Source organism: Stegostoma tigrinum, chromosome 3 (genome assembly GCF_030684315.1).
Source record: "Stegostoma tigrinum isolate sSteTig4 chromosome 3, sSteTig4.hap1, whole genome shotgun sequence".
Classification (NCBI taxonomy): domain Eukaryota; kingdom Metazoa; phylum Chordata; class Chondrichthyes; order Orectolobiformes; family Stegostomatidae; genus Stegostoma; species Stegostoma tigrinum.
This window is the reverse complement of record NC_081356.1, coordinates 16,900,523-17,188,880: the sequence shown is the minus strand read 5'-3', so window position 1 is coordinate 17,188,880 and position 288,358 is coordinate 16,900,523. Positions and strand designations below refer to the sequence as shown.

General features: G+C 40.9%; 4 protein-coding genes across 6 annotated transcripts; 2 read left to right on the top strand and 2 right to left on the bottom strand.

Moving 5' to 3' along the window:
• Nucleotides 1–30,911: 30,911 nt before the first annotated feature.
• Nucleotides 30,912–44,115, top strand: LOC125450687 (gonadotropin-releasing hormone receptor-like). Its single transcript, XM_048526741.1, has 3 exons — nucleotides 30,912–31,457; nucleotides 38,489–38,696; nucleotides 43,871–44,115. Exons 1-3 carry the CDS (start codon nucleotides 30,912–30,914, stop codon nucleotides 44,113–44,115), a joined length of 999 nt encoding a protein of 332 aa, XP_048382698.1.
• A 28,775-nt stretch (nucleotides 44,116–72,890) lies between these two features.
• On the bottom strand, nucleotides 72,891–84,465 carry LOC125451345 (gonadotropin-releasing hormone II receptor-like). The gene is made up of 3 exons (XM_048528373.2): nucleotides 83,754–84,465; nucleotides 80,496–80,703; nucleotides 72,891–77,582 (listed from the first exon to the last, which is right to left on the bottom strand). The coding sequence occupies exons 1-3, from the start codon at nucleotides 84,306–84,308 to the stop codon at nucleotides 77,305–77,307; spliced, it is 1,041 nt and encodes a 346-aa protein (XP_048384330.1). The 5' UTR covers nucleotides 84,309–84,465; the 3' UTR covers nucleotides 72,891–77,304.
• Nucleotides 84,466–98,071: 13,606 nt separating this feature from the next.
• uba6 (ubiquitin like modifier activating enzyme 6) lies at nucleotides 98,072–199,740 on the top strand. Its single transcript, XM_059643544.1, has 33 exons — nucleotides 98,072–98,258; nucleotides 109,278–109,338; nucleotides 114,233–114,327; nucleotides 118,208–118,236; nucleotides 125,839–125,933; nucleotides 132,322–132,433; nucleotides 138,872–138,952; nucleotides 139,558–139,680; nucleotides 145,225–145,348; nucleotides 147,246–147,349; nucleotides 148,154–148,216; nucleotides 156,380–156,456; nucleotides 161,295–161,361; nucleotides 164,682–164,825; nucleotides 164,920–164,987; nucleotides 165,420–165,498; nucleotides 168,156–168,236; nucleotides 169,470–169,547; nucleotides 171,122–171,303; nucleotides 174,849–174,954; nucleotides 177,023–177,112; nucleotides 177,218–177,298; nucleotides 179,242–179,370; nucleotides 180,418–180,469; nucleotides 183,536–183,599; nucleotides 184,280–184,349; nucleotides 186,256–186,327; nucleotides 188,312–188,435; nucleotides 189,278–189,471; nucleotides 191,264–191,391; nucleotides 196,190–196,277; nucleotides 198,232–198,326; nucleotides 199,424–199,740. The coding sequence occupies exons 2-33, from the start codon at nucleotides 109,313–109,315 to the stop codon at nucleotides 199,557–199,559; spliced, it is 3,057 nt and encodes a 1,018-aa protein (XP_059499527.1). The 5' UTR covers nucleotides 98,072–98,258; nucleotides 109,278–109,312; the 3' UTR covers nucleotides 199,560–199,740.
• A 2,750-nt stretch (nucleotides 199,741–202,490) lies between these two features.
• On the bottom strand, nucleotides 202,491–259,920 carry LOC125450686 (signal-transducing adaptor protein 1-like). 3 transcript variants are annotated; one of them, XM_059643556.1, is made up of 13 exons: nucleotides 259,535–259,919; nucleotides 253,687–253,758; nucleotides 246,052–246,171; nucleotides 240,588–240,644; nucleotides 230,108–230,283; nucleotides 228,492–228,623; nucleotides 222,963–223,032; nucleotides 219,107–219,209; nucleotides 212,258–212,419; nucleotides 211,469–211,531; nucleotides 210,087–210,119; nucleotides 209,931–209,987; nucleotides 202,491–206,049 (listed from the first exon to the last, which is right to left on the bottom strand). In XM_059643556.1, the coding sequence occupies exons 1-13, from the start codon at nucleotides 259,643–259,645 to the stop codon at nucleotides 205,982–205,984; spliced, it is 1,224 nt and encodes a 407-aa protein (XP_059499539.1). In that variant the 5' UTR covers nucleotides 259,646–259,919; the 3' UTR covers nucleotides 202,491–205,981. The 3 variants fall into 3 exon arrangements, with proteins under 3 accessions (XP_059499539.1, XP_059499543.1, XP_059499547.1); XM_059643560.1 differs by lacking the exon at nucleotides 228,492–228,623 and having other exon boundaries at nucleotides 259,535–259,920; XM_059643564.1 differs by lacking the exon at nucleotides 228,492–228,623 and having other exon boundaries at nucleotides 222,963–223,029; nucleotides 259,535–259,920.
• Nucleotides 259,921–288,358: the final 28,438 nt, after the last annotated feature.

The window sequence follows — 288,358 nt, the reverse complement described above, 5'->3', positions numbered from 1 at the left end:
CCACAGCATTACCTTAAACTCAGAGAAACCAACTGGAAATGTGAAATAGTGAGCAGAATATTTAAAACAAATGAAAAATTGAATGAAAACAAAATAGAGACAAAATAGCAGGAACCCATGGTGTAGGAGGAAACATAGACTCATGGTGAGAAGATTCACTGGCGGGCAGAAAACAGGGACTATCCATAAATGGGTCTTTTCAAGTAGGCAGAATGTGACAAGTGAGCTTCTGGAAAGGTCTGGACCTTAAACCTTTTACAATTTATATTCAATTACTTAGATAAGGGTAAGAAAAATATGGTGGGTACCTTTGCAGATGACAAAAATTAGGCAGAAAGCATGTTGTGGAGATGATGTAAAAAGAATGCAGACTGATACAGATGGGTTAAGTGAATGGGAAAATATCCAGCAAATGAAATATAATGTGGAAAAGTGTCAAGCTGTTCGCAAAGATAAAAACAATTTTAAAAAAGAGTATTGTTTAAGTAGAAAATAACTGCAGAGCTCCAAGATGCAAAGGAATCAAGATGCTCTAGTACGAGTCACAAAACATTAGTCACAGAAGCGTCCAGGTACAGCAAGTGATTAAGGCTAATGGACTGGGTAACTTTCAGTATGAAAGTTGAACAGTAAAGCACAGATCTAATGATTCAGTTGTATAGGGCAATGTTGATACCACACCTTGAATTCTGTGTTTGTAGTCTCAGCTGGAGTTATAGAGTCATATTTGTACAGCATGGAAACTGACCCTTCAGTTCAACTCGTTCATGCTGACCAGATATTCTAAATTAATCTAGTCCCATTTGCCAGCATTTGGCCCATATCCCTCTGAACTCTTCCTATTGATGAATCCATTCAGATGCCTTTTAAATGTTGTAATTGTACCGGCCTCAATCAGCTCCTCCGGCAGCTCATTCCATACACACTCCATCCTCTGCATGAAAATGTTGCCCCTCAGGTCTCTTTTAAGTCTTTTCCTTCTCACCTTAAATCTGTGCCCTCTAGCTTTGGACTCCCATACCCCAGGAAAAAGACCTTGGCTATTCACCCTGTACATGCCAATCATGACTTTATAAATCTCTAGAAGTTCATCCCGCAGCCCCTGATCCTCCAGGGAAGATAGTCCCAGCTTATTCAGCCGCTCTCTATAGCTCAAACCCTCCAACTCTGGCAATATTCTCGCAAATCTTTTCTGCATCTTTTCGAGTCTAACATCTTTTTTATAGCAGGGACACCAGAATTGAAAGCAGATTTCCAAAAGTGCCCTAACCAATGCCCTGTATAGCCGTAACATGACATCCCAATTCCTAAAATGCAAGGTGTGGGCCTGGAATGAGCCCAGCACAGAGGAGAGTGAGCCCTTACTTACTTTTCTGGGGCGAGCACAGGATTTGGCATTGGAATCAGTGGTGTTGGCCAGATAAGCCCAAGTGGCGGAATCTGGCGCCTGAGGATTGGCGACTTTGTCTTTGGTTGGGTATGGCACTGGCAACGGTGAAGCAGTGGGGAAAGGTCATCAAGCGACATCGATGAGGTGGGCCCAGGGGCAACCCTGACATTGGTTGGTCCTACACAGGCAGCGGAGGAGTATTGGCCCTGCGACGAAATCTGGCACCCAAGGATCAGCAACTTAGACGTGCTTTGAGTCCGGTGTAGACAACGGTGAAGTGCCTAAGGAGGGATTGCAGCACAGGCATCATTAGTGCTGATAATCTGGCTCAGGGCTGACGGAGTTCCTAAGCTATAGCTTTCTTTTGTTTTCCTTATTCTTAAGCTATTCAAAATGGCACCAAATTATGGTGACAAATGAAAGCTTTGCACCACATTTTATTGCATCCTTCCTGTAAATTACAAGTGACAATAAAAAAATCATTTATTCACTCTCACCATTGATGTGGCACTGCCAAAGAGGTTAACATAAGACCATGCTGCCAGGGTGTGGTGGCAAGGCTCCTTTACCTGCTCCTCCTTTGTGCCATACCCCATGCCCAGAACCACCAGGCCCCTGTCAAAGAAGTGTGATACCATCTTACTGTTCCCAGGCGTCTTCACAGAATGTTCTTAAATGAGCAGAGGCAGCCTTGGAATGCCAATGTTCATCCAGGTGCACCGTGGCTTTTGAAAGATGGCGCAGGCACTGCCGTTGTTGGTCATTTGGTGGATACCCACTGAGTAGAGAGTTATTTTGTTATGATGGATGCCATTGGGGTGTGGTAGGTACTTATTTCAGTAAGTTTGATAAGATACGCAAGAGAACTCATCAGCCATTCTCAGCAAAAAGCTCTCCAGAAAACTTGATGCAACTTGGACTTAGCTAAAAACAACATAACATTCAGCGCCTAGTGTCTGTTTTCATAAAAGACTTCACCTGACGAAGAAGCAGCACTCCAAATGCTTGTAACTTCAAATAAACCTATTGGACTATAACCTGGTATTGTGTGACTTCTGACCTTCACTAAAGAGGAGAGAGGAGCAGACACTGAAGCTGAGGTGGTGGAATTTAACCTATTGGATGGGGTAAACATGATGAAGGAAGAAATGTTAAGCTGTTTTCAATCTTGAAAGTGGATTTTTTTTTTGGAAGAGGCTTTGGCTCATTTTCCAATCACCTTTACCTTCCGGAGTGGTGCCAGAGATCTGGAGCAAGGCCAGCATTGTCACATTGTTTAAGCAAGGACGAGATGGCCAAGTAATTAACTAATGTCAGCTGTATGGGCTAAGCCTGGGAAACAAAATCTGAAAAGACAGCATAAATTGTAATTTAGCAAGGTGCAGATTAACCATGAACAGCCAGTATGTATTAGGTACACGAAGATTTTGTCTAACAGTACTTGTTTTGAAGCCATGTAACTTGGTTGAGAATGGCATGCTTCATGTAGTTTTAAGTTAATAAAGTAAATCTGGCAGGGATTTATAAAGACAGGGTGTGTTTAACTGAAATAATTGAATATTTTGATGAAGCGAATACAATGGATGTTATCTGCATGTATTTTTATAAAGGCATTGACAAAATAACCCCAAAAAGACTCATTAGCAAACATGAGAGTCACAAAATTGGAAAATCAGTGTCAGATTAGACAAAAATTTGGCTTGAGGATAGAAAACAACAAAGTTTGAGTCAAGTGCCGTTGTTTAGACTGGAACATGTGTCGAAGACTCCGTGAATAATGAAATTTTGTTTTTCTTTGATTAAATTGCAGGCCACAAGCTTTGGTTTACTTTGGCTGTGTTCTCTCAATGAGCTATAAATAGCACAAACCATGTCATGACTACAACTAACATTCTCAACAAACACCCAGATAAATTGACGTCAGAAAACATCTCTAATCTCCATGATGATGTATCATGCTTTGGATATTCCCATACAGGCCTTTAAATTAGTTTGCAATATCTAAAATGTCTTCTTTTTATGCAAAGCAGGATAGTGTAGGAGCAGAGATTCATACAAAGTAGATCTTTGAACGTTTACAAAATGCTTTTAAGCTATTTTATTTCTAACTTCCACGACAGACATATTTCCCCGGATTGCCCTTACTGCAAAGATTGCAAATGTCACGTCTCCTGTTCTTCAGCTAAGTAAGCACACCTGCTGTTTTATGATCTTACCAGTCAAGTGTTAACCTTATAACTCAACATAACTCCAATCTTTAAATTGTAATTTATTCCAAGCCTCTCTTAATAGCACTTGCTTTAAGCAACTTTTACCGGTTTGTCAAGAGAACCCATTTCTAACAGTTATAGTAATTTCCAAAAAATTAAAAATTGCATGTTAGAATAATTGAAACTTGAGCTAGTTATTTGCAATATGGTTTGAAAGAGTGCAGGAACAGAGGGACCTTGTGGTTCATCCGTGTAGGAAGATGACAAGACACATTGAGAAAATTTTCAGCCAAGCGTATGGAGCCTTGGGCTTCATAGGTAGAGGTATTACATACCAAAATAAGAAGGTTATGCTGAATTTTTATAGAGCGCTAGTTAGACCACTGTCATAGCATTGCTTCCAGTTCTGTTCGCCATATTTTAGCAAGGGTGTGAAGATTACTGGGATGATGCAGGTTTTATGGTGAGGTTAGAGTTAAGCTAGAGAAGCTGGGTTGTCCTCCTTTGAACAAAGGGATCCGGTGAGAAATTTAATGGAGGTGTAGAAAATTATGACGAGAATTGAAAAACAATAGATGTTCCCATTAACAACAACAAAAAAGCTAAGAACTGTGGATGCTGGAAATCCAAAACAAAAAATGAAAATTTTTTGGAAAAACTCAAGCAGGTCTGGCAGCATCTGTGGAGAGAAAGCAAAGCCAAATTTTGGGTCCAGTAATTCTCTTCAGAACTGATTTTAGAGAGGAAAATGCTAGCGTATATGCCAAATACGGGATGGGTTGGGTGAGGGAGGAGTAAACAGTAGGTTGAAATGGACCCCAGAGAGCGACAACAGGAGTTGGCCAGATGTTCCCAGTAGCTGATCAAACAAGGATTATGGGAAGCAGGCTTAAGGTTTTGTGAAAGATGAGAGCTATGAAGAGAGGCTGGATAAATGTACATTGTTTTCTTTGGAAAAGAGAAGGGTGAGGGGACCTGATAGAGGTGTAGATGATTAAGAGGGGCATGGACAAGGTAAATAGAAAGCAACTGTTCCCCTTAGCCAAAGTGTCAATAACAAGGGGGCATAATTAGAATGATAGAATCCCTACAAGTGTGTAAATTTGCCCCTCAAGTGCACACTGACCCTCTGAAGGCCATCCCACCCAGACCTACTTCCTACCTTATCCCCATAACCCTGCCTTTCACATGGCTAATCCACCTAACCCACACACCTTTGGACAGTGGGAGGAAACCACAGCACCTGGAGGAAACCCACACAGGCACAGGGAGTGTGTGCAAACTCCACACAGACAGTCGCTGAAGGCTGGAATCGAACCTGGGTCCCTGGCGCTGTGAGGCAGCAGTGCTAACCACTGAGCCACCGTGCTGCCCTAATTATAAAGCGAAAGGCAAGAGATTTAGAGGAGATTTGAGGAACATCCTTTTCACCCAGAGATTAGTGGTAATCTGGGATGCACTGCCTGGGAGTGGAGTTGAAGTGAGAAATCTCACCTTTAAAAAGTACTTGGACAAACGCTTGAAGTGTCATAACATTCATGGTGGGAAAGTGGGATGAGTGTAGGTAGTAGCTTTGGCAAAACAGTCTCAATGGGGTGAAGGGCCTATTCTGTAGTGTATATTCCATGACTGTATGAAAGAGCCACAAGGAGAATGTGAGGAAGAACCTGTTTTACACTGTTAGAGGGAAACTTCTGGAACAAAATATCTACAAGTGTGAATGAAGCATAGACCACTATTGATGCTAACTGAATTAGCTGTACAAAAGCAGGCCAGGAGATGAGAAGTTTAAGATGAGTCAGTCATCAAAGCCTATTTAGAAGGTACAAGTCAGGAGTGTGATGAAAACTTTCCACCTGCCTCGATGGGTACATCCTAAGCAATACTCAAGAAGCTGCCACTTTTCTTGCATTACATTTGCAACTATATGTCAAAAGAATTATATTGGCCATTCTGATATTGTCAAAAGTGCTGTGCAAAAGTTCTTTCTTTAATGGGATTGGGTGGTGGAAAGCAAGTGATTTTCTTTTCCTCACTTCAAACAGAATTACATTTTTCTTCTGGACCATTTGGCAGCCAAGCCTGGATACTGTCCAGGTCTTACCGCGTTAGAATTTCTTTAGCATCTAAGGATTGGAAATGATGTTGAACTTTGTGCAAAAAAATAGACTTTGTCAAAGTTTTTTGTTTTGCACTCATTGAGGCAATTTGGCAGAATACCAGTCCAAGAGAAGGATCAACAGGCAAGCTGAAAATGACTGCACTTGACATCTAGACAGAATTTGTGTGAGTGCTGCATCTGGGAATCCTAGCAAAATTAGAGTCAATGAACAATGGGGTAAAATTGTCCACTAGTTGGAATTGAACCAGTGAGGATAGTTTGTTGAGACCTTCATCTCAACTTCAGCATGTCTCTGCAGTAGTTCCTTAGGGTAGTATCCTCAGCCTACCCATCTTCAGTAACTTCAACAGTTACCTTTACACTATTCAAATGTGGGGATGTTTATTGACGATTGAACAAAGTTCAGCATCGCACACGAATCAACAACACTCAAGAAGCTTGACATTATCTACGACAAAATAGCTTACATGATTAGCACACCATCCGCTAACATTCACTCCCTTCACACTGATGTTCAGCATATGCTATCTATAAGATGCACTGCTTCAACTCACTGAGGCTCATTTCAGAGCATCCTTAAAATCTGTGACCATTACCACCTGGAAAGGCAAGGGCAGAAGATTCTTGTGAACCCCACTACCGGCAAATTACTCTCCGAGCCACTCACCATCCTGAATTGGAAAATATTACCCAAGTTTCACTGGTCAAATTCCTGCAGCCTCCTCTCTCACAGTATTATAGTCCACCTACACCAAGTGGACTACAGTGTCTGAAGAAGGTAACTCAGCACCATCTTCACAATTGCAGCTAGCATTGACAAGAAATGCCAGCCCACCTAGTGACAGTCACATCCACTGAATAATAAAAATATTCTACTGCATTAGAGGACAGTATTAATTGATGGTAAATCCAATCTAATTGGGAAAGGCATTGCCAGAGAATGTACCATTATTGCTGATTGACAATTAATTGCCAGGCTTTGTTTAAATTTTAAATGAGCAAGGTTGACTCTGATTAATTAGGACATAACCATTTGCTGGTTTATTTCTCAGGGGAAATTACTTATTTTGTTGAGCTGAAAGCTGTGCAGCATTTTAGATCAACCCGAGAGACTCAATCCTGCATTGTTTAGAAAGAAATTAGAGGATGACTGATAACTGCCTTTCTTTTCCGTTATAGGTAGAACTGATAAGGCAAAACAACAACTCTCCTTTCTCAGACCTTCAAAGATAAGCAGGCCAGCTTGTATTCGGAGATCTCTTTGACGGGAAATATGTCTACAAGTCCATTAAAAGAAGCTTTTAATGCAACATGCAAACTAGCCCCTCTTCTTTATTTTTCTGTCAAATTCAGGGTTGAGCTTTTGTCAGAATGTGAGTTAAAATGTGTGTTGAGGAGCCTTAGTAAAAATCTGAAGTCTTCACAGAATTAAAGGACGTGAAAAGACTAGCTGCAGTTCACCAAAACAAAGCGCATGCAGGGAACAGTGGTCCTGTCAAGTTAGGGGTGCAAATCTTTGTTACTCCTAGTCCCCCATCTTCGTCATTGTCAAATGTCCTCTCTTCAGGCTTGTATTCCACGTCAGTAATGTGCAGTTCAAGATATGAGACATTTTCTACCGTTTTGTACTCAACCACAGCATCAACCATCAATATTAGAACTTAGAAGAAAGATACATTCTCCTGTATTATGTTCTAATGTATTTTAACAACAACGACTGTACAGCATGTTACGTTTAGCTCACAAACAAGCAATAACCATTTTTAAAATTTAATTACATTCCACAGCTTTCTTACACTCATCTTCGCCCCCCCCCCCCCCCCCCCCGCACTGGCCCCCATAGGTGAATTTTGCTACTAACATCGGGATGACATTCTGGAAACTTCAGAAAATTTAATAACAGAACATTGGGCACAAACTTCTCAGAGGTGATCAATTACAAATTCATTTAGGGGAATCATATTCAATCACGGATAGCAGAAAAATTGCAATACGAGAAAGTCCAAACAACTTGGCCATTGGAGATGGTCACTGTGAATTTTAACAGTGTGAGCATTACTTTGCCAACAGGAGGAAAGGAAGTGGTGTACTGCAAGCATTTTCAGTGGGAAACTCCCACTGAAGTGGACAAACATTAGTGGAGATATTAGTCTCCATGAAATGGCTCCAAGAGGATGCCTACTGCTTGAGGGTGGGTCCTCTTTGTGAATTTTTTCTGGAAAATAAATGTAAACTGTTAATTGAATCCAGCACAGATCTTCTATGGCCAAGTCAACTCCAATTCATTGTGGGTCTCCTGACACAAATGAGAAACGATAAGTTGGGACAAAATTACAAGTTATCTGTACAAGTGTGGAATAATTAATGATTGACTGAACAGATCTGTTAAAAGAAAATAGAACAAAAAAAAGGACACAGACGAGTTGGTGGAGTGAGCAAATATGTGACAGGTGTGGTTTGATGCAAAGAAGAGTGTGTTGACGCAAAAAAAAATTGCTGGAAAATCTCAGCAGGCCTGGCAGCATTTGTGGACTGAAAGGATGGTTAGCATTTTGGGTCCAGTGACTCATCTTCAGAACTCTACTTTCTCTCTGCAGATGCTGCCAAACCTGCTGAACTTTTCCAACACTATCTCTTGTGTTTTTGATTTCCAGCATCTGCAGTTCTTTGGTTTATTTGAAGTGTGAGGTGATACATTTTGGAAGGAAGAACATTCCTGTGCATTGCATGCTCAAAACAATGTGCAGACTTTAGAGAGGATTCCCAAAAGATTTATATGAATGATTCAGTGATGAGGTACCCCAGGGATACATTTAGGTATTCTCCATAGAGAAAAGAAGGTTGAGAGAAGATTTGAACTGGGATGTTCTAAATCTAGACGGAGTGGATAGAAAGAAACCATTCACATTGCTTTAATAGTTATGAACCAGACAACACTGATCTCAAGAACCAGTAGCATAGAATCTGGAATGAACTGCCTGAAAATCTGGAGAACTCAGATTCTATTATGGTTCAGAAGGGAATTGTATGAATGCCTGATGAGAAAGTATTTGCAGAATTATCAAAAAGGGTAATGGTGAAAGATTTCTTATGGTACATTTGCAGAAGTCCGACAGAGACAAGACAGATTGAATGGCCTTCTTCTATGCAGTGCTGATTCTAAGTAATTCAATTTTAGGGAAAAGACTGTGTACAATAGGAAAGGTATTCAGTTCTTTCCACATCTGATGGTAATGGGCTGCATCTTACTAGTGACATGCTTGAGCACCTATAATGAGACTTTGGTATGTCACACACATATGCTCCCACTCTTTTATTTCATCTCACATTCACCCTTTCTTGACATTTACCCTCATTGCCTACAGATACCCTATTTCAATGGCAATACAGGAAAAAAAAAGATGAGGAGGATTCTAGTGAGGATAAGAACCAAGGACATCTCAGGATTAGTAACTGAATTATATTGACTTCTCTCAGGACAGAAGCCAATACCAGGCATCCAGTGTCACCCTAACTGCTGTACAGTAGTGCCACTTGAGAGATATCAGATTTGCCCAGCAATGCCAACCAGACAAGCAGAGAATGGTGGTTCTATGCCAAGAGTCAACTGCTATGAAAGACAACCTCATTGATTCCATGGCCCTCCTGCACAGCTGACCACTAACATGTGAATATGGAACTTGCACTTATACAGAATGTATTTAAACATTTTTGTAATGGGGCTGCATTTCTGCTTTAGGCACAATTGCTCATACACATGTCTGAACATATGAATTAGGTGCAAGAGTATGTATTGGAGTCCTTGAGCCTTCCTTGTCATTTAATACAATCATGGCTAATCTGATTGCACCCACAACTTTGGATTTCTGGCAAGTTTTTACTCCCTTGCTCCATGAGAATCTATTCACCTCTGCCTTAAAAATTTTCAAAAACTCTGCTTCCACCACCTGTTCCCATTACAAAGCTCCAAAGAATCTAAGTGGAAAAAAAACCCCACCTCATCCCCGCCTTAAGCAGGTGAAAACTGTTACTTTTAAAAGGTACGTGAAAATAATATGGGCATTTTTAGCCCTTAATTTCAAATATTTTTTTTCAACAAAGGATTGTTAAGGGACCAAATAACTGCAGGTAAAATATTTAGTAGTTGGTAGGCAATAAAAAACACAACAATGTGTAAAACTAAACTTAAACCCTAGACCATTATTGTTAAACTACTGCAGAAGTCACAGCTTTAGGATAACCATTAAGCACCCCTGCATTGTAGGTAAAGAGCTGACAGTGCCTCTCACTATGAGTGTTGCAAACCAATAAAAAAGGAATCAAGACTAAGGAATTTCAAGGAACCTATAAAACCGAGAACTTCAAAAATAAACTATTGATCTACCAACATCAAAACTACTTGTACAAATATAATGACAGCTCTAACATTGTCTTATCCAAACTTCACAAACAATTTAGAGACTGACTTTTTTTCACTTTTATCTTTTTGAACAAGCCTCTTGTCTCCAATATGTGCGTGTGTATTGGGATGTTAATTCTTATCATGTGTAGTAATTACTAAACTCACTCATTTTGTTAAGTTAAAATCCTTGCTTAACATAGCTCCCTTCAAAACACACTTTTCTGCAGTCTCAGAGAAAGATATCCACAATGGAAGGGATTCTTTCTAAATTAATCTTGATGCAGCCAAATGAGGGGATGAGTGGATAATGAGAAGGAGCTAGATTATCTCTCCTTACCCAGGAGCTTACAGGCTTGGATAATGAATTGGAAAGCTTCATTTTCCTAACTAACTTTGCATCACCAGCAAATTTTGCAATGAAACCTTTGGATACGTCATCTAATCATTTACATAAAGTCTAAAGCATTTGAGAAATTGGTACTGGTCTCTGTGGTAAATTACTGATTGCAACTTTTAATTCATGCATGGGAAGTGGGCATCACTGGCTTGGCCAACATTTATTGCTCATCCTAGTTTCCTTAGAGAAGCTGGTGGTGAGCTATTTTCTCCAACTATTGCAGACAATTTGATACAAGCAAACTCGCAATGTCATTAGGGAGGAAGCTCCAGGATTTTATTCTAGTGACACTTGAGACATTGCAAGATGTTACCAAATCGGGATAGCAAGTGGTTTGGAGAAGAACTTATATGGTAGTGATGTTCTCATGTAATTGCTACCCTAGTCCTTCTAGGTGGTAGTGGTGATAGGTTTGGAAGGGCTGAGTGGGTCACGCAAATAGTGCACTAATATCAAAACAAAGAACTATGGCTGCTGGAAATCTGAAACAGAAACAGCAAGGTGTTGGACAAACACAGCAGGTCTGGCACACCTTGTAGTGTGAAAAACAGAGTTAACATTTCAAGTCCAGAACTGAAAAAAAGCTGAGAAAGGATGGTACTAATGCTGAAGATGGGGTGAAAGAGTCAGTGTATACTGAAGTGGTTCAGAGAGAGAGAGAGAAAAGAAAAGGGTAAGCAAACAAAGAGAATGTTGATGTTAAGCTGTGTGAGAGAAAGAGAGAGAGAAAAAAGAGATGATGATGTGTAGAGTGCTAACAAGAGTATGTGTTTGAAACTGGGTTTGCAATACTCTACATGCCATTCAGGACCTAACTGTGTAGGGCCAAGATAATGATGGATAGTGGAAGAAGGTGTTCATGTTCTGAAATGGTTAAACTCAATGCAAGGTCAGAAAGGCTGTAATATACCTAGGTGGAAGATGGGGTGTTCTTTCTTCTTCCTGCGATGAGTCATGCTGGAACATTGCAGCAGACCAGGAAAATTTCATTTCTGAATGAAATGTTGGCAAGGGAAGATCTTGGTGCCTTGAAGTGGCAGTAAGCTTGAAGCTTGGGTCATTGTTAATGGACACAGGATATGTTCCTATGTTCATAACTGGCTGCTTTATCGGGGATGGTGTAAAGATTCTTGCATGTTTTTAGAGCTACACTCATCCAAGCAAGCAGGAAGCATTCCATCACATACCGGCTTTCTGCTCGGTGGAAGGTGGATAGGATTTGGGGTATCAGGAGGTGAGTTATTTTCTGCAGCATTCCCTAGCCTCTGAATTGCTTTTGTAGCACAATGATTTGACTAGTCCAGTTCAGATTATAGCCTGTAGTAACCACTCAGGGTGTGATAATGGGGGATTCAACAAAGGTAATACTATTGAATGTCAAGGGACTATGGTTAGAATCTAACATTTTATCAACCAGAAAAAAAGCAGCAGCAATTGAGTTAAATTGCACTCAAGTTGGTCTAGTCGTCTCAGTTGATATTTTAGATCAAATTTCCGCTCAAACATATTTTTCATAATCACTATGTGCAAAATCGGTTGTGTACTAGCAACATTGAGCAGGGATCAGAATAGAATTATCTTCCCTTATATTATTCCTGTGGCATTTTGATATGTCATGCTAAACCTCGAGAAATCAGTGTTTAAACTTTAGTTGGAGTACTACGCTCAATTCTGGTCTCCCCACTTAACAGAGATAATCAAAACTTGGGAGACTGCGCAGATTGACGAGATTGGTACTTTGAAGAGTGACTTCCAATCCAAGAAAAGACCTGAAGGGCTGAGGTTCTTTTTTCGCTCTGACAGTGGAGTAAATGAAGATTCGATAAAAATGCTCAAAATCAAGAACGTTTTCAACATAATAAATAGGGAGAAATGGTTTCAGTGTCTGCACCTAGTCAATATGCATTTAGGGCAAAGAACTGTAGGTGACACAAAGAGGCATTCTTTTATATATCTGGAACAACTGCCCGAAAGGTTGATGACACACATTCAATAGTCATCTCCAAAAGAAAATACAATGAATATTTGAAGGGCAAATGTTTTTAGGGCTAAGAGGAGAGAGCAGGGGAGTGAGATTGCAAAGCAAAACCAGCCAACAAAATAACAACTCGTGGAATTAAAGAGCCAATTGGACGATTGGGATTATTTTCCTTGGAGAGGAGGGACTGAAAGTTTTTTGTTTATAACAACAGGTATTCAAAACTATGATTCTGTTGCGTAGATAGAGAAAAAGAGACCCCACTGGTAGAAGGATGAAAAATGAAAGGGCACAGGGTAAAGGAAATTGATGAACATATAATGGAAAACCATGAAGAGATGTTTTCATGTAGTGACTGGTTAAGATCTGGAATGGACTGCTTGAGAGTATAATGGAAGTATGTTCAATTAAGGATTTGAAGAGGGAATGGGATCAGTATTTTAGAAGGAAAAAATGTGCAGGGTTATGGTAAGATAATGGGACAGTGTTATTAGATGAATTGCTCCTTTGGAAATCCAATAAAGTCAGGCCAGTCAAAATGGCCTATTTCTGTTCTGTAATAATTCTGTGCTGACTCAACCTATGATTCTTCAACATTTCAGAAAGGATGCAATTTCACTAATATGCGTCAAATGGATAAATCACAAATTAAACATTTTCAATGTGCCCTGGCCACCACCCTCATGTAACCTGATTTTAAATAACTGAATGTAAAGCTGGATGAACACAGCAGACCCCACTACCAAGGATATATTTCTCTCCCCACTCTTATCTGCCTTCCAGAGGGACTGCTCTTTCCATGACTTCCTCGTCTGCTCCACACTCCCACTAGCACCACCACCCCTGCACTTTTCCCTGCAACCGCAGGAAGTGCTACACCTGCTCCTACACCTCCCCTCTCACCGCCATCCCAGACCCCAAGAAAATCTTCCATATTAAACAGATGTTCACCTGCACATTTGCTAATGTGGTATATTGCATCTGCTGTTCCCAATGTGGCCTCCTTTACATCGGGGAAATGAAGCAGAGGCTTGGAGACCACTTCGTGGAGCGCCTACACTCTGTTTGTGACAAACAACAACACCTCTGAGTCGCGAACCACTTCAACTACCCCTCCCACTCCCTGGACGACATGTCCATCCTGGGCTTCCTCCAGTGCCACAATGATGCCACCCGAAGGCTGGAGAAACAGCACCTCATATTCTGCTTGGGAACCCTGCAGCCCAATGACCTCAATGTGGACTTCACAAGCTTCAAAATCTCCCCACTCCCGATCTCATCCCAAGACCAGCTCATCTCGTCCTCACCTCCTTGACCTGTCCATCTTTTCGCTCACCGATCCGCTCCTCCCACCTTACTGACCAACCCCCACCCCTACTTCCTACCTATTAGCCTCATCCCCACCTCCTTGACCTGTCCATCTTCCCTCCCACCTCCCACACTCATGGCTCCAACCCTGCCTCCTTGACCTGTCTGTCTTCTCTCCACCTATCTGCTCCTCTATCCACCTTCTATCATCGCCTCCCCCTTTGTCTAGTTATTTCAGAGTCCCCTTCCCCTTCCCCCTTTCTGAAGAAGGGTCCAGACCCGAAACACCAGGTTTCCTGCGCCTCTGATGGTGACTGGCCTGCTGTGTTCCTCCAGCTCGACATCTTGTTATCCCAGACTCCAGCATCGACAGTTCCTACTAACTTTAAGTAACTGAAAATGACTTAAAAATCTACACTTGGCCACTTAATAGTTTCATTAAAATTAAACAACTTTCAATTTTTTAATTTCTTTGAATTTTTAAAAGTTTAACTATTTTCATCTATAAAGGGCATTCATTATGAGTACTAATGTAATGGGGTACAATATTTTTGACTGAGGAGAAAGTGTTCTCAATTTACAAACGTCTCTGCAGGTCTGCCAACACCACACATGGACGCTATTAAAAGCAACTCAATAGGTACATTATTTGATTCTAGATTCTAGTGGGCAATTTGAGAACACACAATTTGTCGCACAATTATTGCGTATAAAACTGTGCAAAAAATATTGATTTCTTCTTAATGTAATGTGTAATAAGAATGCTTTGATCATCTCCACTGCTTTGAAATATTTTGGATAAATTGTATGGAAACAGGAACAACCTAGCAGAATCTCCATTCCAAATTATTTTGTTTTCTTTAAGCATAGTGTAGATTTTTAGTTTATAAACTAATATAAATGTGTTGTTGGAATAGGAAGAATGCCAGAAATCTAATTCTAAATAGGGCATAAGGGAGATTTCAAACTGCCTGCTGATTTTTTTGATTCTTCATGACTTCATCCTGGGGAGGATGGGTGGAAGATACCATGTTGATCATTTAAATAAAAACGAAGTGCTACAGATGCTCAAGATCTGAAATAAAAACTGTTAAGTGCTAGAAAAATTCAGCAAGTCTGGCAGTATCTGTAAAAAGAGAAACAAAGTTAACACATGGAGTCTGAGATACTCTTCCTCAGAACTCTTAAAACAATACTGTTCTTAGCATGTTGATTTTTTAAATGTTTGTTTTTCATGCCTGTACTTTGCCTCTACACTTAATAACAACTGCACAACATTAGCTTGAACCCAGTGACAGTGCTAAGTCAGAGGATTGAAGTTTTTTTACCCCATTTCAGAAGTTTGAACACTTACCTCAGCTTGACCCTCATGATCTAAAGAACACAGCATTTTTGTAAGTGTCAATTCTTGATGAGAATTAAACCAATTCCCTTAATTTGGAACATGGCTACTAACTGGCTCACGAACAAGATGAAGAAAATCTTAAGCTGCAGAAAAAAAAATAATCTATAGTGGAACAGTGAACAGATAAGGCATCACTCAGTAAGTTCCTGTAGCTTTGCGAGGGTGTGGGGAAGTAATTGCATTTAAATAGCCCTTTCACAATTTCAGTTTGTGACAAAAAGCTTACAACCACTGAAGTACTTAGACTTGCAGTCACTATTGTAACTGGGGGGAGGAGGGGAATGTATCTTTGTAAACAATAAAATCTCACATACTAAAATGTGAGAAATAATGTATTTGATTGTCAGACGTCAGCAGTGAAGTCAAAAGAACCGACCTACTATTCTTCGAATAATGTCACTCGAGGAAACAGGTGCAAATTATCCATTTAAGGGAATTGGTTTAATTCTCATCAAGAATTGACACTTACAAAAATGCTGTGTTCTTTAGATCATGAGGGTCAAGCTGAAGTAAATGTTCAAACTTCTGAAATGGGGTAAAAAACTTCAATCCTCTGAAAATCTGGAAAATGTGTAGGAAAGTTACAGCCAAAAAATGTACACATGAAGCTCAATTTGGTATCCACTTGGACTTTGTAATACAATGATGGGCACTCTTAAATAAAATTAAAGAAAAAATGAACAAACTCTTCATTTAGTTTGGAAATACAAAATGTTTGCATTTATATCAGGCAATACGACCCTTGTATTTGCAGTGATTGCTGTGGGTATATCAGATAATCAGAAACATTTAAGAACACTTAACTCTTTTAAATATCCATTGCATAGGGAGTGGGGTGAGACCATCATGTCTATTAAATGAATTAGTTATGGAGGTTCCATTGGGCTGCCAAAAGCTGAGTATAGAGCCTCATTGAAGCCTTTTTGTCTTAAATAAATTAACTTAGTCATTCTTGTGGGCTGATTTTAAATACCATTCATGAGTTTCTTGCTTGAAGATAAGGCAGTAGGCAATTGAAAACTGATGGACCAGCTGTTTATTGGACAAAATAGTGGTAGGTAAAAATATTAAGAGAAATAGCAAATGGACTGGGATTCAACAGCATGATACAACTGAATAACGGAGAAAGCTGAAGGATTTTAATGGGCCACTCTTGTTCCTACCTATCTATGCTCTTAAGACCCGCCTGACCAAATGTTAAGATGGGTGAGTAACCCACTTGCCTGTTTACAGTGGGATATTGCTTGAACATGGAGATTGTGATCCTGTTAGAGTGCAGTTTGTAACTAATATGAAGAAGTCAATGGATTTCATGCTACACATATTTTGCCCATTTAGATCCACGCTTAAGTGAACAAGCCAGCCCACACTGAAGGGACAGAAAAACAATCTGTAAAAATAGCACTTTTTTTGGGGATGCTTTGTGGGCTAATAGCACCCAGCTGTCTAGTAAGACAAAAATACTGCCAACTGCTTATCATTCCCTTCAAGGATTAGTTTCTGGCTGATAAGTGCAAGTTGCCACAAGTAGCAAAATGAATAGTTAACCACAAGAATCTATTTTCCCACTGATGACATCACTTAGAATCATTATGACATTAAAATGCAATCTATTAAACCGTTTGACTAATGATAGTGAATGTACTGGCCTAAACTTTGCAATCAAAGGCAAAACACGTTGTTACCTTTCCCAGAACTTGCACTTCCAGCTGTAGCATGGTTCCCTTTGAGAGCTGACTGGGGAGGCGACATGGTAATGCACAATTCTGATCAATCCACTATCTCTTTTAGCTTCACGAGCAGAAGATGTGCTCCTTAAGGCCTGCTTCAGTTCAATGACAGATTCCCTGTTCACACTCTACCCATCCCTCACCTCCTTGGCTCTGATTATCCACATTCCCACATCCTCAGATCCCCAACCCCACCAATTTTGTAGCCCCCTAGAGGTTCAAGTGTGGCTTTGATGGTGAGCAGAGCAAGGGATTCTGGACTGTTAGGAGTATTTTAACATGCTTGATGTAAACAGTCCTGGAGCAGTCTTTAAACCTGCTGTACTTGACAGACTGCTCCCAGCACTCACACTGGTACAAACATCGATGGTGCCTGGTGGACAATCAACTTAATGAAAAACACTCTATAGTCTGTGCAAAACTTGTTGGTCTTCCAGAACAAGGAGTTGACCTTGATGAAGTGTTGCAGACTGGTACATTCCAAGGCCCAGGACTATGTGCTGAGGGTCGCACCAAAGCTTCGGGCAACTGCTGCTAAGGCGCAGTAGGGAAAGACCACTGTTTGAAATCTTTGTGCTGAAGTTAAATGGGCGTCTGTTCAGTTATCAGACCGTCCTAGTGCCTCAAATGCATGCAAATATAATTTGGTTCAAGTAAGAGATGTCTTCAGTTTGCTTGGATAGAGTCAAACTCCAATGTTTCTTTCCTTGATATGCTACTGTACAGAACCGAATTGCATTTGCAACTCTGCATATGCACAAACATTTATGAATAAAGCATATATTTGAAGTAAAAAAATGTCTTTATGCCTGTTATAACAGCCTAAAATAAATAAGTGTAGAAACTTGGGTAAATTCCAGGCAAACAGCCATGATGTTTGTCATGTTTGTTGAGAAATAAACATTGGCAGGACGTTTGATAAAACATCCCTACTCTGTCAAAATAGTGCAATGGGATCTTTCACATCTACCTGAGAGAGATAACTGTGCCTTGGTTTAAAGTGCCATATGAAAGACACTAACAGTGTAGGGCTCTGTCAGCATTACTTATTGTCCTTGTGTTATATTTTCAAGGAACTAAAATGGGAATAGGGTCCAAACTTTCTGATTCTGGGAAACGAATGTTAACAATGAACCAAGGATACTAACCACAACTGAGCAGTGCTTTGTGTTGCTTAATGTCACTGTTAATGTTTTCGGTGAGGAACGTGTGAAAACAGAACAGCCATGGGGAGGTAAACCTTTTGAGTCATGTTCCACACAGAAAGCAATGTTCTTGAGGAAGATGCCTCCACTTCTTAACTACTAATTAATGTGTTAAGGGCCTGAATTTGGCAGCGGTGCATGAATTACCCTAGACCCCAGATTCAGCAATAGAGAGGAGAAGGTTGGTGGCAGCAAACTATCCAAAGAAGAATATCACAGACTGTCAGAGTGCATCTGAAAGCATGATTTAGTGGCAGTGATGCAGTTCATATGACACTGAAGAAAATGAAGATCATTTTTGAAAAGTGAATTTAACACGTAGAGAATTACCACTTTAAGAAGACACACAGTGAGTTAGTGGCTGAGAAACAAATGACAGCAGCAGTCTTAGGAACTGCAATGGGGTAGATTTAGCATTCCAAAAGCAAGCCTCTACCAAGAATAGAGTAAGAAGTACAAAGGCAGCAGTGTAGGCCAGGGAATGAAAATAAGCCAACTGCACTGAGGAAAAGACGAAGGCTTAAGGGAAAGAATATCTATAGGGAGGGAGAGGAAGGCTCAAAGAGTAAAATTATATGTCTCATAAGCAAAGGGAGAAAACAATGCAGAGACTAGAAAGCAAAAGGGAGTTAAAAAAAAGGACTCAGCTGCCAAAACTGAACATGTTGTTATGATTTATTGTTTTTATTATGGCTCCATAAGATATGGCTGCAATGGACAGTGAAGAGGTCAGAAAGTAATTTATGCTAGGGCTATAATATATGGAGCATGCTACTAACTGTAATAGATATCACCATAGATGATGGTTGCCCCACTAGGCCAATGAGCATGCATAAGGGACCTCAACAGGAATAAATAAGTCATTTGAGAGTCAGCAGATCAAATTCAATCATATATTCGCTATATAGCTGAGTGAGTTGTTCAGGGGAATTGTAGGAACCTTGTTTCATTACAGAACAATCATCTGATGATGCTAATGAGGACTATCATGACATGTAGTTCACTGACAACCAATTTAATGATTCTGAAATCGATGTTATTGAGCTGTATTGAGCTCCACCCAATCTGATAATGTCATACAGTGACTGGGTGGATGGAACAGTTGAGTTCTGAATGAGCACCCATAGGACATATGTATTCTGAACGAATTCTGAGATTTCTTAGTAATTACGCCTAGCATGTTAATGTAAACTGTACTGATAGCTAGCATGCACTCAGCTACTTGTCATGTATGGTAAGTACCTCCTTCTTTTTAGACTTACCAATGGCCTGTCCTCCACCACTCATAATTAGATAGGCCCTAGGTTATGCTGAAAGAAAGGAAGATTGGCAGCAGCAAACTACCCAATCCCAAATAACACATGCTGGAGGCAGAGGTGTCTGAAAGTACGACAAAAGAAATACAGCAGATGTTTAAAAAATTAAAACTTATTTTGACAGCTTGATATAAAACTGGAAGAGTTGGCAATTTTGCCACAGATTTCCCACCATGTCCAAAGTAGCAGCTTTTGGCAAATCTGACACCATTATGACAAACCCAGGTGGAAATGTTATATATGAAGCTGTCAAAATAAGTTTCAATTTTTTTAAAACATCAGCTGTCTTTCTTATGTTGTACTTTCAGCCACTTTTGCCTCCAACATGTGTTGATCTGTTTTGGATAGTTCAATACTGCCAATCCTCCTTTCTTTCAGACTGATTCCAAACTGAAACACAAACAAATTCTAAACAAGGCCTCACACCTAACATGCATTGTCTGATCTGAAATGTCACCTCTTCTTTCCAGTGATAAAACGTTTAGTTCTCTCAGGACCTTGACTTAAAATGAATTTGGGGATTTACAGACACATATATAGGATCGAAGGTTTAACAACATCGTAGATTTGTTTCATACATCCTCATCAATGATGTAACCATTTGATCTTTTACTTATAAATTCTGTGTCTGATGTTACCTCTCTCACTAACACCTGAAGAAGGACCGAAGGTGGTGTTTTCAAATAAACCTGTTGGACTGTAACCTGGTGTCGTGTGATTTCTGACCTTGTCCACCCCAGTCCTACACCAACACCTCCACATCCAGTTTTATTGGCTAAATTATAAGATTGCCACAGTGCAGAACAAAAAAAACTAAACAAATAAGAACAACAGAGATAACACAGTTTGGAGATGGAGGAACACAGCAGGCCAGGCAGCATCAGAGGAACAGGGAAGCTGATGTTTCAGGTCGGGACCCTTCTTTTTCTGAAGAAGGATCCTGACCTGAAACGTCAGCTTTCCTGTTCCTCTGATGCTGCCTGGCCTGCTGTGTTCCTCCAGCTCCACACTATCTGACCTCTGACTCCAGCGTTGGCAGTTCTTGCTATCTCTAAATAAGAACAACAACTCAGTTTACAGAGATGGAAAGAATTGCTACAAGCTGTATTGTACTCTAGATACTCAAGAGCAGAAATTCAATATGTGAATATGAAATCTAGACTAATGTAATGTGTTAATGTAATATGGTTAATACAAGAACCCAGAGGAAGTAAGGGAGAATATTCATCATATGTGACAGCTCTGGGGCATCTACGAATGTGGTTAACCGAAAGCTATTCTCATCAGAATTATGATAGTTGTAGAACTAACAGATCCTACTGTAGGACCATCTCTGTTGAAAAAAAAGGACTTTACCATTAATTGGAATTTGCAGAAGTTCCAAGATGCTAATCAAGAACTGAATAGTATTAACGGAGGGAATAGATAGAACTGTATACTGTACTGAAATGCAGTTCAAGCCTGCAAGCCCTCAATAACTAAAAGAAATGACTAATTAGAGAAGGGCCAGCAGAAAGATCAAGGCTTGAGCAATGGATGTGAATATCATGGAGAATGTCATGAAAAGGAAAAAGAAGGTTTTCCAGGATAGGGTAGGCCTTGCCTTAGCTACAAGAAGCTGAACCACTTTAGCTGCAAGGTTTTCACTGGAAGGAAAGACAACTAAGCCTATAAACATCATTGCCTGAGACATGGGGCCACGGTGGGTCTGTGGTTAGCACTGCTGCCTCGCAATGCCAATGACCTGAGTTAGGTTCCACCCTTGGGTGGCTGTGTGTGTGGAGTTTGCACATTCTCCCGATATTCGATTACTTCCCATGGTCCAGGTTAGATGGATTGGCCAAGGGAAATGCAGAATTATAGAGTAGGGAGGTGAGTCTGGGTAAGTTGTGCCTCAGAGGGTAGATGGGCCAAATGGCCTGTTTCTATACTGTAGCGATTCTGATGAATGAATCTATGCCATTGAAGAGTCAAGTACTGGAACAAATAAAAATGTTCATGTACCTTGAGCAGATTATCACCGAAATCAGGAGATATGATCAAAGAAATGTCTATTCATCAAAGATTCTAGACATTTTTATTAGTACTAAGGGCACAGGTTATCATGTAAAAAGCCATAGTCTCAGGTAGAGCTATAACAACTCAAGGACTCTTAGAACTTCTAAAACTGCAGATTCTTTATCTTTTTGGATGAGACATCTCCCCCTTTTCAACTTTATACGTGTGTTTGTATGTTTGCTTACTGTCACATTTTATTGTTTTCCTTGGGGCTTTTAAGTAATAAAATTCCTTTTTCTCACTCAGAAAAACCGTGCAAGTGTCTCCTTAATTTCAATCAGTGGCTTGTTTTTTTGCATGAAGTACGACAACCGTGTGCTAAAAAGAAATAAATACATTTGGTAAAACCACAAACTGAAGGGGTTAAAAGAAAGAGGAGTTGATTTACCCCTCATCAACTGGTCATAAAAGCACTGCAGTTGAGCTAGCAGTATGTAAGGCTAATATAAGAGCTCAAAGGTTAAGCAGAATGAATTCCTGGTTTTCAACACAGGTACAATTATGAATCAGTAGATCATAAAAATGAGATCACTCCTTCAATTTGATCACATAAGCTGATTCTTCAATAAGAGCTGCTTTGCTTCGAGAGCCAGCTTTCTGTTGAGACCTGCCATCCCAGAAAAAATGAGAAATTCTGATGATTGACAAAAGCTGGATTGCCCAAATGTCCCTATTTAAATTCCAGTCTTAGCCGACCTCACCTAGGCAGATTAGCTGGTGATTTGCCCCATGTGTTTTCTTTTGGAGCTCATATCCGCTAATTGACTGCTGTGTTTGCTTGCACAACAACATTGACTATTAGTCCTCTTATCTATGGAAAGGTATTCTATCATTAGACGCAGTCCAGAGAAGGTTCAGCAGTTTGGAGATATGAAGAGATTTCTTTTGAGCCAGGGTTGAGCAGGTTAGGCTTATATTCATTGAATTTTCGACAGGAGACCTCATTGAACCATACAACATTCTTAGGGGGCTTGACGACTGCAGTGGGGAAATTGTTGGAGTCTATAATCAAGAATAGTGTAACTGACCATCTTGAAAAATTTCAGCTTATCACCAAGTCAACATGAATTCATGAAGAATAGGTCATGCCGAAAAAAACTTTTCAGAGATTTTTGAAGGGGGTGACAAAGGCGGTGGACAGATGTGAGTCAATGGATTTCGTCTATATAGACTTCCAGAATGCATAAGATAAAGTTCCACATAAGAGATTGTTAGCTAAAGTGGAAGTTCATGGAATTGAGGGCAAATTACTGACATGGATAGCAAATTGGTTGAGTGGCAGGAAACAGAGAGTTTGAATAATGGGTAAGTACTCAAGTTGTCAGCATGTGGCTAATCGTATCCACTAGGGAACTGTGTTGGGGTCTCAATCATTCACAATATTCATTAACAATTTGGACAATGGCAATAAAAAGTAAAATATCCAAATTGGCTGATGTAATCATTATAGAAAGTGTTGATCACAGCATAAAATTACAACAATATATTGATCCATTTGGTGAATGGACAAAGCTGTGGCAGGCGGAATTTAATATAAGCAAGTGTGAGGGTTTCCAATGCAGACCGAAAAAGGGTAGATCAGGGAATTTTTAAAAGGAAGATGTTAATTACAGCAGATATCCAATCTGATTTGGGGATTCAGGTGCATAGCTCATTTACACGCCAAGATCAGGGGCAGAAAATAGTCGAGAAGGCTAATGGAATGATGGCCTTCACATCTAAAGGGCTGGACTATAGGGACGCAGATGTTATGCTGCAGTTATAGAAATTCTAGTTATACTCTACTTAGAGTACTGTGAGCAGATCTGGGCTTCACAACTTAGAAAGAATATTTTGTCCCTAGAGGGAGTCACACAAGGACGATAACTGGAACTCAGGATAATAAAATGTGAGGCTGGATGAACACAGCAGGCCAAGCAGCATCTCAGGAACACAAAAGCTGACGTTTCGGGCCTAGACCCTTCATCAGAGCTTTTGTGCTCCTGAGATGCTGCTTGGACTGCTGTGTTCATCCAGCCTCACATTTTATTATCTTGGATTCTCCAGCATCTGCAGTTCCCATTATCTCTTATAACTGGAACTCAGGAGTTAAGTTTTGTGGAGGAATTAGATAAATTAGACCTTTTGTTCTTTAGAATTTAGAAGGTTAAGAGGCAATCTAATTGATGTCTTCAGGGAGTGGCAGGTTAGACAAAGATAAGCTATTTCACAAGTTAAAGATTCTAGAGCTGGGGGTATAGGCTAAGAATTAGGGCCAGACCACACGGAAGAGATGTAAGAAAACATTTCTATATGCAAAGAGTAGTCAATGCTAATTCAATTGCTCAATTTAAATCTGAGAAAGACAAATTTTTATTAAGCAAGGGTATCAAGGGATATGGGCTCAAGGCAGGCATATAAAGTTAAGCCACTGATCAGCCATGAACTTGTTAATTCGTGGAGCAGACTGGAGGGGCTGAATGGCCTACTTCTGTTCCTATGTTCCTCAGTTGCTATGACAAAGTAGGTGCAGAGAGGGTGTTTCCTCATGTGTGAGAGTTTGGGTCCAGAGGGCAAAATTGCAGAGTAAGGAGTTGCCCATTTAAGGTAGAAACAAGGATGAATTTCTTCTCTCAGAAGATAATGAAACTGTGGAATTCTTTACTGCAGACAGCCATTGAGGCTGGGTTGTTCAGTATATTCAAGGCTGAGAGAAACAGATTCTTAATTAACAAGGGTTATATGGATATGGCAAAAAAGATCAACCATGATCTCCTTGAATGGCAGAATGGACTCAATGGGCTGAATGGCCTTTTTTGCTCCTCCATCTTAAGGTCTTATGGCTTTTACCTCAAAGGAACCTTATTGGCTGTAAGGCATTCTAAAGGCATGACACACGTTATATCAATGTAAGCTGTTCCTTGCACTAATCAGAAAGTACTATAAGCATGACGGGCCAGATTTTCATCACCTGATAGAGTTGGAAATGAAACTGGAAAATCTGAGATCTTGAAGGCTTTTTTCACTGTAAAAATGAATTTCTTTCCTGTCTCAACCCTGTGCCTTGTTGTCAGGCCTTCGGAGGATTGGTAAGGCCTTACATCACAACCCTGCAAGCACCTCTTCTGAGGCCGCAATCGCCATTGTAAGTTTTATTTGAATATCTTCCCCTGTACTACTTCCCTTTCCTGGTGCAGGCTAAGAAGTCCTGAAAAACTCCAGTATCTGCAGTTCCTGCTGTCTCCCTCATGAAATGTAGGTTGGCCATTATATTAGCTCTCATTGCTTATGAGTTGAGATGCGTTAGAATTCTTTTCCTACTGGAGTGTATTCAAAACTGACAACTAAAACACCAGTGATAATGGGAGCTGCAGATGCTGGAGAATCCAAGATAATAAAATGTGAGGCTGGATGAACACAGCAGGCCCAGCAGCATCTCAGGAGCACAAAAGCTGACATTTCGGGCCTAGACCCTTCATCAGAGAGGGGGATGGGGTGAGGGTTCTGGAATAAATAGGAAGAGAGGGGGAGGCGGTCGGAAGATGGAGAGAAAAGCAGATAGGTGGAGAGGAGAGTATAGGTGGGGAGGTAGGGAGGGGATAGGTCAGTCCAGGGAAGACGGACAGGTCAAGGAGGTGGGATGAGGTTAGTAGGTAGGAGATGGAGGTGCGGCTTGGGATGGGAGGAAGGGATGGGTGAGAGGAAGAACAGGTTAGGGAGGCAGAGACAGGCTGAACTAGTTCTGGGAGGCAGTTGGTGGAGGGGAAGAGCTGGGCTGGTTGTGTGGTGCAGTGGGGGGAGGGGACGAACTGGGCTGGTTTTGGGATGCGGTGGGGGAAGGGGAGATCTTGAAGCTGGTGAAGTTCACATTGATACCATTGGGCTGCAGGGTTCCCAAGCGGAATATGAGTTGCTGTTCCTGCAACCTTCGGGAGGCATCATTGTGGCACTGTAGGAGGCCCACGATGGACATGTCGTCTGAGGAATGGGAGAATGAGTTAAAATGGTTCGCGACTGGGAGGTGCAGTTGTTCGTTGCGAACCGAGCGGAGGTGTTCTGCAAAGCCGACCCCAAGCCTCCGCTTGGTTTTCCCAATGTAGAGGAAGCCACACCGGGTAGAATGGATACAATATACCACATTGGCAGATGTGCAGGTGAACATCTGCTTGATATGGAAGGTCATCTTGGGGCCTGGGATGGGGCGAGGGAGGAGTTGTGGGGGCAGGTGTAGCATTTCCTGCGGTTGCAGGGGAAGGTACCGGGTGTGGTGGGGTTGGAGGGCAGTGTGGAGCGAACAAGAGAGTCACGGAGAGAGTGGTCTCTCCAGAAAGCAGACAGGGGTGGGGATGGAAAAATGTCTTGGGTGGTGGGGTCGGTTTGTAGATGGCAGAAGTGTCGGAGGATGATGCGTTGTATCCGGAGGTTGGTGGGGTGGTGTGTGAGAATGAGGGGGATCCTCTTTGGGTGGTTGTGGTGGGGGTGGGGTGTGAGAGATGTGTTGCGGGAAATGCGGGAGACGCGGTCAAAGGCGTTCTCGACCACTGTGGGGGGAAAGTTGCGGTCCTTGAAGAACTTGGACATCTGGGATGTGCGGGAGTGGAATGCCTCATCGTGGGAGCAGATGCAGCAGAGGTGGAGGAATTGGAGTGGAAGGGGATGGAATTTTTGCAGGAGGGTGGGTGGGAAGAGGTGTATTCTAGGTAGCTGTGGGAGTCGGTGGGCTTGAAATGGACATCAGTTACAAGCTGGTTGCCTGAGATGGAGACTGAGAGGTCCAGAAAGGTGAGGGATGTGCTGGAGATGGCCCAGGTGAACTGAAGGTTGGGGTGGAAAGTGTTGGTGAAGTGGATGAACTGTTCGAGCTCCTCTGGGGAGCAAGAGGCGGCGCTGATACAGTCATCAATGTAACGGAGGAAGAGGTGGGGTTTGGGGCCTGTGTAGGTGCGGAAGAGGCACTGTTCCACGTAACCTACAAAGAGGCAAGCATAGCTGGGGCCCATGCGGGTGCCCATGGCCACCCCCTTTGTCTGTAGGAAGTGGGAGGAATCGAAAGAGAAGTTGTTGAGGGTGAGGACAAGTTCGCCTAGGCGGATGAGGGTGTCGGTGGAGGGAGACTGGTCGGTCCTGCGGGACAGGAAAAAGCGGAGGGCCTTCAGGCCATCTCCATGCGGAATACAGGTGTATGGGACTGGACGCCCATGGTGAAAATGAGGTGTTAGGGGCCAGGGAATTGGAAGTTCTGGAGAAGGTGGAGGGCGTGGGCGGTGTCACGGACGTAGGTGGGGAGTTCCTTGACCAAAGGGGAGAAAATCGAGTCCAGATAGGTGGAGAAGAGTTCGGTGGGGCAGGAACAGGCTGAGACAATGGGTCGACCAGGACAGCCACACTGAGCCCTGCCGCATCTTCACCATCCCCCGAGACCTCCCACTGACTGAGGACGAACGGTCAGTCCTAAGCAAGGGGCTCACCTTTGTCCCCCTACAACCACACATCAACGAACACCAGTCATGGTTGGACATAGAGCAGTTTTTCCGCCGCCTTCGCCTCCATGCTTACTTCTTCAACCGGGAACCTAACCCTCCCTCCACTGACCCCTTCACCGGCCTCCAAGATAAATCCTCCTCCTGGACACCACCCCCAGGCCTCCAACCCTCCATCGACCTCTTCATCTCCAACTGCCATCGAGACATTAACCGCCTCAACCTCTCCACCCCTCTCACCCACTCCAACCTCTCCCCCGCAGAACGGGCAGGCCTCCGCTCCCTCCGCTCCAACCCCAAACTCACCATCAAACCCGCAGACAAGGGTGGCGCAGTGGTAGTATGGCGCACTGACCTCTACATCGCCGAGGCCAAACGCCAATTCTCCGACACCTCCTCCTACCGTCTCCTTGATCATGGCCCCACCCCCGAGCACCAAACCATCATCTCCAACACCGTTCATGACCTCATCACCTCAGGGGACCTCCCACCCACAGCCTCCAACCTCATTGTTCCCCAACCCCGCACGGCCTGTTTCTGTCTCCTTCCCAAAATCCACAAACCTGCCTGCCCTGGTCGACCCATTGTCTCAGCCTGTTCCTGCCCCACCGAACTCATCTCCACCTATCTGGACTCCATTTTCTCCCCTTTGGTCCAGGAACTCCCCACCTACGTCCGTGACACCACCCACGCCCTCCACCTTCTCCAGAACTTCCAATTCCCTGGCCCCCAACAACTCATTTTCACCATGGATGTCCAGTCCCAATACACCTGTATTCCGCATGCAGATGGCCTGAAGGCCCTCCGCTTCTTCCTGTCCCGCAGGACCGACCAGTCCCCCTCCACCGACATCCTCATCCACCTAGCCGAACTCGTCCTCACCCTCCACAACTTCTCTTTCGATTCCCCCCACTTCCGACAGACAAAGCGGGTGGCCATGGGCACCCACATGGGCCCCAGCTATGCCTGCCTCTTTGTAGGTTACGTGGAATAGTGCCTCTTCCGCACCTACACAGGCCCCAAACCCCACCTCTTCCTCCGTTACATTGATGACTGTATCGGCGCCGCCTCTTGCCCCCAGAGGAGCTCGAACAGTTCATCCACTTCACCAACACCTTCCACCCCAACCTTCAGTTCACCTGGGCCATCTCCAGCACATCCCTCACCTTCCTGGACCTCTCAGTCTCCATCTCAGGCAACCAGCTTGTAACTGATGTCCATTTCAAGCCCACCGACTCCCACAGCTACCTAGAATACACCTCCTCCCACCCACCCTCCTGCAAAAATTCCATCCCCTATTCCCAATTCCTCCGCCTCCGCCGCATCTGCTCCCACGATGAGGCATTCCAATCCCGCACATCCCAGATGTCCAAGTTCTTCAAGGACCGCAACTTTCCCCCTACAGTGGTCGAGAACGCCCTTGATCGCGTCTCCCGCATTTCCCGCAACACATCCCTCACACACCACCCCCGCCACAACCACCCAAAGAGGATCCCCCTCATTCTCACACACCACCCCACCAACTTCCGGATATAACGCATCATCCTCCGACACTTCTGCCATCTACAAACCGACCCCACCACCCAAGATATTTTTCCATCCCCACCCTTGTCTGCTTTCCGGAGAGACCACTCTCTCCGTGACTCCCTTGTTCACTCCACACTGCCCTCCAACCCCACCACACCCAGCACCTTCCCCTGCAAACGCAGGAAATGCTACACTTGCCCCCACACCTCCTCCCTCACCTCTATCCCAGGCCCCAAGATGACTTTCCGTATTAAGCAGAGGTTCACCTGCACATCTGCCAATGTGGTATACTGTATCCATTCTACCCGGTGTGGCTTCCTCTACATTGGGGAAACCAAGCAGAGGCTTGGAGACCGCTTTGCAGAACACCTCCACTCGGTTCGCAATAAACAACTGCACCTCCCAGTCGCAAACCATTTCCACTCCCCCTCCCATTCTTTAGATGACATGTCCATCATGGGCCTCCTGCAGTGCCGCAATGATGCCACCCGAAGGTTGCAGGAACAGCAACTCATTCTGCTTGGGAACCCTGCAGCCCAATGGTATCAATGTGAACTTCACCAGCTTCAAGATCTCCCCTTCCCCCACCGCATCCCAAAACCAGCCCAGTTCGTCCCCTCCCCCCACTGCACCACACAACCAGCCCAGCTCTTCCCCTCCACCCACCGCATCCCAAAACCAGCCCAGCCTGTCTCTGCCTCCCTAACCTGTTCTTCCTCTCACCCATCCCTTCCTCCCACCCCAAGCCGCACCTCCATCTCCTACCTACCAACCTCATCCCACCTCCTTGACCTGTCCGTCTTTCCTGGACTGACCTATCCCCTCCCTACCTCCCCACCTATACTCTCCTCTCTACCTATCTTCTTTTCTCTCCATCTTCGGTCCGCCTCCCCCTTTCTCCCTATTTATTCCAGAACCCTTACCCCATCTCCCTCTCTGATGAAGGGTCTAGGCCCGAAACGTCAGCTTTTGTGCTCCTGAGATGCTGCTGGGCCTGCTGTGTTCATCTAGCCTCACATTTTATTAACTGAAACACCACCTGGGTTCTCTAGCGTAATGGTTTGAAGTGATTTAAATGCTCAGTTAATTATCATTACTCTGGACTTTCCCTTGCCCTTTTTTTCACAGTTGAAATAAACCTTATGATACAATGATCACCAGTCCCTAATCTTCCCCCACTGCCATTTAATCCACTATGCCCACTTAATTCAAGTGAACCAGATCCAGCATTATAATGCTGTGATGTTTCTTCGTCTAGTAGTAATATTACTCCTAATATTCTGTTTACACTGGTACTCTTCTCTCATGCTACATTCAGGTCCCGACACACTAGCCAAATTATTTTAAATTGTCCCTGATAGTATTGGCAATTGTTTTGCAAAACAAATTGGTTTTGGTTCTGTTTAGGTGCAAATTATCTAACTTGTGCAGGTCTCATGTTCCCTAGTACTGGTTCCCTTGTCCCAAGTCCCTAAAACCTCTGGCCTGCACCATCTTTCAAGCAACATATTCATCTGGGGTTTGAAGCAGCCAAGGGGGTTGTGTGAGTGCACAGAGGGGACATGGTGAGCGTGAAATGATGTGCAAGGCATATGATGAATTGGAGGCAGTTGAGAGCTTGAGGTTTAAAGGACTTATGAATGATATTGGTAGCTGGACTCCTGTCTCTATAAATCAAGATGTGCCTTCTAGTCAGCCTATCTCCCACATTACCTCCCAGCTCATAGGACCTAAGCCCTCTCTTGACACAAAATTATGGTTGCAGTAAAATTAGGAGAAAGGTTTCCCTTTCAGAAGCGTCAAACGGCCTGACTCACTTCTTCCCATTCTGACACAAAAGCCTGGTCCAAAAACCATAAAATTATTTCTCAGATATTTTAAGTGGTCTGAAAATTGGAGCATATATATGAATGAAGAACTGAATTCTACTTGATAATTAAACTTTTACTTTTTTGCAAATACATTCTTTTACAAAATATGTTCCTTTCTCATCCTTTTCCTTGATACTTTGTGTCATGTCAATATTCCGAATATTGCAAATTGAATTGAGAAAGGGCATAGTTTTACCTTTTGCTATTATCAATAACCTAAAAGCAGATGTACATTTTACAAAAAGACTAAAGGGATCAAATTTAAAACAATGAAATGAGGCAGAAATATAATTTATTGCAAGGACCAAACCAGTACTGCAAGCAAATAAAACCAAGTGTGCAGCAAACATTTGTGAAGGGATTAAATGCTCTGATCATTATCAGTGTTTCATAAACATTAGTGGCAGATATATTTACCTGTGCTTGAATTTCAAATTTGCTAGATTGCAGCAGGTACAGAGGAAGAAACAGCAAGCTAACAGTTGGCTATACTCACATAGACTCAGTTAGATTCACTTTCCTGCTCCCAAGACATGGCTTTCATCCCCCAGAAGAATGACACCGTAGTGAGCTACGTGGAATTCAGAAAAGAAATATTCTTTCCTCTCAACGACAACCTGTCTGCCATTGTGTTCAACCATTCCTTACAATTGCCAACGCTGACAATTTCAGGTGTGGTTAGAGTGGCCATCACCTTCTTCCTCATGATCTTGTCCATTACAGGCAACATACTTTTCCTGGTGAAGCTATCCAAACAGCATCAGAAAAAGGGATCACGGATCAAGTTGCTACTCAAGAACCTTATAGCAGCCAATCTGCTACAGACCCTGATTGTTATGCCAATGGATGGTGCCTGGAACATCACAGTGCAATGGTACGGAGGCGGATTCCTTTGTAAGGTCCTAAACTTTTTCAAACTCTTCTCCATGTACTGCCCTGCATTCATGGTGGTGGTGATCAGTGTGGATCGGTGTCTGGCAATTACTAAACCCTTGAAAAGTGCAACTGGATGTATCTGCACTGGAACATGTATGATCGTGATGGCTTGGTTCTTCAGCATGGTCTTGGCTTTACCTCAGGTGTGAACCCTATACTGATGTGTATGTCTTTAAGAATCATTGCTGTGTAGAATTTTATAAAGCATGATGAACATTTAAAGCTTTGCTGTTCTAGCTATATATATTACCAGATGATTCTGAAGCTAATTTTTGCAAGCCTAAGATTTAACTTTGCTATTTATGTTTGGTAATTATCATCAAATTGACGCAAACTGTCAGTCAGGTTAAGTCTATTATAACTTCCACAATGTCTTGTATGACATACCTGTATTCTATGTATAACCTTACCTTGTTTGCTTGTTTTCCCTCTAATGGTCTAAATTATGTACTCAACTGAGATAATTGATTGTATTTCTCGGTTGAAATTCTTTGAAAAACATTCTGGTATATTACACATGTAATCCTCATTCACGTGTGTGCCAGGGATCATACTCAGCTGATTCACCCATATCTGCAGACTGACCAGCAGAGGTGACCGGCTACATTTAGGAAAGAATCCCTGACTGATTTTGCATTGTTAATCCTGGAAACCTATGCCCAATGTACTGCCACAAGCTAATACCGCAGCCCATGAAATGAATCTGGAGTATCTTAGTCTTCATTTCATTGATCTCCCAGTTAATCTAGGAGTTGGGCTTTCACAACTTTAATCAAATGCAATTCTCTGCCACTTCAAAACTACAGTGAAATATAGTTTACTAAATACAGTTGGATTACTTCTGATGCTAGATGACTGAAATCCATCACAATAGACAATATTGCACACTCAAAACTGTTGCCTATAAAAATCTTAAGATATGGCAATTGACTACAAAGCCATTATTTGACCATTCCAAAACTGCTTAGGGAAATAGTGGTGAATGGTGCAGTGTCTAATTGAAAAGGGAAGGATAATTGATAACCTTATCAAACTTCAAAAGAATAAATCCATTGGCCTGGATAGAATGCATTTGCAGATATTGAGGAAAGGGAAAATATTTTTGAGGTACTATAGAATTATAAATATAAGAAGTGGCAGGCAGATGGTGTAATTCCTGTGTTTAAATACAAGTTTTGTATAAGTCCCTATGGTTTCATATTGTTGGTAGGAAAGGTAATGCAATCTTTATTTAAAGATGTAATGAGAAAATATTTTGAAACTGGAAATATAACTGTCAGATTTCATGTGGGATTAACCATTCGATTGAATTTATTAAATCCAATGTATAAGTAAAAGGAAAGCAAGCATCAGTTAGCACATCTTCCCTGAAGATTTTTCCTTAATAATCTCCAAGCAGCCTGCTTTTACCTTCTTTCACGACCCACAAACACAACCATTCAGCATACATGGGCAATATTCAGAATTGCTAAGTAACATTTATGTCACACAAGTGCCAGGCAGCAATCACCTCCTAGAAACAATAAAACTGCCTCGTTGTTGAATCCACCACTATCATCCTGAGGTTAACGTTGACCAGAAATGTAACTGGACTGAGCTGAAGTGAAACGCCTCCTGCAGAACCATATGGGTCACATATGTGGTCTTTCTTGATAGCGGCCCCCACCATATCAGATCCTGAGCAATCTTGACAAGGTACAGGCAGAATAAATGTTTCCCCATGAACGACTAGGATTTCAAACTTAGGGGAAACCAATTTAAGCTTAATGAGATTTTTTTTCTCATAGATGGTCATGAATATTTGGAATTCTATCTGGAAAGGCTGTGGATGGAGTGTCTCTTAACACTTTTATGCTAGATACATTCTCAATAAGCAAGAGTGTGGATGGGAATGTGGAATAATCAGATTAGCCATGATCTTACTGAATGATGGAGCAGGTTTGAGGGGCTAAGTGGTTGATCACACTCCAAGTTTGTTTGTTCAGAAGTAATTTCAATGTAAATAAGTGTGAAGAAATTTTTTGGTAGAAAGCATTAAGAGCTCACATACTTCTTCAAGCAAATGAGCCTGAATGAGTTAGAGATGAAGTACAGCTATATAAACATCAACAGCAGCAGTACTGATTTACAAACCCATGTAAAACATGATCAAATAGCAAGCTTAATTTCTAGAGGGATAGAATGATAGAGCAGAAAATATATTTAAAATTTATTTAGAACTTTGATTATACTGCATGTTGTTGTGGACACAGTTCTGGTTTGCATATCATAAGAAGCATATAGATGCAATGCAGATAGTACAAACAAATTTAAAGCATCAAAACAGTGAAGATAGACCAAAAATGCTTTGCTGCTTCTGTAGAAAAGAGAAGGATAAGAGTTGACCTGATTAATATTACAAAGTGTTTGATTACATAGACATAAAAAAAGTTGCTTCCATTTGTGGAGAAGCTGTCCAAAATATAAAGCTGACCATAATAAATTTAACTGGTAATTTGGAAGAATTCTCCTTACTTGAAGATAGTTAGGATATGGAACTTGGAGGTGATTAGCATTAATGCATTGAAAGGTGAGCAAGTTAACTGCACGCTGGAGAAAGAATTAAAAGCTTTCACTGGATTAGGTGAAGAGGGATAGGGGGAGGCTTGTATGGAGAATAAACAATACTATGGACAGTTGGCATAAATACCCTATTTCTATAATAAACACAAACTACTGGAGTTAATAAACATATCTGGTAGCATCAGCAGAGAGTGAGAAATAGAGTTAACATTTCAGGTTGATGGCCTTTCATCAGAATCCAATGGTCAGTTTCTGTTTAGTATAATCTTTATATCTCCCGCAATGGTGTAAGCAGGGAATTCCCCTGGATTTTGATTGGTAATCAATGAAAAAATTGTGATCAATGGCAAGTTCTTGAATAGACCCATTCACAAATACTTAACAAAGGTAATTGGAAAAGAAAACAATTCTGTTTCAAATAAACACCAGATACATCACAAGTTATTTATACCGTTTAAGATGTTTCAGAAAGAAAACATGTGGCCTGAAGTATATATAAATGACCTAGCTTCCTCTTGAGAGGAACTGTTTTACTAGCTCCATCCTTTTCCCATCATAACGTTGGTAATGAATATGTACTATTTCCACCAAGTATACAATCTAAAATGGGTATCCCAGGTAACTCCAGTTTCTCTTACCCAAATGCATCAAAATCCGTTGGTATCAGCTAACTCAGCAAAGATGCTGCAGTTTCTGCGTAAAATGCTACTCTCAGTATGATATTGTCTGAACGTTCCCAATGTGTAAGTACTTAAATCATATACCATGAAGACTGGGTTTTTTTTTGTAGAGACGGCTGTAAGAACGGCCCAGACCTGAAACACCAGCTTTCCTGCTCCTCTGATGTTGCTTGGCTTGCTTTGTTCATCCAAAACCACACCTTGTTACCTCAGACTCCAGGATCGACCGTTCCTACTATCTCTAACTATTTACCCTGTTATGAAATCTCATTTTTCTGGGTTTTGCTCTTACAGGCTATAAAAGAGGAAAAATATTCTACTGCAAGCAGGTTACTCGTATTTTGCTACCTGTCAAGATGAAGCTGGAATGTAACATACTGTGATATTATCTAACTATCTTAAAGTAACACTCCTTCTCTGGACTTGGATCTATGCAATGAAACCTGTGCCTCCTCTGTTTTCAGCAACTTGCTGCATATGCAGAGTCATTAAGGAATCAATAGAAGAAAATGTTTTCTCAATTATGTTATGTTTCAGGGAATGGTACAGCCTGTGTTACCTTGCCACTACCTCCACTCCATTGGCTCCTCCACTACCTCTGATTTGTCAGTTGTTTTTCTCATCCTGAATACCCCAATTTTTCTCCAACTAAATATCCGGAAGATTGATGAGCCTTTCCTCAGGCCTTGTCGTAATTCTGTTCCTAATTATCCCCAACTCAGACCAAACCAGACACTTTGCAACCTGAGATAAAACAGCGTGGAGCTGGAGGAAGACAGCAGGCCAGGCAGCATCAGAAGAGCAGGAAGGCTGATGTTTCGGGCCAGGACCCTTCTACAGAAATGGGGAGAGGGAAGGGAGCTCATAAATAGGGAATCCTCTCACTATTTATTTCTGAGGTCCCTTTCCCCTCCCCATTTCTGAAGTTGGGTCTCGACCCTAAACATCAACTTTCCTGCTCACTGATGCTGCCTGGCCTGCTGTGTTCTTCCAGCTCTACACTGTGTTATCTCTGACTCCAGCATCTCCAGTTCTTGCTATCTCCTTGCAACCTCAGTATCCTATTTGACACTGAGTTCAGCTTCCAACTCCATTTTTCTTAGACTTCAAAGAGCATATACTTCCAACTCTAGAATATTGTTATCTCTGCCTTAGCCCATCTGCTACTGTCTCTCTTCTATGCTTGTTAACTTGAGACTGGACTAGCTTTCCTCCCATCTCTGAGCCCTTTGCAAACTTAAGGTCATCCAAAGCACTGCTGTTCATATCCTAATTTACACCAAGTCATGTTTGTTCATCAGCTGTGCTCAATGACTTAAATTGCTTCTGAGTCCTCAGAGGTTTGAATCAAAATTTCTAATTTTTACATTTAAGTCTGTCATACGGTATCGCCCTTCCCTACCTCTGTAACCTCTTCCATTTCTGCAATCATCTGGAATCATCATAGAACCCTACAGTGTAGATAGAGGCCATTCAACCCATCAAGCCTGCAATGCCTCTCTGAAGATCATCCCACCTGCAAGCACCCTCCCTACCCCTGTAATCCCACATTTACTGTGGCCACCTCACCTGCCTCCACACCTTTGGACTGTGGGAGGAAACTGAAGCATCTGGAGGAAACCCATGGAGACAAGGAGAGAATGCAAATGCCACATAACCAGTCACCCAAAGCTGGAATCAAACCTGGGTCCCCAGCACTGTGAGGTAGCAGAGATAACCACTGGCTCACTATGCTCCCCATCCTGCATTCTTCTCATCTGGTCCCCTGTACATTCCTTCACTTCAGCATTCGCAGACAAATCTTTAGCAGAGAAGCCCCTAAGCTCTGGAATTCTTTCACAAAATTTCTTTCAAGATGATTCTTAAAATCAACCTAATTGGTGAAGCTTTTGGTTAGTTGTCTTCATGTTTCCTTCTCTTTGGCCAGTGTGTTAAAGGTTCCACATAAATAAAAGCTTCTGTTGAAGTTCTTACAAAATCATAAGATAACTATTGGTTTGAGGGCCTCTTGGCACATGTTACTTCAATCGTCCTGAAATACTATATGTGCATCCCACTGCAGAATCTCATTGTTTTATTTATTGTATCCTGATATTCTGCCTCCACACTATAGAGCTTTGCAGTTGTCATGGAGAAGATACACTCCATTTCTCTTTCCTTCCAGATATTCCCATCCTTCACTCATATGTGAAAGCACGAAGTCCTGCTGAAGTACAGTTCCACAAGAGCTTGCTGCACTTTCACCTCAAAATCTCTCCTACTCAATGAAGGCATTTATTTTGCTCTTCAACCCGATGAACCCCAATAATATAAGTGAATCATTTGAATCTGAAAGACTAGATTGGTCACGTCAGAATTTATTTGATCTCAAAATTTCTCATGACAAACATGTGAGCTAAATTATGATCAGAGATAATGGGAACTGCAGATGCTGGAGAATCCGAGATAACAAAGTGTTGAGCTGGATGAACACAGCAGGTCAAGCACCATCTTAGGAGCACAAAAGCTAACGTTTCAGGAAGGGTCTCGGCCCGAAATGTCAGCTTTTGTCTTCCTAAGATGCTGATTGGCCTGCTGTGTTTATCCAGCTCCACACTTTGTCAGCTAAATTATCTCCATAGGGTTAAAGAGACAGAGACAGGGATTGGAAATTGGCTCAAAGCAGTGAATAGTTGTTTTCCAGAGATGTGCAAATTCTACAAGGGGGTCAACTATATTAACAGCCTGGGTTTGGGTATGCAAGACATGATTTTGACGTGGTGCAGCTGGTATGAAACTTGGAAAAGTAATACAAAATACAGAGGGGGGGGAACAAACTTCATAACAAGGAAATTGCAAACAGATATGGTAAATCAGAGAGACATGTAAATGGCTTTGCCATATAGTGCACTTGTGTATACTGGAACATACCTATATTAGTATACAGGTCTCTGATCTTTGCATACAGAAGGTAAATGTACATACATGGTGCCTGTTTCGAAGCAACAAAGTAGGTGACAGCCACTCTGTGGTTCATTTCTCGGGACAATGCTAACCAAATTAGACTCAACCTGCTTGTTTAAGTTTTAAACAAAATTTGGCTGCTAACTGCATAAAGAGAGTTTGGGAGAGATAATGGGAACTGCAAATGCTGGAGAATTCCAAGATAATAAAATGTGAGGCTGGATGAACACAGCAGGCCAAGTAGCATCTCAGGAGCACAAAAGCTGACGTTTTGGGCCTAGACCCTTCATCAGAGAGCTCTCTGATGAAGGGTCTAGGCCCGAAACGTCAGCTTTTGCGCTCCTGAGATGCTGCTTGGCTTGCTGTGTTCATCCAGCCTCACATTTTATTATCAAAGAGAGTTTGGGAGTTAGCTTTGAATCATCATTAATTGGTGTAATTCACATGGCAACATCTCTACCATTCATAGAATAGTTGCCAACACCTCGTACAGTTCAAGTGCTGTTTTCTCTTTACTTTGGTCTTTCTCCTGAATTGTCTTGGTGAGTGCAAGATGAAAAGCATCAAGAAAAGATATATCCTTTTTCAGCAATATTAAAGTTCTGTAGTACCAAGTGACTTATCAGATTCTTGGCTTTATTTGTCATAGAAATGTGAGAGTTATAGTCAAAGTGCTATCACACTCCCCCTGCCCCAATTAAGAGGAGTTGCTGTTGGGGGAAAGAAATCTGCCCACTTGTGACCCCACACCAATATAGTTGAAGCTTTCACTGTCCTTCAAAGTGGCTTGACAAACTGTTTAGTATAGAAGAACCGAGCAGCTCCCCCACATTGAACTTCGAAAGTTGAAAAAGGAGGGCCACCACATTCTAGAGAAATTAGGAAGAGGATAATAAATACAAGTCTTGCCCAGATTTAGGGAGCAAATATAAGGAATTGCACTGTTTTTTATAATTGATTTTGTGTTTTTCTTTTTCATTCTTTTGTAGCTATTCCTCTTCAAAATGATCCATTACTCAGAACCGTACCCCTTCTCACAGTGCGCAACCCTTGAAAGCTTTCATGGAGAGCTGGACCAGAAATTTTACAACCTCTTCACCTTTGGATTTCTTTTTGTTATCCCTCTACTCATCATGCTGATCTGCAATTCCAGAATAATCATCACTGTGACAAGGGTCCTGAACCCAAAAGATAACCGTATGCTTGAAATATGTTTAGAAAACTTTCTAGTCACCTATTATCGAAATGATCCTATATGTTCCTAATTCAGAAAACGATACAATGTAATTAGTGCCAAGCATATTTCTGGGGTTAGAATATATTATACATCAGATTAAAGTAAAGTAATTACTGTAAATAACTTTAAGAAGTAGTTCACCATTGCCGTATAAGGGTTGTGATATACTAATGAGATTATATATCATCGCTGAAAGTGAAGCAAATTCACCAATGTAACCTCATGGCATGTTCAGTGACAGTGTTTTCTTTGATAAAATTAGTGTTTTCTGTACCCCTGAAGATTCTTTTAATACTTGTAGCCAGTGCATTGAGACGAAGAATACAAAACATTTGTTTGCTTTAAGTGGAACTTATACATACGTAAAGGTGTTAAACACAGAAATTTCTATCAGGCATACACAAAATGATGGACAAGAAAATATTTATCATTGTATCCAGGTTGCCTCGTATAGTGGTAGTGTCTTGTGTATAAAAGTATAGACACTCGCTTTCCCAACCTGTATCAGGAGACTGCCTAGGAGAGGCAAGATAAAAGATTTAAACCCCAATCTGAATTTCATCTCTGATCACCTGAGGCAACTAAAACTAATCCAACAGCCTTATATTTGTTTTTACTTAAAGAAAAATTGTATTCCTGAATTCAATAATCCTAATGCACACCGAGATTGTAACAGTGTAAAATTTAGCAAGGAGACAGAATTCCTAAAATGTGTATCAGATAACTTTGTTTTGATCAATATGCTTCCATTCTAATTAGAAAAGATGTACTAGATTTGGTTCTAGGGCATGAAGTAAGGCAAATTGAGCATGTTTCTGAAAAAGTGCATTTGTTAACTCATATAACATCTGGTTTAGAAAAGTTATGGAAAAGAACAAGGTGCAATCAAGTGTAAAAAAGAGTAAAAATAAAGTTGCCATAGTCCTGCTCTCTCACTAGTGCGAGAGAAGACTGGTGGTGGTTTAACTTGAGGGTTACTGCACCTCAGACAAAGGGCAAGGTTGAGAAAGTGAGACTTTCATAACAACTCGGCCAGAACGGGAATTAAACCCAGGCTGTTAGAGTACTTCTGCGCTACCAACTGGCTGTCCATCTAACAGAACCAACCAATCCTCACATGTAAAACTGCTTAACTAGGGGAGGGGTAACTTCATTAAGTTAAAAGGTCCAAGTGGATTAGAATTAAACATTAGTAAGCAAAACTGTAACTGTACAATGGGGCGTTTAAAAAGCAGATGATTTGGATCAATAGTGAGTGGGGGAATTTTCAATGAACATATTCAAAATCACATTAGATTAGATTAGATTAGATTAGATTCCATACAGTGTGGAAACAGGCCCTTTGGCCCAAAAAGTCCACACTGCCCCTTGGAGCATCCCACCAGGCCCATCCCCCTATAACCCATTTTTAGCAAGTATGGAGACTAAAAGAGTTAAACCAAGAATTAGATAAATACTTGAAAGGAAAGCAAAATTGCAGAACTATGAAAGAGAATGAGTATGTAGGACTAATGAAGTAACTCTCGTAGAGCTAACACAGGTAAATGGGCTGAATGGCCTCTTTATAGGTGATATTACATGATGCAGTGATGCATAAAGTTTTAGATTGTTCTCTTATGTTATGCCAAAACTTCATAAATCATTGTTTAAACCTCAGCTGCATTCTATTCACCATAACCTACAAAGGACGTACAAGCCTTGGAGATGATACAGAATAGGTTTATGATAATCTGGCCAAAGATGAGGAACTTCAGTGATACGGTGTGGCTAAAAAAAACTAGGGTCATTTTCTTTAGAGCACAGGACATTAGGAGAACATAACAGAGCTGTTCTAAATTATAAGAAGTTGGAAAAAGATATTGGCCATGATATTAGCAAGGAGTCATGAACAGAGAATGGTTAGGGATTGGTGTGGAATAACGTGGCAGAAGCCAGAAATGTCCAATTTTAACAAGGTTTGGCTCATTATCATTATGCCTCCAGATTTTGTACATTTTCTGCACATAAGCAGACTTGATGCGAACCCACATTCCACAATTTCCCCTCAACTATTTAAAAGGCCCAGTTCACAATAGAAATACAGGAGGAAGTTTGTTGATTTGCTTTATAATAGATAAACCAGAAAGTTAAAGGATGAGTAGAAAAAGAGAAAGGCCTTCAGATACATAATGGGTTGACTGCTGGGGACAGGAGCTGTAGGGAGGAATTGTTCTCAGTGAGTGGGTGAAGGACACAAGCTGCCACCACCAAAAGGCTCTTTTGGAACTGTCAGAGAAGGTGAACAGCAGAAATGTCATCCTAAATTCTTGGATTCAGTGCTGCAAGCAGTTTAATGACCTGACCAGGTTAGGAAAAGCGAGAACATAGCTTTTTTTACCCCTGCAACACAATCCCGCTCACCATATCTTGTCACTCCTTATTTCAGCAGCACTTTCATTAGAATAAATGAAACTGATTCAATGCACATCCTCTCATCTGCTCTCCTTCTATATCCTCATCTCCTGATTCCTTCTTATCAGTGCCAGTGACTCCAATCCTCATCGCATCAGTTTTGACTGTAATCACCTCCATTTATTGTCATTGCCCTGCCAGAAATGATAGCCCAATTGTCAAAGGCTTGCAATGTTACCCATTTTGCAGTTGCCTGATTCTTAACCCACTACATCCATTTGAATGCATGCATTGTACAGAATCATTTCTAGGGATTTATGCTGCATTGTTGGAGAAGAAAGTGCCGAATGCCACCCAGGGACCTTTGGGGGGGGGCCCTAAGGAATGAGCATCATTTCCCTTGTAGAAGAGAAGGTGCCCGTGGTCAACAGCATGACAAGCTGCTTTTTGTCATTTATGTTAATGATTTGAATGTGAATAAAGGAGGTATCGTTAGTAAATTTGCAGATGGCGCCAACATTGGTTATGTAGTGAAGAGCGAAGGCGGTTACCTCAGAGTACAACGGGATCTTGAGCAGATGGGCCAGTGGGCGAAGGAGTGGCCGATGGCGTTTAACCTAGATAAATGTGAATTCATACGCTTTGGTAGGGCAAACTAGTGCAGCACTTACGCACTTAATAGTATGGTCTTGGGTAGTTGTGCCAAACAACAAGACCTTGGAGCGCAGGTTCATAGTTCCTTGAAATTGGAGTCGCAGGCAGACAGGGTAGTGAAGATATTTGGTATGCTTGCCTTTGTTGGTCAGTGCATTGAGTATCAGAGTTGGGAGGTCATGTTGCAGCTATACAGGACATTGGTGAGGCCACTTTTGGAATACTGTGTTCAATTCTGGTCTCACTGCTATAGGAAAGATGTCGTTTAATTTGAAAGGGTTCAGAAAAGATTTACAAGGATGTTGCTAGGGTTAGAGATTCTGAACTACAGGGAGAGGCTTAATAGGCTGTGGCTATTTTCCCTGGAGCATCAGAGAAGGGACCTTATAGAGGTTTATAAAATCATAGGATGAATATTCAAGGTCTTTTTTTCCCAAGATAGGGGAGTCTAGAAATAAAATGTAAAGGTTTAAGGTGAGACGGGAAAGATTTAAAAGGGACCTAAAAGGGGCAACCTTTTAATGCAGAGGGTGGAATGTGAATGGAATGAGCTGCCAGAAGAAGTGATGGAGGCTGGTAGAATTAGGAAAGAAAAGTCAGTGATCTCAAGGCCAAGGGCAACTGCCACCCACAGGAAAGACTTGCCAGATACACAGTCGGAGTTGCTGCTCCAATACTGGGCTCATCAAGGACCCACAGAATACATGGGCAGTGACAAGCTACTACCTCATTGGACAATCATACTCATTAGCGACTAATTACTGCTACCAAAGATATCATTGTCCCTCCAAGAGATCAAGGAGGCTTCAATACCTGTTGGGTGGATAGGGATTTCAATGAACACAGGCCTGCCGTTACTGCCTCTTTTTTGCCATTCAACTGCCTTCTCCTCAACATGTCATTTGACCAACTTAAACATGTTTATGAGGCTCCTGTCTGTTCACAGCTGGGCACTCAACTGCCCTGTTAACAGTTAGAAGTCATGCTCTCTGATGAAGGGTCTAGGCCCGAAACGTCAGCTTTTGTGCTCCTGAGATGCTGCTTGGCCTGCTGTGTTCATCCAGCTCCACACTTTGTTATCTAGAAGTCATGGACAATAGTTTTGGATTGGGAAAAGGTTGAGCAATTTTTGCCTTCTTTTAGCTAGGTACTGATTTTTTCCCACCCACAGGATTGAATGTATGTGGATTAATATTGAGGCTCTTGTTTCTAACAGCAGGACAGTTGATAACGTATAGACAAAGATTTAAGATCATTGGCAAAAGAATCTGAGGGAAGTTGAAAGGAATATTTTATTTACAACGAGTTATGATCTGGAATGTCCTGTTTGAAAGAATGATGAAAGCAATATCAGTAATTACATAAAAATTTAATTGACTAAATACTTAAAACAATATGCAATTTAATATCTGCTGGAAATATCCAGAGCACTGTGAGCATCCTGGGGTTGATATCTGTCTAGGACGCATTGCAAAATGGACAGAATTGTATTAATAATGAGCTCTCATAAAATTGCCTCTCAGGTGAGTGGGCATATAATAGGGTAGCTTGTGTATTATAATTTGTTTTACTTTACCAACTTAGGAACATCCATTCGTCTTAACTGAACTGCAATATCAAATTGAGGGTCCTTTTTCCCATAGAGAATGCCAATTTCAATCAACTTAATCATTTCCCATATTAACCTTGTTAATGAGACAGTACTAACATTCCAACAATTCTGGGTCCTAGAAATGAAGGACCAAGGGAAACCAAGAAATGCCAATCTTCTTTGTCTTTTCTTTGTACAACCTTAAATTGTGTGTAAGCTTAGTGATGGTGGTGGCTAATGTCACTGCAAAGTTTGGGAAGAACAGAGCAGTCTGTGAAATCAATGGACATGCTAGAAGGTACAACTGCTTGATTTTATTGAGATCAGCTTGTTTTCTAGTTTACTCACACTGAGGACTATTCAACATCATTCCTCAGAGCCACCTTAGAACCATACAAAACCCCAGAGTAATATTTACTGTAATATGCAACTTAGCGTTCACTGCTGACCTCTACATTGCTTGATGGTGCTAAATTTTTGTAAATATTTATTTCACAGAGATGAAGCTGAGCCGATCCAGCAATGCCTTATCATTAGCTCGCAAGAAAACAATAAAAATGACAATAGCGTTTGCCACTTCTTTTATGATCTGCTGGACTCCCTACTACTTGATGGGAATTTGGTATTGGTTTGATCGCGATCTACACCACAAGTTACCTGATCCTGTCAATCACTTTTTATTTCTTTTTGGGTTACTAAATCCTTGCTTTGATCCATTTATTTATGGTTATTTTTCTCTGTAATGTATGCTTAAATGTGACATTTGTCTTTTAATGGTATTTTGTTAATCAGTTTTACTTTTATTGCTTTCATTCTCTGTGCAGTTCAGTTCCATTTCTCTGCTCAGTCACACAACCCCAGCAATACCGTGAAATCCCTCGCACACAGACCAACAATGTTGTGGCAATATCTCAGCATGTATACTATGAGATCTGGGATTTTTGACTCATGTACCAGCCAGGTCATGATAGTCCCACATTTCATTAGTCCACATTGTGATGACTAGCACGGTGGGTCAGTGGTTAGCACTGCACCCTCACAGCGCCAGGGGCCCAGGTTCGGTTCCAGTCTCGGGTGACTGTCTGTGTGGAGTTTGCACATTCTCCCTGTGTCTGCGTGAGTTTCCTCCGAGTGCTCCGGTTTCATCCCAGAGTCCAAAGATGTGCAGACTAGGTGGATCGGCCATGCTAAATTGCCCGTAGTGTTCAGGGGTGTGTGGGTTATAGTGGGATGGGTCTGGGTGGGATGCTTCAAGTGGCAGTGTGGACTTGTTGGGCCAAAGGTCCTGTTTCCACACTGTAGGGAATCTAGTCTAATCTATCTTGTAACATAAAGTCCATGTATTGATAATTCGTGCCAACAATTATTTAGGATCCAGCGTTTTTCAGTTGACTGCTTGTGTGGGCTAATTCACCTGGACAGCTATAAGGTTTTTAATAACTCTGCACCAGTATGCCAGACAAAAAATGGATGTCTCAGGGTTTAATGCGTTGACCACCTTGCAAACACTTACTCAGTAACTAATATGTTGCACTCACCATATTGAGACAACTTTACCTTTAAACATCCAAACATACGAAGTAGTAAAATATTTGTTATTTAGTTTATATATAAGGGATCGTATTCTCTTTGTAGGATGCATTTATGAAATTGGGTTATCATGTTTGAGTTGACCACTCGCTCCATGTTGTGCAGAATAATCCCCATGTTCTGCACAAAATACAAAGACAGAACAAAGTTGGAATTCTCCATCACACTTTGTGAATTACATCTGTGGCACTTCATAGGTAACCTAGTCCTAGGATATGGAAGCTGAGCATTCTGCAGTACAATAAAACGTAGAAAATAGTAACAGAAGTTGGCAAATTGGTGCTTCAAGTCTGCAGTACCATTCAATATGATCATGCTGATCATCCAACTTGGTACCCTGTTCTCACTTTCCTCTCTTCCATTTGATCCCTTTAGCATGGAGAATCGTATCTAACTCTCTTGTGAAAACAAAATATTTTGGTCTCGCCACTCTCTGGCTGAAGAAATTCTCCCACCTCAGTCCTAAATGACCCATGCAGTAACCTTGAACAATGACCCCTAGTTCTGGACATCCTGGCCATTGAGAACATTATACCTGTGTTTACCTGTTCTAGTCCTGTTAGAAATTTATGGATTTACATACGGTGCCCCTTATTCTTCCAGTGTCTCTTCATATGTCAGCCTTGCCATCCTAAGAACCAGTTTGGTAAATCTTCGTTGCACTCTTTCTATACCAGAACATCCTTTCTCAGGTGAGGAGATCAAAACTGCACACAACACTCCAGATATGGTCTCACAAATGTCCTGTACAATTGCAGAAAGACATCTGTGCTCCTGTACTTAAATCCATTCACTGTGAAGGTCAACAGACCATTTGCCTTCTTGTCTGCCTGCTACACCAGTATTGTCACTTTCAGTGACTGCGGTACAAGGACGTGAACCGAGTATTACTTTCGAGGGGGTGTAGGGAAGATTTACTATGATGTTGCTGGGATGGAGGAGCTTAGCTTTGAAGAGAGGCTGGATAAGCTTTGTTTTCTACAAAGTAGAGAAGGCTGAGAGCGGATCCGATTGAGGTGTATAAGGTCCTCAGTATGATAAGTATAAGTTGGATAGAAAGCAGTTGTTTTTTGCTTCATTGAAGAATCAATAGCAAGGGGACAAATTTTAAAAGGAAAGGCAGGAGTGGATTTGAGGAAAAGCTTTTTTCCTTTGGAAGGTGGTGGGAATCTGGAATGCATTTCCTGGGAAGGCAGTAGAGGCAGACAAATTTTAAAATGTACTTGGTGAGCATTTTATGACATAAATGAGACAAATAATAAATGAGACAAATGACACAAAAACAGGTGGGGGAAAGCAGGTGGTGAGGATAACACAAAATGTCTGCAGAGGAATAAAGAAAGGTTGCGCGAGTGTGCAAAAATATGGCAGATTAAAATGTGAGCTTATCCAATTTGGCAGGAAAAACTGAAGAGCTATATTTTATTTAAGTGGAGAAAGGCTGCAGAAAGCTACAGAATAGAGGGATTTGGGGGTCCTCATGCATGAATCACAAAAAGCTAGCATTCAAGTTCTGTGGTTAATTAGAAATATATAGGGAATGTTGGCGTATATTTCAAAGGGAATGGAGCTGAAAAATAAGGAGGTTTTGCTAACACTAAACAAGGCACTAGTCAGACCACAGAGATAATGGGAACTGCAGATGCTGGAGATTCCAAGATAATAAAATGTGAGGCTGGATGAACACAGCAGGCCAAGCAGCATCTCAGGAGCACAAAAGCTGACGTTTCGGGCCTAGACCCTTCATCAGAGAGGGGGATGGGGGGAGGGAACTGGAATAAATAGGGAGAGAGGGGGAGGCGGACCGAAGATGGAGAGTAAAGAAGATAGGTGGAGAGGGTGTAGGTGGGGAGGTAGGGAGGGGATAGGTCAGTCCAGGGAAGACGGACAGGTCAAGGAGGTGGGATGAGGTTAGTAGGTAGCTGGGGGTGCGGCTTGGGGTGGGAGGAAGGGATGGGTGAGAGGAAGAACCGGTTAGGGAGGCAGAGACAGGTTGGACTGGTTTTGGGATGCAGTGGGTGGGGGGGAAGAGCTGGGCTGGTTGTGTGGTGCAGTGGGGGGAGGGGATGAACTGGGCTGGTTTAGGGATGCAGTGGGGGAAGGGGAGATTTTGAAACTGGTGAAGTCCACATTGATATCCACCTCCTCCAGGACTTCCAATTCCCTGGCCCCCAACACCTCATATTCACCATGGACGTCCAGTCCCTGTACACCTGCATTCCGCATGGAGATGGCCTCAAGGCCCTCCGCTTCTTCCTGTCCCGCAGGCCCGACCAGGCCCCCTCCACCGACACTCTCATCCGCCTAGCGGAACTCGTCCTCACACTCAACAACTTCTCTTTTGACTCCTCCCACTTCCTACAGACTAAGGGGGTGGCCATGGGCACCCGCATGGGCCCCAGCTATGCCTGCCTCTTTGTAGGTTACGTGGAACAGTCCATCTTCCGCACCTACACAGGCCCCAAACCCCACCTCTTCCTCCGGTACATTGATGACTGTATCGGCGCCGCCTCTTGCTCCCCAGAGGAGCTCGAACAGTTCATCCACTTCACCAACACCTTCCACCCCAACCTTCAGTTCACCTGGGCCATCTTCAGCACATCCCTCACCTTCCTGGACCTCTCAGTCTCCATCTCAGGCAACCAGCTTGTAACTGATGTCCATTTCAAGCCCACCGACTCCCACAGCTACCTAGAATACACCTCCTCCCACCCACCCTCCTGCAAAAATTCCATCCCCTATTCCCAATTCCTCCGCCTCCGCCGCATCTGCTCCCACGATAAGACATTCCACTCCCGCACATCCCAGATGTCCAAGTTCTTTAAGGACCGCAACTTCCCCCCCACGGTGATTGAGAACGCCCTTGACCGCGTCTCCCGCATTTCCCGCGACACATCCCTCACACCCCGCCCCCGCCACAACCGCCCCAAGAGGATCCCCCTCGTTCTCACACACCACCCTACCAACCTCCGGATACAACGCATTATCCTCCGACACTTCCGCCATTTACAATCCGACCCCACCACCCAAGACATTTTTCCATCCCCACCCCTGTCTGCTTTCCAGACAGACCACTCTCTCCGTGACTTCCTTGTTCGCTCCACCTTGCCCTCCAACCCCACCACACCCGGCACCTTCCCCTGCAACCGCAGGAAATGCTACACTTGTCCCCACACCTCCTCCCTCACCCCCATCCCAGGCCCCAAGATGACATTCCACATTAAGCAGAGGTTCACCTGCACATCTGCCAATGTGGTATACTGCATCCACTGTACCCGGTGCGGCTTTCTCTACATTGGGGAAACCAAGCGGAGGCTTGGAGACCGCTTTGCAGAACACCTCCGCTCAGTTCGCAACAAACAACTGCACCTCCCAGTCGCAAACCATTTCCACTCCCCCTCCCATTCTCTTGATGACATGTCCATCATGGGCCTCCTGCACTGCCACAATGATGCCACCCGAAGGTTGCAGGAACAGCAACTCATATTCCGCCTGGGAACCCTGCAGCCATATGGTATCAATGTGGACTTCACCAGTTTCAAAATCTCCCCTTCCCCCACTGCATCCCTAAACCAGCCCAGTTCATCCCCTCCCCCCACTGCACCACACAACCAGCCCAGCTCTTCCCCCCCACCCACTGCATCCCAAATCCAGTCCAACCTGTCTCTGCCTCCCTAACCGGTTCTTCCTCTCACCCATCCCTTCCTCCCACCCCAAGCCGCACCCCCAGCTACCTACTAACCTCATCCCACCTCCTTGACCTGTCCGTCTTCCCTGGACTGACCTATCCCCTCCCTACCTCCCCACCTACACCCTCTCCACCTATCTTCTTTACTCTCCATCTTCGGTCCGCCTCCCCCTCTCTCCCTATTTATTCCAGTTCCCTCCCCCCATCCCCCTCTCTGATGAAGGGTCTAGGCCCGAAACGTCAGCTTTTGTGCTCCTGAGATGCTGCTTGGCCTGCTGTGTTCATCCAGCCTCACATTTTATTAACTAGTCAGACCACCACTGGAATACTGTGAATAGTTTTGTACCAAGGAGCGATTTACTGGAATTTGAGGCCGTCCACAGAAGATTCACTAGGCTGGTCCTGGGTGCGGAGGAATTGACTTATGTGGAGAGGTTGAGTGGGTTGAACCTGTAACCATTGGAGTTTAGAAGAATGAGAGGCGACCTTGTTGAAACACATGAGATTTTTAAGGGACTTGACAGGGTAGATACGGATAGGTTGTTCCCATGTGAGAGAGTCTAGGGCCAGAGCTCATAATCTGGCATAAAATGTCACCCATTTATGAGGATAAATCTCAAATGTGAGTGAATCTGTAGAATTCTTTACTAGAGAGGGCCATTGTGCCTGAGTCATTAAGTACACCCAGACTGAGAAAGACGGATTTTTAGTCAGATAGGGAATCAAGAGTTATGAAGCAAAAGCAGGAAAGTGGAGGAGGTAATCAACCATGATCTCATTGAATGGCGGAGTAGATTGATGGGCTCATTTACCTATTTCTGCTCCTGCATCTTACAATCTCCTGGGTGCAATGTGAAATCAGAAGGAGAAAAGAGGGTAAGGTTTGAAGAAACCCTTTGTAATATTGTTTTGCCGGTCATCACAGCCGAGAACCATCTTGTGGCGTATGAACGTTTCCTTTTCTTTCACTTCAGGATTGGATGTGCAAGTAGCCACCCCCTAGTTGTGGCTTTCAGGCACAGCTGCAACCTTCTCCTGCAAGAAATGAGTTTTCTGAGTGTTCAGGGAAGTGATTTTCAGACTAGATTTCTACGCTGTGTGTAAGGTGGCAGGTGTAGGGAAATAGAGTTTGAAAATTGGTAAAGGTTTGTGCGACAATTGTAGGAAACTGATGGGAAATTGGGAAAGTCAATGCTGTGGGCAGTGAGGCTGCGGTAAGTGTCGGAAATGTGAGAAGAGGCTACGTGATGTAAGAATTAGAGTTCTCTCTTTAACTGTGAGTGAGACCATTGAACGTGCTCATGCTTTGGAATAATATCCTAAGAACTAAATATCAATCTTCTATGTAGCTTCTCATTGAGGCTGGGGTGTTGCATGGAAGACTATTTGGAAGCAATAACTCCCTCTTCCTGTGCAGTGCCTGAGCCAGAGACTCAAGTGTGGTATCTGGGAATGTAGGAACCTTGTCTTGCGGTGAGTGCTTTTTTAGAATCATTTCCTGTCTCCTGCAATCAGTGTGCACATTCCTTTAAAAGATGCCTGCCACGTTGAGGTGCCACTTGAACATAAGGATTTGGAGTAGGACTAGGCCATTCAGCCTTCTAACCTGCTATGCCATTCAATGAGTTCATTTATTGTTGCTTAAACCTGCATTCCTGCCTGCCTCTGATAATCCGTCAGTGTCTTGGGCACAGACCCTGATCCAGGCCCACTCCAACAGGTCTGAAGCCACAGGTGGAGAAGGTAATTCCATGCTGCCAATTTAACCCAATCCATGGGACTACATTAACATATGTGTGCAACATGTCCCACAGACTCCTTTGCCTCCATTTTCAGACCTAGTTGAATTTCTAGCCAATTGCTTTTCTAGCAATGACTAAAACTTGCAAAATGAAAAGGTGCAAAAAGTAGCTCAAGGGAATGCAATTAGAAGGTGTATAGGACATAAATATAACACTTGATGATCAGCATTTGGAAAGCATGAGGGCTAACCTTAACGCCATCCATCAGAACAGGAGAGTGTAACTCCTTCAAAATTGCATTAGGCCATTTACCAGCGCTTGTCCTAGCAGTCCATCCATCACCATTTGGGGGAACTTACCTTTTTGAGGAAGAAGGTCATGAGTTGAGCGATGTGACAATACACTTTGGATGCCAATATATATATTATAAAATGCCTGTATGGTGCAAACTCCATCCACTGGTATTATACATGCAACATCCTAATCTATGATCCTAAAGGACAGGGTGGAGGCCTGTCAGTAAACCTTCTAAATAATGTTCAATTACTTTATGATGGATACTCAGTAAAGTGGGAGTGATTGTCCTCAAAAATAATTCCAGCCCTTTACCAATTGAGGTTCCACTGGGCGATCTCACTGCTCCCCTTCACCACTTTTACCATCACCACCACCTCCTTCCCTGGCCAGCATATACCCTACCACCAGGTTCCAAATACCAGCCAGCACTAGAGACAATGACTTTACTGCCCATCAACAATCAGTGATCTGTACCCAGGTACCCACAGCCTGCTGGGGTAATGTTGTATGTTCATTATTTTTATGTAAGTGTGCATGGATAAGTTTTGCCAGTTGAACTACGTGTATCTGGTCATGTCTGTTGCTCCTGCATGTTCACCTTACTTTGGAATAAAGAGAATTTTTGATTCAAACTGATACTGATCTCATCTCATGTTCATTCAGTCTACCATGACAGGGATATTAGAATTGGTACATGCAGGAAGTCTTCAACTACCATCTTGGCAATTGCAAAATGTGCTATTAATAGAATTGTTGGTCCATTATACCTTTATCAAATTTGTCTAGAACAGACGCAGACATGAGGCAAGGAAATAATCTGTTGCAGAGAGCTTCAGCAATGCTCATTTATTTCTCCCAAATATTCTACACTTAGTACAAGTCATGCCTCAAATCACCCATGAATGGTATCCCAGAATGTTAATTTGTACAAGAATCAATACCAGTTGCTTTTAATATCTCTCAGTGAATGAGAAGAGGATAATTATAGGCAGGTGATGATACTAATCTGTCAGACAGGTGTCTGCCCTCTATTTGAATTCAAAGGTCAGCTGCGGGGCAAGGAGACAGTGCGTTACATTCCTCAGTGTTAAATTGAAAATTGGCGTTTCCCATCACTGGCTGGTTAAATATCCAAGCTGGAAAAGCTTCCCCCTCCCACTGCATGATTTCAAAATCCATATCACTAGTTGTGAACCAAAAATACATTGTTTCTTCCTTATACACACAAACTGCTGTAGATGCTGTAAATCAGAAATAAAAATATAAAGTGCTGGAAAAACTCAGCAGGACTGACAGCTTCCGTCAATATGGAGCTCCACCATCTGACATATTAACACTGTTTCTCTTTCCTGTTATGGTGGGTGAGGTAAGGGCATAAACTTTTTCCGGCAATGGTTTCATGATCATCAATAGATTCTTAGTTAAAGATGTTTCTTTTTAAAAGTTGAGTTCAAATTCCACCATCTACCATGGTGGGATTCAAACCCAGTCCCCAGAACTTTAATTGAGTTTCTGGATTAATAATTGCTTGATAATACCACTAGACCATTGCATCCCGTCTTATTTGTGTCTATCCAGTCATTCCCTCAACCTTCTCTGCTCTCAGAAAAGTGACCTGAGCTTATCAGTCTCTCTTCATTGCCGAAATGCTCCATTGAAGGCAATATCCTGGTGAATCTCCCTTGTACCCCTCCAGTGCTATCATGTTCTTACTGAAGTGTAGTGACTGAGACGACGAGCTGTACTCCACCTTTGTGCGAAGGAAACTTTTGGACAGCTCCAAGATAACCTCCCTGTCTTATAATCAATGTCGCAACTGGTAAATGTAAGTGTCCCATATGTCTTCTTAATCACCATATTAACCACTTCAGGGATCTGTGAACAAGCACTCCCAAGATTCCTCAGTTCCTCTGAGCTTCCTAGTCTGCTGCCATTCACTGAGTTCTCTTTTATCTTATTCCTTCTCCCAAAGTCACCTCTCATTTATCAGGGTTAAATTCCATCTGCCATTGATCTGCCCACCTGAACACCCGTTTATATCCTCCTGTAGCCTGACACCTTCCTCCTTACTGTCAATTACCTGGCCAGTCTTTGTGTCATCTGCAAATTTATCCCACATTCTCATCTACTTCATTTATTAATATTGCAAACAATAAAATATCCTGCAGTGACCCTGTATACACCACTGCACATCAAGTTCCAGTCAGGTGAACAGCCTTGTACCAATACCTTCTGTCTCCAGCCAAAAGCCAATTTTGGATCCAATTTGCCAAAGTATTGTGGATCCCATGAGCTTCTATCTTCTTTATCAGTTCCCACGTGGGATTTTGTCAAGGGCCTTGCTGAAATCCACGTGCATTACATCAATTTCCCTACCCTCATTTAAACACTTGGGGAATAAGGACAGGAGCAGGCCATGCAGTCCTTTGAATCTACTCCAAATATTAACAGGATCATGACTGATCCATCACTCCTCATGTCCACCTTCCTGCCTGTTCCCCATTGAGTCCCTGACTGATCAATGATTTACCTATCTCAGCCTTAAATATACACAAGAGCTCTGCCCCACAGTTCTCTGTGACAAGGAGGTCAAAAGACTAACAACCCTCTGAGAAAAGAAATTTCTCCTCATCTCAGTCTTAAATTGGAGTCACCTCATTCTGAGACTATACCCTCTGGTCCTATATTCTCCCATGAGGGGAAATATCCTCTCAGCATTTACCCTGTCAAGCTTCTTAAGTATCCTCAATGTACAATGAATTCACCACCCATTCTTCGAAACTCCAGTGAGTCCCAAATTATTTAGCCTTTCCTCATAAGGCAATCTGTCCATACCTGTTGATCACCTACACAGCCTCCAATGAATTTATCTGTTTCCTTAAATCAGGAGAGCAGCAATTGTCACAGCACTCCAGATGTGGTCTCCCCAGCACCTTTGCAGTTACTGTTAAGACTTCCCTACTCTTATGCTCCAACCCCCTTGAAATAAGAGCCAATGTTCCATTAGCCTTCCTGATTACCCACTGCACCTATGTGCTAGCTTTCTGTGTTCTGAAGAAGGGTTCCAACCCAAAATGTCAACTTTCCCACTCTGCTGATGATGCCTGGTCTGCTGTGTTCCTCCAGCTCCATATTGTCTCTTTGTGTTGGAGCTTTCAGTGGTTTTTCTCCATTTAAGTAATATTCTGTTCTTTTGTTCTCCCTTCCAAAATGAAAAATTTCACATTTTTCCATATTATACTCAATTTGCCAACTTCTTGCCCAATTATTTAACCTATCAATGTCTCTCTGTAAACTTTGTATCCCTCTCAAAACCTGCTGTTCCACCTATTTTTGTGCATTCTGCAAATTTGGCAACAATATATTCACTTCCTTCCTCCAAGTCACTAGTACATATTGTAAACAGTTGTGGCCACAGCATTAATCCCTGAGGAACCCCACTGGTAATAGGTCACCAACGTGAAAAAGAACTCCTTATTACTTGCTATTTTCTGCCCAATAGCTAATTTTCAATCCATGCAAATATATCACCTCCAACACTGTGGCTCTTAGTTTATGACTTAACCTTTAACAAGGTATCCTCTCGATTACTTTCTGGAAGCCCAAATACAACAGCTCCTCAAAACTTTTCACCAGCTTTTGTTAGACATGACCTCCCTCTGACAAAGCCATGCTGACTATCCCTGATCAGTCCTTGCATCTCTAAACTGAGATTAATTTTCTCCTTCACTATTTTCTGCAACAGTTTCCTTACCAATGACGTTAGACTCTCAGGTCTACAATTCCCTGATCTATTTCTAATGACCTTCTTGTAATGTGGAATCACACTAGCTGTCCTCCAATCTTCTGGCAACTCCCCTGTGACAAGAGATGATTTAAAATTTTGGATCAAGGATGCCATAGGATACAAATCAGCTGGACCTGGGGATCTGTCCACTTTTAAATCTAACAATGCTGCCCCGCTTCTTATATCAATCTGCTCAAGAACTTCACAGACCACCTTCTTGAATATTGACCTTGCATTGTTCTTCTCCAAAGCAAAGACAGATGTGGGATACACATTTGACACTTTACCTCCAGATACAAGTACAGGTTGCCCTCTTGATTCCAAATAAACCCTACTCTTTCCCTGGTTTTTCTCCTTCCTTTGATATTTTGTAGAACATCTTGGGATTCTCTCCAATCTTGCCTACCTGTATTTTTTTTTCACATCCCTCTTGCTCTCCTAATTTCTTTCTTGAGTTCCCCTTTGCACTTCCTATACTCTTGACCCCTCTGTTATTTTGCTCCCTTTGTACCTGTTACATGACTCCCATTTCCTTCTTATCCAACCCTGTTTAATCATATCCATTCAAGATGTCCTGGGCTTGTTGCTCCTACATTTCACCCTAAACAGAATATGTTGGGACAGACTCCCCCCAATACCTTTTTAAACACCTCACACTGGTCTGCTGTAGATTTACCCTCAGCTGTTCCTGATCTGTTTTGACAAGATCCTTGTTTTATTTTAATGAAATCTACCTAACAATACGAAACCTTTTTAGCAGACCATCTTTTTCCTTTCCCATAACAAACTTAAAACTTACTGTGATGTGCCCACCTTCATTAGAATGCTCCCCCGCTGTCAGCTCAAACGCCTGTCCAGCTTCATTCTCCAGAATGAGGGCCAGCAGTGCCAAGAATTATTCTCTTGCCCCTTTTCTGAATCCGCCCTAATCGCTTCACGTCCTTCCTAAAAGATCATTCACAGATTCCTCCAAGTGAGACCGATACTATTATTTCACGAAGGTTCGCCACAACTTCCTTGCATATGTAATTACCCTATCCCTCTATGTTTAAAAGTGAAAATCTCACAGACCCTTTTAAACATTCAATCAACCGTGAAACTGAAGATTTCCACCCAGTACCAGGAAGATGCCTGTGAAGAGATCATTTTGCATTTTACTTGTCACTGGATGAAAAACGAGCCCCCTAACCATTGCGCAACAATGCGACCGAGTGTGAGTCTGATGGGTGATTTATTATCAACCCGATTTTCACTTGATGGCTAGAATTAAAATTACCCTTGTTGAAATGCTGAAGCAAATTGTAAAAACTTGTAAAGTATCCTTTTCCACATATACAATTCAAACCATCGACACTGCCCTCACTAATCAACAAAGCTACCCAAATCTGACTGATGGCACAAATTCTTCAGCATCTTTAAAAGTAAATAATTGCAAAGTGCCACTTACAAGTTATTAAACATATCAGCCAATTTGTTCAGATCTACACTTGACTTTTGTACATTTTTTACAGAGGCAACCATTCAATGAAAGATCCATCACTTGACCGGGGGTGAGAAATTGACAAGGTGAAGAACAGAGAGATAAACTGAAGCTAGACGTTGATTTGACCTTGTGTTAAAGATATCAGTCGATCAAAGCTGCAATAACTTTCTACTGTCTTCCATCGTGTTTTAAACCAGATTGATACTTCGGACAGTTCCAATCAAACTGTTTTACAAACCATCATATACAACAGGCAAATCGCCTTAGCATACAATCAGTATTTGACAGGAATCCTATTAGTATTTTCAGATACCTTTTGCAAAAGACATGTCTGTCAACCAGAGGTGGATTCTGAATTTTGGCACCTGCAAATTAGTAACACATGGGCTGAGCTACTCTACTTTCTTTCATCCATAAAGGATGAGAAATAGAAAATGAGAAGCAGGAGGGCAGAAACAGACGATGAGAAATAGTGAATGAGAAGCAGAGGATTGGAAAAAGAGGGGCTGTAAATGGAGGGGCTGAAACACAGGGGCAGAAGCAGGATGAGAAATAGATAATAAGAAACAGAGTGGCAGAAACAGAGGATGAAAAACAGAAGATGAGAAACAGAATAAGAAACAGTGATGGAGAAGCAGAAGATGTGAAACAGAGGTGGAGAAACAGAGAATGAGAGGCAAAGCATGAGAAGCAGAGGGGCTGAATCAGAGGATGAGAAACAAAGGGGCAGAAATGGAGGATGAGATACAGAGTATGAGAAAAAGATAAATTGATACAGACAGTCCAAAAGAAAGGATGAAGAACAGAGGGTGCAATGCGGAGAGGCAGAAATAGAGGATGAGAAACAGAGAGTGTGAAACAGAAGAAGAGAATTAGAGGATGAGAAACATACAATGAGAAACAGAACATGAAAAATAGTGGGGCTGAAACAGAGGATGCGAAACAAAGGGACAGAAACAGACAATGAAAAACAGAGGCCGAAACAGCAGAGCAGAAACAGAGGATGAGAACCAGAGAATGTCAAGCAGAGGGCCAGGAACAGATGGGCACTTTGAGAGGATGAGAAACAGAGGATGAAAAACACAGGGGCAGATAGAAAGGAAAAGAAACAAGATGAGAGACAATGGGGCAGAAACCGAAGGGCAGAAACAGAGGATGGAAACAGAGAATGAGAAACAGAGAGACAGAAACAGAGGATGTGAAACAGGGTTGCAGAAAGAGAGGGTAAGAAACAAAAGGACAGGAACTGAGCTCGAGAAACAGACGATGTGTAACAGAGGATGAGAATCAGAGGTGCAGAAACAGAGTGACAGTAACAGAGGAAGATAAACCGTGAATGAGAAATGGGTAATGAGAAACAAAGGATCAGAATCAGAGTTGCAGAAACAGAGGAGCAGGAACAGAGGATGAGGGACACAGGGGCAGAAACAGAGAAATGAGAAACAGAAGAACAAAAACAAAGGTGTAGAAACAGAGGATGAGATACAGAAGCTGAGAAACAGAGAATGAGGAACAGAGGTGAGAAACAGAAGATGAGAAGCAGAGGTGCAGAAGCAGAGGTTGAGAAACAGAGGATAGGAAACAGAAGGGCAGAAACACAGGGCGAGAAACAGATGATGTGAATCAAAAAGCCAGAAACAGACTGTCAGAAACAGATAATGAGACACAAAGGATGAGACCAGATTATGTGAAGCAGAGGAGCAGAAACAATGGATGAAAAACAGATGTACAGAATCAGAGGGGTAGAATGAGAACATGAGAAGCAGAGAATGAGAACATAGAACATAGAACATAGAACAGAGGGAATGAAGCAGAAGACGAGAAACAAAGGATGAAAGCAGGTTATGTGAGGCAGGAGCAGAAAGAGACATTGAGATACACACTGTTTGAAACAGAGAATGGCAAACAGAGAATCAGAAACGCAGGGACACAAACAGAGGATGGATTTGCTGAAGTTGATGCGATCCACCATGCAGCCAAATTTATTTCTTTATGTCAATATTTAAACCAGGTGGTGAAGGCAAAAATCTACTTTAATGTCTTATTTAGTGACAGAGAAGTTGTGAAAGATCTCTCCTCTTGGTCAGTGGAGATGACAAATCTATGTTTCTTATTGCAAATGGGCACTGCAAAAATGGACAGAATGTATGTGCATAAACCTGCCTGAGATCAGCCTCACCAAATTAGACATTGGTGATCCATCACTTTAAACTGGAAAGAGACTTATTTGTAGAGTTTTCAAGAAGAGGCATAGATAGGGTGGATAGGCATAGGCTTTTTCCCAGGATAGAAATGTCACCATTAAGAGGGCACTGATTCAAGGTGAGAGGGGGAATGTTTAGATGAGAATTATGGTAAAAGGTTTTCACACAGTGGGTGGTGGGTGCCTGGGATACAAACCACATATGGAAAATAAGTACCGAGTCTAAATAAGGAATAGGAACTGGAGCAAGCTTGGTGGCCCAAAGGGCCTGTTCCTGTGATCAGAGAGAATGGGAACTGCAGATGCTGGAGAATCCAAGATAACAAAGTGTGAAGCTGGATGAACACAGCAGGCCAAGCAGCATCTCAGGAGCACAAAAGCTGACGTTTCAGGCCTAGACCCTTCATCAGAGAGCTCTCTGATGGAGGGTCTGGGCCTGTTCCTGTGCTGTATTGTATTGTATTGTAAATGGTCAAAAGGCATTGTCCATGTATATCACTGCCATTATGCTTAACCAATGTTTTTCCCGCATGAATGCATGATCTAGACTGATACTTCAATGAAACACTGAAGGAATACTCCATTGTCTTTTAATGAAAAGTTAAGTCCGAGCCATGTCTGCCCTTTTAGATGGATGTAAAAGATCCCATGGCACAATACAAAGGAAGCACTAGTGTGCCCCCGGTGACCAAGGCAATCCTTATTTCTCAATGTACAGCACTATAATAGACATATAGTCATTATCATTGTTAAAAAAAATCGTTTCTGATCATCTCAAACAATCAATCTAACAATCTATTCTAACCCCAAATAATGCAATCAGAATGGGTAACTCCTGTGGTGTAGTGTTAGTGCCCCTATCCATGGACTGTGTTATGGGGAAGCGAAGGTTAATTGAAAGAAAATCCCTGTCATTCACTTTATAAGTAACAAGTAACCACTTATTTATTTAACACTAAAAGTGAACAAATTAACAGAACTACTAACAAACTGAACAAATCCCCTAACTCTTAACCACTCCTTACCTGAGCAAAGTTCTACTGACATGCTATTCTAATATAAACACAAGTTCCACTTATATAACTCCAGGAGTAAGAAAAGATAAATTAAAAATCAGACTCTCAAAGTCCTCAGAATATGCAACTTAAAATCTGTTTAATTTCGATTATGTGTGGAAGGTTAAATCAAAAGTGAGGGAAATGGCTCTTAACATTTCATAAAAGGTTTTGGGATTTGAAAGGTACTCCCTCTCCCCATCCCCCTTTTCTGATGAAAGGTCTAGGCTCAAAACATCATCTTTCCTGCTCCGAGGATGCTGCTTGTCCTGCTGTGTTCATCTAGCTCCACACTTTGTTATCAGAGGATCAGACAGAGCTGTTTAGTTCTGAAAGACTAATGGAGTTACAACAAAGAGATGTGACAGTAAAAAGTTTATATTATAAAGCCTACTTGAGAAAGGAATCAAAATGTATTTCTGAATTTTATTATCTTAAGGATAAAAGCTTAAGGTGGAAATGGAGACTTCGGCAGGTTAGTGCAGAGGAGAAATGGGCGACAACTCACCAGATTGTGTTGCTGGTAGTATACAGACAGGAGGCATTGTGGGTAGCACATGAATTACCTGTAGGTGGTCATCTCGGAGTGAGGAAGACACAGGCTAAGTTATAAAAACATTTCTGTTGGCCTGGATTACAAAAGGATGAGGCTGAATTTTGCTGTACCTATCATATGAGTCAAATGGCTAGAAAGCCACCAGCCGTTTAGTGCCATTTCCCACATTTGAAGAACCTTTCGCATGAATTGTGATTGATGATGTAGGCCCCCTCCCTAAAACCAAAAGTGGAAATCAGTATTTGCTAACCATAACGGATGTGCCTATCAGATTTCTGGCGGCAATTCCATTATGGAATATTAAGGTGAAGCATTGTGGAGGAGTTGCTTGCTTTCTTTATCTATCATGGTTTACCCAGGGAGATTCAGTCAGACCAAGGGTCCAATTTTACTATGCAACTATTTAAGGTGGTCATGGATCATTTAAGCATTCAACACTTTAAGTCAAGTGCATGCCATCCTGAACACAAGTGAGCATTGGAAAGGTGGCATCAGATCCAAAAGCCATGCTGAGGGCTTATTGCCAGGATTACCCAAATGACTGGGATAAAGATATCCCATTTATATTGTTTGCCGCTAGGGATGCCCCAAAAGCTCCAGGACATCTCTGCAGGAGCCCTTCAGGACAGATCCTTGGCCCAACTATCTTCAGTTGCTTCATCAATGACCTTCTCTCCATCATAAGGTCAGAGGTGAGGATGTTTGCTGAAGATTGCACAACGTTCAGCACCATTCGTGACTCCTCAGATACTGAAGCAGTCCATGTTCACATGCAACAAGACGTGGATAATATCCAGGCTTGGGCTGACAAGTGGCAAGTGACATTCATACCACACAACTGCCAGACTATGACCATCACCAATAAGAGACAATCTAACCACTATCCCTTGACACTCAATGGTGTTACCATACTGAATCCCCCATTGTCAATACCCTGAGGGTCATCATTGACCAGAAACTCAACTGGCTCACCATATAAATCAATGGCTACAAGACCAAGCCAGAAACTGAGAATACTGCAACGAAGGACTCACCTCCTGACTCCTCAAAGCCTGGCTACCATCTACAAGGCACAAGTCAGGACTGTGATGGAATTCTGTGATAATGGGAACTGCAGATGCTGGAGAATCCAAGATAACAAAGTGTGAAGCTGGATAAACACAGCAGGCGAGGCAGCATCTCAGGAGCACAAAAGAGAGGATGAAGGGTCTAGGCCCGAAACGTCAGCTTTTGTGCTCCTGAGATGCCTCTTGGCCTGCTGTGCTCATCCAGCTCCACACTTTGTTATCTGTGATGGAATTCTCCCCACTTGCCTGGATGAGTACAGCCCCAACTCAAGAAATTTGACATCATCCAGGACAAAGCAGCCCTTTTGATTGGCACTACATCCACAAGAATCTACTCCCTCCACCACTGACGCTCAGTAACAGCACCGTGTACTATCTACAAGATGCATGGCAGAAATTCACCTCCGATCCTCAGACAGCACCTTCCAAGCCCACGGCCACTTCCACCTAGAAGGACAAGAGAATCAGATATATGGAACATTACCACCTCCAAGTTTCCCTCCAAGCCACTCACCATCCTGACTTGGAGATATTTGGCTACTCCTTCACTGTTGCTGGGTCAAAATCCTGGAATTCCCTCTCTAATAGCATTGTGGGTCAACCCATAGCAAGAGGACTGCAGCAGTTCAAGAAGGCAGCTCACCACCATCTTCTCAAGGGCAATTAGGATCGGACAAGAAATGCTGGCCAGTCAGCGATGCCCACATTCCATAAATGAATAGACTCAAATAAAAATGAACTGACTCCGTTTACTCCATTTGAATTGATATTCAGACATGAAATAAGAGGCCCTTTAAAATTAATTAAGGAAATGTTCATAGGTCCAAACTCAGAGATCTCACAGTTGGATTATGTATCTGAGGTGAGAGAAAGATTGAACAGAGTAGGTGAATTAGGTAGATAACATCTGAAGGCAGCGCAGCATCTAATGAAGCAAGAAGCAGATAAGAAATCTAAAATTTGTATGTTTGCCCATGGGAATAAGTATTGGTTACCAGTGATAGGAGATCCCTTCAAAGCAAGGTTTAGTGGTCCCCATCAGATTGAGATGAAATTGAGTCAGGTGAATTATTTGGTAAAGACACCAGATATAAAAGCATTTATTGGGTATGTCATGTGAATATGCTGAAACCTTACTATGGCAGGGGCAGGGAACCAGAGAAACAAACAATAGTTACTGCCACTCAAAGTGAGAAATAAAATCCAAATGATTTGGATTTTGGTGTGCCAAAATAAGGTAAGTAATGAGGAAATCCTTGGAGAAAGGGATAGGATCGTGAGCTATCTGTCACAGGAACAGATAATTGAATTGAAAGGCTTGTTGCATGAAATATGAGGACATATGTAGGGATAGAATAGTGAGGACTAATATTATAGTACATTGAGTTGAAGTAGGAAATACTGTTCCGATGAAGCAACACCTCTACAGGCTTAATCTTCTCAAAGCCACACAGGTACAGAAGGAAGTGGAAGACATGCTCCAAGAAGACATCATTGAGCTGAGTTAGAGTGAGAGGGCTTGCCAAACATGTTGGTTGCCAAACCTGATGATACTTAATGGTTCTGTGTGGATTATCGGAAGGCCAACACCATAATGAAATCAGACTGATACCCAATTCCAAGGCTGGAGGACTTTGTGGAAAAAGTTCAACAAGCCACTCACATCACAAAGTCAGAATTACTTCATGGTTACTGGCAAATACCTTTGTCAGAGAGAGTAAAAGATGTAAAAAACAAAAGAGCTGTGGATGTTGTTAATCAGGAACAAAAGTAAAGTTGCTGGAAAAGCTCAGCAGGTCTGGCAGCATCTGTGGAGGAGAAAACAGAGTTAACATTTCGGGTCAAGTAACTCTTCCTCAGCAGGCTATTTTTCAAAGAAACTCAAGATTCATCAGAGAAAATACTCCACCATTGAAAAAGAGTTATTGTATTTGATACAGGTCTTGCAACATTTTAATATTTATGTTACAATCGAGGTTTTGGAAATGGCTGTGCCTGCAGACCAAAACCCTCTCACCTTTTTGGAAAGATATAAGGACAAGAACGCGAGAGCATTTCATTGGAGTCTTGTGTTCAGGCTCTTAATTTACAGACTTTTCATGTTGCGGAGGGTAAAAATGTTGTTGCAGACGTGTTATTGTGGGTTTAAAAGAAAATGTGAAGATAAGATAGAACCGGTACGGTCCAATGTTACACATGCATGCAGAATTAGTATGAAAGGTGTAACTTTAGACTCTGACGTATGTACCTTTGTAATATTGATGTTAAGATTTAAAACAAAAGCCATCTTTTCACACAGATGGTTCTTTTTTTTCTAAAGAGGCAGAAGGTGTTACAAAATTGTGCAAAGCAATCATGAATTGAAAGGCAGAAAGCAAGAATCCCTTCAGTGTGGAAACAGGCCATTCAGCCCAACAAGTCCACATCGACTCTCCAAGGAGTATCCCACACAGACCCAACCCCTAGACTTTCCCCCGTAACCCTGCATTTCACATGGCTGATCTACACACCCCAGAATACCATGGGAAATTTATCACGGCCAATCCACCTGGCCTGCATGTCTTTGGGCTGTGGGAGGAAACCATAGTACCCAGGAGAAACCCACACAGGGAGAATGTGCAAACTCCATATGGTCACCTGAAGGTAGAATCAAACCCTGGTCCCTAGTGCTGTGAGGCAGCAGTGGAACTATTGAGCCGCCATGCCTCCCAAAGAATTTGATTGCTAAAAAAAATGATAAGGAAAATAGTGCATGGTTCCTTTAAGAGTAAAAGTGCTTTTTTAAGGTTAGAAATTTATATAGAAAAAGAAAAGTGTCTGTATGAAGATGTACAGCCAGTTCTAAAATGGAAATGTATTAATTGGCTGTGTGATTCGAAACCTTAGGCGTATTTGATGTTTTAGTATTAAGCTGGAATCAGCTAATTAATTTAAACCAAGAACTTAGCAATTGAAAGCCAATTGAATTTAAATCTGTATTGAAAACTTTGGTCCAATGCTATTGTAAGAAAATTGAAATGTCATTCAAGGTATAGAAGGAGAGGGTTTTTGAAAATCAATATGACAGTGAACCGCCATCTGAGAAATAGGCATCCGGCTCTCACAAGAAATTGTTAAGCTCTAAAAGAAAGCACCATCTCCTGAAAATCTCCTGCAGAGATGTCCTGGAGCTTTTGAGGCATCCCTAATGGCGAACAATATATAATCTCCTTCACAACATCTCTCCAGGCATAAACGCCTTTCTTCTGCTGTTCTCAATTCATAAATGCCTTACTTCTGTCAAGGATGTTTTCTCTGTGAAGATTTAGCCAGAAGAGCCGTGGTAGCTTTTATGAATAAGATGGTACTTTCTTAGATAACTTCGTGATTTCTTGTGAGAGCTAAATGCTTATTTCTCAGATAGCAGCTCGGTCTCACACTGATTTTCAAAAACCATCTCCTTATATACCTTGGTAACATTTCAGTTTGCTTATAATAGCATTGGTCTGAGGTTGTCAAAATGATCAGAATTAAATTCAAACGGCTTTCAATCACTAAGTGCTTGGTTTAAATTAATTGACTGATTCTATCTCATTATCAAAATATCAAACACGCTTAAGGTTTCTAATCACACAACCAATTATGTTTCTATTTTAGAACTGGCTGTATATCTTCATACAGACTCTTTTCTTTTTCTGTATAAATCTCTAAGCTTAGAAAAGCTCTTTATCTCTTAAAGGAACACTTACATTGTTATCCCTTATCAATGTTCTACAAACAAATTCTAGCTTCCTGCCTTCCTATTCACAATTACTCTACACAAATTCATAACAACTGAAAGATCTGGGGTCAAGTCCCACCAGTTCCAGAGGTATGTAATAACATCTCTGAACAGGTTGATTATTGCAACTTAGGTTTAAGGTGCAACTGTATAATTTTTATTACATAAACTAAGGGACTAGTTTATTTACATATTCCTGAGCATAACGTGAGGATTGGGACCTGAGAGGAAGTAGAAACATTTAATTCTTGGAATTCTAGCGCAATTTAACTCCAACATGCTTCAGTGTATAACCAAGGTGCATTTCAATGACAAGAAACTTATTCACTGTTTTATGTCTAGATCCCAAGCAAGATTCCTCAGATATTACAGCTCCAGGAAGTCACTCTGACTCAGTAAACCCCCAGATGAAAAGTTATGATTTTATTCTCCTGCCACTTGTTTGGTTGCAGCAAAGTTATTTTTAAGCTGATCCATCCCTTGTGAAGCCTTCCTGCCAAACCAAATAAATTTCTGTTTTAAAAGGAACAAATTAACCCATGGTTTCTTGAGTTAACAAAGCAGTTTATTAGTTACTAAATGAGAAATAAATAATAACACAGACTAGGAATACAGAGTGAGTCTAAATGCAGTTAAAAGATATACAGACCAGTTGCTTCGGGTGTTGCTGATGGTAGATAGTGATACATTTATAACCGAGATGTTATTGAATCATAGAATCCATACACTGTCGAAGCAGGCTATTCAGCCTATTGAGCCCACACCAATCCTCTGAAGAGCATCCCACCCAGACACCACCACCTGCCCCCACCATGATGCTTAGCTTTGCAGCTAATTGAAATCTTTCTGTCCAGTTTACTTTATTATAGTGCTTAGCTGGCAGCATTCAGCAGAACAGAATAATTTTACCTCCAACTCAGGGCTGACTAGTGTGTGATCCTTTCACTGTGACCTTCATAGCAGATTATAGTCAAACCCTGGCTTGTAGTCACAAGTGCTTCAGTTTTTCTTCAATCATCTTTTCCCACTAGCATACAAAGACTGGGGTTGTAACCCCAGTTGTTTATACATTGTTTGTATAATTCTGGCAAAGTAGAACATATTGTGGAGGTGGGGATGAAGGGTCTAGGCCCAAAACATCAGCTTTTGTGCTGCTGAGATGCTGCTTGGCCTGCTGTGTTCATCCAGCTCCACACTTTGTTATCTCCATATTGTGGAGGTGTCAGCATTGCACTGAGGTGGACAAGGTCAGAAACCACCAGGTTATAGTCCAACAGGATTATTTGAAAACACTAACACCTGAAAAAGAACCAAGGGTCCGAAAGCTAGTGTTTTTAAAGTAAAACACAAACATGTCTGCAATTAATGGCATGCTATGGGAGAGAGATAGTCAGCTTCTTGTTACCTCTTCCTGTCAAATCTCTCTCTCTATTTGAAGTTTCTCTCAGTTCATGTGATATTCCATGGGTTTCACACAAGATTTTGCCAGACAGCATTGAATTTACATCTGTACATTTTTATTTGTCTATGGGAGGTCTACCTTAAAAAAGTTATGGAATCAAAAATTTAAAACTATCAGTCCAACCTCAGTGTTCTGACCAGTTGCTACAACACTTTCCCCACGGGATGAATGAAATGAGATCCATGGTCATTGCATTGCAAGAATTAAAATTCATTCTCTTAGACTTGGTCAGTATAACTTTTTAGTTCTAAACAGGTCTCTTTAAATGTGAACAGTGTGCCCACAATCACAATCATTTTCCTGGCAATATTAAGGATTTTTAAAAAAGTGTTTGTGGTTGAAGTAACCAACTAAACTGGAATAACCTGGCATTCTGACATTTAGATTTTCAAAATCAATTTGGCATCGCTCATTCCTACTACCTTAGCTTTTTTTTGTGTGTAGAAGGTGTGTAGAGGTGTGCAGCTACTGTACTGAAGTTTCAGACAAACCTTTGGTAGAAACTCATAGGTTCCCAAGAACCTTACGATTTCCCTATTTTATTGTGGCTATGAAGATCTGTGCTGCTGCTGCTAGCTTTCCAATTTTGGACAAAACTCATTCTTGATCCATTCCGTGTCCTAGATGGTTCACTTGGGCCTTAGTGAACTTGCTATTTGCAAGATTAACCACAAGGGCGGCTGACTGTATTTTTCTGACAGGAGTTTCCAGTTGTGTAACGGCCTTTCCTGGTTGTTATCATACACTAGAAGGTCATCCAAGTATGCCATTCAATTAAATGAGTGTGCTACTTATCTGGTTTGTCAGGCTTTGAAAGTTAGCTAGGATATTTTGGAGTCAAAATAACATGAATTAACACTGGTACAACATGTTTGAGTTACAAATGTAGAGATTTACCTTTTATGGCAGTCAAGGGAAACTCCCAGTCTACCATTAGCCTATCTATCTCAGTAATGTAGTTCTTTATTGATTCTGTCTATGCAATCTTCAACTGGTGTATTGTGTTTGAGTGACTGCATTAACTTTTCACTAGTCAGTACAAAGACTTGTGGAGACATCTACTGGGGAACTCCAGTTCCTGTGACTGCGCTGATTGTTTTGTGGACCAGCATGTAGTTCATCTCCCCCCAAACACGAAGCAGCTTTTTAGGGCCTAGCCCGTAGCCACATTGCCTTTTGGAGAGAACTCATTAAGACTGCTTACTGTTCGGCATTGAGCTGGGTGAACATGAAGTCTGCGTTTGATCATATTTCAGTATTCGTTAGCTCAGTAATAGGGAATTCCATATGGGACACATTCTTTCCAATCCATCCCTCCTGATACCTTCATTCTCTAGATCAGTGACAATAGGACAGGTGGTTACCTGTTTTTCCTCTTTTCAAGGGTGGCATTGTTTTATCATGTTGGCATGACAAAGCTTTTAGTTCTTTCTCCAATCTGGGATCTCAATCAGATAATTATCTTCCCCTGAACTTCTTTGGTTACCCGATACAAGCCACTGAATCAGGCCTTTAAAAGTTCACTCGGTAACAGTAGGAGCATTAACACATAGTCTCCTTGCTTAAAAGTTTCGGGTGTCGTACACAGTCAAACTTTACATCTCATCACTATGTGGAACATTTTCAAATGTGTTTGGGCCACTTCACAGGTTAAAAGAGTTGATCTGAAAACTCTGCTATGTGGTTTTGCATGGAGATTTCCATCTACTTTTACTTAGAGTAGGTCAGCGTGGGTGAGAGATATTAGATCTGGTAGAGTTGTAATATGTACTGAGTCGGGAGGAAGCAGGGTTTTGGGACCAGAGCAGGGAAAGTGGCTCCAGGGAGGGAGTGGTTCAATTCCCGTGCAGAGAATGGGGGCTTGGGTCCAGAGAGGGGTGTGAACAGTCAGGTCCAACAGCAGGGCAAAGAGGGTCAGGCTGGCATTGGATGAAGGAATTTGGCCCCAGCAGGAAGGCGAGGCATTGTGTGATGGGGGCATAGATGTGAGTTGTGGTTCCCAGGAGGAAATTGGAGGGTATCAGGTCCAGTGTTGGGGTTATACCAGATCTTGGGACAGGGTGGGGTTGATGTTAGAACAGGGTCTGAGGGTTTATTAGGGATTTGGGGGAGGTATAGTTGGGGATATGTAATGTTAATTTAATGTCAGGTTAATAGTTCTCTCAGGAGTTAGACTGGATACTTAATAGTCTAATATTTCTTAAGTAACAATCTACTTAACTGCAGTGCAGTGCTCCAAATTTGTTGATTCAGTGTATAGACAATAGACAATAGACAATAGGTGCTGGAATAGGCCATTCAGCCGTTCGAGCCAGCACCACCATTCATTATGATCATGGCTGATCATCCGCAATCAGTATCCTGTTCCTTTTGGATGGCTTGAGGAGTGAAGGAATTACCCAGTGGAATCTTCAATTTCATGGGTCATTCCTTCAGCATCTGCTGCAATGGGTATTCCACAGGGACCCCATGCCCAACTACCCAGCAGAAACAATTATCTGTCCATCGAAAAATCCAGACCACTGTACATCAAAAATTTGTAAAAGTTAAGGGGGCCACTTTCTGCTGCTGTTACAGTGGTTACTGGAGTGGTATTTTTCATTCATAGACAATTATGCAAAAAAACAGTCTGCCTACCACACAGCTAAGCAAAATCATCACCAGTGCAATGTCAATTATGTAGGCCATTCATCTTGGCAACTGGCTAATCAAGTCAAACAGTATGATCCTCAGATGTTCATTAGAGGCAGAATACATACTGTGTTCAACCAGCCCGCATTTGCAAAACTCAAACATGTCTCATGTTAGATGTTATTCTGCAAATCTGAAGCACTTGCAGAGCATGCTAACAGTTATGCTAACGTATTCAAGAAAATCAGTCAAGCTCGTAACTGATCCACTTACACTTGTTGGAAATGACATACATGCATATGCTGGAAGACATTGTCTACAATCAACCAGATTAAGTTCAACTATTACACCTCTTTTGTTACTGATTTGGGAACTCGGGGAGTCTATTGTTTCTCATTGCTTTCTCTATGGCAATATCTCACCTAATCAGAGTTAACCTGCCAGCCAATCAGCACCCCCTTCCCCAACTGTATAAACTTTATTTGCTCTGATGTGTGCAAGATAAAAACCTTTAGTGACATGTTTTTCTGGATTTTTGCCCTGGATCACTCTTTACCCTTTTCCTTAGCTGACCCAAACCTTATGATACAGTCATTAATTTCCTCTAAATGGTGCCCTACCAATCTTTGATCTGCTTGCCCCATCTCATTCCCAGAATCAGATTCAGCACTGCCTCCTTGTTAATTGGATTAGGAACGTATCGATGCAGGAAATTCTCCTCAAAACATGTTAGAAACATTTGCTGATTTCTGGAGTTGGCATTGTTATTAATTCAGTGAGTTTTACGATAACTAAAGCTCGCTTATTAATTACTCTGTGGCTTTTTCATTCTGTAGTTTCCTTACCAATATTTTTCTTTCTATCTTTTATGCTAAGTAACAGCCTGTAAAATCCACACAATATTATAATGTTACCCCCACAGTTTCCTAGTTCTAACTAGACAGATTCTGTCCTTGACTGCCCTGACCAGCATGTAAATATACTCCTTAATCAATAGTCTCCTTCCTTTCCTCATGTTTTTCTTTAATAACTTGTATCCAGGAAAATTAAGTGTTAGCCCTGCACTTTTTTGAGCCAGGTCTCCATTACTCAGAATCACAGAAGTGTTATAACATAGGAGGCCATTTGCCCCAAACTCTTTATACTAGATCTCCAAATGAGCATCATTACTTAGTGCCATTCTCTTGGCTTTACCTGATAACCTGCGCATAGTTTCTATTTAAATAGTCATCTAGTGCTCTGTTGAATGCCTCAATTAAACATGCCTCCACCACATTTCCAGGCAGGGCATTCCAAACATAAACTACTCATTGTAGAAAAAGTTTTTTTCTCATATCACATTTAATTATTTTGCACTTGAATTCTGTACTCTATCATTCTTTATCCTTTCTTAAATGGGAATAGTTGCTCCCTATTCTACAAAATTCTGCTCCTATATCTTATGGCCTTATCTCATCAAGTGCTGGTGTCTTGTTAACTTTAAATACCTACAGACTATTCAACATTTCTACATTTTCAATACTCTAGTAACAGTGTTCCTTCCTCTATCGTCATGTCTGGTGTATAATCTACATCCTTGATAAAGACTCATGTAAAGCTTTCATGTAATATGTGAGTCATGCTATCTGTCTGTACTGTACATCACTTTTATCATCTCTAATCAGCCTTTCCCCTTTTACTGCTATTTTACAATTTATATGGCTATTAAGATGTGGGACTCTCCTTTGAGCTGGCACCAATATTTTCTCTTAATTATTCTTTGCTACTCTAATATGCTTTCTCACTTCCTCTCTGAAACTTGTGGATTCTTCTTCGTTCTCAATTTTCTTTTCTACCTGGCACTGTTGTAAGCACAGTTTTCTTCTTCACCTTAATTTCTATTCCTCGTCATCCTACATTTATTTGTTCTACCTTTTCCGTTTGAGGTAATATTCCTCAGCTGTCCCTGAACTTTGCCACTTTGGAGGTAGTGCATTGCTCAGTTACAGTTTTACCTGTCAACCTTTGAATCTAGTCTATCCTACCCAGCTCCATGTTGCCTCATTGATGTTGGTTCTCCACCAATTGATTTTTCTTACTGTCGATTGACCATTGCCATTCTCCAGCATCACCCCAAACTATATGGTACAATGATCACTCTCTCCTAAATGTTCCCCTAGTGGCAATTGAGCTATTTGACCACCTCATTTCTAAAATCAGATCCAAAATGTTATCGTTTCTTGTTGAACAGATGTCGGAATTCACTTGAATACAGTCTAGGAAATTTTAACCCTTGCTGCCCTTCATACCACCAATTTCTTGGTCTATATTTGGGTAATTAAACTGCTCCGTTATAGCTACCCTATAGTGTTGGCATCTCTTTGTTACTTCCTTGCAGATTTGTACATTCAAATCCTTATTACTAGTGGGTGATCTATAGGATACACAGAATGTAACTGCACACTTTTTGTTCCTTATCTTCAGCCAAATTAATTCTGTCTTTAAAATCTTTGGGACGTCCTCCTTCTTCACCACTAAAATGTTTTCCTTAAGTGCTCCTGCCACACCCTCCTCCCTCCCTTCCTTTTGTTCATCCTTCTGAACACATTGTCCCAGAAATATTTAACAATGTGCTCCGGCTCTCCTTGAGCCAGTTCTCTGCCGTTGCCACAATATCATATTCTCTCCTGGTACTCATGTCTCTGCCAGGTTGGTTTGAAGGACCCCTGACAGCACTAGCAAAATGCCCCATGAGGAACTCAGTCCAAACTTTGTATAACCCGTCCAGTTTATATGTATGCCATCAAACCCAGAGAAAATCACAGAGTGCCAGGAATTTAAAGGTCATCTCTTACACCATCTTCCCAGACATACATTCATCTGCCTTATCCTCTTGTTGCATGTGGCACTGCCAGTAATTCAGAGATTATTACATTTGAGATCGTCCATTGTAATTTTCTATCACAATTCCTCTTACTTCTTCCTTCCATCCTGCACTGCTGAGTAGCTTGCGGTAACATAAACTTGACTCTGACCACACTCCCTTGAGAAAGTTTATCATTCTTATCAGCTTCCGCAATGGAAAACCAATTTGTGAGTGGGATCCTGCGGAACTCCTGCACTACATGCCCATTCATCTTAGACTGCCTGACAGTCACACATTTCCCTCCTTCTTCCAGGACCTTGAGCTACAATGTGACCACCACACTGAATGTGTTATGCATGTGACTCAGCCTTGTGGATGTGTCTCAGTGACTCCGGGCCTCCTTGAGCCATTTCTCTGACGTTGCCACAATATCATATTCCCTATTGGTACCCATGTCCCTGCCAGGTTGGTTTGAAGTGATCAAGCTCTGAAACCAAGACCACGAAGCAACGTCTGCACTTGTGATTATTTAGGACACTGACAGAGTCCGTGACTTCTCATATGTTACAATTCACATATTTCACTCGACTGAGCTGCACTACTAGGTGTTAACTTTGCTACCTTTATGTTAACTTTATTCCTTGGATTACTTATACTACTATATTATGTTGGGCCTGACTTTCCTTTACTCCTGAGGTTAAATCTCAGTTAAATCTAAGTATAGCTGCTTCATTAAAAATAAAAGGTTTCTAATTTACTGTAATTTAAAGGTAGCGTATAATAGCAGCTTATTACCAACCATTGAACTTACTGATAAAGGTAAAAGAATAAAAGAACTTCCTTCCCACCATTCACCAAACGTCCAACTCAGCACTCATTATTTCTTAAGTTAAAATTATAAGCAAGAACCCAAACATCTGTGGCACACATCACATGATTTAATATATAGAAAACCACAAATTGCAACAATAACCGCTACAACTTTATGTTCTCATGTGAATCTGATTATTCAAAAAGGAGTCAAACTCAAAAATGATTTTAAAATAGTTTATTAAGTATCAACAGTTTAGACATGATACATTAGCTAAACAGGCATAAAAGATTATATCCAAACACTGGTGTAATGCTACTTCCACTGTAAACTGGCTCTAATAAAACAGATTCTGTCCTTGATAATGGGAACTGCAGATGCTGGAGAATCCACGGTAATAAAGTGTGAAGCTGGATGAACACAGCAGGCCAAGCAGCATCTCAGGAGCACAAAAGCTGACGTTTCGGGCCTAGACCCTTCATCAGAGAGGTTCTAGGCCCGAAACGTCAGCTTTTGTGCTCCTGAGATGCTGCTTGGCCTGCTGTGTTCATCCAGCTTCACACTTTATTAGATTCTGTCCTTGACTATTTTAGGAAATGTTTTCTATCCAGGACTGTAATATTCTCCCTGGTCCATACTGTTACCTCTCATCCTTGCTTCCCATCCTTATATTTATTGAACATCTTAGGTCCAGGAATGTTTATGGTCCAGTCCTGTCCCTTTTTTTGAGCCATCTCTTCATTATTGCTAAAACTTCAAATTCCAATGTGGCTACTTGGACTTTCATATATACAACAGATGAAACTAGTGAGACAAATATGCTGCTTAGGTAAGTGAATATCTTCAAGTTTGGTCATGCTTCCACAATCAAGTTTATGGATTGTGAATATACTTGGCACAGACAGGGGATCACCTGTACCTTAGAATCATCAGAGGTGGCTGGGTCCATCAAAATCCTTGAAACTATTGAATTAAAACTTAGATAGAAGATGGACATTTCTTCCAATTTATAAAACAATGGAAACATGGACTGGTATATTATTGTCCTTGTCTCATTAAAAATTTGTCACAGCAAACTACTATTATATGTTTGTCATTCAATCCAAGTAGCAAATAATTGTTGGTGTTAGTGGTTCCTAGTGAGTTCAGGAGGACAGAGAATTGGATGGGGAGACTTTGAAAATAAATGCTAATATAAGCCAATTTCTGTTAAACTTCAAAAAAGTATTATTTAAGAAAGTAGAAAGTTGTCTGTTATTCTTATTATGCATTTGTTGAATTCCTAAGTGTTGCAAAAAATTAACAATCTCCCATGATGGATGTTTAGAGTAGTGGGCTGCACTGATAATCCTTAAGTCTATGAATGTGTACAGCATGACTCTGAATACGACTTATGGCAGTTTGATCATTAAAGCAGTTAACCAAATCTGGAAATAAAAAATCATGAAGATGTCAGAGTGAAAACCAAACAGTTTCGCTTAGGGAAGAAACTTGCAGTCCAGTCTAAGCTAGAGGTGACTTCTGTTGTATGTCAGCGAGCTTACCCATGAACAAACCTCCTAAGTTGTGGAAAACTGCTTTAGCGTGGAAAGCCCATCACTATTGCCAAAGACAAAGATCATTAGCAATAAGTAAAAGAAAAAATCAACCTTTCCAACAACAAGGCAGCTCTGTTTCCTGAGAGGATACAATCTGTGAAGAAGTAAACACAGTTCATCTTCCAAGCATAACTTAAAGTTAGTGGCTTTTTTTAAGACTGGAATACATGGGGATAGAAGTTACAGTACTGTTATATAAAGCTCTGATTAGCCCCTGCTTAGACAATAAAGAAAAGAAAGTTATGGCACAGGAACAGGCCCTTCGGCCCACCAAGCCTATGCCAATCCAGATCCTCTGTCTAAACCTGTCATCTATTTTCCAAGGATCCGTATCCCTCTGCTCCCTGCCTGTTCATGTATCTGTCTAGATACATCTTAAATGATGCTATCACGTCTGCCTCTACTACCTCTGCTGGCAGCATGTTCCAGGCACCCACCACCCTCTGCGTTAGGAACTTTCCACGCATATCTCCCTTAACCTTTTCTCAGGAAAGATATATTTGGTTTCTGAAGTAATGCAGTGTAGATTCACCAATTATACCAGTATTTAATGGGGTTTAATTATAAGGACAATCTACATAACTCAGGTTTGTCTTCCTTTGATAATTGAACATTGATTGACTAATTCATTTATTGTTGTCACAGTTATTGAGATACAGTGAAAAGTGGTTGTTTTACATCCTGTATGAGCAGGTACAAAGTGCCTCAGGGCAGCAGAACAGAGTGCAGAATACAGTGTTACAGCTGCAGAGAAGGTGCAGAAAGAGAGATCATAATTAACATTTGAGAGGTTCATTCAAAAGTTTAATATCAGCAGGGAAGAATCTGTTCATACATGTATTCAAACTTTTACAGCTTCTGCCTGACAGAAGAGGGTGGAAGAGATTACAATTGGGACAGGAAGTGCTTTTGATTCTGTTATAGAGTGATAGAGTCATGGAGATGTACAGCATGGAAACAGACCCTTCAGTCTAACTTGTCCATACCGACCAGATATCCTAAAATAATCAAGTCTCATTTGACAGCATTTGGCCCATATCTCCTTCTACTCTTCCTATTTATATACCCATCCAGATGCCTCTGAAATGTTGTAATTGTACCAGCCTCCACCAGTTCCTCTGGCAGCTCATTCCATACATGCACTGCCAGCTGCATGAAAAAGTTGCCCCTTAGGCCCCTTTTAAATCTTTACCCTCTTACCTGAAGCCTATGTTCTCTAGTTTTGGACAGCCACACACCAGGGAAAAGACCTTGCCTATTTACTATATCCATGCCTCTCATGATTTCATAAACCTCACCGCTCAACCTCTGATGCCCCAGAGAAAATTGCCCCAGCCTATTCAGTCTCTCCCTATAGTTCAAGCCCTCCAAACATCCTTGTAAATATTTCCTGAACCCTCTCACGTTTAATAACATCCTTTCTATCACAAGGAGACCAGAATTGAATGTAGAATTGCTTTCTTGAGGTAATGGGAAGTATAGATGGTGCCAATAGAAGGAAGGCTGGTTTGCATGATGGACTGGGTTGTGTTCTCTGTAGCTTCTTATGGTATTGGGCAAAGTAGTTGCCATACAGGATAGGATAGATGGGATGCATTCTATGGTGCATCTATAAAAAGAAATGTTGACGGTGATATATTGAAGCATTTATCGTAATTGAAGGATTTTGCAGGGAACGATTATTTCCTCCAGTGAAACAATCCAGAAAAAGGAGCAGTAATATTCAAATTAGGTTCTATTCAGGAATAATATCAGGAAGAGTCCTTCATAGAAAAAGGTAATGGAAAGCTGGAGCATTTTTGACCAAAAATTTGCAAGACACGAATCAATTGTAACTGTGAAAACTGAGACTTTTTTTTTGTTAGGCAAATGGACTATTATTGATTTGGCACTAAGATGAATAACTGTAGTTAAATTGCAAAGCAGCATGACTGAATGAATGGTTGAAAAAGCTCAAGGGGCTTCATGGTTTACTTGTGTTCCTATGTTCCCATCATCAATTTTAGCATAATCCAATTGAGTGATGGAATATGTTTGAATGTTTTTCCCTGAGCTAATTCTGCACAGAATGTAGATAGGATCTGGGGCCTTATGTTCTGTTTAGGTTAGATATGCAAGTCTAACATAAATTTAGAACCCTTTGTCTGTAAACACTAATATTTAAACAATAACTAGCACATTTCTCATAGATATTCATAGTAAAATATTGTTTTGTAATAATAGACAGCATCTAATAGGTATATAAAATTGTTTATATTTAGGTGTGTAAATGTGTACTTATGCACTTATATGGATGTATAGATACTTATAATATTACCTGTTAATTAACACTGGATTCCAACGTTTACTTGTTCTATTTTGTGTTTTTGGAACAGATAATTTCTTCTACAAATACAAGTACATAGAAGTTGGTGCAGGAGTAAGTTGTATGGTCCTTTGTGGCTCGCCTGCATTCAACAAAATAATAATTGATCTGATTATGGCCTTAAATCCGTTTCCCTTGCCCCCCACCATTATTGTTGATTCCCTTGTGGATCAAAAATCTATCTAACTCAGCCGTCAATTTAATGACCCAAGCTTAATCAGTCTCCAGGGTAGAGAATTCCAACCATTATCAATCCTCTGAGAGACGGTCACTACTTAGTACATATAGTTAGCGCCTGTGGGCTTTAACAGTGGTGAGGCTGGATGGTCTCAATTTCTTTAATCTAAAAATATAATCAGCCTTTAAAGGAACACTGACTTTCATATATCTCTGATAAAGTAAGTAAAACCTTCAATTCAGCCACTAATTCCTTTCTCCATGAATCTTTATTGCAAGTGTATCTGCACCAAATGCCACTTCACTCATTAATTTTTCAGAGGCAGTCTGTATGCATCCAGAAGCAGTTATTTGAGTCAACATGCAAGTAAGCACTTTTCATTGGGTACGGTGCTAATCCAGAAGTGTCTGAGCTGAAAAATGTTTGTTCTAGCTGAGAACACAGGAGTGTAGCAACTGAACTATTTATCAGAAAACTGAAAAAGAAACTCCTTCATCAGAAAGACCAATAAGTAAAAATTCTCGTGTATCATCCATTGACCCAGAAATTTACACACATTGTCTGACATTTAACAGCTGTTTTAACTACATTCAGCTGCTGCACATTGCTTTCACAAGCCTATTAATTTGCCATTTATTTCTCTGCAGTCTGCTGAGAAATAAAACCATTTTTGGAAAATATGGGACCAAGTAACGAAGCTACGTGCTGAATTTCACAATTAATTGGTCAAAAGGTTTTCAGGGCATTGTAAGACAACTGTCTTTCTTTTATTCTGACCATGCTTAATACAGGCTTGACCATGTTGCCCACTGCATCAGCTATTTGTCAGCCTAAGATAACCAATACGACAAACCAATGGATCCACCAAACTGTTCAGCATCCCAAAAGTGAATAGGGCATGGTTAATTGATTCAGGGATTTCTTTCTTGTTTATCATGGCTGGAAAAAAATTGTACCAAAATCCCAAGACATAGTATGGGGTCCAGTATATGATGAAGGTGCTCACAAGGACAATAGTCATCTTTAAGGTTTTCATTCGCACTTTCGGAATGTAGTTCTTACTACATCTTGAATCTGCATCTTTAGAGAATACTGGGGAGAGAAAAAAATTACCATTATCATTGGTTATCGACACCTATTTGTTGGAAAAAGCATGTCTTAATTACAAGTTAATATTCTGAGTTTGTAAATGCCAACATCCATGCACAGAACAGTGTCATACACTTTCCAGCATGTCAAAGTCTTTCTGTCATGTTCCTTTGCAAGTAAACAATGTTTTATTTTTGGATGGCTTATGTAAACCAGTTGTTGAATGCCTTTTTTTCCTTCATTGATGCTAAAATGAATTTTCTTCTTTCCCTTTCTCTAAATGATTGCAGTATGCACTTTGGTATGGTCAAGCGTGTGATCATGTGTTTTATGAAATAAGCCCACACAGGCCAGTGTCCCATCACCAAGCTACTTTTTATTTATAAGTGGAAAATCCTTGATACTGATGCAGCCTCCTCAGAGCCAGCTCTCAAAGTAACAGAACCCCTGACACTCCTGTTTATTGTTTTCTCTTCACCGAACCATCCTTTAATTACATGTGTCCTGTACAAGGGCTGTGGCCAGCCAACTTGGAGCCAATCCCTAGTCTGTGGCCAGCCAACTTGGAGCCAATCCCTAGTCTGTGGAGACCTTCTGAATCTCCTTTTTTTTTAATTCATTGCCCATACTGTACAGTAGTAGTGTTTTTTTTCCCCCTCACATCATCAATGGCTGTGTGTGCGGTGACTCAGTAAAATAGATAACAACGTGTAAGAACTTTCATCCGTAAAACACCCATTTGGACAGTGAACCATTAACAAGCAAAGCCTGATAAGGGCAATGCTTACGTGGATAAAAAAAGTGATGAGAATGGTGGGGATGAATTCAAAAAAGAGTTGGAGGGGGTCATTCCTGTTTGTATCTGTCAGCCAGGTCTCTCTGATTAGACCAGATTAACAGCCCCAATAAGGAACTCACATTCTATGAGGTCAACTCTGGATGACCTTTATACAATTAGTACACTTTATACCAAGACCTCTCCAGTGCAAGGAATGCCAGAGCAGTCAAGCATCTGATCTTCACTTTTCACCTTGCTGTATTTGTAGAGGTGAGATTGAAATCCCAAAGGTTGAACAATAATGGCATAAATAAGCATCTTGTGGCAGAGTGAATTAAAACTCCGGTAGTATCAGAAACCCAAATTATTTTTTCTTTCCTCTTTAGCCTGGGCAGAGGTCAACTGTTGTAGTATTGGCTCTGCCTTCAGCTGAGATCATCATTTTAGATCAAATAGTTGCTAAATTTAGGAACAGTTAGGTAACTCCGAAGAAGAAAGAAAAATTCCAATGGATGGACCCACCATCATTACTGGGACCTTGATTTATCAAAATTTGTATAAATGACTTGAAAGAAGTGACTAAAAGTATGATACCAAATTTGCAGAAGACACAAACATAATTGGGAGAATAAGTTGTGAGGAAGAAATAAAGAGGCTACAAAAAGATATTGATAGATAAAATGAGTTAGTGAAGATCTGACAAATGGAGTATAATATCGGAAAATGTTAAATTGACCACTTTGGCAGGAAGAATAAAAGGGAATCATAATATCTAAATTGTGAGAGATTGCAGAGCTCTGAGATACAAAAAGATCTGGTGGTCCTAGCTCATGAACCTGAAAATGTTATTATGCACATACAGCAAATTATTCAGAACATTAATAAAATATTATCATTTATTGCCAATACAGAGCTGGTAGGTTATGCTTCAGAGGAATACTGAGACCACATTGAAAGTACTTTGCACAGTACTAGTCATCTTATCTAAGGAAGAATGTAAACTCAAAGGAAGCTGTTCAGGGATGGTTTATCAGATCCATATCTGAAATGCTGAGTTGTCTTTTGAGAAAAGGTTTGCAAGCTAGGCTTGTATCTGCTGGAGTTTAGAAGGGTAAGAGACGATTTCATTAAATCATACAACGTCATCAAGGGTCAAGGTGGGGTCGATGTAGAGAGGATTTTTCCTCCAATGGGAAAAGCTAAAATTAGGGGTCACTGTTTAAAAAAAGGGGTCACCCATACAAAACAGAGATGAGGCAATCATTTATCTCTCAGACAGTTGATATTCTTCGGAACTGACTTGAAATGGCAGTAGAAGCGGAGTCCTTGAATATTTTTGAGACAGAGTGGGGCAAAGACTTGAAAGGTTATCAGGGAGAGGCTGGAATTTAAATTTGAGGTGATAATCAGATCAGACATGACTTGTTAAAGGGTATGGCAGACTCAAGGGACTGAAGGGCCTACATCTACCTCTTGTTTATATGTTTATACACATGTTTGAGTTGCTCATTGTGGTCTTCAAACATTTTCTACCATTCATTTCAATCATGAAAACATCGCTGAACTAAGAAGTAGCTACAGCCCATCATACTAAGCTTGACCATCTGCAGGAGCAATGCATTTAGCGTCCCACTCCCCTGGCTTTTCCTATAGCCTTGCACTTATTTGCATTCTAAGTTCATTCCGTTCACATTATTTTATCGCCTTGCTCATACAAACCTATAATGTCAGCCTTGAAGATTTTAAACATACACAGACTTTTGATGGAGTGAATTCCAGTTTTAATCTATTCTTTGTGGGAGTAAGTGATTCTTAATCCCAAACCTGGCTGGTCTGGCTAAAATGATGCTTCCTTTTTGTGATTTGCCCCATTTTGGAAAGTAACTTACATTTATCTACATTTTCAGATCATCTTCTGGTGTTAAACTCTAATCATCAATAATGAAGGGATTACTTAAAGCTTTCCTGATCCTGATATTTTACAATTTTCCTCCAGGAACTGTACTTCCTTGCTGACCCCTAACAAAGGAACCTGGTCATTTTTACCCAGGTTCACTCACGTATATGAAAGTGATTGCAAGGATTATGTACATTTTTGGCTTTTACCAACATGAAAGCAGTTAAAGATAAATATTTACCATCTGCATTTACTGCCATCTTCCTTGTAATGGTGACTATTATGCTTGTGTAGCAAAATACCATGATTAGAAGCGGCAGAAGGAACAACCAGAGGAACGTGAAGAGAAAGTAAACTTTTTCCTGCCAAGACTCCTTGAAGCTGCCATGAGTCACACATTGAGTAAATGGAGCTGGTACAGCGATAGAGACAGAGTGAAAGAGGAATAGCTGCAATAAAAAAAGTAACCAATTACTCATTGCTATACTTGCACACAGAAAACTGGTGAAATAGATATAAGGTTGGTAATTCAAATAGTTGAATCATAACTTCTTGCATGGCAAAAGAAAGTCATTCAGAGACTGAGCTGGTTCTTTGAAAGAACTATCTGTATAATTCTGATTCCTTTCAAGTATGGATTTAATATTTTTTAGAGTTGGTATTAAATATGCATCAGAATGATGTTGCCAGACCTGCTGAATTTATCTTGCACTTTCTGTTTTAAATTTGCATATCCAGTGTCTACAGTATTTTGCTTTCATTGTATTTGACTTCCAGAAAAGTGTCCTATTGCACTGAAAATATTAACTCTGTTTCTGTCTTCACAGATGCTGCCAAACCTGCTGAGTATTTTCTAGCTCTTGCAGATTTTATTCAATCAGATTAGCCTGCAACACCACACTCCAAGCAGCACCACGGGCAGCAGTAGCCAGGACTGGGACTACAGGTAGAATCTAGATTAAAAGTCTCAGAGTCCAGGATCAGTTAGTTGTGGGGTGGGGGGCAGCCTCACAGCAAGGAGAGAAGGCTTTTGTGGCTTGGGGATTATGATGAAAAGACCAGTGGAGGTGGGAACATGCACAGGCAGCCAAACTTATGTGGATGTGTCCCTCCCATTCACATTCCAAGGATGAACAGGATGACTTTTTGGGTTTCCTTTCCACCCCTGAAATTTCCCACCAGCCTCAAAATTGGTTTGGTCAAGGGCCAACCATTTGTGGCCTCAAGTAGAGTGAGGGTGAGCAAGCTGCCCTTTGCCTCATCAACTGTCCTGCACATTTGTGAAGATGTGGCTGGGGTTGTTGGGAGGCCAAGCAACCAATGGACTGTAAAAAACCATAAGATGTAGGAGCAGAAGTAGACTATTCAGTCCATCGTGTCTGCTTCACAATTCAAAGAGATCAATATTGATTTAGCAATCCTCTGCTCCACTTTCTTGCCTTTTCCCCATAAACCATGATTCACTTACTGAATAAAAAATCTGTCTATCTCAGCCTTGACTATACCTAACAACCCAGCCTTAACACCTCTCTGATGAAGGGTCTAGGCCCGAAACGTCAGCTTTTGTGCGCCTGAGATGCTGCTTGGCCTGCTGTGTTCATCCAGCCTCACATTTTATTATCTAGCCTTAACAGCTGTCTGTTTTAAAGAATTCCACAGATTCATTGCCCTCTGAGAGAAGAAATCTGTCCCTAAATCAGTCTTAAGTGGGCAATCATTTACACTGAGGTAATGCCCTCTACTCCTAAACTATCCCAAAAGGGGAAAAAATTTCTCCACACCCACCTTGTCAAGACCCTTAAAAAGTCTATGTATTTCAATATTGTCTCCTTGCATTCTTATAAACTCCAGCAAGTACAAAGACTAACAAAACTTCATCAACATGTTGCTCCACATCAAAGATTTCTGTACACGTGTTTGGCCATAAAGTTACAAAGATATTCACATTACAGACAACGACAATTGGGCCCATTTGGTTTCTCCCCTGGTTCTCTAGAATAATCCAGTCAGTTCCATTCACCTGCTCTGTCCCAGTGGCCTTATAAGTTTATTTCAAGCACCCATCCAATTTCCTTTAAAATCATCATTCAATCTTCTCTGGTGTCCATTACTCTTGTGGGCCATGAGTTCCAGCTCATTACCACTCACTGAATTAAAATAAAGCTTCCTAGCCTTCCTCCTGCATCTGTTTCTCAGAATTCTCAATCTTGATTCCTGGTCTTTGTACAATCAAATCATTGTTTTGTCTAATCAGTTTATATCTGTGCACTTTTATCAAATCCCCTCAATCTCTTTTGATCCTAGATGATTAAACCCATCCTCTTCAAATTAAGTTTAAAGGTAAAATGCCCAATCTCTGTAACTATTTGTTATACCTCCTTTGCAGCATATCAAAGACCTTCATATCGCTCATGAAATGAGATGATCATACCGGAAACACCAGCATTCCTGCTCCTCTGATGCTGCCTGGCCTGCTGTGTTTATCCACCTCTACACCTTGTTATCTGACTCCAGCATTGGCAGTTCCTACTATCTCTCATACAAATCTTGAGTTGTGTTTTAACTAGAGCTTATCTTTTCCAGTCTCTTCTGCATCTTCCTCCCTGTACTTCCTTCAAAATACAACAGTTCCATTTAAATGGTCACTCATTCTAAAATATATCAACTTCCATCTCTCCAACACCAACTACATATTTCACCAACTTGTAATGTTACATTCACACAGCTATTTGTTACTCAAGTGAGAAATACATTTCATCCAGGTTGTAAAACATTTGCGACAATTTCTCTGGATTCTGTTAGCAGAGATTTGATGGGCTGTGATTTGCTTGATTTTTTTTTAATCCAGTCAAATCTTAAACAGTTTCCACTGAATATTTAAATGATTCATGCATCGTGTTGGACAGCAGCAAACGTGAAACGCTGACATTTTCGGCAGGTAATATAGATGGTCACAACACTTCGACTTCCCAGCTTCATCCACCATTTTAAAATTGGTGCATATTAAATGCACCCGAAGCTGATAAAGCAAAATCACGCAGCTAACGAAATCTTCTTAAAACCAGCAATGACCCAAGCAGAATGATCGGCTTTACTTAACTGGCTTCGTTTTTCAGAGTAAGGTTTGAAGTTGACGCTCCCGTATTTAAGCCCAGCGTTTGCAATTTCACCTTGGTTGGTTCTCCCAACAGGAACATTGCAACCATTGCACCAAAGCAGTATTATTAAAATGAGAGAGCGTGGTCACAAGCTAGAATGCAGCTTTGCCGTTGGTGAAGGATCTGCACAGATTCAAGTCCCACCCGCTCCAGGTGTGTGTAGTAACTCTGGACAGGTTGATTAAAAACAAAAATCTATTACACCAATCGTGGGTTTTAGAGAAATGATTTTGCTGTTACTTAAAACAAAACTAACACCCTAGCTCGTTCGAACTGCACTCCAACTACAGATTGAAACCGTCTTTGTTTCGATGCCCAGATTATACTATTATATGTATTACCTGAGGGGTAGCCAAAATGACACTCATGATCCAGGCCCAGATGAGCATGATTCGGTTCCTCTCGTTGGCTCTGCTAATGCCCAGAGGGTGCAGAATGGCACAGTAACGATCGAGACTGATTACGACAGTGATGAAGGCGCACGAGTACATGGAAAGGAGCTTGAGGAACATGAGGAGTTTGCAGGCGGGGTCCCCGGCGTACCATTGCACTGTGATGTTCCAGGCGGCGTCCAGGGGCATCACAATGAAGGTGACCAGCAGGTCAGCGCACGACAGGTTCACAATCAGTGTCCTGATGTGGGATCTGGCCGTCCCTCTCCTCCTCAGGGCGTCGCATAACACAGTCAAATTGAGGTAGGAGGAGATCAAGAAGATGGTCAGGGTGATGACGACTCTGACCTTGGAGGCTGTGGAGAAAGTGGGCAGCAGGAGCTCATCCTCGCCACCCTGGTCGCTGGCCGTGGTGCTGAAACTCCCGTCGCTGTCCAGGCTGCTGTTGACTGCGCTACTGTTGCAGAGAAGCAAGTCATTGCAGCAAAGTAGCCGGAGTTTCATTGCATTCGCCTCTGCCTTTGACTGGATAGAGTGTTGATTGAGGAGTTAAATCTGACCAAGTGTCCAGATCCGGGCCAGACGTCCGGGAAAGCTTTCACCTTCTGCATCTTCCTTACTCACGAATGTTAACTCCGAGGTAGGGTTTGGCAGCAGTTCAGTCACTTTCTCCCGCTGGTGGGAGGTGCCCTTTCCTCTGCCCTCCCCTCTCCCCGCGGAGCAATTGAGCAGGAGTTGTTACAGCAGAGGATGGTCTGTAATTCCCACATTCAGTCCCTTTGAGGTTACTGTACCAAAGCAAATTAAGCAATGGAATAAGATTTGGATTGGATACTTTTCGAAGTAGTCAAAATATATAAAATTAAATGATTTAATTTTTTATGCTTTAAATAATTAGTTAAACAAATCAACAAATCAGTAATTTTGTTTTGCTAATTTAACCCAAGACGGAATATTGCTTTAAACAAGTTTTGAACATGATGGATGTTGACACAATGTTATTCTGCATAACTTGATGATTCCTGAACTGTAATGAAAGCAAAGCCGGAAGGTAGAACAAGACCTTTGATACGCCCCTTCGTCACGCTGCTTACTGGCGCTGACTGATGAGGAACCTGAAGGTAGATCAGTTGGCGTTTTCTGATGAACAAGCAATTCCGCGTGAAGATAAAGTGTGCACAAGGGCGATTTTGTATATGTGATGTGAGACAATTGCAGCCTTGCAGCTAAATGCTGCAGCTGCAGTGGGTCGCTATTTTACCCCAGAATGCTATAACTAAGCTATCCCGATGTTATATATCCCAGCAGTGTTTTTTATAATTTAGATGCACGGATTATTTGGCTGAGATCCCTGATCACTGTTTCACAAGCAGGACCATTTTAAGATTCATCCTTACGTAAAATCCCTTTCCTTGGCAGGTTGAATTGCATTTTTCCCCTTTCTTGTATTCCGAAACTGCTACGTAGAGCAGTATGTTTGGTAAAGATCGATAATGAAAAATAAAGCATTTTTAGTCCCTTTTTTTACATTAAGAGGATTTCAGTCGCAGTCAATCATAGTTGCGAGTAAAATTAGATATCGAACTGGCGTAGGTAGTTGAAACACTAACACCTATCTTCACTGAAAACCGCGTGGAAACCTATGAACCTTTATATTGTACTGCTTTCCTTCCTTTATGTCACTTCATTCATTCCCCAAAGATTGACAGATTCTCTCGACATAAGCTTGTTTTGATTTCAGTCTATTGTCTGCAGCAAGACTGCAATAGAATTATTCTACAAAGTGCAGACACCCACACAGTGTGTTGTGTTAATCGTTAAAGATTGAGGTGCACAGTACTTCAATGGACTCATTTGATTCCGATCTTAGTCTCGATGGTTATTTTTATGTATATACAGTGAGTTTGGTCGCATAAATACGACGTGCAGAGCTTAAAAATTATTTTTTGATGAATACCACACTGCTTACTTCCAGCCAAAACAATGTTATTTATTACTTTCTTGTAGGATGTCATCATTGAGACATGGCAACACGGGCTGATAATGCAATCAAGCGCTGGCTATATCCGCAAAATGGCAAGTCAACTTTCCTCCATAATTTGAGCTAAGTTCAGTGGCATACTTACAGATCATTGGGGATTTTTTGCCGTTGCATTGATTTGTTCATTCATTGTTTCAGATATTGCCTCACTGGCTCCAAATAACAAAGCAAGAATTTGCACTCTTATGATACCTTCCTCGTTCACTGAATGTCATTTCAAGAGCATCTAAGTACATTTTGCAGTTGGTACTTACCCACTTATGACTTCTGAGATAAAATGACTTCACAGTCTGTTTTACTGATGTTTATTCAGAAGTAAATATTCATCAGCATATGTCCCCTGCTCTTAACCATTAGCCCATAAGAAATAGGAACAGGAATAGCCTGTCAGGACCAAAAATGCTCACAGTACTCCAGATGTGGTCTCACCTTGTACAGTTGCAATAAGTCTTCCCCACTCACAATTCCAACCCCCACCCCTTGAAATAAGGGCCAACATTCTATTTGGTTTCCTGATTGCCTGCTAGCTTTCTATGCTTCATGCGCAAGTACCCCATCAAATCCCTTTGTATTGTAGTTTTCTGCAGTTTTTCTTCATTCTTTTGTTCTCCCTTCCAAAATAAAAAACTTCACACATTTCCCACATTACAGTCCATTTGACAACTTATTGTCCACTTCCTTAACTGGTCAATATCTTTTGGTAAACTGCTTGTACCCCTTGAACAAATCTTCTTCAAGTAGCACGAGAAGATATCTCTGTCTGTAAAAGCCTTTCAGACAATTTAGCACTTTAAAAGTGCAGCATTCTGTGGTGAAGTGACCACTGGTTCAAAACCATAAATTCCAAATTGACCCCCAGCCAGAGAAATCAGGCCTGACAGAAAATTGGCCACACTAAATTAAGCAGCATCCAAAATGTGTTGGTTACAGGGAACAGAGAAAACCAAGGTCACAAAGGCTCAGGGGGAACAAGTTACAGCCAGCCCAAGAGTTATGGCCTGAAGAAGTTTCAGTCAGACTTGCAAGCATCTTGACTTCCACCCAGTGCACTTTACACCTCCCGAGCATGGCAACAGTGAAGGGCGTTGCTGCAACACCGTTGGATTCTCAGAGCACAGCTCTTGACCCCAATGGCCAAAGGTCACAGAACATTTGGGAAGGTCTGGTAAGGGGGATTAAAGCGCCTGGAAGCCACCCCCACAGTGAAGGCCCTCATCCAAATCTTACAGTGAAGATTCACAGCCAAGACTTGCAGCAAGGCTTGTGGCAGAAGACCATGTGAGGCAACCCAAGAAAATCCAACCTGACCTGTGGGACCCACTGTCATGGAAGAAAGGCAGCCCTGTTTCAGAGAAGAGAGGAAGGGGATTCTAATAGCTCAGCTCAAATATATGGATCATTGCAAGTAATATGCTTTCTCAGACAGATAGAGATATAGAGTAAACATTGTGGGAATTCGGGAAATGCTCATATGGTGTTCAAAATAAGGAATATTTTGTTAATTAAATTGGGCTGCATTGCAAACCAAATTCTGTCCACCTTTGCCCACCTCACCAACAAGAGTACTTGGCTAAGGTATTTATAATATATAAGCTGGTAGAAGTGTCGAAAGTACGGACAACAGGTCCCTCAGCATGGCAATGTAGATTCCTCACTCAAGAGATCTGTCATTCTGATCTGTCCTTATCAAGAACTATTAGATATCTTGGACCATATGAATAGTTCAAACAGATTTTAAAACAAAGTATGGCTTTATGGTAATTTTTCCAAATGCAATCCTCAACATTACATACAAATAGTGAGATTGGTGAGCACTTTTATAAAGGTAGAAATGTATTTTGACTAAGAGCGGCTCAAGATACCAAAGTTGGACAATGTAGAACAAATCACTAATGTGCAAAAATGTACGCATCCTAAAATATTACTTCTAATCATGAGCCACATAAAACAATATTCAAGGAAACATATGATATGATGAAACTGAAGAAAAAAGATAATGCTAACATATTTTTGGTTCAGTCATGCTTTGTAATAATCAAAGCTGTTGTATTTGATAGTCTGTTGCCTTGTTTTGGAACTAGTGACAAAAAGAACTGCAAATTAGGTGTTTATCTTTATTCCGATGTATTGCTATATTTAAAACATCTTAACAAGCACGTCACGCTGCTCCAAAGCAATGCCATTTCAACTTTGAATAACTCAGTTTTAATTAATCATCACTAAGCAGTAAGCCTTCAGTTGAATTTACAAGTTCCATAGAGTGATAATGATATACACTGTGGTATAAAATTAGTACCTTAGATCCAAATGTTCACCTTGTTAAAAAGATGTTGTTTTCCTGAACATGCAGAAGTGGTGTCATTGACAACTTTTTTACCAGTCATCATGCTTGAATGAATACGGTTCCAACAACTTGCAAGAAGCTTGACTCCATCCACAACAAAACAGCCTGTTCAATTAGCAGTAAATCCTCAAACATTCATTTCTGAACCACTGAAGCACAGCAGCAGCATCCATGTATACCATCTACAAGCAGAAATTCAGAACGCTTCTTAGACAACAGCTTTCAAAACTACAACAATTACCGTTTAGAAACTCAAAAACCAGAGCTTCATGGGAACACCACCTCCTGCAAGTTCCCCTGCAGGCTGCTCAACATCCTGTGTTGGAAATATATCACTGTTCTTTCGATGTTGCTGGGTCAAAATCCTGGAATTCCTTCCCTTACAGGGTTGTGGGTCGGTCTACACCATATGGGCTGCAGTGGTTCAAAAGAGAACTCAGTACCACCTTCTCAAGTCCAATGAGGGATTGACAATAAATGCTAGCCCAGCAAGTGAAGCCCATGTCCCCTGAATGAATCTGAATTTATAGTTATTTGGAAAATACCAGTTATTTGCTTGGTCTCATCACAATTGGATGAGCATTAGCATTCCTTCAACAATTAAAAACTTTATTTAAAAATCCACTAAAATTTGGAATGCAATGGAATTACAGAGAAAGCAAACTACGCTCAAGTTTACTTTATTTCTTTGTGCGTCCTAATGTGATCAAAAGTTACTAAAGTTATAATCACCAAAATAAAATAGAGGGACAACAAAATAGTAAATATACTTAACAGGATGTTATTTCAAACACAGGCTTAGAAAACAGAAGTAGGCTAGTGGGAAAATTGTACCTTTGAAATGACTATCTAATTAAAGCACTCCAATGTACTTACTTTCAACTTGGCTATGAAATGTTTGTAATTTACTGCAACTTCAGCTTGCTGCAATGCAGTTTCAAGTTTACCCCAAAATAAAGTAAGCAGTGACACCCCAGAACGCAATTCCCACAATGTCAATTTTTGCTGTTGTTAATTTTATTGAGAATTCTGGATCTAAATGTTGATTTGACTCTGGAGGGCAATGATGCAAGATCCCCTCCAAAATCTGTGCATAACATAGTGTGGTGTATAATTGAAACAGTGATATTTTAAACAGGTTAACAGGGAATAAAACAGAAAATTGTGATCTGAAAGCAGTACATTAAGGAAAATCTGTAATGTAAAAAACAGTGTATAAAGTCTGTAGTCTTTTAAAAAATTCAAAATGGCTTTAAAGAATTTGAATCAGTTTTGCAGAATTCTGTTGTAATTTTCTTAATTAGTAAGAAAGTTTTGTAGTTTATTATTTTAAGTATTTTGATAGAGTTACAGTTAAGCCAATTATTTTCTTTCATTTGGTCTGTATTTAACGATAGTTTATGAATAAAGTGTGCTTTGCTTCAAGCCTGGTAGTTTGACCAATTGAATTGCATCTGGAACAGAACGCCTGGCACTTTCCCTTAAAATAAGAAAAGGTTAGGATCTAGGCTATTTTCTTGACATGTTTTGAGGGTGTTTCATCTGGTCCAAAACAGCAACCACTTCAATTACTGCTTGTTGAAACAACTATTTATGTTGCTTTCCATGTGTCAGGTTATTTGTTTTTTAGACATACAAAGTCATTCAAGACACTAGTTTTAGAATAGTCCTTTCTAATCTCAGTCCACAATTTTCTAAAGCAAACAAAAGGACATGGTCTCTACAAGATAAACTAGCATGAAATATAACACCACCACGTAAAAGTGTTTAGAAAAAAGTAAAGTAAATGTTAACCACCCAAAGGAAAAACAAGAATACAATTATAAAATTTTAACAGGCATAGATAGTGTTGATAGTCAAAATCTTTTTTCCCCACTGTTGAAACGTCTAATACTGGAAGGCATGCATTTAAAGTAAGGAGGAAAGTTCATTAGAAATGTGAGAGGCAAGTTTTTTTAACACAGAGTAGTGGGTGTCTGGAACGTGCTGTCATGGGTAGTGCTGGAGGTAGATGCAATAGGGGCGTTTAAGGGGCTTTTAAACAAATACATGAATAAGCAAGGAATGGAGGAATATGGTCCATGGGCAAGCAGAAGGGGTTAGTTTAATTTGGTGTCATGTTTGGAAGGACATTGTGAGCCAAAGGGCCCATTCCTGAGCTGTACTGTTTTATAAGTAAAACTTGCAAATAATGCATTGCAGTCCAACTTTATTGTCTCCCTCAGAAAAGTGTTCCAGTGTGACTAGGATGTTCATTTATAAGTATTACTATTCTTTTGAGAGTTATTGGAGGAACTATCATGGAAAATGAGGAAGAGACAAAGGTAGGCTATAAGGTAAGCTGCAAAGATAGTGGATACAGTGGATATGATTTCACAATGCTCTTTAGCATCCAGAACGGCCCTGTCAGATTCATATTTAACAAATGTTAGACCATTTTTTAAGAAAGAAGGAAGAAAGAAAGAAAAGACATAGGAAATAATGAACTACAGACTAGTCAGCGGAACATCAGACATTTGGGAAATATTGAATTTTCGTCATTGGTTATGATAGAAAGGTGTTTGGTCTCATAGTTAGTTAAGAGATATGGGGTCAGACAAGGAGGTAAAATTATATTAAATGATCAAAAATGACTGTACAGGCCAAGCATTTGTCTGATCAAATTTCATCTATTCTTGCGTGTCCTTAAATTTACTTCTACATTTCTGCATTTCTTAAGCTTGTTACCAGATTGATAAAAGGTTCATCTGGTTCCTGCCTCAGCTCTTGAAATTCATCCTGGCAGATTTTAACAATTTGACATTGGCTGGAGATCTGTGTTAAATGTACGAAAAACAGTTGCACTTTGCTGTTGTATTCACTCAGCTACTCAATAAATTTAGCCCTTTCTCCCCTATTCCTCAAAGGATGTTGCTGACCTTGTTATCTCCATTAGGGCAATTCAGAAAGCTTTTGAACACCAGCCTGAACTTTGTTTTAACTTCTCAGATGCATCTACAACATCATATGCCTCCAAATCCATTAATGGGCCAAAACTGTGTTTTTATTCCTGTGATGGTCATTTTTTTTAGCAAAATATACTCTGCTTTTCCATCTCCTTGGCACTCATTCAGATTAGTTGTTCAACATACTATTTTGCTTTGTTTTTCATGGAATGAGTGTGTTACTGGGCAAGACCCACATTTTTGTTGTCCGTTCCCATTTGCAGAATGTCCCAGGGGAAAGTAAAAGTTAGCCACATTGCTGTGGGTTTGGAGTCACAAATAGCCAATTTAGGTAAGGACTACTGATGTTGTCAGTGAAGCAAACGAGTTTTTAAAATAATGATAATTTTATGGTCACCATTACTGATTAGCTATCACACCATTGTCACACCACTGCTGGAATACTGTGAAAAGTTCTGCATCCCTTATCTAAGGAAAGATATGTTGACATTGGAAGGCTTACTAGGTTGATACGAAGTACAAAGCGGCTGTCTAATGAGGAGAAGTTGAGTAGATTGGGCCTGTACTCAGAATGATAGAGATGTACAGCATGGAAATCAGTCCAACTCATCTTTGCTGACTAGATATCTTAAATTAATCTAGTCCCATTCAGCATTTGGCCTATATCCCTTTAAACCCTTCCTATTCATGCACACTCCAGGTCCCTTTTAAATGTTATATTTATGTGAAACCTCCTTCACCACCTCCTCTGTCTGCTCGGTCCATACATGCATCATTCACTCTCTGTGTGAAAAAGTTGTCTCTCAGGTCCCTTTCAAATCTTTCCCCTCTCACCTTAAATCTATGCCCCCTAGTTTTGGGCTCCCCAATCCTGGGAGAAAGACCTGGCTATTCAACCCCTCCATGCCCCTCATGATTTTATAAACATCTCTACAGTCACCCCTCAGCTGCAGGGAAAAAAAGACCCAGCCTCTTCAACTTCTCCCTATAGCTCAAACCCTCCAAGCCTGGCAACATCCTCATAAATCTTTTCTGAATGCTTTCATATTTAACAACATGATTCTCATAACAGGGAGACCAGAATTAAATGCAGTGTTCCAAAAGTGGCCTAACCAATGTCCTGTACTGCTGGAACATGACCTCCCAACTTCTTGTGCTCAATACACTGACCAATGAATGCAAGCTTGCCACCTTTTCACCACCCTGACTACCTGCGACTCTACTTTCAAGGGACGATGCAACTGCACCACAAGGTCTCTTTGCTCAGAAACATCCCTCAGGACCATATCATTAACTATTCTGATTGGCCTCACCAAAATGCAACACATCACATTTGTCTGAATTAAACTCGATCTGTCACTCCTCAGCCCATCGACCCATCTGATCAAAGTTCTGAGTTAACTTTCTTCACTGTCTGTTACATGACCACTTTTGGTGTCATCTGCAAACTTACTAACCATGTCTCCTACATTAATACCCAAATCATTTATATACATGATGAAAAGTAGTGGATGCAGCATTGATCTTTGCAGCACACCACTGGTCAAAGGCTTCCAGTCCAAAAAACAACTCCCCAACACCCCTCTCTGTCTCCTATCTTCAAGCAAATGTTGTATCCAATTGGCTAGCTCCTCCTTGGATTCAATGTGATCCAACCTTAATAACCAGCCTACCATGCAGAATTTTGTCAAATGCCTTGCTGAGGTGCAAATGGACAATGTTTTAGAACATAGAACATAGAACAGTACAGCACAGAACAGGCCCTTCAGCCCACAATGTTGTGCCGACCATTGATCCTCATGTATGCACCCTCAAATTTCTGTGACCATATACATGTCCAGCAGTCTCTTAAATGACCCCAATGACCTTGCTTCCACAACTGCTGCTGGCAACGCATTCCATGCTCTCACAACTCTCTGCGTAAAGAACCTGCCTCTGACATCCCCTCTATACTTTCCACCAACCAGCTTAAAACTATGATCCCTCGTGCTAGCCATTTCTGCCCTGGGAAATAGTCTCTGGCTATCAACTCTATCTATGCCTCTCATTATCTTGTATACCTCAATTAGGTCCCCTCTCCTCCTCCTTTTCTCCAATGAAAAGAGACCGAGCTCAGTCAACCTCTCTTCATAAGATAAGCCCTCCAGTCCAGGCAGCATCCTGGTAAACCTCCTCTGAACCCTCTCCAAAGCATCCACATCTTTCCTATAATAGGGTGCCCAGAACTGGACGCAGTATTCCAAGTGCGGTCTAACCAAAGTTTTATAGAGCTGCAACAAGATCTCACGACTCTTAAACTCAATCCCCCTGTTAATGAAAGCCAAAACACCATATGCTTTCTTAACAACCCTGTCCACTTGGGTGGCCATTTTAAGGGATCTATGTATCTGCACACCAAGATCCCTCTGTTCCTCCACGCTGCCAAGAATCCTATCCTTAATCCTGTACTCAGCTTTCAAATTCGACCTTCCAAAATGCATCACCTCGCATTTATCCAGGTTGAACTCCAACTGCCACCTCTCAGCCCATCTCTGCATCCTGTCAATGTCCCGCTGCAGCCTACAACAGCCCTCTACACTGTCAACGACACCTCCGACCTTTGTGTCGTCTGCAAACTTGCTGACCCATCCTTCAATTCCCTTGTCTAAGTCATTAATAAAAATTACAAACAGTAGAGGCCCAAGGACAGAGCCCTGTGGAACCCCACTCACCACTGACTTCCAGGCAGAATATTTTCCTTCTACTACCACTCGCTGTCTTCTGTTGGCCAGCCAATTCTGTATCCAAGCAGCTAAGTTCCCCTGTATCCCATTCTTCCTGACCTTCTGAATGAGCCTACCATGGGGAACCTTATCAAATGCCTTACTGAAGTCCATATACACCACATCCACAGCTCGACCCTCATCAACTTTTCTAGTCACATCCTCAAAAAACTCGATAAGGTTTGTAAGGCATGACCTACCCCTCACAAAGCCGTGTTGACTGTATTTGATCAAGCCATGCTCTTCCAGATGGTCATAAATCTTATCCCTCAGAATCCTTTCTAACACCTTGCAGACGACAGACGTGAGACTTACCGGTCTATAATTGCCGGGGATTTCCCTATTTCCTTTCTTGAAGAGAGGAATTACATTTGCCTCTCTCCAGTCCTCAGGTACGACTCCAGTGGAGAGCGAGGATGCAAAGATCTTCGCAAGTGGCGAAGCAATTGCATTTCTCGCTTCCCAAAGCAGCCGAGGACAAATCTGATCCGGGCCTGGCGACTTGTCAATCTTAATGTTTGACAAAATTTTCAGCACATCAGCTTCGTCTATCTCTATCCATTCCAGCATGCACACCTGCTCTTCAAAGGTTTCATTCACTACAAAGTTCGTTTCTTTCGTAAAGACAGAAGCAAAAAACTCATTTAGGGCTTCCCCTACCTCCTCAGGCTCCACACACAAGTTCCCTATGCTATCCCTGATCGGCCCTACTCTTTCTTTGACCATTCTCTTATTCCTCACGTAAGTGTAAAATGCCTTTGTGTTTTCCCGGATTCCTTCTGCCAAGCCTTTCTCGTGCCCCCTCCTGGCTCTCCTCAGACCATTTTTGAGCTCCTTCCTTGCCTGCATGTAATCCTCTCTAGCTGAACTTGACCCTAGCTTCCTCCACCTTATGTAAGCTACCTTCTTCCTTTTCACTAGAAGCTCCACCGCTCTCGTCATCCAAGGTTCCTTAATCTTACCCCTTCTTGCCTGTCTCAGAGGGACATATTTACTCATCACTCCCAACAACTGTTCCTTAAACCGTCTCCACATGTCTATAGTTCCCTTACCATGGAACAACTGCTCCCAGTCCATGCTTCCTAACTCATGTCTAATTGCATCATAGTTTCCTCTTCCCCAATTAAATATCCTCCCATTCTGCCTAATCCTCTCCTACTCCATAGCTATGTAGAATGTGAGGCAGTTATGGTCACTATCACCAAAATGCTCTCCCACCACAAGATCTGATACCTACCCCGGCTCGTTTCCGAGCACCAAGTCTAGAATGGCCTCTCCCCTCGTCGGCCTGTCAACGTACTGCGTTAGGAAACCCTCCTGAACACACCTTACAAAAACAGCTCCATTCAAATCTTCTGCTCAAAGGAGGTTCCAATCAATATTAGGAAAGTTAAAGTCACCCATTACAACAACCCTACTGCGTGCACACTTTTCCAAAATCTGTCGACCTATGCTTTCTTCAATCTCCCTGCTGCTATTGGGGGGCCTGTAGTAAACCCCTAACGAGGTGACTACTCCCTTGCTGTTCCTAATTTCCACCCATACTGACTCAGTAGGCAGATCTTCCTCGACAAAGGAAGCTTCTGTAGCTGTGATACCCTCTCTGATTAGTAGTGCTACACCCCCTCCTCTTTTTCCCCCCTCCCTATTCTTTTTAAATGTTCTAAACCCTGGAACATCCAGCAACCATTCCTGCCCATGAGAAACCCATGTCTCTGTTATGGCCACAACATCATAGCACCAGGTACTGATCCATGCTCTAAGTTCATCACTTTTCTGCCCTGCTTTCATCAATCTTGTCACTTTTTCAAAAAACATATTAAGTTAGTGAGACATAATTTCCCACACACAATTTCCCACACACAAAGCCACCCCGACTATCCATAATCAGCCCTTACCTTTCCAAATGCATGTAAATCCTGTACCTCAGAATCCCCTCCAACAACTTGCCCACCATTGATATCAGACTCACCCGTCTATAGTTCTCTGGCTTTTCTTTACCACCTTTCTTAAATAATGGCACCACATTAGCCAATCTTCCAGAACATCACCCATTGTTATATCTCAACCAGGTGTTTCCCACAATATTCTGGGATACATCTGATCAGGTCCTGGGACTTATCCACCTATATGAATGTTAAGATTTCTAGTATCTCCTCTTCTGTAATTTGGGCACTTCTCAAGATATTACTATTTATAAAGCTGCCTCATGTCCCTATTTTCTCTCCTGATTTCTCCCTTAAATATATTCCTACTGTTCTTATACACCTCTTGGGAATCATTCAATCCTGGGTGTCTATACCTGCCATATGCCTCCATCTTTTTCTTGATCAGAGCCTCAATTTCTCCAGTCATCCAGCATTTCCTGCACCCACCAGCCTTGGAATATAGAAGAATGAAAGCCAACCTTATTGAGACAGACAAAAACTCTTAGAGGATTTCACAGTGTTGCCTGCAAAATCTTCTATACATACGCATCAACTAATTCATCCCTGATAAAATGCATTTACCTAGGTGCTCTTACTAGATAAGACAAACAAAAGAGTATAGTTCTAACTTAATTTTAGTAAATTACTTGCAAGTTAAAGAACTCTTACACAAATTAAAGTTAACTTTCCCAAACTGGGCCAACTGTTGGAGAGTTATGATATTGCCAATTATGTTTCAACAAAATTGACCTGCTGCTGATGGTACTGCAATAACATGGATACCTGTTAGAATTATTTAAAATCCATCACATTTAGTTTTCTCATGTAGTCAAAATAACCAGGCTTTTACTAGCAGATCCTTCTACCAATATTATATCTTTTGAATCCTACAAGTTAAAAATAATGAGTTCAACTCAAATTCTGGAACTTCATCCAGTGTTGTTCCTTCAAATTTCCATGTGGTGAATAGATTAATACTTTTTTTTGTTGCTTGGCATGACTGTAGCGCAGCAGTGATGTGGTCACCTCAATATTTCCTGAATCTTTACGGAAAATGTAATGATACAACATATGATACTGCCGCTGTTATTATTCAGACATTGAAGATAACGGGAAGAACTAATTCAAAACTAAACACTTCCTCAAGCAATTTGGAAATGTGCAGAAGTTAGAGATTTTTAATTTTTTTTCAAAAATCTAGAGACAAAATGAAAAGAAGCATTTGACAGAGGTAGTTGTAATAATTTGGACTGTATGATCTCAAAGTGAAAGAATCAGATTCCATAGCATCACATCTTCCGATTGGACACCCTACAACTTTTAGGATTCAATATCAAATAATAATTATACAACCTGAACACCTTCTTCCATGTCCTTCATCCACCCTCAACACCTCAGGCCCAATCATGAAATGGGGTTCTTTCAGCACAGCCAACACATTTTTCACTGTCTTTTGGTCCCCAATATCAGTTTTTCTTTCTTCTTATGGACTATCATTCCATCCCTTTATCTCCAGAACTTTCATTCTCTCCCTTTCTGGGCTCCATCTCTGCCTATCTGCTCACTCAGATACCCTCAGCATTTATTATACATTACTCCTTTCCCTGGAGTAAATCAGTTCTGGAGAAGGATAACTAGACTCGAAATGTTGACTCTGGTCTCTGTCCACAGATGCAGCAGGACCTGCTGAGTTCCTCCAGCAACATCTGTATTTCTCTCAGGTTACAGAGTTAATGTCCAAATGGAAATATGTTAGAGGGATTGCTTGGTAGAACGAGTGTGAGTACATTAAATGGACAGGATTAGTTTCCTGAGATAACACAGAATGGACCTGGAGGAACAGAGCAGGCCAGGCAGCATCAGACGATATTTTCTGAAAGGGTCCCAACCCGAAATGTCAACTTTCTGGAAGGGTCCCAACGCAAAATGTCAACTTTCACCCAAAATGTCAACTTTCTGGAAGGGTCCCAACGCAAAATGTCAACTTTCTGGAAAGGTCCCAACCTGAAATGTGAACGATCTGATGCTGCCTGGCCTACTGTGTTGTCTCTGGCTCCAGCATCTGCAGTTCTTTCTATTCCTAAAGGAGTAAATTCCTGTTGTGTATGGTGCTAGCTATTTGCTTGTACTCTGAACAGTGAATGAATGTCATTGACCATCTCTGCAATGCTGCAGGTAACTCCCAACCCGTGACAGGACACGGCAGCTGGCCCGGAAGTGTTTGCGGCTGCGCGGGGCGGGGTGAAAGGTCACCGTTTCAGTTAGGATCCGCTCGGGCTGACGGCGCGGTCTTGAGGCCTGTCGGTGAAGGCCGCATCACCACCGCCATCTCTATCTCCATCTCTGGGAGGCTGATGCAGCTGCGTGCTTCCCGTGTTCACCCACAGAGTGCCCCGAGCCGCTCACTCTGTCCTCACAGGTCCCGAGCATCACGGTGAGTAAGCAAAGCACGCACGGAAGGGAAGGTGGGTACCGCCGGCGGCACCGGTAACCAGCTGACACTCACCGCGGCACGGTCTGTGTAATCTTCCGCCCCCCCCCCCCCCCCCCCCCGTCACTGACTGCGGCACGGTCTGTGTAACCCCCCCCCCCCCCGTCACTCACCGCGGCACGGTCTGTGTAATCTTCCGCCCCCCCCCCCCCCCCGTCACTGACTGCGGCACGGTCTGTGTAATCTTCCGCCCCCCCCCGCCCCGTCACTGACTGCGGCACGGTCTGTGTAACCCCCCCCGTCACTGACTGCGGCACGGTCTGTGTAACCCTCCGCCCCCCCCCCGTCACTGACCGCGGCACGGTCTGTGTAACCCTCCCCCCTGTCACTGACTGTGGCACGATCTGTGTAACCCCCCCCCCCCCCCCCCCGTCACTCACCGCGGCACGGTCTGTGTAAGCCCCCTTCTCCACCCCCCCCCCCGTAACTGACCGCGACACAGTCTGTGTTAACCCCCCCGTCACTGACCGCGACACAGTCTGTGTTACCCCCCCCGTCACTGACCGCGACACAGTCTGTGTTAACCCCCCCCCCGTCACTGACCGCGACACAGTCTGTGTTAACCCCCCCCCCCACCCCGTCACTGACCACAGCACGGTCTGTGTAAGCCCCCTTCTCCACCCCCCCCCGTCACTGACCGCGACACAGTCTGTGTTAACCCCCCCCGTCACTGACCGCGACACAGTCTGTGTAAGCCTCCCCCGTAACTGACCGCGACACAGTCTGTGTTAACCCCCCCCCGTAACTGACCGCGACACAGTCTGTGTTAACCCCCCCCCGTAACTGACCGCGACACAGTCTGTGTTAACCCCCCCGTCACTGACCGCGACACAGTCTGTGTAAGCCTCCCCCGTCACTGACCGCGACACAGTCTGTGTAAGCCTCCCCCGTAACTGACCGCGACACAGTCTGTGTTAATCCCCCCCGTAACTGACCGCGACACAGTCTGTGTTAACCCCCCCCCGTAACTGACCGCGACACAGTCTGTGTTAACCCCCCCCCGTAACTGACCGCGACACAGTCTGTGTAAGCCTCCCCCGTAACTGACCACGACACAGTTTGCGTAACCCCCCCCCTCACTGTCCGCAGTGCAGTCTGTGTATACCCCCTTGTCACTGAAAGTGGCAGGGTCTGTGTAAACCTGCCATCGCACTGACCACGGCGCGGTCTGCAAAAACCCCCCCATCACACTGACCACGGCGCGGTCTGCAAAAACCCCCCCATCACACTGACCACGGCGCGGTCTGCAAAAACCCCCCCATCACACTGACCACGGCGCGGTCTGCAAAAACCCCCCCATCACACTGACCACGGCGCGGTCTGCAAAAACCCCCCCATCACACTGACCACGGCGCGGTCTGCAAAAACCCCCCCATCAGACTGACCACTGCACGGTCAGTGTCAACTCCCTCCAACACACTGACAGTGGCACAGTCTGTATAAGCCTCCTCAGACTGACTGCTACATGGTCAGTGTGTACCCCCCTCAGACTGACAGTAGTGTGGTCTGTGCAAGCCCCTTTACCCCAACTCCCACTGACTGCAGCACGGTCTGTGTAAGCCCCCCTGACACTGGCCGCAGCACGGTCTGTGTAAACATCCCCTCACGCTGACGGCAACACAGTCTGTGTAAACCACTCCCTCACACTGACTGCAACACTGTCTGTGTAAACCACTCCCTCACACTGACTGCGACACTGTCTGTGTAAACCACTCCCTCACGCTGACTGCGACACTGTCTGTGTAAACCACTCCCTCACGCTGACTGCAACACTGTCTGTGTAAACCACTCCCTCACACTGACTGCGACACTGTCTGTGTAAACCACTCCCTCACGCTGACTGCGACACTGTCTGTGTAAACCACTCCCTCACGCTGACTGCGACACTGTCTGTGTAAACCACTCCCTCACACTGACTGCGACACTGTCTGTGTAAACCACTCCCTCACACTGACGGCAACACTGTCTGTGTAAACCACTCCCTCACACTGACTGCAACACTGTCATTGTAAACCACTCCCTCACACTGACTGCAACACTGTCTGTGTAAACCACTCCCTCACACTGACTGCAACACTGTCTGTGTAAACCACTCCCTCACACTGACTGCAACACTGTCTGTGTAAACCACTCCCTCACACTGACTGCAACACTGTCTGTGTAAACCACTCCCTCACACTGACTGCAACACTGTGTAAACCACTCCCTCACACTGACTGCAACACTGTCTGTGTAAACCACTCCCTCACACTGACTGCAACACTGTCTGTGTAAACCACTCCCTCACACTGACTGCAACACTGTCTGTGTAAACCACTCCCTCACACTGACTGCAACACTGTCTGTGTAAACCACTCCCTCACACTGACTGCAACACTGTCTGTGTAAACCACTCCCTCACACTGACTGCAGCACTGTCTGTGTAAACCACTCCCTCACACTGACGGCAACACAGTCTGTGTAAACCACTCCCTCACACTGACTGCAACACTGTCTGTGTAAACCACTCCCTCACACTGACTGCAACACAGTCTGTGTAAACCACTCCCTCACACTGACTCCAACACAGTCTGTGTAAACCACTCCCTCACACTGACTGCAACACTGTCTGTGTAAACCACTCCCTCACACTGACGGCAACACAGTCTGTGTAAACCACTCCCTCACACTGACTGCAACATTGTCTGTGTAAACCACTCCCTCACACTGACTGCAACACAGTCTGTGTAAACCACTCCCTCACACTGACTGCAGCACTGTCTGTGTAAACCACTCCCTCACACTGACTGCAACACTGTGTGTAAACCACTCCCTCACACTGACTGCAACACTGTCTGTGTAAACCACTCCCTCACACTGACTGCAGCACTGTCTGTGTAAACCACTCCCTCACACTGACTGCAACACAGTCTGTGTAAACCACTCCCTCACACTGACTGCAACACTGTCTGTGTAAACCACTCCCTCACACTGACTGCAACACTGTCTGTGTAAACCACTCCCTCACACTGACTGCAGCACTGTCTGTGTAAACCACTCCCTCACACTGACTGCAGCACTGTCTGTGTAAACCACTCCCTCACACTGACGGCAACACAGTCTGTGTAAACCACTCCCTCACACTGACTGCAGCACTGTCTGTGTAAACCACTCCCTCACACTGACTGCAGCACTGTCTGTGTAAACCACTCCCTCACACTGACTGCAACACAGTCTGTGTAAACCACTCCCTCACACTGACTGCAGCACTGTCTGTGTAAACCACTCCCTCACACTGACGGCAACACAGTCTGTGTAAACCACTCCCTCACACTGACTGCAACATTGTCTGTGTAAACCACTCCCTCACACTGACTGCAACCTGATGCAGTCTCTGTGAACTGGCTCTTACTAAGTGCAGTATGGCTTCTGTAAACATTAGGAATAGGCCATCTGGCTTTTCGTGCCCACTCTGCCACTCAATGGGTTCATGGCTGATCTTTTTGTGACCTCAGCTGCACTTAGCCACCTTCTCACCATAACCCTTAATTCATTTACTGTTCAAAAAAGCCATCTGTCTTGGCTTTAAAAATATTCAGTGAGGAATTGTCAACGACTTCTCTAGGCTGGGAATTGCACAGATTCAAAACCCTTTGGATGAAGGTGGTCCTCCTGTGTTCAGTCCTAAATCTGGTCCCTCTAATGTTCAGGTTATGTCCTCTTGTTCTAGCTTCACCCGTCAGTCGAAACATCCTGGCTGACGTTTCGGGCCTAGATCCTTCATCAGAGGGTCTGATGAATGGTCTGGGCCTGAAACGTCAGCTTTTGTGCTCCTGAGATGCTGCTGGGCCTGCTGTGTTCATCCAGCCTCACATTTTATTATCTTGGATTCTCCAGCATCTGCAGTTCCCATTATCACTGAGTCGAAACATTCCTCCCCCGCCCCCCCAATCACTGCATTCTTCTCAATTCCAATGAATATAATCCTGCCATCTCTTTCAGTACCTGGGGATGCATTCTTTCGGGGCCAGGAGACCTGTCTACCTTTAACTCCGTTAGCTTGTCCAACACACTCTCATTCGTGATAATGATAGTTTCTGAGCCCTCACCTGCCTTCATCACCTTTGCTATCCATTACTGGCATGTTATTTGTATCCTCTGAAGATTGACACAAAACACTTGATCAATATCTTGGCTATTTCCTCCTTTCTCGTAGCCGTTCTTTATCGTGTTATATATTTGTAGAAACTTTTGTTATGTCTTTGTTTTAAGTTTGTTCACTCTCGTAATCTGTCCCTTTACTTTCTATCTCCTTTTCTTTAAAGCTTTTTTGTGGCTCTCTGTTGAGCTGTAAAGTTTTCATAATCTTCTAGTTTCCTACTGGTCTTTGCCACTTTGCTTTATCTTTCAATTTGATAGATTCACTTATTTCCTTAGATATCCATCGCTGATTACTCATTTGTCAACAGTCCTTCTTTTTCACTGGTATATACTTTGGCTGCACACTTTGAAAAATTACTTTGAAAGTCCACCCCTATTATATGGAATGAGCTGCCAGAGAAAGTGGTTGAGGCAGGTACAATAGCAACATGTAAAAAACATTTGGATAGGTATATGAATGGGAAGGTTTGAGAGACATTTGGAACTAGCTGAGTGGTCAGCATTGACCAGTTTGGGCCGAAGGGCCAGTTCCTAAGCTGTATTACTCAATGATGCTATGCCTCTGTTTCTGAACTGTCCCACCATAAGATCTTTGCTTCCAGTCTACTTTAGCCAACTTCTCCCTCGTTCTATTGTAGTCTCCTTTGTTTAACCACAAGACCTGATATTGGATTTTATCGTCTTATTTTCGTTATGTATTCTAAATCAAGCTATACTGTGATCGCTCCTTCCAAGTGGATCCCTAACTAGGAGACCATTAATTATTCCTACCTCATACACAGGACCATATCTAGGATAGTATGCTCCCTTGTCGGTTCGATTGCATGCTGTTCAAAAAAACTATCATGGATACATTCAATGAACTCCTCCACATGGCAGCCTTGACCAACCTAGTTCAACCCATTGACATGTAGATTAAAATCCCCCATGATAATTGCAGTACCATTTTTACAGGAATTAGTTATTTCTTTGTTTATTGCATGCATCAATGTCATGTCATTAGTTTGATAGTCTATAGACTATGCCTATCAGTGACTTTTTCTTCTTTGAATTTCTACTTTCCACCAATTTGGACTCAACCTTTTTCTCTGTAGAACCTATGTCATCTCTCACTACTGCTTTAGGTCATCCTCTGCGCAATCAGTGTGAACCTGCTTACACTGATTGCATTGCAGTCTCTGTAAACTTGCTCGCACCGACTGCTTTGTAGGACCGCCTCTGTAAAATCTGTTTGACTGCGCCACACTCACAGTCTCTATTAACATAATCTCACGGATGCAGTACAGCACAGCCTTTGTGAGCCAAATCTCTCTGACCGCGTGGTAAAACACAGGCACGATAAGTATTGAGGCTCTGAGTGCAGTGTACAGCAAGACAAACTCTCTTTTGACCCAGTCTCACTGACTGCGCAACCGCACCTCGCACAGCTTTTATAAGCCCTGTCTCACTGACGACACTGCATAGCTTTATAACCTCAATCTCCATAAACTAGCTTAGCTCCCTGAACATCATCACAGCCTCACCAACACCACTACAAAATCCACCTGGTATACCACTCACTCCATTCATCTCACTTACACCAGTAAACACCTCACGCTGTGCTCCACCCAACCACAGACAAGCTACCCTCTTGAATTCTTGCCTGGCCCATCTTGACCCACCATGCAATTCCAGTGCTTCAGAACTTGCTTCATTACTGTCAGCTCAGAGCTCTTCATTTCATCCAATTTAAGAGTATAAAATATGTTGCATTTTTTTTAGAGAAAAGGTGACAATAAAAGTTACACATAACTAGTTTGAGGAAGACAAAGCTAAATCTGATGCGTCCCCCTTTTTGATCTCACTATGCTCTAAGGGCCTATGGAAAATCCAAGGATAGAAAAATTCAGCATTTATGTAGATAACATCAGTCAACGTGATAATGTTCCAAAATGCTTCACATTTGACTTAATACCTTTGATATGTAGACACTTGTTATTTAGATAAAACTGTTGAAACATAAAGTAACTGTACAATTAGTAGCAATTATAAGAAGAACAGAAACATGGGCAATAAATGCCATGCTGTAATTTTTTGCTTTTCATTTTCAGTAATGGTTTTGCATTTAACAATTGTAAGCTAGACAGTTGCTGTTTTGATTTATTCAGAAAGAGGGTGACATTTTTGTTGCTGATTGGAACACTTCAAACCAAAATCTTTGAGTGGTTTTCTGCTGCATGCACTTCAGACATTTTCTTTATGGAATTTAGAATGGCATATCCGGCAGCATGCTTAATAGATTAAAATAGCTTTCTTGTGTGGCTATGGATTTTTCTATTCAACCTTTTCATTTCTGCGTCGTTTTGAAATGCAGTGTAAATGGAATAATCTTCTTTCTCAGCTTTCTGTCCTGAAAGTGATGACTTACACTATTGTTACAGGCTCAGGGAGACTAACAATCTTTGTCTGGCCAGTTTTCATGGCTAGGACTAAGCAATAAGAGTTGACATAATCAACTGAGGGACTCTCTCAAATTAATTCTCATATCTCTGGTTAACGTGCATTTATGCTCAGTTTAAATTATGAATCAATGGAAATTGGTAAGGGAACAGGTTCAATTTTATTGTTCCCGTCCCAGTTCCACTCGTGTAAAGGTCAATTATAGCATCTCCACCACCACTTAGTTGGCATATGGTCAGATATATACCTGAGATTGAAACCAGAACTTTCATAATCTGTTTGATATAAAGCTGTAGCAAATGCCCATTATCAACTCAACATTGAACTGAAGGAATGTCATTCATCATTTGATTCTGGAGAGATCAAGATTCAAACAAATTAAAATTTTAGTACCACATGAAGTGCCACACCTGCCCCCATACCACCTCCCTAGGCCCCAAGAAGACTGTCCGCATCAAGCAGATGTTAACCTACACATCTGCCAATGTGGCATACTGCATCCGCTGTACCCATTGTGGCCTCCTCTGCATTGGGGAAACCAAGTGGAGGCTGGGGGACCGCTTTGCAGAACACCTACGCTCTGTTCACAATAAACAACTGCAACTCCCAGTCACAAACCATTTCAACTCCCTCTCCTGTTCCTTAGATGACATGTCCATCCTGGGCCTCCTGCAGTACCACAACGATGCCACCCGCAGATTGCAGGAACAGCAACTCATATTCCGCTTGGGAACCCTGCAGCCCAATGGTATCAATATGGATTTCACAAGCTTCAAAATCTCCCCTCCCCCTACCGCATCCCAAAACCAGCCCAGCTTGTCTCCGCCTCTCTAACCTGTCCTTCCTCTCACCGTCCCCTCCTCCCACCTCAAGCCACACCCCCATTTCCTACCTACTAACTTCATCATGCCCCCTTGACCTGTCAGTCTTCCCTTGACTGACCTATCTCCTCCCTACCTCCCCACCTACACTCACCTTTACTGGCTCCATCCCTGCCGCTTTGCCTTGTCTGTCTCCTGTCCAACTATCTTCTCCTCTATCCATCTTTGATCCACCTCCCCCTCTCTCCCTATTTATTTCGGAACCTCCTTCCCCTTCCCCATTTCTGAAGAAGGGTCTAGGCCTGAAACGTCAGTTTTCCTGCTCCTAAGGTGCTGCTTAGCCTGCTGTGTTCGTCCAGCTCTACACCTTGTTATCTCGGATTCTCCAGCATCTGCAGTTCCTATTATCTCTGATAAAATTTAGTTTTTTCTGGCTTCCTATTATCTCAGAAATGAACACTGCACGTGTAGAGCAGAGATGTGTGACCATATTCAGTACAAAAGTCTTGAAAGTTTAGAATCTGTAAGCTGAAAACCACTGTGTTCTTTAACGCATGAGGTGAGGTGAATGTTATACATGACCATATGAGTGAAGGAGGCTTGGATTCATTCTCCACTCATCTGAGCCCCCACCAGTAGTAACAGTGAAGGATGCTGGCAGTCAGCACTCTTGGACTTGTAAAGGAAGGGCATGTTGTACTCTGTTGTCCTCTGTTCATATGCATACATGTATGAGGATGTTGGGTAAAGACAGAGTTGGACTTGGCTATGGTATCCTTTTGTAGTTGAGTTGCCCACTGATAGTGATTTCTGGGCTTGTACTAGCAGGATGGGCAGTTGGTTGAAATAATGGAGGGTGACTAGAACTGTGGAAATGCATTCGAGCACCAATTAGTGCTGTTTGGGGCAAATAGCAGGAAAGTAGGGAAGGAAATAGTATTGTACATATGATTTCATTCAAAGGTAATCATGAAACCATTTTTGAAGCTTGGTTACTTATTTTAAAAGACTTGAACGATTAATGGATGTAGCAGTGAAACAGAGTTGCTGCACTGACTTTCTTCTGTCATCTACTGACTCCACTGACTATAAACTATAAACCACACCAAACGCTGCTCACCCATGATTCTTATGGTTACTGACTTACATTGGCCATTATTCCACCAATAATTAATATTTTTAACCTTGTGTTCAAATCCTTCTATTCATTCAGCCTTATCTCTCACTTCTTCCAGACCTGGAAAACTTATAGAAATCTGTCTGTCATCAACTTTGGACTCTGGTCTAATCCCTGTGCTGTCACGCCTCACCCCCACACCATCATTAGTGGATGGGTTTGCTGCTGTTTTGATGTCAAACCCTTGAATTCCTTCCCTAAAGCTCTCTGTACCCCCTCTATTTCTCTCTACTCTTTTAGACAGTTACATTTTAACCAACATTTTAATCACCCACTCTAATATGTCATTTGATTTTGTCAGGTTTTGCCTGACTGTAGGCTGCATTGAAATTTTCCTACTTTAAAGATACTGTGAAATACTAGTTATTGTTGTTATTCCTTACTCCTTGAAAGCCCTTGTTTAAACTCACTCCTTCCTATTTAAACTAAGTGAAGATGGGAATGGGCAAGTTGGCATGCTGTCTTTTTCATATTTAGGATCTGTGTTTGAATTTGCACTGAATCATTGAACCCGCTGCCTCCATAGATCATATTAAAAAATGAGTTTGATTATTGTATCCACATTTTGTGGGAGATTTCAATACCTAAAATATCCATGTATATTTCCTGCTCTGACTAAACCTGAACAACAGCTCAAAAGCTTACTGGAACTGGAATCTATTCTTAACAGAAAACTACAATACAGATGAGAGTAAAATAAGTGAGCCAGCTTTGAATGGAAAATCAATACATTTCCATTTTCTGAAGTACCATATTGGAAGCATTTTTTGATGAGTAGCTAACACTATTATATTATTGCTAATGATATCATTGCAGTACTTGAAACTTTCCTTTTCACCTTGTCCACATTCCAATGTTCATGTCGTTGGTCTATTGCTGAGGGTTCCAGAACTAACAAATGTCTTGTTTGAGATTCATCATAAGCCATGTTGCAATTTATTGTGCCAACGAGCAATAGTGAGGAGAAATTCTGTCCTCGCAGTCCCTTACACCAACAATTCAAATCCTGGTGCTGGACAATTCCTCAGATGCCAGCCCCCTCTCTGTTTGAAGGGAAAGATGAACAGAGCAGGTTCCTTTTGAACTATGAAAGGAGGGAGATAGCCTGTCTCGATAGTTTCTGTCATCCTATAGTGGAAAGAAAATTGTGAATAATTAGAGTTTAGCCCTGAAAAAAGAGTTTTTCCATGAAAAAAAAGGTGATATTACCCCAGTATAAATAACCTGGGGGTAACCAGAGATCAGAAACTGAATTGAACCAGCCAGTAAAGAACTGTAGCTACAAAAGCAGATCCGTGTCTAGAGCCTCTACACTGACTAGCTCGTCTCCTGCCTTCTCAAAACTTGTCCACCATCAACAAAATACATGTCATGTTATGTATCAAGACGTGATACTCTGCATTTATTTGGATGGGTGCAGCATGACCAACACTCATAAGTTTGACACTATCCAGGACAAAATATCCTGTTGTATCGGTATCTAATCCATCACTTTCAACATCTTTTCACTGCATTATTGATGCACAGCAATACCATTGTGTATTAAATATAATAATCAGTGCAATAATTCATCAGGGCCCATTGGACAAAACCTTACAACCTATATCCTCCTCCACCCAGAAAAACAAGGGCAGCTAATGCAGGGGAAACCCATCTTCAATTCTCTCACCATCCTGATATGAATCTATATCACCATTCCCGTGTTGTTGCTGGGTAAAAATTGTGTAATGCCCTCCCATTGTGACTTTGTGGATGTACCAACAACACATGGACTCCAGTGATTCATGAAAACAACTCACTGATGCTTCTTTTGGGCAGCAAATACTGACATTGACATCAGTGTCCTCATCCCATGGAGTACTTAATAGAAAACGGATGCAAATGCTGTAGTTCCAAAATTTACAAAACATAATTTGAGAAATATTTGAAAGGGAAATAAAGTTATAGAAACAAATAGAGATTTCTGGAGAAACTCAACAGGTCTGACAAAAATCTGTGGAGTGAGAAACAGAGTTAACCCTTTGTGTATGGTATAAATATTCTTCAGAAGAGTTCTAAGTTTCCCCGGGATTCTCTGTTATTGTTTGAGATTTCCAGCATCCAGAATTTTGGCTCTATTTTATAAATTTACTGGTCAATGGGGAGTGGGACATTGGCTCTGTCAAAAAAAATACTGGTCACTTGGGCCAAATAGAAGACTGTTACTTCCAGTTTTAATTTTGGCAACTATCATTTGCAGTTTTTATTTTCACGGGAGTAGTATTTGAAATTTGAGTACAATATATGCTACAAGTTGTACAGATGTAAGAAGTGATATAAGCCAATTAGTGAAGCAGAACCTGGAAAGATCCAGACTGGTTGAATTGTTTTGGTCTTGTTTTCCAGATTCTGATGAACAGGAGAAAATAGCAGCTGGCAATATGGAAATTGATGATTCCTTGTACAGGTAAGAGAAGAACAAAATAAATTTTGATGCAAGTAAACTCATAATGGCTATGTTCCGATTATGTACATTGTGCTTTTGGACATCATACTGTGCCATTGGGGTTCAGTTTGCAGAGTCCTTGAATATTTTTAAGACCGATACGTAGATTCTTGATAAGTTGGTGAAAGGCTATCGGGCGTCTGTGGGAGTTTACATTCGGATCAATCATGACCTTATTGAACAGCAGAGCAAGTCAGAGGGTGTGAATGGCTTCCTTCTGCATCTGATTTGTGTGTCACTGAACAACCTAGTTAGATTTTTGTTTTTTTTATTATTTATTTCATGAAACATGGTAATCATTGACCAGGGTTGTATTTGTTATCCATCCTTAATGGCCCTTGAACTGAGTGGTGTGAGGGCAGATGAAAGTCATCCACATTCCTGAGGATCCAGAGTTAATTGTAGGTCAGACCAGCTAAAGATGGCAGATTTCCTTCAAAAATGGACATTAAGGGAGCAGGTGAGGCTTTATGACAGTAATGCTACCATGAAGTTATCATTATTGAGACTAGTCCTGGCTTTAATTTCGTGGGGGAATTTGAACTAGTGTCTCTAGGGCATTGAGCCTGAGCCTCTACATTACCACTGAGTCAACTCCTCCGCTTGCACAGCCCTTGTTCTGGCCTCCCTTGCCTGAGTGAATATCTTCTTTGCCCAACCTATCAACTTCTTTAATAATTCTAAAATACTCAGATTGGATCACCTCCTAGTCTTTTACACTCAAGGGAATATAAACTGAATCCATGCAACTCGCCCTTGTAACCTTACACTTTTAGCCTTGGTGTAATTCTGGTGAGTCTGTACTGTGACCCTGTTTCTGTTGTCCAGCACTGAATGGTGTTTTCTGAATGAGGTTTCATCGTAACTATGTATACATGCAATGTAATTTGCAGCCTGTGTAATCCATTCCTGAGAGAACATTGAAAAGGAGCACTTTATTATAAGCTGTAATGGTGATAAAGCTAGTAGCATCCTATTTATTTGGTGTGTGAAATTTAATTCCTAGAGACCTGACAGCAGGATGAGAAGAGGGATATGAGCTTTGTATTTCAGATTAATGTGGAGATAAATATGCATGAATATAAAACAGGCTAATTGCAAGTGATAGGTGCAGGTTTCAAACAGCCAGAGTTGGCAAGAGTTTTACTCACTGTTCTGTCACCTAAAATTTTTATTTAAAAATTATAGATCAATAAAAATTCTGACTAAAGATTTTGAGATGAGCATAGATGATTATGTTTTTCTGGTACACAGTAGCATCTGTGCTGCTGAAAATGAAGGTGAATGACCTGGAGAATAGAGCTATCTGCAACTGAATGGCACAGGTTTTATAGTTCTGCAGATTCATGAATTACCTTTTGTGGACCAGAGGATTTTACATAATAGATCTCTGTTATAGTTCATTGTGTATCTCAAGGGATTGATTGACTTGCACAAAAATATATCACTGAACAAATTGTATGCAACTCAGAGAGAACTGTCTTATAATTTGTCCAGATCCATTCTCTCAATGTCATTAATACAGACAGATTTAAATATTGGAGCAATTTATTGTTGCAATCCTTGTCGTGGAATGCACAATTCAATGTATATATTTTGACAATTATATTTAGCACAATGCCCTGCTGAGTACTGATACTTATTCTCTTGTTAAGATTTAGCTGTTTTGTTTCTGAGGTATCAAAACAATTCCATATTATTTTTCTCATTAATTTATTCATTTTCTTACTCATTCAATAGAAGTCTAGGAACTAGCTAGATCAACATTTGTTGCCTATCCCTGCTTTCCCCGAAGATGTTGGTGATCTGCCTCCTTGAACTGCTGCTTTCTATGTAGTGTTGGTGCATGACCATGTGCTACTGGGAAGGAACAGTGATACAGTTCCTTGTCAGCATAGTATGTGACTTGGAGGGGTGCTGTCAGATGGTCGTGTTCCCATACATCTCTGGTCTCCTCTTTTCAGATGGTGGAGGTCACAGGTTTGGAAGGTGCTGTTGAAGGAACTTTGGTAGTGAATTGTTTGTAGTGGCTACAGTTGTGGCTCAGAGGTGGCATCTTTGAGTTAGATTGTGATGTGAGCCCTGAACTCTTCGACAAAAACAGAAAAGGCTCAACAGTCGGGCACCACTAGGGACTGAGTTAACAGATCGTTTCCCTTTCAGATTAGCTGTTCCCAATCACTTTGTGGAATCATGTTATTACAAATTGGCTGCGGGTTTTCTTACATTATGACCGTGATTCTTTCAAAAGGACTTCTTTAGTTATATCTTGGTCTCGACAGTCACTTTCTGATTTGGGATTGAGATTTCGGGAAGCAGTCCAAACAAATATCAGAAAATGTAGATTTTGTGCATGTTGCCTTGAAAAAGTGTGCGTGAAAAAATTTTGTGGATTGATGTTGCTGGCTCGAAACAACTGTTGGAGGGAAACGATGTCTCTAAAGTTAGAGGAGTAAATGGAAGCCTTCCACCGACTGCTTTAACTAAAAGAAATGCATGTACAAGGAAATTGGTAGGAGTGCTGGAGGAGATCAGCTCCCAAAGTCATAATTTATACATTGTATGGAAATCAAATTCAGACTGAACATTTCTATTGTGCACCCAATCCATCTTTTTATGCATTTTATTTAGAGGTTAGGGAATCACTTAGATGCATTAGCTATTGATTATGTTCCAGTAAAGGATATTGATTTGTGACTTGGCTGTGTTCATATACGTAGAGGCAACTTGAGATGGGAGAGTCTTGTGGTGCAGTCATAATGATCATACCTTGAGGCCAGAACGTCCGCATTCAAGATGTTCTTGTCATGATGGTATGCCATGATGTGTTCAAATAAGATTTTTTTTGAATGAACACTTGTGTAGATGCATATAATGCTTTTATCTTTTGTTTGCACAGTGGACTAGCGTGCATGATGACCAGGGTTCAGATCCCTTGCAAACTTTCAAAAAGTTTCAGGATAAATATCATGACTGTTACGGTAATTTCTTTACCTCTAGGCCTAAGATCTGGGTTCAAATCTTGACTGCCTCAGAGATATGCCATAATATGTCTAAATGACATCAATTGATAATAATTTAAATGAATGTGGTGGCGTAGCAATAACGTCAGTGAACTGAAATCCAGGCCACTGTGCTGGAACATAAAATCACACTGAATCATGGTAACTTTTCTGAAAAAAGGGTCCAGACCTGAAACATCAGCTTTCTTGCTCTTCTGATGCTGCTTGGCCTGCTGTGTTCATCCAGCTCTACACCTTGTTATCTCAGATTCTCCTGCATTTGCAGTTCCTACTATTTCTGAACCTTGGTAACTGATGGGATTTATGGGGCTCTTGTTGTGCAGTGACCATGTCCTTATTCTTGGACCAGAAGACCTGATTTCAAGTCCCACCTGCACTGGTGGTATGTCATAAAATGTCTAAATGTTTGTCCATCATTTCTGCAACTGTCAAATTTGAGCCCTTACAGTCAGGTACCTGCCACTATCATATATCTACCATGCCCATAGACAGCAAGATCTGAGCAATAGGTCTGATAGATGGGCAATGACATTCATGCCAGATGTGCCAGACGGTGATCATTTCCAATAAGATAGAAGGTAACCATTGCCACTTGACCTTCAATGGCATTAGCATTGTAGAATGCTCCACTATCAAATTCCAGAAACTGAATAGACCAGGGCTGCAAAGCAGATCAGAGGCTAGGAATTCCTTGACAAGTAACTCATGCCTCCCTAGTGTCTGTCCACCTTCTACCAAGGTGCCAGTCCTGAGTAAGATAACATGCTCTCTGCTTGATTGTATGGACACGGATCCAACCTCATTCAAGTACTTGACCATCAAGGACAAAGCAACTTGCTTAATTTGCATTCTGTCCACCACCTTGAATACTCAAATATGTCACAACTGATGTGCAATGGCTGCAGTGTGCACCATCTACACAATGCAGTGCAGAAACTCAGCAAGGCTCTTTTGACAGTACCTTCCAGACCGGCAACCTGTACTACCTAGAAGGACTGTACAGCAGATGCCCAGGACCCCCATCACCTGCTTCAAGGTTCTGCTTCAAGGCATGGCAACACTCGAATATAGTATGTAAAGGAATCGTGGATGCTGGATATCTGAAGCAAAAAACAGAAAGTGCTGGGGAAACTGAGCAGATCTGGCAGCAACTGTGGAGAAAAAAAAAGTTAAATGTTTCGAGTCCAGTGACAATGTTGGAAATGTGACGTGCCATCCTGCCTTGCAAGTGTATCACCATACCTTCACTGTCACTGGATTAAAATGTTGGAACTCCCTTCCTACAGAAAAGGACTGCAGCTGTTCAAGAAGGCAGTTCATCACCAACTATTCCTAGGCAGCTAAGGATAGGCAGTAAATACTGGCCTAGCTGGCAATATGCACATTCCATGAACAAATTTAATTTAAAAACTCCAATATAGAAACTACATATGGGCAGCCCAAGGTTGACTGCAACTCATGGCGGGTGCATGTGGTGTAGCGCTTGTGTCCCTACACCTGTGCCAGATGGTTTGGGTTCAAATTCCTCCTGCCAGAGTTCTGTCATACTATGCACAGGGTTTTTACCAGAGATTACAACAGGGCAAGCTGAAATGAGGGCTGTGCTATTGGACATGCATGACACAAATAAGTATATATAATAACTAAGGTGTAAGTGCTTTATCTTCCATGTTTTGACAACAGGTCAATTTTTGTGATGCTTCCTTGTTTCAGTTTTTTAACTGGCATTATTTATTGATTAAATGTTAAATGAGATTGGGAAAAATAGTTTGTGGAGAGGCATTAAATCATTCTCTTGCTTACTACCCTCTTTTTTTTCTTTTCCAATGCAGCCGACAGCGCTATGTCCTTGGGGACAATGCAATGTACCAGATGGCACAGTCTCATGTTTTCCTAAGCGGAATTGGTGGACTAGGTATTGAAATTGGTAAGCCACGTTTTAACATAATTCAAAAATGAGAATGGAATATATGATTTTAAAATGGTGACACATCAGCATGTCTTAATCTCTCCTCTCAGACTGTTACATTTATAAACTGTACTTTTCAAAGGCAGTCCACTAAATCCTTAAAGGTCTTATAAAGTTAGTGTTCCTTGAAATTTTCCACACAACCACTGTAATATTGTTAATTGTCAACAAGCAGCATCAAGAGGTGCCGCTTTAATAGTTTTCCAACATTGCTATTTTACCAAGACACACAGACTCCTCCCATATCATTATGCTGTTATAAAAATCATTCCCTCATTGATCGATGTTGCAGCCTCATTTGTTATATCTACACAAAGACAGATGTTTGTTCCTCATGTACCTGAGACTCCGGTTTGATGCTGCCATCTACCCTTTTGCTGTTTTTTTTTATCATGATACTTACGTAGTTATTCTTTTAAAGATATCAATTTGCTTAATCAGTTCTTTAGCTCACCTTTGAACCTTTGTTCCCGATTAAAACTTTGGTCAATCCTTTCCTGTCATGGGTCCTGTTTTGGCAGCCTCCAGTCCAAAGGGTGCAAATGTAAATGTTTAGCTGGTTTCGCCCCATGTATCCCCATATTTGAGAGTCTGACCAGATGCTACTTTCCTGTGCCAAAATATCTTAACACTCCACGATCTTCCTGGAATTCTTACTCAACATCTATCTACTGGTGTCCCTCTCCCTGCTCTCCTACTCTCACCAACAATAAGATGGTGTGCATCTTTGTTATTAAAGTTTGAGTCCATCCATTTAGTTGTCACTGCTATCTTCCCCTTCTACTGAGCTTAACCTCTGAGAATTCTATTGTTTTTGCCATGAGTCTGTATCTTTCTGAAGTTTCTTGCCTTAGCAAGAAAGGAAGTTATGAAATAATCTACTCATCCCAGTGTGCCTGTGCCCAGCAAAATAGCAACTATGGAGCACAATTCTGGTTTCCAGTTTTAGTCCATATCCCTGGAAGTTACAACACTTCAGATATATATCCTAGTGTTTCTTAAAAACAGTGAATGTTTCTCCCACTGTTACAGGCAGTATGTTACAGATTTTCACAACTCCTGCGGAATAAAGGTCTCCTCATGCACCTTTAATCCTTCTGCAGTTTGCTTTTAAACAATGCCTCTTGGTTATTGACATCTCCGCCGGGAAGAGAAGATCCTTCCTATCCGCTATACATCGTCTCCCCATTTTTAAAAATGTGCATTGTTGAGTGTCTCACTCTGATTATGACAGGATTTAAGCTGTTTTTCTAAAACTTGAATGCCTGAGCAGTAGTCCATGTCAGTAGTATACAAAGAGTACTGTGCATGTGTGTTATTGGAACTCGATTCATTCTTCTCTCAATATCGTGTGGTCCACGGGAAACAATCTCAACCGATCTGATCTTTCCCCACAGCCAGTATTTTTCTGTCCAGGCAGCATTTCGTAAATCTTCTTGGTATCCTGTTTAGTGTAGTCTCATCCATCCTGCAATGAAGTGACCAGAACAGTGTGCTGTCCTCTGGCTGTGGACTAACTGGTGGTTCTTTTTGCAAAGTCCCTTCTGTAATATTTTGTGATTCAACTAATAAAATTAAGTTACTCATATATCTTTGTTAATTTGTTTTATTCTTGCCCTATTTTCAGAGAATTCCATTCGGAACAGTCATTCCATCCATAAAATTTCTAGCCCCACCCTTTACTTTCTGCTGTGGAACTATATTTGCATCCAACTTGTTACCTAGCTGTGGATTTTATGGGTTTTACATTTCTGAGTAGTGTTCCATGTGGCCCCTTGTCAGAAGCTTTTCTAAAATCTGCCTGGACTACATTAACATGCGACCATCATTGAACCTTCATGCTACTCTGAAGCAAAATTCATCGCAGTTAATCAAACATTTCAATCCTTTAAATCAGTGCTGATTGTCCATGATCAGTGCTTTGAAAAGTGATGATTAATGCTTTCTCTCAGGATTTATTCCGATAATTTGCTCGCCATCGAAATTGAGCTGGTTACCTATAATTACTCAGTTTATCTCTTACAAACATTTTTTTAAGTAACAGAACATCTTGGGTTGTACTATGTGGTTAATTTGTGTCTGGCTGCTAAATATATGATCCAGCTATGCCCTGTAATTTTTTTTTAAAAAAGGCGCACTGCTGAATGTCTCACTTTGTGAAAGGATTTTAGGTTGTTTTTATAGAACTCAAATACTGAGCAGCAGTACCATCTCACTAGTATACACAGTATTGTGCATGTGTTATTGGAACTCTTATTGTGCGTATTTCCTTGGGTATAATTGTACAGGATAGTAACAGTACAAAATTTCTGTTTTTCGTATATTGTGGTGCAGATTGTGACTATAATAGAAGTAATGATGTGGCTCCAGTTTAGTCATTTGTATGTGTTAAGGATAAGCCCTGCTATACTGATTAGGGAATATCCTGTAGTTTCTAAAACTGTTGAGGTACAGATTACAGTAAGTATTAAACTGCTGTGGAAATTGTTTCTTTTTACTGAACACTGTCAATATTATAATAAAGTACTATAATAGAATGCAGATTACCATGCATGTAACACTGTGCATTACTTTGAGTGTTATAATTTATTTTATATAAGAATACAGTTTGTTTGTTTGATTACAGTACAATTCAGAACCCGTGAATAGAATACTTAAAGGACAGAATGAGGCCATTCAGCCTGGTTAGTCTGTGCCAGCTCTTTGAAAACAACTTGGCTAATTCCATTCACCTTCATGTGCATTTTCATTTCCCTTTTGAAAGCCATAATTAAATAGGCCTCCACCAACATTTCAGGCAGTGCATTCTAGATCCTAACCAATCATAGCACTATAAGAGATTTTTCTCATGCCTCTAGTTCTTATCCTAAATCCTTTTAATTCTTAAATGTGGACCCTAGTTCTTGCAGTGACAGGAACAATTTAACTTTTTCCATGATTTTGAACACCTTTATCAAATCTCTCAAACTTCTGTATTCCTAGGGGAACAATTGTAGCTTCTCCAATCTGCCCATCAACAGAAGGCCCTGATTGCTGGAACCATTGCTATAAGCATTGTAGGATATCACATGTGTATGATATTGGAATTCTTTTAGTGCCTATTAGTGTGGGTATAATTGCACAGGGTAGTGCAATAACTTATGACTACTGTGGTACAAATTGTGACCATTTTAATAATGATTATGGACAGTACTGTATCGATTACTGAGAGTCTTATAATTTCCAGTACTATAGAACAGATGACTGTTCACTATTAATGTGAAGACGAAGTATTATAATACTTTTGGCTGAGAGAATATCAGGAATCATTGTGAATATTACAGATAACTTTTATGCAATTCTAAAAATTTATAGTACAAGTTATGAATACCTTGGCACAAATTGACTTAATTATGTTATCAGTATCAACTAGTGCACTGACCTTAAAATACATACATTTGAGTATGGAATGCAAATTTGGCTGAATTTATTCACACCCAGCTTCTAGAAGTGCTGAAGCATATTAAAGTTGTTTACCACTATGCGGAGATCTGCTTTTGCAGCACAGCTTAGAGCTCAAGTCTGGCATTTACCCTATCTCTATAGTTTACTAGATGAGATGATCTTCGAATCAAAACATTTAAGGAAAAGATTTCAGTCACATAGTGATCAAATCACTAGAAAGTCTGGTTATTATGAGCTAATGAAGTAGTGAAGTAATTTAATCAAAAGCAGATTTTAATGTTTTTCATGGAAATTGAATAGTAAATGGACTTGTTTTGTTACAGTAACTACATTTTAAGTGACACGGTAAAATTGCTTAAGGCAAAAATAACAAGTTTTTTGCATTCCTTTGCAGCAAAGAACATTATTCTTGCAGGGATAAAGGTAAGATGAATCTTGACTTATAAATACTGTTGGTTGGTTATGTGTTTTCAGGTTTCTAAGACATTAATCTTTCTGGTTCTTGTCTTCCTTTTTTTTTAGTTTTCATATTTCAGTATATTTAGGGTTCTTAAAGGCATCAGTGAAAACAGAAATGTGTTCAGGGAGGAATTATGGAATGTGGCATTTAGGCAGCTGAAAATACAATTAGCAATGGGTAGGCTGAAAGAAATTTAGGATGCTCAGAAGAAGCAGAATCGGGGAGTGGAGATTGTATTGTAAAATGTGAGGTTATAGAGATCAGGTGGATTGACGCCATGAAGTAAACACAAGTATTGGAATTTTATATTTTTGAAACTGGGGTCTGGAAGCTAATGTAAAGCAGTTAAGAAAAGTGATACTGTACTGAACCTACTGTTGCATAGGATATAAGCTGCAGAATTTTGGATGGGCTGAGGTTTTGAAAAGAGGAAAATGAGAGTCTGGTCGTGACAGCATTGAAATAACTAATCCAAATCCCACAGTATCCAGACTTGGAAGAGAATTTGTAAGTGGTAGCTTTCCTATGTGTCTACTGCCCTTGTCCATCTAGATGGTATTGGTCGTGCATTTGAAAGATGCTGTCTGTTGAGTCTTGGTGATTTGTTGCAGTGCATCTTGTATATAATACATTCTGCTGCCCAGAAGCATTGGTGTCCAAGGAACTGGATATTGAAGATGGCAGATGTGAGAAATGCAGCAGTTCAGGTGTAGCTTAACACGTGCAACCTCCAGGCTATGAGGGATGAGCGACAAATGCTGCCTTAGTCAGCAGAATCTACTTTTCTTGAATGAATCGTGAAATATTGTTTTCTAACAGGGGACACTGATGATACTTTCAATTCTGATGACTGATGAAAATCCACTTTGTCAGTGTAGCAAACAGCATCAAAACTTGAAGAGTACTGCTTTAAAATTCAGGGAACTCTGCTCAACTTTGAACCCAAAATTCAGCCTTTTTTTTTATTGGAACCATTGTGCATGTACAGGGTCAAACAGCATCTTGCAACGTAGTGCACAGGTCTTGGCGTATCAAACCAGCTGATTGCAATCTTGATTTTAAAGCAACCAAAATTGAGTCTCCTGTCAGTTGAGATATCCAAGACTAGTCCGTGGCATGGATACTGTAGAAACGTTTGTGAGAGGTTCTTCAACTGGCACTGATCCTATTTCTTCCACCATAGTTACCTAAATCTAAGAAAACACGCCAGTAGGTTTACCTTAAATGTAACTGAGACAGTACTCTAATTTTGATTGTTTCTTTGTCTTTGTTGATTTTCCAGAAACACTTTCAAATGCTTTAAGTTGGTGAATGTTGGCAGGTTATTTTTGTCAGAAGCAAACTTGCCCATACTGAGTTTAGGAAATGTAATTTACAAAGTGTGTGTCATCTGATCTTGTAGTATGCATGCCCAGAGAGTTACAATAGTTCTGTTTTCTAAATGATCTTTTATTTCCTTCAAATAATTTTAAATGCATCTTATTATTCTTAACATTCCACCTAAATATAGAATTGCTCATGCAACAATTTCAATATTTCATTCCCCCCGCAAGTATTAGTGTTTTAGACTGAAAAGCTACATATTGCAATGAAGCAGTGTTACTTAGTCACATTAGTTGTTTCAAATTCAAATTACGATTGCTTGTTTGCTTAACAGAACTCATCAATTTTACAACCAAACTAGATAGCTTGTGAAGTTGGTGAAAATAAGTTTAAGATTAACATAATAAGACGATCAGGAGGCTGGAACAACACAACAAGCCAGGCAGCATCCAGAGGAAAGGTGTAGTCAATGTTTTGGGGTATCACCCTTCAGGACTGGATGTGCGTGTGGAAGGGGAAGGAGTGGAGCTGAATGGTGGTGATAGGTGTTAACTGGTGGTAGGTATGACCTGGTTGATCGATGGGCGGGACAAATCCGGTTGGTGGCTGCAAGGGAGGATCAGTAAGTGGGGCTGGAAAGGGAGGTGGGAGATGGGTGGCAAGATCATTTGAAATTGTAGAACTTAGTGTTGTGTGTCCTCTGGGCTGTAGGGTGCCCAGGCTGAAGATACGGTGTTGTTCTTCAAATTTTCATTCTCTGTCACTGCAACACTGGGGGAAGCCAAGGACTAACAGGTTGGAGAGGGAATTGGGACGGGGGAGTTAAAATAGGCAGTGACCAGGAAGTTAGGTTGGCTGTTACATGCCAGGCGGAGATGCTTGGTAAAATGGTCACACAGTCTACGTTTGGTGTTACTGAAGTAGAGAAGACCATGTTGGGAGCACCGGATGCATAGACTAAGTTGGAGGAGATGCAGGTGAAGCTCCCCTTCACTTGAAGGGCTATTTAGGGCCCTGGATGGAGGTGATGGAGGTGGTGTGTGGGGTAGGCATTGCATCTTTTACATTTCTGGGAAAGGTACCAGGCGGGTGGGAGTGGTTGCCGGAGAGTGTGGCACAAACTAAGGAGTGACAAAGGGAATGGTGCTTGTGGAAGACAGAGAGGGGTTTGGAGTGGAAGATGTTCGAGGTAGTGTGGTCTAATTGGAGTTGGTGGAAGTGTTTGAGGATGATATGTTGGATGCGGAGGCAGGTAGGGTGGAAAGTAAGTACAAGGGGGACCCTATTTATATTATGTTTGGAGGGTGTGGTGGAGGTTAAGAGCTGTGGTGTAGGGAATGGAGGAGGTGCAATGAAGAGCTGTCTGGATGACAGAAGGAGGAAAAGAGCAGATGTGACAGAGATGTAGGAACTGGGAAAACGGGATGGAGTTTTTGCAGCTTACAGGTTGGGAGGAGGTGTAGTCTAGGTAGGTATGGGAGTCTGTTGGTTTATGGTAAATGTCAGCACATAAGCTGTTGCCAGAAATGGAAATGGAGAGGTCAAGAAAAGGGAAGGAGGTTTCTGAGATAGACCAAATGAATTTGAGGGTGGGGTGGAAGTTATTAGATAAGTTGATGAACTGCTTGAGTTCACCTTGGGTGCAGATGTAGTACTGATACAGTCATTGATGTAATGGGGAAGAGTTGGGGAACAGTACCTGTGTACGTATTGCAGAGGGACAGTTCAGTATAACCAACAAACAGGCAGGCATGGCTGCAGCCCACATGCCTGCCCATGGCAACCCTTTGGAATTGGAGAAAGTGGAAAGAATTGAAGGAAAAGTTAGTGAGGGTGAGGACTAATTTTTCGAGGCAGAGTGAGGGTATTGGTGATGGGGGACTGGATGGGTCTGTTGGAGAGGAAAAAACTGAAGGCCTGTGGGCCATCCTTGTGGGTGCATACATGTGTAGGACTTGAACGTTCCATAGTAAAGGTGAAGCATTGGGGGCCAAGGAACCTGAAGTTACCAAAGAGGTGGAATGTGTGGTCTGTGACCCAGATGTAGTTGGGATGCGCCTGAACCAAGGGGGAGAGAATGGAGTTGAGGTAGGAATGCTGCAACACTCCCAAGCATTTGCGTGTTTGCCTTTGTCTAACAGTGTTCTTTTCTTCTTCCTGTCATCCAGACAGCCCTTCACCACGCCTCTTCCATTCCCTACTCCACAGCTCTTAACCATCACCACTCACTCCGAACATAATATAGATAGGGCCCTCTTATCCTCATTTTCCGTCCCACCAGGCTCTGCATCCAACGATTTATCCTCAACACTTCCACCAACTCCAATTAGCCCACACCACCTGGAACATCTTCCACACCCCCACCCCTCACTGCTTTCTGCAAGGACCATTCCCTTTGTCACTCCTTAGTTTGTGCCACACTCCCCACCAACCACTCCAAACTGCCCGGTACCTTTCCTCATAACCGTAAAAGATGCAATACTTCCCTCACCTACATCCAGTGCCCTAGACAGCCGTTTCATGTGAGGCAGAGCTTTACCTGCATCTCCTCCACCTTGGTCTATGCATCCGGTGCTCCCGATGTATCTTTTCTACTTTGAGATCAAACTTAGACTAGGCCACCGTTTCACCGAGCATCTCCGGGCCACTGCCCATTTCAGCTCTCTATCCCACTCCCCCCTAACATGTTTGTCCTCGGCCTCCTGCAGTGTTGCAATGAATCAGAACATAAATTTGAAGAACAACACCTATAGCCTGGAGGACTTAACATTAAGTTCTCCAATTTAAAATAACCTTGCCATGCCCCTACGCCTCCCCACCCCCAGTGTCCCCTTCCAGGCCCACCTCCTCCCTTCCATTCCCCCCCTCTTCCCTGGCATTCCCCCCCGACCCTCCCTTCCAGTCACCAACCAAATTCATCCCCCCTATCAATCAACCAAGTATTGCCTACTACCAGTGTTCACCGATCACCACTTTCACCCCTCTGCCTCCACCCCTGCACCCCCCCCCCCCAATTTATCTGCAGCTCTCCCTACACCCACATTCAGTCCTGAAAACGGGTAATACCCAAAACATTGACTGCGCCTTTCCTCCCGATGCTACCTGGTCTGCTGTGTTCTTCAAGCCTTTTCTTGTCTGCCTTGGATTCTGGCATCGGCCGTTTTTTTTCGTCCCGTCATCAAATGATCGATTTCCTTCCTATAGAATTAGTATATAGGTCAAAAATTTCACTTTGACATATATGGGAAAGGGTGCTATGAATGAAGCCAAAATGTTGCATACTAGCAAGCAAACGTTTATTTTTAAAGGCCAAACCTTTTAACCCAAAGAATACTTCAGCAAGTTTGTAACCTCCTGGTACCTCTGTCTGTGTAATCACTTGTGGCTTTAGAAATAGTTTTAATTTAAAATTTTTTTTTGAATTTTAAACTACCTGAAGGGAAGCAACAAGTCAACTTGCTAACAGGTTTAAGTCCAATCAGTTTCACAAGCTTAAAAACTCTTATTTAAACACCCACAGTGCAATCAATACTGGAAGCTCCTATTTTAATTAGTTGTGACAAGTTACAACAAACTGAAGAACAGTGAGCAAAGGAGCAGATGTGAGAGTGTCCGCAAAGAAAGTGCATAAGACAATTCACTTTTCCCCGTGTACATGCTGCGTGATGTCTCCTATGTATATGTCACAGTCTGGGACCCCCTTGGTCTAAACCAAAAACATCAATAACATCAGATGAGATAGCAGTGGATGTATGATTACATTTTGTGAATATCAAAACAGGAGTACATCGTTTAAGCCTTGAGCCTATGATACAATTTACTGAGATCGTGAGTCAGCTGTGACCTAATTCCACATCCTGCCTTTAGTCGTTTATCTAATTGGTTCTGGTGGAACAAAAAAATGCTCACAGTCTCAGATTTAAAGTGAGCAAGTGATCCAGCATTAATTGTCATTTGCAACAGATAGTTCCAGACTTCTGTCTTTTGTATGCTGAAGTGTTGCTGACTCATACTTCCAAAAGAGCTGACTTTAATTTTTATACCATGATCCCTGGGCTTAGATTTCCCAAACAGTAAAGCAGAAGTTTCTCCCTATCCAGTTATCACTTCTTTACTCTCTTAGAACTTCGGGTTCCACAGTAATTTCATAAACATTGTTGAATTCCAGGAAATACAACTTCAGTAATGTAACAGACATTGAGAGTGCTGGAGAAACTAAGCAGGTCTGGCAACATCTGCAGAGATAGAAACAGAGGTAACATTTCAAGTCCAGTTTAAGAACAGTTCTGAACAAGAGTCAAACTGGGCTCAACGTTAAATCTGTTTCTCTCTTTGCAAATGCTGCCACACCTGAGTTTCTCCAGTATTCTCTGTATTGTTTTTCAGATTTCCAGCATCTGCATTTTTTTTGTCTTTGTTCGAGTGTTTAGATCATGTCATCTTTCCTCATAATTTAAGCCTTGGAGTCCAGTTATCATTCTGCTGAATCTACTTTTAAGGCTATTATATAACTTCTAAGGTGTGGTGCCCAGAATGGCTGTCTGTACTCTGTGCATTGTTCAAGTAGTTTTGTGCAACTGTAGGATGATGTCTACCCCTCCTTGTGTTCTAGTCCTCTAGCTGTAAAGACCAGCATTCCAATTGCCTTTATGATTATTTTCTGCGCCTGTTCAAGGCATTTTAAATTATGTGCCCTGTCTTGCAAGGCTTGTAGACCTCCATTGTTTCCATCTCTCCATTATTTAGAATGTTCCCTGTTTTAGGTCCAAAATGGAGGACCTCATACTTGCCCACATTAAAATCCATTTACTGTGGCTTTGCTTGTTCACTTAACGCTATCATTATTTCTTAGTAATCTTATGTTTCTACCTGCACTACTGCTACTACCTATGTTTGTCATTAGCAAATTTGGTTTTGTGGCTTTGTCCTATTTTCTAAAAAGTTAATAAATATAGTGATTAGTTGAGACCCCAATGCATTGGACATCACTCATTACATCTTGCTATATAGAGTATGTGGCCATTGCCCTGCTTAGCTAATTTCCTAACCATCTGTAATTTGCCTAATTTTCATGAGATTCAGCTTTACCTAGCAGTATCTTTGAGACCTTATCAAATGTGTTCTGGAAATTCATAAAAATTACATTAATAGAGATGCCACTGTCTACTTCTTCAGTCAGTTCTTCCCATCCCCTACTTCAGTTACCTCTCAAAAATTCAGTCAGGTTTAGCAGAAATGACTTACCCATTACAAATTCTTGCTGATTTTCACCAACCAGCTAAAACTTTTCAAGCAGGTCTTTGAGCAAAAGGAGATACCAGAGACAGTATGATCTAGAAAACTGAGTGAAAGAAGGAACCAGGAACAGTTAGCCTATCTAGATGTGCAGGTGAAAAAAGCATTGGGGGACTGTCAGCATAATTTTTGCATTGGGAAGTAGAGATAATTGAGCAATGAGGATGGGACAATGTTCCGCAGGATGAGAGAGGAGATGTGCTAACAAATGAAGAAATGAATGCTGCTGCTGTTAGGAAGTGAGGGGCCTCCTCATTCAAAAGTGCTTCAGCTAAGTCATTCTGACAATATCCCAGAGATGTTGCTGCTGCTGCCTCAGGACCATGCCTTTACAGAGATGACAAACAAACCAGCACTCCAGTTCATTCTACACTTTGAGAACGTCCATTGGATGCACCCTTCTTGGTCTTGTTGAGAACTGAATCGTGAACTCACAAAATTGTTACAGCGCAAGAGACTATTTGGTTAGTTGTGTGCATTGGCTCTCCAAAGGAGCAGTTTGCAGAGTACCCCTACCCATATCCCTGCTTATTTCTTCTTTTTCAGATACTATTTCTATTCCCTGTTGAGTCCTCAATTGAACCTCACTCCACCATAGTCTCAGGCATGAGCAAGGTTTTCCTCATTTCTTTGTTGGCATGTTGTTCTCAATTTTCCATAAATTGGAACAGGTTTTTCTTATCTACTGTCTCCAGACACCTCCATGATTTTTCATCTACATCTTTGTCCTTATTTTGTGCCTGAGCTAATCTGCTTGTTTGATTTTGAACTGAAATTGACCACATGCAACTTCACTGAAGCTCTATCTACATATGAAAGCTGGGAATGGCACTGACGCCACAAAAGTCTCTCTCAAATTTCAGACATTCATACTGTTTGAAGTAACATTGTCTTGATCAATGTGATAAATGCTGACTTGTGAACATGTTTCTTTTTCCTTGGGCTAGACACTGACCATCCATGACACCAAGCCATCTGAAACTTGGGACCTAGGCACTAATTTCTTTCTGCACAACGATGATGTGACCAGTCACAGAAACAGGTAAGCGTTACATTAGCAATGCTGAAAATCTGACTTGAGCTGAAATAAATGCAATCCTATGATGTAACATTATATAACTATTTCACCTACACATCTAAAGCACATTTATGTATTATTTTAGTTGTAACTCTTAGAAAGTATAACGGAATAAATATATGAAATGTTCTTTGTATTTTTACAGCTATGTATCATACGGTTGGTTCTGCTATAATGTGATAGTTGTATTCTTGTGCAACATTGCAGATATAGGTAAATATTACAGCGATAGAGATGCCACTGTCCACTCCTTTAGTCAATTCTTCCCATCCCTACTTCAGTTACCTCTCCAAAATTCAGTCAGGTTTAGCAGAAATAGCTATAAATAAATCACGCCATAGGTATAACGGAACCTATGGGAAAAGTGGAGTTGGGGCAGACCACCAAAAACGATTACTGAAAATCACTAAAAATCAGTCGAAAGCTGAACACAATGGATAGCAAAATTTGAATAGATGTTTAATTTTTAGTCTAATAATGAAGTAAAAGTATGGGGATGTTTGGTAATAAAATATCCATGAAGAAAGAAATGAAAGGAAGCATTGTGAGCTGAAGGAAAGGGATTAGCATAAACATAATGAGCTAGATATCCTTGTTTTATGCTGAGCATTCTGTAATTTGATGAAACTAGAGGGAAATTACTAAAAAGAGGAAATAAAAATAAAAATAAATTTAACAATTTACCTTGTGGGGTGGGGGGGGAGAGAAGATGTCTGGTTGAGCAGCAGCGCGAGCGGGAGCTTGGAGCAGGGGCCTGACGGGAAGCCGGTGAGTCACAGTTTTTGAATCTATAAAAAGCTTACCTCGTGAATAGGCGGAGGTACGCTGAGCAGGAGCCAACACGGGACTGGTGAGTAAGTGAGGTAATATATTTGTGTGGTTGCGTTACCTGAAACACTACCCAGGTAGTGTCTCCCACCCATCCTCCTCCGCTAACCAAAAAAAAGGTTCTGTGTGCCTTATTGGTGTAAGGTAACAAGTTTATTTTTTATTCTTATTTTTTAACAGTCTTGGGAATTTAGAATAATGGAAACGGAGGTCAGGGCAGTTGAATGTTCCTCCTGCAGAATGTGGGAGGTAAGAGTCACCACTACTGTCCCTGCTGACTACATCTGCAGGAAGTACACCCAACTCCAGCTCCTTTGAAACTGCGTTAGGGAACTGGAGCTAGAGCTGGATGAACTTCGGAACATTCGGGAGGCAGAGGGGGTTATTGAGAGGAGTTACAGGGAGGTAGTCACTCCTCAGGTACAAGAAAAAGGCAGATGGGTTATAGTCAGGGGACGGAAAGGGAACCGGCAGGCAGTGCAGGGATCCCCTGTGGCCATTCCCCTCAACAATAAGTATACTGTTTTGGATACTGTTGGGGGGGACGACTTACCAGGGGAAAGCAATGGGGCACAAGTCTCTGGCACAGAGTCTGTCCCTGCTGCTCAGAAGGGAAGGGGGAAGAGGAGCAGAGCAGTAGTCATTGGGGACTCCATAGTTAGAGGAACAGATAGGAGGTTCTGTGGGGATGAGAGAGACTCATGGTTGGTGTGTTGTCTCCCAGGTGCCAGGGTGCGTGGTGTCTCTGATCGTGTTTTTGGGATCCTTAAGGGGGAGGGGGAGAAGCCCCACGTCGTGGTCCACATAGGCACCAATGACATAGGTAGGAAGAGAGATGGGGATTTAAGGCAGAAATTCAGGGAACTAGGATGGAAGCTGAGAGCTACGACGAACAGAGTTGTTGTCTCTGGTTTGTTGCCCGTGCCATGTGCTAGTGAGGCGAGAAATAGGGAGAGAGAGGAGTTGAACACGTAGCTACAGGGATGGTGCAGGAGGGAGGGTTTTGGAGTCTTGGATAATTGGGGCTCTTTCTGGGGTAGGTGGGACCTCTACAAGCAAGATGGTCTTCACCTGAACTAGAGAGGTACCGATATCCTGGGGGGGATATTTGCTAAGGCTATTCGGGTGGGTTTAAACTAATTCAGCTGGGCGATGGGAACCAAAATTGTAGTTCGACTATAGAAAAGGTTGAGAGTAGGGTGGTCCGAAATAAAGCTTCAGGGACGCAAGATAGCACCGGCAAGCAAGAAGTTGGTTTGAAGTGTGTCTACTTCAGTGCCAGGAGTGTCCGGAATAAGGTGGGTGAACTTGCAGCATGGGTTAGTACCTGGGACTTTGATGATGTGGCCATTTCGGAGACATGGATAGAGCAGGGACAGGAATGGTTGTTGCAGTTTCCGGGATTTAGATGTTTCAGTAAGAACAGAGAAGATGGTAAAAGGGGGGGAGGTGTGGCATTGTTGGTCAAGGACAGTATTACAGTTGCAGAAAGGATGTTTGGGGACTTGTCAACTGAGGTAGTATGGGTTGAGGTTAGAAACAGGAAAGGAGAGGTCACCCTGTTGGGAGTTTTCTATAGGCCTCCGAATAGTTTCAGAGATGTAGAGGAGAGGATAGCAAAGATGATTCTCGATAGGAGTGAGAGAGACAGGGTAGTTGTCATGGGGGACTTCAACTTTCCAAATATTGACTGGGAACACTATAGTTCGAGTACTATAGATGAGTAAGTTTTTGTCCAGTGTGTGCAGGAGGGCTTCCTGACACAGTATGTAGACAGGCCAACAAGGGGCGAAGCCACATTAGATTTGGTACTGGGTAATGAGCCTGGCCAGGTGTTAGATTTGGAAGTAGGTGAGCACTTTGGTGATAGTGATCACAATTCTGTTATGTTTACTTTAGTGATGGAAAGGGATAGGTGTATACCACTGGGCAAGAGTTATAGCTGGGGGAAAGGCAATTACAATGCGATTAGGCAAAATTTTGGGAGCATAGGATGGGGAAGGAAACTGCAGGGGATGGGCACATTAGAAATGTGGAGCTTATTCAAGGAAAAGTTCCTGTGTCCTAGAAAAGTATGTACCTGTCAGGCAGGGAGGAAGCTGTAGAGCGCGGGAGCTGTGGTTTATGAAGGAGGTGGAATCTCTGGTCAAGAGGAAGAAGGCGGCTTATGTTAGGATGAGATGTGAAGGCTCAGTTAGGGCGCTTGAGGGCTATGAGCTAGCCAGGAAAGACCTAAAGACAGAGCTCAGAAGAGCCAGGAGGAGACATGAGAAGTTGTTGGCGGATAGGATCAGGGTAAACCCTAAGGCTTTCTATAGGTATTTAAGGAATAAAAGAATGACGAAAGTAAGATTAGGGCCAATCAAGGATAGTAGTGAGAAGTTGTGTGTTGAGTCAGAGGAGATAGGGGAAGCACTAAATGAATATTTTTCAACAGTATTCACTAGAAAACGACAATGTTGTCGAGGAGAATACTGAGATACAGGCTACTAGACTAGGTGGGATTGAGTTTCACAAGGAAGAGGTATTAGGAATCCTACAGAGGGTAAAGATAGATAAGTCCCCTGGGGCGGATGGGATTTATCCTAGGATCCTCTGGGAAGTCAGGGAGGAGATTGCCGAGCCGTTGGCATTGATCTTTAACTCGTCATTGTCTACGGGAATAGTGCCAGACGACTGGAGGATAGCAAATGTGGTTCCCCCGTTCAACAAGGGGAGTAAAGACAACCCTGGTAATTATAGACCAGTGAGCCTTACCTCAGTTGTTGGTAAAGTATTGGAAAAGGTTATAAGGGATAGGATTTATAATCATCTAGAAAAGAATAAATTGATTAGGGATAGTCAGCACGGTTTTGTGAAAGGTAGGTCGTGCCTCACAAACCTGATTGAGTTCTTTGAGAAGGTGACCAAACAGATAGATGAGAGTAAACCGGTTGATGTGGTGTAGATGGATTTCAGCAAGGCGTTCGATAAGGTTCCCCACAGTAGGCTATTGTACAAAATGCAGAGGAATGGGATTGTGGGAGATATAGCAGGTTGGATCGGAAATTGGCTTGCTGAAAGAAGACAGAGGGTGGTAGTTGATGGGAAATGTTCATCCTGGAGACCAGTTACTAGTGGTGTACCGCAAGGGTCGGTGTTGGGTCCACTGCTGTTTGTCATTTTTATAAATGACCTGGATGAGGGTGTAGAAGGATGGGTTAGTAAATTTGCAGATGACACTAAGGTCGGTGGAATGTGGGTAGTGACGAAGGATGCTGTAGGTTGCAGAGAGACATAGATAAGCTGCAGAGCTGGGCTGAGAGGTGGCAAATGGAGTTTAATGTAGACAAGTGTGAGGTGATGCACTTTGGTAGGAGTAACCGGAAGACAAAGTACTGGGCTAATGGTAAGATTCTTAGTAGTGTAGATGATCAGAGAGATCTCGGTGTCCATGTACACAGATCCTTGAAAGTTGCCACCCAGGTTGACAGGGCTGTTAAGAAGGCATACAATGTTTTAGCTTTTATTAATAGAGGGATCGAGTTCCGGAACCAAGAGGTTATGCTGCAGCTGTACAAAACTCTGGTGCAGCCGCACTTGGAGTATTGCGTACAGTTCTGGTCACCGCATTACAAGAAGGATGTGGAATCTTTGGAAAGGGTGCAGAGGAGATTTACTAGGATGTTGCCTGGTATGGAGGGAAGGTCTTACAAGGAATGGCTGAGGGACTTGAGGTTGTTTTTGTTAGAGAGAAGGTGGTTGAGAGGTGACTTAATTGAGACATATAAAATAATCATTGGGTTAGATAGGGTGGATAGGGAGAGCCTTTTTCCTAGGATGGTGACGGCAAGCACGAGGGGGCATAGCTTTAAATTGAGGGGTGAAAGATATAGGACAGATGTCAGAGGTAGTTTCTTTACTCAGAGAGTAGTAAGGGAATGGAACGCTTTGCCTGCAACGGTAGTAGATTCGCCAACTTTGGGTACATTAAAGTTGTCATTGGATAAGCATATGGATGTACACGGAATAGTGTAGGTTAGATGGGCTTCAGATCAGTATGACAGGTCAGCACAATGTCAAGGGCCGAAGGGCCTGTACTGTGCTGTAATGTTCTATGATGGGGGAGGAGGTTGTACTGTACCTCTTTGCAGAAAGCATTTCACAACAAAGCCCACAAAATGATCATCTGACGCCTGTGCGGTGACTCTTTGGGCACTAACATTGTACGACAAAGCCTATGAAACGATCATATGACATTGTGTATTCCTCCACGCACTGATGGAATCACATTATAACCAGGACAAGTTTGCATTTTAGAAATAGTGTTCTCTATTCATTGATTGCGTTGCAGCCAACTCACATTGACAGAACATGCGTTATAGCAGAACCGCCTGCACAAGTTAAACATCAGTGAAAAACTAGAAGGAAAATGACATTGTTGCTGTTAATTGGTGATTATAACTTTTTATTTAAATGTAAGAGTACATGATTAAATCTGTAATAAATGTTCTGTTACCCACTTGATCCTGTTGAGATGTGCTCTTCTCGTCTGATTTGTGCATCTGCAAGGAGCAAATTCAAACTATCACACTTCCAGTTGACTTATTCATCACTCTTGTCAAGGGTTTAATTCGTTATAGCAATTGATGACAGCACTGTCTAAATGCTTTTCATAGATTATAAATTCTGACTTCTGCAAATTAGCTGGTAGCATACTTGCCTCCTGAGATTATCCAGACTGTCAGTAGAGTGCAGTGCTGAATAGGGTTGCATTGTTCCTGTCTCTGAGGTCCTCAGCCAACTGTAATATATCCCAAACCACAATTCACAGAAGAGAAAGGTGGTCTGGCAAAATTTATTCCTCAGCCAACATCACTGAAATAGGATGTTTCCATTGTGGGATCTTGCAGTTTGTAAGTAGGCTGTCATGCTCCTTACCTTTCAACAAAACTTCAAAAGTAATGATTTTGTTGCAAAGCATTTGAGATTTGATGAGGTTGAGGAAGATGCTATATAAGTACAAGTTTTTTCCTTTCCTTCCTCTGTTTCCTATTCTTCTTTAATTTCTTTTTCTTTAATGGGGTTCAAACAGATTTTTCAACAGCTTTTCGTATTCTTAGTTTGTGCCTCAGTCAAACCCAGTTGTTTGGTTTTGAACTAGAATTTGCACACATGGCAGGATGCTTAGTCTCTGAAAACAGTAATACTGTACAGTTTTCTTATCTGTAACATTTTGTATGCATGAAAGCAAGAAATGGCACTGTCACTCCGAGAAGAATTTTTTTAAAACTTCAGATATTTGTTTCTTTGCATTACAGTAAGTGATTTTCATAGTGACTGATTATGGAAACAAATTCTCCTCATTATGTATTTTTGAAGTGGTAGGCTATTTTGCTCAATGCAAATATTTTCTCCAGTTTTTTTTGTCCTGTCTGAAGATGTCCATTTGTTTTTGCATTATGTACAAAAGAATAGGCAAGAATTGGACAATTCGTTAAAATGTTCTAAAAGGTGATTAGTTTCTTAATTATTTTATTTGCAGAGCTGAGGCCACTGTCTTACAACTTGCAGAGCTGAATCCTTATGTCCAGGTCAATACATCCAACATTCTTTTGGACGAAAATACAGATCTTTGCTTTCTGCAGCATTTTCAGGTATTCAGACAAGATTTTAAAGTAATCCATTACTTTAGCCTGCCCATCCTTATTATTGCCAGATACTCAAGGAGCTGTGCTTTGCCTTTTGTCTTGACTTTATTTTTAACTGAGCAGTATTTACCTATACTATCTCAGGACTAAAATGACCTAGGTTTAGATGGTCTTCCTAATTTTTATTGTATTATATTGTTAAAAGAAAAGTTGGTCTGCCATGTTCTAATACAGGATTCTCTAAAAATCATGTGCACAATCCCCTTCCCTCTCACGAGCACCAGTTATTTTCTGATGCCTTCTGTTTGGATTGGTGATCCTATTCATAAGAAGCCAACTGGAGCATGGAGAAATTTTACATCGGTGTAAGAATTTTAAGTTTGAAATGCTGTTGAGCAAGTGGCCTAGAGGAATAGATGAATAGGATTTGAAGATATGGGCAGCAGAGATGACTCAGGATTACAGGAAAATGTTGGATTAGTTGAATCAAAAGATGAGGGTATACATGTGGTAGATACAGTGAATGAGTTGAGGCAGAGCAGCAACAAACTGAGATTAAAAGTAAGTGGCCTTGAAGGAGAGCATATTGATCAGTAACTTGGATTAGGTTTGTTTGACATCATTGATGACATGTTGTCGTTTAGGAGCAGCATGTAGATGATTTAAATGGGAGCCAAGAATAGTTTCTGGAAGGACTCCTGAGTTAATGATGCAGGAACATTTATGATGTCAAACAACCTGAACTTGAAATTATGACCACGAATCCTCCTTTTTTATCAAAACTATGTTCAGTCACATAATTGCATCTGCCTCCGTTCTGACTCAGCTGGATAGTTGTTGAAGGCTTTTCCCTACCTTAATTATTTTTTCTTGTGGTGATTGGCACAGTGGGAAGCGGGTTGTCAGTGGGCTGGAAAGCAGCAAGAGAGAATAATGTAATTGGAGTTGCAGCGTGTAAAGTAACAGTGCTGAGTGCTTAATGAGGCCTTTGCAAACTGTTGAGAGAGGCACAGACACAGTCTGTTTTCTTATCCAAGAGGAAGTCAAGCCTGAATGGTACAAGAGTGTAGAAAAGTCAGGATTGATTGGAAGATTTAGACGAGGGCTAGGAATGCAAGGAACATGGGGATCATTAGTGACCAAATATCCATGGAGAAAGGAATGAAAGGAAGCATTGTGAGCTAAAGGAAAGGGATTAACATAAACACAATGAGCTAAACAGCCTTGTTTTATACGAAGCATTCTATAATTCGATGATGAGACTTGAGAGAAATTACTTTTATTTCCTCTTTATATCAATAAAAAAGACAGCTGAGATGTGCATGCAAATGCACAATTCAAGTGACAGAAGTGGCGAAAATTAGAATGAATATGTCTTGGTTGAAAACTGACAGGGAAGTACATCAGGGCCCAATAACTAGCTCTAGGAGCTAATGTGCTTAGGTTGAGGGCAGATTCCACTGGACTGGTAGTGTGGATATAGCTGAGGGCTAGGGCCAGGAGCAACACTGGAGCCCATGGTTTCTGTCTCTGGCCCTGGTTGGAAACAATAGGAAGAAGACAACAAAGAATGTCTAAAATTTAAATTCAGGATTCGTCCAGTGGTATGAACTTGACTTCAAGATGGAGTGAAGTTGAACACGTTCAGAGATACATTATATCCAACTGTTACAGATTTTTCTTGAGAAAATTTAGGAGTAAGAAATCTGACAGCAGGTCAGTTTGAGTTTTTCTAATTAATTCAGAGGATGTAGGTACTTTTGGCTCAGACAGTGTTTATTGTCCATTCCTAACTGTCCTTAAGGAAGTGAACGAGCCGCCTTTGAACTACAGTTCATACAATGTAGATATAACATAGTGCAGTTAGGAAGCGAGACCCAATGACAGTGAAGGAATGGCAGTAGTTCAGAATAGTTTATGATGTGGAGGAGACCTTGTAGTTTCCCATGCATCTGTTGCCCTTGGCCTTCTAAATGATGGTGGTCACAAGCTTAAAACATGCTGTCATGCAAGGCTTGGTGAGTTGTTGCAATGCACTGCTGTCACTGTGTATTGGTTGTAATGGAGACAAATACTGAAGGTGGAGGAAAGGATGCCATCGAGTTGGTTGCTTTTACCTGGATAATGTCAAGTTTCCCGAGAGTTTGAAGCTGTACTTATCTAGGCAAGCAGAGACTGTTCCACTATACTCCTGAATTGTGCCTTGTAGTTCTTGGATGAGCATCGGGGAGCATGAGGTGAGTTATTTGCTGCGGAATTCCCAGCCTCTGTCCTGCTCTTGTAGGCACAGTGGTTGATCCAGTTCATTCTCTGTACGGTGGTAATCCCCAGAATGTTGATAGAGGGGCGGATTCAGCCATTATAATGTCAAAGTAATTTCAAAGATGATTAGATTCTGTCATGTCAGAGATGGTCATTTTTCCAGTGCTTGTGTGGTGCGTGAGAGCTTACAACGTAGGTACAGGACCTGCTTTAGTATCTGAAGAACCACAAATGGTACTGAACATTTTGTAATCATCACCAAATGTCTCCACTTCTGGCCTTGCAATAAAGGGAATGTAATTGATGAAGCAGCTGAAGGTCATTAACTGTAACCACTACCAGTATATCTTAGCTTAGATAAGGAGCCCAAAACTCTTGACAGTATTCCAGCTGTGGGCTGATTGATGCCTTGTGTAGTTTTAGCAAAACCTCCTTCCTTTCATACTCCATTCCCTTTGAAATAAGGACCAGCATTCCACTTGCCTTCCCTAATACCTGCAAAGTTAAATACTAGGTTTTCGTGATTTATATTTGACCCTGAGATCCCTCTGTTGTGTAACTTTCTGCAGTCATCCTCCATTTAAATAAAATTCAGTTCCTGAATTCTTCCTGCTAAAATTCATTTTCTGACATTATATTCCTACTGCCAAGTTTTTGCCTACTCGCTTAATCTGACTGTATCCCTCTGTAGACTCTATCATTCTCACTGCTTGCCTTTCCACTTTTTTTTGTCAGCTGCAAACTGGATATTACTTCCACTTGCCTCATCCAATTCATGAATACTTATCGTAAATTACTGTGGCCCCATTATTATGATTTTTGTGATACACCACTAGTTACAGGTTGCCATCCTGAAAATACCCCTGTTATCCCAATTCTGTCTCTTGTATTAGTTAGCCAATATTATATCCATGCTATCTCTAACACAATGGGCTGTTATCTTAAGTTGCCTAATGTGTCATAGCTTATCATAATAAATAGGAACACAAGCAGGCCAATTGGCTCCTTGAGCCAGCTGCATCATTCGATAGAATCATAGCTGATCCAACATTCCTCATCCGTTTTCCTGCTCTTTCCCTGTTACTGTTGATTCCCCAATTGATGATGATCTATCTGTCTCAGCCATAAATTTAGATTAGGATTCTGTCCCCCACAGCTCTCTTTGGCCGAGATTTTCAATGACTGTCAACGCGCTTAGAGAAGAAATTTCTCCTCTTGCCAGTCTTAAATTGGCACCCCTTTGTTTTGAAACTGTCCTCTGTCCCTAGACTCTCTCAGTACTTGACTTTCCAACCCCTTAAGAACCCTATATGTTTCAGTGCGGTCATTCCTCAACTCCAGGAAGTTGAATCTGACCTTGTTTAGCCTTTGCTTTTAAGACAGTCCTTCCAGACTGGGGATCATCCCAGTGAACCTTTCGTGAACTGCCTCTAATAAAATGATATTTTTCTTTAAATAAGGGAACGAAACTGCTCTCAGTATACTAGACATGGAGTCAGCAGCACATTGTACAGTTGTAGTGAGATTTCCCCTCTATATCTCAACTCACTTGAAATAAGGGCCAGCATCCAATAACCTTCCTGATTGTTTGCTGAACCAGAGTGCTAGGATTTTTGTACACAAGTATCCCCAAGTTCTTTTATGCTGCCGCTTGCTGCAGTTTTTCTCCATTTAAATAATATTCTGTTCTTTTGTTCTTCCTTTCTAAATGAATAACTTCACCTTTACCCACATGACACTCCATTGCCAACTTTTTGCCCACTTATAGTATCAATATTTCCCTGTAAACAGTTTGTATCCCTCTTGCAGCTTCCCTTTCCACCAATTTTTTGTTATCTGTAACTCTGGCTATAGCACATTCACTTACTTCCCTCAAGTTATTAATATATATTGTAAGCAGTTGCAGTCCCAGTGCTGGAACCAAACTGGAAACAATTCCTTATCTGCGCTTGCTGTTTCCTACTCATTCTTCAAATCTGTATTCACACCAATGTGCTACCTCTGAAACCAACTCTTACCTTACAACTTAACCTTTTGTGTGGTCCATTATCATATGCCTTTTTGAGGTCCAAATAAATACTGGTTCCCCTTTTTCAACTCTGTTTGATGCTTCCTCAAAAACTCTAAGATATTAGCCAGATATGATTTCCCTTTCATGATGCCATGCTGACTGCTGGATTAGTTTATCATTTTCCAAATGTTCTGCTATTATTTCCTCAAAAATTTATTTTCATTTTTTTACAACAGTAGATGTTGGGCTAATTGGCCTATCAACCACTTTCTGAAAATCCAAAAATACTACATTTGCTGCTTCCCCTTTAACAATTCTACCTTTTATGCCCTCCCAGAATTCTAGTAAATTTGTCAGCCAATATTTCCCCTTTGTGAAGCTGAATTAAATCTGCTTAATCATCGAATGTATTTCCAAATGTTTTCTATTACATCTTTTATAAAAGAATTTGACATATTCCCAATAATAGACATTAAGCTAAATGGCCTACAGTTACCTGTTTTTGTCTCTTTACCTTCTTAAATAAGTGTTTCGTTGCAGTTTTCCAATCCACTGGAACTGTTTATGTTTGGCTGAAAGTGAGAAATGAACTACTGAAGGCAATTTCCAAGCTGGCTGAGAAGGTCTAAAATCAGCAAAGTTGTGGCAATAGTTTGGAAATGCAAAGGAGCTAAACGGTTTCCCAAAAGAGGGATGGCCTGGAATGTTCGTTGTTGCTTATTTGTAAATGAGTTCTGAACAGTTGTGCCATTAGAATTGAGGAAGGCAGAGTTCATTGTTGATTATACACGTATTTATGAAGCTTGAGGATGAAAGCTACTTGTTGGGTAGAACTCCTGGCATACCTTGAATGAATAAATAGCAGCATACTATGGAACTGTGTGGCCAAGCAGTGTTACATATTATTGAGTCATTTGAATACTTGTAGTTTTGCAAGACGTATCTTTGTAGTAACTTTTAATTTCTCTTCTTTAGTTTTTAAAATTGTTTGCCTGTTAATTAATGTTTAGTTCAGTTTGGTTCTGACTCACAGTTAAGTAAAATTGCAAAAAACAAAATTACGTTCAGTTTCATTATTTGTGGGCGTTTGTTTGGTATCATTATTTCAGTTTCCTGTTCCCACATGGGCACAAAAGTATGTCAAAAGGGCTAATGAAACATTGACTGTTACTTCATGGGGTTTATGCGTGAAGGGGTAGCACTGCTCCTTCAGTTATACAATCTTGTTTAGATTCCATCTGTTGTTTTGAATATTGGACCTCAGGAAGAGTATATTGGCTGTAAAAATAGTAAATTATGCACAGATTTGCCCTGGCAATACCAGACGTACAAGGTTTTGAGCAGTAAGGATACATTATATAAGCGTGACTTGGAATAGTTTTGAATTTTGAAGCTTGAGAATTTTAGTTGAGGAATTTAGTGTATTAAAATGATTTGCTAGTACAGATACAGAAAAACTATTTTCCCTTGTGGGTAAATCCAGGGCACGTTCTGAAATCGTCTAGCTCTAATTTTAGGAGTGAAATTAGGAAATGGCACTTCACACCAATGGTAGAATTCTTTTCCCTCAAAAGGTGTGACTGGTGGATCAGTTTGTTTTTAGATTGAGCTGGAATTTCGTTAGACAGGTTTATGGAGGAGCTTGTGGATCAGCTATGACCTAATTAAATGGTGGAGCGGGTGTTAAGGGCAGAATAGCAGGTCTTTGTTCTGAAGACTATTGGCCTTGTACTTACACGTAAAAGAATCTATATTTCAAAGGAATAAATAGCATGAGCAGCAGTGGGATGCAGGTGGAATGTATGAAACTGACCATTGTTAGCATCGAGTTTAAAAAAAAATTCCCAATAAACGAGTAGAAAACTGAGGGTGTAGGAGCAGGCTAGACACTAAAATCAAGACCACTTTTTCATAAAACATTTCCTTTAAATAAGAAGTCATCTTTGTGATGGTCAAGTGGTGCTTTGTATTGAATAAAATATTGTTTTCTTCCTCAGATGAGTTGGTCTGACATTCTCAATTATCGAGTCTTCTGTAAGCTTGATTGTGAACCAGAAATTCTTGTTGGTAGTATGTTAATCTTGTAAGCAATTCCATGATGTGAAACAACAGTCGTCTTTGAATGGTGCTAGGATTGGATTCGTATTGATCAGAAGCTTTTCTTTTTGCAGTGTGTAGTTTTAACAGAGACTAGACTTTCACTTCAAAAGAAGATAAATGACTTTTGCCATTCGCAGCAACCACCAATCAAGGTATGATTTTTGTAGTATTGTACTAGGCTAAGGCATTTTATTGTCAGTTTTATCCCCTTTTCTTTGTTTCTGTTTGTGGAGTTTGCCTGCAATAAAATTAGCTTTCGATGTTGTATGATATTGCAAAACGAGAAATGGGCAGTTTGTTACTCAAAGCTAATGTTACATGTAAATGTACTTGGGATGATAAGAATCGACGTGTAATCCTAATGCATAAAGATGGGAGTTAAACCACACAGGTTAATTGAAACTTTACATTTAGAGAGGTCCTACCTTGATTTTACTGGATATTTACTTCAGAGTACATATTTATTGTTGTACCCAATTGTAAAAGTATTACAATGGATGTGATATGTATAAAATGGATAATAGAGTGTTGATTATGTTAATCTGGCCAATTTCAGAGCATTGGATTAAAAGTAGCATCTGATTTCTACTCCTTGAATGAAGGACTAATGCTTGCTGTGATTGCAAAAATGTTGTAAGTTTGTTTAAAGCAGCAACGTGGAACAGGTCACGGTCAGAAGGAATTTGGTGTGTTAATGTTTGAAGCCCCAGTGTTGTGAATGCTTTATTGATGGGAATTTTATGCAATTTTTTTCTAGTTCATTAGCGCTGATGTATATGGAGTGTTCTGTCGTGTGTTCTGTGATTTTGGGGACCAGTTTGAAGTAGCTGATCCAAACGGCGAGGAGCCAAAAGAAATCTTCATTCAAAGTGTCACCCAGGTAATAATCTGTGGAAAATAACCAACTTGACTGGCCTGTAGCATTTCATATTAGCTCACAATGCTGTTTGTCTAGTGATAATATAGAAAATGATTGCTCACTATTTTGCAATGATGAATTCCAATGGAGTTGTTAAATTAGATTACACACTGATAAATCTGATTATTTTATCACTGATCAGTAATACAATTATCTTATAAAAATGTGCTAAACAGTTAGAAGTAGTTTGATTCCTATGCTGTTGCTCATCTGCAGCTCAGCGAACTTTGGTAAAAGAGCAGGTCAGCCACTAATTGGCTCAAGGGTAGTGCAGGAAACAATTATTTTTTAAGGTCTTGCATTAAATGTTGCAGCCATGTCACTGCTCTGGTGCTGTGATGTGACACGGTTCACCTGCTGCTCCATTTGTAGGCTAGGTTAATTCCTGCATTAAGCAACTTTCGGAAATTAGATCTTACAGGTAGACAACAGTAACCAATATGGGCTCTAAATTGGTTCAACTGAGACTGAGGCTAAAAGCAAAATACAATACTCTTTTATATGGATAAATATACACACCATGATTTACATTAATGCTTGCTACAATGATTGTGTGACTGAGGCAATGCATTGTCATTTCTCCAACACAATTATCATTCATCCTACGACTTTTCATTATTCAGTATATGAAAATTGCTTCTTCAAAGACAGATATGTTGCTAATGATGAATGAATGTTTTGTGAGAAGCGCAAAATTTAGACCAGATGAATTTGTATGTTATATGCAGGTTATAAAGAAGCCATTTCCATGAAATGCAACAACCACAAAACGAATTATTTAAATGTAATCAATTTTAAACACCATGTTTATTAAACAGATTGTAAAATACAGTATGAGAAAAGTCAATTTGGCGTGTAAAAACTGCACCTTCCACACAGAATATGCATATATCACAGAGCATGATCACCCTACATCTTAAACTTCAGGGAAAATAATGCATAAGCATTTTGATTATGACAAAGCTTCAATATGTACATGTACTGCAAATTCTGCTGCCTTGCTCATTGGACCACAGTGGTTCTGAGCCGCTGGGTTTTGTAGAAAATTTGATTAGGAAGAGTGCAACAAGAAAACAAAGAAAGAAAGAATTGATTTTTAGAAAAAAAATTCTATTGGTAGTTTGATGGAATGTTGGTTTTATTTATTTATTCTGGCACCTGTGCTCAATGGCATCTTTTGACTTATTGGCATGTGCAATCTGTTGCCCTTCTTTGTATGTTAGTGCTTGCTGAGATTTTACAGTTTACAGTGGTTTTGCTATTGCTGCTTTTTGTGGACAGTCATTTTTGGTGACGTCGGGTTGCATTTAATTTGTTGCTAATTTCAGATTGGTTTTTATTTCCGTCATTTTTTCCAAATAGTTTTCCTCATCATCAAGATTTACGGCAGCAAAACTCAAGCATCCATTTAATAAATGACAGTTGTTACAGTGTAACATTCCCATTGCATTGGTAAATTGTGCTAGATTTGCAGCAGTTTTTGCTCTCCTTTCATGGAAATATGTATACTCAACTTTTGAAAAATCTTTTTGGCAGTCTCCTTGACACCCCGAAAGATTCACAATGTGGATGCTGAAATTTCTACATGTGCACACTTTTTAAAATGCGGTGCTGGTAAAGAAAAACATGTCAGCAATCAAATAAGCACCATAAAAATGAGTGAACGGGATAGAATGAAATCACTGGCCGTACTGCCTGTGCCTGTTTTTCATGTGCGTACTGAGAGCATGTTTGAAGTGTCAGATGTTCTCAACATTTTTCCTTTTGAGTTTTTAATTTCAATTCCTTTATTAATACAGACAGGTTAATATTAGATCTATGTCGCATAGTTCTCTGTTTGAATCCCTTTGTTATTTGAGCCAGGTCAATTAAAAACTATGAAATGTCACCTATATCTTGGTACCCCAGACCCAAAACTCAACAACCTGCATTGACTGCTTATATGAAGAAATGAAAGTTAGCCAATTTTTCCTGCTTTACGTGCAACGAGTGATATGCATTTAAATGGCTCTCAATATTGTACTAATTTTGTGGGGTTTATTTCCTCCAAGCTCCCACTGAAACTAGTTAGCATTTTCTTAAACGCTTTACTGACCTGTACTTTGGAAAACATTTCCTAAGAATTTCTAAATATTCCCATTATTTATGAAGAAAAACCTAGTGTAGTTTATTGATAAAACTATTTTAATTTCTATTACACAACTGCACTATTTTAATGTTTTAAAATATACCTTTTGGATTCCTTGTGCCTGAGGAAAAGGCTTAATTATAAGAACTTTCTTGAAGCTGAGAAATGGTGTGGTTAGTGCAAATGTTCGACAAGAATTAATCTGATTTGGCACATTAGTTTTCAAAGTGAGGTCTGCTCTCAACGTAGTGATTTTTAAGACAGTCTAACAGTTTGTGCAAACAGAATTTGCACTTAAAACTTTTGAATAGTTTGCTCTGATTAAAGCAATTTCAGGCAAATTGCACTGAAAACATTAATAACAGCCAGTAGAAACTCGTGCCTGTTGAATTTCATTATTTTATGGAGTATTTGATAAGCAGATTCGTTGGCATCAAGTTGGTCTCATACTGTGCCTTTTATTGGAAAAATAGCACTGAGGCTGAGCTCTTTTGATGGTGTGTGTTGGGACACTAAAGTTGATCTAGTGTGCAGTAGAAAACTGTTAAGAACAAGGTAACTTGCTCATTCATATGGTTTTTGAAATAGCGATTCTTCCTACTTGGTGTCAATTAATTCCACTAACCAGTGAAATAACAGGTTAATGAAATTCTGACGGGTGAAACAAAGGACTTTTGGCCAGTGCTTCTGATTGGTAGCTGTGCAGTTTTAACTAAGCAAGTTCCAACAGTTGCCTGATACATGTGAAATGGCTTCTAAGCTTCAGACCTTGCAGCCTGTACTGAACTCCCCCTTGACATGGCTGGGTGAGATATTTAAATCAGTACAAGGAATAGTGCACACTGCATTTCATGGGAGCATGTTCTGTACAAGTTATCTGAAGGAAGAGAATGCAGAAGTTATGCTGCAGCTATACAAAACCCTGGTTAGATCTCACTTGGAGTACTGTGAGCAGATCTGCTTACCATAGCTTAAGGATATGTTGCCTCAGAGAGAGTACAGTGTAGGTTTGCAAGAATGATACCTGGACCTGAGAGGTTAAGTTGGAAGGAGAGATTCTACAAATTAGGCCTGTTTTCCTGAGAATTTAGAAGGCTAAGGTAAGATTTGATTGAAGGCTTCAAAATAAAGGCAAAGACTTGATAAATGAAGATAAACTATTTCCACTAGTTGGAGATTTTGAAACTAGGGGATATAGTCTAAAAGTTAGACAGGCCAGGAGATATGTTAGGAAGTACCTTATGCACAAAGGGTGGTAGAGATTTAGAATGCCCTTCCATAAACCACTTTGATGCTAGATCAGTCATTGATTTCAAATCTGAGATAGATAATTTTTTTGTTAAGCAAAGTTATTAAGAGAAATGGGCTAAAGGTAAGTATGTGGAGTGAGGCTACAGATCAGCTATGATCTCATTGAATTGTGGATTAGGCTCAAGGAGCTGATGTCCTATTCCTGTTCCTGTGTGTGGATATCTATGATTTAGTTTGGAAAACACTTAAGCACATAGGGCTTCTCTGAATGCTGGTCATCTGGCTAATGAAAGAAAAGAGATCTTCATTCAAATAGGTCTTACGGCATTTAATACTTTCTCCATGTTGCCATTTTGATTTTTATTTTTCTGCATTATGCAGCATTTTCAACTGAAATCACCTGTAAGCACCCTTAATCCCAAATTGGTCATGCTATGAAAAATAGTTTTGCTGGTAGGCTCGATAAGACACGGAAAAGGTATGATCTGTTAGGTGCCAGTTACTGAGCAACAATTGATATGTTGTCATTGAGAATCAAGAAAGCTGTCCTTATTTTTTCCGACAAAGTAGACCTTGTAAAAAAGGGCCAGGAATTGTCAATACTGCTGTCTTAAAAACATTTAATTCCACTCACTTCTTAAAAGGCAGATGGAACTAATTTTAAATGGGGAAAGGAGTGTTATACAAATTGTGTTGAGAATTTTCATTATTTTCATTATTCTGATGTTACAAAGTTCCTCAGTTCATTGGATGGAATACTTTTTGAAAAATTTAATCATTCACAAGACGTGGGTGTTGCTGGCTTTTCAACATTTATTACCCAGAAAGCAGTTAAGAGTCAACCACATTGATGTGAGTCAGGAGTTGAGAGTTACTGGAGTTACCCAGACTAGGTGGCAGTTTCCTTCACGAAAGAGCATTAGTGAACTAGGTGGGTTTATCCAACAAACAGCAATGGTTTCATAGTCATCATTCGACCCTTAATTTCATTTGCCATGGCAAGATTTGAACCTAGGTATCCAGAACATTACCTGGGCCTCTGGATTTATAGTCTAGTGACATTGATATGAGGCCATCACTTCCCCACCTTCCAAAATTGTACATTGATGTTCCATTTTGTTGTTGGTTGCTCGTTTTGTGTAAATTAAAATATTTGTGCAAGGAAACCATAAGCTTGATTTTAACTACAAAAAAGTACATGTCCTATGAAGAATGAGGTGGTCACAGTGCATTTTGCCACACAAAGCTGGATGTAACATGTTCAGAGATAGATTCTCTGGCATCGGCAATTCCTACTGAGATAACAAGGTGTAGAGCTGAATGAACACAGCAGGCCAAGCAGCATCAGAGGAGTAGAAAAGCTGACATTTCAGGTCTGGATCCTTTTTCAGAAATGGGGGAGGGGTAGGGGATTCTGAAATAAATAGAGAGAGAGGGGGAGGTGGCTGGAAGATGGATAAAGGAGCAGATAGGTCAAAGAGGCGTGGATGGAGCCAGGAAAGGTGAGTGTAGGTGAGAAGTGAGGGTGAGGATAGGTCATTCCAGGGAGGATGGACAGGTCGGGAAGGTGGGATGAGGGTGGTAGGTAGGAGGTGGAGGTTGGGCTTGAGGTGGGAGGAAGGACGGGCGGGTTGGGGAGCTGGTGGGGGGGCCGGGGTGGTGAGCTGGGCTGGCTTTGGGATGCAGTCAGGGGAGGGGAGATTTTGAAGCTTGTGAAGTCCCCGTTGATACTTCCCTGACCTATGCCCACCATAACTCCCCACCTACACTCACCTTCACTGGCTCCATCCCAAGCTCTTTGGCCTGTCTGTCTCCCCTCCACCTATCTGCTCCTTTATCCATCTTCTATCCTCCTCTCTCTCTCTCTCTCTCTCTCTCTCTCTCTCTCTCTCTCTCTCTCTCTCTCTCTCTCTCTCTCTCTTCCCCCCCCCCCCCCCCCCCCCCCCGCCCGCCATTTAATTTAGAATCCCCTTCCCTTCCCTTCCCCCATTTCTGAAGAAGGGTCCAGACGCAAAACATCAGCTTACCTGCTCTTCTGATGCTGCTTGGCCTGCTGTGTTCATCCAGCTCTACGCCTTGTTATCTTGGAGGTAACATGTTAATGCTTTTGACATTTTCATTCACAGTCTAATCCAGGAATTGTCACGTGCATGGACAATCGTAACCACGGATTGGAAACGGGACAATTTGTGACTTTTCGGGAAATCAATGGGATGACAGACTTGAATGAATCAGTGCAGCAAGTAACTGGTATGTGTTTTCATAAGTTGTCGCAATTTGAATGGTGGTCATTTTAGAGAGAACGTTAGTTTAGTTAGTTTCACATGACATATGTCATTTTCTCTCTGTCTCTCCCCCTCTCTTCACCCCACCACACCCCTTCTTATTTTGTTAGCTTATCACATGCGTATAATCTTGTGCATCCAATGCACTAGCTCTCCTGCTTAACCAGGACAGCAACTTTTCTCTTCTGTGTGCTTGCTTTAAACATTATTCTTGGCAGTCAGTTGTATCGATTGATTGAACGCTATGCAAACAGGTGCACCTTGATGTCTGTGCCCCTCATGACCCTGAGCTTTTGTCTTGCTTTTCACAATCCCTTGTATATACTGGGAATTTTAACTTTACTTGCTTAATTTACATTTTGTTTCTTCTTGCTGACTTCATTTATCACCCTCTTCAATCTTGAACTCATCCAAAAGTCTTGCCAAATGCTAACCTGCAGTAACTTGCCATTACCCATTCCATCTTTGCTTAGCCCATCAGTGGTCCACCATTTCTTTAACTATGAAATTATTATTCTAGGTTTCAGGTCAATATACTGTTTGGGAGGAGAGTTGAGCAGAAAACTTTAAACCTTTTAAAACAGCACTTAGATGATGACTTAAAGTGTCACAGCATTCAAGGCCATGGACCTAGTGTGGGAAAGTGGGACTAATGTAGATAGCAGTACATTTTTGGCAGTTTAGACCAGATAGGCCAAAGGGCCTCTTCTGTAATGTATGATTCTGTGATTCTGTCCCTCCATGGGCTTACCCCATTCTGTCTCTGCAATTTCCTGAAACCCTGAAAGTTCTCAACACTCCTCCAATTCTAGCATCATATGCACCCTTTGTTCTTTTCACTCTGCCATTGGCAGATGTGCCCTAAGCTGTGGTACTCACCACCACACTCTCATCCTTTAAGATGCTTCTAAAACTTACCCCTTGAAATGTCTGTTAGGACATGTAACTATTGTCTACATATTAATATTTGCCATATCATCTTCGTGTGAAGGGCCTTAGTATTATACTCCAGAAAGCCAGGTGAAGGATTGAACTAGAGCAAAACATTACAGAGTTATTTAGAGATCCAAATTCAAAGCGTGCACCTATTCACCTTGTAACCAGTTTGTTTGTTTCTTTTCTCAAATCAGCATATTTGTAGAGGTTATTGTACACTTCTGGAGTAAGCATGACTTGGACCTGTGACTCCTAGTTCAGAAGTAGAAGTGCAGTGAGCGGCCTGAGCACAAGTGTGCACATGTACTTCTACTCAATCTATTTAAAGATGTTATTACTCACTTCTGGAGTAGCTGGGACTTAAGACGGACCTCTTGGCTCAGAGATCGGGATATTACCAGTTTACCATAAGAAACCTCACAACCCAGACCGTCCAGCACCTTGAGCTTGTTCCAGCATTCAATCAGATCGTGGCTGATTTGTGGCCTAACCCCATATGGGCCACCCATACCCCTAAATACATTTGCTTAACAAAAATATATCAATCTCAGATCTAAAACTAACAACTGATCTAGCATCAACTGCCATTTGTTGACGAGTTTGAAACCTGCACAACCCTTTGTGTATAGAAGTGCTTCCTAACATCTCTCCTGAGTGGTCTGTCCCTAATTTTAAGGCAATGCCCACTAGCTCTTCAATTCCCGACCAGTGGAAGTAACATAATGCCTGAAGTATGGGTATCATTCTTGATTCTTGTAAACTTGCATTGTACTCCTTCCAAGGCCAATATATCCTTCTTAAAAAGCAATCCAATGATGATTATTGATGGTTGGAACATACAGGCCATTATTTTTATTACTTGTTGTAAGGTTGCTATTTTAAAGTATGTTCTGTGTTTCAGCAAGGTCATTGTGTGTTCTTTTCAGTTTTGTCCCCATATTCCTTTAGCATTGGAGATACCTCAAGCTTTGAGCCATATTTACATGGAGGAATTGCTGTGCAGCTGAAAATGCCGAAGCAATTTACATTTGTGAGTATTTTTGTTTCAATGCAGCACTGAACTCGACATTACCATACTTATAATCCTCTTTTGTAAGAGACTTGTCTGAGACTGTACTGCCTCTGGCTCAGGTTCCAATCTGAAATAAGTGCCCAACTTCGTGGCCCTCTGTTATCGAAAGAGATTCCTCTGTTCTTAATTTCTACAGCTCGACAATTCAAACAGCTAACCATATAGACAGCATCATATGTTCAAATGGTTCCACTAAGTCAGCCTGACCATATTTTGGGAGACTTGTAATGAACTGTTACTGTTTCTATAATGTTTAAATTATATTTATTTATGTGTTCTTTTTTGTTTTCCTTTAGGTTATTAGATAAGAACCTGTAATTTGCTGAATTTTGTAGTGATGGTGGTTGTTAACTATATAGTTTAAAGCATTAGTGAAAATCAGATTGAAGCTACCTCAAAAGTGAAAGGGATAGTGACAGAAATGCAGTATGATAACTTCAGTCGAGTTGACAAAATGATTTTAACTGATGCATTTAAAGCCCCCTTGTCCGTTGACCACATGTCATCTTTGGAATATGTTTGCACAGTAATAATCTAAGCCAAATTGTTGATGACTACTCATAAAGCAGAGCACATTTTGCATAATTTTATAGCAAGCTATCTTCTTGCCATTTTTGTCTTCTGAAATACTCCAGGCTAAGACCACAAACTTGAACCGAATGATTGTTTCTCCCCCCAAATGCAATTAATTGAACACTTCTATCTGACCATCTCTACATCTTTCTGACATTGTTGATTTTGTTCACGTATTTTTTGTTTTAGGAAAGCATGGACAAACAACTTTTACATCCTCGATGCTTGATCATAGACTACAGCAAACCTGAGGCAAGATTTTCTTTTCTTTTTGTATCTTTGCATTAGTCCCAGAAATAATTAAAAACCCTTTTGAGAAAGAAAACATTTTGGTTGTGATAATATCAGAGTTCTAATGGTCTAATTGAAACATGTGTCTCTGAAATTTATCTGGCTGGTAGAACATGTTTTAGCTGGAACTTACTGTATGTAGAAACTACTGAAGTTGCTAATATGAAATGCCAAAGATTTGACTTGGAATATTGTTGGTGAGAAAGGAGAGAGATGAATTCCATCTCAGAATGTGATGCGTACAATTTCTATTTAACTATTGCCATTCTCTATCCTTGCAGAACCTTTTACCTTGAAATTGACCTAAGCAGTAGGCTTATTTCTGAACTGAACATTTACACAATGACCAGGCTGATGACTGAGCGAACCTCGCCTTCATTGGCCCAACGTGTGGTGAAGCTCTTGTAATGGCTTTGAAATAGCCTTAAACTTTTATGTTTCTACTTCCCCTGCCCCTTTTTCTCCTAAATGCATTGACCCCTTCTGGGCTATAGTTTAGTGGGGTTTTTATAGCCCTTTTTTAATTTGTTCATGGGAGATAGCCATCTGTTGCTTTGCCAGCATTTGTTGGCCATCCACAGCTGCCTTTGAACTGAATGGCTTGCTGCGGCCATTACAAGAGGCAGTTAAGAGTCAGCTCCATTGCTGTGACTCTGATGTCCCATGCAGGCCAGACCAGTTGGTGACATACTTCCTTTTCTTGTAGAACATCAGTGAACCCGGAGAGTTTGAACGGCAATCGACAATGGTTACATGGTTGACATTAGGGCATCCTCATTAATCTTGTTAATATATACTTAAGGTGCATTTCATGTGTAAACATGAGCAATGAGTGACAGTAAGATGTTCAACAGTGAAGAACACCTTGCTTGAGCCCATTCCTGTTTTCCTCATGCATTCATTTTCCCTGAAATTTAAGACTGCTGCAAAGTTCTTTGCCTTCCCTTGAAGTACATTGTTATACCCACTGACCTCAACCTTTTGCTGCTGAATTTAAACCTGGGTTTTTTGCTTGGTACAAACCAGAACATTTGGAAGAAAGGTATATTTTTAAGAAATAAAATGGCCTTCTAATTATCATTTTAATAATTTTCAGCATCAAATATTCCAAAATTAACACCATTTATACTATATAAACTGTGGAGTTTTAATATTGTACTTACAATTTCTGTCTGTCTCTGCACCAATGCTGATGAGTGATTTTGACAAGATTTCGCATGGCAGACAGCTGGATGCAAATTGTGCTGTAGCAGGACACCAGTGTTAGTTGTTGACAGATGGTCTTGTTTAGGGCTCTACAGGGCTCATAATGATGTCCTCTGCTTTTTTTGAGTTATATATTTATGACTTAGATGTAAATTTAGGGGCGATTAGCCAAAAGTGTGCAGACAACACAAAAATTGGCCAAGTGTGCAATAATGAGGAGGATGGCTGTGGATTGTAGAAGAGTATCGATAGACTGGTCAGATGGGAAGATAAGTAACAAATGGTATTAAACCCAGACTTGAGGTCGTGCCATGGGGAGGTCAAACATGAAAAAAGAAGTTACAATGACACTGAGAATATGGCGAGGTAGAAGACCAGAGAGATGTCCACAGGTCCCTGAAGGTAGCTGGTCTGATTGATAAAGGTAATTAAGAATATATACAGAATCTTTACCTCCATGAACACACATATAGAATATAAGAGCAAAAGGGTAATGCTAAAACTATAAATCAGTAGTTGGGCCATAACTTGAGTACGACCATGCTGTTTCAGTTGTCTCATGAATGTAATTGTATTAAAAAAGGAAGAAAAGAGATTTACTGGAATGTTGTTAGGACTGGAAAAATGCAGCCGTGAAGAGAGATTGGGTATGGTTTGATTGAGATGTACAAAGTTATGGGTAGTTTGGATAAAGTAGATGGAAAAGGCCTATTAACCTTAGCAAGAGTGGTCAATGACTAAAGGTAAGATTTAAATGATTGTTACAAAGATTAGAAGGTGAGAGATGAAGAAAACTACAATAGTTTTACCGAGAGAGTGGTAAGATTCTGGAACTCACTCCCTGAAAGGTTGGTAGAGGCACAACCCTCAAATCTTTTAGAAGGTGTTTGAATATGAACTTAGAACACTGTATCCTCCAGGGGTGTTAGACAAAATGCTGAAAAGTGGGATTAAATTATAGCTTATTTCTCAACTGGCACAGACACTTTCACAGACACTTTATTTGTAAGTGTTCTGTGTTTCCATGACTAGCAGTAATCTTTATCAATGGTTTAAAACAGATATTAGACAGTGAATGTTAGTGCTGTTTAATAAATAATTGTTTTCACTCTTAATTTTTAAAAAAATTCTGACCTTTCACTTGTTCAGAATTGTCTAGTGGGTACACTGTCCATTTCAACATGTCCCACTTTACACTAATGCAGCGTCTGATTGATTTGCTGGCAGTGCCAGACTAAATATTGAATTTCATTTAAACATTTCTGACTGGACGTGATCTATGAGATTATATTTTTCATAATTTGAGACTTCACAAATTATGTTGAACTAAGAAGTGAATTACAAGTCATGTTTGTGTAAATTGTATTGAATTTTAAGAGATGCTAATGAAACATGACTAGACAATTATGTGGTTTTGGCTAAGATCAGAGTCAGGAAGCTGTCCGTAATCAACTCATTAAATAATTCATTGTTTCTAAGCCTTGCATAACACATGTATTCTCCAGACATTCCAAGCTCCAAGAGCTCAATCACTATATTCCTAGGTACTCGCGAATAATTTCCTTTAAGCACCTTAATTGACTCGATGTGAAAAAAAACCCCATTATGAATTAACAGAGTAGTGAGAAATACAGAGAGCGGAAGGGGCTGCATGATTTTGAATGTCCTAATTCATAGAGTCCTGACAGTGCAGGAGCAGGCCATTTGGCCCACCAGGTCCACATTGACCCTCTGAAGACCATACCACCCAGACTCACCCGCCTACCCTATCCCTGTAAACCTGCAATCTCCATGGTTAACTCAACTAGCCTGCATATCCCTGGACATTATGGGCAATTTAACATGGCCAGTCCATCCAACCTGCGCATCTTTGGACTGAGAGAGGAAACTGGTGCATTCACAGGAAACCCACGCAGACACTGGGAGAATGTGCAAACTCCTTACTGATAGTTACTCAAGGCTAGAATTGAATCTGGGTCCCTTGTGGGGAGGGGTCAGTGCTAAACACTGAGCCACCGTGCCACCCAAAATTTATTTCACCATAAGTGGGACTTCAAATTACTTCAAATATAATGATTGCAAAGTGTAGGGGAGACAATGGCCTTAGTGGCATTATCGCTGGACTGTTAATCCAGAGACTTAGATAATGTTCTGGGGACCCAGGTTCGAATCCGCCATGGCAGATATCGGAATTTGAATTCAGTAAATATCTAGAATTAGGAATATAACAATGACCGTGAATCCATTATTGATTGTTGGAAAACCCCATCCAGTTTACTAATGTCTCTCTAGGGAATGAAACTGCAATCCTTACCTGGTCTAGCCTACATGTGACTCCAGACCTACAGCAATGTGGTTGACTCTTAACTGCCGATTATGGATGGGCAATAAATGCTGCCTAGCCAGCGACACCTCTCATCCTGTGAATGAATAAATAAAGCAAAAAGAATTTTCACACATACCCTTCGATCTGTTCTTGGGTGATAAGATAACTTGCCAGACAGCTCCTTACACCCTCATAAGCTTTTTAAAACAAGGTTAATGGGACTGATATTCCTGTATTGTAAACAGTTACTAGAACCTATAGCACAAATAAGAATAGGACTTGATCATTTAGAGAGCTCAATGAAGCATCATATTTACAGTTACTACTCTGGTCAACAATACCACAGTAAGATCTTGAGACGTTTTGTTAAAAACAATCTCTGTGTGAAGTTGTTCTGTGTGTAACATAGTGACATGGTGATATTTCTTAGTTTCCATTTCAACACTGCTTTTGAGTGGAAATAACTGGAATCATGTGAATCAGTGACCAAACAATTAAGGATGACATTACAAACAGATACAACATAAATGCTTGTAATACTACAATTTTTTTTATTTTCAAAGGAAAGCATCTTAGTTTTTGTTTGGTTATTATCTAATTTACAGTTTAGTTTTTTATTTTCACCTTTTTAGTACAAGTAGAGATGAGTTACCATTTGTTGAAAAAAACTTAGCCCACTTTAGGAAGTTTCCCTTGTTGTCAGTTGTTTGAAAATTTTTTTCCCCCCCCCCGACATATGTTATAGAAATGATCAAATTGTTAACTGTTAGAACCTATTCACCTGTACAAGTGAGGTAGGCTTTTAAATGGACATCATTCTGTTGCATTCATGCTACATCTAATATTGATGCAAAGCAGTTTGTTTCTGCAGTTGTGGTATAAATACAGAGTTAGACGGAGCGACAGGCAGAATTTGAAGACTGTAATAACCTTGGAGAAAATAACCTGGTTTTACAGTTGATTCAGACCTTCACACCTGGCTTCTTCATGTTAAATAATTTTAGCTTTACTCCAATATTAAACTTGTGAAATATGAAAATACAAATTATGAGTCAACTAATCCAGTTTATGGTGGTCAGTCAACAGAACTGACCTGTTTTTATGTTTTAATGATTTTTGGAGAAAGCCGAAACGGATACATCTCTGTAATGAATATATTGCAAGTTATTGTAATTCATTTTGGTCAACACTGCAAAAGCAAATTTTATTGGATTAATATAGAGTAGTATAAAGCAGTGTTGCAGGAATAAGAAGTGAACAATACTGCAGTACAGAGATAATGGGAACTGCAGATGCTGGAGAATTCCATGATAATAAAATGTGAGGCTGGATGAACACAGCAGGCCAAGCAGCATCTCAGGAGCACAAAAGCTGACGTTTCGGGCCTAGACCCTTCATCAAATACTGCAGTACATTTCATGTTATTATAGAATTATGGGATATAAAATGTCCAAGTTTGCACAAAACCTTCTTTGGTTGCCAATACACTACAGTTGTAAGTAGAAGGATGATCTGACATTGACAATGCTGTGTCTAGGTAAAACTTACGGTCAAAGAAGTAAACAAAAATTCTAAGAGAGCAACTGCGTTAATGTCTGAACCAAAAATTGATACTTAAGATCTCCTTTAGTACAGTAACTTCCTGCTTAATGTTGAGTCACTGAGCATTATTCTGTTTTAACATAATTAATAGTGTCATGATAATCATCTAACATTGTGGATTTCAATTTACATAATTTGCTACAGACATCCTGTGCTATGATCTGCCTGCTGAAATTTACCTATTCCCCAGTTCTTCTGTTCGCAAACTCAGTGCTGAAGGCCCTTTCACCTTGCTCCCACTTCGTTCCTCCATTCTTACTTTTAAAACCTTTATATCTATTGACATTATCGGAGACTTCAGTTATTCCTAATGCTCCCAGCTTAATTCTATCCCTGCTCATATTTCTCCCTTACCAATGGTCTCTCACGCCACCTCCCATTCCTGTCTTCTGTTCACACCTTTAAAATCTGTAGTGCCTGTTACCACCACAGATTGCTGCTGGTTTCTGTTTTGAATGTGCACTGAAATCCTGGCCGCCAACTAATGGCAGCTGTTGATTGGTGCAGGTAGTGGAATTTCTTCCCTCAGGTTTGTGAATTGTGGAGTTCTTTATTCAAGTCGGGTAATTAAGTACACTCAAGGCTGTGATAGACATTTTTATTCGATAAGAGAATCAAAATTATAGGGAAAAGATAGGAAAATAGATTTGAATGGAAGCATAGACTTGATGGGCTGAATGGTCTGTTTCTGGTTTTTTTTTGATCTTAAGTAGGTCCTGCCATCAGGTGGACCCAGGTCTATTTAAAACTACTGTAGGTGTTGATTATTAACATTTTAAGAGTTTACATTTTGTATTTTACAATTTATTTTAATTGTTATTTCCTTGATGAATATCGGTATTTAATAACGTATGACAGTTAAAAGCACACGGGATTGGGGTTAGTGTACTGACGTGGATAGAGAACTGTTTGGCAGCTAGGAAACAAAGGGTAAGAATAAACAGGTCTTTTTTCTGAGAGGTAGCCATTGACTAGGCCAGTGCTTGGACTCCAGCTATTCTCATTATGTATGAATGATTTAGATGTGGGAATTAAATTTAGTATCTCCAAGTTTGCAGATGACAGAAAAAGCCCCAGAGGACTGAGGATACCAGAAATCTAAAACAAAACAAATTGCTGGGGAATCTCAGCCAATCTGGCAGCATCAGCAGTGAGAAAACAGAATTAACATTAACTTGAAAGGTCAAATCATTGAATGTTTTCAAGAAGTTAGTTCTAGTTCTTAGGGCTAAAGAGCATGAGGAGAAAGCAGGAACAGGGTACTCAGTTCAGTGATCCACTATAACCATGATGGAACTCCATCAACAAACACATTGATTTGGAGCCAATCTACCATCCCCTGAGAAAAAGAACAGGAAATGACATCACCAACCTAAGGAAACCTAACCAGATAAATAGAAAGCGGGACATAACACCAGTGCTTTGTCGGAGGCTCACTGATGATGTTACCTAGAATGGTGACGAAACGTCTGAAAACTAAGCTTCCAGCTCAGCGAGCAAACTCACATCCAGAACTATAACCATATTGAATGGTGGAGCAAGCTGGAAGGGTTGAATAAGCTGCTCCTCCTGTTTTCTGGGTTTCTAAGCTTTTAACAGTTTTTGTTCAGGTGGGAAAGGCCCTGAAGTACAAAACAGTAACGGTTTTTTATTTTATATTAGTGATTTATTTCGTTTTCAAGTTATTTCTAATAGGGAAGCACAATGCTGCATATGTACACTAGAATATTTCAATTCATGCATTGGTTACTCCAGGCCGGAAATGTCTGAAGAAACCTAACTCCAGTTCTGATATTGATTCCTGGGAACCCACAAGTCAGTTAAATTTGTGATTTTCAGGAATGCAACACCATACAACTTGAATTTTGAACTTGCTGTACTTCATTGAAGTATTGTTCTAGGTTTTGTGATCAAGCCTCTGGATTAGGGCTTGAATTTATAACCTTCTGGCTGAGCCAAAAGTACAATTATCCAGCTAAGACTTTAAGATTAAATTCATACCATATTCATGAAAAGCATAAGTCTAATGAAGTTTCATGTAAATGTTTTACGTGATATGAATGAGTCTATTTTTATTGTGTTCTCCTTGAGAAAGGTATTAATTTGAACACTAATTCCAGCATTCTAACAAATTTTGCACAGTTTGGTATCTAACTTGCAAATCATATCTGTACCTCCTTAACTTTCATTTGTGATTGATAGTATTTCTTTCTTTTCACAGCATGTTTTGAGATGCTTTAAAATAGTAAAATAACCCCAGAAAAGGAATTATGATGCAATTTACAAATGATCTTCTAATCTTCTCTTTTGAAATAAAATTCTGAAGTGGAAAATTGACATTTTGAAGGAAATTCAAACTGAAAGTGAATGTTTCTGTTCAGGGAACGACTTAAAAGTCAGCCAAAAAGGCACTTGTATTGCGATTTCAGGTCTTTCTCCCTGGATGGCCTTCCATTTCTTCTTACTGAGGATTAACTGGAGCAACTCATAGACACTAGTCTTTCAAGTTGACTTCAAATTCAAATCCAAGTGCAAATGACAGAACTGTAGCAAACAGATCATAAGTGCAGACCATGCCCAATCAGATTGCATTTTCTCCTGTGATGGAGTGTCTCTAGAATAGCTCATGCTCAATAATATGAGTGGCGCCTCCCATTCAGATGTTACCAAGCAACTCCGATAGGGAAGAGACCTCAAACCCTGGCTTCTTAAAAGCAGGAAATTTGTTTTGTTTTGTTTTTAATGATATCAACTAATTCAAGCATATTTTCCATGCTGTAATGTGCTATATCTGGGATTTAGCCAGTCTTGGTTGTTGGGTCTGTTTTGTAGCCACTGTACAATTGAGCGTTTGCAGTCAATCCAAGTTGTGAAAAGGTAAATAGTGTCACGAGTTTGTTTAATATTGCTGTATTTTTTTTTTTAAAAAATGCCCAAATTCTTCACTTGTATATAAAATAGACATTTGCTTTTTCCTTTTTAAAAAAAAGGCACCCTTGCAGATTCATACAGCCATGCTGGCCTTGGATAAGTTTCAAGAGCAATACAGACGTCTGCCAAACATAGGGTGAGTATTTCACGTATTATGTTGCATGGTTGCAAGAGTCTACTGGCAGAAAATGTGAAATAAGAGATACAGATTCATTATGTACAACCAGGTATCATAAAATCCGTACACTGCGTTAGCAGGCCATTCAGCCCATCGAGTCTCCAATGTCCCTCCAAACAGCATCCCGCTCAGACTCAGCACCCTCCACCCTGTCCCTATGATTCTTCATTTCCCATGGATACGCCACTTAGCCTGCACATCCTTAGACATTATGAGCAATTAGGCATTGCCATCTTTGGACTTTGGGAGGAAAACTAAGCACCTAGATGGGAGAGAATATGTAAATTCCGTACAGTATGTTGCCCAAGAGTGGAAGTAAACCCAGGACCCTGGTGCTCTGAGGCAGCAGTGCTAAGCCCTGAGCCGCTATGCCACTCCAAAGTCTTGGCAGACAGATGGTTTACACCCTTGTCCCTCTCATGGGCACGCTCACATGGACACACGTGAATCGATGGGATGAATTTGTTTTTGCAGATACGTTCTATTTTGTTCAAAAAGCTCACAGTTTATAGTCAGTCAGTCAGTGTAGCGTTTTATAAACTCCTATTTTAGAAATATGGCCAGGTAAATCTAATTGAGAGTGTGTGTGTGTATACGCGCGCTCACATGCTTTCTGAAAGGTGTTTGATAAAAGTACTGCTTAATGGACTGGTTAGCAAAATTGAAACCATGGACTAAAAATAAGGGTGCATGATTGATTAAGACACAGATAACAGAACAGTGGTGAACAGATATTTTTTAGTGTTGGTGATGTTCCAGAGGGTTGGATTTAGGATCATTGCTTTTTTTTAAACTTAAAGGACAGAGAAACATGGAATTGCAGTAAATTTTGAGGAAAATAGTGGGCAGGTTTCGGAGGATTGAGGTGGACTGACAAAATGGGCAGTCACACAGCAAGTGAAACTTAATTTGAGAAAATATGAATGGATTATATTTTGCTGGCAAGAATAAGAAAAGATTGTGTAAACCAAATGTAAGTGATTTTTAAAGGTAGCACAGGAACAGAAAGATCAAGTGAATCTTTCACAAACATATGGGATCTTTCTCTTAAAAAATAGACATAAGTTAAAAGGCATACAAATTGACCTAAAAATTTATTAAATCAGTGGTCAGGTGTTAGCTGATGTGTTCTGTCCCATTTTGGGCACCACACTTGGGAAAGCTACAAAGGTCTTAGATTTTAGGGTAAATTTACCAGAATGATATGGAAGATCTTTTTGTAAATAGTATGAGGGCTCAGCCTTGCTTGACACCAGTGTAGATTTTTTCAGAAAAACAAAGAACTGAGAATACTGAACATCTGAAACAAAAACAGAAATTGCTGGCTAAACTCAGCAGGCCTGGCAGCATCTATGGAGAAAAAGAAAGTTTGTTTCAAGTCCACTAACCCTTCGTCAGAACCGAAGAGCTTCTTTTCAGCTACGAATTACTCTTGATGATATTGCCTATACATGTGGGATCAGCTATCATATGTCACTGATGCCATTCTTCTTTACCTCCTCTCTATTGCCTAAGTGTTGCCAAACTCCATGTTGGACTCTCCTGTTTAGCCAGTCTCCTTGCCTGAGGTACGGTGACCTTCAGGTTAAATCACCACCGGGTATTTCACTCTAATGAGAGAGCAGCTATATGGTCACTAGGACTTTGGCAACTTTACTTTTTACTTTGGATCACCAGTATTCAAGATGACAATGCTATGCTAGGTCAGAAGCCTGAGGATAAAGTTCAAACAAAATTTTTTATGGAAATTCAATGTAGGAGGCAACAGTACAGTCAAGGACTTTGGCAACAAATGAGAAGTTTGGGAATAGGATGCCAGTTTCCTACACCCAGAGAAGGATCAAAGGAATGGTTTTTGAGATGCAGGTGATGATAACAGATTTGAAAGAATGGAGAATAATACTTGAGAGGAGGAAATTGTTTAAAGTCAGCTGGCACGGAGGTCAGAAATTGATGTCAAATAGTTAATATTTAATAGGAGCAGAGTCAAGACAGGAGACTGGTTTCAAGGATAAAACAAGCTGAGAAAGAATGAGGGAGAAGGGGGTGATTCTTGAGAAAGATACTTTTAGGGCTGTAGTGTTTAGAGTGTTAAGAAAATTTGGCTTGGTCACCAAGGCAAGGGGAAGATGTGGCAAAGTTATCTCAATGTGTGGTTTCAACCTTAGGGGCAAGGCCATTCAGTGTCTAATTTTTGGAGAAGGTAGGGCAGAGGAACTTAAGAAGATAGTCACTTTTATAGGAAAGTACTCCAGGCTTATAATTGCTCTCCAGGATAAACCTGGAATGGTGAGCAATTTTGCAGAGGAGACAAAGGCCTGTTCATGATGAAGGGTGTAAACCTGAAATGTCTACTTTCCTGCTCCTCTGATGCTGCCTGCCCTACTGTGTTCCTCCAACTCCAAACTGTGTTGACCGCCCTTAATGTGGTCCAGTCAAAAATAGCAATAATTAATTGCATCACTTGTGCACCATATGCTTTTCATTCTGAAATACTTTGCTCTTGGATTTACAAAAATATGGACCATGTAAAATTTGGCAAAGAATGTAGCTTGGTTTGGAAATGGTAAGGATTTTAGTGATTTTACTTTTACAGATGGACGATAAAGACTGTTTGAGAAAATTAACACTCAGATGTATTGTGATAAATGGAGAGCCAAATGGGAAGATCAAAGAGGTGGTCGTAAATAGGAGTCATTTTTTTAAACATAATTTATGCAATATCAGTATCACTGGCTAAGCCAGTATTCATTGCCCATTCCTAAGTTCCTTGGAGAAGATGGTGAGAAGCTGTTGTCTTGAATTACTGCAGTCCTTGGAATAGAGGGACATGCACGTGCTGTTAGGAATAGAATTCCAGAGCTTTAACCCAGCTAATGTGGAGAACAATGATATTGTTTCAAGTAAGGATGATGTATGGCTTAGAGTGGACCTTACGGGTGGTGGTCCCATGTATCTCCTGTGTGTGTACTTGTGTTTGCTAAGGATCGTGGATCAGTTGCTTCAATGCATTTTCTAGATAGTGTACGTTGCGACTGCTGTGCCTTGGTGAAAGGAGTGAATGTTGCATGTGCTGGATAGGATTCCAATCACATTAGTTGTTTTGGCCTGGATGATGTGAAGTTTGTTTCGTTTGTTTGAGCTGTAATCCTCCAGGCAAGTGATGAGTGTTCCGAAACACTCCTTACTTGTGCTTTGTAGATGGTGGGCAGGCTTTAGGGAGATAGGGGTGAGGTATTTGCCCCAGACCACCTAGCCTCTGACAGATTCTTGTAATCACAATACTTAAATGGCTAGTTTAGTTTCTGGATGATAGCATTCCCCAGGATGTCCATAGCAGGGGATTCACTGGTGGGAATGCCATTGAAAGCCGGGGGTGATGGTTAGATAATTGGAGATTATCATTACCATTTCTTGATATCAAAAGGGCAGCACAGTGGCTCAGTTGTTAGCATTACTGCTTTACAGTAGCAGGAACCTGGATTCGATTCTAACCTCTGCCAACTGTCTGTGTGGAGTTTGCACATTCTCCCAATGTCTGTGTGAGTTTCCTCCGGGTGTTCTGGTTTCCTCTCACTCCAAAGATGTGTAGATTAGGTGGATTGGCTGTGCTAAATTGCCCGTAGTGTCTGGGATGGGAAATTGCAGGAATAGGGTAGGGGGATGGGTCTGGGTGGGCTCGATGAGAAGAATGGCCTGCTTTCACACTGTAGAGACTCTATGAAAGATTGGATGAGGAATGACTTGAGATACTGGGGATTTTAGGAGGAATTTGCTAAGATGGTCATATGTTTGACACTCCTGTCTGAAGATGGGTGCAAATGTTTCAGCCTTGTGGTTTGCATGGATTGTCAGCTGTTGAGAAGGGGATATTCATGGAACCTTCTCCTCCTGTTAGTTGTTGATTATCCACTACCATTTACATTTGGATGTGGCAGGAATTCAAAGCTTAGATCTGATCCGCGTTCGTTTAATCCTACCTATTATATGCTACTTTCTCTGTTAGGCATACATTGTCCTTCGTTGTAGCTTCGTCAGGTTAGCACCTCATTTTTAGGTGTGTCTGGTGCTATCCATGACATACCGTCCTGCACTCTTTATCTAACCAGTATTGATTTCCTAACTTGATAGGAGTGGTGAAGTGGAGTTCGTGCTGGGCCATGAGGTTACAGATTATGTTTGAATACAATGCTGCTGCTGCTGATGGCCCACAGCACCTCATGAGTATCTAGTTTTGAATTGCCGAATCTGTTTGAAGTCTCTCTCATTTTGTGCTGAGGTCATGCTATATGACATTAGTGGAGGCTATCCTCAATGTGCAGATGATACTTTGTCTCCAGAGTGATTATGTGCTGGTCACTTTCACCGATGCTGTGGACAGATGCATCTGTGACAGATAACTTGGTAACGGCAAGCTGAAGTAGATTTTCCACGATTCTTGGCTCCATCACCACCTGTTACAGACCCACTGTATCAGCTATGTCCTTCAAGACCTGTCTGCTCAATCAGTGGTAGTACAAAGGTTAAGGGGGCTGATTCATGAAATCAGTCTTCAAGGAGGAAAGTGAGCTGAGACGGAGATTGAAGTTCCTGGGTGTAGGAAGTGATAGTGTATGGAAGCAGAGGAATCATATTTTACTGAGGAGCTTGCAGGGTTGAGGGCCTGATGGAGAATAACATCTTTTTGTATAAGTTCTGTGCGCTATCTGATTAATTTATAACATTGTGAAGATGTACTTTTGTATAATGGTCATAAGCATAACTAAAGTTGGTTTGGGTTTTTGTTTTCTAATAAGGTGTCTCCAGGATGCAGATGAACTGTTAAGATTGGCTATTACTGTAAATGAAATGTTGGAAAATAAGGTGAGTAATCTTTCAATGAGAATTTTTGTTTTATTAGCAATAATGCTTGCAACTATACTATATTTAGCAGCTTCTGGCAAGAGCAGTTTGGTTAAAAGTATGTCAGACAATTTTGTTACTTTTGTGCAGGACTTGCAATGGAGCATATGCTTCAAACATGTGATTTGTGTAGGTTGACAGCAGGAAAGAATTTGAGAACATGAGCATGTGTTTGAAAATTATTTGAACATTTCGGAATTTCCTACTTGATTATGATACTTGAAACGAATGAATTTCAACACTGCCATACCCCTCATTACAATAAAATCAATGGGGAATGCTGTCATGCTTGCTTTGTGCTGATATCAGTCAGTGTAGTTGTCATAGACCCAGTCAATTGAAATTGGTACGTCCCCACTTTACATTGATGTCAATGGTTAAACCAAAGTTCCAAGCCAGCATTCATTAAGTAACATTTCCGTGCTCCCAGTCTCATGATGTCTGTCGGAAATGTCATCATGTCCCCTTTCTGCTGATCTCGGTGGGTACTGTTGTCATAACACCAATCCTATGAAATTAGTGTGTATTGCTGTTTCAACTCCAGTCCAGTGAAATAAATGGATAATTCTTCTACGATGCCTATTCACTTTGCTCTCAATCATCAGAGGAAATGGTAAATGCAGGTATAGCTATAATATTTAAAAGACATTTGAACAGATGGATCAATTGGGAAGGCTTAGAGGGATATGAGCAAATGGGACTAGTTTTGTTTGGGAAACTTGGTCAGCTTGGATGAGTTGGACCAAAGGGTTTGTGTCTGTACTGTATGATTCCATATCACCTACACCCCCAGATGCTTGAAATTAATGCAAGTTGCTGTCACACTCCATTTATTAAGATCAGTGGATGTCACTGTTGCATTGCCAATGAAGTAGGTACATAACATTACAATATAATGCTTATTTGCTTCAGAAGTACCAGTATAATCTCTAGCACTATTATTGTAGGAACATCTGTCATTCTTCTGTATTCCAGAGTGGCATTCATTTCAGAACCCTCTCCCCATCCCCCTTTTCTGAAGAAGGGTCTAGGCCCGAAATGTCAGCTTTTGAGCTCCTGAGATGCTGCTTGGCCTGCTGAGTTCATCCAGATCCACACTTTGTTATCTCGGATTCTCCAGCATTTGCAGTTCCCATTATCTCTGAATTCCTGTGTCTTTTAGAACAAACCCAACAAAAAGACAGACTATTTTCTTTAGTTACAAGCAGTACCACAGGGAATTGACTATTTTTAAATACACAAATGAGCTATTGCAAAGTAAAACATGGTTATAATGTCTAGAATTTCTGCTGTTAAAATTAGGAACTTCACTCCTGCCCTCCTGTAGCATGTCATTTGAGTAGAAGAAAACATTGTGTTGTTACAGAGATCTTTCTTGTCACCTTATTAATTTAGAAGTGTTTCAAGCTTGAATGTTATTCATTTGAAGCTGTCACACTCCATTACTTTCCAGCTTGCATGGCTATGTTTTGGACTGTATTCATGTTTTAAGCTGGCTGTTCCTATGAAAATTTTCATACTTGAGAGCTAGTTAGTTCTTAAAGTTTGGTATGTGGAAGTGCTATTTGGAGACTGATTAACATTCCAGATATAATACATCTTCAAGTTTTCAGTTTCCAGTTCTGAGGAATGGTCACCGGGTCTGAAACGTTAACTCTATTTTCTCCTTCACAGACACTGCCAGACCTGCTGACCTTTCCCAGCAACTTTGTTTTTGTTCAAGTTTTCACCTACTTTCTGTCTGGACAAATAAGCAGACTGACATCAAACTTGACAAGTTAACTTCTTTTGAGCTTACCTGTTCAGTTTAGTTTTGTTATTTTAAACATCAGTGTACACATATCACATGTAACAATCATAGAATCAGGTCTTTAACACGTTCATGTTATATTGCAGTAGTAATTATTCAAGGCAATTATATCATATTTCTAGTATGATTGAGTTCATGATTCACTAGAAAAAACTCTGGAACTTTGCACTCAATGATTTGATGTACAGCATACTGGTTTACTGAAAACTCTTTTACCAATTCTACTTTCGATCTCTACGTTTCGTGAATACTTCCAATAACAAAACCACTAAATTGCAATATCTCGAAAGACGAACAGAAATGGCATCAGTTTAACATGAAGTCAAGAATATCTGAATATACTCGATACATCTTAACCTCTCCAAATAATTCTGTTGCTGTGTTTATATAGACCATTTAAGGCTTATTTGCTTTAGTAAACAGTGACCAGAATAACATTTTCCCAGACCCTCAAGCCATGATGAATGACCCTCTCTCAATCTTTCAGCTCAAGACTTTTGTATTAGGCCTGTTTTAAGAAGCATTACTATTCAGCAAAGCTGTAAACTATTTTAACTTGTGCTGCAAACAACAGGATACTGGGTATATGAACCCATGTTTCCACAAACAATCCTCCCAAGAGTCTTCTCTCTGACTTGCTGTCATCTGGGATTTTTGAAGAATTACCTCAGATCTGTACAATTCTGGGTTTCATTGCTGCTTTGATAACTTCAACAATAATTCATTGTGAAATACTTAGATATAGGTAACAGAGCCATGCTATCGGCTTAGTCAGCATGTGCCTTACCCGTCTTACTTTTCGGTCGTGAGGGCTTTTGTATAGCTCTGAGTTACCTTATATTTCACAGGACTTAATCATTATGAGGCAGCTTTATGAATAACTATTTTGTAGTTCTTTCTACAAAATCACACAGTGGTTACAATACAGAAGGAGGCAATTGGGCCAATTGTGTTTATGCCAGCTCTCAACAAGAGCAACCTCCCTTAGTCGCACCTCCTTTATTTTTCCTGCTGATTTTTTTCTCTCTGCATGTATTTACATAATTGTCTTTTGGCGACTTTGATTGTATCTGCCTCCACCACACACCCAGTTACTAAATTCCAGTGTGCATATGTTTCGTCTATAAAGATGTTCTTTTTCTCCCAAGTTACTTTGTTTCTTTTGACAGTCACCTCAAATTAGTGTCCTTTTGATGGTAGAAGAAAGAAAAACCAAAGCATTGTCTCCCGCTCTAGTTTTCCAGATTCTTCATGGTTCTCAACACTTCCATCAAATGTTCTGTACTTTTTTCTTCTTCAAACGTTACTGCCAGAGCTACTGCAATTTTATTGTTCAGCTGGTGGAAAATTGGAGTTGTATGCTCAAAAGAACCTTCAATAGACACAGCCTTTTAAGTAACTTGCATACATTCATTTCTTTTTCTAATGGGGAAGCAATCTGTTTTGTTTCAGTATATCTTCTGTGTTACAGGCTGTTATAAATAAAGAGATTGTTAAGTGGCTTTCAAGAACAGCAAGAGGACATTTGGCTCCCCTCTCTGCTGCCTTTGGTGGAATCATCAGCCAGGAAGTTTTGAAGGCACTGACGGGCAAATTTTCTCCTCTTCACCAATGGGTAGGTTTGTGTTCAGGCAACTGACAGTATTATTTTCAGACAGTTTTAATGTATTTTAGTGCATTGCATGACAATGTCTTTCTTGTTTTTTTAGCTATATTTTGATGTGGTAGAGATTCTTCACCCTCTTGAAGATGTTAGTAGTGACCAGTTCCAACCAAGGTATGTGAAAAGGATGTGTTCTGCACTTGTGTGGGTTTTTCAAATTGGGAAATGTATCCGTATATATCTGATGGATGATTAAACTTCATGTGTTCCTGAATTAATGGAACTCTGGTAACAAGTTGCAGGACTGAATGCTGGAAGCTCAGAAATGATGAGAGAAGACTTGTGGCAATATTTGGCCATTTCATGTTGACTTCCATTTATTTTCAAAATTTCAGACTGCAAAAAGAGGCCTGAGCAAAGAGAACATCTTACGTTGTGATTAAAACTCCTTTTACCTCTTAAAACTGAAGTCGGAGACCAAGTTCTTGGGGGGTGGGGTGTGGTGTTGGGGGCTCAGGTAAAAATGCTTTCCACTTATGTTGCCATGTGTACATGGTGTTGGAGTTACTGCATTGTAATTAAATATAATTTATGTTTTTAATACAGAGGCGATCGATACGATGCCCTACGTGCATGTGTTGGAGAATCCATGTGTCAAAAACTCAACAATCTCAATGTCTTCATAGTAAGTGAATAATATGAATGTTGTCTTATGTCATCAGAACAAGAAAATTTGCAACTTCTGATCTTGTGTTTGACATGTGTTGGTTCCAAAAGTTGCCATCTGTTTCAGAGGAGTAATGACAGCTAATTTTGGTGATTTCAATTAATATCATGTAAATCACGCCATTGTTCACACATTATTGTACATTCTCGATGCAGTACTTTTCATGTAGGATACATTTCACAATCATGCAATGGATCAAAAGCTGTATCTGCCTGCTAACATGTGGCAGGCAAGAAAAAGAATCAGGAAATTGCATTATGGTGCTTACCCTATTTGCATGAGGTAAGCCAGCATGCTGGTGACAAAAGTTTCACCATGATAGCTAATAAAGTCTCTGTCTTCAGAATGCACTTAAAGTAAGTTTTGTTTTCAGATTTGTTTCAGGAATATACATAATATTGGCAAGGTTGCATTCATTGCCTCTTCCTAGTTGTGGACATTAGTATTCAACTGCACAGTGAGAGACCTTGAGCTTCATGAGTCTAGATAACACTTCTGACGTGGATTTAAGGACAGTTCTTCTTTATTCATTCACATAATATGGCTGTTGTTGGCTAGAAGAGCATTCATTATCCATCCCTAACCACCCTTCAGAAGGTGTAGTGAGCTGCCTTCTTGAATCACTGCAGCTATGTGTGCACCGGCAATGATGTTATGTAGGAAGTTCTAGGATTTTGAGCTGACAACACCAAAGAAATGGCTGTATAGTTTGAATGTGGAAAATCATGCAGGTATGTCCTGTGCACAAAAAGGACAGATTCAACTAGCTCAATTACTGTACCATCAATCTATTTCTGATCATCAGTAAAGCGATGGAAGGAGCCATCAATAGTCTATCGAGCAGCACCTGCTCAGCAATAACCTGCTCAGTGAAGCCTAGTTTGGGTTCACTCAGCTCCAGATCTCCATACAGCTTGGTTCAAACGGCGACTAAAGAGCTGGATTCCAGAGGTGAGGTGAGGGTGAAAGTTTTGATATCAAGGCTGCACTTGATCGAGGAGCCCTAGCAAAATTGGAATCAATGGGAATCAGGGGGAAACTCATTGCTGGATGGAGTCATACTTGATATGTAGGATGGCATTTGTGGTATTTGGAGGTCAGTCATCTCAGTCAGAACAACTCTGCAGAGTTCCTTGGAATAGCGTCCTAGGCCCAAACATCCTCACCAATGAACTTACCCTCTTTCATAAGGTCAGAATTAAGGATGTTTGCTGATGATTGCAATATATTCACTGCCATTCATGACTCTTCAGATGGTGAAGCAGACCGTGTTCAAGTTTCTTTCGTCTGGACAGTATCCAGGTTTGGACTGACAAATGGAAAGTAACATTTGCAGTACAGAAATGCCAGGCAATGACTATGTCCAATAACAGACAATCTAACCACCGTCCCTCAACATCTAGTAGTGTTACTATTCCTGAATTTCCCCCACCGTCAGCATCCTGTGGGGGCTATCATTGACCAGAAGCTCATCTGGACACACCATATCGTACAGAGGATACAAGAGCGAGTCAGAGGCCAGGAATACTGAGGTGAGTAACTCAGCTCCTGATTCCTTATAGCCTGTCCACCATCTACATGGCACAAGTCTGGAGAGTGATGGAATATTCCCCACTTGTCTGGATGGATACAGCTCCAACAACATTCAAGAAACTTCACTCCATCCAGAACAAAGCAGCCCACATGATTTGCATCACATCCACAAGCATCCGCTTCTTCCACTACCAATGTTCACTGGCCCTCTGAGTGCTATCTATAAGAGGCACTGCAGAAATTCACCAAAGATTCTTACTCAGCACCTTCCAGACTGATACCACATTCACCTACAATGCAAGAGCAGCAGATACGTGGGAACACCTGCAAGTTCCCCTCCAAGATACACTCTATTCTGACTTGGAAATGTATCACCATTCCTTCACTGTTGCTGGGTCAAAATCCTGGAATTCACTCTCTAAGGGCATTGTGAGTCAATCTACAGCAAGTGGACCACAGTGGCTCAGGAAGGCTGCTCCCCACCAAGTTCTCAAGGGCAACAATGGAAGAGCATTAAATGTCCCAGCCAGCGAGACCCATGCCCCGTGAATGAATTAAAAAAAAAGTAAATACAATTGTTTATAGCTTCTTTTAATCATAGTCCATTTCTTTAATTTTATTCTTTTGTGTTGTGGTTAATATTTTTGTATGTATTCAGTCACGTTGTTAGTATTAGAGTTAGTTAGGTGCCCAGTGGAGTGTTCATTGCCTATTTAAACATCACAGAAGAAGCCACAAATGGCTGAATTTGACCTCTTGTCACTGTAATAAAAACAAAGGATTGTGTGGTTAGGGTTAATGAGGGATTGGTCTTCTACACATCACACCGTCTATGAAGGCACATTACATTTGAAGTGCATGCTAATTGAATCTATAGGCTAATATCTTTCATACTTTTATATCACTTTTGCATGCCTGAAATATGGACAGGGTTCTGAAAAAACTTCATTGATTCAAAAGTGCCTGTGCTCTGAATTGAATTTTGTACTCTGTAAGATGTGTCCTTGAAATCTGTGTTTTTTTTAAACCTTTAAGTGTACCAGAGTCTTAGTGGGTAAAAGTAAAAATAACTTTCCTTTCAGGTTGGATGTGGCGCAATTGGTTGCGAAATGCTGAAGAACCTTGCTCTGCTTGGTGTTAGCACAGGCCAGAAGAGAGGAATGGTATGTATCTATCCCCTGATTGAGTGATCAAGTAAACACATCCATTGCTACACTTTTATAATTGTAAGCCAGTCACTGCCGCAATGGTGAGGTAATTAGCACAATGCTGGAAGCTGTAATGTGCAGTGTACCATTTTTACAGGCAGTGACATTTTTGGGTTGTGTACATGAGTATTGTGAATGCTAGATGAAGCATTGATTCAAATTACTCTTTTGTGATAAACCAATTTTCAACTGTATTAATCAGTGTACACCATATTAACTGATGAAATTGATCAATGAATTTTTAAATTCCATTTGTTTAAAACTGCAATTCAAAATTCACTATCTGTTCATGGAAAATTTTACATGTAATATGCAAATCAAGTTCCGCAGAGATCTAAGTTAAAAATTGGCTTTGCAAAAATAGTCTAATTTTGAGCACGGAGATAACAAAGTGTGGAGCTGGATGAACACAGCAGGCCAAGCAGCATCTTGGGAGCACAAAAGCTGACATTTCGGGTGAGTCTAGGCCCGAAACATCAGCTTTGTGCTCCTAAGATGCTGCTTGGCATGCTGTGTTCATCCAGCTCCACACTTTGTTATCTCGGATTTTCCAGCATCTGCAGTTCCCGTTATCCCTAATTTTGAGTGCAGTTTTTTTTCCCCGAGACCATTTATTACACTCCTACAAACGATCTTCCATTGACGTGCAGGAGGTCTCTCCCGTCTGACTTTTTTTATTTCAAAAAACAAAACCTTCAGAAAATAACCGACTCAACCTCTGTGCCACAAGAGGGCCTGTCACGTTTTTAACTTTGGATTATGAGACTTTCTTTAAATTAGTCCACTCGTTTTAAATTTAAATTATCCATGATTTTCACTTCCTACCATTAGTGTCATTCTTACATCCTTTGGAGTTTTGATAAGGTTGTGAGTAATCTTGTGAATAATCTTGTGAATGAACATGTTGTAGAGAATTGAGGACTGTTTACATTTCATTTAGATGATCCTGAAAGCTGTACCACCCAATTTAGACCTGACTACATTTGAAAGCAATTTTCAATACTTCTTGTTTATCGCCAGACATTGCTATTAACTGCTACTGATACTTTTGGTGTTAACTAGATTTATCCGCCTCATCTTGACACTGCCATCTATTGTTTAAAAAAAGGGGAGAGAACAAATCTAACTTGATCAAATGCATATACAGTGTTAACCTTGTATCTAACCTTTGTTGTGATTCCTTTGCAGATAACTATCACAGATCCTGACTTAATAGAAAAATCCAATTTAAATAGACAATTTCTCTTCAGACCCCGACACATACAGGTAGTATAATGAACAAACCAGAACTAGTCGATGTATCTTTGCCAGGAAAGGAAGATGTTCCTTAAAAGTTAAAATATTGCACAACCTTGCATAAAATGCTTTAGTAATTGTACAGTCCACATATATTGTATACAGACGTGCCATACTTACATTTGTTGCCTATCCCCGATTGTGTAGAGGGCATCTAAGAGTCAATCATATTCCTGTGGGATTAGAGTCATATTTCCTTCTTAAAAAGATATTAGTGAACCAGATTTTACTTTTAAACAAATGACAGTTGTTACATCTCACCGTTAGACCAACTGTTTATTGCTGGCTGGACAATTGGTTTGCGATGCAGATTGATGCCCACAACACTGGTTCAGTTCTCTTACTGGCTAAAGTTACCATGAAGGTCCCACCTTCTTGACCTCCCCCCTTGTTTGAGGCATGGTGACTTCCAGTTAAACCATTGGATTTAAATTTCATTGCCTGCCAGTAGTAGCATTAGTACTGTTGTCCTCAGGATGAGATTCTGGATTACGAGTCCAGTGATGACAATGATATGCCACTGCCTCCGATGTGTTCATGTATACGTTATTGTCAAGAGTTCAATGGCCCTCAACATTCAGAATGCATTACCTCATGTCTTTTAATGCTCCTGGAGCTCGAGACTGTTAACCTGTATCTCCTGCTATTTATCACCAGCCAATCTCATGAAATTCACACCAGTTGCTCACCTCCGAGGAGGGTAAGCCAGCAAAACACCAGATAGTTTCTAAGGTACTGGAGTGACCAGAGTCTGGCCTCATAGGGAGTCTAGGCTTGAGACTTAGCCTGAAACATACCAGTAGAGTGCAGGCAGCAACAGTTAAATTAGTCCAATTTAACAAAAACGGTGCAGGGAGTTGGCACAGGGCATTAATTTCCACCATTCTAGCAATTTGCATTCACTTTCCCTACTCAATGACTGTTGAGAACAGCAGCTTGTGCATGTATCTTTTTGCCATTTCTGTAGCTGGTGTTATTCAGTGTGTTTTGATAAGGTGTCCCTTTCTTGTTGCTGTAATTTCCAGCAAATGAGGAACCCAGGCCTTTGGCACTTTAGGACTTTAGTTCCACTGCAGTTATGTTTGATCTCCAGGAACTGTAGCTTTATGGTGATCAGTTTTATTCTATTCTTTGATGAAATGTGAGTGCCTTTTGCAAGGCCACCATCTATTTCCCTTGAACAAAGTGGTTTGTTAGACCTTTTCAGACGGCAGATAATAGTCGGCCTCATTACTGTGGAGTTCAAACAAAGTGAGGACCGTAGATTTCTTTCAGTAAAAGGCATTGGTGAGGCAGATGGATGTTTACAACGGTTTCATGATCACCATTATTGAGACTAGCCATATATTCTAGATTTATTAATTGAATTTAAATTCCATGGTGGGGTTTTAACCCATCTTGGGTTGCAGAGTTTGGCTTTAGCCTCTGGATTATTAATCCAGTAGCATTATCCCTATGCTGCAATTTCCCCAACTTCTGACCGTTTACCAATATATTCAGTGTATTCCTTAAAGGTTAATCTGAGTCCTCTGTTTTCTCATCAGAAACCAAAGAGCTACACAGCTGCAGCAGCCACCTTGGCAATAAATCCCCAGATAAAAATAGATTCTCACCTAAACAAAGTATGTCCATCAACAGAGAACATTTATTGCGATCATTTTTATAGCCAAATGGATGTTGTCATCACTGCACTGGATAACGTGGAAGCAAGGAGATATGTTGACAGGTAACCAGTTTATAAATGCGAAGGTGACTGTAGACAGGGTGTAAAGGATTACACTGTGCCTAGCATGGTAGTTAGCACTGTTACCTCACAGCTCCAGAGATACGGGTTTGATTCTAGTCTTGGATGGCTGTGTGGAGTTTGCACAGCAATCTCCCTGTGTCTTCCTGGTTTTCCTTCCACAGTCCAGTGTTGTGCAGGTTGGGTGGGTTAGCTATGGTTAAAAACTCCATATGAGGTTACTTTGTTTGGGTGGGGTGTGGGACGTGGGCCTGTTTGTGAGGCTGTTTGGAGGTCAGTGCAATCTGGCTTGTAGTAAATGAAAACGTAGTAAAACATTGGCTTGTGATAAATGAAAATGTTGCATTGTATCTGTTATCTTTGAATTCAGAGAGGTAGTGGTTTGGAAGTCTTTTAGAATTATATCCACAATTTTTCATACTTCCTTCTCTTTAGAAGTGGGGACCTATGCTGAACATAATTATTTTGATTCTGGTGCCAGTTGAGGGCAACCCCAAACAAATAAATTTCAACTATGCACTGGTTTCATTTTGTCCAGGCAAATTCACAGTCATTCTGTGAGCATTCTGCTCAGGTACTGGTTAAGTCTTAATGTCAGCAAACAGCTGACTGTCTTATCGATGTTATGCTGTCAGGGTGAACCGTGAAACTAAATTGCAGAGTGTGAGATGCCTAAATGGGGAAAAGCAATCTCAATTTGTACAAGTGTGTTTCATTGACTGATAGATCGATGAAACTTAGGAAAGAGTCAGAATGATACCAAGTTTTGTGCAGAGCAGTTACATTCAAAAAGATTTTGATCATTTACAAAATTAAGCTTTTAATTGCTAAGTGCTGGAGATAATTCAGGTGATAGGCCTGTGGAATTTGACACACAAGGAAAGGTTGAGAAGATCAATCTCTTTTTCAGTTGGGTAAAATATAATCCTTACATAAGCTCTGCTTATGTTTGTACAAATTGCTAGTGAGAATTGAGCACTATTTCTATTGATTTTTATTCTTCTCTAAAATCACATTTGTTATAGGCAGTTTAAATAAGTATATTAACTAAAGTTGCATAGTCTGTCATCTTGATGCTTTGCTATCCACCAAAAAAATCCATTTATGGTGCTAACCTTTATTGAGTGCATTCCCAATGATATAAAAGCTCATTGTTATGTCCACCTTTTCTCATTGTTATGCCCACCTTTTATCTTTGTTTCAGTTCTTAGGCAAGGTTTTGACTGTAGAAGTTGTCTTCTAGTATACAAGCTTAGTTGTTTGGAACACCAGTGCCTGAATGTACTTGATTTCTAGCATTGGGTCAATGCAATAGGGTAAAAGTGAAATGTTACAAAGCGATTCCAAGGAAAGGAAAGAAGTGAACTCATGCAGAGCCACATGGGAACAGACACAGAAGAAACGATAATAAAACTCATCGGGGGTAAAGCCAAATTCAAAAACAGGATAGGACTAAGGCACTGTCCGAACACTGCACTTCAGGAGGAATGTAAAGACATTAGAGACAGTGCAGAAAAAGACTTGCAAGAATAGTTCCAAGAATGAAGAATTGCATTTACATTGATTGAAAAAGCTGGTACTATTCTCATTGGAGAAGAGCTGATTGACAAGAGATATGATTAAGAGGGGACTGGACAAAATAGATGAGACACACTTATTGGTAGAGGATGGAGAGCCAGAAAGTGCACATTTACAGTAATTGGCAAAATAACCAATTGATTTTTTTTCTATTCAGTGAGTGGTTTGGATGTGGAATGCATTGCCTGAGAATGTGGTGGAAGTAAATTCAGTCATTGTCTGAAAAGGAACAAAAGTGCAGCACAGTATTGGAAAGGTGGAGAAGAGCCACTAGGTGAATTGGTGTCGCAGAGAGTCATCATGAATACAGTGATCCAGATGACTTTCTTTTGTGCTGTAACCAACTGCTTTCTGTAGGGTTAGAGTTGAAAAATCAGGCAAAATATCCAGAAACTAAATAAAGAATTTAACAAAAGAAACAACTTAAAAGTTGAATTAAAGCAAAATACTGCATATGCTGGAAATCTGAAAGAAAAGCAGCAGATCTGACCGCTTCTGTGGAGTGAGAAACAGACCTCCCACTGGAGTCCATTATCGACACTGTTCAGAAGAACAACTATCTCAGACTCAAGGTTTCTCTCTCCTCAGATGCTGCCGGAACTGCTGTTTCTCCAGCATTTCAGACTTTTAATTAAAAGTCAAGATCAGAAACTCCTTTGACCATTGTCATCTTACAGCATTGCCTGTTCTAATTAATCTTAAGATTTTGTTGTTGCATGTGTAAATTAAGCAAGGAATTAGGTTGTAGCTGTGATTTGCAAAGTTTAACAGAAGTCTCCTAATCAGAAGTAGCTGCCAAAATATAATAACTGACAATAAACCTGACGAAGAGGCTATGCTTCAAAAGTTTGAGCTTTCAAATAAACCTGTTGGACTATAACCAGGTGTCGTGTGATTTTTGACCTTGCCTAACCCAGTCCAACACCAGCATTTCCACATCATGACAACAAGCTAGACATTCAGTGTTGAATGTAGGGGGAGAAATGTAAAATTGCGCTGTGAGAAACAAAGAATTGGCATGGGTAGAGTTTCTGTATTGATACAATGGAATGATCTGGGCTCTAATTTGTAGCCAAATTGGGGCCTGTTTAAGAATTAATTTAAATATTGAGTTTTCAGTTGCGACATGTTATGAAATTGGCAAGTGCGCAACCTGCTGTGAACCTCCGCAATTGGGCAACACTTTAAATAAATTTGCTCAAAAGATATTCTTTAATATGAATGAATGGTAACCAGGTGTTACCTGGTGCAGCTTAAAATGGATTTATATCAAAAAGGGAAGCACTTCTAATCAGTGCTAATGCAGGACTGGTGTATATTTCCACATTTAAAAGCTGAAAATTACTCTTAAAATACCATGTAAATATACAGTACCCCGATACTAGACAATCTACTAGTTGTAACGAGTTTCTTAATTTTTACTACATTCTGAATGGCCTCCAAATGGGTTTTCAATTAGGGAAACTCCCAAAGATGAGTTAGCTATCCTAGGAGCAAGGCCAGATATGTGGGCAGGATTAGCTTCTGGCTCAATTCTTTTTTTTAAATTGCATAGGCGGATCCGGAAACTTGTGTGGAACAAAGCATAATTTTTACCTTATCTACAATTCTGGGATTTTTTAAAAATATGGGTTACACTATCTCTGGCCAAGAGCTCTACCCCTATAATTTTATCCAATGCAAAGACATTCCAAAGTGCTTTGCACCATTTGATTTGCAATCACAGTAGGCAAGATAATAATTATCAATCTTTGTTAATCAATTTGTTATTGCTTTCATGTTAAGTAGTATTTTTGTTTAAGTAAGATAAATTAATGTAAATTCCACAAGGTGCACATTTTATCTACCTCGTGAATTATTCGTAGCTTCTTTCTGTGAAAGGTGCTAACTTTTTTGTAGCAATTGTGCTTTGTTAACATTTGATTCTGTTTCACTGTCTTTTCACTTAGTCGATGTGTATCAAATCAGTGTCCACTTCTAGATTCAGGAACCATGGGAACGAAAGGACATACTGAGGTCGTTATGCCAAATCTGACAGAGAGCTACAATAGCCATGTAAGTACATTACTTCCGAACAGTGCAAGAACTCTGTTTTGCTTCTAACTCACAGTCAGATTGGGAACATTGAAGAGACAGTTCTTAAGACAAAGGCAAGTAGGAAGAGATGCAAATGTTTAGTAATAATCATATCACAGAATTTTAATTAATTTCCTAAACGTACAGGAGACAGATCTGTTTGATTTTAGACATGCACTTCTCCTGTCCATCAAAGAAAAAGATTTACTCACTGGCATTTTTGTTAATTGAGCCACAGCAGTTCACGTCTTCTTCCCTTTCTTTACAGCATGTTTTATTTAATTTGCCCTCTTTTGTCTTTAAAAGGAAACATTTTTGAACAGACCTGCCTCCCTTATCTAAGTAGCTATTATTAATATTTGAACACATATAACGAATGTTGGCTCCTCAGTTGTTTGGGCATTACATTAAAAGCTGATTTGTGCTTTCACATATGCTGACATTCCTGCTGGGCTCTTGCCAATCTTAGTGCTGTCAGCTACTTATTGTAACGTCAACAAAAGCGCTGTTTCCTGCAGGGTGAATCACCTGAAAGTTTCCTGATTCCTTCTAGCTTGACATAGCTGCTTAAAACCCCACTTTCGGCTAACTCATTTACATACTTTTTTTTGTACTGGTTTTAATTGTATTTCCAAGCGTTTAAGCTGACATAAATTGCAACCTGTATGCAATTTGCAGCTTCAGTTACAGAAAAGGTTACTTGCATATAAACGAAGTATTCTATTTTTCATTTTGTGGCCCAGTAAAGTGACCAGTTATGTTATTGCATTGTATCGTACTCCACCTGTGTATTTGGTCACCACCCAGTGACTGGCACCAAGCTGGTTAAGTTTGGGCTGCCATATCTTTCTCGTCAAAAAGTCCATTAATATCTAGTGTGATGTTTGGATAGTGGAACCTTGAACAGAAAATCCAGAAGGCAGGGAAAGCTAACATTGACCTGGTACTAGAGAAAACCTAGAGCTCATGGAAACTGACTCTGGGCTACAGCAGACCTAGTGATCATAGAATCATTATTGAAACTAGTCATTTCTGAAGCTTTGGTATATGTAGAATCATCCCTTTTTGTGAGCAATCCGATATACTAATCGGGGTAGGAGCAGATAAGAGAATAAGAAAAAATTGATAAGAAAAAAGGAGTTTTGTTTGGGAATGGTGTCAGCAATGTGACTATATTACAAGAGCGATAGTAGGAACTGCCAATGCTGGAGTCTGAGATATCACGGTCTAGAGCTGGATGAACACAGCAGGCCAGACAGCATCAGAGATGCAGGAAAGCTGACGTTTTGGGTCTGGACCCTTCTTTAGAGGGGCCTTCTGGAGAAGGGTCCAGACCTGAAACGTCAGCTTTCCTGCTCCTCTGATGCTGCCTGGGCTGCTATGTTCAACCAGTTCTACATCTTGTTATTATTACAAGAGTGCCTAGATTTCAAAAATAGCTTATTAGTTGCAAAGCTTTTTCATGAAACTTATTATACAAATGCAGTTTTAGATTCGTGCATTGGTTGCACAACTGAACCAAATCTCAATTGCCATATAATGTGTTGCTGGAATTTACTTTGCCGTTTATTTATTGCTTTATATCCTAAATTAGAGTACAACTTTTGAAAATAAGAGTATTAAATGTTTTGATCATTATCATTTTGCCTGAATGAATTGTTGCTCCACTTAAATGCATCTCAAGTTAGAAAATCTTACAAAAAAAATGGGATTATTAGGAAAGGGTGATTTGTTAGTTGTTTAAATGACCAACTGAGCCAGAATATAATATTATTAAAATAAAGTTGGTTTATTGTTGGAAAAAATTGTAGATTAGGCATGGAAATGAAATTTGAGTAGATTGCTGCTGTTGAAGGTTGGCATAGATGCAGTAGGATAATTGAATTTCCACTTATGCTTTTGATTTTGATGTTATTGAAGTATACATCCAGCACATTGAGAAAGTGAAAATTAGTGCTCTACAAGTTGGAAGTAGTTGCTGTGTGATATCAATAATTAAAGTTTTAAACATTTCACCATTTTGTGATTCACTGTTGGTTTTGTACAGCGAGATCCTCCTGAAGAAGAAATCCCATTTTGCACATTAAAATCATTTCCAGCATTAATTGAACATACAATACAGTGGTCAAGAGATAAGGTAAGAAGCAGATGTAATATTTTTAAATCAGCTTCTTTAGAGAACATGTCAATTTAAGTACTATCCTCTTATGATGGAAGTGTCTTATTCCGTTTCTCATTTCAGTTTGAAAGTTCCTTTTCTTACAAACCTTCAATGTACAACAAATTCTGGGAAAACCATAAATCAACAGACAATGTTCTACAGGTGAGTGTAATTGTTTTGAAGTGCACACTTGAGGATCAGACTTGCAAGAGTGTAATTTCACAGTATTTGTTAAGAGGCGCTACAGCTTCACTGTTTAAAACAGGGTATACCTTGTCAACGTATGTCTTGATTTTCAAAAGCCTTGAAGTGCCTGTGTTAACAGCATTACAACTGAAGAAGACCTGGCAGTTAAGCCCAAATTCTCTTTATTCCCCCAAAGCTGATGACCATGTTTGTGGACTTCACAATAGTATAGGATATGTAGCTGAACATATGTCTGGAATGGTGCAGAAGGGAGGGCTTTAGATTCCTGGTATATTGAGACTGATTGAGAGCAGGTTGGAATGATATGACCTTGTTAGTATGCACTTCAGTAATGGAACACTGTATTGGTAGGGACGTGCCAAGCATACAATTGAGGAAAGAGTTGGGGCCAATTAAGAGACTTGGAGCTGATTTGTATATAAAGCATGTTTGTTGTATATAAGGCATGACTTGTTTCTTAGTGAGTACTTGCATTTATCTTATCAAAAGTCAGGAATGAAGCAGAAACAATATCTGAATTGGCTTCTTGGTTGTAACTCTTTCAATTGTGAATCTATTTGAGCATTTCTATTAAAGAAGGTGGGCTAAAGATATGAGCTTCATTCTCTCTATCTTCATCCTTGGTTAAATTTTCAAATATTGTATCCAATAATTGAATTTCCGAATTGTCTCCCTGTGTCCTTGGCTCCTGTTTTTCATAAACAAATCTTGTGGGTCCTGACATTTAGACACAACACGGTAAGGAAACAATCCAAAATGTTTCTTCAGCAACATTTCCATTTCTTTTACCTTCACTGGTTGTTCCACCACCTTCAGTGGAGCCAGTATTCTTGAACCTCTTGGGTCAATTCTGAAATTAAAATCAGTTCCTTTTTTTTTTGAATTTGTTTCTCTACCATTGCTACAATTTCTGTATTAACTATATTCATTGTTGTATTCATTTTTAAATCCAACTCTGTACAATGAAGCTGGTTTGTAACCTCCACGTAGACCTCCAATTAATATCTTCTTCTTCATTTACCTCTGACAGACCAATCATGTCATCAACCAGTATCAGTGACTGCTTGCTCCAACATGTCCAATCCGTTTCACCTTTTACTGAGAGCCCTTCTGGCTCCCTCCCCGAGTGATGATAGGATTTCTGTTGTACTCGCCTACCATCTTGTCAGACTCCATATTCAACAGATCTCTCTCTGCCATTTTTGACATCTCTAGTGTGATGCAACATATCCTCCCCTTTTCAGCATGTGTGCAGGCTACACCCTTCTCGATGCCCTACCAAAATGAATCACTATACACTTTACTATTTTGAAATTAATTTGCCAATTACATACCCTAATGCTGTATTGAACTATTAACTTGACTCTATAGTGTGGCTTGTGACTCAGAGACAAGAGTGTTAACAACTAAACCATGTATACTCTCAGTTCCAAATTGTCCTCATCATTGCCCAAATATAATGATTAATATTCAACCTATTAGAATTTGACTTCAGTATTAATTGCTGTAACTTGGTGCTAAAATTCAGGTTTAAAAATCTCCTTATACAATATGTGGAGGCAGCCCACCAATACCATCGACATGAGATTAACTTAATCTCCATAACTGTCAACTCTGTAAATTCGCTCCTCTCTTATAGTGCCACTACTAGTTTACAACCACACAACTCAGCCATTCTGAGCTGACAAAAACCCTATGGTGCCCAACCTCCTGAATTATTACTTATGATGCAATGTTGCACAAAAAACTGGTTAAGTTTAGTAGCGCATGAATCAATGTGGGGAAATTGATAAAATGTGTGCTTTGGTTTAACACTGAGATTTTCTGTTAGCAATGTTTGTTTGAAAACCTTTGAATTTAATATGAGAGCACTTTTTTTTAACCATTGTGTTTTGTAGCGAATGCAAAACGGAGAAAGTTTAGAAGGATCATTTCAAGCAATTAAATTACTTAATAGGTGGCCTACAGACTGGCAGGAGTGTGTGGCACTGGCACGAGTAAAATTTGAAAAATATTTCCATCACAAGGTAAGACACAATAATAATTCAGTCAGTGCAGCAGTAATGTAGATTAATGTTTTTAAACTCTGACTTAGCTTTAATGGTAATGACAGTAAAAATATTACCCTGCCCAATTAAAATTTTTTGCCTAAAGCCAATGATTGTGATATCTTTATTTCAGTACAAATACTGTGTGTGATTAATGGGCTGGTTGGTATACTATGAGTAAAATTATTGTTCTTACACTTCTTCCGACCACAGCAGTGTTATTAGTTTCTGACATGATGAGTATAACGCAAAGTCTAACATGCATTGCTGCCATCCTGCCCTGTTGACATCATGCCAGCTTAACCTCCTCCACTGACTTGCTGCCCCCACCCAAAGTCCCAGTTTCATCCAGGGCATCCCCTGCTGCACGCTCCGTGCTCTCCCTGCCCTTGTACCCCATTGTCTCCTGACTGCCTGTCTGTTCTCCTCCCTTCCCCCGCCCATACCCAACCCATTGTCTTGCTCCACCTTACTCTCTCCCCACTGTCTGTCTCTATCTTCTTCATCTACTCCATTCTCACTCTGTCACCCCAGCAATCTCCGTCTGCTGTCATGCTTCCATCGTGTCTCTCTTGCCCGCTTCCTCCATCTCCCTGTTGTCTCACTCTACCTCCATCATCTTCCCACTGTCTCTCACTACCTATCCTGTCCACATTGTCTCCAAACACAGTCTCTCCTTACTGTACCCATATTGTCTCCCCACTGTCTCTCTTCACCTATATTGTCTCTCCTCTGTCTCTCTCTCCACCCTGTTTCCTTTCTCTCCCTTCTGTGTCTCTCTGACCTGGTTCTCTGCCTTCTGTTTCTCCCCATCCCATTCTCTTCTTACTGCGTCTGTTACCACCACCACCACCCCACCCCCCCACCGGCAGCCCCATGCCCCTAGCTCCCATTCTCTTGTTTACTGGCAAGGGATCTTTAACTGACTAATGTTCATTCTCTGAATGCACAAAAGAAACATTTGAGATTGCTGCTGCTGCTTTGTAGATCGAGGTCTACAGTGACCCATTCTTTATCTTCTTCCAGGCAGTACAACTTCTGCACTCATTTCCACTGGATACTAAACTGAAGGATGGAAGTAAGTATTGTGGTAAAGTTTGTTCATTTGATTGCTTTTTTAGTGCCAACTCTTTCAGTGGCTAATGGGGCTACATTTATGGAATTGATAATCTAAAGCAGGGATTTTATGTTAATTTGAATTAGATTAGCAAATTATCTGATCACTAGATTATGCCACAATTATGCCATAAATGGGAAAAGCTCAGGATTCCTATTCTTGATTCCTGTCTAATGATTTTCACAGCAAAGGAGTGGACATTGGGGGAGGGCAGGAATGGGCCCAGTGTTGCATTCTCTGCAACTGACTGTTTGCTGTTCTCAGGAGCATTGACCCAGATCCTAACTCTTCATGAGAGTTAGAATGTTAAATGGTTTGTGGCACACAGGGACCCGTTTGAATAGGGTAAGCAACAAAGTGTCTTCTTGATGAACTGGATTGAAGAATGGAAGAGTCAACAGCGCAAGGATTGAAAAGCGAGTATCCATTAGAATGGGTGAATTCAACTTCAAGTTGAAGTAAAGGGAAAGAATATTGGAGTAAGAGAGAAAAGAAAATCAATTTTTTTTTCTTTGGAATATTTTCAATTTCATCATTTGTAACATCTCCAGCATCAATTGATACCCAAAGGAGTGAGTTTCAACAGTTGAAAATTTACTGCTTGATGTGAAGAGTTGATTGGCTGTAATTAACATTAATATTATTTCAAGTTTGTAATGATGAGGCTAACATTCTGTGGTAAATTCAGTCCATATCTACCCCACATATACGATGTTTTCATGATGTTTACTGCATGTCAGTTATAAAGCAGAAATGGTGATGTCATTTTCACAAAACTACCAACAAATCTGTAAAATTCAAACGGGGTGGTGGTATTTAACAGCACACCTCTTCATCTGAAGTTACTGTGTAATTTGCTCACAAGTGCCAAAGATTCCCCCCTCATTTTTGGCAGAAAAATCTAGCCAGTTTCTACCTAGCTCAGGCTTGTCTGGTTCCCTTCCGGTTCAAATAGTTCACTTTTACTCTGGGTATTGAACACACCAGCAAAACCATCATTCAGCTGGAGGTTGCACAGCTTTAAGAATGCAGAATACAAGCCTATAATGTACCATCGTCGTTGACTTCCCTTGATAGGATTCTACATTCACACTTTTAATGAAGTCTCGCTAACAAGATTGAAATTTCTTGCACAGACCATATTTCCCTTGAGAAGGTTTTAGATTGACTTGAACCACTGCAGTCAGTGTAGTGAAGACATTCCTACAATCCTGTGAAAAGGGAACTTTCAGGATTCTTGCCTAGCAATGACAAAGAAAAGGCAAAGTCAGAGCGGTGAGAGATTTGGAGAAGAACATGGAGTTGTGTTCTACTACAGTTGCTACCCTTGGTTTAACGTTTTGGCAGAGATCTGTAGCTTGAGTTGTAGGTAAGGTTGTTGACTTGCTCGCCGAGCTGGCTAGTTCTTGTTCAGGCACCACGCTAGATGACATCGTCAGTGGAGCTGTATTGTGAGCATCAACTAGCAGCTAAACAGCATGATGAGCTCTCCTTTATATTGGTACGCTCAAGCAATGAAGGCCATCCGTTTAACTGGGGAAATGTAACCACAGTAGTCCAAGCCAAACATAGACAAGCACAGGAATTCCTGGAGGCTTGGTTCTCTACCTGTAATGCAATCAGCAAACATATAGAATTAGACCCCATACATAAACCCATACAGATCAAAACCTGATATGACACTACTCACCATAATCGACCAGACAATATAATAAATTCCAGCTTGGTGTGTAAGTCAACAACCTGCTACCCTTTGTCTTAGAATGAAGGACAGTACACCACTGGAAGAGGCTGCACTGACACAATGTTCCTTTCTAAACTAAAAACCTTTGCCTCTGTGATTTGTATCCCTTTATTCCCTGCCTATTCATGTATCTATTAAGATGCCTCTTAAATGTTGCTATTGCATGTGCCTCCACCACCTCTTCTGGTAGCATGTTTCAGGCACTTAACCACCTTCTGTGCTTAAAAAAAGCTTGCTTCATACATCTCCTTTAAACTTATCCCCTAGTAATTGACATTTCTACTCTGGGGGGGAAAAAGACTCCAACTATTCATTCTGTCCATGCCTCTCATAATTTTGTAAACTTCTATTAGGGCGAATTTCAAATGTTGGAGTACAAGCTGGTGTCGTGTGACTTGTGACCTCGTACTTAAATATTCAAGTGAGAACAAACCAAGTTTGTCCAAACCCTTCTCATTGCTAATGCCCTCCAAACCAGACAACATGTTGGTAAAATGCTTCTGTACCCTCCATATTCTTCCTGTAGTGTGCAGACCAGAACTGTACACAATATTCTAAATGTGGCTTAACTAAAGTACTATACAGCTGCAACATGACTTGCCACTTCTTAAACTCTGCCCTGACTAATAAAGACAAGCAAGTTACTCGCCCTTTTAACTACCTTAGAATCATGGAATTCCCACATTGCAGAAAAGGGCCATTTGGCTCATCAAGTCTGCACCCATCCTCAACTTGACAAAACAATTAACCCGCGAGGATAACCTGAAGAATATGAAACTGACTTTGTGAAATATATCAATGATATGTAAATAAAATAAGACACAAACCTTGCACTGACATTCAAATACAGAGTTGTTTGCATTTTGAGGGTAAAATGACATTAGAATAGCAAAAGAAATATAGAATGTTCACCCTCTAGGGAACATCCCACCCAGACTCAACCGCCTTCCCTATACTCGTAGCTCTGCCTTTACATTGGCTAATCCATCTAGCCTGCATGTCTCTGGACGCTATGGACAATCAACCTAATCTGGAAGCCTTCGGACTGGGGGAGGAAGTGGAGCATCTGTTGGAAACCCACACATGCAAAGAACGTGCAAACTCCATACAGTCACCCAAGGCTGAAATTGAACCTTGGTTTCTGATGCTGTGAGGCAGCAGTGCTAACCACCGAGCCACTGTGCCAACCCAAATTATCCACCTGTCTTCAAGGGTAACCCTAACAAACTATTGCCTGGAATTTGTCCATGTTTATTTTAATTATTGAGACTGTTTGTTTACAGGTTTATTTTGGCAGTCACCAAAGAGGCCACCTTGTCCAATGCAGTTTGACATAAATGATGAATTGTAAGTAACTGTAAGAATTTATATTTCATTATCTCTGTTGAAATTCTGTCACAATTTCTAGTTCCTGTTTAGAACCCCTAAAATCTAGATTGCAGTTTTAATTGTCCAATATCTTGGTAAATAATGGGATGAACTTGAATTGTAACAGAGACTCTCTTGCTTTCCAACTGTTGTAACAAAACAAGTACCGCAATCGTTCTTCTGTTTCTGCGAAGTGTAGTTGAAGTTGTATTCGATAAACTTCTAGGTTTTCATACTGATTTAATATCCTTAATGTTTTCAATCACAAAAGATCCTACTTCAGATTTTTTGCACATTAGAAGAATTGTAATGAATTAAATCTCTGTTTACTGTCTTTTGCCATTTGTATCCAAATAAGCAATTAGAGTATTAGAATCAAAACTTAATTACTATTTTAATGGGCATTCATTTTTCAGGTAAGTACACGAATTATTGTAAGTCCATTAAACAGATTTAAGTAGGTAAATATGATGTTCTCTTAATGAACTAGTTAACAGCAGTGTTTTTCAGAATAAATTAGTCAAATTGCTTTTTTTTTTAATGTTTCCCAGATAAGGCTGTATTCCTTGGTGGTGCTGGCCCATGATGTATCCTATTTTGTCTTAAAGTACTTGGAAAGCATTCTCAGAATTGTAACCTTTAATTTCTTATTGTTTTAGACACTACAATTTTATATTAAGTGCTGCAAGGCTTTTTGCAACAATTTACAAGGTTCCTTACATGGAAAGGGTAGGTCATCTTTACTTAGATAAAAGGTTTTCAACAACTTGCGTTCATATTGCACCTTTTACATATAAGACTTCACAAGACTGCAATCAGACAAAACATTAATACTGAGCCATTGTGTATTAAAACAGGTGACCAAAACCGTGATTGAAGTGTTAAGTTTTAAGGAGAATCTTAAAGGAGAAAGAGACAGGCAGGTTTTAGGGATAGAATACCAGAGTTTAAAGGATAAACAAGTTAAGCTGCAGTCACCAATGCAAAGCAATATAAATTGATTGTAAATTAAGCTGCATTTGAGAGAGTGCATAATTTTGGACAATTAAAATATTGGAGCATGTTAGAAGTGAGGAGAGGCAAGGCAGGGTAGGTTTCAAATATAAGGATGGGAGTTTTAAAATCATGGCATTGATGGACCAGGAACCACTGTAACTTCATTAGTTGTGAGTCAGAATGCAGGCAGTAGAGTTTTAAATAAATCAAGTTACCACAGATTGGAAGATGGAGGCTGGCCAGAAGAATGTTGTAATAATCAAGTTTTTTTTCCTTTATTCATTCACGGGATGAGGGTATCACTGGCTAGGCAGCATTTATTGCCCATCTCTAATTGCCCAGAGGATAGTTAAGAGTCAACGACATTGCTGTGGGTCTGGAGTCATATGTAGGCCAGACCAGGTAAGGATAGCAGTTTCCTTCCCTAAAGGTCATTAGTGAACCAGATGGGTTTTTCCAGCAATCAACAATGGATTCATGGTCATCATTCGATTCTTAATTCCAGATGTTTATTGAATTCAAATTCCACCATCTGCCGTGGTGGAATTAACTAGTCTGAATCCCTACCTGCCACTAACCCTCTAAAGAGCATCCATCCACTCCCACCCCTCCACCCTATCCCCATAATCCCAAATTTATCAAGGCAAATCCAACTAGCCTGCACATCCCTAGACATTATGGACAATTTAGCGTGGCCAATCCAACCAACCTGCACATTTTTTCAATTGAAAGGAAACCAGAGCACCTGGTGGAAACACATGCAGACATGGGGGGAATGTGCAAACTCCATACAGGCAGTCACCTAAGGCTGGAATCAAACCTGGGTCCCCAGCAGTGTTAACCACTGAGCCACTGTGCTGCCCAGGCTGAAGGAAAGATGGGCTGATGCTTGGTGCATTTATCCAGTGATTGGCTGGCTATTATAAATGAAATGATTCTGCACCTTAATTTCCAGACTCCGTTAAATTAGTTGATGTCAGGAAGCACGGCTGGAGAAGTACAAGTAATTTAGCAATCTCTGTTGGAGGTCCTCAAGTGTGGGCTTCAGTAGCAGGCCAGAATTGAGAGGAAAGAGAGAAGTGACCTTCATCCTCCTGCACATCAAGTCAGTTAAGTTCAGCAACTACAGGGGTAATACAGGAGTGGGGTTTGCTGAAAGTGATGATGTTGGTAGCAGTAGTTTTTATAATGCAAGGTTTATGAATGGTAGGCTATTGCACACCCACTGGGAGTGCAATGGAATAGTCAAACATAAGGGAAACAGGCTGAAATGATAGTATCAGCAGGAAATGAACTGAAATGAGCAAAATCAGTTGATATTACAGATATGGAAGTGGTCAGTCTTAATGATAGTGGAGATATGAAGCCAAAAGCTCATCTCAGGATTAAATATTGGCACCCTGGTTGTGAACCAGCAGCTTAATTTCAGACTATTGCCAAGTCAAAGAAATTAAACGATAGCAAGGAATAGAGTTTGAAGTTGGATCAGAAAACACTTGCTGCAGTGATTTATTTTCCGCTACTAGAATGAAATAGCGGTTGTAATATATTGAAAAAGAGCATGTTTCCAGGAATTATGCAACAATAAGCCATAATTTCTGGGAAGGTGTACATTGTAACTCTGTTTTGCTTATTACAGGATGTATCCAAGGAAGTTATCTCTCACATACTATTTAAGGTTGAGATTCCAAAATTCACCCCTTCTGCAAAAGTAGGTAATTGAGTAACAAATTAGACCTGAGTTTGGAAAAGTGACTTCTTTCACGCTGTTAATGTTTAGATTTGTGTATTGTATGATGGTGTATTTTAGCACTGTGAACTGCTCGGCATGATGGAGGAGCTTTTCTGCTTATAATGCAACAGTTGTTTTTGAAATTCTTGCCGTGTCTCACAATTGATTGGTAACTCTTGATACTTCTAAATAGCCCAAAATTTATTGAAGATAAAGCAAAATTTTGGTATTCCTATTTCCAGAATGCATCCAAATCTCTCATATATTGCTGGTTTGGGAATCCAGCGCACATGCTGTAATAATTATATCATTACACAATTAAAGGAGTGCATATTAAAATTTAAAGTGTCAAGTTAATTTTGAATCGGAAAACTTCACTTTGGCTCCAAAAGAATTAGACTCAATTGATTAATTTAAGATTAAGGGCAAAAGAAGTTCTTAAAAATAACAAAATCATTGCTCTGATTTGAACAAATTACATTTTCAAAATGGTTGCTGATGACTGTGCAAGATACAGCTGAAATAAGAAATTTTAAAGAAAGAAGTAACTTTGTTATTCAGTCATTGAGATCTTCTAAAAATAGATAAATAATACCAAATTCACTGGCTCCTAACATCTGCAGATGGCTTGTTTTTGTGGTGGCTTCCTTTACTTGGTATTTCAAGTAGAATCATAACTCCCAATTAATAAGTACCATTTTAAGCATTTCAAGACAATTTTCGTAATGCTAGAACTCTAAAGGACTAGTTCCTAGGACAGAATTGTCTTCAACATAAATCTTTCATGTTAAGCATTTATGCTTAAATGCATTTATGTCTAGATTTTTCTCATCTGCCCACACAATAATGGTTAAACATCTTAGTAATTATCATGGGAACAGTGCTTGTCTTCAGTCTCAAATCAAATGATAGGCTTAGCTGCTTCTGGGCTGAAGCCTTTTGAAATTGGTAGCTCAGTGAACAGAAATTTCATCTGAAACTGACAGCAGTTCAGAATAAGATATTACTTCTGGTTCCACATACACATTGCCACTTTAGTGTGCCCTACTCTTTCCTTGGTTGTCCTCTTGCTCCTACAGTACCTTTAAGTTTTGTACTGTCAAACCGCTATTAATAAGCACAAGTTGCTCCTATGTCTGAGGAGGACTTAGAGTCATAGAGATGTACAGCACAGGAACAGACTATGCTAACCAGGTATCCTAGATAAAACTAGTCCTATTTGCCATCATTCGATCCATATCTGTCTAAACCTTTCCTATTCATGTACCTATCCAGATGCCTTTTAAATGTTGTAATTGTACCAACCTCAACCACTTCTTCTGGCAACTCATTCCATACATGGCATCACCTTCTGCATGAAAAAGTTGCACCTTAGGTCCCCTTTAAATCTTTCCCATCTTATCTTAAACCTATGCCTTCTAGTTTTTGACACCCTCACCCTAGGAAAAGATCTTGTCTATTTACCGTACCCTTGAACTTCATGATTCTGTAAACCTCTATAAGGTCACCCTTCAACCTCCGACCCTCCGGGGGAAAATAGTCCCAGCCTCTCCCTATAGCTGAAATCTTGGAATCCTGGCAGAATTCTTGTAAATCTTTTCTGAACCCTTTTCAAGTTTCACAACATCCTTCCTGTAACAGGGAGACGAGAATTGCACACTGATTCGGCCTCTATTGGAATACAACGTCCTGTGCAGTCACAACATTATCTCCCAACTCCTGTACTGAATGCGCTGACAAATAAAGGCAAGCCAACTGCATGCCTTCTCACTATCTTATCTACCTGCGATTCCATGAAACCAATTATGATTGTTTCAATGCATTTTCCAAAAGTAATAAATCTGTTCTGTATAATGGGGGGAGAAAAGTGCATACTTTTTAAATGAAGTTATATTTGTTTAAAATTATTTTTTGTTTTGCATTCAAAAACTTTACATGAACATTCTACATTAATCTGTTTTAGCAAATAGAAACAGATGAAAACGTAAAGAAATCTGACCAGGCAAAGCTCGCAGTAAGCAGTGAAGAAGAAAGAGTGGCTATTGACCTGTTGAACAAGGCCAGAAATGCTGGAATGGCAACGAAAAGTGAGTGCATTGTTCTATGAATGAATGAATTTCTCGTTACTGCTTTGTAGGTTTATTTAAAGTGACTCCACAGAATGTGTGACTTAGGCAGAATTTAATTATTTCATTCGTGTAAAAGCCTAAATCATATCATCTTAAAGTCTACGCTTTCTACGTATTGAATGGCCTCCTCTGAGCCTTTTTGGAAACTCAGCTCCACTAGGTGAGATGATCAGAATTAGATGTGGTCTAGATAGTGATGTTATTAAACTTTTTATTGAGCTGCTCAATAATTTCTGACCTAACCTCAGACTAACCCACTGTCAGCTCTGTAATAAATCCTAACTGATTTCTGACGTCTACCAGGAACAGGATATAATGCATTGGTTTACTCTTGGAAACAGAGTAAGATACAGGACTGTCAGAGAGAGAAGAGTAATGGGTTTACTTTTTGAGTTAGTATAGAAGAGTTAGAACCAACTTGTAAGGTAAGTAGTCTCCTCTTATGTTCCAAACTCCTGTGATTTTCTGGTCCTGATCACTGCCTGTTGGGCCATAATGCTACCTGTATTGTGGAGGTTTTGCACGAGTACAGGAACAGGTTCAGCTGTGATGATATCCCTTCCACCCACCATTGCCAAGTAGCTGTTGGAGATTCGGTCTAGGTTTAACCAAGGCTAAATGGCCACCTGGATGTGGTACTGCATAGTTACTACCTATTGGACCCTGGAACAAATGGTTTCCTGTGGGAAGGAACAATTCATTGGAAGAGAGGAGAAAGTAATTGTCAATGCAATATGCAATATTTATCAATGAAAAATGGTTCCAGACGTCTACAGTATTTTTTGTTTATTCCTTGGCAGATCGCCTCCAGATGAATCCAGTCTCCTTTGAAAAAGACAATGACAGCAATGGGCACATCGATTTCATAACTGCTGCTTCCAACATACGAGCAAAGATGTACAACATTAATACGGCAGACAGGTTAAAGACAAAGCGGATTGCTGGCCGAATCATTCCTGCCATAGCAACTGCAACTGCAGCAGTATCAGGACTGGTAGGAACACTTTACAAGTTGTGATATAAATTCCAAATCAGCTGAGTAGGAATGTAATAATAACTCAATGAGACTAGACATCAGAAGCTGAAAACTGATCAAAATTGAATTTACATGGTAAGGTGTGAGCTGTTACCAGAAAGTAACCCTGAAAAAGCTGCTGGGCAAATAAGAAAAATAAAACTGTTCATTGGCAAAAGTTGCTGTATCCCCAATCCAGAATGACTGTGTCTTTCCAGTCCGTCATTGAATAACTGGCTGTTTATGCCCTTAGATACACAAAGGATGAGTAATAAATGCTACCTTGTCACTATCATATGACGATATATGCGTTTGAGGGATTTGTTTGTTCTAGTTCTCTTGAAGAGACGTTTTGGAAACTTGATGCTGAGGTGTCTGCTCCATGGAAAGTAGAGTAATAGCTTTGGGTTTTCTTTAAAACCAGACAAAGGAAGCATGAATGAGTGGAATCAAGCTCACAGACACCCAGGGGTTTATATTGCTTTCAGTTGTTAAAGTTGGGGTTTTTGGAGTTGAAGCTGCTAGATACAGCTCCACCTTTGCTGCTAGAAGGGAAGTGAAATCTATTTTGCTGAGTTTGCCTTTGCCAAGAGTGTATTTACGGAATATTGCAATAATGGAACAGTTAATGAGTAGTAGTTAAATAGTTTATTATTTTAAGTATTTTGATAGCATTAAAAGTTAGGCCAGTTCCTTTTTTTCTATATTTTGACTGCAATGTGTTTTGCTTAAAACCTTGTAGTTTTGGCCAGTCAAATCATATCTGGAACACAGCGCCTTACACTTGCCTATAAATAAGATTAAAAATTCAGGTCCAGGCTATCTCCTTGATATGTTTGAGTGGGTTTAGTCTGGTCCATAACAATCTCACACCTGAAAACTAATATCGTTTGAGTAGAATTTTAGTTGGAGTCAAAGTCAAAAGATCAAAAATGAATGTAAAAGAATGAATTATGAAGTAAGATTGTCCTTCCCTTAAATTGATTTTTACAAATTCTATTTTTGTACATATGGATTCAGTGTGTTTGTGGACTCGTGCCCCTATCTGTTGGTGGCTTCCAGCTGTCCTTGTGATTTCTGACCATAAATTTCCACAGTGATTGCCCAGCTATTGACCTGTTTCGCTGGGTATTTGTGTGGGTTTGGCATCTAGATATCAAGTGACAATGAGCAAGTTGCAAGTAACCATGTGTGTCCTAATGGCACTGCCTGTCAGGCCATGGTTTCCTCAACACATTTTGATGCTAAGTTCAGTTATTAGCTCAACCAATTTTAGTTTTTGGAAGAGTAGGTGTTTATTAGTTGATCACAGTTAGATATAATCAGTGCAGCAGTTACAGGGGATTTGGAGAATGGGCCTGTTTAAGCTTTGTGTGGGGAATTTGGTCATTCATTCCTTAGCATGATCAAACAGTGCTTCTTACTTGAAGCACAATGCAATTAGAATAGTACTGCAGGCGCACAGCCTGTATATTGACTTGTTAGTCTGCCTCAGTGCTGCCCAAGAAGAACTTGTACCCATTATCAAAAACATCGCTCTGGCCACCACATCATGTCTGAAAAAGGTTACCTGTTTTCAATGTAGTCATTTTGTAAATGATATAGCTCACATTTATTTAATATAGAATTCTCATAGCCATTAGGAGCAGCATCTTTTTCATTGATCCATACTAGATTAAAAGCTAATGAAAGTAGTGTTTTTGCTTCATCCCACCCTCTTTCAGTCTCAAGATTTGTCTTTTTTCTCCTAAAATTTGTCTTTTCTGTCTAGGTTGCTGTCGAGTTAATTAAGGTCATTGAAGGACAGTCCTTCGAGGCATATAGGAATTGTTTCTTTAACTTGGCTATTCCTGTTATAGTATTTTCCGAACCAGCTCCCGTCAAAAAAACACAAATAAGGTAAAGGAAATGATTGCTTGGTGTAAATGAAATCTTGATGCTAAGAATGTCACCTTTTAAATATGTCAAATAAAGTGCTAAAATAATCAAGATTTTTACAATCTTCAAAACCAATGCCTATGTTTAAATCTTCTTGGGGGAAAGACTTCAGTTGCTGAATGATTGAGGTGATAAATATTAATCCTTTAAAAAATGTTTATTGTGCCAAACAGGTTAAAGCTGAATAAATACCAATGAGAAACGAACTCAGAATGCCAGAGAAACTCAGCAGGTTTGGCACCATCAGTAGACAGTGAAAAAGAATTAACGTTCCCAGTCCTGAATCACTTCATCAGAACTGAATTTGTAGTTATGAGTCGTCGTACTGGACTGGAAACTTTAGTTGCTTCTCTCTCCATAGACGTTGCTGAGTTTCTCCAGCATTCTTGGTATTTGTTTCAGATTACCAGCATCTGCAGTATGTTGCTTTTATTCAAATATCATATTCCTTTAGTTAAGAAGGGCGTTAAGGAGAAGTGTGGAAACTATAGACCAGTGAGTCTGATATCAGTGGTGGGTAAATTGTTAGACAGTTGGGATTCATGCAGAGGAAGGGATGATTAGAGGTAGTCAGCATGGCTTTGTGCGTGGGAAGTAGAGTCTCACTAACTTTGTTTAGTTTTTTGAGGATGTAACCAAAAAGATGGATGAGGGCAGAGTGGTAGACATTGTCTGCAAGGACTTTAGTAAAGCCTTTGACAAGGTTCCATATGGTTGACTGATTAGTAAAGTTAGATCACATGGGATTCAGGGAACTTTACCAATTGAGTACAGAAGTGGCTGGGCGATGGGAGCAAAAGGAGATGGTGGAGGGGTTTTTTCCGGACTGGAGGTCTGTGACCAGCACTGTTCCTCAGGGATTTGTGCCAGGTTTACTGTTGTTTGTCACTTATATAACCGTTTTGGATGAGAATTTAGGAGGTATGATCAGTAAGTTTGCAGATGACACCAAAATTGGTGGTACAGTCATAGAGGTTACAGCATGGAAATAGGCCCTTCAACCCAATTTGTCCATGCCACTCGGTTTTCACAGTCAATCTAGTCCCATTTGCCTGAGTTTGGTCCATTTCCCTCCATACCAATCCCATCCATGTACCTTTCCAAATGTTTCTTAAATGACAAAATTGTACTCGCCTCCACCACTTTTTCTGGCAGCCTGTTCCAGACACTCATTAACCTCTGTGTGAAACAATTGCCCACTGAACCCTTTTGTATCTCACTCCTCTCACCTTAAACTTATGCGCAACAATAGTAAAGAAGATTATCTAAGATTACAGAGGGATCTTGATCATTTGGACCAGTGGTCTGAAGTGGCAAATGGAGTTAATTTGGATAAGTGTAAGGTATTACATCTTGGTAAAGCGAAGCTGGGCCGGATTTATGCAATTCGTGGTAGGACACTGGGGAGTGTTGTCGAACAGAGACACCTAGGGGTCCATGTACATAGTTCTTTGGAAGTTGTGTCGCTAGTAGACTTGGTGCTTAAGGCATTTAGAAACTTGCCTTCATTGCCCAGATCAGTGAGTATAGGAGTTGGGACCTCATATTGAGATTGTACAGGACATTGGTGAGGCCTGTTTTGGAGTATTGTATAGAGTTCTGGTTCCTGTTATAGGAAGATTATTATTAAATTGGAGATGGTTCAGAGAAGTTTTATCTGGATATTGCCAGGACTGGAGGGTTTGACTTCTAAGGATGGGCTGGATCGGCTGGGACTTTTCTCACTGGAGCATAAGAGGTTAAGCGATGACCTTACAGTGGTTTATAGAATCATAAAGAGCATAGTTAAGGTGAATAGCAAAGGTCTTTTCCCTAGGATGGGGTAGTTCAAAACCATATTTTTCAGTTAAGAGGAGGAGGATCTATAAAGGACCTGAGGGGCAATGTTTTCACACTGACAGTGGTTCATATGTGGAATGGAACTGCCAGAGGAAGTGGTAGATGCAGGTACGTTTAAAAGACATTTGGACAGGTACATGAAAGGAAAGGTTCAGAGGGATATGGGCCAAATGCAGGCAAGTAGGACTAGTTCAGTTTGGGAAACTTGGTTGGCATGGACAATTTGGACTGAAGGATCTGTCACGTGCTGTATGACTCTGAGTGTTCACGGAGATCTAATGAAATATTTTCATCTACTTCGTGGCTGTTTAACTCTAGCCAGTCATTGGAAAATGTACTCTAGTGACTAGCCGCTTTCTTTACTAATCAGTTCTTTGCCAAAGTTAATAATTGTCATCAATATGAATAACAGCAACTGTTTGTATTTATGTAGAATTGTCATGTATTTGTATACAAGAATATCCATGGGGTAAATACAAGATGATTTTATCTACATGTGATATTCAAGTAGATCTGGTCAGTTCTATTAAATCCATGCTGTCAGTTTGGTTCAAAAATGCTATCAGTTTCTGAAATAACAAGGCCACTTCTTAGTTAAATGCTATTTGCAGTGTGGTAAAGTTTTGGACCTTTTTAGTTGTATGAAGGAAAGTTAGAAATCACACAACACCAGGCTACTGTCCAACAGGTTTATTTGAAAACGGAAGCTTTTAGAGTCTTACTCCTTCAGGTATTGGTGAGCGAGGAGGTATCAGAGACAGAATTTACAAGTAAAAAAATTCGAAGGGTCACACCGCTGATGAGGATGTACTAAATAAACCTAAGGTGCTGTTAAATCTTTCATTAGTTAGAAGGTTTTAATTGATTAATATGTATACGTAAATCCCCAAATTCCTTTGAAGCCACTGTCCTGACAAAACTAAGGTTTTATTAGTGTAAAGAAGAGGTGACATTTTAGGTCAGACAATATATGTTAGGTATGAGGCCTTGTTTAGAATTTGTTTGTGCTTTGGTGAAACAGATTCCAAAATTTACTAACAGCATCTTAGGTTTGTTTAGTAATCCTCATCAACAGTGTGATGCCTTGATCTTTACTTATAAATTCTGTGTCTGATACCACCTCTTTCACCAACATCTGAAGAAGTGACGCTCCAAAAGCTTGTGTTTCCAATAGACCTGTAGGACTATAACCTGGTGTCGTGTGATTTCTGACCTTGTCCACCCCAATCCAACACTGGCACCTCCACGTCATATATGAAAGGTGGGTATTGTCAGGTATTGATTTTGGATATGCATTTTCATTTCTCTGGTTTCAGTCATTTGATCTGTAGCTGCAGTATCGACTCCACATCCTTTTGAACTAGTGAGCATTGCTGTAATAGAAGCTGCCTGTTGTAGAGCCAGTGGTCCGAAATCAAGCCCTGGGAGCGGGTCTCAGTAAGATTCCCTAGACCACCATCCTTCCTCCTCGAGTGAGGCGGGCACAGGGCTCTCACAGTCTCCTGTTCCTTGTGGCTAGAACCTTGGTTGCCATTACTCATGTACTGTGGCAGTCAAAAGCAGGGAGAGGAGCCAGAGAGGGGCCTCCCACTCTCTCTGTCTTGCTCGCACATGCAGCCTGTTTGTGTGCTCACCCTCCCTGCAGGCTGATCCTCCATCTGGCTGGATGGTTAAATTTGTTCCATCAGTAAGATGAAAATTTAACTAAAGACACAAATCAGGCACTTGTAAACTGACTCCTCTTTTTACACCCAGTCCAATTTTCTTTTTGTTGGCCCCATCACTGGTGAGTTATACTTATGATATACATGAAATAGTCTTGACTCATACTGCACAGAAACAGAGCCTTCAGTCTAACTGGTCCATGCTGATTGGATGTCCCAATCTGACCTAGTCCCATTTGCTAGCATTTGACTCCTATTCCTCTCAACCCTTCCAATTCATATACCCATCCAAATGCTTTTTACATGTTGAAATTGTACCTGTCTCCACCAGTCCTTCTGATAGCTGGTTCCATGCTCACACCACCACCAACCACACCCCCCCCCCACCCCACTGCATGACAATGTTACCCCTCAGGTCCTTTTTAAACCTTTCCACTCTCACCTTAAACCTATGCCCTCTAGTTTTAATCTCCCCCACACTGAGTCTGAGTTGTTACTTTAATGTAGTCACAAAGATGGAGAATTATTTCTGTTATTCTTTTCTTATATAATTTGAAACATAAAAATCTTCGAAAAGAGGAGACATTTTAACCCACCTAATTTATAGTACCCAAAACGTAATAGACAAATAATCATTTCTAAGAAACCATTAATCAAGCTCAGTACCCTCCTTCATTTCCCCCCTTAGGAGCCGTTAAACTAAGAGCCTCAACAGTTTACTTTTCTCTAACATTCTTCAGATAAAGAAAAATATCTTTGAGAGCTTTTCAAATTAGAGAGGGCTAAATGCACTCTGATTAATAGACAGGAAAGTGAATGAGGGAGAAGTTTGCATGAAACAAGATCATGGTCGAGGATTTTGCTAAGACAGTTGAAAGAACTGAGGGAATTAGTGCCTGAAAGATTTAGAGAAAGCACAAGTATGTTCTACAAATAAAGCCCTTCAGTGTGGGAGTGGAGGTGGGCCACGTGGAATCAAGGGAACCCTGCATTGAACGGAACAGTTCATGCATGTAGGTTGCAACTTTATCTGCTGCTTTAAAAGAACAAGTATTTTCAGGATGCCAGTAGAACATGGTCTTCAAGGGTCTACACACTTCAGACTTCTGAAGTACCACTGAACCAAACTGATCATATGCTTTCATGTTCTCAGCATACCACTGTTGCAAAACTGAATGCTATAAACAAATGATTGTTTCCAACTACAGTTAGTTTAATAATCTTGTCCTAAAATCAAACTTTTTGTTTTGCCATAGGAATGAGATATCATTTACAATCTGGGATAGATGGACTATTTATGGAAGGGAAGATTTTACACTGTTAAACTTCATAAATGCTGTAAAAGTAAGAGAATTTTATTCAAATTGCTTGTAATTTTTTATTTCATGGTGTTCAGTTTCAAAGTTGTGTGTTTGCAAAGAGAGTCCAAAGGCATATTTGCATCATTACTTGTGCAAAGCATTTTTTTTGCTTCAGAGAAATTGCAAAAGCTACCGTGTGGCTACACAACCTGAATGTGTTCTGCCTTCAGTATGCAGCTTTACAAGGCCCTTTTGAGAGGTGCATTCTTCCCAACTTGGGCTCAACACCCCTTGCATTTGTTGAGTTCTGTCATGGCAATTGCCATGCTTGATCTTGATAGATATGAAGCATTCAATGTGCATCACACCTAAATAGTTCACAAGATAGTCACTTCGAAGAATAAACTATAACAGAGTATTTTGCCCACCATGCCTTTATTGGTTCTTTGAAAGAACGTTCTAATTAGTGTTATTTTTCTGCACTTCTCCATAGCACAGCAAATATTTCCCTTTCAAGTACGCATCAAATCACTTTTGAAAGATACTGTTGAATCTGCTCCTACCATCTGGTACAGTCCAGATTCTTGTGATTCACTGTGCATAAAACTATGTTCTGCTCACCAGGATTCTTCCCCATGTTAGTGCTGAATCTCCTGCCAATGGAAACAGTTTATCTTTGTTTACTATGTTAAAACAGCATATACATTTTCAATACTTCTATTAAATTTACCCTAAGCAGAACAATCCCATTTTCTCTAGATTTTATACATAACTGCAACATGAAGTCTTTCAAACCATTCTAGTAATTCTTCCCTGCACCTGTTCCAAGGCCTTGATGTCCTTTCAATACGTGCCTAGAGTTGAACACTCTGTTCCAGCTGAAGACCTATACGTGCTATTATATTGAAAATATGAGGTAGCAAAGATTGTTTAAAGAATTGGGGAATATTTTGGTGTAGATGGATTTTGGAAACCGGAGAGTTTGGAGGCTAGATCTGGGGCTAGATTTCATCCCACTTAATTCCAGATAACCTTAGAAGCCAGTTCTCCAAAGGGGAGGATGATCGTAGATGAAAAAGCAGCACTTACTAACATATCTGAGTAATAAACTATTTGCTATTAGCACATTAAATTCCAGTGTTACCCTGCACATTCTGATGACCAGCACCTAAATTTCAGGACTTGTTTTCCTGTAACGAGAAAGTTTTCTTTGTGTTGGACAATTAAAATTCTTACAGCTCAACATGGTACTCTGTAATTTTTCGCGATTTGTAGAATTTTAATATAGTTATGGATTTCCTCATTTCTCAGGCACTCCAAATGACCAAAAATATTTTCATCACTGATATCATTTACAGTCCTATTGTTCCAATGTAATGGGGTATCAAAACAGTTCTTCAACAATAGCTTGTTGCACTTTTTCTGCAGATTTATCATCACATCACTTTCCTTTTATAATTGACGCTTGTATTTATATCACAGAATCTCATTTGTCTGTTTATGGTTGCTCTGCTTTCTCCAAGCCAACAGGACCTGTCATTCAAGTTCATACTTTATCCAGTTCCAATGAAAGATTGCAGATCTGAAATCTTAACCCTGTTTCCCTTGCCATAGATGCCTCCTGTTCTAAGTACATCTAGCACTCTTGTTTTTATTTCAAATTTACATCATCTGTAGTATTTTGTTTCTGAATTAAATTCATAATGTATTTTAGGTCTTGGATGAGGGATGAGAATTGTCCAAATCACAGCCGGGGGTTACCCTGCTCCTCTTTGAGCTGTGCCTTGTCCATCTTTAATGAAAGCAGGTGGGACCTAACTCGATACGGCATTGAAGTATCAGGGAGACAACATACTTCTGACTCAAAAGCAAGACTGCTTACACTGAGCCATCACTATCGAATAGTAGATAAATCCTGGTTGAATGCTAGTAGTGAAGGATTTAATTGACTTCAGACTTGTTTACTCTTTAATGGAGATTACTTTCTTTCACTGAAGGAAAGATACAGCATTGAGCCCACCATGGTGGTTCATGGAGTGAAAATGTTATATGTACCAGTCATGCCAGGACACGTGAAGCGATTAAAATTAACGTAAGTAAATTGTAAGCTTGAGTTGACCAGTAAAATAATTTAATAATTAGTTCATTAGTATGTTTGCAGTGAAGGAGACATCAGGCTGGTGTGGGCTAAAGCCAGCTGCCACATCAATGATATGGGGTGTAACCAATGCAGAGTGATGGGATTAAATTTTCCTCCCTTTTTTTGGGTCTTCTGGGCTCTGTATGGGAATATCTCGGACAAGTTTACACAATCCAGCACAAATTAACAATCTCGCTCCGGTTTCAGAATGATTGGTGTGAGAAATGTAAATGATCCCTGAAGCTGGGGTGCCTTTCTGATTTTAGACTTAGTGGGCACCTTCTGGTTTAAGAGAGGGAAGATTACACAGACTATCTTTCTAGGGCCTGGAACATAGAGAATTCAAAAAGGTCAGCATTATGTTTTCCAAATGGACTACATTTTTGGTATTCATAATTATAAACTGGTGAGAAATCACTTCTTCCCAAAACTTGTGATAATCAAAGGTTTGTCAGTTTGATAATGTGCAAAAAGTTTTGATTGTGCCATGACAGGCAATTAGAAATTAATGGAAAATAAGTTAGTTCAGTGCAAGCTGGTTACTGGCATCTAATTGAAATTGTTGTCTCAATTGAGACAAACCAGCTATTCATGGATAAGGAGAGTTGATAGTTGTTTAGTTGGGAATTTCCACTTGAACAGAATTTACTGCGTTTTCTACTTCTGCATTCAATAAGCTTCAGTTCTCTGCCCAGTTTGACAAATGCACAAATGGAAACCCTGAGCCAATGAACATTAAATTCTACACTCCAGTGCAAAACTGAAAGAGTGCTGCAAATTTGGAAGAGTAATCTTTAGGTTTATAGTGTAACTGAAGCTCCATCAGCAGTAAGATTCAGAGAAACTGACACTAGATGTGCTTTCCCAGTATCCTGTCCAATTCTTATCTTTTCTAATCATTACCATACCACAGGTATGTTTGTAGAGCACTTTGATAATCCAGCTACAAAGGACTACTTTTGATTGACTGAGGAAGTGGATAAGTGGTGTCCAATCCTAGGTAAAGCCGTTCAAAGTTTTACGTTCGTGTCCATATTTTTCCATTGCAGAATGCAAAAGTTAGTGAAACCAGCATCAGACAAGAAGTATGTTGATTTGACTGTGTCATTTGCACCTGAATCTGATGGTGAAGATGATTTGCCAGGTCCTCCTGTGAGATACTATTTCAGACCTGAGGAGAGCTAAGCCCATGTTTGCTGTGGATGCCTCCAGCTCCCTGAACCAACTGCCATAGAAGTGGAGAAGCACTCTCATAATTTGCTAAATTGTTCTGCTTTATTGTGATGTAAATGTTACTGTAATCTCCTGCACATGTTGCCCAATGCAGACTGCCTTAATAGTGGCAATAAAATTTGATGTTTATAAATGATTGTCCGCATACTGTGTTATGATGCAGTCAAGACAGTCCAGTCCCAGGTGCATGATGCATATCACCTTTCTGTATAGACTCTTTATTGATTTAATTTAACTGCTTTGTTAGCTGTAATTTCAAAGTGAACAAGGTTCCATGTTGCCCTACACCAAAGATGTATAGCAAGTGTACGAAAGTGGGGTTCAACCTATCTACTTCTAACTGCTTTAGGAACAGACTGTGGCTCCGTAATTGAATTACTGTTTGTTGTCTTGATCAAGTATTTATATGAAATAAATCCCCATCATACAATTACCAACCTTTAGTCTATCAGTGTAAAACATTTTTAAAACCCATAAGTTGAACCCTCCTTCTGTAAAATAGCCGTGGGTTTTGCAGCATTGAATTATTGATGTGCACTCAGATTTCATGTTATTTTGGCCATACTATCAACTCTAGGTTGGCTATTTTTAACTATTATGAGCTATGCGTTTTCCATTTGTCTCCCTTAAGTTTTGGACTAAAGAAGCGTAAATTAAAACTAATCAATTTGTTTTTGTAACCACTGCAGTTTCATTCAGATCATGGACCATTGAGTTTTTTTAAAAAATTCTGTAAGTAATGTTTCTGTAGGCTGGTCTACTTGACATTTAGCATGGTATTGTTAAATCTTGTTTTATATTCACAAACCATAGAGTTTGTGTTGGCAATTTCACATTGAGGACATCATTATTTGTATCTTCAGGGAGTTTTTTTATTCCATTTGTATATAATGCAACAATCAAAAAGTTGCAAATTTTAGCTTCATTTATTTTTTTAAATATTTTGGTAAACGTAATATTGTGATTATATTCAATATGGGAGCACTGATTTAGAATTACAGAATGCATCAACTGCATAAAAGTCCCTGTTTTGGTCATTCAGAATTTTGGACCTGAGGTTTTGAAAGGCACGGTATCAATGCAAATCTTTATTTGGGCTGTCAGCTGTAATTCATTGGTAACGTTCTTGTTGGAGGCATTCAAGACTTACTGCATAGACCTGAATGCACAATCGAGGATTACACTTCAGTGTGGTGCTTGAGTGTGCTCTGCGTTATCAGAGCCGACCTCTTTACAATTAGATGCTAAACTGAGATCCTCATCTGCTGTTTTAGATGGATGTGAAAAATCCCTTGATGCTATTTCAGAGTAGGAAAATTCTACCTTTATCCTCAACCAATGATTATTTTTAACAGATTGATATAATTAATTGACCAAACAGTGTAGGACGTTGCTGAGCAAATATTGGCAGATTTTCTACATTACAACAGTGAGTCAAATCAGAGGTAATCCATTGACTGGAAAATGATTGAAGCAACCTGAAGCAATGTAAGGTGCTTATGTAGATGCAAATTATTTTCTCTTTTTGTCTAGTTGTTCAGCATTAGATTCAAGTAGCATCAAAATGTATGTTTCATTTGTTTAATGGAAAGCTAATTGACATTGCCAATTTTAATTGAAAAAGCTCAACTTCCATGTATAATGAAATTGAATTCATGGAAGTGCAAACTTTATAACTAATAAGCCAGGTGATCCACTATGGCAGACAACATTTTCAACTTATGTTAACAAGTTAAAATTCTGTCCCCAGATGCTATAATGCTGGTGTTCCGGCTGAGACATTTCAAACATGATTTTATTTGTGCCACAGAGCTATAGGATTGTCAATACCTTTCCCTTCACATTTGGAATAGTCAGATTATTTGAGGAGTGTCCTCCCTAGATCTTCGGTTTGGAGAAGCCAAACACTGTGAACTGAAAAACTTATCTAATAAAACAAAAATAAAATAACTTGGAACCAGTTATCTTGTAAAGTTTTTTTTTTAAACTTTTGGAGTAGCATTCCAGCATTTGTTTGGTAGGTATGGAAGGTATCTTTTCTCAGGAAGAGAAAACCTGTCCTGATGGCTTTCCTCCAAATAAAGCCTCCTTACTTGTCATAAGTTACAACACCTGCCTTATGGTGTGGTACTTCTATCCAAATTACACCGGTCCCCATCCTTCTCTAGGGATTTCTGCTTATTAACATCTTATCTGGTTTCTTCCCATGTCTTATTTAAAATTTTAATACTCCCCCTGTCAGCAGTCAGCTGATCTTTGCTGATTTTAACCTAATATGAATTCATCATGTTCTCCAACCTGATCATTCCCTCCATGTAAACACTCAAACTCACTCATGGCCAACCCATTAAATCTTGCCATCTCAAGTAGTTGCAACTCCCAATCATAAATAAAACCATCCATAACCACATTTTTTGCCTCCGTGTCCAACCATATCTCATTCCTCGCATTACACAGGGAAAATTTATTCCCTACTAAACTTGCAACTGTGTTTTCAAAATCCCACTGTCCAGCCTATCATCCTCCATTTATGATATATACATAACCAACGCACAACTTCCCTCCATCCTTGATTTCCTAATCTTCATTACTCATTAATACCCTCTCCAATCCCTGAAGTCGACAAGTCAGATTTGAATGAATATGGTATGCAGTTTGTTTCACTTTGTTGTTATATTTGGCTATGCTACTATGTACTTTTGGTTCTGCTCTTTTCAGCTAAAACTGCACAATGGAGTGCAGAATAGTGAGTCTTGTTTAAACAAGGTCCAAACCAACAATATGCATTTATTTTTGCAGCTAATGTGCAATCTACTCAATTCTGAATGTGGTATTGAATTACTGGATAATCATAGTTTATCAACATTAACTTGATCCACATGAAATGACAAAACAATATTTTATTTCAAAAGAAAGTTGCAGGCACTAACTGATGCCTGTTGTACATTGCAATGATAACTTGAATTAATATCTTGCATAGATGATGCTTTCCATTCTTAATGTCCGTAAGGAAACAAAACTTCTGCTCCTCAATACACTTCCAAAATATCAAATACAGAAAAGCAACAGCTGGTAATTAGGTACATATGTTCTTGTCTTCAGATAAAAAGTAAGAAATAGGAGCTGGAAGTAGACTATTTGGCCTTTCAAGCCTACTCCACCATTGAAGATCATGTTGATCTTGACCAGTTCTCTGCACTCTCCATCCTTTAATTCCCGTAGTATTGTAAAATCTATACATCTGTCATGAATATGCTCACCCCTCACCGTGGTAGAAAGTACAAAATGTATATACACATTTGAGTGAAGACATTTTCCTCATCTTAGTCCTACATAGTTGGTGAAATTGAGCCCCTATTCTTGACTCACCAAACAGGGGAATCATTTTCCCCAGTGAAAGCCTGTTATGAATTTTGTGTTTCAATTAAATCTCATGTAATTCTTAAGCTCCATTTAACTCTAGGCTTAGCCAACTCAGTACATCCTCATAGGGCTATCTCCTCTTGCCAGAAGCTAGTCTTATAAATCTGCATTTCAGTCTCTAGAGAAAGTATGTTCATGTTTGGGTAAAGAGACCAATGCCTTGTTCAGTTATAGTAAGACACCTTTACTATTACACTCCTCCCCCCCACTCCGATAAAAGCAAATAGAGAAATGTTCTTGCTAATTTCTAGCTGAATCTAGATTCTAACTGATTCATATACAACAAAATTCAAATTTCTGATAGACCAGCAATTGTGTGCAATCACCTATGAGAAAGATTCAGCATTTTATTTTTTCCTTCCAAAGTGGGATACAACACATTGTATTCCATTTGTATGTTCCTGCACACTACTGACCTGATTACGTCTTCATACACTCCACCCCTCATCCCACAGACTCTACGTTTTTCTCATTGCTTACTTTTGTATCATCAAAAACTTGATACATTACTCAGTTCTCCATCTGAGTCGCTAATATAGATTGAAATAGCTGAGGCCCCAATATGGATCTTGTGGTGCCTTGCCAGTTACAGCATGCCAACCAGGTAATGTCGTCCCCTTGTTCCTTTTTTTAAATTAACTAATCCTCAACCATGATAATTCTAACTCCATGAGTCCTAATGCTGTGCAATACCCTCTTGACAACAACTTCATTAAATATTCATTGAAAATCCAAATAGACAACTATTATTTACCCTCTGTACATTTTATTAGTTATCTGGGCTGCTGTACATTACATAGCCTCAAGCCTATTTTTAAAAAAAGTGAAATCAGCTTTCAATTTACACATAACTCAGAAGTTGCTGATGGTAGAGTTTCAGATATTCTTGTTTAGTTTTATCCAATGACACTGCACAAATAAATCCTTTCAAAGCGATAAACTGAGGTTTGAAAACACTTGGGAATCTGGCCCCACTGGCAAATATTCACTAATCCCAATCAACAGCATGTTAAAATTACTTTTGTTCTCAATAAGATTGCACTTCACATCTCACTGACCAGAATATCAACAGGGGTACAAATCATTTGTAAATGCTGTGCTTTGCTGCTTGGTTTTATAACCATACTTTTTTAAAAAATAAGACCAGTTGGACTGAATGGCATTCTTCTGCCTGATTCAATGAATGAAACAGCTGTGTGTTGGATAATATTGAAACTGCAGCATTTGGGAGACAACTTACAATTAAAACCTCAACTGCTTTAAAAAGCAACATGAAACCAGGTAGTGAAAGATCAAAACTAAAATGTTGTGATCTCAGAATATGTGGTCAGTGAAAGAGGAATTCAGAGTTACATTAAAAGCAAAGGGAAAACAGTATGATTTGTAAATAAAAACCGAAAGAACTGCGGGTGCTGTAAATCAGGAACAAAAACAAAAAGTTGCTGGGAAAGCTCAGCAGGTCTGGCAGCATCTGTGAAGGAAAAAACAGAGTTAATGTTTCGGGTCTGGTGACCCTTCCCCAGAAGCAGACTGATAAATAGACCAGGCAACTCAGAGCATGGAAACAGATCCTTCGGTCCAACCAGTACATACTGAACACAGTCCTAAACTAGAGTAGTCTCACCTGCCTGCTCCTGGTCCATATCCCTCCAAACCTTTCCAATCTATACATCCATCCAAATGTCTTTTAAAGATTGTAACTGTACCTACATCCACCACTTCATCAGGTTGCTCATTCCACACAACCCACTTAAAAATTTGCCTCCTGTCTTTAAAATCTCTCTTACCTTAAAAATGTGCCCCTTAGTCTTAGGGGAAGACAACTACCAGGAACTATCTATCTCTCTCACTGTTTTATAAACTTCTTTCAGGTCACCTCTCAAACTTCTACTGACAGCCTTTCAATTTACATGCTATCTGAAAACATTCTGACCTTTACTTATACCAATAGAAAGTCTGACTTGAAATTCCACTCACTCCTAATTGAAAATTATGTACTTGCAAGCATTGTATTCCTCATCTGGATTTTCTCATATTTCAGCCATGATGCTCTCACCTCCAAGTGAGAAGATTGAGGGTTCAAGTCACACACCACTAATTTGAGTACATTGAAGATTGACAATGCTGCAAAGAGCTACTACATGGCTTGAGTTGTAATGTTTAAAGGTAGGATGCTAAACCAAGGAACCAGCTGCTCAGGTGTGTAAAAGATTCCATGGCACTATTTGCAAAATGATGGTTAAAATCTCCTGGTCACTAGATCTATATTCAATCAACCAATATGACTAAAACAAATAATAATCACCAGGTAATTCCATTGCTGTTTGTGGGACCTTGCTATGTGCTAATTGGCTGTACCATGATTACTTCACTATAACAATGCCACAATACTTCATACACTGTGGAACACTCTGGGATATCCTGAGGCTGTGATCTCTCATTTCTTGTATCACCTGAGTGCAGCTTCTAAAACGATGACTAAAATGACATTGTACTATCAGTAACAATGCTTCAATTATCAGCTTACAAGATTTTCCACTCCAGTCTTTCTTTTCATTCAATCTTGTAGATGGTTATCTGCCACCTCGGTATCAGAGATTTAAATGTCTTCTCCTGAATGTTAGCTTTTTAGATCCCAGTTAAAATCATTAGAACTCTCCCAGAATGCAGTGCAGAAAGATGCATTCAATGTCTTAAATTTACCATTAGATTTTTCATCAACAGAACTAGGTGTTCAACTGTTCTTGTGAGAATGTCATCTTCCACATCACTGGGGTTTGATGCCAACGAGAAGCAGATTGGTAAAGCCCAGAATTCTTACAAATTTTGTTCTTTGTTTACTTTGATGTAAACTTTACATTCAAAGGAGTCAATGATATCAACCCAAGAGCAATGCTGGTGTTTGCAGCTTCTCTAACTCAGTTAGACAAATACGTATTTGAATCAATGCATTAATCTTCTCCCAGTCTTGCCCGTCTCTCGTTCAGCTTTGCCATTAGTTCATCACTACCACCTCCACCTGCAAAGCAAGAACAGAGGAAAATGCCCAATCATGTTTTTACATTTGGGTATGTCACAATGTTTACCATTCGACCTTCAACCAACATCCAAAGAAATCTGACAAGACAGATGTGAAGACTGAACTACTGTGAGGTAATACTTTTCACAACAAAATGATTTCGAAAGAGTAGAGTTTGATGGAAATCGCTCCTTCCACACTGTTTCCTGTAATTTGTTTGGATTCTATTTCATCCCTCCAATAAATTATACTTGCATTTTCTCCATAATAATCTCATTAGCAGATTGAGCAAAGTTCATCACCCAGTCTCAGAATTCTGGATTTAAATTCAATATCGGTGTTCTGTTATTTTTGTAAAATAAATCTTGTTCTTATGTTGTCCCACTTTGAATCCACAGGGATTGGGCAATTTTGGTAAATTGCCCAAATAGCCAGTTGTGTGGTATTCAGTTGTGTGAATCACCACATCCAAGCCTGACGTTCACCTAGACTCCATGTATACACATTTTCCAACACAGGAGATAGTAAGAACTGTAGATGCTGGAGTCAGAGTCAATATAGTGTGGAGCTGGAGGAACACAGCGGAGGAGCAAGGATGGGACCCTTCATCAGGACTGGGCTGATGGCCGTATTGACATTTTCCAACATAGTCACTAAACAGCTCCCAGGATGCCTGTTACCAAGCTGTATATTCAAAGTTATGCTGTCAATGAGCCTAAATACCAACAGCACTTTAATTTTTATTTCACAGGGGATGGAGTATAAAAACAGGGAAGTCTTGCTAAAACTATATGAGGCACCAGTTGGACCATATCTGGGATACAGTGAAGGTAGATCAGAGAAGCTGTTTCCCTTTCTGAGACGGTCTAAGACCAAAGGGCAAAATCTCAGCATAAGGGGATTGTTCATTCAAGACAGATGAGGAGGAATTTCTTTTTTCAGAGGGTCGTGAATTTGTAGAATTCATTCCTGCAGATGTGCTGTTGGAGTTGGTTCATTAAGTTATATTCAAGGTTGAGGCTGACTTTTAAAGTCAGTAAGGGAATCAAGACTCATGCAGGAAAATGAAGTTAAGAATGATCAGATCAGTCGTGGTCTCATTAAATAGTGCAGCAGGCCCAAAAGCTGAATGGCCAATTTCTGCTCTGATGTCCTGTGGTCCTAGGTAACTGCATTTAATTTAAATAATTCAAATTTATTGTAAATTTAAAAAGAAATAACACACTGCAGTTGTAACAGTGATAATGGGAACTGCAGATGCTGGAGAATCCAAGATAACAAAGTGTGGAGCTGGATGAACACAGCAGGCCAAGCAGCAGCATCTCAGGAGCTCCTGAGATGCTGCTTGGCCTGCTGTGTTCATCCAGCTCCACACTTTGTTATCTAACACACTGCAGTTCCTTGGAATCTCTGACCTTGTTTTTCTAATGATAGATAAGCTGTCAAGAAAATGTTTGTCCTCCCACTGCCCTTTGGTTGAAAGCAACTCCCCTCAACTGCCCTCTTAGCCTTCCATTTCTTACCTCAAACCTATGTCTTCTAGTTATTGACTTCCCGTACTAATGGAAAAATGTACATTCCTATCTATCCTATTTATACCCCTTAATCTTACAGACCTCTATCACGTACTTCGCTGCTCTGAGAAAAACACCCACAGCTTATCTAATCTTGCCTCATATCAGACACTCTAGCCAAGCATCCTGGAAAATCCCCCCCGTACCCCAATTCATGCAATCACATCATTACTGTAATGTGGTGACCAGAACTGCATAAGTATTCTAGTTGTGATCTAACCAGTGTTTTATACTATTCCAGTGAATTCTTTGCTCTTGTATTCTGTGCCTCAGTACCTTCAAAGTTCCTCTGACCTTTAGTACTTTCCAGGTTCCTATCATTCATAGTGTAATCACTTTCCATTAGTTATCCCAAGGTCCATTCCAGGTTGGATTCTATTTGTCACTACTATGCCCACTTGACCTAGGACCACAAGATGCAGAAGCAGAAATAGGCCATTCAGCTTTTGAGTCTGTGGTACCATTTAATGAGACCACGGCCAGTCTGATAATCCTTAACTTCACACTGATATCCTCCTGCAGTTTACAGTTATCCTCCTCACTATTTATCACCCCCTACAGTTTTCATATCATTACTTATTTCTACTTCCAACCATATGTCTTCATTACATGATCCTTCTAAGGAAATGTTCCCACTCTAACAGAATGGATTCCTTGATCAATATTGCGATCTCTGCACATATCCCCCCGAGGGTCCTGGTCAAAGCCGTGACATCAGACACCTACATGAGTATGTAGGCCCTCAGCTCATTTTATTCCTCAGGCTCCTTGCATTAAAATATATTCCATTTACCCTTGTTAAACACACTTCTGTTTCTTCTAGCTTATGTTTCCTCTATTTTCTGGACTTACTTGTGTTTTAAGTTTAATTCCATCTCTGCCCACTGAGCTACTGGTCAGGGTCCTAGCCCCCTTCCAAATCTCATTTAAAACCTGCCCGAGCAGCATTAGCAAACCACAGAGAGGAGGTTGGTCCCATTCCTCTTCAGATGGGACTTGAACTTGTATTGTCCCGACTTCCACTAGAAACAGTCCCGATACCTCAAATCTGAAGCCTTCCTTCCCACACCAACTCTCTAGTCATGTATTCATCTGCTTTTTCATTCTATTCCTATACTCACTATTGTATGACACTAGGATTAATGCAGAGTTTACTACCTTTGAAGTCTTACTTTTCAGTTTTCTATACAATTCCGTAAAATCTGTTTGTGGGACTTCTTTCTTTCTTCTTGTGACATGGATCCTAATATGGACCATGATCTAATTGTAGACTCTCCTCCTTCAGAATGCTCTGCAGCCATCCATCCTGACCCTGGTACCTGGGAGATAACCTAACAATCCAAAATCATGACTATAGCCACAAAAGCATCTATCTACTCCCCTCACTCAATCCCTACCAGTATTGCCCTTCTACACTTCTGAGCAGCTGGGCCACCCAATGTGCCATGGTCTTAGCTCTGACTGGTCTCCACAGAAGAACAGCCATTTACACTGTTTCTCAAGGCTGAAAAATGGTTTGAAAGCGTGATGCGCTCTGGGGATTCCCTTCTACCTGTCTTCTGTCTGGCCATCATGCATTCCCTTTTTGTCTGGACTCCTTAAGCTGTGGGTGACCATGTCCTGACCCATACTATCCACATATCTCTCAGCTTCCTGCATACACTGCAATGTCCTCAGCTGCTACTCAACCTCCAACGCCTAGAGCTCAAGTTGCTCCAGCCAGAGGCACCTCCTGCTCACATAGTCTTCCAGACCACTAGCAACGTCTACAGTTACCCCAAATGTGTAAATCACAGGCTTAATCCCTGCAGATACATCTTACAAAGTGGAACACGCATTCTTGCTTTTATTTTACCTTTACTATTCGGTAAGCGTAGTCTAGAGAAGTGTTATTCTTGTTTATGTCAGCAGTAACCAGAGCCTCTTAACTATATCAAGCAAGGAAATTTAAGTTTGAAGTTCTAAACTTGTAAACAGCATATCTAAATCTCTTTGTACATTAGAATGAGTATGTAATTCCTTTCTGTGGCAAAGCATGTTATGCTCTGCCATTCACTTCAGCAAAGTGGTTATTGTCCAACCTTCTGCCTCACTCACCTGGTGACAATTTTAAGTTGGTAATCTCTTGTTACAGACAATGGGAAACCATTTTTTCCTACTTCACCCAGTTAAAAATAAGCCTCTGTTAGTCTTCTCTATCACAGTGGAAAACATTATTCTTGGTGTGATCAGACATAGGGTAAATTACAACAAATAAAGCAGCTTATAAACAACACAAATAAATGAAATGAAAAATGGCAAGGATACCTGTAGCAAAGCGCCAAGATAATGGTTTTGGAGGAGTACGGGTGGGAGGCCTATCATCTACATTAAAGCAAAAGACAAATTACATTCACTCTTCAATCTGCATGTGTTAATCACATAAACAATGCAAATAAATTCAGGGACAGTTCCTCCACTCACCTGCTATGACCATCTGGTTCATTTTTAGATGAACTGAAATAGATAAAGAAATGTCTATTGTGATACTATAATCAGCCATGCAATGGAATCTGAGTGGCACTATTACATAATGCACTGACCAACTAAATTTGCACATTAGTCATTTCAAAATATTTAGAACAATTAATACATCAGCATTTGGATAGAATCAGATCATCTTGACAGGTAGTCAAGTTTCAAAGTAAAAGATGGTGACTCCTAGAGTGTTGCACTGGACTTGAAGAGGACAGCAAATTTCAATATTACTCACTATTCTCTAAAATTCTAGAGGTAACTCAATCTTCACTCACAAAACACCTTGGTGATTTGAGCTGACATACAGCAACACAATATTTTCGTGTCAATTGCCATTCAGATTATTTTGTTGATCCCCAAAATAGTTTGTCTGTTCTTTGAAAAGGTAAAAATTGTCATATAGATACATGAGCTGATTACACATTGTGCAAAGAATCCTCAAACTACAGACACACAGAAAGGTTTTGTTTGAATTATAAAAACACTCACTGAATGCTAAAATAACTGGATAACATTAAATACCTCAGTTACAGAAACACATGAGGCTATAAGCAATATCTTGCAGTTATTGCAAGAATTGTACAGCGGCTGGTATCCCATCACCAACTTGCCCCTTATTTACTTGTGCACAGTACACTAGCTCTGATCAGTCAATTCCCTAAGCTAAGGGGATTCTAAATCCCTAGTTTATATTTTTTGTCTCTAAAGTGAGGAGACTCTGAATCTCCTGTTTATAGTTTTTCTTATCTTCCCAGCACCCTTGCTGTCCATGTGCAGGCATGAGGCACAGTAAAAAAACACCAGGTGTGCAAATAACTTTATTAACATACCACCACCAGAAAAAGCAGCCACGTGACAAAACCATCAGTATCAAGCAGAGCCCCTAGGGACATTGCCTATGTGGGGGAAAAAAGGTGAGGGGGAGGCTAGAGATCAAACCAAAGTGGAGTCTGTGGGGGAAGCAAAGCACTCCACACCCCTCGGTGCCCACCTCTCCCAAAAGGCATCAAGAGCACCAGTGCACACCACGTGCTTCTTCTCCAGGGATCCCCGGGATGCCCTGTTTATATTGGTCAGCCAGGGTTTCCTGATTGACCCAGGTTAAAAATCCCAGTCAGAGATCTCATAGTCAACAAGATCCACCTGGTTCCAATGGTTAACTACAGTTATCATCAGTTATTTTTGCAATTAAAGAAGCAGAGAATTAAAGAATTAAAATTTGATGCAATGATAACATTGAAACATACAATCATTGTGAACAAAGCCTCACACAAAAGGAAAGCTTCATTTCCAAAGGAAAAAAGATAGAACTAGATCACAGTTCCTACATTCATCATTCATGTAACTTGGCTCAGGTTCCATGTTCGCTGGACTTCTGCTGCTCATTTCGGCTGCAAAAGTGAAAGTGATATTATCAAACACTTTACATGGTAAGATGACAGCTTTCGTCTGCGACAAATATTTTTGTTAACTCCAACTGCCTTAGACCTGAATATTATATGTGAAACAGATGAAACAGAAACACTGGTTTCTCTGCAAGGCATAATATCCATAAAGACTGCAAACTTTAACTGATTCAACCTCTCCTTTGAGCTCCATCCATTGTCCTCATCTTCATCCTCACCATCTACAATGCTGCCCACCACCTCTTACCCTACCAGTGAGGAGGAGATGTTAGATACAACCTCACCTGTGCCATTTGGGTAAAAATAAACATAATCAGTAAAAACTAGAAACTGGACCAGGGACTACATTTGTTTTTATGTTGAATGTGCCTTTTACTTTACTACCTCAAGTCTGGACTTTGTAAGATAATGGGATTTTGTGCTGTTGGTAATGTATTGTAGCTGGTTTTCAATGATTGTTATGAATGTTTCATTTTAAGAACACAAGATATCATAAGGTCAGTCAATCAAATCAATCTTGTTCAGCTACAGTTCATACATGACGCATCTTTGTTCCAAAAAGTTCAGACTCAAAATCCTTTAGGCGCATTTTCTCCCCCTCGACAGATACTGTAACTATCCCTGTAATCTTCAATTTATTTCATAATTAACTACTTTACTGAATAGTCAGTTAACTGAAGTGACATTGACAAAGCAAAATATGAAAGATACCTGGTCTTAGAGGCAGCTTTTGAGGAGATTTAGATGGAGATTTCATTATTCCTTGGATGCCTGGATGCTCAGATGGTAGGACTGGGGGGCATTGAATTGGGGTTACTCTTGACATAGGCACCAACTTCTTGTTTGTTTTATCGTTTGGATTTTTGGACACATCTGAAATAAGGACAAAAGCAAAATAACTGAGGTCACATATTTGAAATAACTGTATATAACATTGTTTCCACGGAAACGACAATCAGAGTGGACGTTGAGATTAATTTAGGCTTTGGTTTAAATTCAGCGCGTAAGGTATAAAAATAAGAATGATGAGTACTCTAACCTGTTGTACCTGGTTACCAAACAAACAGTTTCAATGTTACCAAATATTGATATCTATAAAAATGACTGAGGCTGTTGAATGCAGTGTGGTGGGCTCAAATAACATTAGAGAGCAATAGAGATTACTGGAAAGAGACAGGCAAATTTATGTAATGGGAGACACTAGCAGTAGAAGATTGAGAGTCCTGTTCTGTTGTCTGCCTCTAAGTTAGGAATGATCATACTTCAGACTCAAAATTCTTGATAATCTCCAAGTATAAGCCACCCAGGTTGACAGGGCTGTTAAGAAGGCATACAGTGTTTTAGTTTTTATTAATAGAGGGATCAAGTTCCAGAACCAAGAGGTTATGGTGAAGCTGTACAAAAGTCTGGTGTGGCTGCACTTGGAGTATTGTGTACAGTTCTGGTCACCGCATTATAAAAAGGATGTGGAAGCTTTGGAAAGGGTGCAGAGGAGATTTACTAGGATGTTGCCTGGTATGGAGGGAAGGTCTTACGAGGAAAGGCTGAGGGACTTGAGGCTGTTTTCATTAGAGAGAAGAAGGTTGAGAGGTGACTTAATTGAAACATATAAAATAATCAGAGGGTTAGATCGGGTGGATAAGGAGAGCCTTTTTCCTAGGATGGTGGTGGCGAGCACGAGGGGGCATAGCTTTAAACTGAGGGGTGAAAGATACAGGACAGAGGTCACAGGTAGTTGCTTTACTCAGGGAGTAGTAAGGGAATGGAACGCTTTGCCTGCAACGGTAGTAGATTCGCCAACTTTGGGTACATTCAAGTCGTCATTGGATAAGCATATGGACATACATGAAATAGTGTAGGTTAGATGGGCTTGAGATCGGTATGACAGGTCGGCACAACATCGAGGGCCGAAGGGCCTGTACTGTGCTGTAATGTTCTATGTTCTATGTTCTATATTTTTTAATCTGTTCTCCATGCGGTGGTTTCATACATTATTACTCAGCACTTGACTGCAGTGTAGAAATGAAATGTGGCACCCCAGATATATATTTTCAAAGCAATGAAGTCCTATTTATTTTCAAGTAATATAATAATACATCTCTCTTTCTCCAAACTGCATCCCAAAACCAGCCCAGCTCGTCCCCGCCTCCCTAACCTGTTCTTCCTCTCACCTATCCCCTCCTCCCACATCAAGCCGCACCTCTATTTCCCACCTACTAACCTCATCCCACCCCCTTGACCTGTCCGTCCTCCCTGGACTGACCTATCCCCTCCCCACCTATACTCTCCTCTCCACCTATCTTCTCCTCTATCCATCTTCGGCCCACCTCCCCCTCTCTCTCTTTTTATTTCAGAACCCTCTCCCCATCCCCCTCTCTGATGAAGGGTCTAGGCCCAAAAAATCAGCATTTGTGCTCCTGAGATGCTGCTTGGGCTGCTGTGTTCATCCAGCTTCACACTCTGTTGTCTTGGATTCTCCAGCATCTGCAGTTTCCATTATCTCTGATGTCATCAGTTATATTCCTTTTTGTGTAGAGAAGTTTATTAACTTGTTCAGCTTCTGATTTAGTATCTCATTTAGCAGCTTTCTAAATCTTAAAAACATCCAAAACATCCAATATCGAGTTCTATTTGGTCCATTTGTGAAATTAATTCTTCCTGGCATTATTATTTCTGAGGCTGTATCTTTCTGAAATGATTAATTTCCCTTGCTTTAAAGACAAATAATTTTGAAGTATAACACAGATGCTGCTGTGCACTGCTGTTCTGCAGGATTGTGCATATTTTGAATTCAAAATATGGGACTCCAATCAATGTTCTCTCTAAGATGTGCAGCTGCATGCACACTACTGCTCCAATGTTTCACGCATGGCGATTACAGTTGGCATGTCAATCGTGACATTGACTTCCAGTTCCAGAAGTTGCTGCAATGTTCAAATCTTAGAGACCTGCGCAGCCAGTTAGAAAAATAGAGGAATGCTGACTCCAAACATATGTGAGTAAAATGGAGGATTCCGACCGTTTCATAAAATTGCAGTATCTTTTACAATGCAGAAGCCTTCACACTGTCGAAATGAGCATGATGGCTTACTGTCTTTCTTCCACCTTCTCACCATAGCCCCGTACATTGTTTCGATTTAAATAATCATCTCATGCCTCTTAGGTGCCTCAAATGAATCTGTGAACTGAAGAAAATTCCAGGCAGTTCATTTCCAGGCTATAACTACTCACTGTGTGACAAAGTTTTTTCCTCTCATTGCATTAACTCCTTTCACGAATTGCGTTAAAATTGTGCCCTCTTGTTCTCAATCCAAAAGAGCAAGAATTGTTCCTCCCTATCTGCTCTCACCGGGCCACTCATGACTTTGAAAACTACCAATAAATCTCCCCCACCTATCCATTCCCCAAAGAAAACAGTGCCAAATTCTACAACCTAGTTTCATAACTTAAGTTTCACATTCCTCGAGACATTCTCATAAACCTCTCCCACACCTCCAATGCATTCACATCCTTCTTGAAGGGTAGCACCTAGAACTGTATACAATAGTCCAGGTCAGGTATGACTGTTGCCTTACCCAGTTCAGCATAACCTCTATGCTCATGTATTCCATGCCATATTAATAAAGTAGAAACACTGCATGGTCTATTAACTGCTACAGTGTTTTACTAGTTACAATGAATTATGCACAAATTCACAATGTCTCTCTGCTCCTGAACATCTTTTAGAGGAGTTTAATACTATTTTCATCTGTTCCTCTCAGTTCTTTCAAAATGAATTACCACACAGTTCTCCACATTGAATTTCATTTTGCCAGTATCTGCCCACTCCACCAACATTTCCTTTCAAATTTTAAGACCATCAGAAATAAGAGCAGAATTAGGCCAATTTTGCCTATCAAAACTGCTCCACCATTTGATCATGGCTGATATGTTTCTCAATTTCATTCCTCTGCCTTCTCCCTGTAATCCTTGATGCCCTTACTAATCAAGAACTTATCTATCTCTGTCTTAATTACGTTCAATGACCTGGCCTCAATAGCCCTCTGCTACGAGTTCCACAGATTCAGGGCCTTCAAGCTGGTAAAATTCCTCTTTATCTCAGTTCTAAGGTGTTGTCCCTTCACTCTGAGGCTGCACCCTCAAGTCCTAGTCTCTCCTATAAATGGAAACATCTTCTCCACATCCAGGCATCTAGGTATTCTGTAATTTTCAAACAGATCCCACTGCCCCCCTCATCCTTCTAAACTCCATTAAATACAGACCCAGAGTCCTCAGCCGCTCCTCACATGACAAGCCCTTCATCCCCAAGATCATTCTTGTAAACCCTCTCATGACAGCACATCCTTCCTTAGATACGGAGTCTAAAACTGCTACAAGTATCTAAATGCAGTCCGATCAGAGTCTTATACAGCCTCAGTAGCACATCTCCGGTCTTCCATTTAGCTTTCTTGAAATGAATGCTAACATTGAATTTGCCTTCCTAACTGCCAACTGAAATGCATCTTAACCTTAAGAGAAACCTGACTTAGGCCTCTCAAGTCCCTTTGAGCTTCAGATTTCCAAAGCCTTTCACAATTTAGAAAATAGTCTATTCTTCTATTCTTCCTACTAAAGTGCACAAACTCTCACTTTTGCACTCTGTATTCCATTTGCCACTTCTTTTCCTAGCCCATCCAAGTCCTTCTGCAGTCTCCCTAATTCCTCAACACTACCTGTTCCTTCACCTACCTTTGTGTCATCTACAAACTTAGAAACGAGATCATTAATGTATAATGTGAATCGTTGGGTCCTAACACTGACCCCTGTGGAACACCACTAGTGATTGGATGCTATTCTGAAACATACTATCCTCTCGGTGCTCCTTTGATGATCTTAGCTGAGTGTCCTGGGAGTTCGAAGTGTTTACTTTGAAACAATGACAGTGTTTAAAGCAGGCCAGATGCCGGTTTCTCCAGGTAGGAATAATGGAATAGGAGCCCAGTTATATTTTGTTGGTTTTCAGAACTGGGACTATGATTAATATGGCAGGGGCATTTGTATTGTGCCGCTAGAAGTGAAATTCTATACTGAACTCTACATTGTTCATAATGCTTCGTGCTTTACATTATCTGCAAACTTTGAAATTGCCACTGTACTCCAAGGTCTAGGTCATTGATATACATTTTTTAGATTAGATTCCCTACAGTGTGGAAACAGGCCCTTTGGCCCAACAAGTCCACACTGCCCCTTGGACCATCCTACCCAGACCCATCCCCCTATAACCCACACATCTGAGAACACTACGGGAAATTTAGCAAGGCTGATCCACCTAGCCTGCACATCTTTGGACTGTGGGAGGAAACCCACGCATACACGGGGAAAATGTGCAAACTCCACACAGACAGTTACCCGAGGCTGGAATCGAACCCGGGTCCCTGGCGCTGTGAGGCTGTAGTGGTAACCACTGAGCCGTCGTGCCGTCCAAATATAATTAGGAAAAGCAAGGGTCTCAATTTCAACTCCTGTGGGACTTCAATACAAATGCTTCCTTGGTAAAGGCAGGTGCGAAGTGTTTATTTAATACTTCAATAATACCTTTTGTTTCGATATATAAATTCCCTTTTCAGTCCCTATTTGGCCTAGTGCATCCTTTTGCCACCCAGGGAGTTCTGAAATTGTTTGCCCTACCACTCCCTTTTGAGGGGGTATACCATTATCATTTAGCTACAGTCTCACTGGCCAAGCTTTGGCTTCAGTCTATCCAGCTCAGCTCCCTTTTGTCAGATCTACCTCAATTAATTGTTCTTATTCTGGATTGTTCATTGGTCTTTCCTACCATCATCCTAAACTTTATGATACAATGATCACTGATGCCTAAATAATCTCAATTGACACCTGGCCTACTCAGCCAACATCATTCACAAGCACCAAGTCTAGCAGAGTCTTCTTTCTCATTGGACTCGTTCAGCTGTAGAAAATTCTCCTTAACACAATCTAGGAAAGTTGGTTCTCCAGATACTACCGCCGTTCCAGCTCATGTTTGCATAATTAAGGTCTTTAATTATAACTGTCTATGATGTTTGAACCCCTTTAATTTCTTCACAGATGTGTTTTCTTTTGGCATTGTTCCCATGACTTGGCAATCCATAGACTACCATGAGCAACGTATTTGCACCTTAGTCAAATTGAATCTAACCAAACTGATTACGTTCATGAAACCACTGGGACATTCTCTTTTTCCAGCACTGTAATGCTCTCCTTACTGTTAAGCTATTTGCCATAAAATAGATATTAGGAAGTAGAAAGTAAAATTTCTCAACATTATTCACTAATCAGTGCTTTCCTCTGTGCCTATAAATTGGATACTTAGGGTAACAGGAAGAACCAATTCCTATAAGATCTAAAATATCTTTTTAAAGGAAAGAATTGCCTCCTTCCTCTCCTCTTGTAAATCCCTCAACTGACTAAATTCACAACACACCATTCAAGCAGCACTTATCAATAAGACATTGCCCTTTTAGGTTTCTAAAATGCTTTTTCATCGCTTTAATTTTGACTTTGCCAAATTCCCAGTGCTGCCACCTTGTTTTGACTTGGTTTTGTAGCTCTTGACTGTAGCTGTGTCTCATGGTATCCTTTTACTATGGCGGTGATGCTCCATATGAGCTGTAAGTACTTCACCACTTTTTGTTTTCCAATGCTATAAATCTGTGCTGTTCTGTTAAAGGTTATACTCATGCACCAGGAATTTTCACTTTCCTGGCAGAGCCTTTGATGTCTGTTTGCTCACCAACTGAACCCCAATGTGGGACTGCCCCAAGAGGTCACTAGCACCCAGTGCAATCTATAACTGTCTGGAATGACTAACCCTCCAGCTAGATGGACTCCGAGGGGCTTTATCAAATCTGCACGACTTGCCACTGTGTTGTGTAAGCAATCCATACTGCTGTTCATCAAGTTGTAAGAGCACTCTGTACTACTACTCATGACCACCACCTTCATTCAGGGTTTGTTTGGTCCAGCGTCATACAGGAAAACCATAGCCTAATGAAAAGAGGCTCTTGTAAACAACACACAGTTTGTTGTAAGGTAGTAACTATATACAGGTTATATGAAATGTGATCGACATTATTACAGAGATTATGAGGGAGCATTTGACAGGCCTTACTCTTTCAGGAACCTGAGGTGTTCTCCTTTAAGCCCATATGGCAACATCATAGTCAACATTCCCTCTAAGTTCTCTGGCTATTGCAAGGATCTCCAAGGTGCAGGTGCTGCAGCAGCTGGAGAAATTGAAAGAGAATGTATCGGCATCCAAAGATGCTCAGAGTAGCTGCACAGCCTCACAGCTTAGAGGGAACATTGAATGGTGGTGCTGAAGGCACTCCGCTGCATAAGTTCTTTCAGGCCCTTACATAACAGTTCAGAGGTCATGAAATATGTTATGCAAGTGCAAGTTCTTTCTACTTACTTTTCTTTAAACATGCTCCATTCCGTGTTTAAATTAGGATGTTCTTACTCAGACTAAATGAGAGTTTGCACATACACAGGTTGATGTACAATGTGGATGGATAAACATACCAATTTTGTCGGCATACACATCAGATTCTATATACGGTTTCAAAGCCCCACTGGTCTCTTTTATAAAGTGATCAATAACTTCCTGAAGGCTCTTACATGTGACCTATGGAAAGGGAAGAAAACAAATTGCTGTTTATTAAGTCAAGAAAATCTCTGCAATTCCTTACTTTCCTCAGTTTTACCTACCGCCTATGTTTTACAGGCTGTTAAAACTCAACTAGTGATGCCACATCTTCTCTCCTCATAAAAGGACCTTGTACTTTGAACCTTCACTTTCAACTGGTTATTCTAAATGAAATAAAGATTTAATTGAGGATACTGCATAAACAGGCTAAAGCCTATTTACCACACGGAATAGAAAGGAAGTTTAGAATAACAGTGCAGGAAATTTGGTTTAACTGACTATAGCCAAAGTACAGGGGCCTATACCAACAAGCTTGCAACTTCTTGCTAAATCTGACTTTGCAGTTTGAGCACAGGCTCAAACATTCAGTTTGACTGACAGCTACTGTTGTTTGAAATGCTTTGTGTTCCTTAAGAGTAGTGATGGTGGTGTTACAATAAGACAACAATACAAGAGACTTGAATGCTTGTATCCTAGCCAAAAGGTTTGTGGCTGTCTGATTTTATCAGGGCTCTGAGTACTCCCTTACATAGTGCCATGGCCAGAATTAGTGGAACAGTGGGAACTACTCCATGCATTTTCTTTTCTTTCACCCTTAATTTGTTCTTTCTTCAATGAAATAAAGATAATAAGGCAAAAATTGTTATTATTTAGGAAAATCAGTGAAGCACTGAGTTCAGTGGTATAACATTAACTAAGGCCAGCGCGATCGTGGACCAAAAATATAATTGTTTTAATAATAATAATAACAACAATAACAATAAACAATAGTAATCAAACCATTTAAAAATGTTTAATGGATACAAATGTTGGAGCAAACTAGTATAGAGTATAATATAAAGATGTCAGCACATGTGCTAATGTAATTCGAGAAAGGGAAAATGCCACCTTGATCTGATCTAGTTTACGTATGATTTTATATCCACACTCTGTAGTTCAGTCTCAATAAACTCAAGGCAAGGCAATTAGTAATAAGCATGGGATGTACTAAAATCCTAGTAGCCAGAGGAGGCACCAACATCACATTGGATATTAGGTGCACTTAATTCCTCTTGGCTTGAGAAGATGTATTAATGTTCCATTGACCAGAGGATACAATAAAACCTTATAGATATGGGACATATTGAAATTATACAAAGGTATATAAATCGACTAAACTCCAATTGGGCATAGGGTGTAATTTCAGTGGAAGATTCATGGAAATCCAAATAAATGTAGATATAGTGTGCTTTCAGCATTCAATCAGGAGAACTTGCTTAGCAGAATGTTGTGTTCAGCATTGGCATTCCTGATGCCATTTCACCGTCACCTCACCACCACGCACCACCCCCTCCCTGGTCCTGAAAGGTCAGATTTAACCTGGTGTGCAGTCTTCTCCCCATTAGCAAGTCTGCTGGAGCTACTCCCATTGTTGCGTGGGATGTTGTCCTATAACCAAATAGGAACTGGCCCAGTTCGGTATCTTGTGAGCCTGCTGTTTTTTTCTTTAAGGCTGCTCTTTCTGCCAAACTATTGGATGATGGATAGTATTGCAGCTGTCCTTAGGTGATTAATACCATTTGACTTAAGGAAATACTCAAATTCCCTGGTGGTAAACAATAGCCCACACTTCTAGGTATTTATCCAGCTGTGAAAAGCAGTTTACTATGTGTTTAAAATCCCCACAAAGGCAACCTGATCCATCATGCTTCACAACTGGTGAGACCGGTGCTGCCCATTCCACAAACTTGACTGATTTAATGATTCCTTTACTTTCAGCCTTCTGATTTCTGCCTCTACTTTTGCCTGTAAGGCCCGTCCAGTGCCATTTGCCTTACAGAATCATGGGATTGCTTCCTGGTCAACGTGCAGGGTGGCTGTGGCTCCTTTGATAGTCCCTCGACCTTCCTGAAAATCTGCCAGGCATTTAATTAGGATGAGGTTGTTAACTTGCTCGCTAAGGTGCCTTGTTTTTGTTCAAACATTTCATCACCATGCTAGGTGACATCATCAGTGGAGCCTTTAAATTTAATTAGAACTTCATTCAGGCAACCATTTTCTCATTGAATAATGTTGACCCAATCAAGGTGAATCGTTCTGAACCAATTTCACCCCATCAAGCTTGGGTGCAAGCCTTTTATTACAGTCTGGTAACTGAACAAGCTACTTCTCATAAGAGACTAGGACCAAAGTTGTACCCTTAATCTGTAAAGGTTTTCTGGTATAGGTTCTCAGGTCTAGCCGAGATCTTGTGCAAATTTGAAGGTTGGAATCCAGAGCAAATTTTGTTAAAGGCTTGTTCTGTGATCACTGAAACGACTGCGTCGGCATTGACCTCTATTAGAACTGAGTGACCACTGAACTGGACGTTTATTTTGAAAGGTTCTAATTTGGATGTTGCTAAACTATTTTACTGCTCCAAACCAGATGTAGGTGGATTTTCCAGGGTGTGCACTCTCCTGGATACCTGCCTTCGAGTTCTCTTACTTCATTTAGATCACGTGGAACTCTTTTGCTGCCTCTAGTCCGTAAATCGGCAACAACTGCTATGGCTTAATGGCAGGATCCTGAAGATAATTTTAATCGATTGTCCAACGATTAGCTTTCTTTTGCGGTTTTGCTGTAGGCTGATCTACAATCCCTCTGTTCAGGATATGTCCTGAGTGAGTCTATGTAATTGCATTTACTAAACTGGAGTCTCCCTGCAACCCATATGCTCCACTTGCTGCATTTTCCAATGATAAAGCAGCTGTAATGCCCAGTTTGAAGTCCAGTTGGGCTTTAGCGATTAGGCACTTTTGTGTGGTTGCATCATAAATTCCACATACCAAAAACAGTCTTTCAGCATGATATTAAGGCTTAAACCAAAGTCACATGTTTCTACCAGTCATCTTAACCTTGTTAAAAATCCCAATGCGGATTTCCCTGGTTCTTGAGTTGTCAAGTAAAACAGATATTGCCTCAGAATTGAAGGAGGCTTGGGTAGTAATATTCCTTTAACTAGATCCGTCACCTCTTGAAAGGTTTTAGAATTTGGTACATCAGAGAAAATTAGCCTCCGAATTACTGTAGGAACGGCGGAGCCACAAGCTGTCAGGAGAATTATTCGGTCCTTTTCTTCTGCTTCAATATCATTTGCCCAGAAAAATTAATGTAGTCTTTTCACATATTGGGCCAGTATTCGACGAGTCTAGCTTTCCAAATATCAGTATGATGCCCAAATTGCTTATCCCAACTCAAAGATGACAGTTGCGACTGCTTTTCTCTCATTGCCATTGAAATAACTCCACAGAGGCCAGTGTCCTATCACCAAGTCACTCTTTATGTAAACACGGAGAGTCCTTGACACTGATCCTGCTCTGTCAGAGCCAGCTGTCAGAGTGAACGGAACCTCTGACACTCCTGTTTATATCTGTCAGCCAGGACACCCTAATCGGGCCAAGTTAACAGCCCCAATCAGGAAACTCATATTCGATCACATCCACGTGGCTGACCCCATCACAATCACTGTACCACACTTCCTGTTCTTTCTTAGCAACCTTTCAACGTGAAACTGCAAAGATTAAATAGTCAACTGCAAAACATTCAAATACACTTAAGAACCAATTCAATATTTCTGAAATGTAACCACATTTTTTTTATGTTTAGCCATTGTCCACAAGTCACATTGATTTCATGCAAGTTTTATGTACATGATAAAACATGTAAATCTTAAACTATAAAATTCCAGAATAAATTCAGAAAGAAACCTACTGGATAGTTCACCCAGATGACAAATCCATTATCTTCACAGGTCACCTTGTAGTGTTTTATGACTCGCCTACTGAAAGATAAATCTGAACAATCATTAAATGTAAACTTAAAAAGTTCCTGTTCTTCATCCTGTGCTGATTGAGAATTGACTGAGATCAAATCAGGATAGTGTGTGACCTGATGCTGATAATGCTCTTATGCTTCTCGGTTGTGGAAATCATGGCTTTAGAAGCTGCTTGCTGTAGATAGTACCCAGACTCACTATAATACAATGATGGTGGATGAAGTACATGTTTACACCTGTGGCGGGAGGACTGATAATAAAAGTCAGAGACTGTCATTGTTTTTAACATGCATTTCAAGTTGATGTGTACACACAGCAAATGGATTTATATTTAAAAACCATCAGAAACATGTATGGTAATAAAATTAGATTACTTGACTCTTACAGCAGTTTTCACTGTGAACAGAGTCTACACAAGCATTGATTTTATGCTCCGAGGTTGGGTCACTGGACCCAAAACATTAACTGATTTCTCTTCACTGATGCTGCCAGACCTGCTGAGCTATTCCAGCAATTTGTGTCCTGTTTCTGATTTCTACGTCCGCAATTATTTTGGTTTTTAATTTTATGCTGATGTACTTGGAAGGAGCTTGAAGATTTTAAGATAGACTGGATGTAAGTTTGCTCGCTGAGCTGGAAGGTTTGTTTTCAGACGTTTCGTCACCATTCTAGGTAACATCATCAGTGAGCCTCCGGTGAAGCACTGGTGTTATGTCCCGCTTTCGATTTATGTGTTTAGGTTTCCTTGGGTTGGTGATGTCATTTCCTGTGTTGATGTCATTTCCTGTGTTGGTGATGTTCTTTTTCTCAGAGGGTGGTAGATGGGCTCCAAATCAATGTGTTTGCTGATGGAGTTCCGGTTAGAATGCCATGCTTCTAGGAATTCTCCTGCGTCTCTCTGTTTGGCTTGTCCTAGGATGAATGTGTTGCCTCAATCAAAGTGGTGTCCTTCCTCATCTGTATGTAAGGATACTAGTGATAGTGGGTCATGTCTTTTTGTGGCTAGTTGATGTTCATGTATCCTGGTGGCTAGCTTTCTGCCTGGTTGTCCAATGTAGTGTTTGTCACAGTTCTTGCAAGGTATTTTGTACAAACACTTCACCGGAGGCTCACTGATGATGTTACCTAGAACGGGGACAAAACGTCTGAAAACGAATCTTCCAGCTCAGCGAGCAAACTTACATCCAGAACCTCAACCTGAACTACAAATCTTCTCAAAACTCGCTTTAAGGTGGACTATTTTACACCATGCTAAACTTAACATTCCGTTGGTATTAACTGTCTCTTCCCATCTTGCTTTCATTTCCAGACTAAAACCGTCAGTCAACATTTTCTAACTGTCAACATATTAGGCGATAATAAAAGACTAGCTTTTATACAATGTCCTTTATCACCACATAATAAACACAAGATAATATATAGCCAATTAAGTGTTTTTTGAAGTGTGGTCCCTTGTTTTTTTCCTATTGTGGGTTCAGGCCTGTTTGAGAGATAGCATTGGATGGGTGATGTCAGGTTTGCTGGTCATTTAGCTGAAACAAAATGACTTCTTGCAAATAGGGAGAGAGGGGGAGGCGGACCGAAGATGGAGAGTAAAGAAGATAGGTGGAGAGAGTGTAGGTGGGGAGGTAGGGAGGGGATAGGTCGGTCCAGGGAAGATGGACAGGTCAAGGAGGTGGGATGAGGTTAGTAGGTAGCTGGGGGTGCGGCTTGGGGTGGGAGGAAGGGATGGGTGAGAGGACGAACCGGTTAGGGAGGCAGAGACAGGTTGGACTGGTTTTGGGATGCAGTAGGTGGGGGGGGGGGGGTGGGTGGGGAAAGAGCTGGGCTGGTTGTGTGGTGCAGTGGGGGGAGGGGACGAACTGGGCTGGTTTAGGGATGCAGTAGGGGAAGGGGAGATTTTGAAACTGGTGAAGCAACTCATATTCCGCCTGGGAACCCTGCAGCCATATGGTATCAATGTGGACTTCACCAGTTTGAAAATCTCCCCTTCCCCTAAAGCATCCCTAAACCAGCCCAGTTCGTCCCCTCCCCCCACTGCACCACACAACCAGCCCAGCTCTTCCCCCCCCCCCCCCCCACCCACTGCATCCCAAAACCAGTCCAACCTGTCTCTGCCTCCCTAACCGGTTCGTCCTCTCACCCATCCCTTCCTCCCACCCCAAGCCGCACCCCCAGCTACCTACTAACCTCATCCCACCTCCTTGACCTGTCCGTCTTCCCTGGACCGACTTATCCCCTCCCTACCTCCCCACCTACACTCTCTCCACCTATCTTCTTTACTCTCCATCTTCAGTCTGCCTCCCCCTCTCTCCCTATTTATTCCAGTTCCCTCTCCCCATCCCCCTCTCTGATGAAGGGTCTAGGCCCGAAACGTCAGCTTTTGCGCTCCTGAGATGCTGCTTGGCCTGCTGTGTTCATCCAGCCTCACATTTTATTATCTTGGAATTCTCCAGCATCTGCAGTTCCCATTATCTCTGACTTCTTGCAAATGCTGTTTTAAAATGACGTTTTGACCTTTTTATAAAAAAAATTATGAACCTTAAAAGCTTAAAGTAAGTTGGATCCCTCCAACTTTAAGGAGCTTCATTGGAAGATTCCAGGTGCAAGGGAAATGACCTTTGGAATTTTTTTTCCTGAGCAAATCCCTCAGAGTCAGCTGTATCGGGAAGCCTGCACGGTGCTAACACATAATTCCAGTCTACACAGTTTCAAGACCGGCCGTTGGAATATCTGGATCAAAGCATCTTGCAATACAAACTAAAAATCTCTTCATTTCATGTCTACGTTGGGTAATAACAAAGAAATACCTTGTGCCCATTGTGTTGAGAGGGTTTTATATACCTCTCTGAACATTGACAAAAGACACAGTTAGAATTTGGTAACAGCATGGATCATGTAGAGTAGAGCAGACATATGAAGAGAGATCTGAACAGAGATTTGGGGCAGCATGGTGGCTCAGTGGTTAGTACTGTTGCCTCACAACATCAGGGACCTGGGTTCAATCCATCCTTAGGCAACTGTGCATATGAAGTTTGCACATTCTCCCTGTATCTGCATGGGTTTCCTCTGGATGGTCTGGTTTCCTCCTACAGTCTAAAGATGTGCAAGTTTGATGGATTAGCCATGCTAAATTGCCCATAGTGTCCAGGGATACGCAAGCTAGGTGGATTAGCCATGGGAAATGCAAGTTATAGGGATAAGAAAGGCTGTGGAGGGTGCATCTGGGTGGGATTTTCTTTGGAGGGTTGGCGTGGACACATTGGGCCAATTGGCTTGCTTCCACACTGGAGGGATTCTGTGAGCCTATGAAGGGACTGAAGTAGCATATGTTTTGACAAGTTGTCAAGGTCACCCCAGATCACAAGGGATTTTCACTGTGATGGGTGAGGAGAGAACACTAAAATTTACAGATTGCTGTGAGGGATTCAGTGGGGATGGTGCTCACCATTGTAAGGGCACTCCTTTAAGCACAAGGTACCTGAACATGATGGGCCACTGTGCCAAACTTGTAGCCTACATGTACCTGTCCGCTTAAGGGCATTCAGCTAATTTTAAGACCCCTCCCCTGCCACCATGCTCCCAGGTCAGGGACTGGTTAAAATTCTCACCCAGTTTCTCTAGTCATTCCACAAAACTTAAGTATTTCACTCATGGTATAATTTTAGGAAATTTCCTCTGTACCCTCTCTCTAAGGCTTTGAAATCTGTTAGAATTCTTTGAGAAAGTTAGACAAAAACAGAGAGTCAATGGTAGTGATCTATTTGGATGTCCAGAAGGCCTTTGACAAGGTGCTACACAGGAGGCTGCTAAATAAGATAACAGCCCACAGTGTTAGAGGTGGGGTACTGGCATAGGTAGGGAAATGGCTAGCCAGCAGAAGCCAGAGCATGGAGATAAAGGGGCCTTTTCCAGGATTGCACCAGTGACTAGTGGAGTTCCACAAGGGTCGGTATTGGAGCTACAATTATTCACATTACACATTAACAGAATAAAAGAACAGTACCTAACTGGAACAGACCCTTTACTCACAAGCTGGCAAACTGGATGAAGAAACAGAATTTGTGGTTGCTGAGTTTGCAGATGACACAAGTATAGGTGGAGGGAGGAGTGGTGTTGTGGAAGCTGGGAGGCTACAGAATGACTCGGGCAGGCAAAGAGAATGCGCAAACAAGTAGCACATGGTTTACAATGTGGGGAAAAAGTCAGGTTATACATTTTGGTAGTAAGAATAGAGGCACAGACTATTTTCTAACTTGGGACAAGGAAATGTGAAGTACAAAGGGCCTTAGGAATCCTAGTTAAGCCTTCTTTTAAGGTGTACATGCAGGTTCAGTGGGCAGTCAGGAAGACAAATGCAATGTTAGCATTCATTTTGAGAGGGCTAGAATACAAGAACATGTACGACTGAGGCAATTTAAGTTTCTGGTCAGGCCACATTTGGAATACTGTGAGCAGTTTTGGGCCTTAAACGTAAGGGACGATGTGCCCACCTTGGACAGGGTCTAGAGGAGGTTTACGACAATGATCCCAGGCATGAAGGGCTTGTCATATGATGAGCTGATGAGGGCTCTGGGTCTGTACTTGGTGGAGTTTAGAAGAATGAGGGAGAATCTGATTGAAACTTACAGAATACTGAGAGGCTAGAACAGAGTGGATGTGGAGAAGATATAACGACTAGGAGGGGAAACTAAGCTGCAAAAACTAAGAAACTAAGGCTCAACCTCAGAATGAAGGGATGGCCCTTTAGAACTGAGATAATGAGGAATTTTTTTTGCCCAAAGGATAGTGAATCCGTGGAACTCACTGCCACAGAAGGCTGCAGAGGTCAAATCATTGAGTTCATTTAAGTCAGAAATAGATAGTTTCCTGATTGTTAAGGGAATCAAAATTTATGGGGAGAAGGCAGGACAATGGTGTTGAGAAACAGATCAACCATGATCAAACTGCAGAGCATTTTTCATGGGCTGAATGGCCTAATTCTACTCCTTTATCTTATGGTTTTTGTGGAATTCTTTCCTAGAATTTCCCATAATTGGACACAGTGCTCTAATAGCTGAAGCAATTGTGAAGATTTGTGAAGGGTCCGCGCTTCATGATTTTATTTATTAAAGCCATGCTGTCCATTTTTATAAGAACATGTCTAATCACTTTGAAAAATACAAAATACCCAACTATTGCTGCTCCTGCAGCTCACTTAAAATCGTATCCTCTACCCGCAACCTGTTCAGAGACATTATACATAACCCTGGAGCATGTTGGACATGAACCCAGATGTCCTAGGGCAGAGAAAGGAACAAAACAACTGTGATACAAGAGTACAGAATTAAATAGTTGGCGTGGAAACTGAGTGATGTGAGTCCAAACAAGGATTGAACCATCAACCTTTGTGTTATTCATACCATGCTCTCACCATCTAAGCATACCCTCTAGTTTATATTGCCTCCCCACACATTAAAATCTACCTGTACTTTGTGGTCAGAGTAGTGATCGAATAGTTTGTGTTCTCAGTGGAAGGCCGTAGTATCAAGTTACCATTCTCAGGGTGCCTTTCCAAGATTGCTTCAGCTTCATTCCGAGAAATTTTGTAGAAACACCTGCAGTAACAGTAAAGCTGAGCCTTCGGTACAAATTATTTACTTTGACAATGCACTGTCAACGTCTGCAATACTTCAGCATACATAGCACAGAGTGGATAAGAGCTGGACTATAAAGCAATAAGGCATAAGAGGCCATCCAGGTCTTGACTATGTCAGTTCTTTCTAAGAGCTGTCAAGTTGGCTTCATTCCCTGTCTGTTACCCGAAAGCAAGCTTTTTTTTTCCTTTTTCAAGTATGTATCCAATTTTCGTTTGTAATTTATTACTGAAAATTTCTTCCACCCACTATGCTTTCAAGTAGTGCATCATCCAGATCATTTCAGAGTTAGGTTTCAAAAATATTTTTGATAGACGTACTCATTTAGTGAACACTTCAATGTGTACATAGCTAATAATTCTTTACTGGAAAAGATACACTTATACTACATATAAATCAAGTACTTAAAATGTGTCCAAAATCAAAGCTCATCAATGTCTTTGAAATGAATTTGGTGAACTCAACCCAGTTCCAAATTAATTTGAGTCTGCACCATAATTTGATAATTCTCACTTGAAACCACTAGAATAGCTAATGTAGTAAAGGGAAATACAACCTTAGTGCAGTGGAGTATACTTCTATGGTTGGGCTTTTTTAGGGTGGGATCAAATGAATGTTTGTTACTATATTTGACACGAGCAGAAAATGTTAGCGATAAATTAACAAATCAGGCAGCATCTATGAGAAAAGGAAGAGACGTTCATTTAAGCTATTGCCCCTCATCAGGGCTCGAAATAAAGGTGCAGGCCTGAGACATAAACTTTGTCTTTGCTTCACACATATTGCCTGACTTGGTCACTTTTCTCAGCATTTTCACTTTTTATTTCAGATTGCCAGACTCTGCAGTGGGATTTATTTAACCTGGCATATTTGACACCAAGCCCTGGCAAAAAGGACTGAAATCTTCTGCTCCTAAAGGTAACTTCTTCACAGACAAAAGTATTCACCGTAAATAAACAAAATTTATTCAGGGGATGTGGGTTTTTCTATCTTGACCAGCATTTATTGCCTGTTTCTCATTTTCCTACAGAAAGTAGTGGTGAGCTGCCTTGAAGAACTGCTGCAGTCCATATGTTGTGGGCAGAGTTCAGGGCGTAGAGGCCACATCAAGGCCCAATAACTAGGGCTGGGGGCTCCAGGAGGCTCACCTTTGGGTGGGGCATGAGGGATGATATCCTGGTCTGTGCTAAGAACAGCACCGGGCCTGCAATCTCCGCTATTGTCCCTAGGTAATTGCACACCCATGGTTCTGTTTGGAAGGGAATGCTAGGATTTTAAGCCAACGACAGTGAGGGAACCTGATAGTTCCAAGTCAGGACGGTATGCGGCCTGGAGGGGAACTTGTAAGTGATGCTTCTGTGCATCTGCTATCCCTGTCCTTGTTGGTGGTAGAAGTTGTAGTTTTGGAGGCACTATCAAAGGAGCATAGCTCAGTTGCTACATACGCTGGCATTGAGGTCAGCACATCATCATAGAATTCCGAATCAGGCTTCTCCACTAAAAATCTCTGCAATTCTGGTCTCACTGGAGCACTTGACTGACGAAGTTTTTCTTGTTTCACCACCTCTTCCAGACAGAGCATCTGCCCCGGCAGCAGTGTTAAGTCACGGGGAATGTCCAGCTGGTAAAATTGTACAAAGATGAGCTTGTAAAACAAATGATTAACACAACAGGTTGAACGCACTTGTGATGCAAATTAGCATGCTTGCAGTTTTAAGTCTGATTATGTATATTTTTAAACTTTAAAAGAAAAAAAAACTTTAGCATTTGTCTTTGGAATAAGAACTGGCTGTGCTGGTTTTCCACATGCCCTAACTGCTTCCACTGCCTTGCCTGAGTGAGTCTATGCTGGGCATGTTTGTTCCATCACAAGGAAGAGTATTGCTGGTCCTAGGCCTGGAGTTGCAATGGGGCTTGAGAACTAGCACCAGGGGATTGAGGAGCACTTACTGGATGCTGCATATTTTCAGCAACATAAATTGTCTTTGATAAAATGATAAAACTTGCTAATAGAAAAGCCTTCTCTTTTTAGGGAAGTAATGCTTTGTTCATTCTGAAACAATGATGCTCAACATTCACTATTAGTTTGCTTTGTTCGTCAGTAGAGAACTGTGGACAAATAGATAGTCTCCATCACCAATCAGTTGACAATGAGAAGTCACAGATAGTCTCAGGAATTGCTTATTTGGGAGGTTTGAGTCATCAAGAATGAACAGCAACAATTAAACAACCTGTAAGATTCATACACACCTACGCTTCTTCAAATGTATTCAGGACTGTTGTTTTAATTTCACCTATTTAGATTTAGTGAGACTTAAAAATATTTAACACGTGAATTGAGGAAACCTGGGAAATGAATGTCCCAAGATATGCATACAACAGTTTACAATGTTTTTCATATAATTGGGGAATTAGTTGAATTGGGTGTGTGAACATGACTGAAAAGTGAAGAGGATCACATTCAATTAGTTAATGTTCAGCACAGGGGAGGTATAAACCTTCTGCTAAATCTGGATTGTATTCATAATCCTGCTCTGATGTGTCCAGATTATTCATTCTTTGAAAGGCAATGCAAACTGAGTGTGAATAGCACAAAAGGTGTATCTAACCTACACTGTTCACTCTAAGTAAACATATGCTGAGTTTTCTTTTAGGTGGCTTGTACTGAGGCAAGAACAGTCACCACTTTATATATGGGATATATAAAACTTAATCAATCGAGCACATAACTACCTCTTCTATCAGACAGACAGGGAACAGAGTGCCTCAACAACATGGTGATGCCGTAGACAGCCAAAACAAACTTTTCTCCACTTTCAGTTCATGCCATACTGGATTTCATAAAGCTTGGTTATAATACCTGATGCCAGAAGTCAAAAAAATCTGTTCCTGAGAACTGGCTTATGTTAATGAGAAAGATTTCTGTTTAGTTTGCACCTTGCAGCCTCAGAATATCTTAAGCACATCACAACCAATTAACAGCCTTAAAACATGATCAATATGGTAATATAGGCAACACGGCAGTTAATTTTAATGCATTAAAGTCTCAAAAACAATAGAAATGAATGCATAGATCATCTGTTTGTTGTTCAAGAAATTATGCAAAACCTTCCTTGATGTTCCTTGATTAATGTCACGGGATCTTTGATTCCCATTGTCCAAGAGGCTTACTTTTGTTGCTCACTGGGATTAAGTCAGGTTTTGTAATTACCTAGTTGGTTTAAATTTGTATCACCCAGTCCCTTCAAAAATGTCTCTCACACTAACCTCATCATTCACTAAACTCACTAACTGAACTACTCAGTAACCCAGTCATTTAATAATTTAATCACAATCTCAACCACCCACCTACTAACCCATGAAGTCCATTTAAACCCTTAAGGTTTCAAAGAACTTGACTTAGCATGACTGTTGGCACCGTAAAGAGAAGCAATGGCTTCTCTACTTCATTCTCTGTCAATGGTTCAGCCCAGGGAATGTGGCTGCAACAGGGACAGAAGAGAGTAGAGTCGCAGTTATCCTCACAGTCAGTGGTGATCCTACCGGTGTCATTGCTGTCCAGAAGATCTGTCTTGTTAAATTTTATTTTGTTTATTCAGTGTACTACTATCCTATTGCAAACAAGGTGGACTTTAACCCAGTAAATAAAAACTCAGCAGACCTACAAACCTAACCTTGGGGAAGTCAGTTTGGAATAACTAACAGAAACCATAATGAGGGCACATGAAATAGAGAAGTTACAGACTTCCCCTGAGCTCGCAGTTAGTGCCATAATGTTCATTTAATCCAACATTGTCCATTAAAGGTCAATGCTATGTTTATCCTTTTGATTTACCTCCAGTAACAGGCGAGTTTTCTTTTTCCTTCACCCGATCAAATTTTAACTTGCTACAACTCCATCTGACTAACTTAATATCTAAATAACTAATCAAATAAATATGGTCAGACAAATATTACAGAACTCATGTTATGCCATGAGTGCAACATGTTGGAATTTGCGGAATGCATTGCAATCAAGGACAACCATATTTACCTACCTGTGGAAAACGTTTGTATTTTGAACAATGACTGACAGGGTTATTGGCTGTCCTAATTAAGCCACTGTTCACTGCATATCGTGAAATCTCGAAAAAGGACCAAGAACTGCCACTTTTGGTCCTAATGGTTGCTGGTCTACCTCAAACTACCCTGGAATGGGAACATAACTCAAAAATTTGAACAAAAACAAAGCATATCTTAAGTCTATTATGCAGTGGCTACACTAATAATTCTTTCCATTAAAAGGACACTATCATCCTTTCAAAAGGACATTCTGTCCACAAAACAACTGAACAACATTGTGCATCGATTTCAGTTTTGCAGCAATGCCATGTATATGTCCAAATGATTGATGACTTTTCTGGCTTTTTATAACAGGTAATTAGGCTGTACCAGAGCCCTTGCTTGCAAAATGTCAAAACTTACCACACCCTTATTTTTTAATTTTCACCTATTTTTCTAATCAACCTGTCCAGAGATGTTGTTGCACACCTTTGGAGGAGTTGGGACTTGTACCTGGGCCTCCCAGTGTAGGGTCCCTACCACTGCAACACAAGAGGATCCTACCACATCTATTATTAAATACAATTCCTTGATTGCTGAGTAAGGGCTGTCCAATCCTGCTTATGCTTAATAGCTACATTAACAATCGATTTAAGATGATCAGTTGAGCTCATGGTGTGGCTTATTTACACTTGCTAAAAACGTAACATGTATTCATATGCAGGGTCCTGGCAGTGCGTTCCAGGTACCTACCATACTCTGTAAAAAAGCTTTCCTCACATATCTCCTGTAAATTTCTCCCCTCTCACCTTAAACCTATGCCCCCTAGTATTTCACATTTCCACGCTGGGAAAAAGTCTCTGGAATCTACTCTATCCACATCTCTCGTGATTTTATATCCTACTATTAGGTCACCTCTCAGCCTCCAATACTCTAGAAAAACAATCCAAGTTTGTCCAACCTCTCCCTCATTGCTAATACACTCTAATCTTGACAACATCAGTAAATATCTTTTGCATCCCCTCCCACGGACTTCACATCCTTCCTATGGTATGGCAAAGAGAACAGCACAAAAACTAATACAGTGATAATGGGAACTGCAGATGCTGGAGAATCCAAGAAAATAAAATGTGAGGCTGGATGAACACAGCAGGCCCAGCAGCATCTCAGGAGCACAAAAGCTGACGTTTCAGGCCTAGATCCGTCATCATGATGAAGGGTCTAGGCCCGAAACGTCAGCTTTTGTGCTCCTGAGATGCTGCTGGGCCTGCTGTGTTCATCCAGCCTCACATTTTATTAACAAAAATTGATACGGTTGTTTGGAATTTGTCATTCTTGCATTTTGTTGCTGAAGGCAAGGCAAAAAACTTGAGCAACATGACTTCTCAATAATAATTCATATCAAGTTTGAAAGCAACATTCTCCAAGCATGAACAAGGACAAAACCAATTGTGTGGGCATAAGGGGGCAGCTTACAGTAGTTGATTGGGTAAATAGACTAAAAGTTATGGCAATTAATAAACAGCAGGAAATGTCTATTGAAACAATTCAAAGTGCTCCACAAAACATACATTCAATTGATAAACAAAAATTCAGCAAGAAAGATCCAAGACTTACTGAGAATGTTAAAGATATTATTATAGAGACTTATATATTGCAAAGAACAGTAGTAAGTATGAGGAGTGTTTTTGAAGCTAGCAAAGGGATATGAAAAAGTTGATAAGAAGGTGAAAAGAAACAGATTATTAAGGTAAGCTGCCCAGAATTAGTATGCTGCACTAGAATATATAGTACAGAACAGTAGCTAAAGTGAAAGTTTGTTCCTTAGGGACAGATACAGGAGAAAGAATTGTGGTAAAATGACAGAGCCATGAAACAAATATTTTTTATCTGTCTTCACAATAGAAAACACAAGGTATACACCAGAAATAGAGATTAACCTAGGGGCTAAAAAGGATATGAAAACTGCACAGGAATTAATGTCAGCAGAGAAACAGTACTGGAGAAAATTAGGAACTAAATGCCAACAAATCTCAGCCCTAATAGTCTACATCCTTGTACTAAAATAGATGGCTGCAGAGATAGTCAATGTGCTATGTATTATTTCCAAGCCTCCTTTGATTTTACAACGGTTCCAGGAAATTAGAAATTTTCAAACATAACACTGCTATTCAAGAAAGGAACGAGAGGGAAAACAAACCGAACTTATGCCTAATTAGGCTGGCATCACTTGTCATTGAAAGTGCTGGAATCCATTGTTAAAAATGTCTTAATGTATTTAGAAAATAATAGTACAATCAGACACAGAGTGCCACAATGGTTAGCACTGCTGCCTCACAGCACCAGGGACCCAGGTTTGATTCCAGTCTCAGGGTGACTGTCTGTATGGAATTTGCACATTCTCCCTGCGTCTGCATGGGTTTCCTTTTGGTGCTCCAGTTTTCTCCCACAGTCCAAAGATGCATAAGCTAGGTGGATTGGCCACGCTAAATTGCCTACAGTGTTCAAGGTTAAAGAGCTTAGGTGGGCTACAGAGGGATGGGTCAGTGTGGACTTGTTGGGCTGAAGGGCCTGTTTCCACATTGTAGGTTTCTATGATTTTTCACTAAGTCAACATTGTTTTATGCATGGTATATTGTGTTTGACAAATGTATTAGCACTTCTTAAGGATGCATCCAGTACAGTGGATAAAAGGGGATTAGACAGATTAAGTACACTAAGAATTTCGAACACCACTTAATAATTAAGTGGGAGGTGATGGCTAGTGGTATTATCACTGGATTGTTAATCCAGAAACCCAGATAATGTTCTGGGGACCTGGGTTCGAATCCCAACACAGCAGATGGTGGAATTTGAATTGAATTCAATAAATACCTGGAATTAAAGGGTCTAATGATGACCATGAATCCATTGCTGATTGCTGGAAAATTCCATCTGGTTTGCTAATGGAAAGCTTCAGGAGAGGAAACTGTCATCCTCTCTGATGAAGGGTCTAGACCCAAAACGTCAGCTTTTGTGCTCCTGAGATGCTGCTGGGCCTGCTGTGTTCATCCAGCTTCACACTTTGTTATCTTGGATTCTCCAGTATCTGCAGTTTCCATTATCAATTGTCATCCTTACCTGGTCTGGTGACTCCAGAGCCACAACAATGTTGTTGACTCTTAACTGCTCTTTAGGCAGTTAGGGATGAGCAATAAATGCTGCCTAGCCAGTGACACCCTCATTCCATGAATGAATAAAGGCAAAAAAACCACATAACACGTGAGTATGCAAAATAAGATGGTGGTTTGGGGGACAATAATACATTAGCATAGAGACCGGATTGGTCAATCGCCCGAAAACAGTAGTAAGATTAAATGGGATATTTTCAAATTGCTAGGTTGAAACTCAGAGTATGGTACAGATCAGTGCTTGACACTCAGCTATTTATAGTGCATAATAATTATTTTAATAAAAAGAAATTAACATATCTAAGTCTTTTGATGATATAAGGTATGCAGTTAGGGAAACACATACCATATTGTGTTGGAGGTAGTATATTAGCATGGATAAAGAATTAGCTCATGGTCAGGAAACAACGAGTGGTTGTAAAGGGTAATGGGAACTGCAGATGCTGGAGAATCCGAGATAACAAAGTGTAGAGCTGGATGAACACAGCAGGCCAAGCTGCATCTTATAAGGGGCTCTTTTTCATGTTGATGACTCAAGATCAGTGGGATTCCACAGGGTTCAGTGCTGGGACTACAAGTGTTCATAATATATATTAATGACTTGGAGAAAGGAAGCAAATGTACTGCAACCAATTTGCAAATAACAAAAAAAGAGAGGCATACAAACAGTTTTAAGAAATTGATAGGTTAAGTAAGCAGACAAAAAGTTGGCAAATGGAATATAATGTGGAAAATGTGAAATTGTTAATTTTGGAAGGGAGAACAAAAGAACAGAATATTATTTAAATAGGGTGAAAATACAGAAAACTGCAACACAAAGGGACTTGGGGGTACTTGGGCACAAAACTCAGAAAACCAGTGCACAGGTAATCAGGAGAACTAATGGAGTGTTGGCCCCAATTTCAAGGGGGTTGGAGTATGAGTAGTGAAGTTTTTCTGCAAACGTATAAAGTGCTGGTGAGACCATAATCTAGAGTACTATGAGCAGTTTTGGTCCCCTTATTTAAGGAAAGATTTTATTTCATTGGAGGCAGTTCAGAGCAGATTCGCTAGGATGATCCCTGGTATGGAGGTGTTGTCTTTTGAGCAAAGGTTAAAACAGGTTGGATCTCCACTCATTGGAATTTACAGGAATGAGAAGCGATCTCATTGAAACATATGGAATTCTTAAGGGGCTTGATAGGGTAAATGCTAAGAGGATGTTTTCTCTCATGGGACAGTCTAGGACAAGAGGGCATTGTTTCAAATTAAAGGGGTGCCAATTTAAGACTTGGATGAGAAAGATTTTTTTTCTCTCAGAGGGTTGAGAGTCTTTGGAACACCTTGCAACAGAGACCTGTGGGGGTAGACTCTTCGTGCGTATTCATAGCTGAGATAGATTGATTCTTGATCAGTAGGGTGTGAAAGGACAGGCAAGTGGACACACAGAATATCCAATCAGCCACAATCCTACTGAATGGCACAGCAGGCTCACGAGGAAAAATGGCCTATTCCTCTTCCTTTTTCTTCTGGTCTTAGATTCACAGAATAGGGAAAACCATCTGTAGTGATTAGAACCAGGTTGATCTCATTGACTATGAGTTCATTGATTGGGATTGCTAATCTGGGTCAATCAGGAAAACCCTGGCTGACTAGTATAACTAGGAGATCTAGAATCTCCTCAGTCCAGGGGACTGACTCTGAGCTGGCTGGTCATAGCCAGTAAACTGTGTACAAGTAAATAAGGGATGACTTTGTGATTGGATACCAGCCTCTGTGCAGTTATTTCATGATCATTTTGGACTACAATAAGCAGAAATCCTTTCAAGCAAAAGGGAATTCATCTTTTCAATTCTCTGCCCCAGAGGTTTGTGGATGCTCCATTTTTTGGCATATTTTAGGCTGAGATAAAGAAGGTTTTGATCTCTTAGGGAATCAATGATATGAGAGGACTGTGAGAGAAAGTGGAGGTGAAGTTGCAGATCAGCATGGCTGTAGTGAAATGGAAAAGGAACAACAGGAGAGCCCTCAACTTCAGTTATATTACAGACAAAACCATGTCAAGCTATCTTACTTTGTTCAGGACAGCATAACTAGAGGACATTTGAAGTGAGTAGGTGGGGGGATGGAGCTAATTTAAACCTAACCTGCAAAACTAGTACTTCGGTGATCCATTTAAGGCTCCTGAAGGAAAATGGTGAAAACAATTAGCATGTTTGAACTAATCAATAAATTATGCAGACTCATTTTAGAAAAGAATTTTGGACACATTATAATGAATAATGGGGGATATGATATGTGAAATGTAGCATGATTAGAAGGAACAGGTGACTTTGGACAATGGTCAATGAATAGTTTTTGGGCTAGAGGAAGATCCCTAGTGAACGTCCCTAGGGGTCAGTATTGGGACCCTTGCTTTTCCTGATTTATATATTAATGATCTAGATCCTTGTGTGTAAGAACATTTTCAAAGTTTGCACATGACAGCAAAGTTGGAAGGATTGTAACCTGTGCAGAAGACAGTGTGGAACCCCAAAGGGCATTGATGAGTTGTTGGAGTGGATAGATAGGAGGCATATGAGTTACAGTACAGAGAAGCATTATGAAAGACAATGAAAAATAGAGAATACAATTCTAAAGAGGGTGCAGGGACCTGAGTGTATATGAGCATTGATCATTGAAAGTGGCAGGGCAGGTAGAGAGAGCAATTAATAAAGCATACAGTGTTCTTGACATTAATAATAGGGACATAGAGAACAAGAACAAAGTAATGATGTTTATCTTGCACAAGACCCTTATTATACCTCAGCGGAAGCATTACGTATAGTTGTGGATACCACATTTTAGGAAAAACATGAAAGCATTGGAAAGACTGCAAAAGCAATTTACAAGAATGGTTCCAGAAATGAGAAACTTCAATTATGAAGGTAGGCTGAAGAAGTTGGGACCTTTCTCCAATGAGAGAAGAAGGCTGGCAGGAGATTTGATAGAGGTTTTCAAGATCGTGAGCAAGCTGGAAAGAATAGATAAGGGGAAGTTGTTCCTGTTCACAAAAAAAAAAATGAGAGGGAATACATTTAAAGTGATGCTTAAATGAAGCAAGAGTAATGTGAGGAAAAACACCCTTCTCATGCAGCAGGTAGTTATGGTATAGAATGTGCTGCCTGGAAATTTGGCTGAGGCAGATTCAGTTGGGATATTCGTGAGTGCGTTGGATGGTTATTTGGATAGAATCAATGTGTTGGGATATGGGGGAAAAAGGCAGATCATTGGCACAACATAATAGAACTGGTTACGGCACGATGGGCTGAATAGATTCCTTCTGCGCTGTAACAATTCTTTGATTAATCAACTACTTTTGAGCCCCAATTGGGCCAAGAGTGTAAAGGGTCGCCAGTGCCTCACACAGACACAGCCACCACCACACCACCCCCCACACGTAATGGGAAACATCACGATGGGCAGGAGAAATTGGGGAGATCTACATGGTGCACGTCACGAGTGCACCGTCTTTGAACATGCAAACAGTGGTGCAATAAATCCAGCCATTGGTTACAGTGAAGAACTCTACAAAGTTGTGAAGCTGCTGCTGCCCCTGGCTGCTTCTCACAAAACAGCACCCATCACTGTAAAGAGGCAGTGTACTGCTGTTAAATACTCAGCATGCAATCCTATAAACAACTGTAGTATTACAATTGCTGAGTACTTTAGAAGCATTCTCAGTGCCCAATGATTGGATGAAATGTGCATAATATAACAGCACATTAACATTACCTGAGGCATAATAGAAGGTTTTATTGTGCATTCTGATTTGTAATGTTTTTAAATGAAAAAAATTGACATTGACATTCAAATGGTAAAATATTGAACATCATTTACTGACCAAAACATTAATCTTAAAACAAGGAAAATATTGTTTTTGTGTTCCAATGTTCAAATTCAGGTCATGTAATTAACTTCCTTTTCTATTTGGTGCTTTTCTAGTTATCCTGGAAGGAGAATGACATCTCCACCTTTGTTTACATTCTAAAATCTGTTACTGTTTCCCAGAAACTGACTCGGGTGCAGGAAAATTACAGACACATTTAGGAATGTTAACCTAGGGTGTCCATGGACAAAGTTCATTCTCCAATGATAATATTGCAGAACTAGCAAATATAAAAGTTTGAAATTTTTGATTTTCTTCTGTATGGAAATAATAATCATCCTTAAATTAGATTGGATGCAGTAAAGAAGTTAAATAGGGAGCACGATGTGGCAGATTACAGATATATGAACAAGAACCATAATCTGCCTCCGTTTTTATAACCATGACAAAACTGAGAGTGTGAGTCCCAGATTTCAGTGTGAAGTTTGGAAAATCCAGTCTACACATTTTTCCAATCTCTGAATTGCACAACTGACCTGAGTGACGGTTTGCCTTTTTCTTTTTATTTTACGTCAGCTTTGCAGCACATGATAACAGTGATGCTGTGCATGAGTGCTGTTACTGAGTTGGGCTGATTAGAGGAGCCTCCTTGGTTTTCTGATGCAGCAATCCCAAAATAAGCCCCTTAAACCCCAGCTTCACCACACAACCCTTTCCCTCCTAAGATAACCTATTCTGCCCATGCTACTTCAGATTATCCAGGGCACATCTATGCAAATAATGCTTTAACTACATTTTTTTTAATTCTCAAAATATTAGGCTGACAACATTTAATGGAGAAACATGTTATGAAAACAAAATTCATACCTGAGAGACCACAGTAATATAACCCTTCCATTCTTCTCTAGTTTCAACATTTTCAGCCTGGTGGATAAGACAAAGGGCTCATTATGTGTTCATCATTACAGAGTAAATAGTACCAAACAGATAGCAGATGCTGATAGATGCCTAGTTATTTTACATTGTGTTGTAGTAGTTCATGGCACATAATCCCACTGAAATCCATGAATGTTCCACTGATACATCATTGTCACAATAATTGTCACAATTGTCACTATAAGAAGAAAAACTAAGTGGTAACAGCCAATAAAGGAAACTATGAGGAGCAGCAAAAAAAATGTCCAGGATGTGCTCCAAACAGGAATTCGTCCTTGGAAATACCATACCAAGCTCAAATAGTTCTCCTTAAAGCTAAGAAGGCTAAAGGGGACTTTTTTAAAAAATCATTCAGGGGATTCCCTCAGCAGTGAGCTGCCTTTCTAGACCACTGCAGTTCTTAAGGTGTAGATACGGCTACAGTACTGTCCAGGATTTTGATCTGATGACAGTGAAGTAACAAGTGATCGAGGTCCATGTCAGAATGGCTGTGTGGCTTGGAGGGGAACTTGCAGGTGGGGTAGTGCTCTCCTGCACTGCTGGAGATGGAGGTTATGGGTTTGGAAGGTGATGTTTAGGGGCCATGATGGGTTGCAGCAGTGCATTTTGTAGATAAAAGTACATGCCAATGTGCAGCAGTGGTGAGGGAGTGCATGTTAAAAATGGTGAAGAGAGTACCAATTAAACGGGCTGCTTTCTTCTTGATGGTGTCAATGGTAACTCACAGATGTTGACAGTGAGGAATTCAGTATTGGTAATGCCATTGGATATGAAAGGGACATGGTTAGATGTTCTCTCATTAGAGATGGACACTGTTTGGCAATTTTCTGGAGCAAATATAAGCTGCCAATTATCAGTTAAGCCATGGATTTTGTAGAAATATTTAAAATTATGATGGATCTCTTCACGGTAAATTGAGGAGAAACTTACTCAAAGTGGCATAAACCAGACAATATAGGTTTAAAGAATTTTCCAAACGAAACAGAGAGGACATCAGAAGAATGTTTTTTATACAAGTTATGAGGATCTGTAATACATTGTCTGAAAAGGTGCTGACAGAAAATTCAACAGTAGATTTCAAAAGAAAATTGGATATAAACGTGAAAAGGAAATATTTGCAGATTACACAGATAAATGGTTACATTTTACACACCAAGGTGGTTTGCAAAGTCACATGACTTCTCCCTCTGCTGAAACTACTTTCACGTCAATTTCCAACAACTATTATAACATAAGACATTGTACCATAAGTCCCAAGCTAAGATTCAGTGAAGTCTCAGAGCTGAACCGGAGCCAACTACAATAAAAACCTAGGAAGGAAGAATTAAAACTGTGCAATGTAGTATTAAAGTGGTGGACTTGTCAGCATGGCTGTGAATTCTCCACTCCCTGCTGCTTGGAAAAGAGAAGAGATATGTGACAAATTGAAATTTGTTCCACTTTCTGAGGCAAGATTCAGATGGCTGAAAAATTAATTAAAAGTCCTGAGCAAATAAGAGCAGCAGCCTGTTATCAATGTTTAGAAAAGTGTAATACAAGTCTCACTGAGGCATACAGAACTCAGACAAGGGTGATTTTTCATGCTTTGAAGATATGTTATGAGCTACTTATGAATGGCATGTGTTCAAAATCAGAGTTAGGGAGAGAAAGAAACTATTGTTCAGTATGTGATGGCACTGACATATCAAACTGAATTCTGTTCATCGTCTGAACCAAAGTTGGACAAAGCAATGACAATCCTATAAGAGGTGGAACTATTCTGGGAGTTACCAGACACCCAACAGGACTCCCCATACAAATACAGTGACTACAAGACTAGGTCAGAGATTTGAAAAACTGCAGCGAGTCACCTCCTGCCTCCCCATAGACGGCCCAACATCTACAAGGCACAAGTCATGAGTGTGATGAAATATTCCTATCTTGCCTGGATGGACACAGCTTCAACAACACTCAAGGAGCTTGACGCCATCCAGGACAAAGCAGCCGCTTGATTGGTTCATTGCCTCCAGCACTGGTGCTCAGTCGCAGCATGTGTTTCATCCACAAATGCACTACAGAACTACTCCAAAGATCTTTGACAGCACTGTTCAAATACACAGTCATGTCCAACTAGAAAGACAAGGACAACAGGCACATGGGAATACCACCACCTGCAGTTTCTCTCCAAGCCACTCACCATCCTGACTTGAAAACAGATCATGGTTTCTTCAGTGTTGCTAGGTCAAAATCCAGGAATTACCTCCCAAACGGTTTTGTGGATCTACCTATAGCACATGGACTGTAATATTCAAGAAGGCAGCTCACCACCAAATTCTCAAGGGTAATTAGAGGTGGGCAATAAATGCTGGACCAGCCAACATAGCCCACATCCCAGGAGTGAATAGAAATATTATGCACTGAAACCAAAAGTACTTTACCCAGATCCTAAAACGGTGACATCTGTACCAGAGATGCAGTAAGCAACAAATGTAAAAGTGATGCACTGATTTGTGAACAATCGAGCAGAATTCTTGCCTAAATTGTTAGAGTACGAACATAGCGAGTGTTGAGAACATGTAGCATTAGACGATCTGCCTGATTTAAACATTATATATGTATTGCATATACCGGGGCTGACAACAATAGAACTGATGGGAATTAATAAAGTTTAACTAATGAATGATTTCTTTATCGACTACAGATATTGGGTAAGCTGCAGCCGCAAATTCAAGTGCTTGCAATTGTTTTAAAATAAAAGCAGTAATTGTTGGAGAAATAGAATTGCATTACATGCATGAGATATCTTGCTGTATTTGAATGACATCAATTCTTGCTAGAATTGCTTTCATTTTTGGCTGTAATAGCCATAACAATATATAACATGAATGGAGAAAGAATGCAGGTGTAGGAAAATCAGGGAACTGTTTCAAAGATTTGGCACAGGCAAAGTCAGAACAGCCACATTGTGCACTGGAGACTCTGTGGGGGGGGGCGGGGGGAGTGATTTCAACACTCATGATCATTTGGGTTGGGTTCACTTAGAAGTTAAAACAATTTAAAGTTCAATATTGATGCCAACCCACATTAAGCTGTCCATTTATGTTTTTAAGCGAAAGACAAGCAACCAGTGCACTCAAGATAACAAAGTGTGGAGCTGGATGAACACAGCAGGCCAAGCAGCATCTCAGGAGCACAAAAGCTGACGTTTCGGGCCTAGACCCTTCATCAGAGAGGGGGATGGGTAGACGGTTCTGGAATAAATAGGGAGAGAGGGGGAGGCGGACCGGAGATGGAGAGAAAAGAAGATAGGTGGAGAGTAGAGTATAGGTGGGGAGGTATGGAGGGGATAGGTCAGTCCAGGGAAGATGGACAGGTCAAGGAGGTGGGATGAGGTTAGTAGGTAGGAAATGGAGGTGCAGCTGGAGGTGGGAGGAAGGGATGGGTGAGAGGAAGAACAGGTTAGGGAGGCAGAGACAGGCTGGGCTGGTTTTGGGATGCAGTGGGGGGGGAGCGGGGAGATGAACTGGGCTGGTTTTGGGATGCGGTGGGGGAAGGGGAGATTTTGAAGCTGGGGAAGTCCACACTGATACCATTGGGCTGCAGGGTTCCCAAGCGGAATATGAGTTGCTGTTCCTGCAACCTTCGGGTGGCATCCTTGTGGCACTGCAGGAGGCCCATGATGGACATGTCATCTGAAGATTGGGGGGGGGTGGGGTTCAAATGGTTCACGACTGGGAGGTGCAGTTGTTTATTGCGAACTGAGCGGAGGTGTTCCGCAAAGCGGTCCCTAAGCCTCCGCTTGGTTTCCCCAATGTAGAGGTAGCCACACCGGGTACAGTGGATACAGTATACCACATTGGCAGATGTGCAGGTGAACCTCTGCTTAATGTGGAAAGTCATCTTGGGGCCTGGGGTGGGGGTGAGGGAGGAGGTGTGGGGGCAAGTGTAGCACTTCCGCTTGTGAACCCTGCAGCCCAATGGTATCAATGTGGACTTCCCCAGCTTCAAAATCTCCCCTTCCCCCACCGCGTCCCACAACCAGCCCAGCTCGTCCCCTCCCCCCACTGCATCCCAAAACCAGCCCAGCCTGTCTCTGCCTCCCTAACCTGTTCTTCCTCTCACCCATCCCTTCCTCCCACTTCAAGCCGTACCTCCATTTCCTACCTACTAACCTCATCCCACCTCCTTGACCTGTCCGTCTTCCCTGGACTGACTTATCCCTTCCCTACCTCCCCACCTATACTCTACTCTCCACCTATCTTCTTTTCTCTCCATCTCCGGTCCGCCTCCCCCTCTCTCCCTCTCTCCCTATTTATTCCAGAACCCTCTCCCCATCCCCCTCTCTGATGAAGGGTCTAGGCCCGAAACGTCAGCTTTTGTGCTCCTGAGATGCTGCTTGGCCTGCTGTGTTCATCCAGCCTCACACTTTGTTATCTTGGATTCTCCAGCATCTGCAGTTCCCATTATCTCTCAACCAGTGCACTCATACTGGTGAGGTCAGTCAATAAAGGTCTTTTAATGGATACTTCATTACTCCAGTAGTAGTAGTAGTAATAGTAATAAGAATAATGATAATAGGAATAATAATAATAATTATTATTATAATTATTATTATTACTTCAAAATTATTATTTTGAACTTATGGTTGCTAGAAGGGCCTTGCAAACCTTGCAGGTGAAATGAGTTCAAACAGGCCAGATCCATAAGCTACGTATATTTACTGGTCTTTTTGTTGGGCCAAATGGAGCAGGGATATCTCCTCCAGTTCTTCTAGACTCAGTAAGGTCACCACTTTCCAGATTTTGGCCTTAAGAGAACCATCTGCAAAATTTCCAAGTCCTGCTAGGATCTCTCAATCTCCTGTGAATTCTCGATCCCCTCATGATCATCAACTCCCTCATAATTCCCTCAACCCCCTCAATTCCCAATTCACTCGAAGAACTTTGACATCTCCCCACAATCACCAAACTACTGCAGCAATATTGTAAAACTGGCTTAATTAAGAATTATTAAATGGTGCACAGCTCATTTTTGGCAGGATGTGGAGAAATCAGTGGTCCTTTCACTGGATAACCTTTCAGCAATCTCATGCTATCCATGAACACACGGATGCAAAGCCCATTCTTTCCCATCCATTCACTTCAAACAAAGGAAACTTGCATATTAAAGACAATAAAATGTGAGGCTGGATGAACACAGCAGGCCAAGCAGCATCTCAGGAGCACAAAAGCTGACGGACCAAACTTGCATATTATGTTCCTTTTCTCCAATATTATAGAAAGAAGGTAAACCCATTTTTAAAAATAACTACAACAAAATAGTTGAGCAAAAACTCACAATTATTAGCTTCAACGTTCATCTACTTTGAATAGTAACATTAGTTTCAAGGCTTAGATCAGAATTCCAGTGAGTTTACCTTCAGCTTCACCTGCTCATTGATCAACTGCAGTTGAAAGGAAGCTGCTTGGGAGTTTTTACCTCCACTGTTGTCATCTCCGATCGATACAAAGTTCTGGAGATCCAGTCTTTCTGTGTACTGAAAAAGTAATAAACAGTATTACTTCAAAGCAGCATGTCACAAAAAACAACACTTTTGGTATCTGGTTCCTTCAGTGCTGGAAACAGTCTGAAATGTTTGCGGTTCTCTGTGTTTTTTGTTATTCTTTGCTCTTAAAATTAATTGTTTGCATAAAGTTATTACAATACACCAGGAGAGTGCATTAAATACCATGGAAAAGATGAAGACTATGCAACAGTGAAAAAATCTTAAAAGAGTCCATCAGCTATTATAATTAAACCTGAAATCATAGTTTGGTTTATGCCTTATATCTTCAGCTGTAACGAAATTTGTGAAATCCTTGAGTTGTCAGTGAATGGACGTTTCATCACCAGTGAAAAGCTTCTTGCGTGAAACAGTTCACTTGTCTATTACCATGGTGTCATCATTTTTCTTACTCAAGAATTTGCAAGTGACTTTCATCCCAGTATGTGAAACTCCATTCAAGAGGAAATCAAAATAGGAGATAAGAGCTTCTTTACACCTGATACCTGACAGGGTGATTTGTTATAATAGTAATTTTGATTCAGTGGTCTTCATTTATCTTACATTGGCTCAATTGGACCGGGTGATCACCACAGATATTCATGCTCAATGCTTCTTCCTTACAAAACAGATCTTTCTTCCTTCAGTCCATGGTGATCTCAGATATTAAAATCAGGTGCATTTACAATCAATCCACTCAGATGTGTTAGGTCACATGTTTTAAGCATGTGGGACTCGAACCAAAGCTTCTGGCTCAAAGTTAGGGAGATAATTTGCAATCAACCGATTGGGAGATATTTTTCACACCTCTGGAAAATGTGAGATTTGAACTTGGGTCTCCTGGCTTAGATGTAGGGACACCACCCTTGTTATGCGCCTTGCCTGATATCAAATTTCAATATCTGCAAGAAAATTGAATATCAGCCAATGGAATATTATCCATTTGTGCAAACATCAAAAACAAATGTCCACCCTATTGGTGGATATTCACCCTGAGTTGACAAGCAATTTCATGAAATGCATAAACATGAACTGCTTTTGCTTCATTTCACAGTTCCTGCTATCGACAGTCCTAAACCCAACTACCTAGTCACTACAGCAGAATCACCAACGTGGTTTATTTTAAAACCTGTGCACCTATGGCTGGGATAAAAGGAACATGTTAAGGGCACCTTCCCCTGCAACCGCAGGAAATGCTACACTTGTCCCCACACCTCCTCCCTCACCCCCATCCCAGGCCCCAAGATGACATTCCACATTAAGCAGAGGTTCACCTGCACATCTGCCAATGCGGTATACTGCATCCACTGTACCCGGTGCGGCTTCCTCTACATTGGGGAAACCAAGCGGAGGCTTGGGACCGCTTTGCAGAACACCTCCGCTCAGTCCGCAACAAACAACTGCACCTCCCAGTCGCCAACCATTTCCACTCCCCCTCCCATTCTCTAGAGGACATGTCCATCATGGGCCTCCTGCAGTGCCACAATGATGCCACCCGAAGGTTGCAGGAACAGCAACTCATATTCCGCCTGGGAACCCTGCAGCCATATGGTATCAATGTGGACTTCACCAGTTTCAAAATCTCCCCTTCTCCTACTGCATCCCTAAACCAGCCCAGTTCGTCCCCTCCCCCCACTGCACCACACAACCAGCCCAGCTCTTCCCCCCCCACCCACTGCATCCCAAAACCAGTCCAACCTGTCTCTGCCTCCCTAACCGGTTCTTGCTCTCACCCATCCCTTCCTCCCACCCCAAGCCGCACCCCCAGCTACCTACTAACCTCATCTCACCTCCTTGACCTGTCCGTCTTCCCTGGACTGACCTATCCCCTCCCTACCTCCCCACCTACACTCTCTCCACCTATCTTCTTTACTCTCCATCTTCGGTCCGCCTCCCTCTCTCTCCCTATTTATTCCAGTTCCCTCTCCCCATCCCCCTCTCTGATGAAGGGTCTAGGCCCGAAACGTCAGCTTTTGTGCTCCTGAGATGCTGCTTGGCCTGCTGTGTTCATCCAGCCTCACATTTTATTATCTTGGAATTCTCCAGCATCTGCAGTTCCCATTATCTCTGATGTTAAACAACTAGACCTGGTTTGCACAGAATGGTGACCTGGAGTCTGAAATAAAACCAGGTCACATCAAAGTAAGCAGTTGGCTCGACACTAGGTGTTTGTTAATAAAGATAAACCGAATAATGATTAAACAAGTCCCTGGAGGAAGATGTTTCAGAGATAGTAGGAACTGTAGATGCTGGAAAATCTGAGATAACAGGTGTAGAGCTGGATGAACACAGCAGGGCAAGCACCAGAGGAGGAGGAAGGCTGGCATTTCGGGCCTAGACCCTTCTTCATCACCCCAGGCCTCTGACAGGCTTCGACAAACAGTACTTGGATATGATTGATTAAATCCCTGACTGATTATATGCTATTCCTCTAGCTGCCTGCAACAGCCCAACAGGACTGGCCATTGCCCACTAATTAGGCATATCCCTTGAACATGCCTGGACTGAGTGGGTGACTGACCACAGGCAAGCCCACGGACAGTGTGTAAACTGTGTCAGTGACTGACGCTACAAGAAATCCCTCCTGACCACACTGAACTCTAGCCACCACTCAGTTGCCAACTTGGCCATTTTTGTTGAATAAACATGTAGTGCATTTGCTGCAGAGACAGCTGGCACATGCTGTAGGTAGGAGATTTACATCTTGATATGTCATGCAATAATACACATTCTAGTCTTTGCGAGCCTCTACACTTGTCTGCTCTGGCGAGTGCCTCGAATTGATTTCCAAGTTTGGAAGACCTCTTTGGAGTGAGAATTGGCTTAACAAGGGACTTTAAACAGGAACACATCTGCCAAGTTGGAAAATTTCCTGACTTGAGCCACACACCTCAGAACAAAAATCTGAGTAGTATGAGAGAAATTGAGCCTCAAGATGCTGAAGACTTGGAGCAGTTCAATGCTTTATAATACAATCTTAAACTTCATGAAAGCTATATTACCCATTTTCTTCTTTGGATTACATTGTAATTTGAATACATGGCAATAACCTTGTCAAAAAATTGGTCACTACTCGATTATGCTTCCACAATTGACTACCACAAATCTACCTTTATTATTCAATAAAAATGTAGGGATTCCTACATTTCTAAGTGCTATAGGATTGGCCTAATTGTTAACCTCCTAAATAGAGTCCAAGCCATTTGTACACTATGTAACCTGGATGCCAAAGTAGGAAACATTATAACCATCCTGTGGGATAATAGCTGCTGTGATTAGTACATTTCTTGTTGTAAATTGCACAAACTCATGAACAGGCCTAAGGCCTTGATCCTGAGAAGTGTCCAGTTTATGTCACATTAAGGGTAAGGTGTATCAAAGGTTTGAACAACAGGTGAGTTCTATGGTGTTTCACACTGTTACCATACAATAGAAATGAATGGTGTACGCAACTAACAGGTTGTTGCCATCAAGTCGAAAGACTTTCCGGCTATCACACAAATGAGTGATGTAAGGCTGATGCAAGGTACATAGCTGCATGTCATAAACACTGGCCAATCATGTCAACAGTATTTTCCTTAGCTGTTTGCAACAAACAAGGTAATGACCACGCCAAACAAGCCTGTGCTTGCAAGGCTCTCCCCAACTGCCAATATTGGATGTGATTCTGCAATTGTACAACGTTTGCTAAATAACACGGCAGTGTGAAAAATTACACTGAAAACCAATTAAGGATTGTTAGTCAGGCTCCCAGTGTGGTGTATTTGCATGTCTTACCAAACTGTGTTCAATATTACACAATGTCCTGTCTTGGCAGACAGAAAGAACATTTTCACACGCTGCCTCTTTCAACTCAGTGAAAGAAGTGACGGTCATTATATAATTCATTTCTCAAGGCAATGCCTATATCAATCAGAGCCAACTTGTCATTAACTGTTGGTTATCACTAACTGGTGCATTCACGATGGCAACACATCCACCAATCCTAATCCATTTGACAACCAGTCAGCATTTCCCCCTCATACAGTATGAATGTTGTTTTCCCTTTGTATTTTGGTATTTCTTACACATTGTTCTGATGACTGCAAAATGGAAAGCCTTGACCAAATGTGTTTTTGTTTTGGCAATACCCAAGTTTTTTCTCCAAAAAGTGACTATTCATATCATGTTGGCTCCCCAGAAAATTTGATAATTGCTTGACTAACTACAAATAGGCCTCCTTAGCTGCAAGCATTAGTCAGATGCAAAGGTTGCTTCTATCTGGTTACAGTCCTGCCTTTTCTTTCTATGATTGAAAGGAGTCTGGAAGCGCTTTTGCAGGGATTCTATGTAGTTTTTTTTGATCGCTCTTCCTTATGTGTGAATAATGCAAGTGACTTAACTTCAGCATTTTCACAGAAAAGTGTAGACTTTTGTTTTTCAAAAGGATCTTAACTTTGGTGTTCTTGAAGTATAATAAAATCTGATCAACATACTTTAGATTGTTTTTATACTTCTGTTGACCTTTTATTTTGTTCAAAATGCCATCTCCAGGAAGTCCTGAAACTGACAAGGTAGTCAATCAGCTTGTACTTGAAGCTACACCTTCACTCCTCAAAATAATCAACTCTCTGGCCTGGAGTTTTCAAAGGGAGATTGCAATCTCTTGTCCTTTGTGCCAATATCAGGGCGCTCCTCAGATATGCAGACATACTGCTTTCAGAATCCGATGTTGACTCAATTTTACTACCAGGCTCAATGTTTCAGTGCACTGTTTGTATTTGGTGCCAAAAGAACAAATTGCTGGAAAAGCTCAGCAGGTCTGGCAGCATTTGTGGAGAAAATCAGAGTTAACATTTCAGGTCAAATGATCCTTCCTTTGTGTTTGACGTTATTTGCCATCCCACAGGGTAGACAAAATATTCCTTCCCCTCATTTCACCGCCCCAACAACACAGTTCACTTTGTAAAATTATTGTATTTCATTTATTTGTAAATTTTAAAAGCAGTTTATACCAGAAAAACTGAAGATCAAGGATTGAAACATTCACTTTGAAAAATATTTAGCCTCCAGACATTGGGATGGCCAAAATACTGACCACCCTTACTTGCCTAATAAAGGTGAGCCATCTCCTATAAACAAAATATAAATTAGGAGCAAAAATAGGCCAGTTGGCCCTTCATTCCTGCTTTGTCATTCAACATGTTCGTAGCTGATCTGTGACAATTGCAGCTGAACCCATTGCAGTCAGAGTAGTAATGGTCCTTGTTGTATAAAGCAACAGAGAAGCCAGTTTGTACACAGCATAGTCCCATAAACTCCAAAAGGGCATCTGCAAGATAATTTGCCTTTTAATGATGTTGGTTCAGAGATATGTATTAACATAGCCACCAAAACAGTTCTCATTTGCCTTTCTTTGGATTAGCATAGCAGTATTTTTCAATCCATCTGAGACACCAGCGAGGGGCAATGGTTTACCGTACCATCTCCAAAATGATACTTTTGCAGTTCTGCACATCCAGAGTACTATGCTGGAGTGTCATCCTAGAGTTTGACTTGAAAATGTCCAGAACATGGCTTGAACACACAACTTAACACAAAGGCAAGATTACTCCTTCAGAGCCAGAGACAACATGCATTCATTAGTGAAAGGCACGACTGCCAAAATCAATAGCAAACTTAAGTCAGTACAAAGAAAAATAAATAAATAACTTTGATTTAAGTACAGGGCACACCTAGCAGCAGTCAGAGTTGAAACATTCACAACTTAAAAGCATCAGCAGCAGGTTAAGTGACTAAACGTACAGACATCAAGTCACAGTCAAGAAAATCCATCACTCGCTTGTACAAAGCGAGTAGGGAGGTTATCACAATAAGAGAGAAAAAGACGTGTGTAATATTTCAAAACACCAGTGCCTGCAAAAGTATCAGTGATATACAAACAAGATGTCAGGACTCACTTCTGGTTCTGCTCCAAACGGATGAGTATCATGGAAGATCTGCACAGGCCAGAGCTAGCGGAAATCACTTAAATTCATCATCTCGGTAAAATGGAAGGTTTATCTTAGCTTCCACAGCCTGTTATTTGCTCTCCATTCTTTATAGTACATCAACAGCTAAGCAGTACCAAAACAGAAATACCTCTGGGACCAGGAGACTAGGTTACATCATATATTGGGAAACAACACAATGTCATACTTAGTGTGTATTTTTTTTGATTTTCAGAAAATTACAAGCTATTAGATTCAATCATCCATAAATTCCTACTGGAAAGCAAACAGTTTGCTCATCCAACATTCTGTTTCAGCAGATGTATAGAAAACAAAACCCACTTAAAATAAGCAAGTTGGCATCACAATTAAATAGAATGCAGTGAAAAATGAAATGAATATACTAAGTTTTCATCTGCCATAGTATCCATGGCACAGGCTGGAATTTACCAGCCCTCTACACAGGTTAGGTGCTGGGATTAGGAAGAGCCCTATAAAATTTAGAAAGGACAGCAGTGGGGGTAAAGAAGTGTGATGGGTACAGTGCAAATCATATTCCTGCCACCAGACTACTTTATAAAGTTAAAGTTGTTATTGTTCCACAGCCCATAGAGCTGATAGCTCATTAGAGAGATAGAGAGAGAGAGAGAGAGAGAGAGAGAGAGAGAGAGAGAGAGAGAGAGAGAGAGAGAGAGACAACTGATGGTGGCTTAACCTGATGATCACTACACTTCAAGTGAGGGGAAAAATTGAGAAGGAGTGTCCTTCATGGTGACCTCAGCCAGTGTGGGAACTGAACCTGCCCTACTGACATCACTGCATCACAAACCAGTGTCCACCCAACTGAGCTAACCAGTGGGCCAATTTACCAGCAGAAAAGTTAGAATCCTCTCACCAAGAGGTTAATTCTGCCACTAATGTAGACAATTAAAGGCACGATCTCAACAACTCTGGCATTTTACTAGCAGCATACAGGGCTTCTACCACATGGGGTGCCTTGGTATATCATAAGAAACTACAGAAAGTTGTGAACACAGTCCAGACCATCACACAAAAGCAAGCTTTCCATCCATTGGCTCCATCTACATTTCTCAATATCATGAAAAGATAGCCAACATCATCAAATACCCCTCCCACCCCAGTTATATTCTTTTCTAACCTCCTCCATCAGGCAGTAGATTCAAAACCTTAAACATATATACCAATGGGTTCAAGAACAGCTTTCAAGAACAACTTCTTCCACCTGTTATTGGACTTCTGGGTGGACCTCTCAAATTTGAAATCTAATGCTGATCTTGCTTTATGTACACCTTTGTTGTAGCCTTATCTTTGTATTCACACTCTGTTCAATCACCCTATGATCTTTGTATGTTATGATCTACCTGTACTGCATGCAAAACAAGACTTTTCACTGTACTATTTCTAATGACCGCAATAATCTATGCCTGTGTTAGAATAAGGCAAAATATTGAAGCTAAGACAGTGAATGATCATTTGACCTTTGAAAACCAAAAGATTCCAGAGTAAAGATCTTTCTTACCATTGATTCCTTTTCATCACAATAAAAGAATATTGAAGATCCTCGTAACTCTGACCAGTATCTTTGGAAGGTCTGTTAAATAGATAAGAAAACAAATCATTGGGAGGGGAAGAACAGGCTTCATGTTTTCTCATTATATTTTGTAGAACTGTAGAAATACAAATGGTTACAGCACAATAGGAGGCCATTCAGCCTGTTGAACTCATTCTGCCCTTAATAACAGCAACTAATTTGGTCCTGCTTCTCCTCCCTTTCCTAAATCCCTACACTTTCTCGCCTTCAGATGTTTTCTAATTTTTTTTTGAAAGCCCATGACTGAATCCATCTGTGACCCTTTCAGATACTGCATTCCAAATTGCAATCGTTCACTGCTGTCTTTCCTTAAGTTGTTTCTTTTGTCAAGGAATATCAATCTGTTTTTGTTGATTCTAGACCTCTCTGACAATGGAAACAGATTCTACCTACCCTGACAAGATCATTCATAATTTTTGATGCGTTTGTCAAATCTTCTCTCATATTTCTGTGTTCAGGAAGAGAATACCAGCTCCTTCAAACCATCTTTAAGTATTTCTAACTGTTCTTAACTCTTTTCTGCACCATTTCTAAGGCTTTCACCACAGTCTTAAAGTGGCATGCCCAGAATTGGACATAACAGCCCAGTTGATGCCATACCAGCTTTTTGTGAAAAATCATTAGTCTTTGCTTTTCTACTCTATTTATAAGGCCCAGCTTTTTAAAAAGCATTTTCTTAACCTACCGTCATTTTGTTTTTAAAAACATGTACGTACATTCTGCCAGGTCTTAAGTGCACACTTTGAAATTGTACTCTTTATTTGATACTGCCTCTGATTATTTTTTTTCCCCACAATGCATAACTTCATGTTCTTACCATGTGACCAAACTATTCAACCAGCCTTTTATGTCCTCTCCAAGCCAATCACTAACTACACGTCCTCCCACCCAACCTCCTGCAAAAATTCCATCCCCTGTTCCCAATTCCTCCGCCTCCGCCGCATCTGCTCCCACGATGAGGCATTCCACTCCCGCACATCCCAGACGTCCAAGTTCTTCAAGGACCGCAACTTTCCCCCCAGTGGTCGAAAACGCCCTTGACCGCGTCTCCCGCGTTTCCCGCAACACATCCCTCACACCCCGCCCCCGCCACAACCGCCCAAAGAGGATCCCCCTCGTTCTCACACACCACCCCACCAACCTCCGGATACAACGCATCATCCTCCGACACTTCCACCATCTACAATCTGACCCCACCACCAAAGACATTTTCCCATCCCCACCCCTGTCTGCTTTCCGGAGAGACCACTCTCTCCGTGACTCCCTTGTTCGCTCCACACTGCCCTCCAACCACACCCGGCACCTTCCCCTGCAACCGCAAGAAATGCTACACTTGCCCCCACACCTCCTCCCTCACCCCTATCCCAGGCCCCAAGATGACGTTCCACATTAAGCAGAGGTTCACCTGCACATCTGCCAATGTGGTATACTGCATCCACTATACCCGGTGTGGCTTCCTCTACATTGGGGAAACCAAGCGGAGGCTTGGGGACCGCTTTGCAGAATACCTTCGCTCGGTTCGCAATAAACAACTGCACCTCCCAGTCGCAAACCATTTCAACTCCCCCTCCCATTCTTTAGATGACATGTCCATCATGGGCCTCCTGCAGTGCCACAAAGATGCCACCCGAAGGTTGCAAGAACAGCAACTCATATTCCACTTGGGAACCCTGCAGCCCAATGGTATCAATGTGGACTTCACCAGCTTCAAAATCTCCCCTTCCCCCACCGCATCCCAAAACCAGCCCAGTTCATCCCCTCCCCCCACTGCACCACACAACCAGCCCAGCTCTTCCCCTCCACCCACTGCATCCCAAAACCAGTCCAACCAGTCTCTGCCTCCCTAACCTGTTCTTCCTCTCACCCATCCCTTCCTCCCAGCCCACGCCGCACCTCCATCTCCTACCTACTAACCTCATCCCATCTCCTTGACCTGTCCGTCTTCCCTGGACTGACCTATCCCCTCCCTACCTCCCCAACTATCTTCTTTTCTCTCCATCTTCGGTCCGCCTCCCCCTCTCTCCCTATTTATTCCAGAACCCTCACCCCATCCTCCTCTCTGATGAAGGGTCTAGGCCTGAAATGTCAGCTTCTGTGCTCCTGAGATGCTGCTGGGCCTGCTGTGTTCATCCAGCCTCACATTTTATTATCTTGGATTCTCCAGCATCTGTAGTTCCTATTATCACTAACCCCCTCAGTTCACTTTACCATATTTCGAAGGTTTATGTCATCTCCAGTTTTGAAATTGTGTTTTGTACACCCAAATCTGGGCCATTAATGAACATCAAGAGAAGCAGTAGTCCTAATACGAATCCTGGAGAACCTCATTGTATACTTTCCTCCAGTCTGAAAATTAACCATTCACCATTACTGTCTGTTTTTTTGTAAAGTTCTCACCTTTATCATAGATGGTGCTCAAGCATTAGCCATCTTGGAGACTGAACTAGTTGCATTCTAAGTAAATCATGGATTAAGGGGGCTTCATTTTTATAGAAGGAAACTCAATAAACTTTTGCAAATATCCTATGACAACTGCGTTGTCTATAATCTTGTTTCTTATTTGAAATTATCTACAATTTGCTAATGAGGTTTCTTCAACTCATTATATTTTAAAAACCAAAAGAACTGCAGATGTTGTAAATCAGGAACAAAAACAAAGTTGCTGGAAAATCTCAGCAGGTCTGGCAGCACCAGTGAAGAAAAAAAAATCAGAGTTAACGTTTTGGGTCCGGTGACGCTTCTTAAGAACTGAGGAACCGAAACGTTAACTCTGATCTTCCCTTCACAGATGCTGCCAGACCTGCTGAGCTTTTCCAGCAACTTTGTTTTTGTCACCATATTTTAAGTTTGTTCTTTATTTAGCATTTATTCAATTTCAAAATTATCATTCTTCTACTTGCCTCCAAAGTGCTTAGGACTGTGGGTCAACACAGTCACAGAAGACCAGTTCCTTTAAACTGTGCTATTTATATAAGTGTACGTCTTTTGTTGTGCATTCGGTATTAATCTGGTACCAGGCACTCGATGGTGGTTGAGAACCGCGTGTTCCTCAACAATAACAATAAGTTATGTTCACACAGTGGGTTTTAATGTATAAGAAGTGCTTCATAAGAGTATTATAAAGCAAAATCTGACACCGAGCCACGAAAGGAAATATTAAGATGAATCACTGATTGCTTAGAAAAAGAACTAGGTTTTAAGAAATGTATTAAATGAGAGAGAGAGAGAGAGAGAGAGAGATGAAGAGGGAAAGAGTTTACGGAGGCACTTCCAGAATCTGGCTTAGGCTGTTGTAGGCACAGCCACCAACCATTCACCAATCAAAATTATGGGCGCATAAGAAGCCAAACTTTGGCCGAAATCGTTCAGTTGGGAGAACGTTAGACTGAAGACCTAAAGGCTCCCGGTTCAATATCCGGTTTCAGCAAAATAAGAAGTTTCTTTCCGCATCAGCACTCATTTGAAGGGGCCTCTTGTGGCGCAGTGGTAGTATTCCTAACGAGAGACTCAGGTTTAAGTCTCACCTTGTGTAGCAACACGTTGATTAGGGGAGAAATCGTTTTTTTTCTAAAAAAAATGCCAAACAGTTTTCCTGTGGTGGCTCCTACAGATAGGTGGAGTAATGCCTTCGTGGGATTTGGAAGCAAAGATGAGAATTTTAAAAGTGTAGAGCTGGATGAACACAGCATGCTGCTTGGCCTGCTGTGTTCATGCAGCTCTGCACTTTTGTTATCTCCAGCATCTGCAGTTCCCATTATCTCTGACAATTTTAAAACATCTCTGACAGTCAGGAGTTTCTGAGCTCGGCTCACAAGATGCTCCGGAATAGCGACTCCAAGGTTTTGTTGTCGTAAATCTACGGGTAGAATCTTACCACCATTGACGACTCCGTGTTTGGGTACAAAAACATGCCTCAGTGCTGTTAGTGCTGTCTGCATGATCTTACCAGAGGCAAACAATTAAGAGGCCATATCTGTGAACGCTATCCAATTAAAAATGGTGAGTGGGATAAGCACCCAGTTAGTAGCGAGTTTTGAGAAGATTTGTAGCTCAGGTTGAGGTTCCGGATGTGAGTTTGCTCGCTGAGCTGGAAGGTTAGTTTTCAGACGTTTCGTCACCATTCTAGGTAACATCATCAGTGAGCCTCCGGTGAAGCGCTGGTGTTACGTCCCACTTTCTATTTATCTGTTTCGGTTTCCTTGGGTTGGTGATATCATTTCCTGCGTTGGTGATTCAATAGAAAGCAGGTCCACTGTCAGGTGGACCCCAGTGGACTTCAGACTGATCACCCAACAACAGTAATTCAATGTTTACTCCTGGATACACCTTCAAGCTTGCTTTCATGTGACCAGGAGTATTTCACCCTATGGGTTTTTAAAAAGAGATTTTGGTCCCATTTATCAAGGTTTTGTTAAAGAATAAACGTCTGCATTTCCAGTTAATCTGCTTTAACTGCAAATACAGACTGTTATTGCTTAAAAAAAACCTTGATAAATGGGACGAAAATCCTTTTCTTTTCAGGCAGATCTTTTTCCCCTCCAGCAGCAGCTTTGCAAAGAAATTGTCCTGCAAGAGCAAAATGAGCTTGCGACAGAGAAGATAACAAAATGTGAAGCTGGATGAACACAGCAGGTCAAGCAGCATCTCAGGAGCACAAAAGCTAGGCAAAAGGGCCTAGACCCTTCATCAGAGAGCTACAGTGAAGATCCAGGTTGTCCCAAGGATCTTGTGGAAAACCGGCATTATACAAGACCACTGGCAACTTGAAATTGGGTCTTTTGTTTGACCTCCTAGTTTGAAACCCTCGAGGCAGCAAGGTGAGTGGAAATTATAGAAAGGAATTTTACAAATATACGTAGAAATTGCTGACATTGCTTGTGATACAAAACTCAGCACCCTATACCTTGAAACGCAGCCAGTGCTATCTATTTAATCTCCCTTGTTCCTGCTGGTCACATCGAATGCTGGTGTTCAAACCCCTCAGACGAAGCACAGGTCTTTGACCTACGGAGTTCCCATTTTGTTGCACCTTTTAACTAATAAATGCTAATTTCTAAAACTTGAGTTAATAAATAGTGGGCGACTTTACCTGAGGCTTAATTGAAAGAAAATACTGGATTTCAAACAGTACTTTTGTCACCGCTCCACCTCCCGCTGAGTTGACCAGCAGGAAATGTAGAAGTATTTCATTACCACGGGCTTCACAGTTGCCAGTTTAAGTTTGTGAAATTACTAACAGTTCAAGTTCACAAATGAAATGATAAATATAAAAAGCAGTGCATGTTGGTAATAATGAACCCTTTCTCCAGTTATATTGCAAAGCTGCTGGAGACAAAATAATAGGGTACTTGAAGCAGGAAACCTCAACGTTTTGAACACGAAGTGCCATAATTTTCAAGGCTACTACTCTAGTATGGGGAAGTGGGATTAGTGTAGGTAATGGCATATTTTTATCAGTACAGGCATGATGGGCCAAAGGGCCTCTTCCATAGCGAAGAATTCTATTTTCTACATTTAAGTAATTCATAACAGTAATTTTTTAAATAGCAATATTTATCCCGGTATGTTCTCACTAAACTTTGCCACTTCTCAAACAGCTTTCATCCTTTAATTTTCTTCAGAAAATCTTGAAGCCGTCAGGTAGGAAACTTTCCAATAACTAGACTTTCAAAGGAGTACTTTAACACTTTCTACAGCGCTGCCGTTCCTTCAGAATTATCGACGTTTAAAACGAACGTAATGTAAGTCTGCAGAGAGATACGCGGATGTCACCTACCTTATCCTTCGAGCTTTTTTTCCATAGAACCCCATCGTAATACAAAGGCAGAGAGGTAATCTTCTCCCGTCTTTGAAAGACTTGCCTCAAGTTTGTCCTGGAAGCTGCCATTTCTGTGTTTAAAAAACGTGATTACTCTTATCTATTAACGATGAGATGAAGCAATAAGTGTCCACGCACGCTTACAGCTTGGAGCGGCTGTGCCGTTGGACTGTTCCACTTCTAATCGATGTAATAGCCAGAGGGAGAGAACCGAAAGAACAGGACCCAGTGAGAACATTACCCGAGTCATTCTCATATATTTGCTATAGACTGGAATCCAGCAGGAATGAGGAAATTATTCAACGAGGAAAGTAGATTATCAAGTGTACGTGACATAGAAGAGATATATTCCTCTACCAGGCAAGAGCGTCTAACAGAGGGAGGGAAAGTTGCCTGCGGTACTGATTATTTTAATGTAGGTTGGTTTAAGGATGTAAAACAAAAGCAGAAATTTTTGGCGAAACCACCAGGTCTGTCAGCATCTGTAGAGAAGAAACCAGTTAACGTTTCGCATCCAGAAACTCTTCAGAACGTTCCAGCAATTTTTTAAAGACCTTCAGCATCTGAAGTTCTTTGTTTTATGTTATTGAATCACAATATAGATGTGTTGGAGGCGATTCTGAAAGGGTTTACCAGACGTAACACATGGAATGGGGCAGCCGGGACAATCTTGTCTTTTCTTAGCTGGAGTTTAGAGGAAGGCTGTGAATTTCCTCAGTAATTTCTATTTTAGTTTCAGATCTTCAGCATCCACAGTTCGTTTATTTTTTTTTGAGGTCTTAACAGGTCACTTGATTGAAACACAAATCTTGAGGGGTCTTCACAGGATGGATGCGTGGAGGTGTGTTCTTTTATAGGTGAATCTGGAACACAGCCACTTTTTAAAAAAAAATTCAAGGATTGCCCTCGAGAACAAGGATTTTGTGACTTTCGTTCTGAGGTTGAACAGTCTTTGGTACAGTCTTCCTGAACGGGCACGGGAAGCAGAATCCTTGATTTTTTTTAAAGGTAGAGTTAGATGGATTCTTATTAAGCAAGAAGTTGAAAGGTTATCGGGTAGACGTGAATGCAAATTTAATTTTACAATCATATCAACCATAATCTTATTGAATGGTGGAGCAGGCGTAAAGGGCTGAATCGCCTACCCTTGCTCCTGATTTTATGTTGTTGGTAAGTGCCAAGAAAAGTAAAAACACACCAGACGGAAGAGCACGGAACTTTTAGGGTCCTTGGAGGCATGTCTATTGGAAAATAGCCAAAACACCTATGAAAAAGGAATAGTAAACTTCAGTCATGTACAAAGAAAGAGTCAGTGATAATCTTTATTAAGAAAAGATTTTATAGGACTATGCTGATACATATGCATTGTTTCAAATGCCACAATTACAAACTTAAGCTCTTAAAAAACATAAACACATGCAAAACACAGACATAAGACCATCAACATAGAACAGTCGGTTTTACACTAACTCCCCTGGAAATTTCCCCTGGAAACTCCCATGGACACACTAAAGAAAATATACTGTATTGTGAGTAAAGTTTTCTTTAAACCTTATTTCTTTGAACATCTTAAAAAGTTTGAGTGTGGATTTAAACATTGTGTATAAATATAAAGTAGAATAATGATGATATGATATATTCTGTGATACTGTAATCATTCCTATAAAGTAATCCAGAATTGGTTCTTACAAGATAATAAAGTGTGGAGCTGAATGAACACAGCAGGCCAAGCAGCATTTTAGGAGCACAAAAGCTGATGTTTCGGGCCTAGACCTTTCACCTTTTCTGATGGAGGGCCTAGGCCCGAAACGTCAGCTTTTGTGCTCCTACGATGCTGCTTGGCCTTGCTGTGTTCATCCAGCTCCACACTTTCTTATCTCGGATTCTTCAGCATCTGCAGTTCCCATTATCTTTGGATCTTACAATATATGTTTTAAAACTCTTATTTAAGAAGTTGTAATTTCAAATTTAATTCCTCTTAAACACATCTCAATAAGAATATTTTAAATCCCTAAATTATGATTCTAAGTTGCTGATATTGTTAACCTTGAAAAACAATGTTCCTGTTTCAATACACCAGAGATATATTCTACCACAAGATAATTTTGTTGATTTGAAAACTCCAGAGGGGAGGATATTTCATTACAAGACCCAATCTGAAGCTGATAGAGCTGTCTAAATTCCTTCAATAATCTGAAGTTTTTCCTAGTTGATGTTTTAAACTGATGGTTTAACTGGGTAGGTTTACCTAAGGGTGAGGGTGGGGTGGTGGAGATTAATAATTAATTCATCTCTCTTTTGGCATTGATTCAAAGTCTTTCTTTGGAGCTGAGCACTTATTGGTTCTTGCGATATTGCTCCACACTGATAAGGCAGCATTTATCACCTGCCCTGAGTTGCCTTGAGGTCATTTACAAGTTCATCACTCAGTATGGGTCTGAAGCCACATGTAGATTTGTTTGGCCTCCCTTCCCTAATGGCATTTGTGAATTGAATGTTTTTTTAAATGACAACACAAACACATTTTTGTTATTTTCATTTGTGTTTATTCTCAAATCACCATAATGATTTCAATTACATAATGACCAGCACCATAATCACTAACAACAATTATGTAGTTGGGAGTATTAACACCTTTTCCAATCATTCATTTGTATCTTCAGAGGTGATCTGACTGTTGCTTTTAAGAAGTTACCACATGGATATTTCTTGCCTGGGCTCATCAAGATGTGACCAAGAAGTCCCAATACAATGTAACCAAGCAGTGCACTGAGCAACACTCTTCAATAACATAATTATATTCAAAGTCTGATTATTTTCAATTAGAAATTTTCCTTTGCATCAAACAAATGTTTTCTTATATTAAGAGTAAAATCATATCCTCTTGTGTGACCATCAGCTAGTTTTTATAAGTGGCACTGTAAGAAATTAAGTGTAGAGAACCAATTTTTTTAAATTCACTCATATGATGTGGATGTCGCTGGTTGGTTTAGTATTTATTGCCCATTCCCTGTTGCACTTAAGAGGTAATGGGAACTGCAGATGCTGGAAATTCCAAGATAATAAAATGTGAGGCTGGATGAACACAGCAGGCCAAGCAGCATCTCAGGAGCACAAAAGCTGACGTTTCGGGCCTAGACCCTTCATCAGAGAGGGGGATGGGGGGAGGGAACTGGAATAAATAGGGAGAGAGGGGGAGGCGGACCGAAGATGGAGAGTAAAGAAGATAGGTGGAGAGGGTGTAGGTGGGGAGGTAGGGAGGGGATAGGTCAGTCCAGGGAAGACGGACAGGTCAAAGAGGTGGGATGAGGTTAGTAGGTAGCTGGGGGTGCGGCTTGGGGTGGGAGGAAGGGATGGGTGAGAGGAAGAACCGGTTAGGGAGGCAGAGACAGGTTGGACTGGTTTTGGGATGCAGTGGGTGGGGGGGGAAGAGCTGGGCTGGTTGTGTGGTGCAGTGGGGGGAGGGGATGAACTGGGCTGGTTCATCCCCTCCCCCCACTGCACCACACAACCAGCCCAGCTCTTTCCCCCCCCCACCCACTGCATCCCAAAACCAGTCCAACCTGTCTCTGCCTCCCTAACCGGTTCTTCCTCTCACCCATCCCTTCCTCCCACCCCAAGCCGCACCCCCAGCTACCTACTAACCTCATCCCACCTCTTTGACCTGTCCGTCTTCCCTGGACTGACCTATCCCCTCCCTACCTCCCCACCTACACCCTCTCCACCTATCTTCTTTACTCTCCATCTTCGGTCCGCCTCCCCCTCTCTCCCTATTTATTCCAGTTCCCTCCCCCCATCCCCCTCTTTGATGAAGGGTCTAGGCCCGAAACATCAGCTTTTGTGCTCCTGAGATGCTGCTTGGCCTGCTGTGTTCATCCAGCCTCACATTTTATTATCTTGCACTTAAGAGGTGTTGAGTTGCCCACTTGAACCACTGCAGTCGACATGCTATATGTTGACTCACAATGCCCTTAAAGAGGGAATTCCAGGAATTTGACCCTGTGACAGTAAAGGAGCAGCAATATATTTCCAAGTCAGGATCGTGAGAGACTTGGAGGGGAACTTACAAGTGGTGATGTTCCCATGTATATGCTGGCTTTGTCCTTCTAGACAGAAGTGGTCATGGGTTTGGAAAATGTTCTCTCTGAATCTTCAGTTAATTTCTGCAGTGCATCTTGTAGATAGTATACACTGCTGCTACTGAACGTTGGTGCTGGAGGGAGTGGATGCTTCTGGATGTGGTGCCAATCAAGCAGCCTACTTTGTCTGGACAGTGACAAGCCTCTTGAGTTTTATTGGAGCTATACCTATTCAGGCAAGTTGGGAGCATTCCATCACACTCCTGACTTGTGTCTTGTAGATTGAGAACAGGCCTTGGGGAGTCAGTAGATGAGTTAATCACTGCAGTATTCCTAGCCTCTGACTTGCTTCTGTAGCCACTCTATTTAGGTGGTAAGTCCAGCTGAGTCTCTGGTCAATGGTAAACCCATTGACGTAACCCTAAGGATGTTAATATTGGGGAATTAGTGATGGTAACATCATTGAATATGAAGGGCAGTGATTAGATTGTCTCTTATTGGAGATGGTCTTTGCCTGGCATTTGTATGGCATGAATATTACTAATCACTTAGCAGCCCGAGCTTGGATATTGTCCAAATCTTGGTGCATTTGAGCATTAACTACTTCAGTATCTGAGGAGTCTAGAATGGTGCTGAACATTATGAAATTCAGTGATCATCCCTACTTCTGACTTTATGAATGGCGGAAAACAAATGAAGATGGTTGGGTGTCGGACACTACAGTGAGGAACGCTTGCAGAGATGTCCTGGGGCTGAGATGACTGACCTCTAACAAACATTATCATATTCCAATGTGCCAAGTATGACTCCAACCAGCAGACAGTTTGCTTCCTGATACCCAAAAATTCTGCTTTTTGCTAGGAGTCCTTGATGCCAGACTTAGTTGAATGCAGCCTTGATGTCAAGGCTGTCCTCCCACCCCACCTCTGGAATTCAACACTTCTGTCTTATGTTTAAACTAAGGCTGAAATGAGGTCAGGGGTTGAGTAGCCCTTGCAGAACACAAACTAAACATAACTAAGAAGGTTAGTGCTGCTTGGTAGGACTGTTGATGACATCTTCCATCACTTTACTGATGATTGAGAGGAGACTGATGGGGCAGTAATTGGCCAGGTTGGATATGACCTGCTTTTTATGGTCTGGACTTCCTTGGGCAATTTTCTACGTTGTTGGGTAGCTACCAGTGTTGTAACTATACTGGAGGAGCTTGGCTACAGGAGCTGCAAGTACTGGAGCACAACTCTACAGTACTATTGTCAGAATGATGTCAGGGCCAATAAACTTGCAGTATCCAGTGCCTCCAACCATTTCTTGATATCACATGGAGTGAATCAAATTGCCAAAGCCTGGAATCTGTGATGCTGGGGACCACTGGTAGAGCTTGAGACGGATCATCCACTTGGCACTCCTTGCTGAAGATTGCTGAAAATACTTCAGCCTTATCTTTTGCACTGATGTGCTGGGCTCCCCCATGAGTTCATTAATTGTCCACCACTATTCACAGCTGGAGGTGGCAGGACTGCAGATCTTAGATCTGATCCATTCGTTGTGGGATAATTTAGCTCTGTCTATCACTTGCAGCCTATGCTGTTTGGTATGCAAGTAGTCCTGTTTGGTAGCTTCATTGGGTCGACACCTCATTTTTTTAGGTATGCCTGGTGCTGCTCCTAGTATGCCCTCCCACAATCTCCATGGGACCAAGTTTGATTGCCTGACTTGATGGAAATGGTTGAGTGGAAGTTATACTGGATTATGAGGTTGCAGATTGTAATGGAGTACAATTCTGCAGCTGTTGTTCACTCACAATGTCTTGTGAATGCCAATTTAAGTTGCTAGATCTGTTCAAAACCTGTTGCATTTAGCACGGTGATAGAGCCACACAACATGATGAGGGCTATTCTCACAAAGGTGGGACTTCATCTTCACAAGGCCTAATCTAATAAATGAGGAGAACTGATAACCACTCAGCCCTATGAAATCTCTGAAAGCTACCAGAACAACATCTCTCTTGTTCCAACATTTAGAACTTTCTTGAGTCACACATTGTGACAATAAAACAATGATAAATTATTTGTGTCCAATGGAACATGATCAAATGGATCACCTTGTTATCTGGCACCAAAGGATTAAATATACTCATTAACTACGTGTAAATTTCCATGATTTTAAAAGTTAGATTTGATTGTGATTAGATTATACAGGGCATTTTGCAATTTGTCTTTGCTTCTATGGCATTAGCCTTGGCTCATTTGGTAATACGTCTGTCCTTGGTTCAGAGGTGCTTTTTTCAACTTGTGGGTTGTGACTTCAGCATGAATCCAGCTTCTCATTCCAAATCGATAGAGTGCTGCACTGTCAGAAAGATCATGCTTTGGAGGAGACATTCAGTTGAGATTCTCTGGTCCTTTTATACAGACATTAGACATCCACATCATTATTTTGAAGAAGAATTAAGAAGTTTCTCTGGTGTTCTTATTTATCTCTCAAATGCTATCACTTAAACCTGTGATCTGGGCTAATACTTTTTTGTTTGTGGAACCGTGCTGTGAATGAATTAGCTCCAATATTTCCTCATATTACAAATGCTACAAGTGTGCTTCAGCAGCTGTAAAGCACTGAGATAAATGGTGATATAAACATGCATGTCTTTTTAATTTAATCACTGATACATTACAATTCCATAAAATGAAGAGTTTTTCCAGAGTATTCCATGTTTCTATGGTAATATGTGAAATGCAATATGCTCTAAAATTATTACAATTCATGGGCATGTAGACATTGAGGACACTTTTGAACGTTCCAGTTAGCATTAGGCTTACTGGTTGGAAATTCTTTAAGCTGCTGAATGTTTGAGAGCTGAGATCCAGTCATTTTTCCTAAGCCATATGTATTAACGTTCTTACTTTGGTTATACCTTCATCCTGAATTGAACTTCAGTCATGAGAATCAATTGCACTGTGGCAGAACAGATGAGATGTTAAACCAAAGCTCTGCTTCCCCTCTCAAGTATAAATGAAAGATCCTGTGGTTGTAATCAAAGAAAAGAGCAAGGGAATTCACCTCGTAATCTATTCAACATTTATTCCTTAATGAATGTCTAAAACAAACCATTTGGTCAAGATTACAGTTTTGTTTGGGATTTTTATTTTTGTGGTCATTTTGGATGCTGCATTTCCCAAGTTATAACAATGACTACATTTCAGAAATGTTTCATTGTAATGTTCTAAGGACAGGAAAGACACCTCATAAATGAAAGTTTTTTTCTTTCTTTCTCAATTGGTAATTCGGTGTTCTTCTCAGGCAGTCCCTGGAGACCGGGGACAACTTTCTTTTGGTCCAGGTCAATGAAGTGATTTTGGTTTTCAGATGAAGATAAAGTAGGTTTAACCATTGCCCATTAGGTATTTAGACTATTCTGGCTATTCTAAATTTACTGAAGATGAGATGTAATACTGCAGTGAGGAAAATGGTGAAAATAATTAGTGCAATTTCACAGCTTTGTTTAACTCCAATTTTCACTGTGATAGGGTATGTGGTAATTCCGTTGTTGGGCATCATGACATGTATGTTATCATGAGGCAGGTGGAGGATGGCGACAATTTCAGACAGCAGAAAAAAATGTAAAAAGCTAAACAGAGCATTCTGGTGCCATTCCTGGATTTGAATTTTCTGCACAGTGACAACCATGTTTGTTGCCTCATGATGGTCAAAAACTGCATTGTGACTCTGGAAGGAGTTCTTTGCCAACTCCTGGCAGGCTGTACATCCTCATATCCCCCACATGAAAAGAAGAGCGAATGCTGGTGATCTCACGGATGTTGTGATCGTGATTATGTTCAAAAAGTCTGATTGTTGTAACAACAGAGGATTTGCCCTGCTGTCTGCCACAGGGAAGATAATTGCAACGACACTCCTCAACCACCTCCTCCTACTTAAGACCATAAGACATAGGAGTGGAAGTAAGGCCATTTGGCCCATCAGCCATGATTTAAATGGCGGAGTGGACTTGATGGGCCGAATGGCCTTACTTCCACTCCTATGTCTTATGGTCTTAAGTAGGAGGACACGGTTGAGGAGTGTCTTTGCAATTATCTTCCCTGTGGCAGAGAGCAGGGCAAATCCTCTGTTGTTACAACAATCAGACTTTTTGAATATAATCACGATCACAACATCCATGAGATCACCAGCATTCGCTCTTCTTCTCAGGTGAGGGATATGAGGATGTGCAGCCTGCCAGAAGTGCATCTATAACATGTTTGAGAATTTCAGCAGGGCTTCCATCTGCTATTGGGCTTTTGTTATTTTACAGATATCAAATAGCTTTTATAACATACCAGCTTGAAGCAGTAGACATCCAGCCATCAAGAACTAAATTGCACAGACTAGTTGGCACAGATCTTCAAATTAAAAAAAAATTAGATAACTAACATACTTCACTGCAACAGGAAACAGCTTAACAAGACCCTTTATATCTTACACAAAGAACGTCTTTGCTGAGTGGAAATGCATGTTGAGGACTCGGTCTTCTGAAGAAAGTAAATGAAGCTCTGGATCAGAACAATAGGTCAAATTTCCATCAAGAATTTCCTCAGCTCTGTCTGAGACTTGGTAAGCTTAGAAATGACTATCATATTACATTGCTTCAAGACACAAAGCTACGTCTAGAGTCTCTCATTGCTGTTGTACGTGAAAGATGAATTGACTTAAATGTTCCACAGTTGTGTTAAATCATAGAGCCAAGATATTTGAGGGTTTGTGATAGCTCCCAGACGAAATAGTGTGCTCATGTTTTGCATGAACCTGATAAAATCAAATAATGCAGTCCAGAGGGAAATGCATCCTAGGTACCCTTCTGCCAGGTGTCAATACTGTTAACAATGTTCATTATAGTTTTGAAGTGATTCTCCTTTAACTGTATTCCCTTTGGTACATCATTAGATACAGAGATATGCCGGTGAACCATATTGAAAGTTTCTGCAAGATAAAAAGAACTGTCAACAAGAGAGAAAAGCATATTTGATCTCAACCTTATAAATCTGCCGGCTGCAGTTGCATCTGTCCATGAGACTATTAGTAAGAGGGACCATCGCACAGTCCTTGTGGAGATAAAGTCCCGTCTTCACATTGAGAATAAATTCCATCATATTGTGCGGCATTATAACTGAGCTAAATGGGACAGACTTCACACAGATCTAGCAACTCATCCATAAGGTGCTGTGGGCCATCAACAGCAGCAGAATTGTATTCCAGCACAATCTATACCCTCATGGCCTGGTTTATCTGCCACTCAACCATTACCATCAAGCCAGGGGATCAACCCTGGTTCGATAGAGAGTGCAGGAGGGCATGCCACAAGCAGCACCAGGTATACCTGAAGATGAGGTGTCAACCTGGTGAAGCCACCAAACAGGCCTACTTGCATGCCAAACAGCAAAAGCAGCAAGTGATACAGCTAAGTGATCTCACGACTAACGGATCAAAGCTAAGCTCTGCAGTCCTGCCACATCCAGTTGTGAATGGTAGTGGACAATTAAACAACTCACTGGAGGAGGATCTCCACAAATATTCCCATCCTCAATGATAGAAGAGCCCAGCACATCAGTGCATAAGATAAGGCTGAAGCATTTGCAGCAATCTTCAGCCAGAAATGCCGAGTGGATGATCCATCTTGGACTCTTCCAGTGTTCCACAGCATTACAGATACCATTCTTCAGCCAATTCAATTCACTCCACGTGATATCAAGAAATGGCTGGAGACACTGGATACTGAAAAGGCAATGGGCCCTAACAGCATTCCAGCAATAGAACTGATGACTTGTGCTGCAGAACTTCCCGCTCCTCTAGCTAAACTGTGCTATTGCAGTTATAACACTGGTATCTACTAGCAATGTGGAAAATTGCCCAAATATGTCCGATACACAAAAAGCAGGAGAAATCCAAACCAGCCAGTAGCCACCCCGTCAATCTACTCTCAATCATCAGTAAAGTGATGATAGGTGTAATCAATAATGCTATCAAGCAGCAACTACTCAGCAATAAACTGCTCAGTGACGCCCAATTTGGTTTCCACCAGGGCCACTCAGCTACTGGCATCATTACAGCCTTGGTTCAAACATGGACAGAAGAGTTGAATTCCAGAGCTGAGGTGAGAGTGACAGCCCTTGACAATAAGGCTGCATTCAACTGAATGTAGCATCAAGCAGCCCTAGTAAAACTGGAATCAATGGGTTTCAGGGGCAAACTGTCTGGGTGTTGGAGTCATAACCAACATATAGGAAGATGGTTGTGATTGTTAGAGGTCAATTATCTCAGCTCCACAACATCTCTGCAGGACTTCCTCAGGGCAGTATCCTTGGCCCAACCATCTTCAGCTGCTTCATCAATGACCTTCTCACCATCATTAGGTCAGATGTGGGGATGTTTGCTGATGATTACACAATATTCAGCACCATTCATGACTCCTCAGATACTAAAGTAGTCCTTGTTCAAAAGCAACAAGATTTGGAATAATATCCAGGCTGGGGCTGACAAGTGGTAAGTGACATTCCCACCACTCAAATGCCAGGCTATCGCCATCACCAATAAGAGACAATTTAATCACCACCCCTTGACATTCAATGATGTTACCATCAATGAATCCCCCACTATCAACGTCTTGGGGGTTATCATTGACCAGAAACTCAACTGGACTCAACACATAAATGCAGTGGCTACAACAGCAGGTCAGAAGCTAGGAATACTGCGGCAAGTAACTCACCTCCTGACTCCTCAAAGTCTATCCACCATCTACAAGGCACAAATCAGGAGTGAATTGGAATACTCTCCACTTGCCTACATGGGTGCCGCCCCAACAACACTCCTGAAGCTTGACACCTTTCAGGACACAGCAGCCCACTTGATTGGCACTACATCACAAGCATCCACTCTCTCCACCACCAATGCTCAGTAACAGCAGTATGTATTATCTACAAGATACACAGCAGAAATTCACCGAAGATCCTTAGACAGCACCTTCCAAACTCACAACCACTTCCATGGAGAAGGATAAGGGCAGCAGACATATGGGAATTCCACCAGTTTCAAGTTCCCCTCCAAGCCACTCACCATTCTGACATAGAAATATATTCCTTCACTGTCGCTGGGTCAAAATCCTGGAATTCCCTTCCTAACGGCATTGTGGATCAATCTACAGCAGGTGGACTGCAGCGGTTCAAGGAAGCAGCTCACCACCACCTTCTCAAGGGCAATTAGGGATGGGCAATAAATACTGGCCAGCCAATGACACCCACGTCACACAAATGAATAGAAAAAAAAGGAATCGAATGATTATTCTAATAGCGTCTTTCTTACATGCCTTTTCTATCTCCAGATTTATTTTCTGCACTACACCCCGACTACCACTAGGGGGCCTATACATGCAGTGCCACAATGATGCCACCCGAAGGTTGCAGGAACAGCAACTCATATTCCGATTGGGAACCCTGCAGCCCAATGGTATCAACATGGACTTCACAAGCTTCAAAATCTCCCCTCCCCCCACTGCATCACAAAACCAGCCCAGCTCATCCCCTCCCCCTCCTGCATCCCAAAACCAGTCCAACCTGTCTCTGCTTCCCTAACCTGTTCTTCCTCTCACCCATCCCTTCCTCCCACCTCCAGCTGCACCTCCATTTCCTACCTACCACCTCATCCCGCCTCCTTGACCTGTCCATCTTCCCTGGACTGATCTATCCCCTCCCTACCTCCTCACCTATACTCTCCTCTCTACCTATCTTGTTTTCTCCCCATCTTCGGTCCGCCTCCCCCCCCCCTCTCCCTATTTATTCCAGTTCCCTCTCCCCATCCCCCTCTCTGATGAAGGGTCTAGGCTCGAAACATCAGCTTTTGTGCTCCTGAGATGCTGCTTGGCCTGCTGTGTTCATCCAGCTCCACACTTTGTTATCCCACTAGGGACTTTTTTCTTTTGCAGTTCCTCAACTTTACAGACAAAGATTCCGTGCCTTCTTGCTATCGATTTAGTTTCATTTCATAATAACAAGGCAATCCCATTTCCTCTGCCCATCTGCCTGTCCTTTCAATAATACATATGTCCTTGGATCTGAATAGAAAAAAAAGAAATCCAATGATTATTCTAATAGCGTCTTTCTTACACGCCTTTTCTATCTCCAGATTTATTTTCTGCACCACACCCTGCCTACCACTAGGGGGCCTATACATGCAGTGCCACAATGATGCCACCCAAAGGTTGCAGGAACAGCAACTCATATTCGGCTTGGGAACCCTGCAGCCCTCAGTCCTGTATTGATTGCCTCGTTTCTTGTAGTTGTCTCCTCACCTGTTGTGCTTGAAGTTAGATTTCTGCCCCTTTCCATTACTTATTCTGGAAACTTCAAAAATCTCTGCTGAGCCTTTCCCCACTTTAATTTTCTTCCATATGTTCTGTGCAATTGAACCCATTCCCTCACTATTTATTTGAAAGCCCTATCCATATCTCTAGTATGCGATTCGCAAAGATTCTGGTCCCAATCCTATTCAGATGGAGCCCGTTCCATTAAAATAGCTCCTTCCTTCCCCAGTAATGGTGACAATGTCCCATGAATTCAAACCTTTCTATTCCATGTTGAGCCATGTATTTCAGCCATTCATTTACCTCTTTAATCTTGCTGATCCTGTGCTGATTCACTTGTGGCTCAGGGAGTAGTCCTTTCTGGTTCTGCTTTTTAATTTAGCCCCTAACTGCTAATATTCCCTTAGCAGAATCAATTTCCTCATTTTACCTATATGGTTGGTACCTGGGTGGATTGTGGCAACGGACCTTTTCCCTCCCACTCCAAATTCCTGTGCAGCCCAGATGAGATATCTTGAACCTGGGCACCAGGCAAGCAACACAGCCTTCGGGACTGTCAATCCTTGCCATGGAGAATAGTGCCTATTCCCCAGACTATACTGTCCTTTATTACAACTGCATTTCTCTTTTCTCCCCTCTCTTGGATAGCTTCCTGGACCAAGTGCTATGGTCATTTTGTCATGCTGTCTGCAGCTCCTGCTTTCATTCACACAGAGAGCAAGAATCTCAAACAAGGTTCCATCAGAACCACCTGCTGGATCTCTCTACCTGCCTTGCTAGTGGTCAAACCCTCCTGTCCCTGACCACTAACTGATTTACAGGTAGTTAGTCTGAGACACATGTTTGCCTTTATCAGTCACAGCATAGCGTACAGGAGTTGGGACATCATGTTATGGCTGTGCAAGATATTGGTAAAGCCACAATTAGAGTACTGGGTACAGTTCTGGTCTCCCTGCTATAGGAGGGCTGTTACTAAACCAGAAAGGGTGCGGAAAGAGATTTACAAGAATGTTAACAAGACTGGAGAGTTTGAGTTATAAGGAAAGGCTGGATAGGCTGGGACTTCTTTCCCTGGAGCACAGGATGCTGAGCCATGTCCTTTATATAGGTTTATACAATCATGAGAGGCACCGATAAGGTGAATAGCCAAGGTCCTTTCCCCAGGGTAGCAGAGTCCAAAACTGGAGGTCACAGGCTTAAGGTGAGAGGGGAAAAATTTAAAGATAATCTGATGGGTAACTTTTTCATACAGAGGGTGAAATGAGTATCTAGAGGAAGTAGTAGAGGCAAGTACAATTGCATCATTTAAAGGGATTTTGGACAGGTCCATAGTTAGAATAGGTTTAGAGGGATCTGGGCATAGGTCAAATGTAGGCAAATAGGACTAGTTCAGTTTAGGAAACCTGGTCAGCATGGATGAGTCGGGCCAAAAGGTCCATTTCTGTGCTGTAAGACTCAATGACTCTCAGGCGTTGACTACTTCTTGAAACACAGAGTCTAGGTAACGCTCCCCCCAACTAATATGTCAGTCTTTAAAGTTGAAACTCCAGCTCACCAACTCTGAGCCAGAGCTCCTCAAGCAACCAGCATTTTCTACAGATGTGGTCTGTAAATGAACCATAATGGGGTCCACCAGCTCACAAATCATGCAGGTTCATCACATTGCCGAGCCTGGTATCTCTGTTTTATTTGCTTGGTTCTTAATTTGGTTTTTAAAACATTTGCACTGATCTTCTAGTTTGTAAGCTGTAAATATCTCCACTATTTAGTTTCGATCTAAAAGGAGCCTATTATAGATAGTCAAATTAGTAGCTACCACCAACCAATGAAATTACGGATTACCAGGTTTCATATCCCCGGATTCTGGGCTTCAATTGATCCTGTTAAAAATAAACTTACCAACTATGAACCAATTTTAAAAAAAAGCAAGCCAAAAGTACCTCTTCCCCTCTGAACTGAATTTCCATGCTGCTTCCAAATTCCCTGAACTACTCAGGCTGTTTCTCACTTTGGATGTGATTGCTCCTTCCTAACCTTGCAAAGCTCACTAAGGTTTGCAAGGAGTTGGTGGGAATGTAAATAGTTTAAAATGATATTTAAATATTGAGATTATAATTTGGGAAATATGTAGAGAATTTATATAGCAACAAGTCCAAAGATGTGCAGGTTAGGTGGATTGGCCATGCTAAAATTGCCCGTAGTGTTCAGGCGTGTGTGGGTTATAGGGGGATGTGTCTGGGTGGGATGCTTCAAGGGGCGGTGTGGACTTGTTCAGCCGGAGAGCCTGTTTCCACACTGTAGGTAATCTAATCTAATAATATATAATTATGTAACAGTGACATCAGCAGCTTCGTGAAAGAGTCTGAGAGCGATGGAATAATCTGTAAGAGAGAGCTGCACAAACCTGGCGGTGTAGAATGTAGAATAAAGGAGTTTTGACAAAAATTACCAGTGCCAGGCCTTAATCATTACAATGTAGAAGAGAACCTTCCCGGAAACATAGAAAATTGAAACAGGAGTAGGCCATTTGGCCCTTTCACCTGCTCCACAATTCAATATAGCATGTTTGCTCAGCCAACCCGGCACTGACTTTCTGCTTCTGCCCCATAAACTTTGATCCCTTTAGCCCTTAGAAAGATGTCTATCTCCTTCTTAAATACATTCAATGCTTTGTCCTCAACCACTCTCTGAGTAAAGAAATTTCTCTTCGTCTCCATCCTGAATGGGCTACCCCATACCCTTAGACCATGACCCTTGTTTCTGGACTCCTTGAAGTTCCAGCAGTTACCTTGATTTGTTGTGTGAGAATCTTATAGGTTTCTTTGGAACCCCCTCCCCTCATTCTTCTAAACTCTAATATAGAATGGGACACGCATTACCCGAAGCAATATTCAATGTGGAACCAAAACATAATCCATTAATTTCCCTGATTCTAACTGTGGATGTATTTGGATCCAAATTTCAAAGTAACTATTATTTTAAACATCCTCTGTTGGAATATATTCAAGAACCAACAAGAAAGCAGGTATTATTAGACTAATAAGAGGTTTGATGTAGCTAATAACGTAAAAGCAAACATGTGTCTAACAAAGATTATAATGTACACAAATTCAAATGTTACATTTGAAAAGTTTAATGTAAGTTATTAAAATTCTAGAGTAAAGTAACTTTAATGTGATCAGGCAGATGCTGACACTAGCAAACTGTTCAAAACTGTTACTTAAATTAGTCAATGGATGAACAGTGGGGAATGCTGAATAAATCAAGTTTAATAAAGGAATTGAACATTATCCCTAAGGGGTAATAACTCTATTTATTCATCACCAAATCAAAATATGTTATTATTATTTATTGTTAATAGCCATGCTCAACAAAAGAGGTGAGAATTAATAGAAGAATGAAATAAGGAACACAAGTGTTCGAATAGATCCAGGGATTTGGAGACATTTAAAGAATAGCAAAGAATCACGGAGTCCTACAGCACGGAGATAGGCCTTTCAGCCCAAACTGGTCCATGCAGACCAAAATTTCAAAGCACCCTAACCCCATTTCCCTGCATTTGGCCTGTATCTTTATAAACCTTTCCTATCTATCCAATTGTCCAAAGGAAGACAGAATGATAACAAGTGCAAAGAGGGAACACAAAAAAAACTTGCTATGGATGCCACAATTAACACACTTAGCCAAAAACTTTTAAAAAGCTTCTGATTTATCTCTTTAGACTGGAAATTTCACCTGTACCTATTATTTAAGGAAGATGAAAAAGAAGGAAATCAGGAATTTATACCGTTATTAGTTTAACATCAAATTTGGGGAAATTATTGCATAATATAATGAAGGACAGAGTGACTGAACACTCAAAGAAATGTGCACTGAATAGAGAGAACCAGAATAGACTTGTAAAATTATACACCTACTTTGAAAACTAGAAGGAAATCATTGGCAGTGTCCCACAAAATGTTGTGGTGGAGTCTCAACTATTCATTACATTTATTAGTCACTTAGTTAATGGAGTAGACAGCTATGTGTCCAAGCTTGCTAATGGCACAAAGAATCGTGGCATTACTGAAAGAAACATTTCATTATAGAGACACAGTGATAAGCTCAGCGAGTGGATGAAATAGGAACTAACAGGTTTCAATTCATGTTAAGGTGAGGCCATCCATTTGAAACCAGTAACGGATAGAAACAAACAGTTCTCTAAGTGGACAAATGTTACAATTAGTGGACGGTCCTTCCAATCTCTCAAAGAGATATACAATTTTCCTCCAAATCTATGAGCTTTAATTTTATCTAAATAGACTCAGCCTTTTGGAAACCCACAAAGCTTCACCTGCTTGTGAAATTAGTTACTTCCTCAAAAAGTTAAATTAGCTTTGCTAGAGGTTTGATTTATTATCATCACATGTACTAGACACAATGCAAAGTATTGATTTGCGTGCTATCCAGGCAAATCACACCTTAGTTAGTATATCAGGGTAATACAGCAGAATGCAGAATATAGTGTTATACCTACAGAGATGGTGCAGAGAAAGATCAATTCTAATATATGAGAAGTGCATTCAGAAGTCTGTTAACAGCAGGGAAGAAGCTGTTGTTGAATCTGTTGGTAGGTGTTTTCAAACTTTTGTATCTCCTGCCCAAGGGAAGAGAGTGGAAGAGAACATTACCGGGTGAAAGGGATCTTTTGATTATGTTGGCTGCTTTCCCGAGGCAGCAGTAAGTATAGGTGGAGTCAATGGATGGAAGGCAGGTTTTCATAATGGACTGGGCTGTGGTCACAACGCTCTGTAATTTCTTGCAGTCTTGGGTGGAGCAGTTGCCAAACCAAGCTGTAATGCATCTGAATAGGATGCTTTCTATGCTGCATCTATAAAAATTGGTAAGAATCACTGTGGACATGTCGAATTTCCTTAATGTTCTGAGGAAGTAGAAGTGTTGGAGTGCGTTCTTAATCATAGCATTGACGTGGATGGACCAGGACAGATTGTTGGTGATATTTATTCCTAGGAACCTGAAGCCCTTGACCCACCTCCACCTCAGCACTACTGATACAGACAGGGGCATGTCCTCCACTCCACTCGTGAATCAATGACGAGCTCTTTCATTTTGCTAACATTGAGAGCGCGATTATTGTCTTTACCCCACGCCACTAAGCTCTTTATCTCCTTCCTGTACTCTGTCTCATCATTGTTTAAGATCCGACCCATTACAGTGGTGACATCAGCAAACCTGTAAATGAAGTTCGAGCAGAATTTGGTCACACAGTTGTCAGTATATAAGGAATATAGTAAGGGGCTGAGTACCCAGCTTTGCAGGGCACTGGTGTTGAGAATTATCGTGGAAGACATGTTGTCGCTTATCCTTACTGATTGTGATTTGTGGGTCAGGAAGTCGAAGATCCAGTTGCACAGCGGGGAGCAGAGTTCCTAGGTCTAGGAGTTTGGAGATGAGTTTGGTTCGAATTATAGTGTTGAAGGCAGAGCTAAGGCTTTCACTTTTACAGATCTAAGTTTCTTTAAATGCTCTATTACTCTGTCTTTAGTTAATATATTCCAATTATTCCCACAGAACAAATGGTAGAGTAACATGTTGATAATTACTTACTTCTTTCGCTCTCACAGACACAAACCTTCCAACAAATCATTCAGTTACAAACAATCACAACTTACATCTCGTATTCATACCTTGCCCTCACCCTCACATACTTAAAATTGTTGTAAGCCTTACACCCACATCTCCAATCTTGTACATGCTCCTACCAGTTAACCGCAGAGATTTCAGGTTTCAAAGATAACTAAAAAGTAATGTTTGCATACGAAATAAATGAAAGAGACTATTGGAATGTTAAATCTTTTGTATAGCGAGGACTAGAATAAAAAAACGGGAGTTAGCTTTTGTATGGCTGTGATTAGGCCACATATGGAATGTTTGAACAGTTCTGAGCATTTTACTTTAGAAGGGTTACAGTAACCTTGAAAAGAGAGCATTGCAGAATGATGCAATCGCTCCATGGGCCAGATTATAAGGAAAGATTGCATAAACAAAGCTTGTAATAGCTGGTTTATAAAAGATTAAAGGATGACTTGATCTTTTAAAATTTTAGACAAAAGTGATTAGGGTAGACAGAAAATTATTCCATTAGTGGTGCATTTCGGGACAAAGGAGACTAACTATAAATTCAGAACCAGGAGAGAAATTAAGAAAGACTCTTTCATGTGTGGGTCATAGAACTGTGCAATTCTCTCCAGTGAAAATGTAGATGTTAGCTCAAGTTATAATTTCGAATCTGAGTTTGATAAATTTCTGTATTCCTAAGACAGGTTTTTATTGAAGTTTTGCACTTTGCATTCATCAGGACAATTCACAAAAAAAACCATCTAAAAGGAAAATAGCATTTATACAGTATGAGAGAAGAGCACTGACTGGCATTGCCATGGAGAATGCACCTGTTAGATGATGACTGTTAGGTGACTGACAAGCTTTGTTTAAATTTTAAACTAGGATGGTTTACACTGATAGGCCACCAAACCTCTGAGAAATGACCTAGATAGTGGCTTTATCAGTGAGTTGAAATGGTTATTGTGTGCAGACATGTTCTTCCTGTCTGCAAAAAAAATGGCCCTGTGTATTAATATATGTAGGCTACAGAATACACAAATACTTACTCTGCAAGCCTGATTGACAATTCTGAATGGACCACACTTCTTACTGTGTATCTGCTCAGCATTCCTTGAGGGTCTAGAAGCCAACCTGTCCTTAGAGGCAGTCAGGGTCCCCAAAAGCAGCAGCACACCTGCAGATTCTGGGCACTAAGGGCCATTATGTCCCACATACCTGACTGCCATTCCTGTTTCTCCCTGTGCTCGTGGATGAAGTCCCTGATCGCCAACACCACAGCATCCCGTCCTGCTTCAGGGTCGAGGCCCGAAAAGTTAGCTTTTGTGCTCCTAAGATGCTGCTCGACCTGCTGTGTTCATCCAGCTCCACACTTTGTTATCTCAGATTCTCCAGCATCTGCAGTTCCCATTACCTCAGGCTGTGCAAGTGCCTGGTTTCTGGCAGCTCTCCATGTGCTAGTGCCATGGGGTGTTTCTTCCTCAGCTTGCTTCCTCAGATGTCACGGTGAAATGCCCACTAGGTTGTGTACCCACACACACTTACACCATTCCTAACATTCCCACCAAGGCATCAGAAGTGGAGGTGGAGAAGAATGCAGGAGGCAGCCTTGCTGATGCTTCCTCTGAGGCCTCAGTACTCTGGACCTCAGAGGTTGGGGAGTTGGCTTCTGTGGGAGCAGCCCATTTTACCATGGAGATGGTGGACATGCTGGCAGTACCTAAAGGACCCAAGAGAAAGACGTGTCTTGGCTAGTGGTTAGAAGTTATGTGCAATAAATGACATTGACAGTAGGGTTATGATCAGAGTTGTGGTGGAACGATGAGTGGTATTTATTCTGTTAATAGAACTTGGATATCTCACAGAAACAACCCCAAACTTCTCTTGCAAGGACCAGAATTCTCTCATCAAATGGGGTGAGCAGCCTAATGTCCTCTGCTCCCAGGTGGTGCTGAGATGGCCATCGATCTCCTTAGGGCACTGCTGGTCATTCTTCTGTACTGTGGAGATGGTACTAGCTCAGCAGTGACCTCTGACCAGGATTCCAGGGTCTGGTAGCAAGGTCTTGTCTGCTGGCTCTCTGGTAAATGAACAGCCCCCCTCTCCCCTTGACTAGTGCCTCCAGTTTATGTTGGAGAATCATGGTGATGTCTTCCTCTCTCTAATATGTTCAAAATCTGTCTGCAACTGAACAGGGCAGCTTACGAATGCCACTGCTTGTCCAGATGCCCAACGGATGGGTCTTTTGGCAGATTTCAACTGAAAGGTGAATTGCTATGCGAATGATGTGGGCAAAATGATGCTGAAATCAGACATGACAAAATGCCATCGGGGCAGAATAGATAACTAATGAGGAAAGTTTGGCAAGGTAGAGTGAGAAATAATATTAAGTTTCATGCTGGAAATCCCTCCAAAAAGAACTTGATTTAACTCGGACTTAATCAAAAAATGTTTCAATGTTTCAGGGTGATGACATTCCATCAAATAATTTCAATATCTTTATTCATTTTCTGTCAATGCCTTGAATTTTAGCCCTGTGATTGAGCACGTAATATAACAAAATGTTAATCATGGACAATCTTATTTTGGTTTGGTGAGTTTCCTTTTTTTTAGAAATTTTGTTTAACCATTTGATTGTATTTTTATTACATTGCCCCATTAGGGGCTGTGAAACCATTTCTGAGCTTGTTATTTGCTGTTTTGACTCCAAAATGCATTATGTGTGCACACTTCTGACAGAAACAGCTCTGAACCCCACTCAGTACAGGTGCTATTGAGAATGCAATAAGTATTCATTAGATGTATGCACAGTAAGCAGATTGTCCATTAGCATGTAACTCTGATTCAATGCTATCACTGTCGTTTTGGAGATCAATGTTCAGGTTTTCCATGCCTTAAATAGATCTGAACATGTGCACAAAGGGTCCTTGCCAGTAGTGGTTTTACTCTCGTTGCTGATTGATTTCTTGCTGCAAGTGTACAGATATATGGTAGGTTCGAGACTTGCTGAAATTGGAATAGTATGGCACATACTGGGGAATTCTGTCCTGACCTCAAGGAATCCCCATAAACAACATGGTCCCATGCTTGGCATTTATTGTCCTTTTCCTTCATTGCCCTTTACCTTATTTAAGGAAGGACGTAAATGCATTATTCAAAGGAGGTCTACTAGATTGATACTTGGAATGAGTAGGTTCACTTCTGAGGAAGGTTTGGACAGACTGGGCTTACTTTTAGTGGAATTTAGAAGAATGAGGAGGCATGATTAAAGCATTTATGACCTTGTATTCTGGGTGTAAAATGACGTTTGCTGTTGCGTGAGAGTCCGGTGCCAAAGGGCACAATCTCAGAGGATTGTGCGACATAGGAAGTCTGTGACTTGAAGGAAGTGAAGGTGGGTTGATTAAATATCCTTATGGCAGAAGTAGACTGATTTCCTTGCCGAACAAGAATCTAAGGTTATCGATTTGTAATTGGGAATATGGAATTTGAAACACACACAAATCATCCAGGATGTTATTGATTGGCAGAGCAGACTCGAGAGGCTGAATGGCCCCCTTGTGCCTGTAACTTGATGGGCTCAAGAGCCTTTTCTCAACTGTATGGCTCTAATCTGTATGCGTTGAATCTTGGGTACTTTGGAGCTGATGAATGCCAGTGCTGTTCACAGCAACCATAATCAGTTTGAGGAAGCAAGGCATAGAGCTGGATGAACACAGCAGGCCAAGCAGCATCAGAGGAGCAGGAAGGCTGATGTTTTGGGCCCAGACCCTTCTTCAGAAATAGGGGAGGGGAAGAGGATTCTGAAATAAATAGTGAGAGAAGGGAGGTAGATAGAAGATGGATACAGGAGAAGATAGGTGGAAAGGAGACAGACAGGTCAAAGAGGCAGGGATGGAGCCAGTAAAGGTAAGTGTAGTTGGGGAGATAGGGTGGAGATAGGTCAGTCCCGGGAGGACGGCCAGGTCAAGGGGGCGGGATGAGGTTAGTAGGTAGGAAATGGGGGTGGGGCTTGAGGTGGGAGGAGGGGATACGTGAGAGGAAGGACAGGTTAGGGAGGCGGGGACTGTTAAAAGAAAGGATCCAATGGGAGACTGCGGAAACTGTCGCCGGTGCTTTCAGTGTGAGAAGTCAGGCTATATAAAGGAGAACTATTTGCTAAGAGTCCCACAGATGCTCAGGCTGCCAGACAGGTGGCTGCAATATTAAAGGTGGTCAATGTCTGTCCAGGCATGACTGTTGACCAGGATAACAGTTAGGAGTTTACATTCAAAGGGAATTGCAACCACTGACTGCTTTAAACAGACAGAATGAAATTAGCAGAGATAACAAAGTGTGGAGCTGGATGAACGCAGCAGGCCAAGCAGCATCTTAGAAGCACAAAAGCTGACATTTCGGGCCTAGACCCTTTCTGATGAAGGGTCTAGGCCCAAAACATCAGCTTTTGTGCTCCTAAGATGCTGTTTGGTCTGCTGTGTTCATCCAGCTCCACACTTTATTATCTCAGATTCTCCAGCATCTGCAGTTCCCACTATCTCTGAGTGAAATTAGCATCCTGCAGGACCCTGGGTACACACAGGCCTTGCTAGTGGAGAAAATGAAAGACATTTCATCTAGGAGCAAAAAAAAAGTATCAAAGTTCTGATAAAAAGTGGTCATGGGAAAGAGTTTAGTGTTGACACTGGTTAAAGTTTACTTGGAAAGTGAACTTGTTATAGGCCTGATAAGAATGAAGGCAGTTGCAAGCCCGCCAGTGTTAGAGATAGATAATTTTATTGAGAATCAGCCTGACCAGTAACAAGATAGACCCGACAAATAGGAAAAGACAGTCCAAAGAGCCTGAAGAAAGCAAGCAGCAAGTAGCAGAGAAGCAGGGGACTGAGAGAGGTTTAGAAGCTTTACAGGAAGCAGCAAAACCTGTAGAAGTATTGGGGTGACACTAGGACAATCATTTGAATTAACGTCAGAAAACATCAAGACAGAATCTGATGGAGTTAAAAGGATTGAGTTTGGCCAATAGCCATAAATGAACACTGTAAAAAAAACTACGAAGCTGACAAAAATGACAGGGCTAAACGGAGATCTGGTTATCTGATACCTTGATGCCAAGTCTAAAAGGAGACTGGAGGTGTTCTCACACAGGACACGAGAAAGTAAAGGTGAAGCCTCACTTAATGGAACAGCAACAGGGACATACAGCAGAAGCAGATCATCTATCAGAAAGCAGTAGAGTTATAGAGAAAACGGGACAGATTAGTGGAACTTTATTCCAAAAACAAAAGGAAAAGGGAAGGTTTATACCCCACAAGATAAATCCACTGGGAAAGTTCAGCAGAGACATGCCAGTGAGGTAAAAACAAAATTACCCACAGGGAAACTAAAGGAAGAAAACCAAGGGTACCTTGAGTAGTGTGGTTAATGGGAAAAATATGTCAAGAATGAAATAATCAGATCCCCCAACTTGAGAAAAAATATCCCATCTTCCCCTTAAGGTTTAAGCGCTGATTACAGAATCTTGTTAATGAGTAGTACCTACTTATTTTCATGCATTTACATCTCATTATTAGCTTATCGCCTTATTTTTATGTGGCTCCCAACTATACTTTCCCAAGAAGCTATACATCACCAAGTCTTGATATGAAAATCGGGGCAATTGCTTGGTGCCACAGCCCACCAACTACTACTCCAAGCCTTCATCCAACTTCATTGTCACTGCCATTTCCCTGCATGTTCCATGGACAGTTTTAGTTTTTACCTTTCTTCCACAAAACTGGGCCTCCACAGAGTATCATAGAATCCCTACAGTGTTGAACCCTCTGGAGAGCATCCCACCCTCCTACTCTATCCCTCTAACTCTACATTTCCCATGGATAGTCCATCTAGCCCGTACATCCCTGGACACTATGGACAATTTAGCACCTGGAGGAAACCTACGCAGATGCGGGAAAAATGTGTAAATTCCACACAGATAGTCACCAAAGTTTGGAATTGAACCCTAGACCCTGGTACTGTGAGGCAGCAATGCTAACCACTGAACCACCATGCTACGCAGTGAGCAGGCTAAGTTACTGTTTCTCTCCTTTGCGAGGGGCAATATAATAATATTGCATACGCTGATTCCTTAAGGCCATCCATCTGCTATCGAACTGGATTCCACTGCCAAAAGTAATTGTTTTGGCAACCATTAATGTTAGAAATGGCCTCAAGCGATCATAACCTTTACATAATTTGCTTCAATTAGCCCCCTGCCATGTCAGAGACACAAAGCTATGCAGATGAAAACTTAAAAGTCTCAACTGGCTTTGCTGTTCCTGTATCACTTTTCATATCTGGCACTGAAAGACAACACTTCAAAACTGCTATATTTGAATACCAACTGTATGTGTTTATATGGTCTGCGATATTCAAGGCTGGCTTTTATTTTGGGTACAGGTGCTATCATGATAGAAAAATGCCTGCATTTAATCCCTGAAAATAGCATTAACATTTTGCTTCTGCAACATCTTTCTGCATGAGATTGCAGTGTTCAGAGCACCATATATCAGTGGAAAGTCTTGTAAAGGTGAGGCATCCATGCCATACTGTGTCAGGGTTTGACGTGTCATTTATTTGTGATTGATGTGATTTACTTTATATGTAATTTTAATTTATTTATAAGTCATACAACACCAGGTTATAGTCCAATAGGTTTATTTGAAATCACAAACTTTTGGAGTGCTGGTCCTTCGTCAGATGAAGTGAAGAAAAGCATACAGGTACAGAATTTATTGGTAGAGAAATCAATGGGCAGAGATATCAAAAGATCATACAGCATGGGGTTCCACAGGGCTCTGTCCTTGGGCCTCTACTGTTTGTAATTTTTATTAATGACTTGGACGAGGGAATTGAAGGATGGGTCAGCAAGTTTGCAGACGACACAAAGGTCGGAGGTGTCGTTGACAGTGTAGAGGGCTGTTGTAGGCTGCAGCGGGACATTGACAGGATGCAGAGATGGGCTGAGAGGTGGCAGATGGAGTTCAACCTGGATAAATGCGAGGTGATGCATTTTGGAAGGTCGAATTTGAAAGCTGAGTACAGGATTAAGGATAGGATTCTTGGCAGCGTGGAGGAACAGAGGGATCTTGGTGTGCAGATACATAGATCCCTTAAAATGGCCACCCAAGTGGACAGGGTTGTTAAGAAAGCATATGGTGTTTTGGCTTTCATTAACAGGGGGATTGAGTTTAAGAGTCGTGAGATCTTGTTGCAGCTCTATAAAACTTTGGTTAGACCGCACTTGGAATACTGCGTCCAGTTCTGGGCGCCCTATTATAGGAAAGATGTGGATGCTTTGGAGAGGGTTCAGAGGAGGTTTACCAGGATGCTGCCTGGACTGGAGGGCTTATCTTATGAAGAGAGGTTGACTGAGCTCGGTCTCTTTTCATTGGAGAAAAGGAGGAGGAGAGGGGACCTAATTGAGGTATACAAGATAATGAGAGGCATAGATAGAGTCGATAGCCAGAGACTATTTCCCAGGGCAGAAATGGCTAGCACGAGGGGTCATAGTTTTAAGCTGGTTGGTGGAAAGTATAGAGGGGATGTCAGAGGCAGGTTCTTTACGCAGAGAGTTGTGAGAGCATGGAATGCGTTGCCAGCAGCAGTTGTGGAAGCAAGGTCATTGGGGTCATTTAAGAGACTGCTGGACATGCATATGGTCACAGAAATTTGAGGGTGCATCCATGAGGATCAATGGTCGGCACAACATTGTGGGCTGAAGGGCCTGTTCTGTGCTGTACTGTTCTATGTTCTATGTTCTAAATGGTGTGAGTGGGGTCTCGAACAATAAGTCTCTGAAGGTGATCAAAAGTTTCAGATGGTGTGAGTAAAGTGCTAACAGCTGAATAGTAAGTGAAGGGGATGACCTATAATCTAATTAATTGAGGCAGAGAGATAATTACAAAAATGTAAAAATAAGGTGGTGCTGGAGAAAAACTAAACAGCTGGAAAAACATTAAAATTTAAAAACTGAAAGAACTGCAGATGCTGTAAATCAGGAACAAAAACATAAGTTGCTGGAAAAGCTCAGCAGGTCTGGCAGAATCTGTGAAATAAAAAATCAGAGTTAACGTTTCAGGTCCTCAGAAGGGTATCTCCCTGCCGTATCTCTCTGCACCCTCACTTCTCGCTTTCAAACAACCACCAAACCTTAAACAGATCATCATTTGCAGCAAACTACCCAACCCTCAGGACAACATCGAACACAACACCACACAACCTTGCCATGGTAACCTCTGCAAGTCGTGTCAGATCATCGACATGGATATTACCATCACACACATGGCAGATACTCATTTGACTTGGCCAATGTTATCTACCTCAAATGCTGCAGGGCAGGATGCCTGAAGGCATGGTATATTGGCAAGACCATGCAGACACTACAACAAAGGATGAATGGACACTGCACAACAAGACAGGAGTGTTCCCTCCCAATCAGGAAACACTTCAACAGTCAAGAACATTCGGCTTCCAATCTTCTGGTAAGTGTCCTCCAAAGTGGCCTTTGAGGTACAAATCAACACAGATTCACTGAGCAGAAACTGATAACCAAGTTCCATAACCATGAAGACAGCCTCAACTGTGATCTTGGGTTCATTTCACAAAACATGTAACCCCACCATACTAGATAACAAGGTGTGGAGCTGGATGAACACAGCAGGCCAAGGAGCACCTTAGGAGCAGGAAAGCTGACGTTTCTTGACCCGCTGTGTTCATCCAGCTCCACACCTTGTTATTTCGGATTCTCTAGCATCTGCAGTTCCTATTATCTCTAATGCGACCATTCTTTTCTGTATTTGTAAAATCTTCGTTACTGTCTTGTTTGAGTACCATCACCTTGATAACATGTTATGATCTCTGTACTTTGATATATCAGTACAGTTTTGAATTACTTGTTACTTTGGTTAGAACCTCGGCATGCAACTCTTTTACCTATCATGTTATTCTAGCTGGTTAGTTTGTTTCTAGCACCATCTTATTTTTGATATTTTGTAATTATCTCTCTGCCTCAATTAATTGGATTATAGGTCAGCCCTTCACTTTCTATTCTGCTGTTGACACTTTACTCACACTGTATGACATTTTTAATACCTGCAGAGCCTTATCATTCAACACTCCACTCACACCATTTAAATGATCTTTAGATCTCTCTGCCCATAAATTCTGTGCCTGCATGTGCTTTTCCTTACTTCACCTGATGAAGGGTTAGTGTTATGAAAACTTATGATTTCAAATGTTGGACTATAACCTGGTGTTGTGCGATTTCTGATCTTGTCCACCACAGTCTAACATTGGCACCTCTACATCATAGAAATTAAAAGCAGGAATATGCAATGTTGCCATTCATGATTGTTCCTGTACCTCAAAGTCATTCCGCTTTCTCCCTGTACTCGATGATAAGATAGCTACATTTCTGGATGGCCTTGAGCCACAAACCTTTTAATTAATAGCTGAATGTGTTGGCCAGTTGCACCACAGAGACAAGTGAAGTTGAAGTACCAATACTAATCTGCTATTCTGCTTCTGATTTTTGTTTGCTCACTTATCTGAGACAGAACCAGCCCTCAGAATATTTACTGTGGCGTTTCTGATGGTGAGATGACAAGGTCAAAGAAGCCAATTATAATATCATCACCAAGTCCAGCAAGAACTGATAAATTCTTGATCTTGCAAGAAATTAAGGGCTATGGGGTGAGTGCGGGTAAGTGCAGTTGAAATGCCCATCAGCCATGATTAAATGGCGGAGTGGACTCGATGGGTCGAATGGTCTTACTTCCACTCCTATGTCTTATGGTTTTAACTGAAACCTCCAGTGGCTACCATACAGCCTTCAAAGGGAGAAGTATCATGTGCAGATACCCCAAGAAACAAGTGGAAAATGAACAGACCTTGAATCTACCAGCCTGCCTGTCAATGTCTACAGCTGTTGGAGAACAGTGCCCAGCGGGTTGGGAGCAATCCTGCAGCACCTTCTTTCCACCACCCAGTTCACCTAAATCTGCAGATCTCTACCAGCTAAATGGGGTGCCAGCTTCCCTCTCTACGTATTTGCTGGTTTTGAACAATGCAGCACCATAGCGCAGGGGCCGATTCCTGGCTTGCGGTGCCTGAGTGGTGGTGGAACAAGGGTTTAAATGTGGAACCAGCAGCGTGAATATTGCAGGACCCACAGTGCCATGCACTTCTCTGCTGTCCCACGATTGCATGAGCCAGGTGTCAAAAAGACTGTTTGCATAATTCACAAACTGAAGAACAGATGACTCTGTGAGAAATGTCAACATGAGCCATGGTGGACTGCTGACCATGAATTGGGAAAAGAACTGCCAAAAAATGGGAAATTTCAGCTCCTAGTTTCAAGCTTCAAGCGCCCAATTGGGTTGAAGCAAAATTCAATGAGAGTCAGCTGCAGGATTTAGGTACAGACACCCAATGGGAGACAAATATCTGAATACCACTCATAAAACTCCTAGAAACCAAGTAGAAAAATTCCTGAAATCCCATCATTGATTATAGAACTGGGTGGTGAAGGATTAACATTTGGAGAGGTCACAAAGCGCAGGCAAAGCAGATTTTGAAACTAGGTTAAAATTAAGTGTTTGAATAAGAATATGTTCATGTTATCATCCCAGTTTTTGATTTGTTACTTCATGTCAAACTTTTAATGAAACGCATCATAAACAAGGTGAGATATTGTTCACCTTC

Coding starts and splice junctions, on each gene's coding strand:
- LOC125450687 (XM_048526741.1), top strand. CDS start 30,912: ATGGCTTTCATCCCCCAGAAGAATGACACCGTAGTGAGCTACGTGGAA. Junction 31,458..38,488: donor TGGTCTTGGCTTTACCTCAG/GTGTGAACCCTA, acceptor ATTCTTTTGTAG/CTATTCCTCTTCAAAATGAT. Junction 38,697..43,870: donor CCTGAACCCAAAAGATAACC/GTATGCTTGAAA, acceptor TTTATTTCACAG/AGATGAAGCTGAGCCGATCC.
- LOC125451345 (XM_048528373.2), bottom strand. CDS start 84,308: ATGAAACTCCGGCTACTTTGCTGCAATGACTTGCTTCTCTGCAACAGT. Junction 80,704..83,753: donor TCATTTTGGCTACCCCTCAG/GTAATACATATA, acceptor TTTTTATTGCAG/CTATTCCTCTTTCACTCTGT. Junction 77,583..80,495: donor GATGGCAGTAAATGCAGATG/GTAAATATTTAT, acceptor TTCTCTCCCCAG/TATTCTCTAAAGATGCAGAT.
- uba6 (XM_059643544.1), top strand. CDS start 109,313: ATGGAAATTGATGATTCCTTGTACAG. Junction 132,434..138,871: donor GCTTTCTGCAGCATTTTCAG/GTATTCAGACAA, acceptor TTCTTTTTGCAG/TGTGTAGTTTTAACAGAGAC. Junction 188,436..189,277: donor TGCTGGAATGGCAACGAAAA/GTGAGTGCATTG, acceptor ATTCCTTGGCAG/ATCGCCTCCAGATGAATCCA.
- LOC125450686 (XM_059643556.1), bottom strand. CDS start 259,645: ATGGCAGCTTCCAGGACAAACTTGAGGCAAGTCTTTCAAAGACGGGAG. Junction 223,033..228,491: donor ACTCTGACCACAAAGTACAG/GTAGATTTTAAT, acceptor TTTATCTTTCAG/TAGGCGAGTCATAAAACACT. Junction 209,988..210,086: donor GAACCAGATGGTCATAGCAG/GTGAGTGGAGGA, acceptor GCTTTAATGTAG/ATGATAGGCCTCCCACCCGT.